General features: G+C 40.5%; 4 protein-coding genes across 6 annotated transcripts; all 4 read left to right on the top strand.

Moving 5' to 3' along the window:
* Positions 1 to 8,904: 8,904 nt before the first annotated feature.
* On the top strand, positions 8,905 to 17,448 carry GTF3C6 (general transcription factor IIIC subunit 6). The gene is made up of 6 exons (XM_032858324.1): positions 8,905 to 8,988; positions 9,284 to 9,364; positions 10,668 to 10,731; positions 10,827 to 10,871; positions 12,399 to 12,512; positions 16,135 to 17,448. Exons 1-6 carry the CDS (start codon positions 8,920 to 8,922, stop codon positions 16,413 to 16,415), a joined length of 654 nt encoding a protein of 217 aa, XP_032714215.1. The 5' UTR covers positions 8,905 to 8,919; the 3' UTR covers positions 16,416 to 17,448.
* A 6,573-nt stretch (positions 17,449 to 24,021) lies between these two features.
* On the top strand, positions 24,022 to 65,426 carry RPF2 (ribosome production factor 2 homolog). Of its 2 annotated transcripts, none has more exons than XM_032858322.1 (10): positions 24,022 to 24,076; positions 26,026 to 26,158; positions 29,247 to 29,284; positions 33,996 to 34,035; positions 38,662 to 38,743; positions 39,798 to 39,874; positions 45,124 to 45,223; positions 52,879 to 52,981; positions 64,201 to 64,345; positions 65,129 to 65,426. In XM_032858322.1, exons 1-10 carry the CDS (start codon positions 24,054 to 24,056, stop codon positions 65,306 to 65,308), a joined length of 921 nt encoding a protein of 306 aa, XP_032714213.1. In that variant the 5' UTR covers positions 24,022 to 24,053; the 3' UTR covers positions 65,309 to 65,426. The 2 variants fall into 2 exon arrangements, with proteins under 2 accessions (XP_032714213.1, XP_032714214.1); XM_032858323.1 differs by lacking the exon at positions 24,022 to 24,076 and adding an exon at positions 25,639 to 25,655.
* Positions 65,427 to 124,566: 59,140 nt separating this feature from the next.
* SLC16A10 (solute carrier family 16 member 10) lies at positions 124,567 to 240,980 on the top strand. Of its 2 annotated transcripts, XM_032858325.1 has the most exons (6): positions 124,567 to 125,030; positions 193,823 to 193,967; positions 196,335 to 196,797; positions 226,581 to 226,724; positions 237,062 to 237,290; positions 239,953 to 240,980. In XM_032858325.1, the coding sequence occupies exons 1-6, from the start codon at positions 124,694 to 124,696 to the stop codon at positions 240,183 to 240,185; spliced, it is 1,551 nt and encodes a 516-aa protein (XP_032714216.1). In that variant the 5' UTR covers positions 124,567 to 124,693; the 3' UTR covers positions 240,186 to 240,980. The 2 variants fall into 2 exon arrangements, with proteins under 2 accessions (XP_032714216.1, XP_032714218.1); XM_032858327.1 differs by lacking the exons at positions 193,823 to 193,967; positions 196,335 to 196,797 and adding an exon at positions 207,893 to 207,924.
* Positions 240,981 to 261,648: 20,668 nt separating this feature from the next.
* Positions 261,649 to 269,264, top strand: MFSD4B (major facilitator superfamily domain containing 4B). Its single transcript, XM_032858357.1, has 5 exons — positions 261,649 to 262,117; positions 262,212 to 262,438; positions 264,717 to 264,885; positions 266,431 to 266,547; positions 267,043 to 269,264. The coding sequence occupies exons 1-5, from the start codon at positions 261,649 to 261,651 to the stop codon at positions 268,257 to 268,259; spliced, it is 2,199 nt and encodes a 732-aa protein (XP_032714248.1). The 3' UTR covers positions 268,260 to 269,264.
* Positions 269,265 to 283,395: the final 14,131 nt, after the last annotated feature.

Here is a 283,395-nt window from a genome sequence, read left to right on the forward strand (position 1 = left end):
ATTCAGGCCCTAGGCTGACTTGTCACTCTTGGCCGCAGCAAGCATGTAGTATTCCCCCGTCCCAGGGTGTCACCATCCCTCCTCTGTCTCTATGACTACCCGCCGACTACCTCATTTATAGTTTCTGCTTACTCATAATTCCAGCTTACTCATATTCTTTCTATAATCGACTTTCAGCTCCTCTCCCCACCATCAACAGACTGATTTTCTCTGTGTATCTCACTTCAAATGCTTACAAGGAAAAAGGAAACGTGACTAGACTCGCTGGGAGCTCAAGTTCAGTGGGCATCACAATCCCCCAGGGACTTGTGAAACCAGCAATCGGTGAGCCTCAGTCCCAGCCTTTCTGATTTAGCAGTCTGGGGTAGGGCCCGAGAATATGCATTGGTAACAGAATCCCCAGTCGGGCTGACTATATGGGTCTGGGGAACCACGGGCCTGGTTAGTCACCCTTTTTTTCTGTTTGGACAGAGCAGCTGGGGCTCTACCTCATGTCACGGACACCAGACACCCTACTTCCAAACTAACTCTCAGGCTCATATATGGAGATTTTTAAAAACTTCCTTCTCATAACTGGCCTTTTCATTTAGACAGTCTCCTGGGTCCTACTGCTTTTTACCTGGAAGGACTCCGAGCCCTTTTCCCTTCCTCTGTCCCTGCCCCCACCCAGGGTCTCATCTCCCAGTACCCAAACAGCTACAGAAAAGCTTTCTGTTCCAAGCCCTCCCACTCTCACATGCCTGATTACCTTCCCCCTGAGAGCCCTCCGGGGCTGTGTCCATTGGCTCCCTTTGCCCATTTCATTAACCTAAACACTGTAACATCTTTAAACTTTGTGTTCTTAAGTCAATGATATTTATTTATTTATTTAGAAAGATTTTAGTTATTTATTTGACACAGAGAGTGAGAGCACAAGCATGGGGAGCAGCAGGCAGAGGGAGAGGAAGAAGCAGGTTCCCGGCTGAGCTGGATGCAGGACTTGATCCCAGGACCCTGAGACATGACCTGAGCCGAAGGAAGGCACACACTTAACTGAGTCACCCAGACACCCTAAGTCAGAAATATTTAAATGCTTGTTTTCCCACGCTGATATTTCATTTCCATCACGACCTCTTGCCCTTTCCCTACACCAGCATTTCTCAGATTTTTCCCAAAAGTGCTGCTAACAGCAGAGAAAATATAAAGGGTGAGGAGGAGGGTATCCCTAGGGACTGTACTCCTTAGAAGTTTTTAAATTTTCCTCTCCCCACTTTGGAGAAAATTCTTGGTAGGCTCCTGTTATCTTTAAAATGTTAGGCAGATTTGGGGACACCTGGGTGGCTCAGTGCATTGGGCATCTGCCTTCCCCTTGGGTCTTGATCCCAGGGTCCTGGAATCAAGCCCCGCATCGGGCTCCCTGCTGGGTGGGAGCCTGCTTCTCTCTCTCCTGCTCCCCCTGCTTGTGTTCCTGCTCTCACTGTCTCTCTGTGTCAAATAAATAAATACAATGTTTAAAAAAAAGAGGCAGATTTTGCAACCTTTTTCATCTATTTTTATTTTATTTTTCCATCTATTTTTATTTTCACATTAAGGGAAATTTTTAGTTATTTGTCAGGGAGCCAAATGGAGGCTTTGGGAACATCGTGGGTTTGTCAAGACCTTCACGGGGGCTACCTGTGTCTTGGTTTGAGGAGGACCCCTGTCTGCCTTCAGTGTGATTCATTTCACCACTGCCTACAGCACACTCCAAGAGTTTCCCGAAGTGCCACACTGCTACTAAATTAAAGTACAAACTGCTTTCTTCTGAATTCAAACCCCTCCAAAAACGATCATTCAAATCTTATTTCTGATACTAAGTTACTTTTTTTGCAAATTGAAATATTTTAGTATGTTCTCAGTATTTCATTAACTCTGGCTATTGGCAAATGACTTACTTCCATAGTCATCTAGAGCAGTGGTTCTCAAAGTGTGTTCCCCAGACCAAAAGAACCAGTGTCATCTGGGAACTTGTTAGAAATGCATATATTCTGTTCTGTCCTACATCAGACTGGCTGAATCAGGAATTCTGGGTGTGGGGCTGGCAATCTGCATTTTAATAAGCCCACCAGGTGATTCTGATGCAGCTGGGGACCACTGGTCTAGCATTTAGTTTTCAGATCTAAAACAGAGTAAAATATAGATTAAAAAAAAAAGAACTTAATGGAATATGAACTATTATTTAATAGTAAATTATTCTTTTTTAAGGTTTTATTTTAATTTAATTTTTTAAGATTTTATTTGTTTATCTGACAGAGAGAGAGATCACAAGTAGGCAGAGAGGCAGGCGGGGGTGGGGGGGTGGGGTGGGGTGGGAAGCAGGCTCCCTGCTGAGCAGAGAGCCTGATGTGGGGCTCAATCCCAGGACCCTGAGACCATGACCAGAGCCGAAGGCAGAGGCTTAACCCACTGAGCCACCCAGGCGCCCCTAAGGTTTTGTATTTAAATAATCCCTATACCCAACACAGGGACTGAATTTACAAGCCCTAGATGGAGAGTGGCATGTTCCACCGACAGAACCGGCCAGGCACCCCTGTTAATTTTTAAGACAAATGTTAATACTAATCCTCTGCTCCCCAGCTCCTCACTCTGCACTAAAGGCTTTTTTTTTTACTAGAATTCCGCTACTAACTATGTTTTTCGTACAGGCTCTTCTCAATTTAGAAAACGTGTTCTAGAGGAAGAGGAACCAATTAAACAATTTTTAATTCATTTGTCTCCTCCTAGTGGCAGACTTTTAAATATTGAGCATGACATCCTATTTGTTTCTTAAAATACATATTTCTGATTTTTTCCCCTAAGATTCCTCTTATTAACTAAACTTAAAATCAATTGGCCTTCTCTATCCAATTCCATAGATTTTTCTCTATTTGCTCTGTGGCTACAGAAAATCATGTAATTTGTCTCCATGGCTCTTTTATTTTATTTTTTCAGTGTTCCAGAATTCATTGTTTATGTATCACACCCAGTACTCTATGCAATATGTGCCCTCCTTAATACCCACACCAGGCACCCCATCCCCCCACCTCCCTCCCTTCCAAAACCCTCAGTTTGTTTCTCGGAGTCCACAGTCTCTCATGGTTTGTCTCCCCCTCCGATTTCCCTCAATTCACTTTTCCTTTCCTTCTCCTAATGTCCTCTATGTTATTCCTTATGCTCTGCAAGTAAGTGAAACCCTATGATAATTGACTTTCTCTGCTCAATTTATTTCACTCAGCATAATCTCCTCCAGTCCCGTCCATGATCATACAAAAGTTGGGTATTCATCCTTTCTGAGGCATAATACTCCATTTTATATATGGACCAAATTGTCTTTATCCATTAGTCTGTTGAAGGGCATCTTGGCTCTTTCCACAGTTTGGCGATTCCTTAAGAAATTAAAAAGAGAGCTACCCTATGACCCTGCAATTGCACTACTGGGTACTTACCCCAAAGATACAGATGTAGTGAAAAGTAGGGCCATCTGTACCCCAGTGTTCGTAGCAACAATGGCCACAATCCATGGCTCTGTTTCTTTTTTGTGTGTGTTTTTTTGTTTTGTTTTGTTTTTTGTTTTTTTTCTTTTCCATGGCTCTTTTTAAACCAACTTGTACATTTTCCCTCATTTTGTTACTTCTTAGCAGTAGAATCTCACTACTTGGAACACTTGGAAATTCACTTTTTTCCTTTATAGGACTGAAGGACACCAGGTCATTATCCTTTTATTCCTCTATCACCCCCTTTCCTGCAATGCCCTAGGAACCAAACAAGATATCAGAGTACTGGGACAGCCACTGCCACCAAATTTTTTTTCAGTTAGCACTTTGAGCCCTTAAGCCCCCCGGGCTGAAACTGACCTAGGGTGTGAACGAATTTTTTTGACTCTTAAAACCAACAAGACAAGGTTTGATTTTTTTCCAAAAGATTTTATTGATAATGGCAGGATAATTTATGGAGATAATAATACCCCACAGAAAGACTGAACCTTTGGGGCGCCTGGGTGGATCAGTCGTCAAGCATCTGCCTTCAGCTCAGGTCAGATCCTGGGGTCCTGAGATGGAGCCCCGCATTGGGCGGGAAGCCTGCTTCTTCCTCTCCCACCCGCCCCCCCCCCCCCCTTTGTTTCCCCTCCCCCCTTTTCCCCCCCTTTCTAAAAAAAAAAAAAAAATCTTAAAAAAAAAAAAAAAAGCTAGACCTTTAAACACTGAGGTTCCCAAACACAGCAGGGATTCCCAATCTCTGGGAAACAGAGTCCCTGCATTTCAAGGATCTGTGTGGCTTCAACCATGGAATTTCAGTAGTAACCAATGTGGGCCGGAGACTGGAAAGTACTCTCCAAATACTATGTAAGATCTGGGAGTGTAAAGGAGAGAAAACGGACAGAAAATTTAATTTTCCTGCCATCCTGTTAAATATTAACAGTTAAATATTTTGAACCTCACTCTTGATAATAATTACCTCTTGAGGCTGTCATAAGGCTTAAAGTGGATTCAGTCAAAACATGCTAATGACCCTCCACCCTCACCAGCCCCTCCCCGCCCCTCCAGTGTGGATCCTTAAGCCATCTTTTTGGATCCAGGGCCACATGATATTTCTGCTATACAGCTGCCATGGTATTTGGCCCTCATCTGACCTTCAAAGATTTTTTTAAATCACCTAAACAATTTCTTTTCCCTGTTCAATTTCAAACTAGCAGCTTCTTTGTTGTTGTTGTTTTTAAAGATTTTATTTATTTATTTGACAGAGATCACAAGTAGGGAGAGAGGCAGGCAGAGAGAGGGGGAAGCGGGCTCCCTGCGGAGCAGAGAGCCTGATGCGGGGCTTGATCCCAAGGACCCTGAGATCATGAACTGAGCCGAAGGCAGAGGCTTAACCCACTGAGCCATCCAGGCGCTCCTGCTGTTTTTTTGAATAACAGCTATATTAGGATATAATAAGCATACCATAAAATGGACTATTTATGGATTTTATTTACTTATTTGTCAGAGAGAGAGAGAGAGCACAAGCAGGCGGAGGCAGAGAGAGAAGCAGGCTCTCCGCTGAGTATAAGGAGCCCAATGTGAGGATGTGGGACTGGATCCCAGGACCCTGGGATCATGACCTGAGCCAAAGGCAGCCGCTTACCCGACTGAGCCACCCAGGTGTCCCTAAAATGGACTATTTTAAAGTATACAACTCAGTGGTTTCTAGTATATTCACAGAGTTGTGCAACCATCACCACTTATTCACAATATTTTCATCACCCCCAAAAGAAACCACACATCCAGTTGCAGTCATTCCCCTCCCCCACCCCAGGCCGTGGCAAACAGTAATCAAAACTTTCTCTCTGGGCGCCTGGGTGGCTCAGTAGGTTGAGCCTCTGCCTTCGGCTCAGGTCATGATCTCAGGGTCCTGGGATCGAGTCCCGCATCGGGCTCTCTGCTCGGCAGGGAGCCTGCTTCCTCCTCTCTCTCTGCCTGCCTCTCTGCCTACTTGTGATCTCTGTCTGTCAAATAAATAAATAAAATCTTTAAAAAAAAAAAACTTTCTCTCTATAGGCTCACTTAACTGGAAATCTCTATAAATGGAATCATTCAATATGTGGCTTTTTGTGTCACCTTCTTGATGTAATGCTTTCAAGTTCAGCCATGTTGTAGCTTGTTTATGTACTTCATTCCTTTTTATTGGCAAATTAGGTTCCATATATAAATACGCCAAATTTGGTTTATTCCTTCTTTTTTTCTGGTTTTTTTTTTTTTTTTTTTTTTAATGCAGTCTCTACACCCAAGATCGGGCCCAAATTCACTACCCCAAGATCAAGAGTTGGATGGGTTATTCTGCCCAATAACTACCTGTTTTCTGTCCAAGATGTTTCAACCTCTAAACTAACTTTCCAAACGCATGAGCTCTAGGCCATGAAGCCGATACTATGTCTCTTTTCCTCCCAAGGGAATGGTTTGTGTGCTATGTTTTAATATTAAAATCACTTTACACATTGTGTATACACCTTTTTGTAAATATATAAAGTATCTCTGAAAGGATATGTAAGAAACTGGTAAAATTTGTTGTCTTTGGGAAGGGGATGTAGGGGGACAGGGAAGGAAAACTTACTTCTTACTCTATCCTTTTTTTTTTTTCCCCTTTTTTAAAAGATTTTATTTATTTATTTGACAGAGATTACAAGTAGACAGAGGGGCAGGCAGAGAGAGAGAAAGGGAAGCAGGCTCCCTGCTGAGCAGAGAGCCCGATGCGGGGCTCCAGAATCCTGGGATCATGACCTGAGCCAAAGGCAGAGGCTTTAACCCACTGAGCCACCCAGGCGCCCCGTTACTCTTATCTTTTTTCACTCTATATCCTTTTGTAAATTGTTCAAAATAAATAAAAATAATAATTACTTCTTAAATAGTAAACAGTAAAAACCTTGAATAGATGTATGAGGCTTGTTTATTAGAAAAGGACTTCTTTTTAAAAAAATTTTTAAAGATTTTATTTATTTATTGGTCAGAGAGAGAGAGAGCGCACAAGGAGGCAGAGAGGCAAGCTCCCTGCTGAGCAAGGAGCCCAGTGTCAGACTCATCCCAGGAGCCTAGGATCGTGACCTTAGGCAAAGGCAGACACTTATTAAACAACTGAAATCTAATTTTACATGTACTAAATCTATTTTACATGTACTGTTCCATTTAATTCTCACGATAACCAACTTGCCCAGGTGTCCCTGAAAGGGACTTCTTAAATTATTACACTGACCATGCAAAACATACATAATTCTTGAGGTGACTGGGTGGCTCAAAGGGTTAAGTGTCTGCCTTGGGCTCAGGTCATGATCTCAGGATTCTGGGATCACACTCTATGCCCTGCGTCAGGCTACCTGCTCAGTGGGGAGTCTGATTCTCCCTCTCCCTCTGCCTGTGCTCTCTCTCTGTTAAATAAATAAATTGAATCACACACATATATTTTCACTCCTCAAGCCTTTATGACTGCTGTTCCCTTAGCTTGGATTGACCTTCTCTTTATCTTCCCTTTTACACCAATAAAATCTGAAAACTTGTGTAATTTTTCAATTTACAGAGCACTTTCAGATACAACATAATCTAATCTTCAAATGCAAAATAAACAGTAAGTATAAATATTTTTATTTTCATTTAATAAATAAGAACATTGAGGCTTAGAAAGTGTAGCAGCTTTTCCCAGATCACAATTACCACATTTCAGAGCTAGAATTCAAATCTATAATTTCTAACAAGTTAAGTGCTTTACCTTTTCTTTTTTTAAGCAATGAAATCCTATTTCTTTAATGGGGCAACTCAGTAAAAATGTACAAAGGTGTTTACTAGAGTGTCGTGTAATTTTTTTAAAAAATATTTTAAGTTATCTCTACACCTAAGGTGGGGCTCCAATTTAAAACCCTGAGAGCAAGAGTTGAATGCTCTACCAACCCAGCCAGCCAGGCCACACAAGTGTTGTGAAATAACATTACACAATAAATACTACGCACTTACTAAAAATTATGATGTAGATCTGTATTTACCATGGAAAACTTGGAAAAACATGCATGATATTGTATACAATGAGAAATGCAACTTAAGAACAGAGGTACAGGGGCGCCTGGGTGGCTCAGTGGGTTAAAGCCTCTGCCTTCAGCTTGGGTCGTGGTCGTGGGGTCCTGGAATCGAGCCCTGCACCGGGCTCTCTGCTCCGCGGAGAGCCTGCTTCTTCCTCTCTCTCTCTGCCTCTCTGCCTACTTGTGATGTCTGTCAAATAACTAACTAAATAAATCAACCTTAAAAAAAAGACCAGAGGTACAAATTTAACACTCAAAGTGTTTACATGTAGTAAGAAGCTGGAAGGATATACGTGAGTGTTTTTTTAAAAGTCAATACTCTAAAATTTTGTGTATTACTAATAGATAAAACACGTTAAATGCTTACTCTGTGCCAAATGCTGGGCTAAATCTATTTTACATGTACTGTTCCATTTAATTCTCACGATAACCAACTTGCCTAAGACCTTGCTGCTAAAAATGCAGCTGAACTGGGCAAGTATCCGACCCAAAAGCTCATGCTCTTTGGAGCCAGCTATTATCATCCTGTCTCAGATACGAAGATCATTTATTTCATAATCAGAGAAACCCGTGAGTTTAAGAAAATTCCTTTCAAAACTCCACTTCCCCAGGACTCTGAATTCCCCTAACGATGTTTGTCTTACAGCACCTGGGGCAATCTCATTAGCATTTAATTTGCTGGGTTCCTCGGGGCGGTCAGGCCTGAAACCCAAACCCAAGCGTTCCCTACGTGTTATACGGAAATGTGCCCCTAACTCGTCTCAAGGAGAACTTGAAATGAGAAGTGCTCACACGATATTAAGAATTTCTTTCTAGGGGCGCCTGGGTGGCTCATTGATTTAAGCCTCTGCCTTCCGCTCAAGTCATGATCTCAGGGGCCTAGGATCCAGCCCCACATGGGGCTCTCTGCTCAGCGAGGTGCCTGCTTCCCCCTCTCTCTCTGCCTGCATCTCTGCCTACTTGTGATCTCTATCAAATAAATAAATAAAAATCTTAAAAAAAAAAATTTTCTTTCTAAGAAATGCTGAGTCGGGCCAAAACCGAGGCCTCTTCATTTCCCTCTCACATGGCTGTCTCCTTGCTTGCACCTTCTTTATCCTCTCTCCCTCCGCAGCCCTCTCCCCCACCCCAGGCCGGTAGCCCGAGAGTGTCCTCGGTCCCAGGCCTGCCCCAGTTAGCCGCCACCGCAGCCGCGCTCCTTCTCTCAAGAAAGGAACAAGAAGGAGGCCTGGAGCGTTCCTCCACGTGAGCACGGGGGCGGCCATCTCGCGTTCTGGCAGGAGCTGTCTGCGGGGCCTGAGCCGCAGCCCGACCTGCCCGTACTCAAGATGGCTTTCGCGGAGGGCGTGGCCAGCGACTCGGAGGTTCCGAAATGGTGAGGGATCATGGCGGCGACCGAGGAGCGGATCCCGGAGGACAGAGGAGAAGAAGAAGAGGAAGAAGAAGAGGAAGCAGTGAGTGGCACGACCGCGGCCTGCGCGGCGGGGGCGGCGTGTGGGGCAGCGAGTCGGGATGCGGCTGGCGGGAGGGAGAGCCCGGGCCTCGGGCCTAGCTGCCAGACGGTAGTGAGAATGGGGAAGTAGAGGACGTTACCTTAGGCAGCATCGCTTGCCTCCTCTCCTTGAAAGCTGGACCTGGTGCTCGCCAAGGTTGGGATCGCTGCAGTGGGGATTTTTGGCTTCGCTTGTTAACTGCCTCTTCCTGCACACTCTGGCGCTAGCACGTTAACGCCTCTTTTTCTTCCACCAGGAGCAGTTGGTTCTGGTGGAGTTGTCGGGCATTATTGATTCAGAGTTTCTATCAAAATGTGAAAATAAATGCAAGATTTTGGTGAGTCTAATAGCATTGGGGGCATTTCCGTAGATTTTCTTACATTTAAACAAGAATGAACAGTGAAACACGTATCCCCAAAGATCTATTCCTCGTGACAAAGCGCTGGATGCTAAGGACAATCAGAGAGAAGCACAGAGGGACTATGGGAGCAAATGGGAGAAAATGCCATAGTCGGCTTGAGTGTCTGAATGTGTGCCTGGGAGAGTTAAAGATTTAGAGGAGTTAGCGTTTTGTTATTAACCAGTATATTTCGAAAAAAATTCACTGTTTTAGATAGTGAGCGGGGAGAGAAAACAATGCAGACAGGCTCTTCCTATATGCATGCAAAGATTAACTAGAGAAGGGAGGCAACCTAAGAAAAGACTTTCAAGACCTCACACTCTGCTGTTGACTTGAGCTGTGGTGTCAAGTTACCATCTGTTTTTATCACTTTACATAAAAATCTTTGAGCTACTGTTGACAAAACTTTTTCTGTTCTTACCTTAACTTGAAGAGGATGTTGATTGAAATACAGCTTGCTGCTTGGCTATGAATGCAGCATCCTTCAGATTGTAAGTGCAGTGATCAGAGCATTTTTAGCTTACCTTGCACTTGCTAGGACAAACTCCAGAGGTTCCCCAGTTTTGGAGATCACTCTCCTTGGTAGCAAGGCTCTTCGTTTTTTGGTTTTAATTGATATGTAATTGGCATAACATTATATTTCAGGTGTACAACATAATGATTTAATTGTTGTATGTACTAGGAAACAGTCATCGCAGTCAGTCTAGCTAATACCCATTTACAATTTTTTTTTTGTAATGAGTATTTTTTTTTTCAATTAAGTAAGCTCTGTGCCCAACATGGGGCTTGAACTCACAACCCCAAGATCAAGAGTTGCACGCTACAGACAGCTCACCAGGCACCGTGTTGTAATAACTTTTAAGATGTTACTCTCTTAGCAACTTTTAAGTGTACACTATGGTATTATTAAGTAGAGTAATGCTGCACATTACATCCCCAGGACTTATTTATTTTATAACTGAAACTTTGTATCTTTTGATTACCTTCACCCATTGCACCCAACCCCTCAAGGATTTTTTTGTTTTTTATAGAGGGAGAGGGAGAAGCAGAAGGAAAGGGGGAGGGAGAATCCTAATCAGACTCTATGCCCAGCATAGAGCTCCAGGTGGGACTGGATCTCATGACCCACCCTGGACCGAAATCAAGAGGGGGATATGCTTAACCCACTGAACCACCCAGGAGCCCCTGCAAGGCTTTTTCTAATGATGATTTTTTTTAATGACCCTGTATTCTGTTGCAGGGAATTGACACTGAGAGGCCCATTCTGCAAGTGGACAGCTATGTCTTTGCTGGAGAGTATGAAGGTAGGAGGCTGTCAAGGATGAAACTCCTTTTTTTATATGCTTTTCAGAGAAAGTTACTCTTATTTCTCAACAAATTGCCTTCAACTTTTCTGCAGACACTCTTGGGACCTGTGTTATATTTGAAGAAAATGTTGAGCAAGGTAAGTGTGTGCATTGCTGACTCAAATCTTTTTACTAGGAAATACTGCGAGCTTACTTTTGTACAGTAAATATTTAAGTTAAACATCTCATGTGCCCATTGTCTAGCTATATGAAATCCTACCATTTTGCCAGGTAGTTAAAATACATTCCAGATTATTTTGAAGCCTTGTGTATACCCCTCTCTAAACATATGCCTTTCCTCTGTCTTGATAATCACTCTTATGAATTTGATGTTTTTCTTTCTTTACCTGATTTTATATTACATAGATATGTATCCACAGACAGTAGTAGCATTTTTTTGTGTATTTTCAACTTGATACAAATTACAGCCTATTATATGTATCATTGTATATATTTTTTCAGGTACAGATAGGTTTTGAGATTTATACAATTGGTATGTATAGTTCTATTTTCCCTGTTGCTAAGTATTCTATCTGTGACCATACCACAGTGTATTCTTCAGTTACGAGATGTGCTGATGGCTTCTATTTTTACCAGTAATTATTAATAACTATGAAAATTTGTTGAATGCCTACTGTATGTCAGGCATTGTTCTAAATGCTACATGTATTAACTCATTTAATCTTCATCACAAGTCTGTGAGGTAGAGACCATGGTTGTCTTCATTTTACATTTGAAGAAACTGAAGCACTGAGAGGTAAATAACATTCCCAAGGTCATATATGAAGTAAGAGACAAAGCCAGGATTTGAACCCAGGGGGTGGGGTTCAGAGCCTGTGATCTGAACTACACTTACTAACTCACTGCAGAAATGCTGCCATGAGTATTTTGTGTCTTGTTGTGCATGGATGCAAAAATGGCCCGAAGATATACACTTAGAAATGGAATTATTTGATTGCTGAGTGTGTGTTAGGTTTAACCATGTGAAGTGACCCATTTGAACTGAATATGGACGGCTTCATGTGGTTCAACCTAATAGGTAGTGCTAGGATCCTTTCTGAAGTGTAGTGTCAGTGACCTATGGCAGCGTGTGGAAGTTTCCAGTGTGCCTCACACCTCCAGCTCAGAGCCTTACCCTCTCTCCTGCCTGCGCCCACGGTTTCCTGTAAAGCTATAACCCCGGGCAGCAGGTTTTCTCTCAGTCTTCTTTCATGATTGAGAACGTCCTCACGCCAGTCTGACTTCAAGTAGTAAATCTGACTTTGATGCTTCATTTTGAGTGGTAGAATCTGAGACTTCATGACCCTGTAAGGCCACATTCCTGGTCCCACTTCCCTGCTTCACGGCTGGAGCCTAGCAGGCTGATAGGTTTAACTTCATGCACAGCTTTGTGTTTTGGTCCTCTGGAGATGTTGTTTTGGGGTCTAGTTTTGCCTTCAGTTGTTAGGTATTTTATCTGTCATTTCTCTTTACTGGGAGCAGGAGGGATGAGTTAAATTTTGAACTTACAACACTATCTCACCAGGAAGTAGTTTAGTCTGACCCTTTAACTGGAATTACTGAGGCTTAACATGATTATTTGGTGTTATCAACAGTAAAATAATTGAGTTCATTTTATGTTCTAGGTGATACAGAAGGCAGTGATAAAACAGTGCTGAAATATAAATGCCATACAATGAAGAAACTCAGCATGACAAGAACTCTTTTGACAGAAAAGAAGGAAGGAGAAGAAAACATAGGTTAGTTCACTTAGTTCTCTGAAAGTAGGTGATTTACTATTGGCTTTGACAATGACACATGGCTGTCAGGACATACCTTGTAGTAACAACTATGTTTTATGGAAATCAGGAATGTTCCCTGAAGAGTACCAGATATACATTTAAAATTCATTTGAACTGTAGGGGCGATTGGGTGGCTCAGTCATTTGAGCTTCTGACTCTTGATCTCAGCTCAGGTCTTAATCTCATGGCTGAGTTTGAGTCCCATGTTGGGCTCTGCTCTGGGCATGGAGCCTACTTTAAAAAAAAAAAAAGATAAAAAAATTCATTTGAACTTTAATGTAGCAAAGGGCACTGGAGACATGGAAGAAATTTCTTATCTCCTTTGCACTGGAAATAATCGTGAGGAGTTTGTCAAGAAACTTGATAGATTTTCAACCCCTAGGGAATTCAGCAGCTACCACTACCACCCCCCCCAACTCCCATGATTAAGAGTTCTTTGTAAGTGGAGATGATAGAATCTGGATTCTCAAGTGAAACCCCAGAGGATCTCCTAGAAACTTGTGGCAGTGTGGCAGCCTTCCCCAGGAAGCTAATAACTGGAAGAGGCTGGCTTTATATGTTAGGGAGGGACTGTAAAACCACAGTTGTTGGACCTGAGTTTCTTTCTTTTTTTTTTTTTTTTTTTTTAAAGATTTTATTTATTTATTTATTTGACAGGCAGAGATCACAAGTAGGCAGAGAGGCAGGCAGAGAGAGAGAGGAGGAAGCAGGCTTCCCGCTGAGCAGAGAGCCGGACATGGGGCTCAATCCCAGGACCCTGGGATCATGACCTGAGCCGAAGGCAGAGGCTTTAACCCACTGAGCCACTGAGGCGCCCTATTTATTCTTTTTCAGAGAAGAAAGTTGTAGAATTTCCTTTTCTGCAGTCTTTAATAATCTAATAGGCCTTTGCGAAGATAATGGTATTTTGTTTAATTACGTAAATTAGTTAGCCAACCAGTCAAGGCTGTATTGGTTATGTATTGCTGCATAGTAAATTACCTCTAAACTTAACGGTTTAAAAACAACAACAACAAAGATATTTTCCACAGTTTCCATGAATGAGGAATTTGGGGATCAGCTTAGCCAGGCAGTTCTGGCTCGATGTCTGTCTTGACGTTGCAGTCAGTACGTTGGCTGGGTTGCAGTGATCTGAAAATCTGAATAGAAGACAGCTCCCTTGCATGGTTTGTGCCAGCTTTTAGCAGGAGGCCTCCATTCCTTGCCTCCCCACAGTACTGTTTGAGGGCCCTTCTGACATGGCAGCTGGCTTCTTCCAGATCAAGTGATCCGGGAGAACAAGGTAGAAACCACAATATGTTTTATGAACCAGCCTTACAAGTCACAGTCTGTCATATCTGCCATGTTCTGTTCATTATGGGAAGCGATGACACAGGGGCAGGAATACCACGGAGGTGAAGACCTTTGGGGACCAACTTGGAGGCTGGTGACCAACCACGGCAATATGCTACAGGCAGAACGAAATAGAAGGAGATGAGGTCCTCACGTTCTGGGAATTCGCCCTCTAAAGTAAATCACATTGAAACACACATATGATTGTGACTCAACACCCATTTCGTTCAATCTAAGTATCTGGAATGTGCCACGTATCATGATAAATATCAGAATAGGCTTGATGGCTTCAAGGTTTTGAACTTGGTGACTAGGGGAATGATGCTATTGCAGGGGAAACCAATGAGAGAATAGTTGAAGCTGACTAGAGAGAAAAGGACTAATCAGCTTTTGATAGAAGGATGTTTTATGTTAGTAACATGAGAAGACATGGCATCAGCTGTAAGGATGTTTCAACAAACTGTCACAGAAGAGTTGGTTTATGGTGGGGAATAGGAGCAGTGGGAAGTGTGAACAGGGTGGCAAAGGTAAGTTGCCGTATCTTAGAGATCTCTAATGGCTTTTTTTTTTTTTTTTAGATTTTATTTATTCATTTGACAGAGAGAGAGATCACAAGTAGACAGAGAGGCAGGCAGAGGTGGGGGAAGCAGGCGCCCTGCTGAGCAGAGAGACTGATGTGGGGCCCGATCCCAGGACCCTGAGATCATGACCCGAGCCGACGGCGGAGGCTTAACCCATTGAGCCACCCAGGCGCCCCTCTAACTGCATTTTGAAGATAACATAAATAGCTCAGGCTTGCTATAGAAATTAACGAGGATCCATTGAAAATATTTGAAGGGTTCATAGGATAAAAGAAAAAAATGACTAGCATTTTTTCTTTTTTTAAGATTTATTTATTTAGAGAGAGTGCACACAGGGGAGGCACAGGGGGGAAGGAAAAGGAGAGGGAGAGAGAATCTTAAGCAGACTCCCCACTGATTATGGAGCCTGATGCAGGGCTCAGTCCCACAGCCCTGAGATTGTACCTGAGCTGAAACCAGTAGTCAGATGCTTAACCAACTGAGCCACCTGGGCACCCCCAAATTACTAGCATTATTGAAACAATACTTGATTATGGCAGTGGGTGGGTTAGGGCTGTGACTGGAAGTATGAAAAGGATAACAATTTTTTTCAAGTTTTTGTTGTTGTTGTTGTTTTGTTTTTTGTTTTGGAGAGGTGTCTTATAGTTGGATGTTCCAACTCAAAATGACATGTCAGTGTTGAGTTGAAAGATGATAGGGTAGCATCATCTATTATGGAAACTGGGGAGAAAATTGTAGGGAAGTGAAAGACTTCTATAAGGCATGAGGTGGCAGTGAGAACTCAAATTATCTCAGTGAGTTAGGAATTGGACTCAGGGAAAGGGTCTTGAATAGTAACTGAAGTTGATTAGTTTTAGTGATTGTGTGTGTGTGTGTGTGTGTGTGTGTGTGGTGTCTCAATTATTTTTAAAAAAATTTTAATTGGAGGAGCACCTGGGTGGTTCAGTCAGTTAAGCGTCTGCCTTCAGCTCAGGTCATCATCTCTGGGTTCTGGGATCAAGCCCCGGGTTGGGCTCCCTGTTCATCGAGGAGTCTGCTTCTCCCTCTCCCTTTGCGCCTCTCCCTGCTTGTGTGCTCTCTCTTGCTCATGCTCTCTCTTTCTAATGAATAAATAAAATCTTTAAAAATTTTTTTAATTGAAATATAGTTTGATACACAATATTAGTTTCACGTGTACAACATAGTGATTTGGTAATTATATACATTACAAAATGCTCACCATGAATGTAGTCACCATATAGCTTCTACAATATTATTGACTCTATTTCACTTACAGTGATTTTGATGTTGCATATAGTACAGGCATTCCAGGGTTTCCATGTAAGATGGAAATAATGTGATTGTTTATCAGTAGTTATGGCACCATGTTCATTGGTTTATGTTGAGGCTTTAGTTTGACATGTATTCAAAGGATGAAATACTAAATTAAAGAGAGGGGTGCCTGGGTGGCTCAGTTGGTTGAGTATCTGACTCTTGATCTCAGTTCGGGTCTTGATCTTAGCATTGTTGAGTTCAAGCCCCATATTGGGCCCAACACTGGGCATGGAGCCTACTTTAAAAAAAAATTAAAAATAAATAAAAATAAAAAAATAAAAAGAAATATATGTAAGTAACTGAAATTCCTTTTACATATTTCTTTCTTGATTTGTCCTCCCATCCCTCACTAGGTGGTGTGGAATGGCTGCAAATCAAGGACAATGAGTTCTCCTATAGACCCAACATGATTTGTAGCTTTCTGCATGAAAATGAAGATGACGACGTAACTCCAGCCTCAGATAAATCTTTGGAGTTGGAAGACCAAGAGATTCCAACGAAAAATAATTCAAACCTGAGTTATGAACAAGAGAAATCACTGAACTTGGAAGTAGAGAATTCTGGTCCTCTAATTGATATCCCTTCTTCTGAGACAGAAGGTTATGTTTTTATGGAAACTCAAGATACTGTCTAGGAAATCACTCCTAGATGAAATGTTTCTCATTATAACTAATAATGAACTTTTTGGAATTTTTATATAAAATAATTGTGTAGCTTTCAGTTCACTCTATTACTGGTTTTGTTGACTATACGTGCATTTCTGATTATAGCACAGTTTCATATACTAGAGTTGTTAAGGACCAGATATGAATTGAATTTTTAAAAATCTGGTATAAATGACTATAGGGACCCTTCTTTAAATTTCTTTAAATTGGAAGTTTTATTAAGGTAAGTATATAAGTTTTTTTTATTGCATCCGTCACAAATTACTACAAATTTAGTGGCTTAAAATGATACAAATGTATTATTATATAGTTTTGTAAATCAGCTATCTGACACGGGCTGGGCTAAAATCAAGATGTTGGCAGGACTTCATTCCTTTCTGAAGGTTGAGGGATAGGGGAGGCTGTTTCCTTGTTCATTTAGTTGTTGGCAGATTTCAACTCTTTGCCATTGATGGATCAGTGTCCCATTTTCTTGCTGTCATCTGAGGGCCATTTCCAGCTTCTAGAGGCTGCCTGCATTCTTTGGCTTAGGGTCCTCTTCTCTTTAAAGCTGGTAAATCTCTTGCTTCTTTTGCTTCATCCTATCTCTGACCCACCTTGCTAATTACCTGACCCAGTATCTGTTCTTTCCCTAATTCTAATCCGAGAATTATTAGTGTGTATTCATATATGTTATCCATAGCATATCCATATATGTGTAAATATGTGGCCGTATGACTAAGTTCTGGCCAGTGATACGGAATTATAAGTGTTGAGTGATGGATGCTTCTGGAAAGTTTCCTTAAACTTTAAGGCATAAAGAGAGATGGGCCAGTTCAACTTCTCTTTTTTTTTCTGCTGGAACAAGGTGGCTAGAGCTTCAGCAGGCTTTTTGGACTGTAAAGAAACTTTGGAAATAGAAGCCATGAGTGGCAGAGCAACAAGATAGAAGTTTGGATCCTGATGTGATGCTGCCCTGGACTGCTAGGAATAAAGATTAATAACTCTTTTCTTTTTTCCCCATGGTGAAATGGCTTCAAGTTTACCTTTGGCATTGTTTCTCTGGAAATCTACTAGACAAGGTAATAATTGAATGTCAACTGTGATGTGAGGCAATGTTGTTTGTGATTAAAAATGACTCTTTATTGGGGTGCCTGGGTGGCTTAGTTGGTTAAGTGTCTGACTCTTGATCTCAGGGTCATGAGTTCAAGACCTGTGTTGGGCTCCACACTGGGCATGGAGCCTGCTTAAAAAAAAAAAAAAAAAAAAGACCCCTTATGGGTAAATTGTGTCTAGACCTGAAAGACTACGACAGCTATAAATGCCCATTGGAAAATACAGACTTTGTTTGTTTGTATTTTTAAGTAGGCTCCGTGCCCATCGTGGGGATTGAACTCATGACCCTGAGATCAGGAGTTGCATGGTCTGCTGACTGAGCCAGCCAGGTGCCCCAAGCACTATGTTTCTTATTACAAAGATTCTTGAAAGCAGCACTCATGGCTGTTTCAAGAGATGTTAGTTCTTGGGAAGCTGAAGTTTCTAAGCCAGCATGGCTTCTGCATGCACCCAAATGATCTTGTCTCCTTACACCTGAGCTGACACTTGGGGGCCAGAGTAGAGCCTCCTGTTGAAACAAGCGTTGTGCTGCTGTGCTGTTTCCTATGAAGTTAAGTGAGTCTGGTGCTGGGTTCATTCCCATAAGGCCTGTTGGGTCCTGTGAGTGTGAATGTCCTTCCAAACCTGTGACGACTTCTATTCGGGCAGAGAAGACACTGCAACTACCTACCTCCAGCCTTTACGTGCGAGAAATAACTTGTCTCTTGTCAGAGTCACTCTGTAATAGCCACACTTAATCGTATTACTACCTTACCCATTTTGAAAAGTAGAGAAAAGTACAAGGAAGTAGAATGCAAGATTCTTGAGATGTGTAATCTTGCTAAAGAAACTGATCTAGACTGATGTAGTGCTAACTTGAAGAGGATAATGAAGTCTTACATTCTGGAGAGAACATAATGTGTTTTAGTTCCTTACCTGTAAGTGAGAATAAATGTTTGGAATTTAGTAAAATAAATCTTATTTTTCAACTATGAAATATTTTGTAAGACCAGAACTTCACAGATGAATTTCTTCACCATTGATCTGCCTTACTGACTTACTAGAATTACTTACAAAGAATCTTGGAACTACAGTCTCCATGTAGCTGTCACAGTACTACTGATACCAAATGCAGTGGTTGGCTTTTGCTTACAAATAACGATATTCTATTTAATAGGATTATATTGCTAAGGTGTGCCGTGGGGAATTATTCCTTAAGGCCATTATGGAAATGTTGGGAAATCCAGGCACTTGTTCATTATGAACTATATAGTTGATCATAACAAATTTATTGACAGATATGGCCAGCTGAGTGAAATTATTGATGATATCATGTGGTTAGCTATTCAGTAGCAGCTGATAATTTTTTAGAATCTGTTTTCATTTCATTCTGTTCCCATACAAACCCACACAAGTTTCCTAATAATATGTCAGGCATGCATAGTATTTTCTTCCAGAAATGTCATTGATTCTCAAAATGGGTATGCTGTCTCTCTTTTATGACTTCCATCATTATATTCTTATGGAATAAGAGAATCCTGGGGTTTTTTGTTGTTGTTGTTTGTTTGTTTTAAGATTTTATTTATTGGGTAGAGAGAGAGGGAGAGAAAAGAGCACAAGCAGAGGGAGTGGCAGGCAGAGGGAGAAGCAGACTCCCCGCTGAGCAGGGAGCCTGATGTGGAACTCATCCCAGGACCCTAGGATCATGACCTGAGCTGAAGGCAGATGCTTAGCTGGTGGAGCCACCCAGGGATCCCAAGAGAATCCTTTTTGTAAAATTATCTAGAAGTACACATTATTGACTCAATACAGAGTGAATATACACCTTTCTTTCTTTTCTTTTTTTTTAAAGATTTATTTATTTATTTATTTGATAGAGATTACAAGTAGGCAGAGAGGCAGGCAGAGAGAGAGGAAGGGAAGCAGGCTCTCTGCTGAGCAGAGAGCCCAATGTGGGGCTCGATCCCAGGACCCTGGGATCATGAACCGAGCCGAAGGCAGAGGCCTTAACCCACTGAGCCACCCAGGTGCCCCGAATATACACCTTTCTTAATGACCACATCTTGTCATTTAAATGATAATTTTAAATTATCATTTTACAAAATGGATTTTTTTTTACAAAATTTTTTTTTTTTTTTAACAAAAATGATTCTGTGGTTTCTAGATACCGCTATGTATATTTTTTCTTTTAAAATTTTCTTTTGGGCACCTGGGTGGCTCAGTTAGTTAAGCCTCTGACTTTGGTTCAGGTCATGATTCCAGGGTCCTGGGATCTATTCCCATGTTGGGCTCCCTGTTGCATGGGGGAGCCTGCTTCTGCCTCTGCCTCTCTCACTTCCTCTCTCCCCTCTCTCACATGAGTAAATGAATAAAATCTTAATTTTTTTTTCTTTTTTGGGGGTGGGACAACTGGTACTTTGTTTTGGGTTTAATGTACCCATATTTGCGTATCATGAATAAGGATGTCAAGATAGCAAAAGTCCTAGTTTTCTCATATCCAACATAAGAGTTCTTTCACTATCATGTTTTTATAAACTCTTATTTTCTATTCATATTCCATGCTCCCATTTGGTGATTGTATTAGTTTGCTATTGCTGCTATAACAAATTACTACACATTTAGTGGCTTAAAACACATTAAATTTATTACCGTTCTAGAAGTCAACTTCTAAGATTAAGTTTTATGGGGTTAAAATCAAGATGTTGATAGGGTTGCATTCCTTGTGGAGACTCCAGGGAAGAATCCATTTTTTTATCTTTTCCAGCTACTAGAATTCCTTGGCTTGAGGCCCCAATGTAACATCTTCAGATTTATCTCTCACCTGCTTCTGTCATCACATCTCTAATTCTTACACTCCTGTGTCCCTCAGGGCATGGGATTCAGCCCCCCACTGGACTCCATGCTTGGCAAGGAGTCTGCTTGTTCCTCTCTTACTGCTCCTCCCCCTATCACACTCTTTGTCTCTCTAAAATAAATAAATAGATAGATAGATAAACAAAATCTTCTAAAAATTTAAAAATATTTTAGAAGCCCACAAAAGACAGAAAAATAATAGAAGACAAGAATACCAATAAAGAGGGCACCTGAGTGGCTCAGTGGGTTAAGCCTCTGCCTTTGGCTTAGGTCATGATCTCAGCCATTTCCACAGCCATTTTGAGCTCTACTAGTCTGAGATTTTCTACATCCAATGAAATATCTCCTGTCTCTGGAGGTGGAATACCCAAGAGAGGAAAGGCACAATATCAAGCGTAAGAAAAACCATCATATCAAAATAGGATTGAAAAAGAAGTACAGAGGGACGCCTGGGTGGCTCAGTTGGTTAAGCATTTGCCTTCGGATCAGGTCATAGTCCCAGGGTCCTGGGGTTGGGCTCCACATCAGGCTCCCTGCTCAGTGAGGAGTCTTGTTCCTCCCTTGGCTCCTTCCCCACGCTTCACTCATTGTTCTCTCTCTCCTCAAATAAAATCTTTTTAAAAAAAATTTTTAAAGGGGTACCTGGGTGGCTCAGTTGGTTAAGTGTCTGCCTTTAGCTCAGGTCATGATCCCAGAGTCCTGGGATCAAGCACTGCATCAGGCTCCTTTCTCAGTGGGGAGTCTGCTTCTCCCCCTGCCCCTCCCCCTACTCATGCTATCTCCCTCTCCCTCTCTCTCAAATAAAATCTTTAAAAAACAATTTTTAAAAACACTGAATATTGATTTTTCTAAATATGTTATAATCGTCAATGCAGTTAGTTGCTACATTAGGAGAAGTTCAATTTTAGTCTTCTAATTAATTACTGAAATTCTATTGAAAAGTTCTTTTTTTTTTAAATTCACTTAGAGGGGTGCCTGGGTGGCTCAGTGGGTTAAGCCTCTGCCTTCAGCTCAGGTCATGATCTCAGGGTCCTGGGATCAAGCCCCACATCGGGTTCTCTGCTCAGCGGGGAGCCTGCTTCCCCACCCCCATCTCTCTGCCTGGCTCTCTGCCTACTTGTGATCTCTGTCTGTCAAATAAATAAATAAAATCTTTATTACAAAATACCAATAAAGAACAGGGGCAACAAATAGAAAACTAATATATATGATAGATAAGAATCCTACTATATCAGCAATAATTTTGAATTGCAGTGCTCTAAATGCACCAACTAGAACAGAGATTATCAGAGTAGATCAAGAGACAAGATCCAACTAGTTATTGTCAACATGAAACCTACACTATATATAAAGACACATAAAGATTAAAAATGATGGAGAACAATATCATTGTAACACTAATCCAAACAAAGTAGGAGTAGCTGTATTAATTCAGACAGAGCCAACTTCAGATCAATGAAAGTTATCAGGGATAAAGAGGGGCATTATGTATTGATAAGGTGGTCAATTCTCCAAGAAGATATAACAATCATTAATGTGTGTGTCTTACAATAAAAGTGTTGAAATACTTGAGGCAAAAACTGATAGAACTTCAAGGAGATATAGATGAGTCCACTAATAGTTGGGGACTTCAGCAACTCTGTCAGAAATGGGCAGATCCAGTAGGCAGAAAATCAACAAGGACATGGTTGAATTCAGCAACTCCATCAGTCAACTGGACATGGGGGATATCTATAGCCTATTTCATACAGCAATAGAATATCCTGGGATCGAGCCCCGAGTCAGGCTCTCTGCTTGACAGGGAGCCTGCTTCCCTTCCTCTCTCTCTCTCTCTCTGCCTGCCTCTCTGCCTACTTGTGATTTCTGTCTGTCAAATAAATAAATAAAATATTTTTTTAAAAAAAAGAACACTATCTAGAAAATGAGAAGACATTCAGTGGGAGAAAATATTTGCAAATTGTATAACAGAAAAAGGTCTCATGTCTAGAATGTGTAAAGAATTTACATATAATCCACAATAAAAAGACAACACAACTTTAAAATTGAGCAAGTAATTTTAATAAACATTTTCCTAATGAAGGTATACATATAAATGGCCAGTGAGCCCATGAAAAGATTTCAACATCGTTTGCCCTCAGGGAAATACAAATGAAAACCACTTCACACCCAGGGATGGCTTAATAAAAAAGGTTGGACAAAATTAAGCAAATTTTGCTAAAGAGTGGAGAAATTAGAACTTGTTGATAGAATAGTGCTGCCCTGGAAAGATGTCCGTGTCCTAAACTTAGGGATCTGTGAATATGTTACCTTACCTGGCCAAAGGGGTTTTGCTCTATGATTAAGTTAAGGATCTTGTAATGGGGGATGATTGTGGATTATCCTGGTGGGCCACCTGTTTTTACAAGGCTCTTATAAGAAGGGTTTAGGAGTATCAGAGTCAGAAATCTGTGACAATGGGAACAGAAGTTCAAGTGATGCCTTTTTAAGATGGAGGAATACCAAGGAATGCAGACAGCTTCTAGAAGTTGGAAAAGGCAAAGAAACAGTTTCTCCCCTGGAGCTTCCAGGGGAATGCAGCCCTACTGACATCTTTTTTTTTTTTTAAGATTTTATTTATTTATTTGATAGACAGAGATTACAAAGTAGTCAGAGAGGCAGGCAGAGAGAGAGGAGGAAGCAGGCTCCCCGCTGAGCAGAGAGCCTGATGCGGGGCTCTATCCCAGGACCCTGGGATCATGACCTGAGCTGAAGGCAGAGGCTTTAACCCACTGAGCCACCCAGGTGCCCCCCTACTGACATCTTTATGTTATTTTACTTCTTTGGAAAACAGAAAAAAACAAAACAAAACACAACTTGTTTTAATTTTCCTTTTAAGAAACTACAACTGTGGAGTCACTCTGCATATAATTGGTAATGTTAAGAATAGGTAGGATTAATAAAAATTTAAAAAAAATGGGTAGGATTCACAAACTAAGAGATTAGAACCTGTAAATTTCTGTTACATAGGTGAAAATAGTATCAGTGAAAAAATTTTTCTTGCCCAATTTAATGCACAATGAACTCTGGTCATTAAAACATGATTATAGTATTCTGATCTAATGTCATTGAGATTCAGTACAGAAAGTTCAGGAAATATAATACATATAGCATTTTAAGTGTTTTACTTTCATGGGTAACTTAAAACAACATAAATTTCCCACGAGGAAGGATTAGTCTCTGTCACTGCTGTATATTTGCAAAACATTTCAACACTACAAACCCTAAAAGTTTCAAATGGGGCACTGGAAATGCTTTACTTTCATGAAAAAAGAATCTGATAGAATCTGTAACTGTAACTATGATCCTTATTCTTCATACAGAAAGCATGCTACTGTGACATTTAGCATTTTGGGAGATTCCCAGAATAACATCCGGTCCCTGAATGTTTTATTCCGGGTATACACACAGCCATGTCCATCAAGCTGGTACAGGCAGTATTACCTAGAGAGTTAACTTCCGGCCAAGAGACAAGGCAAAAATCTGTAACCGAGGCAACGCGGCAATGGCGAGGCGCCGCCAACAGCGCGGTCCCAGGAAGTGGCGTCAAGCGCAAGTTCCGTTTCTGCCTGTCCCAGAGCACTGGCCTATCTCGCGAGACCGGGAGGCACACGTGCGTTCCTCGGGTTCACGTTGCGGTAGCCATGGATGCTTTGGATCGAGTTGTGTAAGTGCGCTGGGTCCTCTCTTTGGGGGACGCTGGAGAGTGGGACTCCTGTAGTGCGGAGGAGTGAAAAAGTCTCCGCTCCGCCTGGTTTCCCCTCGTTCCTCCCACCCTGTAAGTGGGGCCTGCAGTGGGTCAGTGTATCCACTAGCCTGGGTCTCCCTCTGTTGGTGCCGCTCGGCAGGAGACTGAGAGCCCGGAAGTCCACTTGTGGGAGTTGCCAGGTGGTAGCTCGGAGATGTTGGTCCCTTTTAGCTTGGCCAGTTAGAGACGCCCTGGGCTTCTCAAGAAGTGTGAGGGAATGAGCGGTCACCAGCACAAGGCCTCGGAATCTGACAGGTGTAGGTGACAATCCGGGCGCGTTCGCAACGCTTTGTTGACTGGGCCATATAACCCCCCTAAACCTCAGTTTACTTTGTAAAATAGCGTTCGTAATAATCGTACTTTAGAGAGTTGTGAGGATTATCGGCGAGAATGTATGTAAAGCCTTTGCTACAGCATGTAGAAATGTTCTTAGCTTTTTCTTTCTCTTGAGGTGATGTTTTAAATGCGTTCAGAAAATATTTATTGATCTCCTAAATAGTCCTACTGTTATTTCTTGAGATTTGCCTGGGTTAACAGCCAATCAAAATAAAAAGTTCTTCTTTTAGTCATTAATTCAGAGATTTTTGCGCATCTGCTATATACTCCTTCAGGTACGGGAACTGCAAAGATGAATAAGATGATGATCTGATTGGGGAACAAACATAAACGATGTTATTTATATTAGTTGCAGGCTAGTGAGAAGTGACAAACCACATGGAATATAAAGCATAGAGCACTTTTTTTTTTTTAGTATAGACATACTAAATATTTCTTAATTTGATTTAACAAATGTGTACCTTTATCAAATGATGGGAAGCTTTATATTGCTTGACATTTTATCTGGAGGAGAATTTTTAGACTCTGCATGATAAGTTGAGTATGTGTATATTCTATTTTTCTTTTCCTGCCCAAAGTGTCCATAGGACTGAAAAGACGATGGAAGGTCATAGTTACTTAAGAGAGGAGGAATTCTTGCAGTAGATGGCAGAGAACTGTTTGAAAAGCAATATATAGTGGAAGCAGAAGTGAAGCCCTTTTTCTGAACAGAAATGTACAAAAACATTCTACTCCTGCTGTCACATCATAAAATCAGAATAATGAATTTGTTTTCCCTTCATATTTTGCAGAGTTGTTGGTCTAGATGAGTTTTTAACTCTAACTCATTTAGAAGATTGGCCTACTTGTAAGTTGTGTGACCTTGGCCACATTACCTTCCTGGTCTCAAAAATGAAGATAATAATTTTACCGGTGTTTTGGGATTTTGGTAAAGATAAGCCTTAATAAAGTGACTCTGTAAAATTATAAGTCATTATTATCTCCCGTTGGTGGCCATAATATCTGACTTTCTCAGCTGTGATGTTGGAGTGGGATAGGGTATATGTCCTGGTGGGCATTGTGGTCTTAAACCTGGATGAAAGATATGGCAGTTAATAATTATCTGTGTGTAGTAACTGTCCACAGATTGATCACTAGTTGGTGTGTAATTCTTTGTGTTAGGGTAAGCGTACTGTTTGCTTTAGACTGAAGAAAAAATAATGGAATAAAAATAGCAACAATATTCATTGAGTCTTTTTTTTTAAATAAAGATTTAGAAAAAAGCAGTAATAAAAGAATGCTGGGGATATTAAAAAAATGAAAGCCTCTTAAAAAATTAAAAGCTAATAAAATTAATTTACTTTATAGTAATAACTGAATACCTTTTATTATTATCTTCCTAAAAAGTGAGATTTTGGTTAATGGTGGAATCCTAACTGATAAATGTTATGTAATAACTGTTGGTTTTTAAGAATTTGCACGTTTACCAAGTCATGGTTTCATACTATGAGCAAAACTTTTTAAGTTGTTATGAATTTTGATTTTCTGAACAGAAAGCCCAAAACGAAAAGAGCCAAGAGATTCCTTGAGAAGAGAGAACCGAAACTCAGTGAAAATATTAAAAATGCTATGCTGATTAAAGGGGGAAATGCAAATTCCATGGTGACACAAGTACTTAAAGATGTGGTATGTATATGTGTATACCTTTATTTATTTATTTATTTTTTAAAGAATTTTATTTATTTGACAGACAGAGATCACAAGTAGGCAGAGAGGCAGGCAGAGAGAGGAGGAAGCAGGCTCCCCACTGAGCAGAGAACCTGATGCGGGGCTTGATCCCAGGACCCTGGGATTATGACCTGAGCCAAAGGCAGAGGCTTAACCCACTGAGCCACCCAGGTGCCCCTTATTTTTTAACTTTTAAAAAAGATTTTGTTTTTAAGTAATCTTTACACCCACTGTGAAGTTCGAGCTTACAACCCTGAGATCATAAGTTGCATGCTCTACCAACTGAGCCAGCCAGGCATCCCTGCACACTTATTTTTCAAATGGTATTGAAATTATTTTAGGACCTTTTCTGCATGCTTGTTTAGGCTGCTGCAGAAATACATGGATAAGTTTGCCTTGCCTTAAGAACTGCTAGCCTTAGGCTCAGGTTGGAGGTTATTTGCCTTGGCAAGCCACTAACCACTGGTTTTCCTTCAAGCACCTACTGTAGTTCCCTTAGTAAATTTCAGCTGGTTTCAATTACTAGAATTTGGTTTACTTGCATTTAAGGAACATAGCTAGTTTGTAAAGTGAAGTAACTGCATATTACTGTCGATTCCTTCAGCAATACCAAGTACTATGCTAGGTGCTGAGGGTTAATAGTTACATAAGACACATCTATCCCTTCAGGGAGCTTAAAAAGAGAGACAGGCAAGTAAGGCTTTATAGCATTGTGAATTAAGTGCTGTGCTGGAGGCATGGGCAGGGTAGGCTGGGAGGCAGAGCTAATCCCATAAGGGTAGCCATGTACCTGGCTTCCCAGAGGAGACACTTAAACTTCATTTTGAAGGAGGAGTCACAGCAAGTAGGAGGAGAGGAGGGAGAGGAGGAAGTCTTCCAAGGCTGATGACAATACCTGTGCAAAAGGGAATGTGAAGGAGCGTGTTGCATTTGGGGAACTGTAGATAATTGTGGATGGCTAAAGGGGAAATGGGCTCGATGGAGGTAGAAGAACAGACAGAGATCAGATAGTAACATGGAATTTGAGCTTTGTTCAGAAAGCTCTAAGGAACCATCGAAAGATTGGAGGTGACAGACATGATCAGCTCCTTTAATCGGTTTGACCAGAGAAAATTGAGAGCAAATACGGGAAACTAATTCTTCCATTGTCAGGCAGGTAACGAGTATCTGGAGTGTAGTAGTGCTGGTGAAAATGAGAGATGATCAGAGAGACTAGATGTTGGGTGTAGAAGGGTTTGGGCATGGTTTCTGGGTTGGATTCTTGATGAGTGCTAATGCCAATTAGAGAATATACCAGCTGAAGCAGGTTTGGACAGACAGGTGGTGTGTTCAGTTCAGGATCTGTAATATAAGTGTGATGATAAAAGCTTTATGTTTTTTTCTGCCTCTGTAGTCTGATGTTTAGCCCAGTGTGTGGCACATAGTACATGCTCAGTAAATCTTTCATCAGTGAATGAAAGGCATAGTCTATGGAGATACCTACTTGGTGGTTGAAAATTTAGGCCCTAAATATAGCAGATAGTTTCTTTGAGTTAAATCAACTAAGTAATTGAATAGATTTTTAAATTTGACTAAACTCTCTGTGCTTGCTTGTTAAATACAGTAGTTCAGATATCTAAATGTCTAAAAGATGCTCATCTAGGGCGCCTGGGTGGCTCAGTGGGTTAAAGCCTCTGCCTTCGGCTCAGGTCATGATCCCAGGGTCCTGGGATCAAGCCCTGCATCGGACTCTCTGCTCAGCAGGGAGCCTGCTTCTTCCTCTCTCTCTGCCTGCCTCTCTGCCTACTTGTGATTTCTGTCTGTCAAATAAATAAAATCTTAAAAAAAAAAAAACTTCAACAGATGCTCATCCTTTCTGTATCAGTGTCATTGTGTTGGTAGGATCCTGGCCCTGTATTTAAGTAAGCTCTAAGAATAGCACAATATTACAGGTAATTGCGGTAATTTAATATTTATATTGATGATTCCTGAGTTGTCACTGTGGTCATGTGCATTACACCAAGGCAGGGAAACATTTGGTCAAGAATTATTAAAAGTTTTAGTACTGAAGAGGTACCTGGCTGGCTCCTTCGGAAGACATTCATGAGTTTGAGTCCCACTTTGGCTATAGAGATTAATAAAGCAAATAAATAAACTTTAAAAAAGTTTTAGTACTTAAAAAGATAGGTTTTATTGCTTAATTTCCTTTGTTCATCAGCTCTGATTGTTGATGAGTGATCATTTTTCTTTTCATTGTTTTCCTCATTTTCCCCTTCCCCTAATGCAAGGGAAGGCCTTAGATCTTTGTTATTCCTTATGGTAGAGCAGAACTAACCATATAGGGAACAAGTGATTATTAGTGAGTGAGTGGAAAGAACTAAAAAAAAAAATGAAAAGAGGGTTGAATGACAGGAATTTTTTAAAGGGCTGTGTTTAAACTCTCGCCTAGAATTCTGATTGTTATTACGGGCATTCTTTCTCCGTTCTCTTATCTCCAGACAGCATTATTTCAACTCTGTCAGCCTTTTTTTTTTTTTAAAGATTTTATTTACTTATTTGACAGACAGAGATCACAAGTAGGCAGAGAGGCAGGCAGAGAGAGAGAGAAGGGGAAGCAGGCTCCCCGCTGCGCAGAGAGCCGGATGCGGGGCTTGATCCCAGGACCTTGAGATCATGACCCGAGCTGAAGGCAGAGGCTTTAACCCACTGAGCCACCCAGGCGCCCCTCTGTCAGCCTTTTCTGATAGGATTTATTTTTATGTTTTCTTTCTACTCTCAAATAGTTTGGAATCAGTAGACTCTAAAGAAATGAAAGGAATTCTATAAGTTGGATAGATTTTTGAAAGGGCCTAGAAACTTTAGATTAAGAAAGTCCAGTCTTAAGTTAGGTTATTGAACTTAAGTTGCAGGTTTTAATAGGTGATTAAAAGGGAGCCAGGCAGGAGACATCAGAATAGGATTCAGGGACCAGGTAATCTTGTGTAATGACGGATACAATGCAATTTAATTTTTCCATCTGGTTTTCAGAATGTAATTTGTTTTGAAAGCTATAAATTATGTTTTACAGTATGCCCTGAAAAAACCGTATGGCGTTCTGTATAAAAAGTAAGTAATGACTTGTTTTATTTTGACTTACACTGTTCTATTATAAAAGTAGCAAACAATTGCATTATGGGAAATTTAGAAAAGTATTTTGTTTAAAAAACATGATAGTTCCTTACATATATATAGCTATTAGTATTTTTAAAATTTATTTTTTTCCTGTGTGTTTTCGTTTGTATTGAATACTCACATAGTTGTAATTTTAGCATATATGTATTATTTTGAAGTAATTATGGACTTACAGAAGAGTTGCAGAAATTTGTAGATTTTTCATAACCTTCACCCAGTTTCTCTTAATGTTGCATCATACATAACCATAGTATAGTTACCAAAAGTAAGAGATTAACATTGGTACAATAATGTTAACTGGACTGTAGACGTGATTTGGTTGTACCAGTTTTTCCAGTAATATCCTTTTTCTCTTCCAGGATCCTGTATTGCATTTAGTTGTCATGTCTCCGTACTCTCCCATTTGTGACAGTTCCCCAGTCTTTCCTTTTTTGATGACTTTGACACTTTCGATGAGTACTTGTTAATTATTTTGTAAAATGTCCCTCACTTTGGATTTGTTGTCAGTTTCTCATGAGTAGATTGAGACTTACGCATTTTTGGCTGGAATATCACAAAAGTGATGTGCTTTTCTCTATAAATCATACCAGGGAGTACAGGATGTATTAATGCTGGGAGCATTAACCTCAGTTAAAGTGGTGTCTCCTTGGTTTCTCCACTATAAATTTACTGTTTTTCCCTTTGTAATTAATAAATATTTGGAGGAAATACTTTGAGACTCTGCAAAGATTATGCAGATAGTCCTCTTTCTCCTTACACTTTACTTATTCATTTTGGCACCCATCAATGGATTTGTCTACAGAGATGATTACTCTGGTGTTCTTCTGGTGGTTTCTATCTTCCTCATTCCTTCTTCATTTATTAATTGGAATTTTGTGAGGAAAATCTCTCTCTCTTCCTCTGTTGAATTGCTCATTTATGTTAGTGTGGACTTACAGATATTTATTATATTCTTTGGACTTAAAAATCCAATGCTATCATTATTTTGTTGCTCAAATTCTGCCTTTGGCCACTGGGGTCTCTTTCAGGTTGGTACTTGTGCTTTTTCAGCATGTGTTTGAGTACTTCCTTTTTGGCGCCACAGGATGCCTCATGCTCATCTTTTATTTTTCCTTACAACAGCCCTGGAATCAGCCCCTTCTGTATGGAGCCCTGTTTCCATATATTGGAGACATACATTGGATAATTTAGAAACAAAGATCTGGGCACTAAGTATGCTCTGTTGTTATGGGAGTGTCATTGTCTCTAGATCCCTTCAGCAGACAGAGCTTAAAATATGTATTATGCATATTAACCTATGCATGCATGCACATCTAAATTTATATTTATATATTTTAAAGACCCTCAGTTATTATCGATACTAAAAATCAAGCATTCATACTGATACTTCCAGTTCCAGCCCAGTGCCACAGACCTCATTCCAGCCTTTCTTCTTTACTCACTTCCTTACTTGTAACCTTTTTGTTCTGGCCTCAAGAAACCTGGCTTTCATTATTGATAGTATACATATTTATTTAATTGTGTGATTCTAATACATACATAGTTACAGAATTTCTCATCCTATAAGAAACAAATTAACTAGAGTTCAGAATGTGTGTGTAATTTTTCTGTCTTTAGCTTTAGAATATCCAGTTCAAATACTGGTTCCCAATCTAATACAGGTTTGTATTTTTTCTGCCTCTTTAATGTGATTGTTACTCCTTCAAACGACAATTAGGGTCATTTATTACAGTTTGTATTCTGTTTTGGGTTTTTCTCCACATCCTGGTGGTGGTTTTAATTTACGTGTGTAAAATTTACTCTTTCTGGTGTACAGTTTTGTGGGTTTTGAAAAATGCATTGAATTGTGTCTGGCACTACAGTTCGTGATACAGAGATAGTTCCATCATCGTGAACCTTTGTGCAGTGTGCGCTTGTAGTCCACCCCTCCCCTACCCCTTTGACCAATGAACTGCTTTTCATCCTTAAAGTTTTTCCTTTTTCTGAATGTCACATAAATGGAATCATACAACAGGTAGCTCTTGGAGTCTGTTTTCTTTCGTTAGCAAAATACCTAAAAATTTTCTGTGCTGTTGCCATACATTAAATTTTATATCAAGCCTTTCTCATATTATAAATGTTTTTCTTTTTCTTTTTTAATTTTTTTTTTTAATTTTTTAAAAGATTTTATTTATTTATTTGACAGAGAGAGATCACAAGTAGACAGAGAGGCAGGCAGAGAGAGGGAGAGAAGCAGGCTCCCTGCTGAGCAGAGAGCCCGATGTGGGGCTCGATCCCAGGACCCTGGGACCATGACCCGAGCCGAAGGCAGCGGCTTAACCCACTGAGCCACCCAGGCACCCCTATAAACGTTTTTCTATTGATAGGTGATCCTTTAGATATTATTTTCATTGCTAGTATAATGCCTATTAAATGGTTATATTAAAATTTACTTGTAACTTAATTTGGGGGAATTTAGGTTTTCCTTTTTTGCTGTTATAAATAATGCCAAAATGGCCATTTTACACAAATGAATTATCCTTTTGAATTAGTTCTTAAATGAGATTCCTCCCATCAGTAGTGCATATTAATTATATTGCTTTTTGAAAAGATTGTCCTTTTGGCAGAGTGTAATATACAAGTTCCATGGACCATTACCTTCTTTGGTTTATATTTTTAAGAAGTGAAAATCATACTTTGTTTAATTTGAATTTTCTGTGTTTCCAACAGGCCATATTTGCTTATTTGTGAATTACAGTTAGCTATTAACCATAAATGCTGCAATAATTTTTCTTGTTCTGTTTGCCTTGCATCATTAAAAGTAATATTCTTTTTTTTTTTACTGACTATGAAGGTAGTACGTATTTCTCTTAGATAATCAGGATAATGGATAATGGAGTAAATAATCACTATGTACATTCTGACATATTTTTCCCCTGTATGTATATATATATTTTTTGAGTATAGTTGACACACAATGTTACATTAGTTCCAAGTGTAAAACATAGTGATTTGACAAGTCTTTACAGTATGCTTTGCTTACTAGAACTGTAGTTATCTGCTGTCACTATTATGATACTGACTATATTCCTTATACTGTATCTTTTATTCCCATGACTTATTGGTTCCATAATGGGAAGCCTATATCTCCCACTCCCCTTCACCCATTTTCACACACATTTCACATTTTCACATTTATTCTTTTTTTTAAGAATTATTTATTTTAAAAATAAGTGTGTGAAGTGGGGAGGAGCAGAGGGAGAGAGAGAGAATCCTCAGACTCCCCATTGAACATAGAGCGGGAGGTGGGGCTTAATTCCAGGACCCTGAGATCATGATCTGAGCCAAAATCCAGAGTTGGCTGTTAAACCAACAGAGCCACCCAGGAGTCCCTATTTTATTCTTTAAGCAAAATTGAGATCATGTTGTATATAGATTTTGGTTCATAAAAATTAATGAGCTATTTTATAGAAACTTCATTTACATAATTAGAAATCAGAAATTATAAGTGAAAATATAAACACTCTTCCTAGAACAACCCCCTCTCATTAGTTTCTTACATATTTTACCAGAATTTGTTTATGCATATTTAAGCAAAGAAAAATATTTATTTGTATTTCTTTCCCTTTTGCATGAAAGATAGCATGTTTTGGGCGCCTGGGTGGCTAAGTGGGTTAAGCCTCTGCCTTCGGCTCAGGTCATGATCTCAGGGTCCTGGGATTGAGTCCTGTGTCGAGCTCTCTGCTCAGCAGGGACCCTGCTTCCCCCTCTCCCTCTGCCTGCCTCTCTGCCTATTTGTGATCTCTCTCTCTCTGTGTCAAATAAATAAATAAAATCTTAAAAAAAAAAAAAAAGATGGCATGTTTTGCCCACTGCTTCTCCAGCTCTACTACTAATGTTCCTAATCCAGTGCACCATTTTCTTCTTTCCCTTCTGGATTATTGCAATAGCTTCTTACTAACTCTTTAGTTTCGCCATACTATATTACATTCTTACATAGTGCACAGAGCAGTCCTTTAAAAAGAGAATTTGAGTCCAGTGTTACCACTCCTGCCTGAAACTCTTCAGTTCTTCCCATTACTCTGTTAATATCTACATTACTTACCTTGAACAACAAGGCCCTACATAATCTGGGCCATGTCCTTGTCGTTGACCTCATGCCCCACCATTCTCCCTTTGCACACTAAGCTTCAGTGACACTTGCCTTCTTTCCATTTCTTGAATAGTCTAAGCTTGTTTCCATCTCAAGATCTTTGTTTATTCTGTTCCTTCTTCCTTGAATACTCTTAGCCTCAGAATTTTTCAATGACTTATTCATTATCTCAGCTCAAATAGTCATTTTCTACTCTTCATACTAATAGAATACCCTATTTTATTTTCATCACTGCATTTATTATTGAAATTTTTATTTTCCCACTAGAATGTGGGCTCCATGAAAGCAAGGAAAGCAAGGATCTTGATTGTTTTCTAGGATCCTTAGCTCTTACAACAGTGCCTGGCTCATAATAGGCACTAAATATATATTTGAATGAATGACTATCCCTCCAGCTTTATTTTTGATTATCTGAATATTAAGTTATCCTTATTTAATATATTACTTAATTGTTATGGGTGAATTGCTATTAAGATTGTTAAAATTAAGGTCACCTTTTAAAAATATTTTTAGGAAAAACATTACAAGACCATTTGAGGATCAGACATCATTGGTGAGTACAAGAATCTTTTTTTTTCTTTTTAGTTTATTTAGAGAGAGAGCATGCATGCAGGGAGGTGAGGGGCAAAGGGAGAAGGAGAGAGAATCTTAAGCAGACTCCATACAGACTCAGACCCTGAGATCACTATCTCAGCCGAAACTAAGAATCCGTCACTTAACTCATTGTGCCACCCAGGCACCCCAAGAATCTTTCTGATTTAAGAGAATATGTAAATGATTATTCAGACTAATTGTATTCTTTGAGTACTTCTAATCTGTGATGTTTCTGAATTAGAAATCATCCTATATGAGGGAATTTTAATGTGAAGTAGAAGGGAAATAAGACATTTATTTATTATTTTGAAATAAGAACCTTTATATTTTCAAAATATAACTATAGATCTTGTATCTCACTATGACCAATATCATTCACTGCTTGCAAGTATATTGACAGAATTTTTAAAAGCTGAATTATATTTTATGTGCATAATTAATAGATTATCAAGAGGAAGCTTGTTATAAGTCTTTTTATTTATTTATTTTTAAATTTTATTTATTTATTTATTTATTTTTAAAATTTATTTATTTGACAGAGATCAAAACTAGGCAGAGAGGCAGGCGGGGGGGGGCGTAGTAAGCAGGCTCCCCGCTGAGCAGAAAGCCCGATGTAGGGCTCAATCCAAAGACCCTGAGATCATGACCTGAGCTGAAGGCAGAGGCTTTAACCCACTAAGCCACCCAGGCGCCCCTATAAGTCTTCCTTTTTTTTTTTTAAAGATTATTTATTTATTTATTTGACAGACGGAAATCACAAGTAGGCAGAGAGGCAAGTAGAGAGAGAGGAGGAAGCAGTCTCCCCGCTGAGCAGAGAGTCTGATGCGGGGCTCCATCCCAGGACCCTGGGATCATGACCTGAGCCGAAGGCAGAGGCTTTAACCCACTCAGCCACCCAGGTGCCCCCCATAAGTCTTATAAAGCATGTTTGATTTTTAAAAATCCGACTTCTTTGAGTATTTTTAGAACAAGGAATGCTACCTGAATTGTTTCTAACAATTGCCAGTTGCTTTACTAATCAAATCCCTATTTGAGTGTATTGGCAACTAAACTAAATGAAAAAGGCTAGTGAATGAAATCAGAAGATAAAGGATGGTATTTAGTAAATGGAGAATGTTTAATGGACTTTGGGTATGTGATGGTATATATATTTTTTTTTTTCTAAAGAAAATCTTAAGAGAATAAGTGGTTTAAACTAAATCAACTTTAAAAAGGGGCACCTGGTGGCTCAGTTGTTAATCCTCTGCCTTCCGCTCTGGTCATGATCCCAGCATCCTGGAATCAAGTCCTGCATCGGGCTCCCTGCTTGGTGGGAAGCCTGCTTTCCTTCTCCTAGTCCTCCTGCTTGTGTACCCTCTCTCACTGTGTCTCTCTCTGTCAAATAAATAAATAAAATCTTTAATAAATAAATAGAGAAATAAATAGATAAATAAGTTGACTTTAAAAAACTCAGAATGGGGGATGCCTGGCTGGCTCAGTCAGTATAGTATGTGGCTCTTGATCTCTGGGTTTTGAGTTTAAGCACCACCTTGGGTGTAGACCTTATTAAAAAAAAAAAAAAAAGATTAAAAGATACTGAAAAAAAAATTGGAATGGAATTATGTTCTCTTGAGGGGAACACCAGTACTTGTTTTTCCCTTTTAGTTAGTGAATTTATTTTTTAAAGATTTATTTATTTTAGAGTGAAAGAGAACATGCGTGTCTGTGCACATGAGCAGCGGGGAAAGAGCAGAGGGAGAGGGAGAGAATCCTTAAACAGATTCCCCGATAACTGAGCGGTGCCCAACACGGAGCTTGATCCTGGAATCCTGAGATCATGATCTGAGGTGAAATCAAGACCCAGATGCTTAACTCTCTGAGCCACCCAGCTCTCTTATTGAATTAATTAATTAATTAATTATCAAAAAGATTTTATTTTTTTATTTGACAGACAGAGATCACAAGTAGGCAGAGAGGCAGGCAGAGAGATGGGGGGAAAGCAGGCTCTCTGCTGAGCAGAGAGCCCGATGGGGGGCTGGATCCCAGGACCCTGAGATCATGACCTGAGCTGAAGGCAGAGGCTTAACCCACTGAGCCACCCAGGCACCCCTCTCAGTGAATTTAAAATAAAGAACTTTTCAGTAGAATTTCAATAATTAATTAGAAGACTAAAATTGAACTTCTCCTAATGTAGCAACTAACTGCGTTGAAGATTATAACATATTTAGAAAAATCAATATTCAGTGTTTTTAAAAATTGTTTTTTTATTATAATTTTTTTTTGAGATTTCTTCTCTTTTTATTTTTTATTTATTTTTTTAAAGATTTTATTTATTTATTTGACAGAGAGAAAGATCACAAGTAGGAAGAGAGGCAGGTAGAGAGAGAAGGGGAAGCAGGCTCTCTGGAGCCTGATGTGGGGCTCGATCCCAGGACCCTGGGATCATGACCTGAGCCGAAAGCAGAGGCTTAACCCACTGAGCCCCCCAGGCGCCCCTAAAAATTGTTTTTTAAAGATTGTATTTGAGAGAGAGGGAGAGGGAGATAGCATGAGTAGGGGGAGGGGCAGGGGGAGGAGAAGCAGACTCCCCACTGAGCAAGGAGCCTTGATGCAGTGCTTGATCCCAGGACTCTGGGATCATGACCTGAGCTAAAGGCAGACACTTAACCAACTGAGCCACCCAAGTACCCCTTTAAAAATTTTTTTTTTAAAAGATTTTATTTGAGAAGGAGAGAGAGAACAATGAATGAGGTGTGGGGAAGGAGCCAAGGGAGGAACAAGACTCCTCACTGAGCAGGGAGCCTGATGTGGAGCCCAACCCCAGGACCCTGGGAGTATGACCTGATCCGAAGGCAAATGCTTAACCAACTGAGCCACCCAGGTGTCCCTCTGTACTTCTTTTTCAATCCTATTTTGATATGATGGTTTTTCTTACGCTTGATATTGTGCCTTTCCTCTCTTGGGTATTCCACCTCCAGAGACAGGAGATATTTCATTGGATGTAAAAATCTCAGACTAGTAGAGCTCAAAATGGCTGTGGCAACGGTGGCCAAGTTGGAAATGTGGTTGAATTCCTCCTCCTGACTATGTATCCCTCCAGTAGGACGTTTTTTTTTTTTTTTTCCAAGCACATTTCTTATACTATAATTTTGGAACTGTGCATTAGAACAAGAGTTAGCAAATATACCTCCTGTGGGTGAAATCCCTGTTTCTGTGAGACCCATAAACTAAGAATGATTTTTGTATTTTTATTTTTTTTAATTTTAAAATTAAAAAGAAAAAGATTTTACTTATTTATTCCTGAGAGAGAGGCAGAGGCAAATGTGGGACTCGATCCCAGGACCCTGGAATCATGATCTGAGCTGAAGGCAGACGGTTAATCGACTAAGCCACTCCACCCTGATTTTTGTATTTTTAAAGGATTTCTTTTTTTTTTTTTTTTTAAAGGGTTTCTTTATAAAAGGCCTAAAAATACTCTATGGCCTTTTGCAGATAATTTGACTATGCTTGCTTTAGAATTTTAACAAAAGGTAGACTTTTATGTAGAACAACAACAGAGATGAGTACTATATATATGTGAATGGTAGTTTATGGATAGCTTTGGGGTGTTAGTCATAGTAAGAGAATGTAAAAAAAAAAAACATTTTAAGAAAGCATTTTCATTTCTTTGGACACTTAAAAAAAATTTTTTTTTTTTTTAAGTAGGCTTCATGCCCACATTCTGCAGAGCACAGAGTTCAACACAGGGCTTGATCCCACAACCACGATATCATGACCTGAGCTGAAATCAAGAATTGGAGGCCTAGAGGTTCCTGGGTGACTCAGTTGGTTAAGCGGCTGCTGCCTTTGGCTCAGGTCTTGATCTCAGGGTCCTGGGATTGAGTCCGGAGTCGACCTCTGCTCTCAGCAGGGAGTCTGCTTCTCCCTCTCCTTCCCCGCCTGGCCCATACTTGTGCACGTGCTTTCTCTCTCAAATCTTTAAAAAAACAGTTGTGGGCTTAACCAACTGAGCCACCCAGATGGCCCTATTCATATGTATTTTAAATGGATGGTAAGATGTACCATTGATGGTAGCAGTAATGTCTAGTGAATAAAGGCCTTTGTTCAGTAAATGAAATACTCAGTGTGCTGTTCTAAAACTGCATAGCTGAGAATAAATACTCTCATTTTATTTAGTAATCTAAACTTAAGCATGTTTTTAGTCTTTTTTTTTTTTTTTAAAGATTTTCTTTATTTGACAGAGAGACAGCAAGAGAGGGAACACAAGCAGGGGGAGTGGGAGAGTGAGACACAGGCTTCCTGCTGAGCAGGGAGCGGGATGTGGGGCTCGATCCTAGGACCCTGGGACCATGACCTGAGCTGAAGGCAGATGCTTAATGACTGAGCCACCCAGGCAGCCAGCACATTTTAGTCCTGAACTTATTTCTTTTCCTTAGGTACACCCAAATCAGAAAATCGTAGTAAAAAGCTAGAAATAAAGTCCCTTTCTCTCTGCTTATTCCTATCTAGTTCATTAAGTATTCATTACTTTTTTTAAAGTTCAGAGGTACGATTCTTAAAGTGCTTATATTAATGCATTAATTAGAGGTTTTTTTTGGTTTTACAGGAATTCTTTTCAAAGAAGTCAGATTGCTCTTTATTTATGTTTGGCTCCCATAATAAGAAGCGGCCAAATAATCTAGTAATAGGTAAATACCATTTACTTACTTTTTTTCTTTTTTAAGATTTTTATTTATTTATTTGAGTGAGGGAGTGAGCGAGAAGGAGGGAGGGAGAGAGAGAGTGAGAAGGAGGAGGAGCAAAGGGAGGGGCAAAGGGAGAGGGAGAAGCAGACTCCCCACCGAGTGGGGACCCTGATCCTAGGCCTCCAGGATCATGACCTGAGCACAAGGCGGATGCTTAATCATCTGAGCCACCCAGGCGCCCCAGTCATTTACTTTCTAATATTGTTACTTACATTGTCAATTTTGTGACTCAGGTTAATTGATGGTGTTGAGGATTCAGGAGTATCAAGTAAGCTCTAAGCTAGTTTTTAAAAAAATTTTCCTTGTGATTTTGAATAAACCTTTTTATCTACCAGATTGCAGGTAAACAATAGGCATGTAAATATCACTTTACCTAAAGTTGCAGATACTTTCCTAATGTAAAATACAGGTACCTTAAATCAGTGTTAGAGAAGAAAAACACAAAGTAGCATACCTACCATATAAATGAACCCTTCCCTGGTAAGTATTGCACTTGGTCTGGCATGGTCACTGGTGTAGGCAAGTCCTTTTCCTTCTGTGAGCCTTTATTTACTCTTTTTTTTTTTTTTTTAAAGATTTTATTTATTTATTTGACAGACAGAGATTACAAGTAGGCAGAGAAACAGTCAGAGAGAGGAGGAAGCAGGCTCCCTGCTGAGCAGAGAGCCCGATGTGGGGCTCGATCCCAGGACCCTGGGATCATGACCTGAGCCGAAAGCAGAGGCTTTAACCCACTGAGCCACCCAGGCGCCACCGATTTACTCTTATATAAAATAAGGGAGCTTGGCTAAATTTCCAAGATTCTTTCAGGGCCAGGATTGCAACAGTCTGTTCTAGGTGGAGTTGAAAGTTTAAGAAAGAGGGGACATGTTTGGTGGGGTATGAGAGGAAAAAAGAGGCAGAGACTAACACTTTGAACATGCAGATTAAGTGGGTACATGTAAGATGGCTGTTTGGGAAAAATAAATACTTAAAAGAAAATGTATTTTCCTTCTAGGTCGTATGTATGACTATCATGTGCTGGATATGATTGAATTGGGTATCGAGAAATTTGTCTCTCTGAAAGATATTAAGGTAAGATACTAAGCATAAAAATAAAAGGCATTTTGGGGGTGCCTGGGTGGCTCAGTGGGTTAAAGCCTCTGTCTTTGGCTCAGGTCATGATCCCAGAGTCCTGGGTTCGAGCCCCGAATCGGGCTCTCTGCTCAGCAGGGAGCCTACTTCCCTTTCTCTCTCTCTGCCTGCCTCTCTGCCTACTTGTGATCTCTGTCTGTCAAATAAATAAAATCTTCAAAAAAAGAAAAAAAAAAGGTATTTTGTAATATTGCTCTTGGGCAATAGTGACATCTTGTGGTGAAGAGTACTGTTACAGTTTTGTAGTTTAAAGAGAAAGAACTTTATTTTTATCCTGGTGTTTTCTGAGATAAAAGCAAATTTTACTTTACTTTAAAAAGAAGTCGTACCGCATATAACACAAATGTCGATCATCTGGCAGTTAGACTACAGAGCGATTATTAACTCTTGTCTGGGCCCATAGTTTAAATGCTATCCTCTCCCTCTGAATTGTCATAGCACCTATTTTATGGAACCTCAGAAATACCAAGAGTTTGCTTGCTTTCTTTCTTTCTTTTTAAAGATTTTGTTTATTTGAGAGAGAGGGTGAGTGAGAGAGAGCACAAGTGGGGATTGGGGGAGAGGCAGAGGGAGAAGCAGGCTCCCCACTGAGCAAGGAGCCCAATGTGGGGCTTGATCCCAGGACCCTGGGATCATGACCTGATCAGAAGGCAGATTTTTAACTAACTGAGCCACCCAGGCACCTCAGTATCAGAGTTTTCAAAGTGAACCCTGTTCTAAACCTAGGATGCTCTAGGTGACCCTACAGTATTTAGGCTGCTGGCCTCCAAAATGCTGGTTCAGCCCTTCCCTTCAGGACTTTGATCTTTGTGTCTCCTTTGTTTGAATGGGATTCTAAAATAGAAAGGCAAGAAAACTATCCTAATTCAGTTCTTGTGTCCAGATTGGGCTTCTTCTCCTTCAGAATTCTGTTTCTGGCTAATCTGTTCCATCAAATATTCCATCAAATAGTTATTTTATTTAGACTTCATGGCTACCCTATGTAATCCTGAAATTACTTTCTCTGTTGTGTAGAGTTGGAGAGCAGGATCCAGAGGGACTTTATTGGTGATCTGGAGTCATACATATAGTAAATGGTATAATCAAACATTGAAAGAATCATATTGAAGTTTGTAATGGACAGTTACATAATTGTTCTTAGTTTATGGGTCTTTGAGAGTCACCAATGGTATAGTTGAAAGAATTGTAAAATATATGACATGCCTTCCAAGTTTTGTGTGTGTTTGAAAAAGGCTCTTACCAGATCCGGACTAAGCTACAGTAGCTTCCCTTGGTACTGGGTACAAGGTAGAACAGTGGCCCGAGACTGGATTTCGAGGCAGAACATTTGGCTTGCAGGCTTGTGTTGGCCATATAGATGGCTTGTAATGGGACAAGTCTTGACCTTCACTTGCAGTCAAGTATTAAACAGATATGACAATATCGGGGGCACCTGGATGCCTTATTCAGTCAGTGTTTGACTCTTGATTTGTGCTCAGGTCATGATCCGAGGATTGTGAGATCAAGCCTTGTTGGCCTCTGTGCTCAGCAGGGAGTTAGCTTGAGATCCTTTCCCTCTGCCTCTCACCCTGCTCTTACTCTCTCCCTCTCTAAAATACATACATAAATCTTTAAAAAATTAAATAGGTATAACAGTATCAAATGAGGTAATATGTGAAAATGCTAATCAGTGAAGATAGTATTTTGGAAGGTGTTTGGGGAAGTGTATAAACTGTGATGCTTTATTATGGTGGAAGCGATCATTTTATTACAGTTTGTCTTTGCAACGCATGAACCTTTGGAGATGAGCAGCATATCCCCATTTCACCTTCATCACTGCTGCTGCTTGGTCACCTCTTATTGGGTGTGCGCCCTGGCTGATGCGAGCATGCCAACTCCTTCACTCTTTGCATTTTACTTTCTAAGCAAAGAAATTCTTCTGTTACTGTGTAGCTTCTATACCAGACCACAAAATTATTATTGTGAGATCTTTCCTAACAAGAACCATTTAAAAATTAAATACTCAATTTTCACTTATGGAGCATATCCATAACTGTAAAAGTCACTAATTGATGATGATGATCTGCTTACATTGGTAGTTCCTACATAGACTATTTTTTTTAAGTTTTTAAAAAAAATATTTAATTTATTTGAGAGAGAGAACATGAACAGGGGAGGGGGAAGAGGGAGAGGGAGAAGCAGGCTCTCTGCTAATCAGGGAGCTGGATTCAGAGCTCAGTCCCAGGACCCCAGGATTGTAACCTGAGCCGAAGGCAGACACTCATCTGAGGTTGAGCTCCCCCAGGTGCCCACCTCTACAGGGACTATTAGCCAGACCTTCACTTTTACCTCATTATTCCATTATAGCCTTCTATTTTTAGTTTGTTTTGGGATTGCATGTTTTTTATACTTTTCATATTTATTTCCTTTTTATGTCTACCTTTTTATTTTTAAGACCTTTTCAACAGTATTTCTTTTTTTACTTGCCTTATCCTTCCGTTTACTCTCAAGCAACAGGTGATTCGATTCTACCAGGAAATTGAGTGACTGTTCTAGGGCTCTATTTTCTAAGATGTGCCAAACTTCTAGGGATGGTTATTTTACATAGCATAAGCCTTAATGAATGAGATGATAAAATTTAAGGCTAGTTGGTTTTATTTTAGATAGGGTAAGATACATTCCAGGTGCCAGGGGATATTTTATTTGGGAATTTTGTGTGTGATTTATAAAAATTACTTTCCTTTTTTCACTTTGTTTAAAAAAAACAAAACTTAATTCAGGGGCCCCTGACTGGCACAGTAGGTTAAGCGTCCAACCCTTGGTTTCAGTTCAGGTCATGATCTCTGATGGTCATAAGATGGAGCCCCGCATGGGGCTCCGTACTCAGTGAAGAGTTTGCTAAAGCTTTTCCCTCCCTCTGCCCCTCCCTGGGGTCGTGCTCTTCCTCTCTCTCTCTCAAATAAATATGTCTTAAAAAAAGTAATAGTTCAGAAGGTTAGTTCAAGGATGTCACATAATTATGATGTTTTTAGTATAATCATAGTACTTATATAATGTTTTGAATTTTTATGCCTTTCACACTATTCAAATAAAGCTCATGTGTTGTAGTTTCTTCTTGCTCTGGGTTTTCACATTGTGAAAACTATCAGCGACCTAAATGTTAAGTACTGTTTCATATAACTCTGTGAGACAGAGAGAGAGCACAAGCAGGGGCAAGGGGCAGAGGGAGAGGGAGAAGCAGGCTCTTCATGAGCAGGGAGCCCGATGGGGGGGGCTCAGTCCTAGGACCCTTGGATCATGACCCGAATGGAAGGTAGATGCTTAACCAACTGAGCCACCCAGGTGCCCCCTCATTCAGTTACATTTTTATGATGTGTATACTGGGTCATGACTTATCATGATATTTTTTATTACTATGCATTGTGGTCAGGTTGTCCCATCACTTTCTCCTACCTTCTGTATACTTAACCCCATAGACATAGGGGTCAGCACAGACAGAAGGTGGAAGAGTCATTGGGTCTGGTAGGTCTGTTCAGGCCCTCGATCACACAGACAGATCTTAGGCACACCTCCTAAGGATAGACAGTTAAGATTCAGAGTTTGGAAACAGAGTGTCAACAAAAGTGGTCATGGTGAACAGGGAAGCAACAGGTGACCTCTGGTCCTGGGGCAGAGGATGTTTGTTTTCTTGTCTGTTTGTTTGTTTGTTTATTTCTAGATTTGTACAGTTCTTGACTGGAACCAGAGTGGTGGTGCTAGAATAAATGGAAAGCTCAGACTTAACACCTGTTTGCCTTCAGAAATTAATCATTCAGTTAAAGAATTTTTTTAATTAGATTTTTTTCTCCTTTTATTCTGTTTTTTTTTTTTTTTTTAAGATTTTATTTATTTATTTGACAGAGATCACAAACAAGCAGAGAGGCAGGCAGAGAGAGGGGGGAAGCAGGCTCCCTGCTGAGCAGAGAGCCCAATGCAGGGCTCGATCCCAGGACCCTGAGATCATGACCTGAGTGCAAGGCAGAGGCTTAACCCACTGAGCCACCCAGGCGCCCTATTCTAATGGCTTTTAAAGGTTCTTATTATTCATATCATGTTCTTCTTTGTATTAAAAAAAAATCCAAAAGTGGACAAAATACTTCTATAGTAAGAGCTCCAATCATTCTGGTGAGGTTTCCTCATACTTTCTGTAGCTTGTATGAAATTGTTTCTTCCCATTTGTTTAGTTGGTAGTTTAGATTAGTTTTCATTTAAAATACTGCTTATTAAAGTTTTTTAAAATCTACTTGAGAAAGCAAGTGAGAGAGAGAGCACATACACACATGCACCAAGAGGGGGGCAAAAGGAGAGGACCCCAGGACCCTGACTGAAGGCATCACTGAAGAGACTGAGCCGTCCAGGCACCCCTAAAAGTACTGTTTTTTATGTGGTACAGTAGGAGAGGCACAGTGGTAGTAAATAATTCAAAGAAATTGACTTTGTTTAGACTCTGAGATGCTGTCGATTAAAGGGCTATGTATGTTTTGCAGCAATTTTAGCTTTTTAAAAATTCTTTGAATAGAATAATGTTAAAAAGTAGCTTGCATCATTCTTTGACTGCTTATTAATTTGAAAATGTGAGGGAATGAAGCAAAAAACTATAGTTTAAAAGTTGCAACTGTAGTTTTTAGTTTTTAGGTTTTTTGGTAAAGATTTTATTTATTTATTTAACAGAGATCACAAGTAGGCAGAGAGGCAGGCAGAGAGAGAGAGGGAGGGGGAAGCAGGTTTCCTGCTGAGCAGAGAGCCTGATGCAGGGCTCGATCCCAGGACCCTGAGATCATGACCTGAGCCGAAGGCAAAGGCTTAACCCACTGAGCCACCCAGGCGCCCCATAGATTTTTTAAAAAATATATTTTATTTATGCGAAAGACACAGGGATCATGAGCAGGGGGGAGGGGTAGAAGGAGAAGCAGACTCCCCACTGAGCAGGGAGCCTGATGTGGGGCTCCATCCCAGTCCCCTGGGATTGTGACCTGAGTCAAAGGCAGATGCTTAACCGACTGAGCCACCCAGGTACCCCACGTCTTTAGATTTTATCAGTATCAGAGTTTTGGGACAGTCAAAATATGAAAACTAATCAATGTATGTAAGTATTGACTACTGTAAAATCAGCTTATAAACAGTTGAGAATTGATAATTATATCATTATAATTTTTTTTTCCATTTCATAGAATAGTAAATGTCCTGAGGGAACAAAACCCATGTTAATATTTGCTGGTGATGATTTTGATGTAACAGAAGACTACAGAAGGCTAAAAAGTCTTCTTATTGGTAAGCATTTTAATACTTACTATCCTCAGGGTAGCTGAGGTGGGCAATCTAGGACGTCATTGGTGACACTTGGCCACTTCTCTGTAGGTACACAGCTTTTTCTTTTTGATCTTTCTTTTTTCCGTCCTTTTCATTTTTTTATTCCCCACTAGCAGGGGAGAGGTTAAGGATGTTCTATTGCATAAATCATTATAATTTTTTGATGCTATAGTAACTTCCATATCAGCCTATTTATAAAGTATTTTATAAATTATAAAAGGCTTATGCCCATTTCCTGTCATTATGGCATCATTAAATTTAGAAAATTGAAAAGTTTAATTTTCAAGGTGGTTACACCTTGGGGCGCCTGGATGGCTCAGTGGGTTAAGCCTCTGCCTTCGGCTCGGGTCATGATCTCAAGGTCCTGGGATCGAGCCCTGCATCAGGCTCTCTTCTCAGCAGGGAGCCTGCTTCCCCCTCTCTGCCTGCTGCTCTGCCTACTTGTGATCTCTCTCTCTCTCTGTCAAATAAATAAAATCTTAAAAAAAAAAAGTGGTTACACCTCATCCACTTTTTTTTTTTTTTTAAGATTTTATTTATTTATTTATTTGACAGAGAGATCACAAGCAGGCAGAGAGGCAGGCAGAGAGAGAGGAGGAAGCAGGCTCCCCGCTGAGCAGAGAGCCCGATGCGGGGCTCAATCCCAGGACTCTGAGATCATGACCTGAGCTGAAGGCAGCGGCTTAACCCACTGAGCCACCCAGGCGCCCACACCTCATCCACTTTGAACTCAAAAAACTCTATTAATTTTTCTTAGGCTGGTATGCAAGGCTTTTTACACTATAACCCCTTATAATTTGGTTTATTTTGTTTTTTTATCTCTTCCAATTTTCCTCCTTTTTCCATTAAAAAAGTGGTTTATTGAAAATCTATTGTGTACATTCCTATTGTCTTTTCTGATTTCATTCTTATTTACCTAGTTTCTTTCGTTCTTGCAAATTTCAGATCAAGTTTCTTTCTGAGGAAACCTTTAGTGACTTCCCAGCTCCTTTGATCTCATTTTCATTATCATCCTAAAGTGCCACGCATGTACTAGGTACTTCATATGTATTGCTTTATTCTCACGCCCTTGTAAAGTTGTCTTACAGATGACTCATTCTTAGTGAAGTATATTAGTTCCTAATGATTTATGTAATGACTACTTCTTTTTTGTGTGTTCACGAGTTACCTTTTTAAAACTCAGTGTACAGTTATTGTCATTATCTGGGATTGACATTAAATTTACCTATTTTAAATCACTTTCTCTCCCCCCCCTTTTTTTTTAAGATTTTATTTATTTACTTGACAGACAGAGATCATAAGTAGTCAGAGAGGCAGGCAGAGAGAGAGGAAGGGAAGCAGGCCCCCCGCCGAGCAGAGAGCCCGATGTGGGGCTCGATCCCAGGACCCTGGGATCACGACCTGAGCTGAAGGCAGAGGCCCCAACCCACTGAGCCACTCAGGCACCCCTTTCTTTCCTTTTCTGAAAAGCTGGCATTATTGTTCTCTGTAATTTCTTTTTAAAAAATTTTTTAAGATTTTATTTATTAGAGAGAGAGAGCATGAGATGGGGGAGGGTTAGAGGGGGAAGCAGACTCCCCACTGAGTAGGGAGCCAGTGCAGGGCTACATAACCGACTGAGCCACTCAGGTGACCCTTCCTGCACCATTCTTACAAGTTTTGCTTTAGTTTTTTAGTTGCCCTTCTTTTGGATTTTTATATACTTTGCCCTAGATCACTTTTGGAAAGTTGATGGAATATATGTTATAAGTAAATAAATAATAATAATAAACAAGAGATACATATATTTTATATTAAGATATATTTTATTTATAATTATTATATATTAATATTATATAATTATATATAATTATGTTAGGTATAATAATATAAATAATAGTTTATTCAAATCTGAGCCAGTGGAGTGCCTGGGTGGCTCAGTCAGTTAAGCGCCTGACTCTCGGTTTAAGCTCAGGTTATGATCTCAGAGTCTTGGTATTGAGCCCTTTGTTGGGCTCTGTGCTCAGCGGGGAGTCTGCCTGAGGGTTTTGTCTCTCCCTCTGCTCCTCCGACTTGTGTTCTTTCTCTCTCTAAAATAAATAAATCTTAAAAAAACAAAACAAAAATAAATCTGAGCCAACTGAAAAACATTTGTGGGCAGGCACATTGCTTTCATTTTTCCTTGTGATTATTTATGGGCTTATTGTTGGGATTGCAATTTTCAAAACTTTTCATTTCTCTTATTAATAATGGCTATTTTGGGAGTACTTGGCTGGGTTATTTGCAGTAGAGCATCAGACTCTTGATCTCAGGGTCATGAGTTCAAGCCCCATGTTGAATGTAGGAATTACTTTTAAAAAATGACTATTTTTTAGGGGTGCCTGTGTGGCTTAGTCAGTTAAGTGGCTGCCTTCAGCTCTAGTTGTGATCCCGGGGTCCTGGGATCGAGCCCCTGGGATCAAGTCAGGCTTCCTGCTCAGCAGGGAGCCTGCTTCTCCTTCTCCCCCTGCTTGCCTCTCTGCCTACTTGTACTCTCTCTCTGTCAGATAAATAAATAAAATCTTTTTTAAAAATGGCTATTTTTTGAAGAATTAAGTACCGCTGTTACCTGTTCAGTTCTTACTAGATCTCTTGAGTTTAGTGATATTCCATTTTACTGGTGAAATGGAAGTTTAGAGAAGTTAAGAGCTATTAAGTAGGTGAGCCAAAATGAAACCAAAGGCTGAGCTTTTCCGCCTCTGCCATCCATCAGGGCCATGCTAAACAATTGACTTGTTGCAGTCTTTGTTATGGGTTCTTACCTGAATTTTTCATGAATTAAAAAAAAAAAAAAAGAAATTCTGGGGCACTTGGGTGGCTCAGTGGGTTAAGCCTCTGCCTTCGGCTCAGGTCATGATCCCAGAGTCCTGGGATCGAGCCCCACTTCAGGCTCTTTGCTCCGCAGGGAGCCTGCTTCCTCCCCTCTCTCTGCTTCCTTTCTGCCTACTTGTGAGCTTTGTCTGTCAAATAAATAAATAAAATCTTTAAAAATTTCATGAAAGACAATGACTAACATTTTCTTTCTTTCAGTATTACACACCCCAAAATTTCAAGGGTGGTTTTTAGCCAAGATTTCTTGTTCTTGTACTCCATTGGCCCAGGTTTTCTACCTTTTTTTTCGTTCTTCTGTATAATTATTATTCATCAATATATATTTATTAAAACAGAGAAGGCTTTCATTTGGTTTTAAGTTGTTTTTTTTTTAAGTGGTTTTCATAAAAGCTTTATTATTTCATGCTTCCACTAGATGGCAGGAATAACCACATAATGCAGTGGTGAGGGGAAGGGAGTGAAAACCAAAAGGAATCTCAGGAAGAAAGGTGGAGGAATGAAGTGAGATTGTCAGGCCCCAAGGGAAGTTGAGTTTTTAACATAAATATAAAGTAAGACGAGCTGTACACTCCTTGGTGTATGTTTTGTGTTCATATGAAATAAAGTAGAACAGTAGGGAAAGAGAATTTTATCAAGGGCTTGCTTCCTTTTAGGAAGGGTTTTTGTTTTTTTTGTATTTTTATTTTGGTAATTGGCCAGAAAGAAAAGTTAACTTATTAACTTCTGTGTTTTTATGCCAGGTACCCATTTTGTTCATTCTGAATTTTGTTTCTTTTTTGCTTTCTTAAATATGGTGTAGATTTGAGTTATTCTTAGTAGCCTTGCTTTTCTTTATAGAAAATCAGTAAAGATCTATTTTTAGATTTAATGTATCCTAATTTTTATGGTTCCTTTTTTTTTTTTTTTAAAGATTTGAAATATACTTTTTTTTTTTTTTTAGATTTTATTTATTTGTCAGGGACAGAGGGAGAGAGAGCGAGCGAGCACAGGCAGACAGAGAGGCAGGCAGAGGCAGAGGGAGAAGCAGGCTCCCTGCCAAGCAAGGAGCCCGATGTGGGACTTGATCCCAGGACCCTGGGATCATGACCTGAGCCGAAGGCAGCCGCTTAACCAACTGAGCCACCCAGGCGTCCCTTTATGGTTCCTTTTTAATATTACTATTTCTTACATACAAAGATGATAGTAAATCAAGTAATAAGTTAGTTTTATTAAATGTTCCTTTAAAGTCTCTCTTAAAATTTAACTCCTTAAGTGGGTTACTTTTTCTTACTCTTTCTCTTTATCAGCCATCATTTAAATTTTTTTAACCTTTTTCATTTCCTAATTCTTAACTCCTCTTGAAAAATATATAATGATGAAAACAACTGCCATAGTTTAGGTCCGGTAATCTGCAGCCTTACAACGGCAATCATATTAGTTTATTTGGACTGGTATAAAAAATAGCATACACTGGGTGGCTTAAAAACAGAACTTTATTTTCTCCCAGTTATGGTGGCTGAAAGTCCAAGATCAGAATTTCTGATGAGGACTCTTACTGCCTTTTGCCAAGTGCTTACCTGGCTTTTCCTTCATGTCTGTGCGTGGGAGGAAGGGAAGAATGGAGGGTATCAGCTTTGTACAGTCTCTTAAGGACACTATCCTGTGGGACCAGAACCCCAACCTTACAACCTGCCTCATTGAACCTTAATTTCTTCCTTAGAGGCCCAAATACAGCTTCATTAGGGGTTAGGACTTTAACATCTGAATTTGGCAGGGATTGGGGGGTAGAAGGGGAAAACATTCAGTTTATTGTGGTAATAGTACGAGATCAGTTAATTCATTTGTCCAGAGTAAAGAGCTAATAAGTGGTAGAATCAGGATCTGATCTGTTCTCTTAACTCCAGGTCCCCTGATCTTTCCCATCAACACCCTGGTCAGCCTTCTGTGCCCTTTCTCAGTATATTTATTCATGGACATAGCCATGTTTGAGGCCTTATTTTTACTTGGAATTGATCCATTGAATAAAGGTCCAAGCTGAGGCTTTCCTTCTGACCATAACCAATTTAACTTCTACCTCATATACCCCCTTATATTTAACCAGGCTTTTCATCTATATCCTTACTCCTTAATGTCTCTCTCTCTTTTTTTTTTTTTTTTTAAGATTTTATTTATTTATGAGAGAGAGAGAGAGAGCGAGCACAGGCAGACAGAATGGCAGGCAGAGGCAGAGGGAGAAGCAGGCTCCCTGCAGAGCAAGGAGCCCGATGTGGGACTCGATCCCAGGACGCTGGGATCATGACCTGAGCCGAAGGCAGCTGCTTAACCAACTGAGCCACCCAGGCGTCCCCTTAATGTCTCTCTTTATCTCAGCCATCATTCTTGTCCATTTTAGGGTCAGTCTTTTTGGTAGTGTGAGTTTTGACACATTTTAATTCATTGCCCCTTTGATGTTTCAGACTCCTCTTATACCTTCATTGCGCCATTCCTGGTATCAGTTGTTTCTCTAAGGAGCCCTGAACTTTTTTAAATTGAGAAATTATTTTAGAAATTAGAGTCTGGGTGCTAGGAATTGTTTCATGGTTGGCCATTGTTTGTAGGCTTTTTAGTGAACAAAACTTTGAAATTTGTTCGTTCAGATAAAATGTATCCTGAGTTCATACTGAAACTTCTAATTCACATTTAGGGCATTAGGATCTTAACTTCATTGACTTCACATATGAATCTTCTTTCATCCATGACAAACATACGGGTTCTCCATAATCCAAACAATTATGTGTTTATTTTATACTGTACTAACCATACAGTAGTCTCAGAATAAAATACCAGTGTTACTACTGATAATATGAATATTGAGTGCATTGAAAGTTTTGTGGTTTTGTCTATAAAATATACCCTGTTGAGAATATGGTCAGGGGCACCTGGGTGGCTCAGTAGGTTAAACATTTGACTGTTGATTTTGATTTTGACTTGGGTCATGGTCTTGGGGTCATGAACTCAAGCTCTGCATTGAGTATGGAGCCTGCTTTGGATTCTCTCTCTGCCTCCCCTCCCTGCCCCCACTCTCGCTCTTGCTCTCTATCCCTTAAAAAAAGAAAAGAAAAAGAATATGTGGTCAACTCACTCTGTGTATGTGTGTGTGTTTTATGATAGATTTGTTTGTTTATTTATTTATTTATAGACCACAAGCATGGGGCGGGGGAGAGGGAGAGAGGATCTCGAGCAGACTTCACTAGTGTGGAGTCCAGCTTGGGGCTCCCAGGACCCTGAGATCATGACCTGAACAGAAATTAAGAGTCAAATGCTAAACTGACTGAGCCACCTAGGTGCCCCCAAATCACTGTGTTTTGAAGTCACTTAAAATAGTTCTTTTCTGTATGATAATGCTCAGTATACAGGTTCATTTGATTTTTATTTTTAGGGATTACTTTAAATTTTTTTATTTTAAATTATATTTTAAACAATTTTTGAGATATAATTTACTTGTAAGCAAGTCTCCATTTTTTTTTTCAGGGGTTTTTAAAATTTCCTATATTATTTTAAATTAACATATAATATATTGATTGTTTCCGGGGTACAGGTCTGTGGCAAGTCTACATACTTAAAGTTTTTAAAATTTGATGGATTTTGACATATATATACACCTGTGAAAACACCACTGCAGTCAAGTTATAGAACCTATTACACCCAAAAATTAGCCTGTGTCCCTTTGCAGTCTGTCCTATTTCTGTATTTTAAGCAAACATTAGTTTGCTTTCTGTCATTATGGATTATTTGCATTTTGAGGAACTTTAGATAAATCATGCAGTATATGCTTCTTTTGGTTGCGTTAAGATCATCTCCTGTGCCACCAGTGGTATGACTACCACACTATGGGGAAAATAGCCTACTTGTGGATCTCAGTGGTTCTTTTCTGGTGTTAACAATTTATTATCTTTGCTCATATAATTGAGATTTCCGTTAGAATTTCTTTCGTGTTGGCCTCTACGTAAAACAAAGGCTAATTTGATTTAATAGTCAAAGTTTAAACAGCTATTTGGGCTGTGTGTGTGTGTGTTTAAGATTTTATTTATCTGAGAGAATTCAGGGGGAGTAGTAGAGGGAGAAGGACAAACAGACTCCATGTTAGAGTGTGGAGCCCTACGCAGGACTTGATCCCACAACCCTAAGATCATGACCTGAGCTGAAACCAAGGGTCAGAACTTAACCAGCTAAGCCACCCAGGCACTCTTGAACAGCTGTTTTTATAGAAATTTGCCATCTTAAGAAAAAAACAAACAATTTTATGAGAGAGAGAGAAAGTATGTGGGGGCAGGGGCAGAGGGAAAGCGAGAGAGAAAATTTTTTTTTAAGGTTTTGTTTATTCATTTGACAGAGAGCACAAGCAGGGGGGAGCGGCAGGCAGAGGGAGAGGGACAAGCAGACTCCTCGCTGAGCAAGGAGCCTGATGTGGGACTCCATCCCAGGACCTTAGGATCATGACCTGAGCCGAAGGCAAACACTCAACGAACTGAGCCACCCAGGTGTCCCTAGGGTGAGAATTTCAAAACTGAAAAACGACATGGGTCAGTGAACTAAACACAGAAATAAAGTCATGACTTACATGGTAGAGGGGTGGTGTGTCTCTCAGACATTCTCAGGGATTGGTTTTTGTGCCACCCGTTTATCTGTTTAGGTATGTATTCAGTATAGAGCATTTTACAGTCTGGCTTTCTGTAACTGAATTTAAAAGCGTGTTAGTTTTTTTTTGTTTTTTTTTTTTTTTTTAACAACCTTGAATTTGTTTTCAGATTTCTTCAGAGGCCCCACAGTAGCGAATATCCGCCTGGCTGGTTTAGAGTATGTGCTGCACTTCACTGCACTGAACGGGAAGATTTATTTTCGGAGCTATAAGTAAGTACATTTTGTAGGATATTTTTGAATCCAGGGTTAGCATTTTAGTGTGACCTTTGTAGAGCTCAAACTTAGAATTGGTGTTTGGTCAGAAGTTTGTTTGGAGAGTTTGCAAACTCGTAGCGGCATAGCGGGTCTGCGCTGTTCCTCACATCTGTCATTCCCCTGCTCTCTCCTGCCTCTGAACCGCTGCTTTTCCAGGGCCCCAGAGCATCTGATGCGACATTCCTCTGAGCTTAGAACACTAATTCAGTCTTGACCCTACTTTATGCGGTATCTTTTTTTTTTCTTTTCTTTTTTTTAAAGATCTGTTATTTATTTGAGAGAGAGAGTGGGCGTAAGGGGAGCGGAAGGAGAGGAAGTTCCAAGCAGATGCCTCACAGAGCCTGACTCAGGGCTTGATCCCATGAGCCATGAGATCACGACCTGAGCCAAAACCAGGAATTGGACATTTAACTAGCTGAGACATCCAGGTGCCCCCTCCCCTCCCCCCGCTTTTTTTTTAAAGATTTTATTTAGAACAAGCAGGGGAAGTGGCAAGCAGATGGGAAGGGAGAAGCAGGCTCCTGCTGAACAAGGAGCCCCATGCAGGGCTCGATCCCAGGACCCTGGGATCATGACCTGGGCTGAAGGCAATTGCTTAACCCAAGAGCCACTCAGGCACCCCCCGGCTCCTTCTTTATCATGACTGGGTTTAGAACACGAAGACACAAGTCTTAGACCAGCCAAAGCAAATCTCAAAACTCTGAATCTAAAAACTGGAATCTGAAAGGAATGAGAAGATTCAGTGGCTAGATTCATTTTACTCTTTCTCCAGCCTAGACTTTCCAGCTCTATTCTTACCACAGTATAAATGTAAATCCTAACACTGATTTTGTTTTTATTAAAAAGCTTAATGATATGCTGCAATTGTCAAGTCTTTTGGGGTAATCATGAGATATATATATCCGTGTGTGTGTGTGTGTGTGTGTGTGTGTGTACATACATATATATTTTTTATTACATACATTTTTTTTTTTAAGAATTTATTTATTTGACAGAAATTACAGGTAGGCAGAGAGGTAGGCGGGGGGTGGGGTGAAGCAGGTTCCCTGCTGAGCAGAGAGCCTGATGCGGGGCTCGATCCCAGGACCCTGGGATCATGACCTGAGCCGAAGGCAGAGGGTTTAACCCACTGAGCCACCCAGGCGCCCCCACACATTCTTTTTTAAAATAAAGCATTGGCACTGGCTGATCAAGCCCACACTCTCTTGGAGAATGTATTAGTTCCCACAAAGTGCCTCCCTTTGTACATAGGATTGAGACTAATGTCCGTTTTTGAGTTACGGCATGGCAGTGCAGCCTGGAGCCACTGACTGTTCAGTGTTGACAGTGACTTCTTTGTGTTAGCTGTATGTGCAACCATTTGTGGACTTCAGCATTTCATCTACAGTTTTACTTTTTTAAAAATTAATTATTTTTTTAAGGGGTGAGCGAGAGAGAGTGTGTATGTGCCCAGGTGCAGAGCGGGGGAGAGGCAGAGGGAGAGGGAGAGACAGAAAATCTCAAGTAGGCTCCCTGGTTAGCGCAGAGCCCAACATGGGCCCAATCTCACAATTCTGAGATCGTGATCCATGTTGAAATCAAGAGTCAGACGCTTAACCAAGTCACCCAGGTGCCCTTACATTTTTTTTTCAGTGAACTCTACCAACAATGTCTGGCTCAAACCTATAACCCCGAAATCAGGAGTCTCGTGCTCTACCGGCTAAGCCAGCCAGGCCCCTAATTTTGTTCTTTTCTTCACGATGGAACACCTGGTTGACCAGCTTATGTTAATGAATGTCCAAATGAATTTAAATACTCACCTCTTCTCAATAATTCCCATCTTTGCCTCAACTGTATTGAATTAGAGATACTTCGTTCTTTTCACCATGATTGGTATCATCACTTCTGTTTATTTTCCTTTTGTTTAGATAGTAATAATAATAATAATAGACAAAATGCAATAAAATAACCACATGATCGATACTCATTTTTAGTTTTATTTTTATTTTATTTTATTTTTTTAAACAAGAGGGATTTTATAATCATTTCGAACTTGCTGAGATTGAAAGCCTTACGTCTGTTTGAGTTTCCAAACTTAACTTTGGTGCTATGAAGAATATATAAAGTAGATGACTCCAATTTATAGAATTAGAAAGACAAACAATCACTAACATAAAAAAAATATTTTTGAAAACTTACTGTGATCAGCCCACCTGGAGATATAAAGGAGCTAAAAATATAAAGAGTAACATCTTTGAGGATGAGAAATGAATGACAGTAATCTAAACTCTTTCATTGTAAACAGTGTCAAAGAAAGTATTCACTTGTATCAGAACTTGTATTTAGTGAAAAGAAAGATTAATTTGTAAAGAAAGAAATACAGAGAAGATAAAATGGGCAGAAAATTAGCAAATCAGACTTCAGAACATGGATAAATTAAGCAGTGTAATTACACATATCTACCCGTCTACTTACTTTAAGAAGAATTGCTGGAATCACATTAGGTTAGCATAGCATGTCCCACAATGAAAAAAAAAGTGTGAGCTTTTGAGAGCAGAGACCCTAGTGTAAATTTAATCCGAGTTGTTTTATACAGGCCCAGTAATACATGCTAGCTATTGATTTATAATAGAAAATGGACTGTGTGATTGAGAGCAAGCTGCTAGTGGAAAAAAATCATCAAATGTAGATTAGCTTAGTCTGCAGAGGCTGTACTGCTCTTGGGAGAGGAAGGAGGAATTGGTCCGAGGGTTGAGCATCACCTCTGAGCCCAGTAAGCTGGCCCTGGACCGGGCTTGGCTGCATGACTTAGGCAGGTCACTTCTTAGGGCCTCCGTTTTTCCTCTGCAAAAGGTAGTGAGTGATACCATTCATGTGATTCTGTGGTCCCTAAAAGAACAATAGTAATTCCTTTATAAAGGGGAGAAGGGTTGTGGATAGAGGTGGGAAGATGCTGGAGAAGTGTGTCTCACTTAGTGTGGTTCATTAGGCACTCTTGCAAGCTACACTTACGTGTCCTGCCCTCTTCTTTTACTTGGAACCAGCCCTTAAGCAGTTGGTAAAAGGTAATAGTTACCATTGGTGCACATTTGTGAAGTTAATAAGGTTAATCTTAGAAAATGGCTTTGAATTTTTTGGATGATGGAAAGTATAAATATGAAATTATATTAATATGATTTGACCTTTTGGGGGGAATAAATCATTGTTAATGACCTCTTCCCATGTATCGTATAATAATTCCTCATATGTGAGTGACCATTTATATTCCTTGGAGAATTTTATTCACTATAAAGTCAAAGCCATGCATATAAAACAGGAAATTTTTAGTAACTGCCACATTTGCCTTTGCCATGACATTGGTTAGGTTCTATGGGGAGAAATATACAAAACAAGGAAGTATTAGCATACTTAAAAAGCAAACAGCATTGTAGGCAAGGAGTTTAAGTAATGAAAAACAGAACATCAGCAGAAGAGAGGGATATGGAAGGGAGAAAAATAGGGAAATTACAACTTGAACAAGAGTGGTAATGGCAGTCTTCCTCCAGGAATAGGCAAATAATGTTTTATTTTTATTGATTAATTGATTGATTTTATTTATTAGAGCATGCACAAGCAGGAGGAGTGGCAGGCAGAGAGAGAGGGAGAGGCAGGCTCCCCAGCGAGCAGAGGACCCAATGTGGGGCTCGATCTTGGAACCACAGGATCATGACCTGAGCTGAAGGCAGAAGCTTAATGGACTGAGCCACCCGGGCACCCTGCAAATATTGTTTTAAAATATATGGAAATTACCCATCAACATAGCTAATAGCCTGAGCCCATTTGAGAAGGAAAGAGTTGGGATGTCTTTTCATCCCTGCATCCTGAGGTACCATAGAGCCTTGCAGAATTGAATGTCTCTTGATTTAGAGCTTACAGGGAGACAAAACAAAACAAAGCTTGAGGTTAGGATCTGAGATGGAGATTGATAGGCATATGATGTAACAGTTCTGGGTGTAGGCTGGAGACATGATGGCCTGGAAATGAAATGTCTATCTTAAAAAAAAATTGTGGTGTATATGGTGGGATGGGGGTGAAGGAAAGGGTTTTAATCTTCTTTTTATTTATTTATTTATTTATTTATTTTTAAAAGATTTTACTTATTTATTTGATAGAGATCACAAGTAGGCAGAGAAGCAGGCAGGGGACGGGGAAGGGGAAGCAGGCTCCTTGTTGAGCAGAGAGCCTGGTGCGGTGCTGGATTCCAGGACCCTGAGATCATGACCTGAGCTGAAGGAAGAGGCTTAACCAACTGAGCCACCCAGGGGCCCCTTAATTTTGGTGTTTGGTTTTTTTTTTAAATTTTATTTATTTATTTGACAGAGATCACAAGCAGGCAGGGAAGCAGGCTCCCTGTTGAGCAGAGAGCCTGATACGGGGCTCGATCCCAGGACCCTGAGATCATGACCCGAGCTGAAGGCAGAGGCTTTAACCCACTGAGCCACCCAGGCGCCCCTCTAAGTTCTTTATTAATACATTCCCTCTGAGGAAAAGTAAACAGATGGTTTTTTAAAAAAGATTAATAATAATTTTAGATTCTAAACCAGGAAATCAAAGAAAAACTTAAACAATTCATGGAAACCAATGAGAATGAAGACACATTGGTCCCAAAACCTATGGGATACAGCAAATGTGATCCTAAGGGGGAGATAGGTAGCCATCCAAGCCTCATTCAGAAAAATTGAAAAATCCAGAATACACCGTATCTCTTCATACCTTAAAGAACTGGAAAGTCAACAACAAATTAAGCCAACCCCACACACAAGAAGGGAAATAATCAAAATTAGAACAGAGATCAATGAGATCAATACTAGAGATATAGTAGAACGCATCAATGAAATTTGAAGCTGGTTTTTTGAAAGAATCAATAGGATCAATAAACCACTGGCCAAACTAATCCAAAAGAAATGAGAGAGGGCCCAAATTAATCGAATTATGAATGAAAGGGGAGAGATCATGACTAACACCTAGGAAATGGAAACAGTCATCAGAAATTATTATCAACAGTTATTTGCCAATAGGTTAAGCAACCTAGAAGAAATGGATGCATTCCTGGAAACCTATAAACTTCCAACACTGAATCAGGAAGAAATTGACAACCTGAATAGACAATATCTAGTATCGAGATTGAAGCAGTGATCAAAAACTTCCGAAAAAACAGGAGCCCAGGATCTGACGAATTCCCTGGAGAATTCTACCAACATTCAGAGAAGAAATAATACCTATTCTTCTGAAGCTGTTTCAAAAAATAGAAACAGAAGGGAAACTTCCAGACTCTTTCTGTGAAGCCAACATTACCCTGATTCCCAGACCAGGCAAAGACCCCATCCAAAAGGAAGAATTTCAGACCAATATCCTGATGAATATGGATAACAAGATCCTAGCTAATAGGATCCAACAGTACTTTAAAAAGATTATCCACCATGACCAGGTGAGATTTATCCCTGGGTTGCAAGGGTGGTTCAACACTTGCAAATCAATCGATGTGATAGAACAAGTCAATAAGAGAAGAGAGAAGAACCATCTGGTCTTCTCAATTGATGCAGAAAAACCATTGGACAAGTTATAGCATCCGTTCCTGATTAAAACGCTTCAAAGTATAGGGATAGAGGGAACATTCCTCAACTTCATAAAGTCTATGAAAAACCCACAGTGAGTATCATCCTCAATGGGGAAAAGCTGACAGCCTTCCCTTTGAGATCAGAACACGACAAGGATGTCCACTTTCGCCACTGTTGTTCAACATAGTACTGAAAGTCCTAGCAACAGCAGACAACAAAAAGAAATAAAAGATACTCAGGTTGGCAAAGAAGAAGTCAAATTCTCTCTCTTCGAAGATGACATGATACTTTAGATGGAAAACCCAAAAGACTTCACCCCCAAACTACTAGAACTCATACAGCAATTCAGTAATGTGGCAGGATACAAAATCAATGTACAGAAATCCGTTGCTTTCTTATACACTAACAATGAAAATATACGGGAAGTTAGAGAATCGATTCTATCTACTGTAGCACCAAGAACCATAAGATACGTGAGAATAAATCTAACCAAAGAGGTAAAGGATCTGTACCTGAGGAACTACAGAACACTCATGAAAGAAATTGAAGAAGACGCAAAAACATGGAAAAGCATTCCATGCTCGTGGATCGGAAGAATAAACATTGTTAAAATGTCTATACTGCCTAGAGCCATCTATACTTTCAATACCATCCCGATCAAAAATTCCACGGGCATTTTTCAAAGAGCTGGAACGAACAGCCGTAAAATTTGTATGGAACCAGAAGAGACCCCGAATTGCTAAGGAAATGTTGAAAAAGAAAAACAAAACTGAGGGCATCATGTTGCCTGATTTCAAGCTTTACCACAAAGCTGTGATCACTAAGCATGGTACTGGCACAAAAATAGACACATAGACCAGTGGAACAGAGTAGAGAGCCCAGATATGGACCCTCAACTCTATGGTCAAATAATGTTCGACAAAGTGGGAAAAATAACCAGTGGAAAAAAGACAGTCTCTTCAATAAATGGTGCTGGGAAAATTGGGCAGCTATGTATAGAAGAATGAAACTTGACCATTCCCTTACACCATAGCTTACAAAGATAAACTCGAAATGGTTAATAGACCTCAACGTGAGGCAGGAATCTATTAAACTCCTAGAGGAGAACATAGGCAGTAACCTCTTCAACATCGGCCTCAGTAACTTCTTTTAAGACATGTCCCCAAAGGCAAAGGAAACAAAAGCGACAATGAACTTTGGGAACTTGATCAAGATCAAAAGCTTCTGGGGGTGCCTGGGTGGCTCTTTGGGTTGGGCCTCTGCCTTTTGCTCAGGTCATGATCTCAGGGTCCTGGGATCAAGCCCCGCATTGGGCTCTCTGCTCAGCACGGAGCCCGCTTCCCCCTCTCTCTCTGCCTATTTGTGATCTCTCTCTGTGAGTCAAATAAATAAATAAAATCTTTAAAAAAAAAAAAGATTAAAACCTTCTTCACAGCAAAGGAAACAGTCAGCAAAACAAAGAGGCAACCCACAGAATAGAAGATATTCGCAAATGACACTACAGACAAAGGGCTGATATCCAAGATCTATAAGAAACTCCTCAGACTCAATATATACAAGACAGATAATCATGTCAAAAAAATGGGCAGAAGACATGAACATGTATGTCTCCAAAGAAGACATACAAATGGCTAACAGACACATGAAAAATAGCCATCAGGGAGATTCTAATCAAAACCACATTGAGGGGGTGCCTGGGTGGCTCAGAGGGTTGAGCCTCTGCCTTCAGCTCAGGTCATTGTCTCGGGGTCCTGGGATTAAGCCCCGCATGGGGCTCTCTGCTTAGTGGGGACCCTGCTTCCCTCTCTCTCTGCCTGCTTGTGATCTCTCTCTCTGTGTCAAATAAATAAATAAAATCTTTAAAAAAAACACACACATTGAGATACCACCTTACACCAGTTAGAATGAACAAAATTAACAAGGCAGTAAACAACAAGTGTTGGAGAGGATGTGGAGAAAGGGGAACCTTCTTACACTGTTGGTGGAAGTGCAAGTTGGTGCAGCCACTTTGGAAAACTGTGGAGATTCCTTAAGAAATTCAAAATAGAGTTACTCTATGACCCTGCAATTGCAGTACTATTTACCCCAAAGATACAGATGTAGTGAAAAGAAGGGCCATCTGTACCCCAGTGTCCACATAGCAACAATGGCCACAGTTGCCAAACTGGAGAGCCAAGATGCCCTTCAAGAGATGAATGGATAAAGAAGATGTGGTCCATATATACAATGGAATATTACACCTCCACCAGAAAGGTTGAATACCCAACTTTTGTATCAACATGGACGGGACTGGAGGAGATTAGGCTGAGTGAAATAAGCAGAGAAAGTCAATTACCATATGGTTTCACTTACTTGTGGAGCATAAGCAATAACATGGAGGACGTTGGAGAGGAGAAGTGAGTTGGGGGAAATCGGGGAGATGAAGGATGAGAAACTGTGGACCCTGAGAAACAAACTGAGGGGAGGGGAGTGGTGGGATAGGTGAACCTGGTGGTGGGTTTTAAAGAGGGCACGTATTGCATGGAACACTGGGTGTGGTACATAAACAATCTTGGAACACTGAAAAAAATTTACAAAAAAATTCAAGGAAGTTTGGCAAAATTGTAAAAAAAGAAAAACTAAGAATGCTCAAAATGATAATAATTTTAGATTTTAGATTTCACTGTTAAAAGTTTAATAAAGAAAATGAATTACAGGTCTGTCACCAGAAACCATACATAGAAAACTGAAAATTGGAGAAAACTTTCTTCTGTTTCTGTCAATTTGATCTGCCAATAAACCTGCCCAGTGAAGTAATTCAGGCAAGTTCATTTACACAGGGGCACCTGGGTGGCTCATTCAGTTAAGCGTCTGGACTTCAGTTCAGGTCATGATCTCTGAGTCTTGGGACTGAGTCCCATGTTGGGCTACCTGCTCAGTGGGGAGTCTGCTTCTCCCTCTCCCTCTGTCCTGCACCCCCACGCCCCACCCCAGCTTATGCTCTCTCGCTCGCTCTCAGATAAATAAAATCTTTAAAAAAGATCATCTACACAGACAGTATGGCACTGTAACTTAATTCTTTGGTAAATAACAGCATATGTAGATATATGTACTATATATACACACATACATGATATATATATATACAGTTATTTGGAAAAAATCTTAATTATATACTCAAAAAATTACTTTGGTAGGAGGATACTTGCATAGATAAAAAGGTACTTGGGTAATGTGAATCCATTAGGCATGCCATGAGCTGTCTAGATCTACAGCTTTTCCATATAGCTGAAAATAAGCATTTTAAGTGGTAGAAACACTTTTACTTGGCTATTTTTATATGTAGAGTTTCCCTGATTTCTTCAGTAGTCTATTGGACACAAGATGTTAATCAAGATACTCATCTTGTTATGAGTTCAGCTTTATAAATGTCTTTTATTTGGAGGTATTGAATATGTGGATGCAAAAGCAGAAATAAGTGAGTTACAGCAGAGTGAAATGATCACTGCTGCCATATGCCTTCAGTCAGCTTTTAGGGAAGAAACCCTGATATTACCAACTTCATCTTCTATTCCCCTACTGTGGGCCTGAGACTGGTGTACTCTCAACGCTCTTCTGGATCCACTATGAAGAGAGTGGGCTAAGCACCCTTGTTTTGGCTTATTTCCCCTCTGCTTGCTCTCTTCAAGTCCCATACTAATACTCATGTGATCTTTTATTGTTAGTAGATCTTTTTTATTGTTGAACATGTCTGCTTTTTACATATCCTAGGTCGGTGTTTGTTTTGTTTTGTTTTTGCCTTGTTCAGTTTGGTGTAAAGAACTGTGTCTGGTACAGCGTATCTATCATTAAGACTCCCCTTACAGCCACTAGATGCACCTCCCACCGGGAGACCGTCTGCATGTGATGCCCAAAAGGCTGTTAATGAGCTTTTGCACACTCACTTCTGCTTTCTGGAGTTTGTTGTTCTTAGGTATTCCTTATTGTGCTTGTACTCTTATCTTCTGTCTCTTCTCTCATGTCATTTGTTGCCTCTCTCATGTTCTACTTTTGGTGTGAAAAGTTTGATCTTAATTTATTTTATTTTTTTTGAAAAGTTTGATCTTTTATAAACATTGTTATTCATTTAATTCTTTTATTCCATGTAGAGATCTGCCTACTATAACAAATTGAGTTAGCTCAAATAATCTTCAGGTGTTTGAGCTATTCTTGTGGTATCATTCACAAAAAGAATTTGTTAGTCTCCTCTCTTTCTGGCTGTGTTGCTCATCTGTTTCCAGATCCAGAACTATTTTGACATATGGAATCTAGAAGGTTGTGGTTTTGTTATATTAGGGTTTTAAAGTTCATTCCAATCTATAGAGATCAGTATGTGTCTACTATACTCAGAAGTGGATTCTGAATGGGTCTTAGAGAAATAAGAATTTGTTAATCATGTAAATGTAATGTTTCAAGGGCCCAGTTGAAATTGTTTTTATGATTATGTAAATCTATAAATAAGATGAAGAAGTCATATCAAAGGATTCCATTTCTGGGGCACCTGGATGGCTCAACTAAGCATCTGCCTTCGGCTCAGGTCATGATCCCAGGGGCCTGGGATCAAGCCCTGCATTGTCAGGCTCTCTGCTCAGGAAGGACCCTGCTGCCCTGCTCCCCAGCTTGTACTCTTCTCTCTCAAACCTTTTTTTTTTTAATTTTATTTATTTATTCATTCATTCATTCATTCATTCATTCATTCGGTAGAGATCACAAGTAGGCAGAGAGGCAGGCAGAGAGAGAGGGAAGCAGACTCCCTGTTGGGCAGAGGGAATGATGCGGGGCTCAATCCCAGGACCCTGAGATTATGACCTGAGCTGAAGGCAGAGGCTTAACCTACTGAGCCACCCAGGCGCCCCTCTTCTTCTCTCTCAAGTAAATAAAATCTTTAAAAAGGGGGGGGGTTAATTTCTTACAAGAATTGTCTCACTTCCTGTTTCTCAATAATATTGTGTGTTTTTTTTTTGTTTTTGTTTTTAAGATTTTATTTATTTATTTGAGAGAGAGAGTGAGAGCATGAGAGGGGAGAAGGTCAGAGGGAGAAGCAGGCTCTCCGCAGAGCTGGGAGCCGGATATGGGACTCGATCCTGAGACTCCGGGACCATGACCTGAGCCGAAGGCAGTCGCCCAACTGACTGAGCCACCCAGGCGCCCATTTTTTTTAAAGATTTTATTTAGGTGAAAGAGAGAGAGCACGAGTAGGGTTGGGTTAGAAGGGAAGGGAGAAGCAGACTCCTCACTGAGCAGGGTTAGAAGGGAAGGGAGAAGCAGACTCCTCACTGAGCAGGGAGCCAGATGCAGGGCTTGATCCCAGGATCCTGAGATCATGACCTGAGCTGAAGGCAGACACTTAACTGACGGAGCTACCCAGGTGCCCAACAATGTAGTATTCTTTTGTTTTTGATTTTTAAAAAGCAGCAAACCAAAGAATATACTTGGTCTAAACACAGAAAGTATTTAAGAAGCTTAACCTCCTAAAGGCTGTCCTTTTATGAACTGTAATTCTCTTGAACAAAAATATTTGAGGGGATAGGACTTCCATCAAAGTCAAAACAACATTTCTTTTTTTCCTGCTTCTTAAAGGTTGCTGTTGAAGAAATCTGGTTGCAGAACACCAAGGATTGAATTGGAAGAGATGGGACCCTCATTGGATCTGGTTCTGAGGAGGACACATCTGGCATCAGATGATCTTTATAAATTATCTATGAAAATGCCAAAAGCCCTCAAGGTTTGTAACTTGCAGATCGGTACCGTATTTATTTGTATATTCCACTCTTCTTTCCAAAAGGATTTGCAGCATAGGACACTAAAGAACATATGGAAAGAGATCAATAATATAGATAAAATTAGACTCTAAGAACAAAGAAAAGGAGGAAGAAGCAAATAAGGCAACCATAAAGGGTAATAAAAGATTGTAGAAACCATACATCAACTATGGCTAAGAGCTTTCTGATAGCCAAGACTGCTGGTTTTCAGCAAGAAAGAAAATTGGGGTATTGTGGAGATTGGGGATTTAGAGTACAGGATGTGTATGTAACCCATACTTGCATAAAACCTATTTTGATTTTTGAATGGTTTTAAAAAACAAGTAGAAGTGTCATCTCTGGAATGCTAGTAAAGATTAAATGATAGTCACAATACCTTAAGCTAAACACAAGAAATTATCTCAGTGCATGATAATCGTTAGCATAGTCTATAGTGTTGATTTTTGAAGTGTGGTATGACAGTTTACCTGGGAATTGTTAGAAATGCTAAATCTCAGGTCCCACCCAGATGTGTTGAATTATAATATGCATTTTAACAAGATTCCCAAGTGATTTGAATGTACTTAAGTTTGAGAAGAAAGGTCTATAGGGTTATAGATTATATTGAATAGGTGATCACTAATGGAAATTGTTAGTAAAATAGTTAATGTACACTAGATTTTTACCAGTTTATACACTAGATAGCATTATATATATAATGAATATACATAATTATGTGTTTATATATATATATTCTTGTTTCATAGCCAAAGAAGAAGAAAAATGTCTCCCATGATACTTTTGGTACAACTTATGGAAGGATTCATATGCAGAAGCAAGACCTAAGCAAACTACAAACCAGGAAAATGAAGGGGTTGAAGAAGCGACCTGCAGAAAGGATAACAGAAGACCAGGAGAAAAAATCAAAGAGAATTAAAAAAAAATGATGGAACTTAGCCAGTGACTATAATGTTATTGTAGTCTGTTTACTTAAGAGTATTATCAATCATCAGTCATTTGTAAGTTTCTTATAAGATTTTATTAAATGTTTTTATAGTATGGTAATTTACCTAAACTATATATTATATATATTATGAACACTAATCTACTGGTATTAGGTTGAATTAAGCCTCTTTGTTTCTTCATTTTGTTTTGTTTTTAAAGATTTTTTTATTTGACAGAGAGACAGCCAGCCATAGAGGGAACACAAGCAGGGGGAGTGGAAGAGGGAGAAGCAGGCTTCCCACTGAGCAGAGAGGCCAATGCAGGGCTCAATCCCAGGACTCTGGGATCATGACCTGAGCCGAAGGCAGACACTTAACAACTGAGCCCCCCAGGTGCCTCGAAATTAAGCCTCTTTGAGATATATCCTGGTGGGTCATTTTCTCTCTATGTTACGGTATTCCCTCTGCCACAACCTCCACCCCGCAACAAGTCTCATTGAGTTGGTAGGTGAGGAGGGATCTCCAGAACAACCATACTTCTGGGTTAAGCTTTCAGTAAAGGAAGAAAGCCATGGAAAGTAGAAATGGCCCAGAGGAACTGTATACACACTTACTATGAATTACCTGGAAAGTTAACCCCATCTCCCAACACATACCTACAACCTGACTTTTGTTTCTCACTCTTCTGTTACTCTGCCTGAAATTCTTCCAGTTAGAGATTCATTTGAGATTTTTAACTTTGTGTCTTAAAACATTTCTCTTAAGAGCATGTCCACTAATTTTCTACCACCTCCACCTCCCCCAAAAAACACTGATATTCATGGTCATACACTAAAAAACGTGCCTCTGAAGAAGTCCAGCAGAGAAGGTACAGCATACTGTGGAGCAAAACAAATCGGAAACTGGCAGGCTGAGGAGGGCACAAAGAACAGTTTTCACTTTAACCTCATCAGCTCTACCCCTGTGACGCAGCTCTCCGCCAAGAGAAACCTTACAGCCTGCAGTTTCCCCAGGGAGGGGAGGGAGAAGGTGTGAGGGAACACATGGCTCCCCTAGCCCTGCAGGATGCTGTCAGAGAGAACCCTCTTTCTAGTCCCACCCAGAATACTGAGATGTACTGCGCAGCCGGGGAGGGGACTGCACCTGGCCTGACAGCACCCAGGGCTCTCAGAGGGCAGTAAAACCAATGTGGACCGTGGAAACCACAGCATAGCCTCCATTAGGAATCTGCCCATGAGCCACTAGAAGTGGCTTGCCTGCAGACCCCCACAGATGGTCCATGGTGCACACCACTCTCAGTGCCTCACCCATATGTCATCCCACCCCGTGGCCTGCCACCAGCGCACGAGGAGGGCAACACAAGTGAGCTTCTGGGAGTGGCTAGCGGACGTGTGCAGAAAGCAGTCCCATTCTCCCGGACTGGGAGAGATCACACAGATTCAGTCAGCACTGCCCTAGAGAGCAGACAAAAGGGAGATTCAGCACCCAGTGTGGCTTCACAGGATCAAGAGAAGGCCTTAAAGTTTGTATGACACGGTCTTGGAGTAGGAAACAAATACGCCAACCATGGAGACGATTTAAAGCCTGAATGTGTTTGGATCTGAGCTATGCATTCACTGCAGACTCTGGCTAAAGCGCTTTTTTTCTTTCATTGCTTCAATTCTCACCTAAGTATGATGAAGTGTTCAAACCTGCAGGAACTGCATCCTCTCTCTGGCTTCCAACTTGACTTAAGAAGAAATAAACTAATAATTTAGAAGCATGCTTCTTTCTGACTCCATGATCAAGCATGGAGGAAATGGACCAATCAAGAGTTGCCTTCTGCACAGGAGCTGGCAGTATTATGAGGGAGAGAAAGAATCAAGGCCATTGACGCTGTGGGCTATGATACTAACCTACTTTGTTCAGATGGCTTTTTTTTTTTTTTTAAAGATTTTATTTATTTATTTGACAGAGAGAGATCACAAGTAGGCAGAGCAGCAGGCAGAGAGAGGGGAAGGGAAGCAGTCTCCCCAATGAGCAGAGAGCCCGATGCGGGACTCGATCCCAGGACCCTGGGATCATGACCCGAGCCAAAGGCAGGGAGGCTTTAACCCACTGAGCCACCCAGGCACCCCTGTTCAGATGTTTTTAAACTGAATTTAATCCAAAGACTTTCCCAGTAAGAAGAAGCCAGTTAGGGGCGCTTGGGTGGCTCAGTCGGTTAAGTGGCTGCCTTCGGCTCAGGTCATGATCCCAGGATCTCGGGATCGAGCCCCGCATCAGTCTCCCTGCTCAGCGGAGAGCCTGCTTCTACCTCTGCCTCTGCCTGCTGATCTGCTTACTTGTGCTATCTCTCTGTCAAATAAATAAAATCTTAAAAAAGAAAAAGCCAGTTAGCAAATAACTAACAACCATTAACTCCACTAAAAGTAACTACTCTCACCGTGCCAATTGCTGATTCTATCCCTTGTTAGGAAGACTTCAAGAGGCCTCGAAAGGAGCCTACCATTGAGCAGGGGTGGGGGAATGAGGGAATTAAATATTTACTCAATTTGTTTCATTCCATTGATTTTTCTACAACACTAGAGAACTTTTTTAAAAAGAAGGTTGTGGTTAGCAATGTTTAATTCAGTCACGCATGAACAAGGGGCAGGGATGTTGGTAGCACATCATCTCTTCATTAGCCATTAGTCCAAATGCCTTTGTGCAATCTACTAATAATAGTAAAGTGGCTGATACATGCATATAAAAACTTTAACATATATCTCAAAAAGAAAGATTTTCATTATAATGATAACAAAAGATCACAAGTCCAAGAATATATTGAATTATCTTTGAACAGAGTCTTATTAAGAGAGACATATAAACAGAAGGAAGCAGTATGTTCTAAAATAATCAGATATATGCTTTGTGGGTTTTTATTTTTCATAAATCAATTTATAAATTTATAAATCATAAAGCTTAAATGAAAATGAGTAGCAGTAGCAAAAAAAAAAAAGGCTACTACTTGATCATTGACATATTACCTACCATATTATTATCTTTCTTTTTCTTTAAGGTTTTATTTATTTATTTGTCAGAGAGACTAGCACAAGCAGCAGGCGTGGCAGGCAGAAGGAGAAGCAGGCTCACTGCTTAGCAAGGATCCCAGGAGCTTGGGATCATGACCTGAGCTGAAGGCACTTAACCACCTGAGCCACCCAGGTGTCTCCATACCACTGGTTATTTTAAGAGATGCTGCCACTAAGCTCTGTTCCCTCTTCTGTGAGAGAAAAGCAGTTTTGGTAGGGCTAGAGGGAGAGACTGGGTAAGGTTTAGGACAAAATGCACTTAGGGTACTGAGAAGCTCTAGGTAACTAAAGGTCCCATGAGGGCCCTGGGTAGTGTTCATACCAAGTAGGAGTGAGCCAAAGCCAAACAGCTTATTTTGAAATTTTCTTAAAAATGCCTAGGAAAATGGGAAGAAGCTTTCTACTTCCTCCTAGTGATGCATACTTGTTTTCCTTAAATGTCCAAATTTAGGTTCCTGGTAAAGAAGCTCCTTTATACAAGTGCAAACCAACCATGTAGCAAGAACACAAACATATATAAACTATAATTTGTTGTCTGAGGTGGGAATGCTTTTGTTTTTAATTCCATGTCAAGGAGCTCCCTTATGCCTGTGTGTGCATATGTTTACGTGATTTTGCGGACGCTAAGCAAAAGCTAGAGCCTCAATTTATCTTCCATATCTTGCCCTTTCTCTGATAAACCCATTCCTTAGCTTTCCCTCTCCCCATCCCTCTCCAGATGGTTAATATCTCTCATAAAAAGGGAGCTGGTATTATTATTTGGACTTGTTGCTTGTTTGTACATTTACCCAAAGATGACAGAGTTTTAGATCTGAAGCAGGCATTTTACGTCTAGATGCAAAGAAAAGGCTAAAATAATTCATATCCAGCCATCTACAAGTAAATGGACAATAGTTGGGGCGAAGAGGAGCCATGAAAGGTACATCAGAAACATGAATGCAGAGTTCTTACCCAGGGCTTGGTCCTCTACGTTCAGCTAACTCAGCTAACACTTACGGAAATAGTGATTCAGCCATGTAATGGGTCTTACTAGCCACTAACAGAAAGGACCCTGCCATACCTTGACCTCTATTAGGAAGACATCTCCCAGCGATTCAACTGACAGAGATGACCACATTTTTGGTATGCGGGACATTGGGTTAGGGTGTTTGTTTAAAAATTTATTTTTAGGTAATTGCTACACCTAGTGTGGGGCTCAAACTTAATAGCTCTGGGGGTCAAGAGTCACATGCTCTGCTGACTAAGCCAGCCAGGGGCCCCTTGGAGTGTTTTTTTAATCTATCTGTTATCTATCTATCTATGATTTTATTTATTTGAGAGAAAACAAGCAGGGAGAGGATTAGAGGGAGAAGCAGGCTCCCCACTGAGCAGGGACCCTGATGTGGGGCTCCATCACAGGACCCTAGGATCATAACCTGAGCCAAAGGCAGATGCTTAACTGAACCACTCAGGTGCCCCAGGGTGTTTGTTTTAATCAATCGTCTTTGAGATTTGGTAATGTATTCTTTTGTTTCCTCTGTTGATTTTTATCTCAAGGTTATGGGTTGTCTAATAGGTATTTGAATGCATCCTCTTCAGTAAGAGAAGTATTACAAAGTATTATATCTAGTTGGAATTATTATTATTATTTTTAAGAACACTGGAGTTGTTGAGCTATCTGGAAACTTGGATCTACCATTTATATCACCAATTTTGTGGGAAGAGCATTTTAATTTCCACTTGCCCTTGAACTTTAGGAGACAACATACATAATTTGGAGAATGTATATTCATTTCAACAGACGTGGTAAACTACCTTAATTTTTACTTAATGAAGTTTTATTAACCCTGGATTTTGATAGATGAAGAAAACAGGTTTTTTGGTTTTAAATACCAAATTGCTTTTTTTTTCCCCCCGTAGGATGTTAATACTGATACCAAGCTATGTATAATTTAATGAAATTTAGTTCCCTTTTATAACCTAAATGCTGCTATTAGTTTTCTTGGTGTTGAACATAATCCAAAGTAGAGTTGTCATTACTCAAGAGAAGAAGAGGAAAAAAAGAACTTACCCCAAGTCAGTTTTCAGTTATCTGAACATCTAGCTTGTGATCTCTCCTTCCTTTTCTTTATATTTTTAGCCATTTTATATCCCCTCCTTCCCTCAGGTGGGGCCAGGAAAGAAACTGTGCAAAGTAAGTTCAAACCACTGCTAACATTTGACCAACAAGGGAAGACTTGTTTTTTAAAGATTTTTATTCATTTATTTGAGAGAGAGAGAGAGAGTATGAGCAGAGGGGAGAGGGAGAGGGAGAACAAGGCTCCTCACTGAGCAAGGAGTCCTATGTGGGACCTAACTCCAGGATTATAACCTGGGATTATAACCTGAGTTGAAAGCAGATGCTTAACCCACTGAGCCACCCAGGCACTCAGGAAGGCTTGTTTTTTTTAATTGAATTTCAGTTGTTGGTTGCATTGTCATTCATAAAATTAAGAGCCTGCAAATATACAGGGTCTTCATTATGTCCTCAGAGCACTTTTAACAGATCATCAACATGGTCACAATATCTCATAACTGCATTAAAGGTGGGTATATCCTAGCATATATGAAATTGAGTAGAATATTCTTCACATCCATTGAAATAAGCTACTATGAACAAGAAGGTAAAATGAGCTAGCTGGCTTGAGGTTTACGTTAGCTGTGACAAGAAAGTCAACTTACTTTTATTTATTTTTAAAGGTTTTATTTACGTATTGGAGGGAGAGAAAGAAGCAAACTCCCTGCCAAGCAGAGAGCCCATCACCAGGACCCTGGGATCATGACCTGAGCCAAAAGCAGACTGAGTGGCTTAATGGACAGAGCCCTCCAGGAATCCCAGTCAACTTGCTTTTTAATGTATATTGTTTTTCTCTCAAATTGACAACTTGAGTTATTCAAGTTTAAAACAGCAAAGCTATCACTGTGTGTTTCCTGTATCCTCCAGAGTGGCCCATGTTAGGAATTTTAACTGCCTTGGTTAGAATGGAGCCATTTGCACTTTTCCATTTCAAAGCCCTTTGGGGAAAAGTTGCAAAATAAGGGATTAAAAAAGGTAGGCTTTTTTTTTTTTCTTTTAAAGATAACCAACATGCATTTTAAATCTGTTCTTGTTTAAACAACTTTCCCTCCTCCCTCCCCCAACCCGATTCACCCCCACCTGCGCCCTTCACACACAATCTGGGCATCAGAAAATAGGTTCCAAACACAGGGAGAAAGGTCCAACTGCATCTTCCTGCTGAGCAGGCCTGGGGCCAGTATGAAAAAAGGCCGATAATGGGGAAATAGCAAAAATTCCAGAACTTAGCAGTCAGGGCTTTTGCCAAGCAAAGATCAGAGCCCCAGAACTTTACTTTCCTGGATTTGGTTTGATTGTTCAAGCTCAAAACTGGGTTTTTTGAGGGCTTAGCAAGAAGCAGAGTGGCAGAAGTTGGCACTGTGAGGCAAGCCCTTCCACTCAGCGGGAGCCCAGGGCTTCAGAGGACCGCCTCTGGATGCTGGAGCAGGGAAAGGGACTTGGAACAGGAGTTAGGACTGAGAAAAAGTTGCGGCTGTATTCAGGTCTGTCCCTCTCGAAACACTGCAAGTGGGCTCAGTGGTTCCTGGAAGTAAAGTACAAGGTATTTCATTAGTGTGTTTGATAGAGAATTGGAAGATTCCTATTTGCCAATGTGAGAAGCTTATTACCTCAAGCCCTTAGCTAGTTCCCCAGAGTCACCTGACAAAGCAGATGGCAAGGTGACGCAACAGATTAGAGACGTCACTTTAGATGACAACCTGTGACAGCACCTGTGGTTCAGCCTCTCACAGGCAGCTCTGGGGTTTGGGGCTTTTGGGGGGAAGAACATGAGAATTCATTGCTGTCCCCACTAGGCTGCATTTCTTTTCATTTGACTCGTCACTTAAATCTAGCCAGGTCACAAATGGTTTGAGGTTTACTCCCAGCACATTCCTCCGTATAGGGAGACCTTGAGGAAGGATTAGATGAAATCTTGAAAAATCAGAAAACAAAGCCAAAAGAGATGGTTCCTCAGCAAAAGCAGAATTGTGACTGTGGAAAACATGGGAGGGAAGGACAGCAGGCATTGTGCTGTTGGGGGGCAGAGGGAGTTGTGGCGTTAAAAGAAGCTGACACCCTCTGCGGTTGCTGTCTGAGAGCTCAGCTGAGATTTAAAAGGACAAGGATCCCATTAAGGACATCAAAAATCCATGGTCATCCAATGGTTCACCAGAACCATTAGTGGTCTGGTTCTCTAAGAGTAGTGTTAGCGTTGTTAGTTCCCAGCATTTTCCCAGAAATACGGAGGAAACAAACGAGGTTTGGTTTTGTGGTGATAGTAGAATGACAAAGTATGACTTTTTAAAGTGCCCAATAAGGCAGCTGGTATGATAGCAGCTGACAGAATTCTTAGGTTACTTCCATGCTTAGAATATAAGAGAAGTAGAGCCATCATGGTTGAGAAGCAGGGTTCCAGAGAATAATCCTCTTACCGTCAAGGTGGGTGAGATGTGGTATGGGAAGTACCTGGCCAATTGAAATGACCCAGAGTCTCAATCCCAGGCAAGGGCAGAAATAGTTTTAGAAAGCATTTTCATATGTTCATTTTATTTGTTATTGGAAATATCCTGTAAAGATGTATAGTGCAGTTGGCATTACATATAATTTCCAGTTGAGTAAACTGGCCCAGAGAGATTGACTAACTTGTTTGAAGTTACACAGCTGAAAGAAGTAAAGCTGGGGCACCTGGGTGGCTCAGTGGGTTAAAGCCTCTGCCTTCAGCTCAGGTCATGATCTCAGAGTCCTGGGATCGAGCCCCACATCAGGCTCTCTGCTCAGCAGGGAGCCTGCTTCCTCCTCTCTCTCTGCCTGCCTCTCTGCCTACTTGTAATCTCTGTCTGTCAAATAAATAAATAAAATCTTAAAAAAAAAATTAAAAAAAAAAAAAAGAAGTAAAGCTGTCCTAGATGCCCTGTCTTCTCATATCTAGTCTAGTGGATTCTCAACAAGACGTCTAAGACTCTCAAAGTATTCTTGTGAATCAAATGGAGAAATGTGATGTAACTAGAACACTTAGGCTGCTTCCTAGCAATTTGAAGAACGTTGATGAATGATGAATAAATCTGTGGCATCTGCAAAGAAAATCTTTATTGGCAAGCCACAGGGCTCTGTCTTTGGCCTTTGTCTCCTAAGCAATTTTATCTCCCACTTGAGTGAGGACAAAGATGATACACTTATGAAATCTGTGGATGCCATAAAGCAATGAGAACATTAGATGACATAAAAGTAAAGTATCTTGGGATATAAAATATCTTGGTAGGATGAGGGTGGGGAAGGTGGACTGGAGCCAAAAGGAGAGATTTAGTTAGATAAGTGAGAAATTCAGTATTTAGAGGGGGAAATATAAACATAGTTGGGGTAGGGGCTCCTGGTTGGTTCAATAGTAAAGCATGTGACTCTTGGTCTTGGGGTTGTGAGCTCAAGCCCCATTCGGTGGGGTAGAGATTACTTAAACTAACAAACATAGGATAAGGAAGACATGGTTCCACAGTTGGGAAATGACCCAGGGGACAAACCTATTGTTGGTCATCAATGTGAGCAGACTTCCAGAAAGGTCCACAGACATAGAAGTGGTGCTGACAGAACATTCACGTTGATTGAAATAGTATACATGAGATAGACAAGCAAGTCTGAAAATGGCACTGCCTGATGGGAAAATTAGCAACAGTGTAGAGGTAACAGAGACTGGGTGTCTCAAATTTGCCCAAACCACAACTACAGTATTGCTTCCAGTTCTGGACACCACTCTTGGAGGAACCTGAGCTACCTGGAAGGTGTTCAGAAGATGATGATGAGGGTGATGACAATCTTCAAACCTCACCAGGGGTGGAAATAGTTTCCCAGGGGAAGAAAAGCATTCACTGAACAGAACTCATATTTTATCAGCTTAATTGGAACATAATTTATGTATATTAAAGTACATCCATTTAGGAGCACCTGTGTGGTACAGGGGAGTGTCTGTCTGACTTGGTTTTGGCTCAGGTCATAATCTCAGGGTCTTGAGATTGAGCCCCGTGTTGGGCTCCACGCTTGGTGCAGAGTCTGCTTGAGATTTTCTCTCACCTTCTCCCTCTGTTCCTCCCCACTCCCTCTACCCTCATTCCCTCTCTCTCTTTAAAATAAACTAATTAATCTTTTTTCTTTTTCTTAAAGTACCTCCATTTAAAATATGTGGTTTGATGAGTTTTGACATTTGTATATACCCATGCAAGCACTAGCACATTAAAGATGGGAACATTTTCATTACTCCACAAAGGTTCTTCATACTTCTTTGTAGTTCATTATCTCTTTACCCCAGGTCCAGGCAACCACTGATCTCCTTTCTGTCACCACAGGTTAATGAAGATTTTCTGGAATTTTATATAGTAAATAGAATAGAAAAGGACATCTCTTGTGACTGGCTTCTCTAACTCAGCATGAAGATTTTGAGGTTCATACATCTTGCTTATCTATCAAGAGTTCACTGCTGAGTAGTATTCCCTTGTATGGATGTACCATATGTTTTGCTTCTGTTTGTGGACATGTGGGTTGTTTCCAGTTTTTGGCTATTATGAACAAAGCTGTTATGCACATTCATGTTACAAGTTTCTGCAGACAAATGTTTTCATTGCTTTTGGGTAGCTACCAGGAGTGGAATGGCTGCTTATATTGGACATACAGTTCCATTAGGAACTGAACGAATAAGAGAGAGGTTCCCAGATGCCATGGAGCTCATATTCTAGTTAAGGGAAGGAGTCAGTAGAACATGTAAACAGACAGGATAAGTTTAGAAAGTGATTACTGGGGCGCCTGGGTGGCTCAGTGGGTTAAAGCCTCTGCCTTCGGCTCAGGTCGTGATCCCAGGGTCCTGGGATCGAGCCCCACATCGGGCTCTCTGCTTGGCAGGGAGCCTGCTTCCTCCTCTCTCTCTCTGCCTGCTTGTGATCTCCGTCTGTCAAATAAATAAATAAAATCTTAAAAAAAAAAAAGAAAGTGATGACTGGTAAAAGGACAATAAAACAGAGTAGGTGAAGAGTGATTCAGAAGAATCTCTCTTAACTAGAACGGCAAGAAAAGATCTCTCTGCAGAGGTGACACAGGAGTTGAACTGAGTTCTGAATGTTGGGGAGAAAGCAGTGTGAAGATTTGGGGGAGTGCATTCCAGGAACTGGGACCTGCCAGCCCAAAGTCTTTGGGAAATGTAAGATGGATGAATTAAGGGTGTAATAGTTGTCTCCAGATACCTGGCAAATAATCAGGAAGAAAAGAGATTACACTTATTCTCTGAAATGTCAGTCATAAATATAACCAATGAGTGAACGTTAGATGGAAAAAAGTTTTGGTTTTGTCTAACCTTTTAATAGTGGGACATTGAGGGATTGGAAAATGATCAACTTCTAAGTTCTTTTTGGTGGTTGTTGAGGGTTGTTTTTTTTTTTTTTTCTTTTACCTTTCTTTATAAACACATTTCCTACGAATGTGAATAACAACTACGACTAGATGGAACTGAAACCAAACTTGTGACTTTGGTCTCTCAAAGCAAATTATTGAGGAAATACAAATCCAGATTATAAACAAACTGTAGTAATTTGCACTAATTTGTAAGGCAGTTGATTTCTTTTTCCTATTAAGTCTGAGTTTAACAATAGGCACTCAGAAAATATTCAAGTATTCCTTGAAAGGCTGGGGTAGGAAAGATGTGTTCTCTTCCTTCAGTCAAATGACATCTTCTATAGTCAGTGTATACAAAGCGTGAGCACATGTTAAAAATAAACATGAGGGGGATTCTTCAGCACTTACCTGCTTCTGTCCATTTAAAAGTAATGAGAGTGATTTCAAATGATACTCACCAGGGTTTTAACCCAGATAAAACATGCAATTGTACAACTGGAAAATGTGTTAGAGGACTAAGTTATATCATTAATTATAATTATTGTGCAATCTTAAGGACAATAAAGCAACAGAAAGAGGAGGAGGAGGAAAAGGAGGAAGAAGGAGAGAGAGAAGGAGAAGGAATAAACATCGCACCGTCAAGAAGCTGCTGCTTTCATTCTTCCATGATCTCCTTCAGCCCTTGCCTATAAGCTTCTGGAATTGCCAGGTCAGGCATAATTTTCATACTATAAAACTTTGTGGCATTTTAACTCAATAAAGCATATCATTAATTAACAGTTTCTTATGTAAAAGAGTAGTATATGTAGGGTGATTAGCAGAGGAACTTATTGGCAGTTTTCATGCCATGGGAGGGGCACAAAATGGATAGGAGTGACACACAACTCCCCAAGAAGGGGTCCTCAAGCTGTTGTCTGTGGTTGCCTGTCACCTCCAGGGAATGTGGTGTGGGCTACTTTCTAGCCCTTGTCATCCTCAAGGTCCTCAATTTGTGCCAGAAGACGGGTCATTTACTAGGAGCAGAGCATGGCTGTTCTTCATCAAGTTGTCAGGGAATATAATCTTTATTGAGATTTCATCACATTCACCCTTTCAATGTACTCCCCTCAATGGTTTTAGTTCATTCACAGAGTTGTGCAACCATCTATCTAATTCCAGAATGTTTTAATAACCCCAAGAAGATATCCCTTATCCATTAATAAGGGATTTCTTCTTGGGGTAATTAGCAGTCCATTAGCCGTCACTTCTCATTCTTTCCATCTCTGACAATTCTACTCTCTGTATCTATGGATCTGCCTATTCTGGAAATCTCACGTAAGTGGAATGATACAGTACGTGTCTTTTGTGATTGGCCTTTCACTTTGCATAAGGTTCATTTGTGTTATAGCCTGTGTCTGTACTTTCTTCCTTTTTACGGCTGAATACTATTCCATTGTATGGATATACTAGTGAGTGTAATCTTGAACTCACTGTCACTCTGCATTTAGCAACAATAAGGTAGGCCCTTGGAAAATGGGTGAAATACTCAAATATATTTGTGAGGACAACACTGGAATTGTGCTGTAAGGGCAAGCAATGAAATGAAAGCTATCTACTCAGGCTATCAAATATAGTCATAAAATCACACATCTCTAAAAGTGTGATTCACTCAAACTTGCAAAAACAATATAAATTATATATATAAAGTGTATAATTGTTAGTTTTATTTTCCCAGACAAAATTCAAAACCTTTTCCTCCCCACCCCAAATATTATTTACTATGAAATATTTGTTCTTGTTTTAAGTGGATTTCCTTTAATAAAACTTTTATTTCCAATTCTAGTTCTCTCCAATTTCAAGGACCCAAATGCTAACAGTGATTGTTTCTAGGTGGTGAGCTTATGACTGATTTTAATTTCCTCTTTTCACTTGTCGCTGTTTCCCTCAATAGATATGCTTTGTATTTTGTAAATAAGAGGGGGAAGGAAAAAAAAAAATAGTCTGAGAGAAACAACTATGGAAGTTCTTCTGCAAGATGTGCAGTCTGTTTTCCCAGAGTGCATTCTTTGATTAAGCCAGAGGGTGGGTTGCATTTATTTTGGTATCCCAACCTGTGTTAAAGCGTATTCTAAGAATATCCTCATTTAAGTTGTTGCTGCATTTATTGAAGGATATCATTGGGACTGTCATTTACTACGTTTTACAGGATCCTCTTTATAAACATCTGTAGGAGAAACATCTCTCTCTCTCCCTTTTAAAAGATTTTATTTATTTATTTGAGAGAGAGTGATTGAGAGAGAGAGAGAGAGAGAGAGAAAACATGAGTGAGGGGAGGAGCAGAGGGAGAAGACTCCCTCCCTCAGACTTCCTGCTGAGCAGAGAGCCCGAGGTGTGTGGGACTCAATCCTGGGACCCTGGGATCATGATCTGAGCCGAAGGCAGACAGTTAACTGACTGAGCCACCCACTCAGGCATACACCCAGGTATGCCTGTCATTAAGTGTCTTATGGGGGCACCTGGGTGGCTCAGTTTAAGTCTCCAACTCTTGATTTCAGCTCAGGTCATGATCTCAGGCATGTGAGATCGAGGCCCGTGTCAGGCTCCGCGCTCAGTGCAGTCTGCTTGTCCCTCTCGCTCTGCTTCTCTTTGCTCTCTCTCTCTCAAAGAAATAAATCTTTTTAAAAAAGTGTCTCTTATGATTTGCCTCCCCCTCTCTCTTTCTCTCCTTTTTCCCCCTTCCCACATGTCATCTGTTTTGTTCCCCAAACTCCTCATATGAGTGAAATTATATGGTATTTGTCTTTCTCTTACTGGCTTATTTCGCTTAGAATAATACTCTCTAACTCCATCCATATTGTTGCAGATGGTAATATCTCATGTTTATGATGGCTGAGTAATCGCTCAATGCATATATAGGCAGTGGAATATTACATATAGATAATATATATACATATATATGTGTATATATATATGTGTATATATACTACATCTTTATCCATTCATTAGCTGATGGACACTTGGGCTCTTTCCATAGTTTGGTTATTGTTGATAATGCTGCTATAAACATCGGGTGCATGTACCCCCACAAATCTGTATATTTGTCTCCTTTCCATAAATACCTACTAGTGCAATTGCTGGATTACAGGACAATTCTATTTTTTTTTTTAAAGATTTATTTATTTGACAGATCACAAGCAGGCAGAGAGGCAGGCAGAGAGAGAGAGAGAGAGGGAAGCAGGCTCCCTGCTGAGCAGAGAGCCCAATGCGGGGCTGGATCCCAGGACCCTGAGACCATGATCTGAGCTGAAAGCAGAGGCTTTAACCCACTGAGCCACCCAGGCGCCCCGACAATTCTATTTTTAACTTTTTGAGGCACCTACATACTGTTTTCCAGAGTGGCTACACCAGGTTGGATTCCTACCAACAGTGTAAGAGCGTTTCCCTTTCTCTGCATCCTTTCCAACCTCTGCTGTTTCCTGTGTTGTTAATTTTAGCCCTTCTGACAGGTGTGAGGTGGTGTCTCATCACGGTTTTGATTGGTATTTCCCTGATGATGAGTGATGTTGAACATGTTTTCATGTGTTGGCCATCTGGATGTCTTTTGAAAAATGTCTATTCATGTCTTCTGCCCATTTCTTAACTGGATTATTTTTGTGTGTGTGTTGAGTTTGGTAAGTTCTTTATAGATTTTGGATACTAATACTTTATCAGATATGTAGTTTGCAAATATCTTCTCCCATTCCATAGGCTGCTTTTTAGTTTTGTTGACAGTTTCCTTCGCTGTGCAGAAGCTTTTTATCTTGATGAAGACCCAGTAGTTCATTTTTGCTTTTGTTTCCCTGCCTCTGGCGGTATGTCTGGTAAGAAGTTTCTATAGTCGTGATCAAAGAGGTTGCTGCTTCTGTTTTCCTCTAGTATTCTGATGGTTTCTTACCTCAGATTAAGGTCTTTTCAACCATTTTGAATTTATTTTTGTGTCTGGTATAAGAAAGTGGTCCACTTTCATTCTTCTGCATGTTGCTGTCCAGTTTTTCCAACACCATTTGTTGAAAAGGCTGTCTTTGGGCGCCTGGGTGGCTCAGTGGGTTAAGCCTCTGCCTTCGGCTCAGGTCATGATCTCAGGGTCGTGGGATCGAGTCCCGCATCGGGTTCTCTGCTCAGCAGGGAGCCTGCTTCCTCCTCTCTCTCTGCCTGCCTCTCTGCCTACTTGTGATTTCTCTCTCTGTGTGTCTAATAAATAAATAAAATCTTAAAAAAAAAAAGAAAGAAAAGGCTGTCTTTTTTCCAGTGGATTTTTTTTTTAAGATTTTATTTACTTATTTGACACACAGAGAGAAATCACAAGTAGGCAGAGACGCAGGCAGAGAGAGAGAGGCGGAAGCAGGCTCTCTGCTCGATGCGGGACTCTATCCCAGGACCCTGAGATCATGACCTGAGCCGAAGGCAGAGGCTTAACCCACTGAGCCGCCCAGGCACCCAAGTGGATATTTTTTCTTGTTTTGTTGAAGATTAGTTGACCATATAATTGTGGGTTCATTTCTGGGTTTTCTATTCTGTTCCATTGATCTATGTATGTTTTCGTGCTGATATCATACTGTCTTGATGACTACAGCTTTGTAATATAACTTGAATCCAGAATTGTGAAACCTCCAGTTTTGTTTTCCTTTTTCAAGATTGCTTTGGCTATTCTATTTGGGGTCAGCTCACACATTTAAAGTGTATGGCCTTTATAATATTCACAGAGTTGTGCAATTATGACTGCAATCAATTTTATAAAATTTTCATTGTCCCAAAAGAAACCACCTCCCTGGAGCCATCGACCTCCAACTTCTCTCTCCTTTGCCAGTTCTAGACAACTACTAATCACTTTGCTTTCTATCAATTTGCCTAATCTGGGTGTTCCATATAAACAGCGATGCAACACGTGATGTTTGTGACTGCCTCTTTCACTTCGCATAATGTTTCTGAGGTTCATCCACTCTGTACAACATATCTGTCCTTCATTAGTTTTTTTGTCAAATAACATTCGATTGTATGGATTTACCCCATTTTACTTATCTTCATTTGTGGATGAACATTTGGATTGTTTTCACCGTTCAGCTATTGTGAACAATGCGGCTTTGAACATTCATGCACTTGTATTTGTTTGAATACCTGTTTTTAATTCTTTGGGTTCTATACCTAGGAGTGGGACAAATGAATGCTGATCATATGGTTATTTCTGTGTTTAACTTTTTATGACATCTCCAAACTATTTCCACAGCAGCTGTACTATTTTATATTCCCACCAGCAACGTACAAGTGTTCCAATGTCCTACATTTCCACCAACATATGTTATCTTCTGTTTTCTGAAAAGATTTGTTTATTTATTTGAGGGGGGGAGGGGCAGAGAGAGAGGGAGAAAAGCTCAAGTAGACTCCCTGCTGAGCACAGAGCCTGCCATAGGGCTTGATCCCACAACCCCAAGATCATGACCTGAGCTGAAACCAAGAGCCAGATACTGAATGGGCTGAGCCATCCATGTGCCCTCCATTTTTATCATAGCCATCCTAACAGGTATGAAATGCTGCTTCTTTGTGTATTTTTGGGATGCTTTTTATTTCATCTGCCAACAAAAAGGGATACTTCTTTGTCAGTAAATAAGAGGTTGTCATAATGCTGTTTTTAGGCAGATTAGCTTTTCATTGTGATTTTGATTTGCATTTCCCTGATGACCATAACGTTAAGCATCATTTCATACACTTACTGGTATTTGTCTATCTTCCTTGGAGAAATGTCTATTCAGATCCTTTCCTCATTTTTAAATTGGGTCATTTGTCTTTTTTTACTTAGCTATAATGGTTTTTTTTTTTTTTAATATAGTCTAGATACACAAGACCCTTATTAGTTACATGACTTGCAGATATTTTCTTGTATTCTGTGAGTTGTCTTTTAGTTTCTTAATGATGTCCTTTGAAGTACTAAAACTTTAAATTTTGATGAAGTCCAATTTATCAATTTTTTTCTTTTGTTATGTTTGGTGTCATATCTAAGAAACCATCACCTAGGGGTGCCTGGGTGGCTCAGTGGGTTAAAGCTTCTGCCTTCAGGTCATGGTCTCGGGGTCCTGGGATCGAGCCCCACATCCAGCTCTCTGCTCAGCAGGGAGCCTGCTTCCCCTCTGTCTCTGCCTGCTGCTCTACCTACTTGTGATCTCTCTCTCTGTGTCAAATAAATAAATAAAATCTCAAAAAAAAAAAGGAAAAAAGAAACCATCGCCTATTCCAATATCACAAAGACCTACTCCTGTGTTTTCCTTTGAAAACTTTCAGAGTTTTAGCTCTTACTTTCAGGTCTTTGATCCAGTTGAATTAATTTTGTATGGTGTGAGATGGGGAGTCCAAATTCATTCTTTTGCATATGTATATCCAGTGTCCCAGCACCATTTGTTGAAAAGACTATTCCTTTCCAATTGAATGGTCTTTCACCCTAGTAAAAAAATCAATTAGCAGTAAATATGAGGGTTTATTTCTAGTTTCTTGATTCTACTCCATTGACCTATACGTCTTTCCTTATTCCAGTACCACAATGTCATGATTACTATATCTCTGCAATGAATTTTGAAATGAAGAAATGTGAGTCTTCCAACTTTATTCCTTTTCAGGTTTATTTTGGCCATTCTGGGTCTTTTGAATTTCCACATGAATTTTTAGGAAGAGCTTGCCAATTTCTGTAAAGAAGTCAGCTGTGATTTTGACAAGATTGTGTTGAATCTGCAGATCAATTTGAAAATTATTTCCATCTTAACAGTTTTAAGGGTTTTTTTGTTTCTCCAAGGTTTTATTTAAATTTCAGGTAGTTAACATACAGTGTAATATTAGTTATTAGTTTTGGGTGTAGAGTTTAATGATTCAACATTTCCATACAGTACTCAGTGCTCATCACAAGTGCCCTCCTTAATCCCTAGCACCCATTTAACACATCACACCCCCACCCCAACCCCCTATAACTATCAATTTTTTTCTCTGTAGTAGAGTCTGTTTCTTGGTTTTCTTTTCTTTTCCCCCCATATTCATTTGTTTTGTTTCTTAAATTCTGCATACGAGTGGAGTCATATGGTATTTGCCTTTCTCTGACTTATTTCATTTAGTGTAATACTCTCTGGCTCCACCCATGTCCTTGCAAATGGCAAGAGTTCAACAATTTGAAGTTTTTTAATTCATGAACATATGATGTCTTTCCATTTACATAGGTCTTCTTTTTTATTTGATTGATTGATTTTTAAAGATTTTATTTATTTATTTGACAGACAGAGATCACAAGTAGGCAGAGAGGCAGGCAGAGAGAGAGGGGGAAGCAGACTGTCTGCTGAGCAGAGAGCTTGATGCAGGGCTCGATCCCAGGACCCTGAGATCATGACCTGAGCTGAGGGCAGAGGCTTAACCCACTGAACCACCCAGGCACCCCTGATTGATTGATTTTTAAAGATTTTATTTATTTGAGAGAAATTGAGAGAGAGAGAGAGAGAGTGCACATACAAGCAGGGGGAGGAACAGAGGGAGAGGAAGAGGCAGACTCCCCACTGAGTAGGGAGCCTGATGCAGGACTCAGTCCTGGGACTCTGGGATCATGACCTGACCCAAAGGCAGATGGTTAACTGACTGAACCATCCAGGTGCCCCTGGTCTTCTTTTTTTAAAAAGATTTTTTTAATTAATTAATTAATTAATTTGAGAGAGAGAGAGAGAGAAAGAGCGAGAGAGCATGAGCATGAGCAGGGGAGGGGCAGAAGGAGAGGAGAGAGAGACTCTGAAACAGACTCTGAGCTGAGCATGGAGCCCAACATGGGGTTCAGTCCCATGACCCCGAGATCATGACCTGAACCAAAATGAAGAGTCGGACGCTCAACCCACTAAGCTACCAGGTACCTCTATGTAGGTTGTTAATTTCTTTCCAAGATGCTTGTAGTTTTTAATGTACAATCTTGTACTTCTTTTGTTAAGTTTAGTCCTAATTATTTTATTCTTTTGGTGTTATTGTAAGTAGAATTCTTATTTCATTTTTGGTTGCTCATTGTAACTATTGTGTAGAAATACAATTTTATATATATATACATATATATATATTTTTTAAAGGTTTACTTATTTGAGAGAGACAGCATGTGTGCAAGTGGGGCAAGGGGCAGTTGTAGAGGGAGGGCAAAAGAAGCAGACTCCCTGCTGAGTTTGGAGCCCAAGGCAGAGCTCGATCTCATGACCCCAAGATCATGCCCTGAACCAAAATCAAGAGTGACTTAACTAACTGAACTACCTGGTGCCCCACAATTTATATTTATACATTGATCCCGTGTTCTGCAAACTAGCAGAACCTGTTTATTTGTTCTAATAATTTTTTTAGTGGTTTCTTTAGGATTTCTACATGCAAGATCACATCATCAGTTAATAGGGTAGTTTTACTTCTTCTTTTCTAATCTGGATGGATGCCTTCTATTTCTTATTCTTGCCTAATTGCCTTGGTTATAATGCCCTGCACTATGTTGAATAGAAGTGGGGTCTTGTTCCTCATGTTAGGGGAAAAGCACCTAGTCTTTTACATTAAGTATGATGTTAGTGTGGGTTTTTTGTAGATGCCCTCTATCTGGTTGAGTAAAGTCCCTTCTGTTCCTAGTTTGGTGAGTGTTTTTATCATGAATTTTGTCAAATGCTTTTCTGCATCTATTGAGAGGATCCAGTGGGGTCTGACCTTTATTCTATCAGCGGGATGTATTTTGGATGTTTTGTAAGTTAAGCCAATCTTGCATTCATGAGATAAATCCTACTTGGTCAGGCGCCTGGGTGGCTCAGTGGGTTAAAGCCTCTGCCTTTGGCTCAGGTCATGATCCCAGGGTCCTGGGATGGAGCCCCACATCGGGCTCTCTGCTCAGCAGGGAGCCTGCATCTCTCTCTCTGCCTGCCTCTCTGCCTACTTGTGATCTCTGTCTGTCAAATAAATAAATGAAATCTTTAAAAAAAAAATCCTACTTGGTCATTTTGTATAATCCTGCAAGACCAATCTAAGCCTCTAAATTTTTCTTTTCAAAGATCGAATAATTAAAAAGTGAATATTTTCATTATAAACATAGTTATTAATATTACAAGTAAAATTCGGGGGTGACTGGGTGGCTCAGTCATTAAGCATCTGCCTTTGGCTCAGGCCATGATCTCAGAATTCTGGGACCAGGCCCCACACTAGACTCCCTGCTTGGAGGGAAGCCTGCTTCTCCCTCTCCCACTCCCCCTGCCTGTGTTCCCTCTCTCGCTGTGTCTCTCTCTGTCAAATAAATAAATAAAATCTTTAAAAAACATATTACAAGCTAAATTCAGCACAAGGATCCCTAAAATAGTTGGTATCTTTAGATATTAGATCATTCCATTTCCAAAAATATTATTTGTATATAACCTTCCAGGAACACAATGATCCTTTCAGATAGGGCTCACCTATGGTTATAAAATGAGAAAAATGGGAAAGCTAATATTTGGATTTCTTTTAGAGGTAAAACTCTGATCTAATTATTGACAATTAGCCAACTCTGTCCATAATTTATTCATTTAGCAGAAATATGCAAATGTAGTATTTTTGCTTCCCTCAAGCCTGTTCAGAGGAACAGAAACCTTTGGGTTAGAAACTACAAACATCTTTCGAAATAAATTTTATTAGTGGAATTCCAGTGACTTTTATTATATCCTTATTTTGGTTAGTTAGTTCCTCTGCTTTTGCACAAACTTAGATGTTTGGAAACAATATCGCATTGTTCCGACAATCTGGCGGGCATGGAGTTTTCAGACAAGGAGACATTTATGACCAGCTAAGGCAGGAAAATCACTGTTCTGAATCTTGAGGTTTCAAGTTAGATATAGAGACTATAACAGATTCTTTTTACTCCTGGCTCAGTGTTAAAATAAAGACTTGGAGCCGATTCCAATTTGCACTGGTAGTCTTTTGTTGAACAGTTCAACCTTTATGATATGTGAAAGTTGGAATAATCCACTGGCTTCTACAAAACTTTTAAAATAGCTTGGGTTTTGCTTTTTTTTGTTGTTAGATTGTTGCAAAGGAAACACATAAGGGTTTGAATATATTTGGATGTCTTCATTTAAAGAGCTAGGGAGAGTTTAGAGCAGAGTTAGAGGAGGATTTGTTATGGTTCACAAAATTCTGACCAATTTTAAGTCACACAACTACTTCCAAACTTCTATTTCACCAAACTGTTACTAGAATCACTAACAAGCAAACTGGAAGATCAGCTTCACTCTGTGCCAGTGAGGTCAGTAAAAAGCATTAAATGGCTCAAAGGAAGCAGGAGAGTGGGGCCCCTGGGTGGCTCAGTCGGTTAAGCGTTTAAGTGTCTGTCTTCAGTTGAGGTCATGAACCCAGGATCCTGGAATCCAGTCCTGCATTGGAGCTCCTTGCTTGGTGGGGAGTCAGCTTCTCCCTCTGCCTCTCCCGCTTGCTCACGATCTCTCTCTCTCTTTCTCAAATAAATAAATAAAAATCTTAAAAGAAGAAGAAGAAGAAAAAAAGGCAGCAGGAGAGTGTTATCCCCCAAGCCCCAAGGGCATATTTGTGGGTATTGACTGTATCTAACTGCTACTCATCTTCCATTCAGAAAGGCCAGCCTTGCCCTTCCTCTTCTCATTCACACCTAGTTAAAAATAAATGTAACCAACAGGAAATACCAGATAACATACATTTTGTTCACTCTTTCAGAAATTATTCACTGAAGGCATAGGATGTGCCAGACCATAGGACACATCTACGAACCAGATGTGTGCCTGCCCTGATGGAGTTTGAGGTATTTTACTGGAAAAGATAAATGAAAACATGATGACAAATATGCCTATATAAATATTTAATATCAAATAAAATTATTACAAATCATAGTACTCTTTTGTAAGATGCATGAAAGAAATATACCATGGTCTGGGATAGAGAATATCAAGGAACCACCTTCATTGTATGAAGTGGTCAAGGAGGCATCTCTGAGGAAGTGGTATGTTAGCTGAGATCTGTGGGACAAAGAGTTAGTCATTTAAATGAGTTAGTCATTTAAAAAGCAGGGTGTATGAGGCACAAGGGTGGCTCAGTGGGTTAAGCCTCTGCCTTTGGCTCAGGTCATGATCTCAGGGTCCTGGGATCAAGACTCGCATCGGGCTCTCTGCTTAGGCGGGGAGCCTGCTTCCATCTTTCTCTCTGCCTGCCTCTCTGCCTGCTTGTGATCTCTCTCTCTGTCAAATAAATAAATAAATAAATAATCTTAAAAAAAATAATAAACATTGCTTTCTCAAAAAGGTTTAAAAAAACAAAAAAAGCAGTGTGCAGAGCTTAGAGAGAAGGAACAGTGCATGCAAAGGCCCAGAGCCTGGAGTAAGGCTCACCTGTTACAGGAACTAGAGAAGGCCAGCCTGGCTGGAGGGTAGTGAGCAAGAGAGCATGGCATCTAAGATTAGTGGGAAGCCAGATTATGTTCAGCTCTTTTAAGCAACTCTACTGGTTTGCTAGAGCTTGTAGGATACGTGTTTTGTTCCCTATACCACTAAGCAATTAACTCAGTTCTGAACTGTTTACCTGGAGTAAACACCACCAGATCCTACAGGTTCAGGGCTCAGTCCTATAAGACTGCCCAATCCCTTCATCCTCTAGATGCCAACTGCCAAAGTCCAAGTGGTCACCTGTGCTTCTGACCAATGTGACTATAGATCGGAGGTTTGAATGACCCCCTCCTTCGGTTCGATTAATTTAGACTGGCTGGAGTGGCTCATAGAACTTAAAGAAACATTTTACTGACTAGAACACTGGTTGACCAGGAAAGCATTATCACTCAGGAACAGTCAGATGGAAGAGATGTGTAGGGCAAGGTATGGGGGTAGGGCACGGAGAGTGCCTGCTGTCTGGGTGTTCCACTCTTCCCAAATCTCCACACGTTCATCAAACTGGAAGCTCTCTGAACGTGGTCCTTTTGAGGTTTTATGTAGACTTCATTACTTAGGCACGATTGATTGAACCATTGGCTGTTGGCATCATTTTAACTTAATTACTTCTTTAAAGGCCTATCTTCAAATACAGTTACATTCTGAAATACTGGGGTATTAAAATACAAGAAAACAGGCCCCAAATGGAATGCTTGTGCTAAGCCTCACATCACCAAACCAGGTGATTAATTACAATTTCATCTCTCCCAGAAATGGAAATTTAGACCAATCAGGAATTGCCTGATCAGCACTAGTTAGGTGATTTTCTTGATAGGCACCCCCACCCCTATTGCCATCCTCTAAAGGAAAGTAACCTTGTAACAACCAACTGCCTTAATGCCTAGTATAACCTCCTTGTTCCTGCTCCCTTATGGCTATGAAAGTCATTTTGTGCAGCAACTCGGGGTTCTTTTCTATCTTCTAGATTGGATGCTGCCCAATTTGAGTTGATTTTTGCTTATATAAACTCAAAAATTTTAATATGCCTCAGCTTATCTCTTAACAGGGGGTTAGGGCTTCAACATATGAATTTTGGGGAGCACAATTCAGTCCATGACAGCATAACTGTAAGGATTTCAGATTTGCACTTAAGAGCAGTGGAAAACCATTGAAGAGTTTGAGGCAGGGGCTATGCTGAAAGGGATGTAACAGATGGTTCTAGATAATAATTTTTTGCCAACAAAAGTGTTTTTTGCTCAAGGCATGGATGTGTTCAGTCAAAAATGCAAACTGAATGGTTCTCCTGGCATGAGGGGTGAATATGTGACGATGTTACAAATGGCTAGCAGGATAAAGCTGGGGCAGAAGCATATTCCTCTAACTGGGAGACTTCAAGAAAACTAAGAGAAAAAGGCTGTGGCAAGGAGACAGGGGTGGGGACATTTGTGGGCAAGTTTGTCACACTATCCTTGGAGTGGCCCATCTGTGTTTGAAGCATTGGAGCCACCAAAGGCTTGGGAGGTCTGGGGAGGTTTCCTGGAACACGTGTCCTTGCACAAGCTAGTGACCGCGAGACAGAAAACAACCCTATTTCTTGAGCAAAGTTCACTCTTCCTGTCTCATTTTCTCTGTATTTACTGTCTTCATTTATTAACAGGAGACATGCCTGTCTCCTTGGCTTCTGAGTACCCCCACTCTGTGGGTGGGGAATGGAAATCTCAGACTTGGCATTTCTGGCTCACAGGAGCAAGACCTGGCAGGCAGGCTGTTGCTTCCTGTCCCTTTGGCTGAAGGGAGGGTCCAGCTGCTCTTGGGAGAGCCATCATTTGTTGCCTGCTAAGAAATTGCTTTTTCCAATAAAAAGAACAAGGAAGCTTTAATTTGGCAATCTGGAAGAGGCTCCAAGATACACTGATGAGTGAAAAAAGTCAAGTGTAGACAGTGTGTATAATATGCTAGCTAACCTCAGGGGGAGAAGATGGGAGGATATGTATTAGTAAATGCATATTTGCATTTTTGTAGAATACCTCTGGAAGAATACACAGCAGACTAGAGCTGGTCTGTTTGAGAACTGGGTGACTGGGACATAGGCATGGGAGAGACTAATTTTTTATGTATATCCTTTCTGCATTTTTTTTTTCAAACATCAAGGATATATATATATATATTTTTTATAATTTTATTTTTTATAAACATATATATATATATATATATTTTTCCCCCAGGGGTACAGGTCTGTGAATCTCCACGTTTACAAACTTCACAGCACTCACCATAGCACATACCCTACCCAATGTCCATAACCCCCCCCAACCCCCCTCTGCCCAGCAACCCTCAGTTTGTTTTGTGAGATTAAGAGTCACTTATGGTTTGTCTCCCTCCCAATCCCAACTTGTTTCATTTACTCTTCTCCTACCACATTAACCCCCCATGTTGCATCTCCTCTCCCTCATATCAGGGAGATCATATGATAGTTGTCTTTCTCCGATTGACTTATTTCACTAAGCATGATACCCTCTAGTTCCATCCATGTTGTCGCAAATGGCAAGATTTCATTTCTTTTGATGGCTGCATAGTATTCCATTGTATATATATACCACATCTTCTTTATCCATTCGTCTGTTGATGGACATCTAGGTTCTTTCCATAGTTTGGCTATTGTAGACATTGCTGCTATAAACATTCGGGTGCACGTGCCCCTTCGGATCACTACGTTTGTATCTTTAGGGTAAATACCCAGCAGTGCAATTGCTGGGTCATAGGGTAGTTCTATTTTCAACATTTTGAGGAACCTCCATGCTGTTTTCCAGAGTGGTTGCACCAGCTTGCATTCCCACCAACAATGTAGGAGGGTTCCCCTCTCTCCGCATCCTCGCCAGCATCTGTCATTTCCGGACTTGTTAATTTTAGCCATTCTGACTGGTGTGAGGTGGGATCTCATTGTGGTTTTGATTTGTATTTCCCTGATGCCGAGTGATATGGAGCACTTTTTCATGTGTCTGTTGGCCATCTGGATGTCTTCTTTGCAGAAATGTCTGTTCATGTCTTCTGCCCATTTCTTGATGGGATTATTTGTTCTTTGGGTGTTAAGTTTGCTAAGTTCTTTATAGATTCTGGACACTAGCCCTTTATCTGATATGTCGTTTGCAAATATCTTCTCCCATTCTGTCAGTTGTCTTTTGGTTTTGTTAACTGTTTCCTTTGCTGTGCAAAAGCTTTTGATCTTGATAAAATCCCAATAGTTCATTTTTGCCCTTGCTTCCCTTGCCTTTGGCGATGTTCCTAGGAAGATGTTGCTGCGGCTGAGGTCGAAGAGGCTGCTGCCTGTGTTCTCCTCAAGGATGTTGATGGATTCCTTTCTCACATTGAGGTCCTTCATCCATTTTGAGTCTATTTTCGTGTGTGGTGTAAGGAAATGATCCAATTTCATTTTTCTGCATGTGGCTGTCCAATTTTCCCAACACCATTTATTGAAGAGGCTGTCTTTTTTCCATTGGACATTCTTTCCTGCTTTGTCGAAGATTAGTTGACCATAGAGTTGAGGGTCTATTTCTGGGCTCTCTATTCTGTTCCATTGATCTATGTGTCTGTTTTTGTGCCAGTACCATGCTGTCTTGATGATGACAGCTTTGTAATAGAGCTTGAAGTCCGGAATTGTGATGCCACCAACTCTGGCTTTCTTTTTCAATATTCCTTTGGCTATTCGCGGTCTTTTCTGGTTCCATATAAATTTTAGGATTATTTGTTCCATTTCTTTGAAAAAAATGGATGGTACTTTGATAGGAATTGCATTAAATGTGTAGATTGCTTTAGGTAGCATAGACATTTTCACAATATTTATTCTTCCAATCCAGGAGCATGGAACATTTTTCCATTTCTTTGTGTCTTCCTCAATTTCTTTCATGAGTACTTTATAGTTTTCTGTGTATAGATTCTTAGTCTCTTTGGTTAGGTTTATTCCTAGGTATCTTATAGTTTTGGGTGCAATTGTAAATGGGATGGACTCCTTAATTTCTCTTTCTTCTGTCTTATTGTTGGTGTAGAGAAATGCGACTGATTTCTGTGCATTGATTTTATATCCTGACACATTACTGAATTCCTGTACAAGTTCTAGCAGTTTTGGAGTGGAGTCTTTTGGGTTTTCCACATATAGTATCATATCATCTGCGAAGAGTGATAGTTTGACTTCTTCTTTGCCGATTTGGATGCCTTTAATTTCTTTTTGTTGTCTGATTGCTGAGGCTAGGACTTCTAGTACTATGTTGAATAGCAGTGGTGATAATGGACATCCCTGCCGTGTTCCTGACCTTAGCGGAAAAGCTTTCAGTTTTTCTCCATTGAGAATGATATTTGCGATGGGTTTTTCATAGATGGCTTTGATAATATTGAGGTATGTGCCCTCTATCCCTACACTTTGAAGAGTTTTGATCAGGAAGGGATGCTGTACTTTGTCAAATGCTTTTTCAGCATCTATGGAGAGTATCATATGGTTCCTGTTTTTTCTTTTATTAATGTGTTGTATCACATTGATTGATTTGCGGATGTTGAACCAACCTTGCAGCCCTGGAATAAATCCCACTTGGTCGTGGTGAATAATCCTTTTAATGTACTGTTGAATCCTATTGGCTAGTATTTTGGTGAGAATTTTTGCATCTGTGTTCATCAAGGATATTGTTCTGTAGTTCTCTTTTTTGATGGGATCCTTGTCTGGTTTGGGGATCAAGGTGAGGCTGGCCTCATAAAATGAGTTTGGAAGTTTTCCTTCCATTTCTATTTTTTGGAACAGTCTCAGGAGAATAGGAATTAGTTCTTCTTTAAATGTTTGGTAGAATTCCCCCGGGAAGCCGTCTGGCCCTGGGCTTTTGTTTGTTTGGAGATTTTTGATGACTGTTTCAATCTCCTTACTGGTTATGGGTCTGTTCAGGCTTTCTATTTCTTCCAGGTTCAGTTGTGGTAGTTTATATGTCTCTAGGAATGCATCCATTTCTTCCAGATTGTCAAATTTGTTGGCATAGAGTTGCTCATAATATGTTCTTATAATTGTCTGTATTTCTTTGGTGTTAGTTGTGATCTCTCCTCTTTCATTCATGATTTTATTTATTTGGGTCCTTTCTCTTTTCTTTTTGATAAGTCTGGCCAGGGGCTTATCAATCTTATTAATTCTTTCAAAGAACCAGCTCCTAGTTTCGTTGATTTGTTCTATTGTTTTTTTGGTTTCTATTTCATTGATTTCTGCTCTGATCTTTATGATTTCTCTTCTCCTGCTGGGTTTAGGGTTTCTTTCTTGTTCTTTCTCCAGCTCCTTTAGGTGTAGGGTTAGGTTGTGTACCTGAGACCTTTCTTGTTTCTTGAGAAAGGCTTGTACCGCTATATATTTTCCTCTCAGGACTGCCTTTGTTGTGTCCCACAGATTTTGAACTGTTGTATTTTCATTATCATTTGTTTCCATGAATTTTTTCAATTCTTCTTTAATTTCCTGGTTGGCCCATTCATTCTTTAGAAGGATGCTGTTTAGTCGCCATATATTTGGGTTCTTTCCAAATTTCCTCTTGCGATTGAGTTCTAGCTTCAGAGCATTGTGGTCTGAAAATATGCAGGGAATGATCCCAATTTTTTGATAACAGTTAAGACCTGATTTAGAACCAAGGATGTGATCTATTCTGGAGAATGTTCCATGTGCACTAGAGAAGAATGTGTATTCTGTTGCTTTGGGATGAAATGTTCTGAATATATCTGTGATGTCCATCTGGTCCAGTGTGTCATTTAAGGCCTTTATTTCCTTGTTGATCTTTTGCTTGGATGATCTGTCCATTTCAGTGAGGGGAGTGTTAAAGTCCCCTACTATTATTGTATGATTGTCGATGTGTTTCTTTGATTTTGTTATTAATTGGTTTATATAGTTGGCTGCTCCCACGTTAGGGGCATAGATATTTACAATTGTTAGATCTTCTTGTTGGACAGATCCTTTGAGTATGATATAGTGTCCATCTTCATCTCTTATTATAGTCTTTGGTTTAAAATCTAAGTGATCTGATATAAGGATTGCCACTCCTGCTTTCTTCTGATGTCCATTAGCATGGTAAATTCTTTTCCACCCCCTCACTTTAAATCTGAAAGTGTCTTCGGGTTTAAAATGAGTTTCTTGTAGGCAACATATAGATGGGTTTTGTTTTTTTATCCATTCTGATACCCTGTGTCTTTTGATTGGGGCATTTAGCCCATTAACATTCAGGGTAACTATTGAGAGATATGAATTTAGTGCCATTGTATTGCCTGTAAGGTGACTGCTATTGTATATTGTTTCTGTTCCTTTCTGATGTACTACTTTTAGGTTCTCTCTTTGCTTAGAGGACCCCTTTCAATATTTCCTGTAGAGCTGGCTTGGTGTTTGCAAATTCTTTCAGTTTTTGTTTGTCCTGGAAGCTTTTAATCTCTCCTTCTATTTTCAATGATAGCCTAGCTGGATATAGTATTCTTGGCTGCATGTTTTTCTCGTTTAGTACTCTGAATATATCATGCCAGCTCTTTCTGGCCTGCCAGGTCTCTGTGGATAAGTCTGCTGCCAATCTAATATTTTTACCATTGTATGTTACAGACTTCTTCTCCCGGGCTGCTTTCAGGATTTTCTCTTTGTCACTAAGACTTGTAAATTTGACTATTAGGTGACGGGGTGTGGACCTATTCTTATTGATTTTGAGTGGGGTTCTCTGAACCTCCTGGATTTTGATGCTTTTTCCCTTTGCCATATTGGGGAAATTCTCTCCAATAATTCTCTCCAATATACCTTCTGCTCCCCTCTCTCTTTCTTCTTCTTCTGGAATCCCAATTATTCTAATGTTGTTTCGTCTTATGGTGTCACTTATCTCTCGAATTCTGCCCTCGTGGTCCAGTAGTTGTTTGTCCCTCTTTTGTTCAGCTTCCTTATTCTCTGTCATTTGGTCTTCTATATTGCTAATTCTTTCTTCTGCCTCATTTATCCTAGCAGTGAGAGCCTCCATTTTTGATTGCACCTCATTAATAGCTTTTTTTATTTCAACTTGATTAGATTTTAGTTCTTTTATTTCTCCAGTAAGGGCTTTTATATCTCCCGAGAGGGTTTCTCTAATATCTTCCATGCCTTTTTCGAGCCCAGCTAGAACCTTGAGAATCGTCATTCTGAACTCTAAATCTGACATATTACCAATGTCTGTATTGATTAGGTCCTTAGCCTTTGGTACTGCCTCTTGTTCTTTTTTTTGTGGTGAATTTTTCCGCCTTGTCATTTTGTCCAGATAAGAGTATATGGAGGAGTAAGTAAAATACTAAAAGGGTGGCAACAACCCCAGGAAAATATGCTTTAGCCAAATCAGAAGAGATCCCAAATCGTGAGGGGGGGGGGAAGGGGATAAAAAGAGGTTCAGAAAGAAAAAAAAAATAAAATAAAATAAAAAAGAAACAAATAAAAAAAAGAAAACCAATAATGAAAAAAATATAAAAAGGAAAAAATATATATATATTGGATAAACTAGTTAAAAAACGTTAAAAAAGAAAAGGGTAAAAGTTTAAAAATATTTAGCAGAAGAAGAGAAAAAAATTGAAAAAGAAAAAAAAATTAAATTAACTGCAAGGCTAAAGAATCATGGGGAGAAAGCCATGAGTTCCGTGCTTTGCTTTCTCCTTCTCTGGAATTCCGCTGCTCTCCTTGGTATTGAAACCGCACTCCTCGTAAGTGAACTTGGTCCTGGCTGGGTTTCTTGTTGATCTTCTGGGGGAGGGGCCTGTTGTAGTGATTCTCAAGTGTCTTTGCCCCAGGCGGAGTCGCACCGCCCTTACCAGGGGCCGGGCTGAGTAATCCGCTCTGGTTTGCTTTCGGGAGCTTTTGTTCCCGAGCGCTTTCCGTAGAGTCCGGAGGACGGGAAGGAAGATGGCGGCCTCCCAGTCTCCGGCCCGGAGGAGCCGAGAGCTCGGGGTCCCACTCCTCAGTGCGCCCTCAGGGAACAGCGTCCAATTACTCCCGTCTGCCTGGCCTCCGGCCGCGCTCCGAGCTCACCGAGCCTGCGACCGGTTCAAGGTAAGCCCGAGCTGTGAGCTCACTCCTCGGCTCCGTCTCTGTAGCCGGCTTCCCTGTTCTAATACCTGCGAGCTCTGCGACACTCAGACACCCCGATCCTTCTGTGACCCTGCGGGACCTGAGGCCACACTGGCCCCGCGTGGGCTTCACCCCAGTTAAGCCTCTGGAGCGATGTCCCTCAGCGGAACAGACTTTTAAAAGTCCCGATTTTGTGCTCCGTGGCTCCGCCGCTTGCCGGGAGCCGGCCCCTCCCCCCGCGGTCTGTCTTCCCGTCCCTTTGGATTCACTTCTCCGCCAGTCCTACCTTTCAGCAAGTGGTTGATTTTCTGTTTCTAGAATTGCTGTTCTTCTTCTCTTCGATCTCCCGTTGGATTTGTAGGTGTTTGCAATCTTTAGATAAGCTATCTAGCTGATCTCCCGCTACCTGAAGTAGTCTCAGCTGCTACTTCTCCGCCATCTTGACTCCTCCCTCTCTCCTTTCTGCATTTTGAATCTTTTACTACGTACATGTTTTAACCTATTCAAATAAATTATTTCTAATCAAAGCAATCTATGCAGCCTGAAAGTGATAGTTATGAAACATGTAAACATGTATGATAACACATTTAAAGTATCATTTTATTTTATTTTTTTTTAATTTTTTTTTTAAAGATTTTATTTGTTTATTTGACAGACAGAGATCACAAGTAGTCAGAGGCAGGCAGAGAGAGAGAGGAGAAAGCAGGCTCCCTGCTGAGCAGAGAGCCCGATGTGGGGCTCCATCCCAGGACCCTGGGATCATGACCTGAGCCGAAGACAGAGGCTTTAACCCACTGAGCCACCCAGGCGCCCATAAAGTATCATTTTAAATTAACCATTATGGGTACATATAAAACAAACAAAAGTAACAATAAGCAGACTCCCTGTGTATTTAGAAAAAGACTGGAAGGAGATACACCATAAGTTTAATGGGGGTTTCTGAAACTATAGGCATTTGCTCTTTTTTCCATTATTTCCAACTTTTCTTGTATCTTTATTTTATAATGGCAAAAAAATAAACATTATTTATATATATAAATATATATTATATATATTATATTATTTATATATTATTGGTAGGTCTGTACTTATTGACATTTTGTTACTTGTTTTATGGTTATAACTGAGAAAATAAATTGTTTTTCCTTGCAAGGTTGCAGCAACCAAGCTGTCTGAGGGCTGACCTGTCCCATGGTCTTGACTTTCCTCGTGGCGTGAAGGGTTCCACATGGACTAGGAGGAGGCCGAGGTGAGAGGCAGAGGGCAGGGTCAAACAAAGAAAAAGACAGGAAGATTTCAGCTGCCTTCCACCTGAGGGACTCTCTTCACCTTCATCACCTTGACCCAATGTGGGAGAGTCAGGGGCTCCTGGCTCTCTACACACATACTTCTTAAAGCTCTCTCCGTCAACAGTGCTCTCACTCCTAGGATCACTGACTTCTCTAAGTTCTTTGTAGTTCCTAGCTCATACTTTCATACGTAACTCCTATACGGCCTAGCAGTGTCTGCTTTGATTCTCCACCTCTGGGTGGGTCTCCACCTGTAGGTCTGTCCCTGCCTATCCTAAAAATCCTTGCCTCGATGGTCTCCTGTTATCACCTGCCTCCTAGGGCACCTAGTGCATTCAGTGGGTTTGAATTGTTCATGCAGCAACCCCTCTCCCAACAACCCTACTGCCTGCCGTGTACTCTTCTTCTGTTAACAGCACTCTCACCCACCCAGGGGTCTCACGGCCCACCAGCCTTGAAGTCTCCCAGCCTTTTGTCCAAGCCATCATTTTATTTATTTATTTATTTTTAAATAGTTTATTTCTTTATTTGACACACACACACAGATCACAAGTAGGCAGAGAGGCAGGCTGAAAGGAGGAAGCAGGCTCCTCACTGAGCAGAGCCCGATGCAGACCTCGATCCCAGGACCCTGGGATCATGATGCGAGCCGAAGGCAAAGGCTTTAACCCACTGAGCCACCCAGGCGCCCCATCATTTTATTTTTTATTCATTTTTAATTTTTAAGTAGGCTCTATGCCCAACGTTGGGGCTTGAACTCATGAGATGAAGAGTCGTATGTTCTACCAACTGAGCCTTCCAGGCACCCCATCCTATCCATCATTTCAAAATGAAAGTCTCACCAAGCAGCTCTCCTACTTAAATATTCCCAGCAGGGCTCCATCCACATAAAATCCAAATTTCTGGTGTGGTAAAACAGGTTCTTCAGAGTCTGTTCCCAGCTTCCCTCTCTGGCCACGTCCCCTACCACTGCCTAAGTTATCCCAGCCTTCAGCTTCTTAATGTTCCTTAAACAAAATACATTCTCTCCAGCTCTGTACATGCTGTTTCTAATACTTAGTGATCTCCTACTCAACCTCACAGAATTACCTGAATTATCACCTCCTCGCTGAAGCCTTCCCAGCTTCCCCAGGAGGTCGCTGCAATTCCCTTCTCTCTGTGCTTTGTCTAGGCCTTAACACTTAATTCTTGCCACTACCCAAGAAAAAGCATTGTGTAGTATTCTTTTCCATATCCCCCGAGCCTTCCCTGCACAATGCCCAGCACACAGTAGGGGCTCAAAACCTTGAATGGATTAATAATAGGTTTGCATTTTTTCCGTATTGCTGGTATGTTATTCTGGTCCTCACATGTTGTCTAATCACTGCGTGAGACAGAGCTGTGGCCAAGAGAAGCCATTAGGAAAGAAGAGTTTCCCTCACCAGTTTCTCTGGCTTTTCCCCTCAAGCACTTCCCCCTTATCTCTTCATCTGCAGACTGGTCAGTGTGGGTGGTGGTATGCATAATAAAACACCTATGCCTTTGATTTGATTCTGTTCTTAATTTTCATCCTCGTTCAACGCTGTTCTTTGTCAAGTTTTAATAAATAAGTGTGAATGCCCCTTGGCATCAGACAGCAAGTGGAGCAGGAGAACCGTGTTACGGAGGAAAGGGGAGTGTGAAAATTGTACTGCAAGGGAGATGCCTATCAGACTCTTGGAAGAGAGCGGCCCACCCCCACCCTCTGGCTTTGATCTCCAGGGCTCCATTAGAACAAGGTATTAGCTTTAACCAGCTCTTTGTTTCTATGCCAGGAATGTATGCCAAAGGGTCCTACTTAGAAGTAATAAAAAATAACAACAACAAATTGTTGTCAGAGTCAGACACATCACGACCTTATGAGATGGGCCCTTATCTAGCAGAGATAAGAGGCAGCAGCAACTTTGGCTGTGATCTAGAAAGGGGGGAGGAGGTAATCCCTGAGCTCCCCCTGGAGCCACAGCCCCTACGGACCAGAGAAGACCCAGACCCAGGGCTTCTCCAGGACGGCTGCTATCACCATTCCTCCTCAGTGGGAGACCATGGTGTAGGCAGGGTGGGGACTGTGGGGTGGGAGCCACCATCCCAGAAGTGAACAATGCCAGTATACCAAAGGGCACTCCCCATCTCTAATCACTCCCGGGGTCCTCACCTCCCCTGTCCCCACGCCCCCAGCGCACACACTCATGGTCAGAGGCATGTGCTCTTTGAGTCACCTTCTAATTCTTCTTCACTGTCTGTGGCAGGCTCAAGCACCAGGTTGCCATAGTGGTCCACTGTGCCTCTGTGGTCCAATCTAACATACATTCTATACGTATCTCTACGCACATACATGGAGTGGGAGAGAGAAGATGAGAGTAAGATTAATTTCTCTTAACCCAAGATAACCCTTCAGCAGACAAACCACCCCGATGTCCAAAGAACATGTCTTTTCTAGCCCAGCAAAGACCAGCGCTGCTTAAGCTTCCTCTTTCATTCCTAAACATCTGACGATTCATCCCTTCTAACCACCTCCATTTCCTCATTACAAATCCTACTCATCTCTTTGTAGTGTGGCCCCTCCCCCACATCTTTCCTGAGAAGACACCAAGACTCCTCAGTCTTCTCAGACCCTATCCTGTTTCCCTCTGGGAGAGTAGTAGTGCCAGTCACAGAACAAGGAGAGATGAGAGACCAGGGAAGACGGTCTCTCATTTATCGGCTGTGAAACCTTGGCCACCTTTGCCCCTTTTGGGCACATCCTATCATCTAAGGAGTTGCCAAGGTTCCACTGAGTCCAGCTCCTCGGGATCTCTCGAGCCTCCACCAGCCCTCTTCGTCGTCACCGCCCCGATGGAGCACAAAAGTGGGAGCGGCCATGCAGTGATCTGTCAATCCCAGCTTTTAAACCATGACCTTCTTCCTGTCTGCATTAACATAGCACCGAGTTGCTATGACAATTATCACAAGCTGAGCGCCTTGAAACAACAGAAATGTACTGTCTCATAGTTCTGGAGGCTAGAAGTCCAAAATCAAGGTGTTGGCTGAATAGTTTCCTTTTAGAGGCTCTTAAGGAGGATCTGTTCCATGCCCTTCTCCAGCTTCTGGTAGTTGCCACCTTCCTGGGCATTCCTTGGTTTGTAGACGCAACCCTCCAGCGTCCGCTGTTGTCTTCACAGGGCGCTCTCCTCCGTGTGTGTGGAGAGCTCTGTGTCTGTTTTCTCATAAAGACAACAGTCATTGGATTTAGGGCCCACTCTCCTGCAGTATGACTTCATCTTAACCAATTACATCTGCAAAGAGCCTATTTCCAAATATGGTCACGTTCTGCGGCTCCTGCGGACCCTGTTCGTCCCAGTGCACGCTTTTCCCAGCTGTTTCATCTCTCTCCACCCACACTTTCTCTTTGTCCCCCAAGGGACCTCCAGTTTCACGGTCTCCCGACTTCTGTGTCAGTCTTCTGTTGACCTCCGACTTTTCTATGCAGATTTGACCGCACAGTTGACGACCTGAACCTCACCGCCCCTTCTTGCAACTTTCTGTTGCGAGAGTACGCTGTACCCTGCCTCCACGGAGACACACAGGCTTCTCTCATTTGCTGAAGGAAATGGCATCCCATGAGGACTCTGGGGGCAGCCAGGTCTTCCACACCAATCAGCAGTCTTCAGTGATTCTTGCAAAATCTCGCCTCTCTCCCCAAACCCCACCTGACTGACACTTCTTTGGTCTCAGAAATGGACTCCCCACTTCACTGAGAAAATTGAAACACAGAGCCTCAAGGACCTGTACAGCCTGCTCACTCTCTGTTTTACCTACATCTGCAGCGTATCTCACCTCCTCTCTCCATGTTATGCGGTGATCTGGTCCCTCTGCACAGGCCAGTCCAGGCCCTTTACAGCCCCTCTGGGAGCTTGGGCCTTCAGCCGTCCCAGCTCTCTCCCTCAGCCTACACCCCTGCTAAAGTCATGTGGGTCCAAGAACATGCACCCTCCTCTCTCCGATCCTTTTTCTCTCTAGTTAATGCCTTCTCTCTCTCTCTTCTCCGTATACCTCCCCCGACTCCCAGAGTCTCTCTCTCTCATTAGCTAAGCTGCTTGAATAATAGTGTCTGTGGTCTACACACGGCCTCCCTTCCCGTTCCCTCAGATGCCATTTGTTTCATGGAGTATCCCCAGGCCCCTCAGCAGGATGCTGTCACTCCTCCCTCCCTCCCTCCCTCCCTCCTCTAGAACCCAAAGCTCTGTTTGTCCCTGTCCTGTTTGGTGTCATCCTGCCTTCCAGATTCAGAGCAGGGTGAGTGTTCCAGGCGCTGGATCACTCTTTGTAGCACACGTAAAGGCTATGAAGGCAGTTGGTTCTGGGCCACACTGTGTTCCTCGAGGCCCAGTTAAAATGTTCCTTTTCCTCTGTGTGGCTGGAGGACTGGAGTGGGCCTCATGGGCTGAGGGAGACAGAAATGAATCAGAACAAGTAAACACACCCCATTTCCCAGGACGTCCTCCCTGGGGCTGCCGCTGCTGCTGCCTTCCATGGGGTTACTTGGGCAGGGGAAGGGGGCTGAGAAGGCCGCACTCCCGTTAGTGCCAATACTCCGCTTACCTCCCTTCTGACCTGAGGTACATGAGTGCAAGCTGGTACAGGAAGCGTGCATTTCCCTTCATGTGCGGCTTTGTGGGCCCAGTCTTTGCCAGCCCACCTGCAGAGCACAGCAGTGGGACAACCTCTTCTCTCCACATCCAGGTCTCTGCAGTATTCTCCGGGGCCATAGTCCCCACCGATCATTAAACACATACCACACGTGAGGCTCGGAGGTCCATGTCTCATATACCACTTCCTCTAGTCCTCGCAGCAGCCCAGTGAGGTAGGTACTGTTCCCATTTTACAGATGAGACATTAAGACATAAAGAGGGGAAGTAACTTGCCTAGAGTCCTGCCGTGGTTCGTGGCAGAACACTCCCCAAGCCCCTGCCTGGATGAGGCCAGAGCCCACGCTAGTATCAACTACTCCAGCCCGCCTTCTGTTCTCCAAAGGTCAGCCTTGTTCTCAGTTTTCACCTGATCTCACGCCTAATGTTTCGGGCTGCCCTTACAGGGTGTGAGCTGCCTGAAGGACACAATTCTGCCTCTTCCCCTGTGGCTCGCGGATGAGCTCTCTTCCATTATCCACCACAGAAACACATGAGGGGTGTAGGTGGAGGGGAGAGTGATTAAAAGGAGGGCGACAGATCTGAGCTCTTAGGAGATTCTGTCCTACTTAACTAAGGACAGGATTGGGGCTATGTTCTTCCCATTTTCTTATCTCTAGAGCCCATGACTGCGTGCTGAGTGAGGCAAGAAACTTTTACTCTTGATCAAAATCTACAAGCAGATGCATTTGCCTGGTGGTGAAAGGCATGGTGGGTGCCGATCCCCATCTTGACGCTCTCCCGCGGCATTGTTGGAATACCCCGCAATAAGGCACAGCCCAGTGGTGCTCTGGGCTGGCGAAGTCTTTGAAGTCCCTTGTCAGAGACCGGCAGATGGTTTTGACATAGAGCAAGTTTTCATGAAGATTTAATGTGATAATTTGGATAAAACCTGGCTCGATCTACATTAAAAAGGAAGTGTTTAGTAAAGTAACCAAACGTATGGGTGCCTGGGTGGCTCAGTTGGTTAAGCAGCTGCCTTTGGGTCAGGTCATGATCCCGGAGTCCTGGGATTGAGTCCCTCATCGGACTCCCAGCTCCATGGGGAGTCTGCTTCTCCTTCTGACCTTCTCCCTTCTCATGTTCTCCTACTGTCTCTCAAATAAATAAATAAAAGTCTTAAAAAAAAAAAAGGTAACGAAACATAGTGACTTGGCTAATCTTCCAAAATGGTATCCAAATAAATGATGCAAGGGGATAGTGAGTATGTGTGCCACTGGGGCTGGCCATTTTACATTCAGGTTCCTGCCACCTTACAGCTCTCTACTGTACTCAGAATAAAACTCAGCTGCCTCATCTGACCTGAGGCCCTTCTCCATCTGCCTCCATGGTAGATCTCATCTCCTACCCTTTCCATCTCCGGTCGCTGGATGGGGGAGCAGGCCAGAACCTTTTGTCCAAGGAGCTCTGTGTGTGCTTCAGAACTGATCTGAAGTGTCATCTCCTTCCCTGGCACCCAGCAGGGTCCTTGTTTGTCTTTCCCTTTCTTTTTTTTGTTTTTAACACTAAGACTGCTTGACAAATAGAAGCGCAATAAATAGTTGTTGAACATATGTACAAAGGAATTGGACCATTGCCACTTTTCTTGGCTATTTTTTATTTTTGTTTTTATTTATTTTTAAAGTTTCTAGTATAATTAACATACAGTATTATATTAGTTTCAGGTGTACAATATAGTGGTTCAACAATTCTGTATGTTACTCAGTACTCATAATGTTAAGTGTGTGCTTTTGATCTCCTTCATCTATTTTACCCGCTCCCCCAACCCACTTCCCTTCTGGTAACATCAGTTTGTTCTCTATGGTTAAGAATCTTTTTTTTTGGTCTCTTTTTTTCTTTGTTCATTTGTTTTGTTTCTTAAATTCCCATATGAGTAAAATCAGGTATTTGTCTTTGTCTGATTGCTTTATTTCACTTAGCATTATACCCTTTAGATCCATCTATGTTGTTGCAAATCACAAGATTTCATTCTTTTTTATGTCTGAGTAATATGTCTGAGTAATATGGCTGTATACACACACACACACACGCGCGCGCGCACGCACACACACACACACACACACACATCACATTTTCTATACCCATTCATCTATCCATGGACATTTGGGTTGTTTCCATAATTTGTCTATTGTAAATAAATAAAGATACAATAAACATAGGGGTGCATATATCTTTTCAAATTAGTGTTTTTGTATTCTTTGGGTGACCCAACCATCCAAATGATAATAGAGGGGAAGGGTCATGCAAAGCAGAGAGGATGAAGTAAACTAGGGAAGGACCAGGTTCATGAGGCAGTGGAAGGTCCTTCTCTTCTGTCCAGGGAAGGGTGTGGAGGTGGGGCCAACCGCACATCTTGCTGCGCTCAGGTGGAGGCCAAGCTACTGGTTTCATCAATCTGTTCTATTGTTTTTTATTTTTATTTTATTTTTTTAGTTTCTATTTAATTTATTTCTGCTCTAATCTTTATTATTTTCTTCTTTCTGCTGGTTTTGGGTTTTGTTTGTTCTTTTTCTAACTCCTTTAGGCATGAGGTTAGGTTGTTTATTTGAGATTTTTCTTGTTTCTTGAAGTAGGCCTCCATTGTCGTAAGCTTCCCTCTTAGAACTGCTTTGGCTGCATCCCAAAGATTTTAGACCATTGTGTTTTCATTTTCATTTTTCTCCACATAGTTTTTGATTTGCACTTTGATTTCCTGGTTGACCCATCCATTGTTTAGTAGCACATTATTTAACCTCCATATATTTGTGTTCTTTCCAGATTTTTCCTTGTGGTTGATTTCTAGTTTCATAGTGTTGTGGTTGGACAGGAAGGATGCTATGACTTCCATCTTTTTGAATATGTTGAGACTTGTGGCCTAACGTGTGATCTATTCTGGAGAATGTTCCATGTGCACTTGAAGAAAATGTGTATTCTGCTGTTTGAGGATGGAATGTTCTGAATCTATCCGTTAGATCCATCTGGTCCAATGCGTCATTCAAAGTCACTGGTTCCTTGTTGATTTTCTGTTTGGATGATCTGTCCATTGATTTAAGTGGGGTGTTATTGTATTACTATCAGTTACTTCCTTTATGTTTGTTATTAGCTGCTCTATGTGATTAGGTGCTCCCGTGTTGGTTGCATAAATATTTTTAATTATTATATCTTCTTGTTAGGTTGTTCTCTTTATGGCTATAATGGAGTCCTTCTTTGTCTTTTTTTACAGTGTTTGTTTTAGTCTATTTTGTCTGATATAAATATTGTTACCCTGGCTCTCTTTTCACTGCCATTTGCATGATAAATGCTTTTCCATTCCTTCACCTTCAATCTGCATGTTGTCTTTAGGTCTGAACTGAGTATCTCATAGGCAGCATATAGGTGGGTTTTGCTTTTTATCCATTCCATCACCCTATGTCTTTTGATTGGAGTGCTTAGTCCATTTACATTCAAAGCAAATATTGGTAGGTCTGTACTTACTGCCATTTTGTTACTTGTTTTATGGTTATTTTTTATAGCTCTCTGTTACTTTCTTGTTCTTTTTTTCTCACAGTTTGCTGGCTTTCTTTAGTGATATACTTAGATTCTTTTCTCTTTATTTTTTGCATGTCTATTACTGATTTTTGGTTATTACTGGATTTTTTTTTTTTTTGGTTACCATTAGGTTTATGTATATCATCTAATGAATATAACAGTGTATATTAAGTTGATGGTCACTTAAGTTTGAACCCATTCTAAAAGAACTAAATTTTTACTCCTTTCCCCAGCATTTTAGGTATATGGTATTGTTCATCCTGTTAATTTGTGAATCCCTTGACTGATTTTTATAGATACACTTAATTCTACTGCTTTTATAGAGACACTTTAACTGTATAGATACACTTAATTCTACTGCTTTTGTGCTTTCTACTTTTCTTACTCCTGCATATAGTCTTGCAGTAAAAAAAAACCCTTTAACATTTCTTGCAGAGCTTATTTAGTGGTGATGAATTCCTTTAACTTTTGTTTGTTTGGGAAATTTTTTTATCTCTCTTCTATTCTCAGTGATAGCCTTGCTGGATAGAGTATTCTTGGTTGCAAGTTTTTTCTTTCAGCACTTTGAATATCCCATTTCATGCCCTTCTGGCCTGCAAAATTTCCACTGAAAAATCAGTTGATGGCACTATTGGGTTTCCCTTGTATGTAACTATCTTTTTTCTCTTGGTGTTTTAAAAATTCTCCCTATAACTCTCTCTCTCTCTTTTTTTTTCTCCTGCCATTTCAATTACTATGTGTCTTGGTGTAGACCTCCTTGGGTTGATTTTATTGAGGGATCTCTGTGCATCCTGGATCTGGATATTTGTTTTCTTCCCCAGATTCAGGAAGTTTTCAGCTATTATTTCTGCAAATACATTTTTTGCCCCCTTTCCTTCCTTTTCTCTTTCTGAGATCTCTAAAATGTGAATGTTATTACTCTTAATGGTGGTATTGAGCTTTCTTAATCTATTTTCTATTTTTATGTTTTATTATTCCTTTTCCTCTCTCCTGTTCTTGATTACTTTCCATTACTGTATCTTCCAGGTTACTGATCCTTTCTTCTGCTTCCTCTAATCTACTCTTTATTCACGGTAGTGTACTTTAAATTTTAGTTATTAAGTTCTTTATCTCTGATCAATTCTTTTTTATCGTTTTCTATCTCTTTGTTTAGGATCTCGCTGAGGTCCTTCATCCTTTTCTGAAGTCCTGTGAGTACTTTTATGACCATTATTTTAAATTCTCTATCAGGCATATTACTTATCTTCTTTTCATTTAGCTCTCTTTCTGTGATTTTGTCCTGTTCTTTCATTTGAACATTCTTATGTCGCCTCATTTTGTCTAACTCTGTGTCTGTTTTTCTGTGTTAGGAAAGTCAGCTGTGTCTCCTGCTCTCAAAAGTAGTGGCTTTATGAAGAAGAGGTCCTATAGCATCCTGCAGTGCAATGTCCCCTGTTCAACAGAACCCGGTGCTTTAGAGGGGTCTCCTATGTGTGCTGTATGCATCCTACTGTTGTGGCTGAGCTGCATTTGCCTTCAGTCCAGTCATCTGCAATGGCTCTCTTTGCCTTGTGGGCAGGGTTTATTCCTTGTGTTGTTTGTGTGTGTTATCTTCCTCTTTCCCTGGGGCAGGAGTCAGTTTGGGATGATGCCAACCCTTGTTGGGGCATTTGCACACTTCCATGTTTGTGGGGCAACTTTGGATGGATTCCTACCAGGAGTGTGGTGGAGGGGGAAGTCTACAGAGAATGCAGGGGCAGAATGTGCAATATTAGCAACGTTTGCACTGGTCAGCTATGAGAGGAGGCTGGTGCTGAACAGGGCTGGTACTGGGAGAGTGTGGGGGTGGGACACCCTGTTTGCAGAGAGTGTTGGTATTTGTGCTGTGCTGATATACACAGGTGTCCTTGTATCTGAGCTGGGTGTGAGGAGGGAAATGATGTTTGCCAACTCCTTTGTTCTTGGAGAAATCTCCCAAAGATCCCTGCTCCTCTAACACAGGCCCCCAGATTAGCAAACAAATCTCCCTCCCATACACCCCAGGCATCTCTCAAACCGCTGCTTCTGTGCTATATCTCAGAAGAGTTGTTTGTTGTGCGATCTCTTTAAGGGTGGGGATTCAGTTTCCTATTGCCCTCTGATTGTCCCAGAGCCAAGTCTGCTGATTTTTAAATTTCCAAGTGTTAAGCCTCACTGATTGTAAGAACTCACAAAATTAGGTCCCTCTGGTTTTCAGAGCCAAATGTTACAGCAGTTTGCCTTCCCAGTGTGGATCCCCCATGCTGGGGTAGGACCTGCTCCTCTCCCGTCTCTGTGGCCAGTAGGTTCTTCCCTCCTGTGACAGTCCCAAAGGTCCATTTGGCTCCTGACTGTATCTTCACCCTTCTTACCCTTTTCAGTCTGGCCTTCTCTCTCCATTTAGCTGTGAAGAGTGTATTCTGCCAGTCGTTGAGTCATATTATGGGTTATTTACACTGATGTGGATGTTATCCAGGTGTATCCATGGGATGAGGTGAGACTAGGATCCTCCTATTGTGCCATCTTCCCCAGAAGTTGACCATTGCCATGTTAGATGGGAAAGGTGCACCTTGTTTTCTTGGGGTCTTATCTGTCTTCAGGGCTGTTTTCAAGGTGAAACCATGCAAAGTTTTAAAATCTTGGGGTGACCTGGAAGTATGTAAAAAAAAAATAGAAAAAAAAAGACTTTGTTTGTGAGACTAATAGATAATTTCTTGAACTCTTTTAGCAATCCTTAGACAAAATCCACTTCCTGATTCTGTGTGTTGATCTCACCTTGAGCACTAATTGCACATCAGCTTAGCTTGTGGTTTCCATCATTGTTTTCTGGGTTTCTTGACTTGTTACTTTCTGGGTTTCTAAATTTAACAAGGAAAACCTAGTTTCACAACTTTTTACTCCAATTAAAATTATTCTTCAATAGTAGTAAGATAAGGGACAAGAATTTGTATTATAATCCAGTTGCCAAACTTTTTTTTTTCCAAACTCTTTATAAGAGTTGGTCAGTTTTAAAAACAGGTAGACTGACCCATAGTGTCCCCTCACTCAGAGATTGAAAGCTAATGGCAAGGGTCCTGGCCAAAGAACAAAGGTAGGAGTTTTAGGGACTTCTGGGGAACTGAGGTTTGCCCCTGAGCATAATTAAGAAGAGTTGTTCCACAGGAGAGAAAAAAAATGAGTAGGAACCAGAAAGCTTTTCTAAGGGAAAAAAGAGTTAAGGAGAAAAGTGAATGTTTGCCAATCCTATGAAAACCAAAAATGGCATAGACCAGAGATATGAAGTCTTCTCTACTCATTCACCCCTTCATTTTCTCCTGCATTTACTCATCCATTCAATGAATGTTTGGTGCATCGTTCAGACACTAAACTAAGTCCCAGGAGATGAAAGGATGAATGAGTCCCAGTGCTTGACTTCGAATAGGTCACACCATTCACACTACATGACCAAATGATATGGTGTTTGTGACAGTGGCTTGTATATGACACAACACTAAAATGTGTTGTTATCCTATCAATGCTTTATACAGTGACTGGCAAGGAGCAGATGCTCAAAAATGGTTGTTGAGTGAATGAAGAAAGCAGGGGATTGAAACAATAGCTCTGATATGTGAGAACTGGAGATTGTCATGGCTGGAAACTAAAAAGGGGATTGCATGATTCAGAAAAACACCAAACAGGGCTCCTTGATTATTCCAGAGACAGGGAACTCTGTGTTCTGATCCCTCCTCTTCTTATAACTATGTGACCTTGGGTGACTTAATCTTTCTGGGGTTGAGTCAGGGTGTGCAATCAAATATTAGACTACCACTTTTGATGTGCTTTATATGTGAATTGGGCTCCATCCTAAAGTTTGTTAAAGAAAGTAGCTAGAGTTAAAATAATACATTACTGATTCTCAGTTGCAAATCCCTTTAGAACTCATGGAAGAAAACAGATAAAACTGTTGAACAAACATTTCGTTTTCTGTGTAGGAATGTGGTCATCTCAAATGGGAACCACTGGTTAAATTATAACCTTACGCTGGTGCTTACGTTAGCTTCTGTCTTTCACCCGTTGACCTTCAGGAAGCTGCAATGAGGATTTAGTATGTAATTTGGACATTAATTAGCTAGTCAAGTTTTGAGACTTACTAGTTTTGAAAGATTTATAATTGTCCCAAATTAATTCCCTCAATTTTTTATATCATTAAGTGACCATTAGCAGACATAAATATAATAAATAGAAAGTTTTCAAAGGCTGTTTGACCATCAAAGCCCACATCATTCTTAATTTGTGCCAGATTAGGGAAGAACTCCTAGCATGAAATGTGGCCAGAAACCACAGTGCAGAGAAGTTTAACAGTTCTTCAGTTCCAGAATGAGTCAGAGATGAGCCAAAATTTCATCTTACAACCTCATAAATGCTTTATGACTACAATTATTACTGGCAGCTATCAGGTGGAATAGGCATGCACTAACTACAATTGTGGAAATTGAGTACTACTTCTAAGTTTTTCAACAGAGAGATCATTCAGGCAGTATATTTATCATAAGTGGTAAGGGTCTATTTCCCATGAAAACATTTTGATATATTTCATTATATGATAAATAAGTGTTCACTACTGAAAAATGAGAAAATGTGGATAAACAAAACCCTCAAAATCCTATCCTGAAGGGAAAAACACACATATACTTTTAAAAACAAAAGAAAGGAATTATGCTATTTGTAACTGGGAAGATATTCACAACCTAAGATCAGAAGTCTAATTCATATTCCTGTGCTAGAAGAACGAGCACCTGGAAAGGAGTGGAGGTGGAGGCTGACTTTTTTTTTTTTTTAAATATAAATTATAACTACATGGGGGTGCCTGGGTGGCTCAGCTGGTTAGGTATATGACTCTTGATTTTGGCTCAGGTCATGATCTTGGGGTCATGAGACTGAGCCCTATGTTGGCCATGGAGCTTGCTTAAGATTCTCTCTCTCCCTCTGCCCCTCTCCACCTCTTTAAAAAAATTACAAATACAAAGGAAAATGAAAACTTTGGAAAAAAAATACTGACCTTAAGGCACATTTTTAGTATGTTACTTCATATTATATTTGTATGGTGTTATTTGAGGCCAGAGAACTTGAGTTCCTATTTCTTGTGCTTACTCCTCAAAATGTTTTTTGAATTGTTTGCTCAGTGGTAATGTTCAGTGACCCACTAAATCTATTGAGTATAGTGGTCTTTATTATAATCAAGAACCTAGCATGGAAACCCTCCTACCCTCTTGGTGGGAATGCAAGCTGGTGCAGCCACTCTGGAAAACAGTATGGAGGTTCCTCAAAAAGTTGAAAATAGAGCTACCCTATGATCCAGCAATTGCACTACTGGGTATTTACCCTAAAGATATAAATATAGTGATCTGAAGGGGCATGTGCACTCCAATGTTTATAGCAGCAATGTCCACAATAGCCAAACTATGGAAAGAGCCTAGATGTCCATCAACAGATGAATGGATAAAGAAGATTTTATATATATATATATATATATATATATATATATATATGCGCTCAATGGAATATTATGCAGCCATCAAAACCCCCCAAATCTTGCCATTTGCAATGATGTGGATGAAACATGCAAGGTGGAATAAATCAACCAGAGAAAGACAATTATCATATGATCTCACTGATGTGAGGAATTGGAGAAATAAGACAGAGGATCATAGGGGAAGGGAGGGGAAAAATGAAATAAGACTAAACCAGAGAGGGAGACAAACCATAAGAGACTCTTAATCTCATGAAACAAACTGAGGGTTGCTGGAGTGGAGGGAGGTGGGAGGGATGGAGTGACTGGGTGATGGACATTGGGGAGGGTATATGTTATGGTGAATGCTGTGAGTTGTATAAAACTGATAAATCACAGACCTGTACCCCTGAAACAAATAATACATTATATGTTAATTAAAAAATAAAAATTAAATTTAAAAAAAAAAGATCTGAGCTTGCTAGGAATCAACCTGGTATAGTGCTTTGTGGTCCTTGGTGTACTAGTGAATGTTTGCTGAATAAATGAATATTTATGTGTAAATAATGGTTTCAGTCATTTGAGAGGACAAGCCTAGGATGCTAAACTCATATAAAATTCATAGGTCTTATCTTAACAAACCTCAAAGCATTGTTTTATTAAGAGACTTGATCAACTGATTTTAAGCTTTACTACAAAGCTGTGATCACCAAGACGGCATGGTACTGGCACAAAAACAGACACATAGACCAATGGAACAGAGTAGAGAGCCCAGATATAGACTTGTAATTCTATGGTCAAATAATATTTGGCAAAGCAGGAAAAAATATACAGTGGAAAAAAGACAGTCTCTTCAATAAATGGTGCTGGAAAGATTGGAAAGCTGTGTATAGAAGAATGAAACTTGACCATTCTCTTACACCATACACAAAGATAAACTCGCAATGAATAAAAGGCCTCAAGGTGAGGCAGGAATCTATCAAAATCCTAGAGAAGAACATAGGCAGTAACCTTTTTGACATTGGCCACAGTAACTTCTTTCAAGACATGTCTCCAAAGGCAAAGGAAACAAAAGCGACAATGAACTTTTGGGACTTCATCAAGATCAAAATCTTCTGCACAGCAAAGGAAATAGTCAACAAAACAAAGAGGTAATCCATGGAATGGGAGAAGATATTTGCAAATGGAACTACAGAAAAAGGGCTGATATCCAAGATCTATAAAGAAGAACTCAAACTCAACACAAAACAGATAACCATGTCCAAAAATGGGCAGAAGACGTGAACAGACACTTCCTCAAAGAAGACACACAAATGGCTAACAGACACATGAAAAAATATTCATCATCATTAGCCATCAGGGAGATTCCAATCAAAACCACATTGAGATACCACCTTACATGAGTTAGAATGGCCAAAATTAACAAGACAGTAAACAAGTGTTGGAGAGGTTGTGGAGAACGGGGAACCCTCTTACACTGTTGGTGGGAATACAAGTCGGTGCAGCAACTTTGGAAAACAGTGTGGAGGTTTCTTAAGAAATTCAAAATAGAGCTACCCTATGACCGTGCAATTGTACTACTGGGCACCCCAAAGATACAGATGTAGTGAAAAGAAGGGCCATCTGTACCCCAATGTCCACAGAGCAGCAATGTCCACAATAGCCAAACTATGGAAAGAGCCAAGATGCCCTTCAACAGATGAATGGATAAAGAAGATGTGGTCCATATATACAAGGGAGTATTATACCTCCATCAGAAAGGATGAATACCCAATTTTTGTATCAACCTGGACGGGACTGGAGGAGATTATGCTGAGTGAAATAAGTCAAGCCGAGAGAGAGTCAAGTATCATATGGTTTCACTTACTCTTGGAGCATAAGGAATAACATGGAGGGAATCAGGAGAAAGAAAGGGAAAGTGAATTGGGGGGAATTGGAGGGGGAGACGAAGCATGAGAGACTGTGGACTCTGAGAAACAAACAGGGTTTTGGAAGGGAGGGGGGTGGGAGGATGGCTGAGCCTGATGGTATTAAGGAGGGCACATATTGCATGGAGCACTGGGTATGGTGTATAAACAATAAATCTTGGAACACTGAAAAAAGATGAAATACAATTAAGATGTTTAAAAAAAAGACTTTATTTTTAAGTAATCTCTACACCCAATGTAGAGCTTGAGTTCACAACTCTGAGATTAAGAGTCTCATGCTCCATCAACTAGCCTGCCACTACCCCTAATGTGGGCATTCTTATATAGCATTGGTGGGAGTGTAAATTGGTGAAGTTGCTTTAGAAATTTAGCAGTGTCACAGACTTGTACCCCTGGGGCAGAAAATACATTATATGTTAATAAAAATGATTAATTAAAAAAATTCACCTTACTTAGATTTCTGGCCCTATAGATATGTGCCTGTGGGTGATGTGTATCATGTCTTGCCATAGGATTTAATGATCATTACAATGACTCACATTACTGAGCATTTATTTTGTGTCATTTACTCTGCTGAGACATTTATGTTCATTTCCCCCATTTAATCCTATTAAAAAATAAACTGAGTGAAAATAAATATCACTCAGTATTTAAAATAATTTAGCAATGTATTAAGAGCCTTAAAGTAGTCATATGCTTTTGCCAGTAATCCCACATCTAGAACTTTATCCTAAAAAATTTTCAGAGATGCAGACAAAAATTTGTGTGTAAGGATGTTTACTGGAGTATTATTTATAATAGTGAAAACCTGAAATAACTAAAATGTGCAGTAATAGATATGATTAAATAAATTATAGTCCATCCCTATAGAACACTTTATAGCCACCAAACATCATATTTTTGAAGAATATTTTTTAAAGTTTTGTTTATTTACTTTAGAGAGAGTTTGAGTGAACACGAGCAAGAGAGGGAGAGAGAATCTCAAGTAGAATCCATGCTAAGCATGGAGCCCGATGTGGGGCTTGATCCCACAACCCTGAGATTACATCCTGAGCTGAAGCCAAGAGTCAGTCACTCAACTAACTGGGCCACCCAGGTGACCCAAAGAATATTTAATAATATGGGAAATTATTTGTGATATGAGGGTTAAGTGAAGAAAATGCAGGATATAAAATTGTGCTTTATGATGTATATTAGTTTACTAGGATTTCCATAACAAAATATTGCAATCTGGGGTGGCCAAAAACCACAAAATTTTCTTACAGGTCTGGAAGCTAGAAGTCAAGATCAAGGTGTAAGCAGGCTTGGTTTCTTTTGAGGCCATTCTCTTTGGCTGTCAAATGATTCCCTTCTCTTCTGTCTTCACATTGACCTTTTGCTGGTGTCTCTCATTGTATGTCCTAATCTCTTCTTAGAAAAACACCAGTTAGGGATGACTGGGTATCCCAGTCGGTTAAGCCTCTCTGACACTTGGTTTCTGTTCAGGTCAAGATCTCAGGGTAGTGAGATTGAGCCCCACATTGGGCTCAGCACTCTGTTTGTAGTCTGCTTGGGCTTGTCTCTCTCCCTCTTCCTCTGCCCCTCCCATTCGTATTCTCTTCTCTCTCTCTCTAAAATAAACAAATAAATCTTAAAAAAAAAAAAAAAAAGAGGGGGACCTGGTTGGTTTAGTTGGTTAAGTGTCTGCCTTTGGCTCAGGTCATGGTCTCCATGTTCTGGGATCAAGTTCTATATTGGGTTCCCTGCTCAGGGGGGAGTCTTTCTCTCTCTCTCTCTCTCTGCCCCTCCTGTGTTTACCCCCACTCATGCTCTCTCTCTCCCTCCAATAAATAAATAAATAAATAAAATCTTAAAAAAAGAAGTTTACCTATTAAAAAAAGAAAGAAAGAAAAATGCCAGTTAGGTTGTATTAGGGTCTGCTCTAATTACCTCATTCTAACTTAATTTCCTTTTTATAGATCCTATCTCCAAATAGTCATGTTTGAAGGTACTGGGGATTAGAGCTCCAACATATGAATTTTGAGGGGCACAATTTAGTCCACAATGCTGTAATTCTGATTTATTGAAAAAAAAATGCAGAGGGAAAAAAAGACTAGAAGGACATAGAGTGGACCTCTGGCTTTGTGAGCAATGCTGAAAATTTTTAATATATGATAATTAGTAAATAGCTTTGCTGACACACAAATCTGAGTCACATGTAGTAAGAGCCCCTGTTTAGTAAGTGACTCTAGCTCCCCACTGGGCATCATCAACTCATCAGGCTTCTTTATGTTTCACTCATCATCTTGGATGTAGCAATTTTCATTAAGGGTCAAAAGAGTCACTTAAATTTTTTTGGTTATGCTAAACCTATATTTTATAGAGGAAATATTCTAAAAGGAATTTATAGAACTGACAGAATCTCCTATAAGTACATAAATTATTAAAAAATTAAGGGTTAAGAGAGGTTATTTGAGTGGTACAATAATAAATTGTCTTAATTTCATTGTTTTTTTTATGGTGTTTGCTATAATGAGCATGTATTACTTTTATAATTAGGAAACAAACTCATGTTGTTAAAAAAATGTTGAAAAATTTCTACCCCAAAGTGTGGGATGAGATTTGATATCCTCAATTTCATGCTTTGTGATTATTTAAAAGAAATTAAAAAAAAATTCTCTTCAATTTGGTTCAACAAATATTTGTTGTGTACCTATGTTGTGTTTGGTGCTGCAGATGAAAGCTTCATGAGCTGATTTGACCTGTCTGAAAATTCTTACTCTAGTGAAGGAGATGGGAAATCACTGAATCGATAAAGGCTTCCCAGAGGTGACTTCTATTTTAGAGTTGAACCTTGAATGTCAAGTAAAATCTCACCATTCAGAAACGGGGAAAGGAAATAATTTCAAAAGCAGGGTCTGCAGGATGTCAGGCATAGAGGGGTTTATACCCATTTTTTAAACAAGGAGCTGGTTTTAAGCCTGGAGAATAGAGTTGAGGCAGAGATAGTCTAGAGGAAGAATTGGTAGAGGCAGAGATTTTGGCAGCAAGACATTTTGGTGGTCCATGTGAAATGATAAGAAATCATTAGGGAGCAGAGGGGGCCAGTCAGAAGACCTTCCGGAGCTGGAATTGGCAGGATTGTATTTGGGAGAACTAGGTGTAGGGGAGGGAGATTTCTTCTTCTACCCTTCAAGTTCCTCCAGCTGGAGTAAGAATTCAATTTACATGAAAGAGATTAACAGGAGAAAGAAAGCTGTTTTATAATGTGTACCTGGAGGCCGAATAATGAAATTGAAACCCAAAGAAATGACCAAGCCAGGCAGTTTTTACACATTTTAGACAAAGAGAGAATACATTTCTGAGGAATTTATAGGCTAAGGAAAACACATGTTTGGGATTTTTAATTAGAAAGGAATTCTAAGTGGAATTTGGGCTAAGGTAGTGGATTAGTAGAAAGTAACAAGGTTTTCTTTTATGGCTTCTCAACTTTAACGTCCCTATCTCTGGTAATAAGGATTTTTAAAAATATTTATTTATTTATTTTACTTCTTAGTATAGGGAGGATACTTTTCATATGGGAGATTTATTTCCTACTTTCAGGAAGACAGAGGGGGGTCTGAGTGTGCTTGTACCACTGTTTCCTAAGTAGCCTCAATTCAAAATAATCAATATGCCCTGGGGGTACATGTGGGAGCAACCTGCCCTAGACCCCTATCTAGGGTAGAGGTATATAAAGGAGAAGCCCTAGTTTATTAGCCTAGATTTGGGAGGATTAGGGGCATTCTAGGAGAGGAGGAGATTGAGGGGATTTTTTTTTAAATAATTTTTTTAAATTTATTTTCAGCACAACAGTATTCTTTGTTTTTGTACCACACCCAGTACTCCATGCAATCCATGCCCTCTCTAATACTGACCACCTGGTTCCCCCAACCTCCCACCCCCCACCTCTTCAAACCCTTCAGATTGTTTTTCAGAGTCCATAGTATCTCATTGTTCACCTCCCCTTCCAATTTCCCCCAACTCCCTTCTCCTAACTCCCCATGTCCTCCATGCTCCACAAATGTTATGCTCCACAAATAAGTGAAACCATATGATAATTGACTCTCTCTGCTTGATTTATTTCACTCAGCATTATCTCTTCCGGTCCCGTCCATGTTGCTACAAAAGTTGGGTATTCATCCTTTCTGATGGAGGCATAATACTCCGTAGTGTACATGAACCACATGTTCCTTATCCATTCGTCCGTTGAAGGGCATCTTGGTTCTTTCCGCAGTTTGGCAACTGTGGCCATTGCTGCTATAAACATTGGGGTACAGATGGCCCTTCTTTTCACTACATCACTACTATTTTTAATTTCTTGAGGAATCTCCACACTGGTCTTCAAAGAGGCTGCACCAACTTACATTCCCACCAACAGTGTAAGAGGGTTCCCCTTTCTCCACATCCCCTCCAAAACATATTGTTTCCTGTCTTGCTAATTTTGGCCATTCTAACCGGTGTAAGGTGATATCTCAATGTGGTTTTAATTTGAATCTCCCTGATGGCTAGTGATGATGAACATTTTTTCATGTGTCTGATAGCCATTTGTATGTCTACATTGGAGAAGTGTCTGTTCATATCTTCTGCCCATTTTTGATATGATTATCTGTTTTGTGTGTGTTGAGTTTGAGGAGTTCCTTATAGATCCTGGATATCAATCTTTTGTCTGTACTGTCATTTGCAAATATCTTCTCCCATTCTGTGGGTTGCCTCTTTGTTTTCTTGACAATTGAGGGGATTTTTAAAAGAGGTGAGGAAGTGGAGGTCAGAGAGTTAATTCAGTGTCATTTATAAAGTGCAGTTTTAAGCATTAAAACCCTCATTTATCATTTGTATAAGTCAATGTTGAAGTATCTCTGTGCATGCATTTTTAATCAAAGCATTCACAAAAAGATTTCTAGATCACATATCTGTGTATATGTATTTAGATTTGATTTTATTGTAGCATTTCCCAACTTCCTACCAAAGATTCCCAACATCCTACCAAATAATCACCATAATAGTACTATTCCTATCTTATGATTTGAGCAATAGAGACACATGATTATGTGTTAGAATTTGTCCATAGTTACTAAGGCAATCCAAAGCTACTGTTGGCCACTAGATTTAGAACAGTAATTAAAATAGTAATTAAAATGGCATCAAAGTAGGTATTATGTGCCGGATTATATAGAACATAACTGGAAATCCATGACCACATAATTTAGTACTTTCGTATTTAGTTTATTAAATTCTACTAGATATTTCAGGAGCATTTATGTTGAACCATACTAGATAGAGAATATTTCTTGGAGAGTGGAAAGTGTTAACATTTAGCTAAAAAAAATGAGACCCTCCTAAATAGGAAAGAATGACATTTCTGGCTAGAGTGAGGAGTCAAGTAAGGATATTTTATTTTTAAAATTTTTTAAATTTTTTAATTAACATATAATGTATTATTAGCCCCAGGGGTACAAGTCTGTGAATCGCCAGGTTTATACTTCACAGCACTCACCATAGCACATACCTTCCCCAATGTCCATAACCCAGCCACCCTCTCCCTACCCCTTTCCCCCCAGCAACCCTTTGTGAGGTTAAGAGTCTCTTATGGCTTGTCTCCCTCCTATCCCATCTTGTTTCATTTATTCCTTTAAGTAAGGATATTTTAATAAATAGTTTATAAATAATAAGCTTAATATAAACTACAGATGAAAAGACCTAACTGTGAAGTTACTGCTGCCATTTAGAGTTAAAGAACAATTATACTGTTTTGTATTTTATAAATTCTTTTACCTCATGATCACAAAATGTTTAATAAATAGGAACTCATTAAGGCATACCATTATTAGGAGGTAGTTATACATAAATAGTTCCATATTTTCAGATGGAGAAGGTGAAACAAGAGGTCAATCCAATAATACGATGTGAGTTGGTGGCAGGTGTAGACATAGAAATAGAATGTAGTTTCTCTTCACTGGCAAGTCTTTGCTTCATTGGCTTGGCTCCCTGTTCATCAGGGAATCTGCTTCTCCCTCTGTGCCCCCTCACCCTCTGCCCATGCTCTCTTTCTCAAATAAATAAATAAAATCTTTTAAAAAATTAGAAGTAAACACTTTCTTGTAAAAAACATTCAGACAGGAAAATCTGATTCAAGTTTCCCCCTTTGATTTAGAAAAACAAAATGCCAAACATAAACTTGCCAGATTTAATAATAAGATTTTAACCCAGAATCTAATTGGGGGCCCAGAATATCTTTTTAAAGAGCATAGAAACCTAAAATAACTTTTGATTTTTAATGCTTAAGGCACTTTATTATTATTATTTTTAATTATTTAATTATTTTTATTTTTAAAAAGATTTTTATTTATTTATTTGACAGAGATCACAAGTAGGCAGAGAGGCAGGCAGAGTGGGAGGAAGGGAGGCAGGCACCCCGCTGAGCAGTGAGCCCGATGCGGGGCTCGATCCCAGGATGCTGGGATCATGACCTGAGCTGAAGGCAGAGGCTTTAACACACTGAGTTACCCAGGCACCCCAGCACTTTATTATTTTTAAAATGTTTTGTTTGATTATTTCATTTCACATCATGAGATCTTCTTTTCTTTCACCAGCTTAGAAATTTGAGAAAGGCAAAACAGTGGAGATGAAGGCAAAGCCGATCTGTGGCTTAACTATACTGGAAATTCTGTTTTTATTGGTAATCTTCAGTATATGCCCTTCACTCAGACCATAGTCTAGAAGAATAATTTGTCTTTGTGTAAATGAGCTAATAGTTCCAAGCAGATCAAGTTACTAATGAGAGAGAGATTTTGTATTAATTTTTTAAATTCAAGTATAATTGATATATAATATCCTACTGGTTTCAGGTGTGCATTGTATTGATTGAATATTACTATGCATTATGAATGACCTCTACCATATGTCTTGTTACCATCTGTCACCATACAGTTATTATAATATTATTACCTATGCTGTGCATTACATCCCCATGGTTATATTATAACTGGAAGTTTGCACCTCTTAATGCCCCCTATACCTATATCACCCATTCTCCAACTCCTAACTTGTGCCCCACTCTGCAGTTAATAGTATGTTTCTCCTATCTATGAGTCTGTTTCTGTTTTGTTTGTTATTTTTTATTTAGGTTCCACATAAATTAAAATAATAGAATTATATTCTTTGTCTCTGTGACTTATTTCACTTGGCATAATACCCTCTAGGTCCATCTATGTTGCAAATGGTAAGATTCATTCTTTTCCATGGCTGAGTAATATTCTATGACATGTATGTATCCATTCATCTACTGATGGACACTTAGGTTGCTTCCATATCTTTTTTAAAATTTATTTATTTATATATATTTTTAAAAGATTTTATTTATTTGTCAGAGAGAGAGAGAGCTAGAGGGAGAGAGACAGAGCACAAGCAGGGAGAGCAGCAGGCAGAGGAAGAAGCAGGGAGTCCAATGTGGGACTTGATCCCAGGGCTCTGGGATCATGACTTGAGCCACCCAGCCATCCCTAGGTTGCTTCCATATCTTGACTATTGTAAATAATGTGCATTACATAGGGATGCATATATATCTCTTTGAATGTTTTTGTTTTCTTTGGATAAATACTTAGAAGTGAATTGCTAGATTGCATGATAGTTCTATTTAAAAAAAAATTTTTTTTGAGAAGCTTCCATACTGTTTTCCAGAGTGGCTGCACCAATTTATGTTCCCACCAATAGTGCACAAGGGTTCCCTTTTCTCCACATCCTTGCCAACATCTGTTATTTCTTATGTTGATGATTTTAGCAATTTTGACAGGTGTGAGATAATAACTCATTGTGGTTTTGATTTGCATTTCCTTGATTAGTGATGTTGACCATGTTTCATTGTCTGTCGACCATCTGTATATCTTCATTGGAAAATGTATATTCAAGTCCTTTGCCCATTTTTATTTTTATTTTTATTTTTTTTAAGATTTTATTCATTTATTTGACAGAGAGAGATCACAAGCAGGCAGAGGCAGGCAGAGAGAGAGGAGGAAGCAGGCTCCCTGATGAGCAGAGAGCCCGATGCGGAGCTCCATCCCAGGACCCTGGGAACATGACCTGAGCCGAAGGCAGAGGCTTAACCCACTGAGCCACACAGATGCTCCCCTTTGCCCACTTTTAAATTGTTTTTTTTTTTTTTTAATTTTTAAAAAGATTTTATTTATTTATTTGACAGAGGCACAGAGAGGGAAAAAACATAAGCAGGGGGAGTGGGAGAGGGAGAAGCAGGCCTCCCTCTCAGGGAGCCCAGTGTGGGGCTTGGTCCCAGGACCCTGGGATCATGACCTGAGCCAAAGGCAGACACTTAACAACTGAGCCTTTTAAAAAAATTTTAATGTGTATGAATTCTTTATATAGTTTGGATATTAACCCCTTAGTGGATGTATGATTTGCAAATATCTTGTTCCACTCAGCAGGGTGCCTTTCATTTTGTTGATGGTTTATTTTGGTGTGCAAAGGTTTTCAGTTCAATGTGATTTTATTTGTTTATTTTAGCTTTTGTTGCCTTGCCTGAGGAGACTGGTAAAAAAATATATATTGTTAAAACTAATGTCAAAGAATTTACTGCCTATGTTTTCTTCTAGGAGTTTTATGATTTCAGGTGTTATATTTGAATCTTAAATCTATTTAAACTTATTTTTGTTTGTGGTATAAGATAGTGGTCCAGTTTTATTCTTTCGTATGTAGCTGTTCGGTTTTCCCAACACCATTTATTGAAAAGATTGTCTTTCCCCTCTTGTATATTCTTACCTCCTTTGTCATAGATTAGTTGACCCTATGTGCATGAGTTTATTTCTGGGATTTCTATTCTATTCTATTGATCTATGTGCTTGTTTTTGTGCCAGTATCCCACTATTTTGATTACTATAGCTTTATAGTATTGTTTGAAATTAGGGAGATTTGTGCTTCTTTTTTCAAGATTGCTTGGTCTATTCAGGATCTTTTGTGGCACCATACAAATTTTAGGATTATTTGTTCTAGTTCTATGAAAAATGTCATTGGTATTTTGATGGGAGATTGCATTGAATCTGTAGTTTGCTTTTGGTAGTATTGTTATGTTAACAATATTACTTCTTCCCTTCCATGAACATGGAATATCTTTCCATTTATTTGTGTTGTAGAACTTATATTGGATTTTGTAAATGATGCCTTTTGTGAGTGGGGGAAAGTGTAATTGGTGGAAAATAAATTTCTCTTTTAAGGAATAAGTAACATAATAGTTGAGGACAAGGATGTCTATGCTCCCAAATTTCAATGTTTTTATATTTTAATTTCCTGACCTGATATATTTGTGATTAAATAAAAGTTATATTTATAAATATAAATATGTAAACATCCATTTAAATTGATTCCAATAAAGTGTTGGTATTGAGAAGTCACTAGAAGGAGTCATTGATGTCATCAATAGTAATAATAATGATAGTAACTACTAACATTTCATAAGAGTTTGCTGTGTGCCAGGCACTGTCTAAGTGGCTTGTTGGCATTAACTTTTAATCCTTTAAGTCTTAGTTATTCCTAAATCAATCCCTGTGAAAAATGTCAAACTTTAATCTGAAAATAAAGCATACCCTGTAAGGCTTAGAAATAATGTTATATAGACTATATATATAAAACAATCATATATAAAGTGAAACTTAAAAATAAACTGTATTGGGATGCCTAGGTGGCTCAGTTGGTTAAGGGTTCAGGTTGTCATCCCAGGGTCCTGGGATAGAGTCTGGCATCAGGCTTCTTGCTCAGCTGGGAGTCTGCTTCTCCCTCTGCCTTTCTCTCTCTCTCTATTTCCCTCCCCTTCTCTCTAACAAATAAATAAAATCTTTAAAAAAATAAACTGTATCATGTTTAAAAATTGTTATGTACATGTATACATATTTTTACAAGAATGGGATCATGATACATAAACTTAAAAAATAAACTATAGGGGTTCCTGGCTGATTCAGTTGGTAGAGCATGTGACTCTTGATCTCAGGCTTGTAAATTCAATCCCCATGTTGAGCCTAGAGCTTACTTAAAAAATAATTAAAGAGCAAATTTTATTTTTAGAACAGTTTTAGATTTATAGAAAAATTGCAAAGATAATAGAGTTCCCCTACCTCTTTACCCAGTTTCTCCTATTATTAACATCTTAATTTGTATTCTGCATTTGTTACAGTTAAAGAGCCAATATTAATAATTTATTTTATTTTATTCAAATTTCCATATTTTTTACCTAATGTCCTTTTTCTGTTCCAGGATCATGTCTAGGATGCCACATTTCATTTAGTCCTCTTGGATCTTTAGCTCCTCTTGGATCTGACAGTTTCTCAGACTTCCCTTATTTTTGATGACCTTAACAGTGTTAAGAAGTACTGGTCTGGTATTTTGTAGAATGTTCCTCAATTGGGACTTGTCTCATTTTTAAAAAAGGATTTTATTTATTTATTTGAGAGAGAGAGTGAGTGTGAGCATGAGCAGGAATAGGGGCAGAAGGAGAGGGAGAAGCAGACTCCTCGCTGAGAAGGGAGCTTGACATGGGGCTCTATCCCAGGACTCTGGGATGAGCTGAAGTCAGACTCTTAACCAACTGAGCCACCCAGGTCCCCCTAATTTTTTTTAAGAGAGAGAGAGGAAGAGAGAGAGCGCTCTCGTGCCTGAAGGAGCAGGGGAAGGGGCAGGGAGAGAATCTTAAGCAGGTTCCAAGCCCAGCACAGAGCCTGATCAGGCACTCAATCTCACAATCCTGAGATCACGATCTGAGCTGACATCAAGAGTTTGAGGCTTAATCAGCTGAGCCACCCAAGGGCCCTTGTCTAATTTTTTTTAACGATTAGACTGGGATTATGGGTTTTGAGAGGGAAGGCTTAATATACTTAATCATTTATTTTTAACAGTATTGACTCATGGATATTTATTTTATAATATGTGTTATAATCCATACCCTTTTTTATGATGTGCTTTCTTTGCTAAATAAAAAAGTGGATAACTTTCAAAGTCAACAGAGGTAAACAACACAACTTCTAGAGATCGTGTAGTAGGCATTTAATCAACCAGCCACTGACGCGTATCTTCGCTTCCACTTTTTCCTTATTTAACAATGCTGGTTTAACATCCTTGTGCATTCATTTTTGTGCACTCCTATGACTAATCTTTTCCTAACTCCATCCCCAAGACACATTGTATTTGAGCTATGACCCCTGTTCTTCAAGCACACCCTGCTTTCCACAGCTTAGGCAATTTTCTCTACCTAGAATGCTCTTCCCCTATCTTTGCCCACTCAAGTTCCCTGTTTGATTCTGGGCTCAGCTCCATGGCGACTTGCTGTAGAAGCTCTTCTGCTGTATTTTGAAGAGAATTTTATGGTTTCATCTCACTTCTCTTTGTTGTATATGTATTATAACACCATCCGAGCCTCCTATTCTATCCCAGGATTTCCTATTATTTTATTAACAGGTAGAGGAAGAAATACCATCAATCACACTTATACTCCACCGTAGTACAAAACAACTAGTCTATTTTGACTTTGAAGTGGAGAATCTGAGTAGGTGAGAAATTTAGAAGTGTGCTCAATATTGCACGGCTATTTTTCCTTTCTTTCACATACATTGCTGCTGGATGCTTCAGGGAGACAGAAGAGTTGAATATACGTGCTCATTTTTGTTTAAAGTGAAAACAACTGTGCTGCAGTTTAAAAGTAATGTTTTCCAGCTGTCTGTCAAAAATGTTATCTGCATCTAACAAAATGGACATCTTTAATGTGCCGGTATTTATAGGAAATTGTGTATGAAAGCAGGAGAAATGAAATAATTCAGTAAGTCCTCTTCTGACTGGTGGCATTACGTAGCTTATGTATTATAATTAGTAAGAAGAGGTGCATGCCAAAAAGCAAAACAAAAACAAAACAAAGACGCAATGTTAGTTTGGTTGTGAAGCTGTCAGTGAGCTAAGGCTAAAGAAGCTCCCGTGCTGCTGTGTGATGACACACCCAGCCTGTACCTAGGAGGAGTCGGGCCCCTTCCGTTAATACTTTGCGGCGAGGTAACCTACACATCTGTGACCCCCCACGGGGTAGGAGGAGGCCTTGCCGCAGGCGCGCGCGCAGAGACGGCCACCCGCGGGCACCTGGGTCTTGGCTCCTCCGGGCGGCTGGGCCCCGCCTCCGCTCTCCTGAAGCCCAATCATCTGGAGAATCCGGGGCACGTCCCGCTCCGGCCACGCCCCCAGCCGGCGGGGCGGGGGGCGTCTTTAAGAGCCCGCTGGCGGGCCGCGGTCGCAGTGGGGGGTGCGGGGCTGTGGACAAGAGGCCCGAGTCCTGAGGCTGTGAAGTGCTCGCTCTCCTCCGCCTTCCTCCTCGCGGCAGCCTCCGCGCCCTGCGCCGCGGGGTTCCACCGCCCTCGCCTCGGCCTCACCAGCCCGCCGGCTCGGCGCTCGGCAGCTCCTCCGCGAGCCCGCCGGCAACTCGCACCCCTCTCGCGCTCCCCTGGCGCCCGAGGGGGCCGCCTGGGGCCATGGTGCCCTTCCCCGAGGAGCCCGCTGTCGCGCGGGGGACGAGCGAGGCGCAGCCGCCGGGCCCTGCGCCCACCGTGGGGGTCGCTCCGCTGCCCGGCCCGGGACCCTCGGACGGCCCCGAGGCGTCGGTGGAGAAGGTGGAGGTAGAGCTGAGCGGGCCCGCGGGCGCTGAGCCCCCGCAGCCTCCCGAGGGTGGCTGGGGCTGGCTGGTGATGCTTGCCGCCATGTGGTGCAATGGGTCGGTGTTCGGCATCCAGAACGCCTGCGGGGTGCTCTTCGTGGCCATGCTGAAGACCTTCGGGTCCAAGGACGATGACAAGATGGTCTTCAAGACAGGTGAGGCGCGGAGCCCGCCGCGCCACCCGGGAGTGGGGGGAGAGCGGGCACGGGGCCCCAGAGCGCACCCCGCGAGTGGAGTGTGTGTCGGCGCCCGCGTGTGCGCCTGGGTGGGTGCCTGTGTGCGCGAGGGTGTGAGAGGTGGGTCTGTCCCGCTGCGAACGCAGCCTGCCGCTCCGGGGGCCCCGGGGTGCCTGGCTTTGTATTGAATCCAGATGTGGGGACGGTGTGTTTGGAAACAAGTCGCAGAACTTACTTGCCCAGATCTAAGAGTAGGGTTTAAGCGTCTTCGGTATACTTCCCTCTTAATTTTTGAAAACAAACAGCCTTTCAAACCCAGCAACATCTCACTGAGATTTTTACGGTCAAGATCTTATGTGGCCAAGACCGTTGGGTTTTCGTTCATCTGCCTCCAGGGCTGTCAAGAGGTGTGTTGTGTGTGTGTGTGTGTGTGGTGAGGGAGGCAGGGTTGGCGGGATTAAAGAGATTTATTCCAAGGTCACGGTGAGTTCCGAAGGGAGCCCTGGAAGAGTCACGGTTTCATGTTGGTTTTTTTTTTGGGGGGGGTGGGTGGTGCACTGTGTGCTAAATATAGAAAGCATAGGGGCAGCCAGATCAGGGACTGGGAGGAGGAAGGTGAGGGGTTGCCCTTTCCTGTTATGCTCTTTGTCGTATTTAACCATATATGAGACTGGATGAAAAAGCGCAGACTCAACATTTTTTCCCCTCCAGAGCGTTATTATGTGATCTCTTGACTGATAGGCAAAAAACAAGTCCAAGTGCCTTTGTATGAACTCTTCTACATACGTTATTTTATGGTAACTTGCGATGCAGGTGTTACCAACCCTATTTAGGTGAGCAAACTGAAGGTAGGGAAAAATAGTGTCTTGGTGAATAGCAGAATGGGGATAGAACACACATCTTATGACTTAAAGGGCTAAGTGATTTCCATTACTAAATAAGGCTCCTCCCTGCCATTGGGGAAACTTTATATGATTGATAGTCTTTTTTTTTTTTTTAACCTTAATATTCTGTTTTTACAGTGAATATTCCTTAGGTCTTTAGTGTACATGCAGGGAACATGCAAGACTGTTATAACAAATTCTAAGGCAGAGGTAATGTTAGGAGTTTTAAAACCTTATATAAATAGTGTTACTTGTATCATTCTGCAGCTTGCTTTTCTTCTACTCTGCATTGTTTGCAGTTTATCCACAGAACACCTCAATTGGGGTGATAGCTTAAATTCTTACGTTTTAACTCAAGGTTTTCCATTGTATGAATGTATATTATACTTTTACTAATGCATTCTCTCTTTAATAACCATTTAGATTACTTCCTGACTTAATAGCTGCAATGAATATACTTGTACATTGTCTCTTTGCATATGTGATAATATACCATATTTAACCCAGAATTTCTTTTCCTTAAATAGCTCTTAAACTACTGTGTTACACAGGTCACAGTGTTAGAAATGTAATGTCCTGTATTTATTTATTTTTAATGGAAGGCAGGTGTGATAAAGTTTAGCAGAATTGATATGCATATGCAGCACTGAGCAAAAATAATTTTTTTATATGAGCATTGGTCATCTGATAAGGAAAAGCTCAAGGAGGCAGAATTGATACTCAACATTTTAAAACTGGTTTCTTCAGCATTTAGCATATTCTTGCCTGGGTTTGCAGATTTTTAATGCAGTTGAAACAACAAGACAACAGTCTTTTGTTTACCAGTGTTCTTGCAAACTCAGGTGAGTAGTTCATTTGCTATCTGTGGGTTTTTTCTCGTATCTTCATTTTATGAGAGTGACTGTGTGAGTGAGTGAGCAACTGCTGGGGAAAGACGGTAGTTTTGCCGGGGATCTGAGTTTTAACAGGGTTGAAGCCTCTACCTACTTTTCACAACCCCAGAGTTCCTGCTGGCGACAGTATCCCAGTACTGGCCAGGTGAGGGTGAGGGAGGGGACAGGAACCTGTTCTCTTGAATTTTTGGAATTCCACTTTGTCATGTTTGTGTATGTGTGGGTGTATATTGTATAGTAACACAGGTAAGCCAGTTAAATACTGAAGATCTTTGTGTTTATCTGCACGACTGTGGTGTATGGCTGTGCCCTTGCACAAAGGTGCCCACCCAGAGCACAGTCCTATGGTGACTGGGAATCAGCCTGTGCTCTGGGTGCCCGCCGGTGTACTTGTCATGGTTCTGTATAACACAGAAGCTAGATTGAACAGTGACTTTTACTTGGATGCTATGCTATACAGAGCTGACAATTGAAAAATTTTAAGGTCTAAGGAAGAAAAAAGATTTAACCTCATCTGTAGAAAAAAAAATGATAACATGATTTTCTTTAAGCCGGTTAATACTGAGACCTGTCCCCCCATCCCCAGCACACACACGTGTTTCATAAAGTCCATCCTTCACAGCAGACACTGAAGTGTTTGAGAAAACCTGAAGTCTGCCTGTTCAGGCTTTTTCATTTTGATATTCCGATGCTGAGTCATCCGTGATTAAACATATGCAGGCTTCAAGTACAGTGCCCAAAATATCTGAATTGTTTGAGGCTTTTATTTTTCAAAAAGTTTTGGTCCATTATCTGTTACCTTATTCACTATTGGTAATCCCAGCATTAGCGACCACTTAATTTTGTTTTCCTGTTTTCATCGGCTTCTTCCTGGTGATGAGCCCAAGGATGCATAGGAAAGTAGTGGTGGAAAGTGAATCTAGGTTTCTAAATGATGGCTCACTCTTCTTGAGAACTAACTATGTGCCAGGCCCAGTGCAAAGCACCTCCAGGCATTCCTATTTAAACTTTACTGCAACTCCATGATACAGGGTTAATTTAATATCTTTGCATATGTGGAAACTCCGGCTTACAGAGTAAGCAGTGGAGCCAGGATTCGACCTCGGGTTTATCTGACTCCAGAAACTGGGTTTTTAATGTTTGATCCTTTGCACTGGCATGATAACATTCTGTTAATCCAGCTTTGTTTATTTTGTTGATTTAATTCAAGCATTAGGAATTGAGTACCATACCAGGAATTCTAGGGTTAGAAAAGAAAAGAAGTCTGAAAGACAAGGGTCCCTGTTTCTTGGTCTTCCTTTGCTGTCAATAAAGTATTGCCAATTGTTAATGTCTCATTGAAATAGGTTTTTGTAGAGGGAGTTCCAGTGAGAAACAAGATAATTTCAAATGGCATTCAGCAGAAGTATGGGGTTTCTTTTGAAGAACCACATTCCTTTAGACTGATCCATGGTAGGATGTTTCCAGACAGAACTGGAAAGGAGACTTTCTCAGGCTTACTTCTTTCAGGGCTATCTTTTTTAGTTTGAGAGAGTGCGCAAGAGAGAGCTCACAGGGGGAGAGGGAGAAGTGGACTCCCCACTGAGTGGAGAACCTGATGCAGGGCTCCATCCCAGCGTGCCGGAATGGTGACCTCTGTGAAGGCCGAGGCTTAACTGACTGAGCCACCCAGGCGGCCCTCTTCAGGGCTATCTTAACTCTTCCAATGCAACTGATGATCTACCCAAAACTTCTCAGGAAAGTCCCTGAAGAAATTCATTCACACTAAGATATAGGTTAATTTATGCACCTTCATGTTACTCCTTATTCATTCTACAAAAGTTTACCAAGTTTCTGACACTCTCTGTGGTGGGCACTGGAGATGGTAACTGAGAGAAACAAGGTCAGCAGTTCCCAAGGATTTTTTTGATCTTCTGTGGGATACAAATGAGTAGACAGAATATTTCCCTGAGGCCTTTGCAATTTAGCAGGACTAAATCTCATTTTAAAAAGCTGAAATTCTAAGGAAATTCCTGTGAACGGTGGGGGCTGGGAAGGCATTTGATGTTTGATAGCCTCTTTCTCTATGGTAATAAATCTTACTTCGTGAATTTAGGACTCTGGAAAAGGGAAGCAAGCTGAGCTACAAGTTAGGCAGGAGAATGAGTGAAAAATGTTGAGTGCCTCACAGCCCCACTATGTTATCCTCGCTGCCAGAGACGGGATGCTCAGAACTGTGCCTCACAGTTCCTCTGCATCAGAGGGTGTAGACAGAACTGGAGCTGTCTCTTTTCAGTTAATCTTTTACCTGTTCACATGTGTACAGGTAAATCAGATGCTTCTTTAACCGGAGTGGTATTTTCCCTTAGAAATCACAAGTGTGCTGGATATTGGAAAGCACATACTTAGTTCCTTCATTGAACTGATAAAGAATTAAGAGTTCTTTTATCTTCAGATACAGCGCTGTGGACGCTCTGGGATCTTATTAGGGTATTAATCTAGTTTACTTATCTGCTTTCTTCCTGGAGAAAGAAATAGTTTAATGGTATATTCACTTTTAAAATATGTTTATTTAAAACAAGTATGTTTTCAGAATCAGTGTTTAGGGTAGTTAATGATATCCTTTTGAAGATACTATGTCTTTGTGGTCCAGAGGCTTGGTCAAGTAGACTCTTGCTTCTTTCAGTAATTTCCAAATTGTGTTCTTTAATAGCCTTTCTTTAAAGTGGAGATCTGTGGTTAAAGACGTTTGGGAAATACTGCATGTTATCCTCCCTTCTTGGGTATTTAAAGTACAAATCAAGGTATTAAAATTCGGTAGTTTTAAAGAAAAGCAGATTATCAAAACAGTCCCCAAAGGGAGGCTCTCTGGCTACGATCTTTAATGCTACTCTGCCCTCCCATATGGCGGTGGATTGCTCTTCAGAGAGTTACAATCACGATGTAAGATTTTCAGTAACATTTAGGGAGCAGTGCATCTTGTAACATCTCTCAATATAGTCCTACTGGCACCTTTGAAACTTCAAGTCAGTTCGTGCTCTTGAAGGTTTTAAAAAAAAAAAAAAAGTTTTCACATTTACAGTTATGCTGATATTTACATGCTATAGTTTTTTGCTACACCTAAACTTATAGGAGGTTGATTATAGTTCAGAACCGAACTGCTCGGTCTGGCCTTTGTGCTAAGGGTCCCTTTATGTGGGGAGAGGGGGGTGGGTGGAGAGCCGCCTGGATAACTAATTATTTCTATATCCTAGGATGGTTTTTAGTCATGGTGTTTTGTTGAGCTGGTTATGGTGAATGAATGATCTGGTTCATGGTCTAATACATCTTTGACTCTAAGAAAATGTCTGTTATTTGCACTGGAAGAGGCTGAAAAACCAGGATAACTCACTTATGGCTGTTGTGCTTGAATCTCCTCCGTTCTTTTCCATCTTAAAACATCCAGTCTTATATTCCATGTAAATTCGCCTAGACTGCCTGTTACAGTAGGGTCATTAGATCACAAAAGTGGTTTCAGGATTTTGGAATAAATAAAGAAATGAGTATGGTGTGAGCATTTTGTACTTCATTTCCAGAATGTTTCTGAATTCAGAGCAAGATGGAACAGTGTGAGTAGGATATAATGAATTTTAATCAAATGCAATAATGAGTATTCCTCTGGTTTATCATGGAACTTTTATCAATAAAATTAACTTGCTCAAAGAACAAAATCAGTCAAAAATAAAAGCATACCAGAACTACTTCAGGAGGGGTTTTGAGGTATCTTTTAGGATAAATTGTACTCTGAACTCCTGTTGTGATTTGTTGTTTCTTTTTGTACGGGTTCTTGTCGAATCCATATTGCAGTTCCTTGAGGCTTCATCCTAGGCCAAGTACTTGGCTTCACTTTTCTTACCTTTCTTGGGTGTCCCACACACCCCATTTTTCCAGCCACTCTGCTGGGCTTGTTATTTCCAAATTTCTTCTGTGTTCATGACCCATGTTTATTGGATCTGGACAGTTCCATTTGGATACACAGGTATCTCATAATCAAAATGAATAAAAATAAAAATAGCATTTTTTAGCCAACCCACACAATCCTCTTCTGCCACCAAAAACAGTAGCCACTTGCAAATAAACCTGTCCTTTCTTCTGAATTCTCTCAGTGTGTGACACCTCTGGTTGAATTCATCTTAATTTATTTCTCCCTTTTCCTAATTTTGTTAAATTAGACAAAGTCCTTTTTACATTTATCTCCTTAATGCCTCATAAATCAATCCCCTTTCTTTCCTTTAGTGCTGTCTTAATTCATGCCTTCATTAATGCCTCAATTATTGTCATAATGCTTTAACTGATCTCCCTGTTCTCAGTTATACACTTGAGTGATTTCTCTAAAACATAGGATTATATCCTGTTTAGAGGGAGCAGTGATACTCATTACTGTATACACTAGAGGCCTTCAAGTTCTGGTCCTTTCCTGACCCATTAGCATTGCCTCTCACCTCTGTATCTTGTTCTTTGTGCTCTGGCCAAGCCGAAAGCCTTGTACTTTTCAGAACTTACCCCGCTATCTCTTGCCTCTCACCTTTAGTGTGCCACTCCTCTCTTCAGTGTGGTTGTTAATCCTTGGTAAGAGTCTGATGAAATTGTTGGCCATTTTAGTCTTTTTCTCACAGCCATGGGACAAAGCAGTGATTTTATACAACTGTTGTTACATTTTTGATGCACTTGGAACATTGGGGGGGTGGCACGAATTCAAATGAGTTACGAGTTATGATTAAAGTGGAAGACAGAGGGGTGCCTGGCTGGCTCAGTCAGTCAGAGGGGTGCCTGGCTGGCTCATCAAGCATGTGACTCTTGATCTCTGGTGGTGAGGTTGATCCCCATGTTGGAGTTAGAGATTACTTAAACAAAACAAAGCAAAAATACCCCCCCCAAAACAAGAAACAAAAACAAACTTGAAAGTGGAAGACAGAGAACCTAATTGCAACCTATTCTAATTTACCATTCTGTGAATGGCATTTTTTTTTTAAGATTTATTTATTTATTTATTTGACAGAGACAGAGGGAGAGGGAACACAGCAGGGGGAGTGGGAGAGAGAGAAGCAGGCTTCCTGCAAATCAGGGAGGCAGATGTGGGTCTGGATCCTAGGACTGTGGGATCATGACCTGAGCCTAAGGCAGATGGTTAACGACTGAGCCACCCAGGTGCCCCTCTGAATGGCATTTTAAAGGTAATTTATATTTAAATGATAATTTGCATAGTCCTTTATCATAAATAGCTTTCATATGCATTCATACATATTCATACATTGTTTTTTAGAGTAGTCTTGTAGTGTGCTGTTACCTCCATTTATAGATAACAAAGTTAGAACTTGTACAGTTTAGGGTTGTGGCACATAATATCACTCTATACATCTATTATGTTGAATTTAAGAGCGTCTTTTCAGCTGGGTAAAAATTTGTACTTGTGTTAAAGTTGTCCTGAACTGTAGAACCCTGCCTTTTTTTTCTTCTCCCTTGAAACTATTTTCTGCATATTAACCTAAATATTCTCTAGAACCTTAATAATATCTTTTACCCAAGTTACTAGAAATCCTGGGAAGTTGCTTTTGGAATAGAATTCTATTTAGAGTTATTACAGTCCAATTAGCAATCTGATCTCATATTCATATTAAACAAACAAACCTTAACAAAAACAAACTCCCAAACACTCCTTGAGCAGTTGGCTCACCACAGCTCTGAGCACCAGCCTAGCGTGGTGCCACTCACGAACCGTGGTGTTTTTCTTGGCCGTGATTCCGAATGAGCAATTCCAGCACTCCTGAGGAGCTGTGCAAACCCACCACAAAAGAGGCAGCCCCTCTGAGCCTGGAGTGATGGAGGGAAGCAGTGCTTTCACACGTACATGTACCAAATGTGTGTGAGCATACTTTTCTTTGCTAAGGTATCTTCAGTAACAGCAGAAATAACTCCCCACCTCGCATATAGGACCTAGTGCTAAAGGAGCAGAGGAAATGACATGCCTTATTTCCAAGTTGAAGTCTTTTTTTTCATTTTTCTTTTTAGTTATGGGGATACATGTGAAGTAATACACATGGACCAAAGCTGGGTTTCTGCTTAAATTAAGTCTGGAGAGGTGTATGGGTCTGAGAAGGCAGCATAGTTTCCCTCCACTGGGAGGAGCATCTCAGAAGTTCCAGAGAGGTCATTTAGTTTTTTGTTTTTTGTTTTTTTAAGATTTTATTTATGTATTTGACAGACAGAGTTCACAAGTAGGCAGAGAGGCAGGCAGAGAGAGAGGGGGAAGCAGGCTCCCTGCTGAACAGAGAGCCCAACGAAGGGCTCGATCCCAGGACCCTGGGATCATGACCTGAGCTGAAGGCAGATGCCCAACTGACTGAGCCACCCAGGTGCTCCAAGGCACATTTAGTTTAAAAAAGCATAGTCAAGATTCTAATTTTGTATTTAAAAAACAAAATAATCCTGATTATTTTCATTATGCAACTAAAAGGAAAGTGGCAAAATCTTGGCTGGTGGATAAATACAGAAACATACCTTTATCTTCTGAATATTAGGGTTCTCACTTGAAGGGTTAGGTACCCTTGGAGGTGTGCATTAAAGTTTTCAAGGATTATGAGACCTCTGTGTTTATCAAGAGGGAACAAAGTTGATCAGAAATGCTGCTCTCCCATAGGAAGGAGAATCACTGACTAGAGCTTATGCATCGGTCTGTTGTTCAGTTATTACTTTTTTTTTTTTTTTGCTAAAGACTAAATTGCATCAACGGTGTTCTGTATGCATTCAGAGAGTCAAAATTTATTCTTGTGACCGACTTAGACTGAATCCAAAACCAATTCTGAGCTATGCTTTATAAAAGCAGAAAACCACTACTCATTTAAATGGAGATATTTCTTGACTCTTCTGAGTAGATTGGTTTTAATGCCGAAGTCTGGTGACTTTTTAATAGTAAAAATCTTTTCATCTTGGTTAATTATCCTTTTTATTAGTTTTGACTTCATGTTCCAGTTTTCAAATGACAGCATCTCAAAGGATACACATTTGTCAATAGTTGTCTAAACAATGACATTCCACAAAGTTAATTGATGTTTTAGTGCAAATGGGGGCAGAACGTTGCCATTGTTCTATACTAATGTAACACTCAAATTCTGGCAGCAATACCCCCAACACCATAGTTACCCTGAGTGCCATGTTTTTAGATTGCTTACTTTCTGTTGGTTTATCTGTGGCTTCTAAGTTTTCCATGTTGAACGGGTGTTACTTTTATAATAAAAAAATTAATTTTAAAAATAATTCATGGTTAGCATTAGAAATATTAACTTTCATGACTATAATAGTAAACTTGCCCTAAGAATAAGTTGTTTTGGAGGAATAAATGATAGATGTATGGAGTTTTAGCTGTGCGTGTTAGATTTTTGTCTCTTTCTACTCAGAACAATGTTAATTATGGAATAGGTTGCAAATGGAAAGCCAAGGAATACCAAACTAACTCTTTTACTTTAAATTTATAACAGATACTTACACAGAAATGTTCTTGCATATGTATAGATGTCATTAGTACAGATCCACAGTCTCTTATCTGACACTCTTGGGGCCATATATCTTTGGGGTTCAGTTTTTTTGGACTTTAAAAAAGTAAACTGTTACATATATCTCAATTTTTTAACACTGTACAGGGGAATCTGAGGCGGCACCCTGTAATCAAATACATTGATATTTCTGCAGCAAAATCTATGGGTATTCAGAGCAAGTGGACAAATAAAGACCATAAATAGTCTCATGTCAGTTCAGATTATATTTTGCTTCCAAGTGAGTGTTGATACTATCTTACAAAAAACTTTTGTTTTCCGTTTCTCAGTGAACATTCTTAAGGTACATTTTTCTACAGCACATAGTATACCTACTGCAGGTTTTCAGTAAGTGTGGCCTTCTGCCATACTGCTCTATCCTAGATTACTAACCAGGCCTCCTTTGCTGGATGTTTGAATTGCAGGCAGTGTTATGCAATATAAGTATCCTATCTGTATATATCTTTGAACAAAGAAATTGTTTTTTTTCTCCCTTGGATTGCTTCCTTGGGGTACATGTCCAAAAGTGAGATTACTGGTTCAAAGGGTATGAACAATTTTATAACACTTGTTACACATTGCCAGGTTGTTCTTTAGAAAACTTAAAGCAGTTTACTGTGCGCCAGCAATATGTTGGCTTCCTGAACACCCTAACAATGTTAAGTTTTATTTTTGTTAATATTTGCTAATTTGATAAGTGTCAATGCTATTTTTAAAAAATTAACTTTAAATTATATTTTGTCGCTTTTAGGGCTATGTGTTTTCCCAGGTTTTGAGCCCTTTAAAAGCAGCAAAATGACCTGAGTGGCCTGACAATTGCATCTGGAAATACAAGAGGACACACCAGTGAATATGTTAGAGTAAATTTGTTACCACAAGTGGGAATACCAGGAAGGCCTGAGAGTTTACTTGTTTTTAGATTCTCACCTGCCACACCTAGCAGGTGGGGCACACCCTTGTTCCCATTCCTCTGCTCTTAGCACAGGTGTTGATCAAGGCCTTCTTTTGGGGTTAAAAGTGGGAATGGAAATGAACCATCTGGAGACTCAGCTAGAAGGACTTCCTGACTCTTCAGGGTGACTCCTCATCCTTCAGAGGATCAAGTCTGCAAGAGCAGCCCTGTTTCATTCTGTGTGCTGTCGTCGTCGTCCTCTTCCTCCTCCAGACCAGCCAGTTCAGTTGAAAATAGCTTTAATTAATTAATTTGGGTGTACATGTACTTAAGAATGTTTTCCTTTTATTTATTTTAAAAAATTTTCATTTAATAAATTTTCATTTATTGGGCACAAACTATGTAGTAGGGTCGTGCAGGAAATGAATAAATTTGATGTATTCCATACACATGAGAGATTATGAGAGGAGGCAAAAACGTAAATAACTCTAAAGCAATATGCTATACATGTTAAATGCAGTATGAGTAAAATAGAGGATTTTAGAGGAAGGCAAAATGACTCCTGAGCTGATCAGGCAAGGTTGCATGGAGATAGAGCTTTTGAGTTTGGCTTTAAAGTATCCGTAGACTCGATTTCAGATTTCTCAGGAAGAGGTATTTCAGGTAGAATATGAGGCCCAGGCAAGGGCTAGGAAGGCAGCCTACTAATGGATGTTTTACTGTGCTTTATTCTATATTGTAACTTGTTTTATCTACCCAATAATTATGTGATAAAACTGCTATAATGATTGTCATGTTTTAGATAGGCAGCTAAGGCTAGTGAGCAGTGGGGGCTGGGTTTGTATCAGGACCCACTGGACTCTTTATGCCTGAGTACACACTGGACTTATTAAGTGAATGCAAGGGGTTTGGTTTGCCTATAGCCAGGATATGTGTGTAAGGAAAGTCACAGAAGGGAAGGCTGGAAAGGAATGGTGGAGCTAGGGAATGGAAGGTTTGTATGGTGAGTTAAGAAGTTTGGATGTGGGGCGCCTGGGTGGCTCAGTGGGTTAAAGCCTCTGCCTTCAGCTCAGGTCATGATCCCAGGGTCCTGGGATCGAGCCCCACGTCGGGCTCTCTGCTCAGCGGGGAGCCTGCTTCCCTTCCTCTCTCTGCCTGCCTCTCTGCCTACCTGTGATCTGTCTGTCAAATAAATAAATAAAATCTAAAAAAAAAAAAAAGTTTGGATGTGATTTAATAGAGAGGCAATGGGGAGATGTTGAAGGGGTCTGAAGTAGTGCCTTAAAAAGATATGACTGGGTTGCAGAGGGAAAGAAAGGGTGAGCTCCAATTATAAAGTTGTTGGGTGAGGTTTGAGGCACAGTAGTTGAAATGGGAAAGAAGGGACAGATGTGAAACACTTTAAAGGACTGCCTGAGGAAATTTTAGTAAATGTAGGGTGTGGACAGTGACGTGGAAGCAGAGATGATGCCTGCATCTCGAATCTGCATTTAAGACTTTTTGAACTGGGAGCCCTACATTTTCATTCCATTTTCAGGCCATGATCCCAGGGTCCTGGATTCGAGTCCTGTATCGGGCTCCCGGCTGGGCAGGGAGCCTGCTTTTCCCTCTACCTGCTTCTCCCATTGCCTGTACTCTTTCTCTGTCTCTCTGTCTCTCTGACAAATAAATAAATTCTTTTAAAAAAAATAAAAAAAAAAGAACAAAACTTCATTGCTTTGAAAATTCTAGCATTTAGAGTTCTCTTATTCAGATCTGCAACTTCCCAAAGGTCAGAATTGTATTTTCAAGATGCTGTAGACCAAGAGACTATGAGAATAGCTTAGAATAGTTCTAATCAATTTATGTATTTCAAATTTAAGTATAAAGTATTGACAGTGGTGGAAAACCCGTTCAACAGGCAGATGTTATCTTGTAGATCTGTCTTCACAGCTACTGAGTCAGCTACTTCATTTACAATTCATGATGAAAACAGCTCTTTTCAACATAGGCTTGCTTTTTAAAAAATTGTCTAGGGAAACTAGGAAACTAGTATAAATGAATTTAAGTTCTCTGACTAGGTTAGTAGGGTCGAATATTGCACAGTTTGTTAAGAAACAGGACGGACTCTTGCAATTCTGTCACACTAGACATCTGAGGTTTGGCACGGGGAGGAGGAGGTGTCCTCCTGTGCTCGCTGGCCAGGAATGGAGTTGGGCCTCATTCGGGTAATAACTGGCCGTCCAGCTACACCCAGGTATATTTTGCCTTCATCTTGTGTCACATAGCACAGCAGCAAGACTCCAGCAAGATAATAGAAGGTCAGCGTACTTTCGGATGCGTCCAGTGCCGCCGATAGGTCAAACAGTATTGTCATTGAGCATCTGGCACGGAGCCCACACGTGGGCGTGTGTGTTGACTCACGTGCTCTGCTGTAATCTCTCAGAACTCGGGTCCTGAATTGCTCTCTTGTGATTCAAGCCCAGCTGAAGGTGTTGGAAGTGCAGTGACCCTGGTGGAAGAACCTGTAAGCACAGGGGGCGGATGAAAGGGAACGGATAGTTGTGTAAGAAGAGGCTATCTGCCTTTTTGGGTAAGACACTCTTACCTTTCCAGTAACTTCTGTTTTTAATGTCATTTGGCTTCATTTACAAGGTCTGTATTAAAGCGCATGTCTGCGTGGAAGCAGTCTTGTGACCGTGCTTGTCTCCTGTTGTGCTCCCGGGGATGAACTGAAATACGGCTTTGCTGACAAGTACATTTGGTATCTAGTGGTTATGCAGAGGGGAGGAAAAGGGAAGTCCGGCGAAAGCACTTTTCCCCCACAGTTTGATAAACAGAAGCCATGTAGTCTTGTAAATCCCATGGCAACACACCAGGCAGAAAAAAGACTTGCTAATAGCAAAGGTCAGGATTCACAAAAGAGCAATGTAGGTTTTTGGTATTGACTTCAAAACACAGTTTTCTGTAACTTCGCGTTCATTTGTTACATGTATGCGGTTATAGTTTTGTATATATGGTAGTTGCTTTTTGTAACTTTGACCAGGAAATAGATGAGTCACCTAAATCAAAAGGCAGACCATTATTCTTTTGGGAAAAAAAATGTAGTAAAAGTAATGCTTGATCCAATTAATCAGTCTTCTTCCTCTAATTCATCATGATAACTTCAGGTGTCTGGTGGCAACTGAGAATGGGTTATGGAAAAATGTCAAGCCATTGTAATCCCCATTATTTATGGTCACTTAAGAGGATAAATTAATCATTGGTCACTAATCTTTGGATAATTACTCTATTTAGTTGGAAATATCCTTAATTTTTTGGAAAGCAAGTCAGTGAGTTAGTAGAACTGTCAAAATTGATCAGCTTTTTAAAGCCTAATAATAAGTGAATGGAAGCTAGTTGCCTGCAACCCTTTCTCTCCTGCACTGTAGAATGATCATTCTAAAACTCTGGACAGTGAAAATGGAACAACAGGAAAATATATTAATATACTACCTTATGGTTTCGGGTGGGCATTCAGAGCCTGTTAGTTGAGGATTAACATAGTTGCCATAACAGGTAAAGTCTTGTGACCTGTGTATTTGGTTTTCGTTATTAGAATTAGGTAAGTTAATTACATTATAACATTGGCTTGGATATAGGTTGTTAGGAAGTGAGTCTTTTAGGGACAGCAATTCCGTTTACTTGTGCATTGAATAAATATTTTGAAGGAGTCAGCTTGTTTAAGTATTGTATTAGATGTTAGGGATGGGGATGGGAATAAAAAAAGCTATACATTTCAGTCCCAAAGGAATAAAAAAAAAGGGAGGAGGAAGTCTTAGCCTTCTGTTTTTAGCATGGGTACAGTGCCTCAAATGCAGACTGGTATTCACTTTCTGGAGTTTGAGGTCATCATTCTTGAGGTTCCCAAAGAATCTTTAAGAGTAAGTGAGGTTGTTATGCAGATGGAATCAGCCATATTACTTATTTATCACAATCAAAATAATGCCATTTTGATGATAAAATTCACCTGCATTTGTTACAAATTGTTGTTTTTATAAGGTTTCTGGAAACAAAACAGAATTTTGTTAAGTGTTGTTTCCAGTCACTAGAGAAGGATTTGTGTCATTAATGAGAAACCTAAGACTATATGTGGGACTGACTGACTAGAACCAAAATATAAGTTAGGACTTTAGAAAACAATTGCAGGTTTAGAAATCTTAACTAGGACACATTTTAGAAGGCTCATTTAAAAAAAAAAAAAAAAGATTTATTTATTTTAGAGAGTGTGAGAGCATGGGAAAGGGGCAAAGAGAGAGAGAGAAAATCTCAAGCAGACTCTTCGGTGAGCACAGAACCCAAAGTGGGGCTCAGTCTCACGACCCTGAGATCATTACCTGAACCAAAATCAAGAGTCAGATGCTTAACCTACTGAGCCACACAGGTGCCCTGGCTCAGTTAATTTTTAAAATCCAACTTTATTGAGGGATAATTTAATATAAAATTTAGCAATCTTTAAGAAAGATTTTATTTATTTATTTGACAGAGAGACACAGCGAGAGAGGGAACACAAGCAGGGGGAGGGACAAAGGGAGAAGCAGACTCCCCGCTGAGCAGAGAGCCCAATGTGGGGCTGAATTCCAGGACTGGGATCATGACCTGAGGTGAAGGCAGACTGTTAATGACTGAGCCCTAAATTCAGCAATTTTAAGGCTAGAATTTGATGAGTTCTGACAAATGCATACAGTCATGAACCACCATCACAATCACGATCAAGCCTATCCCTCACCCCCAAGATGTTCTCTTGTGTCTCTTTCCAGTCAGTCTTCTCTTTTACCCTGGCCCCTGGCCACTGCTGATGGTGCTTTCTGTCACTATGGTGTTGCCTGCACTAAAATTTTGTATAAACAAACTCCTACAGTATTGTTTCTTTGTCTCTAGTGCTCACTCAGCGTGATGGTTTTGAAGATTCACCCGTGTTGTTGCATATATTAGTAGTTCATTTCTTTTTATTGCTGTGTAGTATTCCTTTGTATGCCTATACTACAATTTTTTATCCATTCACATCTTTTTAAAAAAGATTTTATTTATTTATTTGGGTGGGAGGGAGGGAGAGAGAGAGAGAGCAAGCACAAGCAGGGGGAGCAGCAGGCAGAGGGAGAAGCAGGCTCTCTGCTGAGCAGGGAATGGGATGCAGACTCAATCTCAGGACCCTGAGATCATGACCCAAGTGTAAGGCAGATACTTAAATGACTGAGCCACCCAGGTGTCCCTCCACTCACATCTCGATGGATATTTGGGTTGTTTCTAGTTTTTGCCTGTTATGAATAGTGCTGTTTTGAATATTTATGTGTAGTTACCTATGTTTTCATGTCTCCTGTGCACCTTATTTTTTTTAAGATTTTTTTTTTTTTAATTTATTTGACGGACAGATCACAAGTAGGCAGAGAGGCAGGCAGAGAGAGACAGGAGGAGGAGGCAGACTCCCTGCTGAGCAGGGATTCCCAGGACACTGAGATCATGACCTGAGCCGAAGGCAGAGGCTTTAACCACTGAGCCACCCAGGTGCCCCTGTGCACCTTATTTTAATTTAAAACTTGTTCTGTATACTTATCTGTACTTTTAAATTTCACAAGAGGATGATATTTATTTTATTATTTTAATTAAAAGAAATTGTGATTGAAGGAGGAGGTGAAACAGTGAGTGGAGGACTCTGGAAAGACTAATTTTTCACTTGGGTAATTGGGTGAATGGTGGTATTCCCAATCAAGAGAGTCAAATATGGCTGAAATTTACTTTCTTTTTTTTTTTTTTAAAGATTTATTTATTTTTTAGAGAGCGAGTAAGTGATTGTGAGTGGGTGTGCCAGAGCAGGGGAAGAGCAGAGGGAGAGAGAGAAGCAGACTCCCTGCTGAGCGTGCCCAACCAGGACTCCATCCCAGACCCTGAGATCATAACCTGAGCCAAAATCAGGAGTTGGATGCTTAACTGACTGAGCCACCAAAGCACCCCTGAAATTTCCTATTTTTGAGAAAGACTGAAGAGGGCCTATTGAAATGAGTCTTGGGAAATCACTGATGACTTGGCATGGGTGGAGGTGAATGGAGCTTGATTAGTTTGTGGAGCAGTGAATGGGGAGTAGAGAAGGGGGTGCGGGGTAAGAAGTGATAAGAGGAGAAATAGGGTGGTAGCTAGAGGAGGATTAGTTAGCATCAGGGGAGGTTAATAATTAACTTTACAAAGGATGGGAGTAGCTTGAGAAGAGGGATCCCGCAGAGAGGGAGATGAAGTTAACGAGGGCTAATGAGTAGAAGAAGGGTCCTGAGCAAGTCAGTTAAGGAATCCAAGCATTGATGGTGGTGGTGGTTGGGGGTTTGGCAGGGGTGCCACCGATTCAGGGCCTGGAGAGAAGACAGTAAAAACAGGAGCAGATGGAGGTAGGATTGCTGAGGATCAGGAAGCTGAGGGGGTATTTGTTTTCTCTGGGAAGTTATTTGTTAAGTGTCACCTGTTGCGGTAGAGGAGCAGATCTGAAGAGAGTGGCAGAGGTTTGGGAGCTGAGTAGTGAGAAGAAAAAGGAATGATAACAGCTCTGAGAACTCAGCCAAGATTGGAAAAAGTGAATTTGTGGTGAAGCTGGTTTCTGAGATTGTGGCTTTTTTTCCACCCCACCCCACCCCCAACCCCGACTGGCTCTGCAGCCTGATAAGTGCCCAGGGAAGGTGAACTGAACAATTGATACAAAGTCAGAGAAGGATCAAAGCAAAGTAATTTTACATTTTTTGTTCTGTTTTCAGCTCTATGCTGTGTGGCTCCCTCTTCTCTTTACCTTTTATACGCCTCATGTTTTTGGTGAAGTTGACTAAACATTTAACAACCAAATATAGTTTTTTAAATTGTGATAAAATTTATGTAACATAAAATTTATCATTTTATCCACTATTAAGGGTACACAACATAGTGAATATACTTAATGCAACTCAACTGTACACATCACTGTGTTACAATTTTAATTTGAGGCATGGCTTTGTAATTTCTTTTCCTCCCTTTCTATTACTCCTGATCTGTGAATTCAACATAGTCCTTTAATGGAGACAGCATTTGTATTTTTGAGATTGAGATATTCATAATAATAGGAACTGAGGTTAACTTTGGCAGGTGCTGTGCAAAGCCCAAATTGTGGCATTAGCTTTCTCGATATTTCATTGTAATTACTTGTTAATGTCCATCTTCCTTACTAGGCTTGTGAGGTCCGTGGAGGGCAGAGGCTGTCTGTCTGTGTCTTATTTACAGTTACATCTGTACTGCCTGGCTTAGTGCTTGGCACATAGTACGCATTCAGTGGAGTTTTTGAGAACATGAAAGTCCTTCACCGAAAGAATTTATTTCAGTTTAGTAAATTCTTTCTGAATGCTTCCTATAAAGTAGGCAAAACTTGTATTCACACTTTAATACAGATTATAGGGCATGCCACATTCCAATGTCTAGTTCATTAGTAGAAATCAAAAAGGGTTTATATTTGCAATTTCACCTTGGAAGGTATTAGAGAAGCTTGTGCATTAAACAAATGGTTGTACAGAATTGGCAGCAATAATCCCAAAGCTTGAAGGCTGTAGGTTAATTAGGATAACTTGACAGAAAGTGAGTTAATCAAATTTGAGAGTTGAAAGAATGTTCCAATAATTTATGTTCACACACACTTCAGATATATCAGCAGGTAACAGGAACTTTAGTTGCAGAATAGTCCAAAACAGTGGAATGCCAGTGGATTTTACGGCTTGTGGTAAGGTTTTGGAGAAAGAAAACCTATAAAATTGTTTGGGGCTGTTTGGTACTAGTACCCTGTATGAAATAAAAAACACTAGAGTTTAAAATATTGTCTTCATTAAAGATAATGTATAGCTAATGTATTAAGAAACTAAGAATTATATTTTTATAGTTTCATTTATTAATGGATTCAGTAATACTTTTTATTTAAGAAATATGCACAAATATATGAGGATTTCTCTGTTAACTGGTATTAGATAAAAATCATTATTTCCACCAACTGGCTTATGTTTAAATGGATATAAAGGGGAAAAATACACACATAAGAATTAATTAGCAATATGATAACATATTTATAAGAATAATCACAATATGTCCTCTGATTCTGAAAGGTAAGGACTCTGTGTTTGTGTGTAGAAAAGCCCACTGAGGTCCTTTAAAAAAAAAAAAAAAATCTGCCTCCAGTAAGGTATTTTGGATCCTATAGAAGGAATAAAGAAAAGCTAGTGGAGCTCTAGTTCTATTATTTTCTTACCCTTTTTTCACTCTCAATAAGCTGAAACTAGAGTTTGGTTTTAGGAACAGTAATGGAAATTTTCTTATGTACCATCAGCAAAATCTAATCCTAAGTGATTACTAAGGCTTTTCAGTGTGTGCGTGTTTGTGTGTGTGTGTGCATGCGTGGGTAGGAAGCAGACAGACCGACAAAAGACACAGGTCTTTGGAATGGGCTTCTCCACTTAAGTAATAGAGCAGGCAGTGGGGGGAGAGGCGGTTTGAGGGGAGGGACAGGGAGGAGCAGAATCCCAGGAAAGGAAGCCTCAGGCTGCAGACTTGGTTGTGTTAGTGCTGCTCTGTTTCTTCCTCACTGAGGCCTGCTCGGTCCCCATACTGGTGTTCTGCCCGCTTTGTGTGGGGGAGAGAGGAGCCGGCTGTGTGAGGGTGGGATCTGGGGGTCTTAGTGCCTGCGAGGCGGACAGGAGCAGGTTGCATCTCCAGCTGGGCTCTGGGGCAACAGTAGCACAAACATCTCGGGAAGACATTCTCCTGTCATCATTTTTATTCCTGAGTCATCATGTTTACTTACTCAGATGTCTGGGGTTGCCAGTTACTCAGAAATCAAGCAAGCAACTTCTTCTGTTGATCTTCTTTCTTTCCTTCTTTTCTTACTTCTGTCTTGTTTGTTACTCCTTTCCTTTATGTTACTCAAGCAGGCGCATTTAAACACAGAGGTTACCATTTCCACCAGCACGCATTTCCTCCTTACCTCGTTGACTTCTAATCCTGCGGTGTGTGATGGTGAATTAAGACATTTAAAGATGTTGCATTCATGTAATAACATTGGTGAATCTCAAGAATATAGTACTGAGTGAAAATATGAAGTTGTAGAATGGTTAATATGATATCATCTACATTTCATTTAAAAACATGTAAAACTACTTCATTTCGTAGAATCTAAAACACTATCGATGCTGAGATGCACCACTATTTTAATACACTGAATTTATTGATTGTAAGATACATCCTAATTTTATAGATATTTTAATATGAGAAAATGCATCTTAGAATTGAAGAAATAAGGTAGGTAGATTCATTTTATTTTTTAAAGATTTTATTTATTTGACAGAGATCAGGAAAGAGCACAAGCAGGGGGAAGAGTGGAGGGAGAGGGAGAGGTAGACTTCCTGCTGAGCAGGGAGCCCAATGCAGGGCTCAACCCCAGGACCATGGGATCATGATCTGAGCTGAAGGCAGATAGATACTTAACTATCTGAGACACCCAGGTGCCAAGGAGATATATTTTATTAAAATGGACTTATATAATAAAAATATAAAAACGTGATAGAGGAGCACCTAGGTGGCTCAGCCGGTTAAGTGTCTACTTTAGGCTCAGGTCAGGATCCTGGGGTCCTGGAGTCGAGCCCCACATCAGGCTCTTTACTGAGCGGGGGAGCCTGTTTCTCCCTCTCCTTCTTCCCCCCCTTCTTGCTCTCTCTCACTCTCAAATAAGTGAATAAAATCTTAAACAAAACCCATGCATAGAAATGATATATAGCCAATTCAGGATGTAGTTTATGAAGGGAAGGATGTAGAGGAGGGCTACAAGGGACTTGAACCCTATAAATTATTTTCTAAAATCTAAAGCAAATATTGCAAGAAACTAAGATTAGACAAAGCTGGTTGGTGAATTCCTATACTTTTCTGTATGCTGTGTTTCATAATGAAAATTATATATTTAAAAACTACGTAAAAAGCAAGTTGCAAAAGTCTTTATATAGTAGATCCTATTTTATCTTCTAGCAGTATTTGATTTTGTGTTCTTTCAGGCTTTTTCCTGTGTCTGTCATACCATCACAGGTTTTGTTGTTGCTGCTGCTGTTATGGGAAGGCTGGGGCATATTACATTTCCATTTTTCTGTATGAATTAAGAAACCTACTATGTGTTGTTTTAGTAATGATAAAAAAGGCAAAGTTTTTAATGCTAAAGATGTCACAGAATGAATAGGATTGGCTGGCGTTATTTCTTGGTGTTAAGAAAATATTTCCATTTTTTGTTTCTTTGAAGCCGTTTTTCAGGTTGCTCCCTTACTTTTTCTTTCTTAGTCATAAGATGTCTAGAGAGGTCAAGTCTTGAGAATATAAATTGTACAAATTGAACAAAAGTAAGTATGTCAAGAGGGCTGGCTGGCTCAGCTGGTGGAGCATAAGCACTTGGTCTGGGAAGTTGTGAGTTCCAGCCCCATGTTGGGTATAGACCTTACTTAAAAAAAAATACTATCATGCCTAGAAATCTGATAGACTTTTAAAATAGGGTCATGAAGCTCATGAACTCCTTTTATCCTTTTACTGAAACCTAAAAAGTGTTTCAGTTTTGCCCTGTTACTACCAGATGAAAGGACTGCAGTAGGATGTTTGCTTGTTATGTCCCAAGCAGTGAGGAATCTAGGGGGTGAAAGGGATAATGTTTGATCACATTCTCTTTAAGGGTCCTTAGCCTTCTACATCCATTAAAAAGGAATATTTTTCATATCCTGTAATATTAGTATCACACTTAGGTATTTAATAGTCTTTATTGTTTGATTAAAATAAAATTTGGCAAGATCTGAAAAAAAAAAAAAAAAGGTGCCAAATATAGTCATACCATTTGACCTGAAATCTCATTCCCTAGGGTCTGGCCTAATGACTCATGAGAAAGAAAAAGCTCTATGCATAAAGAGCTCCATTATACTATTACTGTAAAAAAGTAAACCTTCAGAGTCCATTTGAATGTTCCTAAACCCAGAAATGGCTTGATAAATGATGACAGTCTGTTTTGTGGACTATATATATTACAACTATAAATGATAATGATTGCTATATAGCAACATAGGAAATGTTTGGTGAAACGAGCAGATATACCGTGCTATGACTCTAGAAATGTACAAGAACATGAACAAAGATGAAGAGAATATGGAAAATCAAAAACAAAAAAATAGTTGTATTAAAATGGCAGAATTTTGAGTGGATTTCGCCCCTCACCATTTGTTTAAAAAAAAAAAAACTACTTATTTTTGAGAGGGAGCCAGATCCTTTAAAGAAAAATTTGAATTTCTCTTTAAGAAAATGGCAGATGGTAGGTTGGAGGATACTAGAAAACTAAAAGTCGTGGCCCTTTTGAAGATAAAACTAAAACATTTTAAACCGAGTTTGCGTTTGCACTGCACATATTGATTATTTAATTTTGTCTTTTCAAAGTAAGTTGGCGTAGTGCAATTGTGTGGAAATCAGAATAATCAAGAGGATTGGTAAAAAGAAGTGGGAGGATCAAAGCCAATGTGACTAGCTTATTCTTTTGGACTACCAAATAAACCAAATTTTTGGACTGTCTGCTTTAGTCAATATTTGGTTATTTGCTTTGAAGCTATTTGTTTGCAATAATGCCATTAACATCCTCATGAGAGCTGCAGTCTGACGCTGAGAAGGTAGAATCTTAACTAATTTTATCATTTATATAGAAACTGAACCTTTTGAATGACAACCATTTCTTTTCTCTGTACGTCTTGTTTTTGATTTTTACATAACCATGGACTTCTAGTGACCAAAAAGTCCCATAATTAACTCGCAGTTAAATCATCTTGCCATCATAGGTAGACTGGGCCTGTGATGACTGAAGAGAGGACAGAAGAGACTAATAGACTAAAAAAGTTTTAGACCTTCAGGGCCTTGCTAACCAGTTAATCCAGCTTCTTTGTTTTATAGGTAAATAAGTAAGTACCAGCGAGGCAGCGATGAACCTATGTCTTAGGATTTCAAATCTAATGCCCTTTCTCTTGTACTGCAAGGAGAAGAGAAGGCAAAGGGAGAGCAGAGCCCAATTATTGACATTTTAGAGGCTACTTTTTCCGAAAGGACAGAACTATGGACTTGATGTTGTTATTGTCTTAAGATATAGTTTTTACAAAAACTAGCACCGCAAAACAAAAATAGGTAAAATACATGAACAGACAGTTCACCAAAGAAATATAATAAACAAACAAAAAACCAAACAACCAAACAAACAAAAAGAAATATAATAAACATGAAAAAATATGCAACGTAATTGGATATAAGTAACAAATGTACATTGTTACCTCAAGGTAAAAAATTTACTTACAAACTTCGTTAAGACTATTGGCTTTAAAGGGCTTTTTGTTGGCAATCTAATTTTAGGAAATGTAATTATAATGGAAAAAACTGCAGTGCAAATGGTGAAAGATGAAGACAACCTGGTCAATAAATTTCATGAAAGCTATGGTAGCTTTAAACCTGTTTTTACTCATTCATTTGATCCTATCTGGCATCCGTAGATGAATGACTGCAGGTGGTGTTTACAGACAGCGCTCCACTGGGAAGGAAGCTGTGAAAGGCTCAAAGCAGTTGAGACTAAGTATTGGCACCTAATTTTCTTTTCCTTCTGTGCCCTGTGCAAAAAGAGAAGCTGGTTCAGATCTGACCAAAGGAATGCCCTCATCCCCATTCAGAAGATTACTGCAGGGTCCCAGGACGAGAAGGCCAGGGAAAGAGAATCATCAAAATAGGAAAGGGGCCAAAGAAGTATAGTTATTGGAGAGTGCCCTGCTGACGACAGGGTTTGCACTGTGCTGTAACTCTGTAACAGAGGTTATGGTTATGGTTCTGTGAAGCCAGGTAAGGGGACTGAGTGGCTTATCTGTCCTTGGTAACCATGTGCCACATCTCTGAACAGACTTTATCATCTGGCCTAAACCAGTCCAGGAGTTCTGATAATAGCTCCCCTCAAATCCCATTTGGAAGTAAGCAGAGTAAAAGTAATAAATGTTCAGTGTTGTTTTTTAACTAAATTCTGTATTTTAGAGGTGGGCCCGATCAGACCATACAGAAATGCCTTGTTCTTTTTCATCTTCTGTAGCAACAGTGGGCAAATGGTCTTTGTAAAGGGCCACAGGGTAAATATTTTAGTGTAGGCCAAATGATCTCTTTCACAACTCCTCAGCTGTGCTGTTGTAGCTGAACAGCAGCCATATACAACGTGTAAATGAATACGTGAGACTGTGTTTCAATAAAACTTTATTAGACACTGACATTGAATTTTACATAATAATTTGTTGCATGTTCTTCTTTTGATTTTTTTTTTTCCCCTCCTGCCCTTTGACTATGCAAAAACCATTTTTAGCTTTAGGGCTGTGTAAAAACACCCAGCAGGCCAGATTTGATCTGTAGGCAATGGTTTGTTTATTGCTGCTCTATAGCAGCACTGCTAATAGAAATCTAATTTGAGTGGAAATAAAACAAGCCATTTATGTAAATCAAGATCTTCTAGTAGCCACATTTTAAAGAGTAGACACACAGGTAAAATTAATACTATATTTTAATATATCTCAATGCTATTTCAATATGTAATCAATGTAAAAAATTACTAGTGAGATATTCTATGTTCTTTTTTTTTCATATGAAATCTTTGAAATTCTTTGTTTTACTATATGTGCTGCCGAAGCGAGCATTCTTTGTGTTTTACATTTATAGTACATTCCAATTTGAATGCTTGATAATGATCTTGTATTTAGATTCCTTAAAATGTTCAGTTGGGAAAAATGGATTCACATACATAATTTGTTCCAAGCGGCTTAAAAATTTTCTGGGAACTGAATTGAATATTAGGTTTAAGTGCTCAGTATCTACTTCTATAGTGAAGCTCTGCAATGTTCCAGTGTATGGATGTCCCATAATTAACTGGTTCCTATTGATGGACCATAAATGGTTTCCAGTCTTTTGCTTTTACAATGTTATAATGAATATTTTTTTGTACACACAAATTATTATTATTATTATTATTTTTAAGATTTTATTTATTTATTTGACAGAGATCACAAGTAGGCAGAGAGGCAGGCAGAGAGAGAGAGGGGAAAGCAGGCTTTTCGCTGAGCAGAGAGCCCGATGCAGGGCTCGATCCCAGGACCCTGGGATCATAACCTGAGCTGAAGGCAGAGGCTTTAACCCACTGAGCCACCCAGGCACCCTGTAGATACATTCTTAAAGTGAAAGTTCTGGGTCAAAGTATATATACATTTTTTTTTTTCACTTTTTTTTTTTTTTTAAGATTTTATTCGTTTATTTGTCAGAGAGAGAGAGAGAGAGAGAGTACAAACGGAGGGAGCAGCAGGCAGAAGGAGAAGCAGGCTCCCTGCCGAGCGGGGAGCCCCAGGTGGGACTCCATCCCCTGGGATCATGATCTGAGCCAAAGGCAGACACTTAGCCGCCTGAGCCACCCAGGCATCCCTACATTTTTTCACTTTTAAAAACTTTTTTTTTTTTATTCTAATTGCTGAAATTATTTAATAACATTTGGCATTGGTTGGGGAGAAAAAGCAGACATTCTCATATCTCAAGCCTTTTGGAGAGCACTTTGTAACTGTGTATCAAAAGTCTTAACAATAGACATATTCACTTAACCCCAAATAGAGCTTCTAGCTATTTATTATAAAGGGGCTTAGAGCCTCTGTTTACACATTAACCTTATGCAAAGTACATTCTTTTTTTTTTTTCTATAATTTTATTTTTTATAAACATATATATATTTTCCCCCCCAGGGGTACAGGTCTGTGAATCTCCACGTTTACACACTTCACAGCACTCACCATATCACATACCCTACCCAATGTCCATAACACCCCCCCCACCCCCCCTCCGCCCAGCAACCCTCAGTTTGTTTTGTGAGATTAAGAGTCACTTATGGTTTGTCTCCCTCCCAATCCCAACTTGTTTCATTTACTCTTCTCCTACCACATTAACCCCCCATGTTGCATCTCCTCTCCCTCATATCAGGGAGATCATATGATAGTTGTCTTTCTCCGATTGACTTATTTCGCTAAGCATGATACCCTCTAGTTCCATCCACGTTGTCGCAAATGGCAAGATTTCATTTCTTTTGATGGCTGCATAGTATTCCATTGTATATATATACCACATCTTCTTTATCCATTCGTCTGTTGATGGACATCTAGGTTCTTTCCATAGTTTGGCTATTGTAGACATTGCTGCTATAAACATTCGGGTGCACGTGCCCCTTCAGATCACTATGTTTGTATCTTTAGGGTAAATACCCAGCAGTGCAATTGCTGGGTCATAGGGTAGTTCTATTTTCAACATTTTGAGGAACCTCCATGCTGTTTTCCAGAGTGGTTGCACCAGCTTGCATTCCCACCAACAGTGTAGGAGGGTTCCCCTTTCTCCGCATCCTCGCCAGCATCTGTCATTTCCGGACTTGTTAATTTTAGCCATTCTGACTGGTGTGAGGTGGGATCTCATTGTGGTTTTGATTTGTATTTCCCTGATGCCGAGTGATATGGAGCACTTTTTCATGTGTCTGTTGGCCATCTGGATGTCTTCTTTGCAGAAATGTCTGTTCATGTCTTCTGCCCATTTCTTGATGGGATTATTTGTTCTTTGGGTGTTGAGTTTGCTAAGTTCTTTATAGATTTTGGACACTAGCCCTTTATCTGATACGTCGTTTGCAAATATCTTCTCCCATTCTGTCAGTTGTCTTTTGGTTTTGTTAACTGTTTCCTTTGCTGTGCAAAAGCTTTTGATCTTGGTAAAATCCCAATAGTTCATTTTTGCCCTTGCTTCCCTTGCCTTTGGCGATGTTCCTAGGAAGATGTTGCTGCGGCTGAGGTCAAAGAGGTTGCTGCCTGTGTTCTCCTCAAGGATTTTGATGGATTCCTTTCTCACACTGAGGTCTTTCATCCATTTTGAGTCTATTTTTGTGTGTGGTGTAAGGAAATGGTCCAGTTTCATGCTTCTGCACATGGCTGTCCAATTTTCCCAACACCATATTTTGAAGAGACTGTCTAAATTCTATTGCGCATTCTCTCCTGCTTTGTCGAAGATTAGCTGATCACAGAGTTTAAGGTCCATTTCTGGGCTCTCTTTTCTGTTCCACTGATCTATGTATCTGTTTTCATGCCAGTACCATACTGTCTTGATGATTACAGCTTTGTAATAGAGATTTAAGTCCAGAATTGTGACACCACCAGCTTTGCTTTTCTTTTTCAACATTCTTCTGGCTATTTGGGGTCTTTTCCTGGTTACACACAAATTTTAGGATTATTTGCTCCATTCTGTGAAAAAAGATGGTTTTTTCATAGGGATTGCATTAAATATGTAGATTGCTCTAGGTAGCATAGACAATTTCACAATATTTTTCTTCTAATCCATGAGCATGGAACATTTTCCATTTCTTTGTGTTTTCCTCAATTTATTTCATGAGTATTCTATAGTTTTCTGAGTACAGATTCTTTGCCTCTTTGGTTAGATTTATTCCTAGGTATCATATGGTTTTGGGTGCAATTGTAAATGGGCTTTCTTCTGTCCTTTTGTTGCTGTACAGAAATGCAACTGATTTCTGTGCATGGATTTTACATCCTGCCACTTTACTGAATTCCTGTATGAGTTCTAGAAGTTTTGGGGTGAAGTCTTTTGGGTTTTCCACAGAAAGTATCATATCATCTGCAAAGAGTGAGAATTTGACAACTTCTTTGCTGAGTCAGATGCCTTTTCTTTTTGTTGACTGATCGCTGAAGCTAGGATTTCTAGTACTATGTTGAACAGCAGTGGTGATAGTGGCCATCCCTGCCATGTTCCTGACCTTAGGGGAAAAGCTCTCAGTTTTCCCCCACTGAAAATGATATTCGCTGTGGAGTTTTCATAGATGGTTTTGATGATATTGAGGTATGTACCTTCTATCCCTACACTGTGAAGAGTTTTGATCAAGAAAGGATGTTGTATTTTGTCAAATGCTTTTTCTGCATCTATTGAGAGTATCATATGGTTCTTGTTCTTTATTTCTTTTAAAGATTGATTGATTGATTGATTGATTTGACAGAGAGAGAAGTCACAAGTAGGAAGTGAGGCAAACAGAGGGGGAAGGGAAATCAGGCTCCCTGCTGAGCAGAGCCCAATGCAGGGCTCAATCCCAGGACCCTGAGATCATGACCTGAGCTGAAGGCAGCCTCTTAATGACTAAGCCACCCAGGTGCCCCTGAAAGCTTTTTATTTGGCAATAAGATTGTGAGAATAAAGATAGTATAAAAATACCTGTAAACCCTTTATCACTTCCTAACATTTTTATTTCATTTGCATTACCATTTGTGCATACTTGTACACTCTTTCTGGTGTGTGTGTGTGTGTACATATATACATGACATATATGTGAGAAAAAAAATTTTTCCCAAACCATTTAAGTTGGAAAAAAAAAATAAGTCGCATGTATTATGGCCTTTTCCTTCTAAATGCTTAAGTATATACTTCCTCAAAATAGTCTCTTATATAACTAAAATAAGTCATCAACTTCGGTAGATTGAGCATGGCTACAGTACACTTTTTTAATATATATAATCCATATTCCAGTTTTGTCGTTTGACCCAATAATACCGTTTGGTCTATCTTCCTTCCTTCCTTCCTTCCTTTCTTTCTATTTCTTTTTAAGATTTTTATTTACTTATTTGAGAGAGACAAAGAGAGAATGACCGGTGGGGAGGGGCAGAGGTTGTGGGGAGAGAGAGAGAGAGAGAGAGAGAGAGAGGCAGACTCTTTGCTGAGCAGGAAGCCCAATGCAGGTTTTCGATCCCAGGACCTGAGCTGAAGGCAGATGCTTAACAGGCTGAGCCACTCAGGTGCCCCTGCCCTACACTTCTGATTTTAATAAAGATTACGATATTACCTCTATATTACCACTTTATGTTCCTGAAAGTAGTACTTGAGAATGCAGTGTGCCCTCGACTTCAACGCAATTATGTTCACAGTTTTTGGCACTCTGTTAGGGAAAGAATGGTATTTCATTATACCTTGCATTTCTCTTATTATGGTTGAGGATTTTCTCTTGTTTGTAAAGTTTCACTCATTTGTATTTCCTTTTAGTGAACTGTTATATCCTTTATTTTTCTACTGGGATGTTAGTTTTCTTTTATAGATTAGCAGGAATTCCTAATTTATTGAGAATCTCAGCCATTTGTCAGCGGTATGAGTTGCAAATACTTTTGCCAGTTTGTCGTTTGTTTTTTGTTTTTGTTTATGGCATTTGTTGTTGCTGTTTGTTTCTATTTGGGGCATTTTGAAAGCATGATGCACTGGGGGGATGAAACTGTGAGTATTTTGTACTTAGAGTTCAAAATCAAATCCACAAGTGTGCTTAGGATATCAGTAGAGCAGTAAGAAGGGAAAAGGCAGGCTTTCACCTCTCAGTATAAAGGGTGAGTAAACCAAATAAATTGGGACATACTGATTTTGGACTTAAAAAACTATTACTACCTCATGGTTCCATGGCCGTTCACTCTGGCTCTCAAAAAAACACAAGAAACAAACAAAAAAAACCCCACACAAAAACCAGTTATGAATGTATTTAATGTTGTTTGGAACTTGATCATATCCAGGCCTTACCTAGGACTTGGGATTTTGGAAACTAAATAACATTGCATAGGAGACCTATGACCTTGCTGGTTTGGAGACTATGTTACTGGCAGGATTTCTGGTCTTTACTTTTATCATTTTGGATGTTTCTTTCAAATATTTTATGTATCCAAACACATAATTTTTATGATAAAGGAATTTTTAAAAGCCAGTTAGGGGCAGTTTTTATTTATTTACTTATTTTTCAGGACTTTATTTATTTATTTAAGAGAGAGAGCATAAGCATGAGTGGGGGGCAGGGAGGGGCAGAAGGAGATGCAGACTCCCCACTGAGCAGGGGGCCCAATGTGGGCTCGACCCCAGGATCCTGGGATCATGACATGAGTAGAAGGCAAATGTTTAACTGACTGAGCCACCTAGGTGCCCTAGGTGCAGTTTTTAAATATGAAGTTGGTTTAAACCATTAAGTAGTATTAATGGGGATAACCATCATAGATACTAATTTAAAATATTTAGAAATATGAAAAACTTGCTCATAACTGTAATGCCTGCATCTATTTCTAAAAAAGCTAATTTTCACATGTCTTCCTGTTAAAGAATCACATTGGTATTCAGACAAACATGCTGACATTGTTCTTCCAACATCCCTAGTTTGGGTCATGAAGAATTTTTTCCATTTCTTCTTTCTCTGTGTGTAATACTTTTTTCAAATTCTTAAATAAATAATCAAGACATTTTCCTCTGGGTCTTCTTATAAGTCATAGATATATGTCCTGTGTGAAAAGGGCTCATCAGTAGTGTTTAAAAATAAACATAAGCACCCAAAAATGGGTGGTGGAAGAGAGGTGGAAGTTGACTAATGTCAGTTTTCCTACATGTCACTGTTTTAGAGATTTAACTTGGTTTATGAATTAGTATAGAACCTGATAACTCTGGCAGCCTTTGCTGTTTCAAAATGTTCTTGTATAGTTTCTACACAATATAAATTTCACACCTTAAATGGAAGTAAAGTAAAATGTCATTTGGAATCTGTTATTGTGTGCCTATCTCTAGTCTAGAATTATTAAAAAGAAAAAGCAGACATGATGATTTTAGATTTGTATCTTATATTAGATTTATCAGACATAAAAATAACCTTTCAAATTGCTATAAACCTTTCTTTCTTTTTTTCTTTTGATTTTATTTATTTGTCAGAGAGAGAGAGAGGCAGATGCAGACAGAGGGAGATGCAGGCTCCCTCCTCAGCAGGGAGCCTGATGCGGGACTCGATCCCAGAACTCGGGGATCATGACTTGAGCCAAAGGCAGCTGCTTAACTGACTAAGTCACCCAGGCATCCTGCTATAAACCTTTTTCTTTTTCTTTTCTTTTTTTTTTTTTTTTAGAAAGGTTAACTGTTTCTTTAGTTATCTTGTTGTGAACTGGTAATTAGTTTCCCGACTGGCACCTACCCATGGACCACTCACTTTAAGCATGGTTTCAGTGATTTTTTAACTTATGCTGGGCACCAACAGGTAGTAGAGATTATTTGACAGCCTTGTGACAAAGAAGATGAACATCATGTTATAGTGCTGATTTTTAGTACTTGAAAGAGATTAGGGTTGTCTCAGTCACTGCAGAGTAGTTAATAATGTGTTTTGTTTGTTTGTTTGTTTTAAGAATTGGCAGTATCTTACGGTGTCAGGGTTATTTTTACTCTCTAGAACTTTGGTGTAAACTGAGGTACTCTGAAATAAAGCTTACTTTATGGGGAATACTTTTTAAAATGTGTGTGGATATGAGGCAAGTAGGAATTATTTCCCTAATGAAAAAATATAGTGTTTTGTCAAATATTTCTGTTCATCTGTTTCTTTACTCATACATTCAAAATGTATTTGGAATGTTTATTACCAAGTGTTTTTGGAATATACAATAAATATAACCTTCAGTTTAAAAATTTTTAAACATTTTAAAATTTTAATATATTTTATTTAATCCAATGTATTTAAAATATTTCAACCTTAATTTAAAAAATTGAGATTTTTTTTTTGTACTAAGTCTTTTAAATCCAGTGCATATTTTACACTTAGACTCAATTCTGACTAGCCACTTTTCAAGTGCTCAATTATCACATGTGGCTAGTAGCTACTATACTGGACCATGTAACTCTAAAATTCCACTTCCATGAGTGTACCTCGCAATTCTCCATTAAACAGGTAAGGCCCATCAGACAGAGGTGTTACTATATATTTATTTCAAGCCTCTGTATTCCCAATCAAGATCCTGAGAACAATTTTGAAGAAGAAAAGGCTTAGGAGGTTTTAGCCAGAGTGAGCGCTCCCTTTAAATGCCAGACCTAGACAATTAACCCTAAGTTGATCCCAAACTTGCTTTTAACAAGCACAGACCCACAGTGCCTCACAGTCAGACACGTACAATACAACGGGCTTCTTAAAACTCCAGGTTAAATGAGCCAAGATTCACAATGACATGTAAAATATAGCACACATGCTTCCCGCCTGGTATTGGAGGATTAGAGGTAGCATGGCTACCCCATCGGCCTAGATTAGCTTAGTTCTTTGGCCACCAGCATTATCAAGATTTTGTTGTGTTTGAAAGAACATGGTTTTTAGAAAAATTCTGTGTTACTCTATTTCCATTTAAAGCATAATTTCAAGAAGCTTTGTAGAAAGCTACAGATTAACCTCCTTCACCTTTGATTTTCATGTTACAGTAGAGAACACGGCAAGTCCAGCGTCCTGGGTATACAGCCCATGTAGTCATGCAGGACTCCATGCTCGGAAGGATCCTGTGATTGGTTTAATGCTTTGCAATCAGCATCTTGAAGTTCTTCATTTTATGTTTGATCTTGTTTTTTAAATGAAGTATGATGGGACGACGGAGCCTGTGCTGGAGGCCTTCGCTCATTTACAGTTCTGCCTTTCTACCTCCCTTGGCCCTGTTCTGCTTCCCCTTCCTAGCCACTGCCCCCGTCTGCTGCCACCCTTCACATGGAGTGGTAACCGGGTCATATTAGGGAGGAGGAGGCCCATGTTCTGCTTTTGCTCTCTAGCTTCTGCTGGGGCCTGGGCCCAGGCTTAGGGAGGGCTGGAGTCAGGGGCCCACATCTCGTAGTGTTGAGGGGAGTGGGGAGTGCCAACTCTGCCCCAGGCTAGCAGCACAGTGGCACATTTGGTGGGCTGGTCCCTAGCTTACCCTCAGTCTAGGTATCTATATCCAGGTGTGGAGGTTTAAAAACCTGTGGGCAACCCTTGCCATGGATTCTGGTGGCTTGTCCATGGGCAGGGGAAATACCTGCTTTATTTGCCCTCAGTCTGGTAGGTGGTCTGAAGGGAAAACCCAGTAGCCATCAGGCCTAAGCATATACCTCAGCCCCCCTCCCCAGGCTCTTAAAGGCCTGAACTTTTCCCTTGAGTATTTTTGTGTCCAAAGGAGTGCTCCATTGGGTCGGCTAAATGCCTGGGCACCCTCTCCTATTCCAACCTTTTTTTTTTTTTTTTTAAGATTTTATTTATTATTTGGCAGACAGAGATCACAAGTAGGCAGAGAGGCAGGCAGAGAGAGAGGAAGGGAAGCAGGCTCGCTTCCGAGCAGAGAGCCTGATGCGGGACTCGATCCCAGGGACCTGGGATCATGACCTGAACTGAAGGGAGAGGCTTTAACCCACTGAGCCACCCAGGTGCCCTCCTTCCAACCTTCTTGAGTCTAGCTTCAATTTGTCTCTTCTGGCTGGCTTGAGGTACCCTCTGGGAGCAAGCTATGAACTGTAAATTATGTAATTTCAGTGATTCTGCACGAGTTTAATGCTCTTATATTTGCATTTAAGAGTAGCATTGCATAGCATAATGATAATGGCAAAATCCATGCTAATAATCACACATTTTAATTTTTCTTTTCTGTGATTGTACAGTGTCAGTGGCCTCTCTTAATATGTTTCAGATAGAAAGATAAGCTCTCTTCAAGTTGGGTCATACAAACATACATGAAATCTGATGTGTGATAAACTGGACCTGTGAGGCTTTTTGGTCAGAAGAGTAATCTCACTCAGCTTATTATATTTTTACTATATACAGTATATTCTGACAGAACACATCTTTATTAAGCATGTGGTTTTTATGTGACCATGCAATGCCAGGAATGATCTCTGCTCCGAACTGAGTTTCTTTCCTGTCCCTATGCTTGTCCGCTTCCTAATCTCCGACTTCAGGAGCCCATGGGTTTTTTGACTATGGCTTGCCCTTTATTTTTGCCTGTGAGTCCCCTGGCCTTGAAGACATGGCCCTTCATTCATTCATTCCTCTCACTGACAGCATCCTGTGTCTTGCTCTTGTATGTCCTGAACTTGGACCTGACTCTGTCCTTGGGCTTTAGTCTAGTGTGCTTCTCATCATACCCTAGAAACGCAGCTTGGCTCCATAGACAAGGAGATGCTTTGGGATTTTAAAGATGAAACCCAATAGGCTGTCAGAAGGCTTTCAGTTCTGGCAGGACTGGGTCACTGAATTTCAAGGCAAGAGAAACGTTAATGCTTGGACCGTGCACCATCGAGAACTCCTTCCTCCACAGTGGGCTGGCTGGGGCAGAACTCTTGCCTTTTATCTCACTGTGCTCTTTGAAGTGTCCAGGGCATGACTAAGATCCTTTAAGTGCAGGTTTTCCATGCAGATCTAACACCTGGTTTAGGTAAGGACTCTCGTTACCCAGTTTTTATCAAGTTCTTATCATACTCTGCACAACTCCTGCTTCCTGCTTCCCCAGAGAAAACTGGTGGGTTCTCTTTCAGGCTGTTGTACATGGCTGGAGGCCACCCTCAGTTGCCGGCTGTCACCCATCTCCTGGGAGAAGGGTGGTGAGTGTAATCACTAGATGTTGCTGCTGGTATTTTATTTACCCCCAGCTCGTCATTACTGATTTGGAAAGTAAACATTGCCTCACCTGTTCATGGCATAATATTTTTATACTTGCTTTTCACTCACATGTTGCTATTAACTTTCCTTCTGAGAAGATCAACATGGTCTTGGAGCCTGGTGTGATCAGGATCTTATTACTCCCCATGTATGTTTTTGTCATCAGGTGCTTCTTTGGACTCTAGCCCATACCTTCCACTTGTCACCATCCTGTCAGGCTCTCTGCCTGGTTCCTAGTAACGTTGCTTTTGGAATTTTATTTCTTCATCCTACCTACTTTTACCTTCCCTGTCAAATATAATTTTGTCACGAGCAAGTGGGCCTGACGAGTCTGGTGTAAGGGCCACAGCCCACCATGTTTTGATGCTTGCAAGGAAGTCTTCAGATTACTACAGGTAAAAGAATCCTTTCCCTTTGCTTACCGGATCAATTATTTATTTACTTGTGTAATTCATGTGCATGCTCAGGGATGTGTTAGTGGAGCTCTAAGACTGTGGCTCCCTCTGGAGAAGGATCTGTGTCTGATACTAGCCTCCTTCCTCAGGGTCTAATGTAGTGACTGAAATCAGGGAGACCTGCTGGCTGAGGTGCACTGCTCCTTCAGTTATTTAATTCACACTTTGAGCCCGGATCCAGGAGGTAATCTTTGTCTGATTCTGCTGTTTTCCAATAGACTAATAACCAGTAAAAGTTCCTGAATATTCTAGTGTAGGTCTAAGGGGCAAATAGTAGTCTGAATTGGAGCCCCTCATCAGAGAGAGTTTTCCAAGGGTGCTGGATTTGAGTCTTTGTCCTCGTTCTGTGGAGGAGTCACTGCTGTGACTCTCAGCTTGGGGGGTGTTTTCTCACCTAAAAACCTTCCTGAAAGAGGCACTGGTAGTTGTCAGTACAAGAGCAATAGAGTTAGCATTATGTTACCATTAGGGAGACATTGGCTGAAATCCCACCCTCTTCTCCTTTTCCCCTTTCAGCCTCCAAGAAGGCCCAGAGTTGGGGTCAGGACTGGAAAAGAAAAAGCAGGAAAGTAGGACAGTCAGAGGTGGGCAAGGGCCGTGGGCTCCAGTCCTCTACTCCAGGGCATGTTGAGAGGCTGCATGAAGAGCAAACCAAGCCCTCTGAGATCTGAAGAGAAAATTGCCCTAAATCCAAGATAATTTCATTTTAAGACCTAAGATGGAGTTCTTGATTTTAAGTGGGCTTTTTAGTTGTCAATGGTAAGTAAACCTTGAGTGACGGGATTGGCCATAGAAATACAAAGGCCCCTATGCTTTCAACTCTTCTTCAGTTAGGGCCTTTTATCTCTTTGTTCTGAACCTAATTATTTGGGTTGGTTGATGGCTGAGAAATGGACTTGTGTACTTCTAGTTCGAAAAAAATTAATTTTTAATTTCCCCCCAACAGAGTGCTTTTCTTTCACTGAATTCCTAAAATTTTATTCTGGCTTAGGTTATTGAGTAGGAATGAGAGAGTATAGCAATTTTTAGTGTGATCTTTAATATGATGTAAAAATCTCTGAAAACTTGAAGTAGAAAATGTCCTTTATAGACTTTCTATAGGAAAAATAAATGTTTAGAAACTCTGCTTATCAAGAGTTTGTTTTTCCTACCTCTGCAATTTTATCCATTAATGACTATCAGAGTTCAAGTTCAGTTCATTGCACAGTATTTGGAAATTTTCCTCACTGTTAATTAAGGAGACTTTGAATCATGAGTACTGATGGCTAAGTGGCACATTCATTAAGGATAGTCATACTTTAGCTTTAGTACATGTTATACTGGGAAGAGGAAATAAAGTTAGAAAAATATTTTATTAAAGTACCTTAAATTTTATTAATAAAACTAATTTTAACCCTGAGTTTCATTTTTGTTTCTAAATTCCTCAACTAGACCTAAATGGGTCATGAAATCTGCAGACTTATTTTAGTTCAAAGATCTTTTTGCTTCTATAACCACACTAAAAATCACATCAGCATTAAAAGCAGTTTTATTAAATTATAGATAAGTTTTAGATCATCTCCAGGGCTAACGGGAGTAGTTTGAGGTGAATCTTTGTAGAAATGGTAGTACGCTTTGATAAATATGTATGGGTAAGGAGTGGTTATCACTTACCTCCCATGAAATTTCTGGAAAAGAGGGGTACATTTACAATAAGATGTTATGATTAAGACTTATTGAAAAACCTGGGGCACCTGTGTGCCTCAGTTGTTAGGTGTCTGCCTTTGGCTCAGGTCATGATCCCAGGGTCCTGAGATTAAGTCCTGCATTGGGCTCCTCACTCAGCAGGAAGCCTGATTTTCCCTCTCCCATTTCCCCTACTTGTGTTCCCTCTCTTGCTGTGTCTCTGTCAAATAAATAAAAATAAAATCTTTAAAAATACATATATTGACTTATTGAAAAAGCTGTCTGACTTGATGAGTTCTCCAAAAACTACTCTCTCCATGTCTCATCAAACTGTTGTTGAAATCTCTTTGCTTCTGTTCAGTTTTTCCAGGCAGTCTGAATAATGAAGTGTAATTTCTTGGGTATTTCTGTGGTTAAATAAGTATTTCCTACATCTCTCTCTATTCTGAATATCAGTAAAACATTACATGTATACTGTATATTTGCTGTTAGAATTGCAGTCAGTTGCTCTATAACAAATGTAAAATCTGTTTACACTTTCTGATGTGTTTTTCCATAAATAACACCCCTAATCCTAACTTTACCAACATGTAGGATGGTGGTATTATTATTCTCCTCACTGTATAGGTGAGGAAACTGAGGCTCAGATTGACTAGATCAAACAGGAGTTACCTGAAAACTAGATCTTTGGACTCCAAACACGTGTTCCTTCTGCTACTCCATGCTGAATACTGTTGTATACTGATTTACATTATGAATTCTTAGTGAAGACAGTCACGGCAATTAGTAACTTGAATCAATAGCGGCTTTGTTTCAGACACAGGCATATTTTATGGTAGCTGTTCATATGTATGTGATATTTGTCATAAATGTCAGAATCAATAGTGACTTATTTTTTATTATTTATTTATTTAAAATTTTTATTTATTTTTAGAGACTGTGCATGGGGGTGGGGAGGGGCAGAGGAAGAGGGAAAGAGAGAATCTCAAGCAGACTCCCCATTGAGCGCAGAGCCCATTGTAGGGCTTGACCTCACAACTCTAAGATCGTGACCTGAGCCGAAATAAAGAGTTGGATGCTCAACTGACTGAGCCACCCAGGCACCCCAGTGGTGCCTTATTTTTGGATTTATAGTTGAGAATACTTACTATTTTAGTGGGAATTATGTTGAAGTCCTAGAGTAAGAGATGTTAAGATTTTGAAGACCATTCAAATCCATGTTCCAAATTGGGTGTTATCTCACTTTTGTTTCATTTTTTTCATGTGATGCATGAGGAGCCTATGTGCTGGTGTTTGCTTATAAAGATAAGGCTGACTTCACCAAGAGTATTTTCTTAGTGTTTATATATCTTCTTTTTGGTGTGAATATTTTGGTTAGCCTCTTCCCATGCTTCTCATATTTGTGTAGTTGCAGCTGAGGGATCGGTGGACGTAGCATGCACTGACTTACACTGAAATATATCTAGAGTGTCAGATTTACGCTAGTACTACCAGCTGTGCCAGAGATGAAGTGTGAGATTAAAGAATTTTATTGCTTATTATTATTTTTTTTTACCTAGGTAGATTCATGTTAGGCCGTCTGTGACTATTTTAGGATACTGTACTACATTGCATAGTTCTTCATACTTTTTAATCTGTTTTTTAGTTTTATTTTAATTTTTATTTATTTATTTATTTTTAAAAGATTTTTTAAATTTATTTATTCGACAGACAGAGATCACAAGCAGTCAGAGAGGCAGGCAGAGAGAGAGAGGGAGAAGCAGGCTCCCTGCCGAGCAGAGAGCCTGATGCAGTGCTCGATTTCAGGACCCTGGGATCATGACCCGAGCCGAATGCAGAGGCCCCAACCCACTGAGCCACCCAGGCGCCCCTAATCTGTTTTTTAATATTTACTCCTCACAATAAACCTGTTAAGCCAAGTGAGATGACATGGTTATTATCATACTACAAATGAAGAAATATGACTTAAAGTATAGCACCATGGTTAAGAATATAAGCTTTTGTATTTTTATATATTCTTTTATGAATGAGACTGGAACTGTGGCCTTGCCAATACTACCGGAGTGACTTCATAACAAGTTACTCTTTCTAAGCCTTGGTATTCCAATCTGTAAAATGGGGTATCTTGTAAGCTTGCTGGAGAGCTTAAATAAGAATAATGGGTAGACACTGTTCAGAATCAATAAATATGAGGCAGCATTATTATCTTCAGAGGTTATTATTCATTTATTTAACTCAACAAAAATTGAGAGCCCCTTTCATGTGCCAGTCACTGGGCTAGGCATCAGGTACTTGGTGGTGAACTAGACACATATGGTCCTTACTCTAATAGAATTTAGTGGTAGAAATTTAGTGGTAGAAATGGCAAATGAGTCAATAAGAATTTCATGGAGTGACAAGAACTTTGAGGAAGGTAAAATGGGACAATGCTTAAAAGGGGCATTCTTTGTTGGGAAATCCTGTTGGAGAAAGTAGCATTTGGTCTGAGACCCAAGTGGCCATAGCCATGTGTAGATCCGGGAAAACAGCTTTCCAGGAAGAGGAAGACAAATGCAAAGGCTGTGGGGCAGGCTGAGGGTGGCATAGGACAGAAAGACGCCGTCCAGTGTGGAGAGGTAGAGGGCTGGGTTGTGTAGGGTTTGTGAGCCAGGGACCAGAGCTTGGGTTTCTTGTAAGTGTTGAGTTTTTGAGCAGGGGAGGGGTATGTTCAGTTTTGGGCAAGCATTAGGGAGGTGTTATGAAAGAATGGAATAGATGAAACCTTTCGTCTCCCTGTAGTTTAGAGTCTTCTGTGTCTGAAAATTAGCACATAGCACATCACAGAGAGCACGGCACCGCTCCTACTGGCGCACTCCTAATCTGATAATGGATATTATTTATCATGTATTCTCACAGCAGGCATCTCTCAAGTGACATCATGGTTTTTATCAATGAAGCTGCTTCTCTACTAGTCTGAAGGGCATTGAGGGTGGAGACAGTTTGGGGGGAGGTGGTAGAAAGGCTATTTCTGAGCACTGGCTCTGAAACCGAGATTAGGAGGCAGGGGAGTGAAGCATAAAGCAAGACCCTGTTGTGCATGGAGAAGAGGGATGCTTTTTCATCTGTGGCTCGTTGAGGGGGCATGGGTAAGTGCGCTGGCTGGGCCATGTGTCTCCCAGGCTCTGTGAGAAGCCAGGCAGTGCAGCCCAGATGCTGGCGCCTTGGTTCTGTAGCCCGAGACTGTTGGCAGTTTTCCCATCTCCTTTGAGGCCAAAAGGGGCAGCGACGATACTCGTGTGTTTTCTTCTTAGGACAAGGTTCTCGTCCCTTGGGAGTTTATTTCTTTGAATCATTCCATCAGCTTAGCCACGATAATTGATCAGTTAACATAATCATATGTAATTATTATGGTGGCTAACATTTATTGAGTACTTACTAAGAGTTAGTTACAAGCTCTTTTACCTACGTTATTCTATTACTCCTTAAACCCTCTGAGGTAGGTGCTGCTAAACTTGCATTTTTACTGATGAGGAAAATGAGGCACAGAGAGGTTAAGTAATCTATGTGTGGTCCCAGAGCAGGTCACAGAAGCTCAGGGCTCAAAGCTGTGCTTAATTTTAGAGTAGACATGATATTCTCAATTTCTTCATCACTCTTTTACATATTTAAGCTATTTACTGATTATTTAGTGGTCTGATAAGAGGGGGTGACCCTCTTCTACTGGAGAATGTAGCTTACTTGATGAAAATGATACCAGTTGGTTTTAAGAAATATGGAAGTTAATTTCATAGCACTATAATGTAAACCTTTCTATTTTGAAGAATTTCACCTGCATACCATATGAAGTGACATGCTTTTAGAAAAGCTATCTTTTTTTTAAAAGCTCTTATTTGTTTATTTGACAGAGAGAGAGATCACAAGTAGGCAGAGGCAGGCAGAGAGAGAGAGAGGGAAGCAGGCTCTGTGGGGCTTGATCCCAGGACCCCGAGATCATGACCCAGACCGAAGGCAGACACTTAACCATCTGAGCCACCCAGATACCCCTAGGAAGGCTATTTATTAAGAAATTAATACCTCTTTTTCTTCAGAAGAGGATGTGTTGTCCCTTATAGAATGGGGCTTGCCAGTGACAGATTGTGATTATTATCTCTTCAGTAGTTTTTTTCTTTTTGAAAGAGAGAGAGAGAGAGCAAGAGTGCATGCTTGAGCGGGCAGGGAGGGGCATCGAAGGGGCAGAGGGAGAGAATCTCCATGCTGGACGTGGAGCCTGCTGTGGGCTTGATGTCACAACCCTGAGATTACGACCTGAACCAGAATCAAGAGTTGGATGCTGAGCTGACTGAGCCACCCAGGTGCCCCATGTTTAGTGGTTTTTAACTGCACAGATAATATAATAAAAAAATTATAAATCAAGAAAAATCTTAACCTCAACAAATAAACTGTTTTTAACTTTTCATGTGTCCTTCCAGTTCTTGTTTATATATAATTTGTACATAGTTGTACAGTATTAATTTTTCACTTAATGTTATATTATAATGGGTTTTTAAGTTAGGCAGTCTCTCTAGTAAAGATAAGAAGACTGGAATATGAAAGGGTGTAAGGCGTTCATAATCAGTTGGGGACAGTGCCCACCAAGCAGCCACGTCAGGTTTGGAGCTGGCCTCGTAAGGAGCAGCTGTGTGTTTGGACCTTGGAAAGTCTTCATCTTTCCATCCAGTCTGTCAGCCTTCCAAGAAAGCCAGGGGAGAAATGGAAAAATACAGTGATTTGGAGCCCATGTGAAACTAACAAGCTGGTTGAGTTCAGTGTTGGGAAAGAGGAAAAACAGTCCCTACCTGATACGCACGTACTTTAGATGACGGCAAAACTTTAGTGGCTAGGGACTGCATTATAGTTTGTCGAAAACACCAGTATTTTGCTCTTTTCAGTGGCTTTAATAGTTACTTATTGGTTACAAACCTAAGTTTTATCAGAGTGGAACCACAGAGTACTTAACAACTATTATTGTAGTGATAAAGCTGGTATTTGTACTTAAGTTCAGTTTAATTCACAGTGGTTTTTAACTTGCAAATCTGTGTAACTGTAGACGAACCACATGCCACATGTATTCAGAGACCCCCATGGTCCAACTCTAAACAAAAAGGGTGGAATCCCATATTCACAATCTTTACTGATAGCCCCGCTATCTGAACTGGCCTTTTTCTCTTTGCTCCTGGATGTGACAAGAGGTAACTTGAGTGAAAGGCAATGGGACAAAGTAGAAATCCTGTTAAACCTGTTTGGAGAAGCCTGAGACAGTTCGTAGAGATACTTGTTTACTCTTTTCTCCTTTATAAAATAAGGAAAAGTCATTATTATTCATTATTCATTATTATAATTGATAATATTATCAAATTCATTATTATTATAATTTTTTGGCTCTTGCACATTTGATTTGATCTGATTGAAGTTCTCTTACATAGCATATCTCGGAGATTTCCAAAATGAGAATTCCAAAGTCGGGTTTTAAAGATTTTTTTTTAAGATTATTTATTTATTTATTTGAGAGAGAGAGAGAGAGAGAGCGAGAGATCACAAGTAGGGAGAGAGGCAGGCAGAGAGAGGGGGAAGCGGGCTCCCTGCTCAGCAGAGAGCCCAATGTGGGGCTCGATCCCAGCACCCTGGGATCATGACCTGAGCTGAACACAGAGGCTTCACCCACTGAGCCACCCAGGCGCCCCCCAAAGTCGGGTTTTATTGTTAAGTTCAGGGCATTACAATTTAACGATGGCTGTAGTTGAGTTATGAACTGGGATATTTCATTATACGGCACATCATTTTATCCCAATGTATGGTTTACTTTGAAACATTTCTTTGTGTATTCTCTAAGATGTCCCCCACCCCGCCACTTTTGTCATAACACAAATTTGAGGCCAGTGTCGGCCCTGAGTGTGTATATAGGTCAGGGGGAGTGCGTTCTAGATGAAATGCCACTGCAGTGGAGTTTGCACAGCTTGATTTCCGGGGCAGCCAGTCTTCCTGTTACATTCACATGAAGTCTTTCTTCTCTACTACGGAAACTTATTCATGTGACAGCCTTCAGTGAACCTGTTCACTGGCATATGGCCGTTTCCTTTGTGTTTACTTTTAAACAGTGACTAGAAAAAATCATCTTTTCACGAGCTGTTCTTTCTTTGGAGGCTGTTTTTGGAGGCTCTAGTTGAATGACTGCTGTTGTACTGTCCGCACCAGACATCCTGCTGTGTGCGGTGGAGAGGCCGTGTGGCTTGGTAGACACTACATCAGCCCTCGGGCAGGCTGCAGCCTCACCGGGCACAAGGGCCACTCACGCTTTGCTGCCACTGTTTGTCTGGTAGCTCTGCTTCTGCACACACTCCCTGCTCGCCTCCCTGGGCCCCAGACTTGGTTCCACTTAGCCATCGTCCATCCTCGCACCTGCCCACCTCGGCTCTGACGGGATCCATGATGATAGTAAAAGACCTTTTCCCTGCAAGAGTCACCTGTTTTTTAACAGGGAGCGATGTGTAGCAGTTAAGAGCACGATTCAAACTCTCTGTGTCTGAATCCTGGCTGGGTTCCTTACCAGCTGTGCAATCTCAAGTAACTTACTTGACCTCCATGGGCCTTGGCTTCCTTAGGTGGAAAGGGTGTGCTTATGATACCCTCCTCACAGGACTGTAAAGAGGATTAAATGAGTTAATATTTATGAAACACTTAAGACTGTGTCTAGCATACGGTGAACATTATATAAACATAAAGCAAAATACTTTCTCCCTATTTATAAAAGAAATACGCTAACATAGAAAACTTGGAGAATTTTATATTCCTTAGTAAGACTTAGAATGGATAAATAAATGGGGTAGTCAGGGTGGCAGAAGTGTACTGCAGGCAGGGAGGTGTGGGGTGACAAGGAGCTGAGACAGAATCTGGTCTTTGAACTCCTAGACTGGTTGTCTTATTCATCATGAAGATTTGCTTATTTCTCAATTTCTAGATGTTTCTTCCACCTTTGATAAATTAATAAATTTGATGTGTTTGACAAATATATCTTAAGCGAGCTGGCCTTGAGCTAGTGCCTTACTAACTAGCTCTGTGGCCTTTTGGAGAGTTACTTAATCTTTGCAAGCCTCAGTTTTCCTGCCAGTGAAATGGAGTCAGTACTCCCTGTCTGGCAAAGTTGCTGCGAGGATTAAATAACATATGTATGGACAGCCCTTGGCCCTACGCCTGGCCTACTGGAGTGTTATTTGGATGTTCCTTCCTCTTGATTCTTTCCCAGTTCTTTTAACCATATTGGAAGTAATGTATCTAGAAGGTCCTTAGTTGCCTGAGGGAGTGAGGATCCTGGAGAGGTGTATGGCTTGACTCACATCCTCCAAAAGCTGAATTCACATAGGAACAAAGTGAGCAAAATGACTCCACTTCACCCATATTTTATACCAAGTTAGTCAGATTTACACTGTCCACCAGATTCACACATACTGTGACCTTCTGCGATGCTGTTTCCTTTTCCTTTTCTTCTTTCTTTCACTGTGAAATATAACCTATAAGTAGAATGGTGTAAACAGCCCTATAAAAGATAATTATGAGCACCTCATGAAGAAACAGAACATTGCCAACCCAGAAGTACAAATGGAGTCCTACAAACTTCATGTCTAAAAACTGTTAAAATATTCTCTGTTCCTTGAAAAATAAAGCTTCCTAGTAACAGGATTAGGAAATATGTGAACTTACGGTTTTAACTGAATGTTAACAAAATATCAACGATGACTGAATTCAGTTATTATTTCATCTATCATTGTATTCTTTTGATTGACTTGTGATGTTTGGTTGAGTAATAAAATTTACTAAGTAGAATATATTCACAAATTAATTCTATAAAATTATTTGCCTTGGGGCGCCTGAGTGGCTCAGTCATTAAGCGTCTGCCTTCAGCTCAGGTCATGATCCAAAGGGTCCTGGGATCAAGCCCCACATCAGACTCCCTGCTCAGTGGGAAGCCTGCTTCTCCCTCTCCCACTCCCCCTGCTTGTGTTCCCTCTCTTACTGTCTCTATCTCTGTCAAATAAATAAATAAAATCTTGAAAAAAAATTATTTGCCTTTATTTTAACAAAAAAGAACGCTACTATAATCAAGACATTTTGGTATATTAGTAACAAGATGTAGTCACAATAATAATTTAAGGATTAAAAAATAAGGTAATTGTATTTGAACCATGATATTTGATACTTTGCAACAAAGATGCAAATTAAATATAAAAGTAAGAAACAAAATACATATTGTGTGATTCCATTTATGGAAAAATCTAGAAAATGCGAACTAATCTATAATGACAGAAAATGAATCAGCAGTTGTTTGGGAAGGGGCAGGAGTGAGGAATTGTAATGGGGTATGAGGAAATTTTTAGAGGAATAGAAATATTCATGATCTTGATTGTAACAATGGTGTTTACACCTGCCAAAGCTTCTCATTGAGCCCTTTATATGCAGTTTATTACATAACAAGTGGTCAGTGAAACTATAAAAAATTATTTTTTCCTAAATATGAAAAATTAAGATTAAAAAAGCAAGCCAAAAAAAAAAAAGGCAAGCCAAGATAGAATAAAACTAAAGATATTGGAAGAACTGGATAGCCACATGAGGAAGAATGAAGTTGGATCCTTATGTCACATTATATACAAAACTTAATACAAATGGATCAAAGGGGCACCTGGGTGGTTCAATCAGTTGAGCATCTGCCTTCAGCTCAGATCATGATCCCGTGGACCTGGGATCAAGTCGTGCATCGGGCTGCCTACTAAGTGGGGCATCCGCTTCTCCCTCTGCCCCTCCCACTTGTTCTGTTTCTCTCAAAAATAAATCAATAAGATCTATAAAAAATGGATCAAACTCCTAAATATAAGAGCTAAAATTGTAAAACTCTGAAAAAAGCATAGGCATCTATCTTCATGACCTCAAATTAGGCAGTGATTTCTTAGATATGACATCTGAAGCACAAGCAACAGAAGAAAAAATGGAATTTTTCATCAAAATTTAAAAACTTCTTTTTCAAAGGACACTATCAAGAGGGTGAAAAGAAAACCCACAGAATGGGAGGAAATGTTTTGTAAATCATATATCTTAAAGGACTAGTGTCCAGAATATATAAAGAACTCTTATACCTCAACAGTAAAAAGACGAGGAATCAATTTAAAAATGGGCAATGGATGTGAATGGGGATTTCTCCAAAAAGATCTAAAGATGGCCAATGATACGAAAAGATGCTCAACATCACCAGTCATTAGGGACATACAAATAGAAATCAGAATGAAGTACTATTTCATTCTTACTAGGCTAACTATAATAAAAAAATGAATAATAACAAATGTTGGAAAAGTTGTGGAAAAATTAGAGCCTTCATACATCACTGGTGAGAATTTAAAATGAGGTAGCCACTTTGGAAAACAGTCTGCCAGTTCTTCTCTAAGTTACTATATGACACAGCAGTTTCTACCCAGGAGAATTGAAAAGCTATGTGAATGGAGAACTTTGTGTACAAACATTCAGCATAGCTTTTATTCATAATAATCAAAAAGTAGAAAGAACCCAAATGTCCACCAACAAATGAATGGATGAACCAAATATGGTATATCCATAAATAGAGTATTACTTAGCCACAAAAAGGAACAAAGTACTCATACCTGTTATGAGGATGAACTTTGAAAATCTACTAAATGAAAGAAGCTGGACACAAAATGGAAACACATTTTGTACTTCCATTTATATAAAATGTCCAGAATAGGTAGTTTAAGTAGATAGGAGCTGGGTGGAGGGGGGAATAGGAGTAACTACTAATGGGTACAGAGTTCCTTTTTAGGGTGAAGAGAATGTTCTATAATTAGATAATGATGATTGCACAACTTTGTGAATTTACTAAACACCACTGACTTGTATATTTTAAAATGTCAAATTGTATGGTATGTGAATTAGATCTCATTAAAATAGCTACATGAGAAAAATCAAAGGGCAAAATACAGAAAATATTTGAATTTTAATTTTAAATACAAAGTATTTATAGCTGAGTTTGATTTTTTAAAAAAGATTTTTTTTTTTAAAGATTTTATTTATTTATTTGACAGAGATCACAAGTAGGCAGAGAGGCAGGCAGAGGGAGATGGGGAAGCAGGCTCCCTGCTGAGCAGAGAGCCTGATGCGGGGCTCGATCCCAGGCTTCCCTTAAAAAAGATTTTATGTGACAAGTGGGAGGGGCACAGGGAGAGGCAGAGGGTCAAGCCGAATCCCCGGTGAGTTGGGAGCTCAATACGGGGCCCAATTCCAGGACCCTGTGATCATGACCTGTGCCGAAGTCAGATGCTTAACTGACTGAGCTACCCAGGTGCCCCTGAATTTGATGTACTTTTGAAATTTAATAAGTCTTATTAAATAGTTTTGTAAAATCAAAATTATTCTAAACATTTAGAGTCTATTCCCAATATAAACAATCAGTGTCATGTTTCACTTGTTTTAGGTCCAATAACATATGTATGTATTTAAGAGCAATATGAAGTGTTTAATGCTGCAAAATGTTTTTCTCCATGTGTAATGGCTTTGAATTTCATGCTAATTAGCGAGTACCACCAGAACCATGAATTGGAATAGGAAGAAAAGCAAGAAAATGAATACCTAGCTCTAGTTGGAACTGAAACTTCATTGTGCAAGATTCATCGCAATCATGTTCTCTTAGAAGAAGGATTTTATAAGTCAATTTTTTTTCTTACCTAAGTGCTTTGCAGTGGCACAGCTAAAACTTGATGGTATTTAGATGAGAGCCTCTTTTGTTTTGCGGACATAGGAAACAGATATGGAGATGTGCTTCTCTGAGGCCTGAACAAGAGCACATGGTCAGAGTTAGAAGTCTCCCTGTGTCAGTACTGAGTGTCCCTGTGTTCTTTAATGAGATTTGTATGAGCATGTGCATCTGTGATCTGCAGAGGTCTAGGCAGGGGTCCCTCTTGTGGGGCTCTAATGGACTGCTTCTGATCATATCCTACCCTTCTTTAGGTCTTACTTGATCATTAGTCCACCTTTTCACTCTTTTACTTTCAGTAGATGTTTATTATTTAAATTTGATTTTAAGATTAAGCAGAATGGCAGGGATAGTTTGACTTGGCTAAGACCAGTCTTTCCTCTTAAGCTATGGAAAGATCAGAACTTCTAAACACAGTAGAACAGAGCAAAGGATGAGTAGTCTTTGTATCCTTTTAAGTATTTTTTTTTCTCTTAAGTATTTTTAAGTATTTTATCCTTTTAAGTATTTAATTTTCTCATCACCGATTCTACTTGTCTTTATAAAATTTTTCATATAAAAGATGATCTGGGTCCTTCTAGGACAAACAGAAACTAAAAGAATTTGCCGTTATCAAATGAGCCCTACAAGAAATATTGAAAGGGGTCCTCTAAGCAAAGAGAGAGCCCAAAAGTAACATAGACCAGAAAGGAACAGAGAAAATATACAGTAACAGTCACGTTACAGGCAATACAATGGCACTAAATTCATATCTTTCAGTAGTTACCCTGAACGTAAATGGGCTAAATGCCCCAATCAAAAGACACAAGGTATCAGATTGGTTAAAAAAAAACAAGACCCATTGATATGCTGTCTACAATAAACTCATTTTAGACCCCAAGACACCTCCAGATTTAAAGTGAGAGGGTGGAAAACCACTTACCATACTAATGGACATCAAAAGAAAGCTGGAGTGGCAATCCTTATATCATATAAATTATATTTTTAAGCCAAAGACTATAATAAGAGATGAGGAAGGACACTATATCATACTCAAAAGGTCTGTCCAAAAAGAAGATCTAACAATTTTAAATACCTATGCCCTTAACATGGGAGAAGCCAATTATATAAACCAGTTAATAATAAAATCAAAGAAACACATCAACAATAATAAAATAATAGGAGGGGACTTTAACACCCCTCTCACTGAAATGGACAGATCATCTAAGCAAAAGACCAACAAGGAAATAAGGGCTCTAAATGACACACTGGACCAGCTGGATATTACAGATATATTCAGAGCATTCCATCCCAAAGCAGCAGAATACACATTCTTCTCTAGTGCACATGGAACATTCTCCAGAATAGATCATGTCCTGGGTCACAAATCAGGTCTCAACCAGTCCCAAAAGACTGGGATCATTCCGTCCATGTTTTTGGACCACAGTGTTGTGAAACTTGAACTTAATCACAAAAGAAAAGTTGGAAAGAACTCAAATACACGGAGGCTAAGGAACATCCTACTAAAGAATAAATGGGTTAACCAGGAAATTAAAGGAGAAATAAAAAAAATTCTTGGAAACAAATGAAAATGAAAACAGAACTGTTCAAAATCATTGGGATGCAGCAAAGGTGGTCCTAAGAGGAAAGTATATAGCAGAAGAAGCCTTTATCAAGAAACAAGAAAGGTCTCAAGGATACAACCTAACCTTACATCTAAAGGAGCTAGAGAAAGAACAGCAGATAAAACCTGAACCCAGCAGGAGAAGAGAAATAATAAAGATCAGAGCAGAAATCAATGAAATAGAAATCAAAAGAACAATAGAACAGATAAATGAAACTAGGAGCTGGTTCTTGGAAAGAATTAATAAGATTGATAAACCCCTGGCTAGACTTATCAAAAAGAAAAGAGCAAGGACCCAAATAAATAAAATCATGAATGAAAGAGGAGAGATCACAGCCAACATCAAAGAAATAAAAACAAAGTAACATATTATGAACAACTATATGCCAACAAATTAGGCAATCTGGAAGAAATAGATGCATTCCTAGTTACATATAAACTACCAAAACTGAACCAGGAAGAAATAGAAAACCTGAACAGACCCATAACCAGCAAGGAAATTGAAGCAGTAATCAAAAATCTGCCAGCAAACAAGAGCCCAGGGCCAACTAGCTTACCAGGGGAATTCTACCAAACACTTAAGGAAGAATTAATATCTATTCTGAAACTGTTCCAAAAAATAAAAATGGAAGGAGAATTTCCAACCTCATTTTATGAGGCTAGCAGTACCTTGATCCCAAAACCAGACAAAGACCCCATCAAAAAGAAGTAGTACAGACCAGTATCCCTGATGAGCATGGATGCAAAAATTCTCACCAAAATACTAGTGAATAGGATTTGACAGTACATTAAAAGGATCATTCACCATGACCAAGTAGGATTTATTCCTGGACTGCAAGGTTGGTTCAACATCCGCAAATCAATCAATGTGATACACTACATTAATAAAAGAAAGAGCGGCTCCTGGGTGGCTCAGTGGGTTAAACCTCAGCCTTCGGCTCAGGTCATGATCTCAGGGTCCTGGGATTGAGCCCTGCATTGGGCTCTGCTCAGCAGGGAGCCTGATTTCCCTTCCCCCTCTGTTTGCCTCACTTCCTACTTGTGACTTCTCTCTCTGTCAAATCAATCAATCAATCAATCAATCTTTAAAAGAAATAAAGAACAAGAACCATATGATACTCTCAATAGATGCAGAAAAAGCATTTGACAAAATACAACATCCTTTCTTGATCAAAACTCTTCACAGTGTAGGGATAGAAGGTACATACCTCAATATCATCAAAACCATCTATGAAAACTCCACAGCGAATATCATTTTCAGTGGGGGAAAACTGAGAGCTTTTCCCCTAAGGTCAGGAACATGGCAGGGATGGCCACTATCACCACTGCTGTTCAACATAGTACTAGAAATCCTAGCTTCAGCGATCAGTCAACAAAAAGAAAAGGCATCTGACTCAGCAAAGAAGTTGTCAAATTCTCACTCTTTGCAGATGATATGATACTTTCTGTGGAAAACCCAAAAGACTTCACCCCAAAACTTCTAGAACTCATACAGGAATTCAGTAAAGTGGCAGGATGTAAAATCCATGCACAGAAATCAGTTGCATTTCTGTACAGCAACAAAAGGACAGAAGAAAGCCCATTTACAATTGCACCCAAAACCATATGATACCTAGGAATAAATCTAACCAAAGAGGCAAAGAATCTGTACTCAGAAAACTATAGAATACTCATGAAATAAATTGAGGAAAACACAAAGAAATGGAAAATGTTCCATGCTCATGGATTAGAAGAAAAATATTGTGAAATTGTCTATGCTACCTAGAGCAATCTACATATTTAATGCAATCCCTATGAAAAAACCATCTTTTTTCACAGAATGGAGCAAATAATCCTAAAATTTGTGTGTAACCAGGAAAAGACCCCAAATAGCCAGAAGAATGTTGAAAAAGAAAAGCAAAGCTGGTGGTGTCACAATTCTGGACTTAAATCTCTATTACAAAGCTGTAATCATCAAGACAGTATGGTACTGGCATGAAAACAGATACATAGATCAGTGGAACAGAAAAGAGAGCCCAGAAATGGACCTTAAACTCTGTGATCAGCTAATCTTCGACAAAGCAGGAGAGAATGCGCAATAGAATTTAGACAGTCTCTTCAAAATACGGTGTTGGGAAAATTGGACAGCCATGTGCAGAAGCATGAAACTGGACCATTTCCTTACACCACACACAAAAATAGACTCAAAATGGATGAAAGACCTCAGTGTGAGACAGGAATCCTTCAAAATCCCTGAGGAGAACATAGGCAGCAACCTCTTTGACCTCAGATGCAGCAACTTCTTCCTAGACACATTGCCAAAGGCAAGGGACGCAAGGGCAAAAATGAACTATTGGGACTTTATCAAGATAAAAATCTTTCCCCAGCAAAGGAAACAGTCAACAAAACCAAAAGACAACTGAAGAATAGGAGAAGATCTTTGCAAATGACTTATCAGATAAAAGACTAGTACTGAAAATCTATAAAGAACTATCAAACTCAATACCCAAAGAACAAATAATCCAATCAAGAAATGGACAGAAGAGGGGCACCTGGGTGGCTCAGTGGGTGAAAGCCTCTGCCTTTGGCTCAGGTCACGATCCCAGGGTCCTGAGATCTAGCCCTGCATTGGACTCTCTGCTCAGCGGGACACTTGCTTCCCTTCCTCTCTCTCTCTGCCTGCCTCTCTGCCTACTTGTGATCTCTGTCTGTCAAATAAATAAATAAATAAAAATCTTTTAAAAAAATGGACAGAAGACTGAACAGACATTTCTGCAAAGAAGGCATCCAAATGGACAACAGACACATGAAATCATTCAGCATCAGGGAAGTACAAACCAAAACCACAGTGAGATACCACCTCACACCAGTCAGAATGGCTAAAATTAACAAGTCAGGAAATGACAGATGTTGGTGAGGATGCAGAGAAAGGGGAACCGTCCTACACTGTTGGTGGGAATGCAAGCTGGTGCGGCCACTCTGGAAAACAGTATGGTGGTTCCTCAACAAGTTGAAAATAGAGTTACCTTACGACCCGGCAATTGCACTACTGGGTATTTACCCTGAAGATACAAATGTAGTGATCTGAAGGGGCATGTGCACCCCAATATTTATAGCATCAATGTCCACAATAGCCAAACTGTGGAAAGAGCCTAGATGTCCAATGACAGATGAATGCATAAAGAAGGCACTCATGCGCACACACACACACACACAGGAATATTATGCAGCCATCAAAAACAGAAATCTTGCCTTTTGCAATGACTGACATTGATGGAACTAGAGGGCATTATGCTAAGCGAAATAATTCAATCAGAGGAAGACAATTATCATATGATCTCACTGATACGTGGAATTTGCGAAACAAGGCAGAGGATCATAGAGGAAGAGAGGAAAAAAAGAAACAAGAGGAAACCAGAGAAGGAGACAAACCATAAGAGACTCTTAATCTCAGGAAACAAACTGAGGGGAGAGGGGTGGGAGGGAGGGGGTGGCTGGGTGATGGCCACTAGGGAGGGTGTGTGCCATGGTGAGTGCTGTGAATTGTGTAAGACTGATGAATCACAGACCTGTACCCCTGAAACAAATAATACATTATATGTTAATTAAAAAAATGAAAAATAAAAATAAAAAATGATCTAGGTCCTAACTCCAGTGAGGGAGGAATGTGGGTGAGAGCCCTGGCTTGCAACCTAGCCATATATGCAGTTTGTGGTTTATCTTGGCAGTTTAACTTCTCTCATAATTTCCTGCCATTCAGTAGTAAATAACACCCTGGCAGGATTACCTGTGGCTAGGAATGTTCTTATCAGAGCATCTTTGTTTGGTTGGTACTTAGGGCAGGGCAAGGAGGCATTTGATTCATCAAGACAGAAATCCATCTGTTAGGTACAAACTTGTGTAGGCTGATGCTTTCTTAGAATATCAAGACTTATTTGTACCTGATAGTTTTAGGAGGAGGTCCTTTGTGTTTCTCCAAAAGGTTGGCTGTAGCCCTTTAAAAAAACTGGATTCTTGTTGGATAGTGTGTAGTGGCTAAGAACATGGCCTCCAGACTGTCTGGGTTTTCTTCCTCCACTCTGTATCTTGCCTTGGGCAATTGTTTAACCATTCTTCGCCTCAGTTTCCCCCTTTATATAAGCATAGTAAGTCAGTCAGGGTTGTTGTAAGGATTAAATGAGTTCTGCATATAAAGCAGGTTCCTGGCACACAGTAAACATTAATAAATGTTATTTTAGCACAGAACTCTATAGGAAATGTATACAAAGTTCTGGGCTACCAAAGAGGTGATGGTTTGAGATTAACTGGAAATTTTACCTTAGAGTTTATCCTAGACCTATCTAAATTACTTGTACTCAGGTAAACCCCTTTGAAAGGAGTAAACAGGTCGTCTTCCCGTTTGAAGGGAATGGGGATATTGTAGCTGTTTAGAATGACCTTTGTTACTCAGTTCTGTGTGGTCTAATATTCCTTTTTACCTTTTAAAACAACACGTTGCGGCGCCTGGGTGGCTCAGTGGGTTAAAGCCTCTGCCTTTGGCTCAGGTCATGATCCCAGGGTCTTGGGGTCGAGCTTCACGTCGGGCTCTCTGCTCAGCGGGGAGCCTGCTTCCCCCCCACCCCCGCCCCGCCTGCCTCTCTGCCTGCTTGTGATCTCTATCTGTCAAATAAATAAATTAAAAAAAATAAAACAACACATGTTGCTTAATACTATTAAGTATTAAGTAGCAAGATAAAGCTTTATAATTTCAAATTCTCCCAGTTCTCACAAGGGACTTTTTTGAAATAATTGTCTTCCTCTACTTGCGCTGGCCTGATGTTTATCTTCCTTTGCAGAACGGACACTATTCCTAGTCAGGACTGTTCTCTGGTTTGCTTTATGGCAATGACTTTAACCTTCCATTTCCCCTTCACATTGCATATATTCTTCTTGTTAAAGGAAGGATAGTTGTCTTTATGTTTTCCAGGGTTAGATGTTCTGGCAAGTGAGTAACTGGAGTAGGTTTTTAGCTCCAATGAAACCAGTTTCCAAACATAAGGCTATTTATTTTTAATTCAATTTAATTTATTTATTTCAGAGAGAACACGAGCAGGGGAACAGAGGGAGAGGCAGAGGGAGAAGTAGGCTCCCCACTGAGCAGGGAGCCCAATGCGGGTGTGGGCGGAACAAGGGAATCATGATAATGAGCCAAAGGCAGACCCTTAACTGACTGAGCAGCCAAGGCGCCCGCTAGCACAAGACTGTTTCTTGTTACCCCTTCAGCTGCCCATCAGGACAGCTGTGTGTGTGTGTGTGTGTGTGTGTGTGTGTGTGTGTGTGTGTGTGTGTGTGTTTTAAGATTTTATTTAATTTGAGAGAGAGAGAGAATGAGAGAGAGAGAGAGACACGAGAAGGGGGAGGGTCAAAGGGAGAAGCAGATTCTCCACTGAGCAGGGAGCCCAACGTGGGACTTGATCCCGGGACTCCAAGATCATGACCTGAGCCGAAGGCAGTCACTTAGCCAACTGAGCCACCCAGGTGTCCCAGGACAGCTGTGTTTTGACTGGGCTTACGGAATCTACCCTTTTCTTTGATATCTAACCCACAGATTTCATCCCTTCCTAGGAATTTGGATCAGAGTTGTCAAATCTTGAGCCAGGCCCTATCACCGTTGTGACCCTCCCATTCCCAGTGGTATCTTCTCAGTTTAGGATGTCTGCTGGGTAGTTTAAGTTATTCTGTCATAATAGGGTCATACGATTTTAAAAAGCAATCTGGATAGGTACCCTGATTAATTCTAACAGACTTTGGTATCAATTTTCTTAAATATAGTTATGGTTATTAGTTATATATGTAGAGAGTGTAAGACTTCTGTAAAATCCTGATAAAAAGTAGCATTGCCCTAACCCACTCCCCCTCACCCTGGTTACTGTTTTCCAAAGGCACTGCTTTCAACTTGCTTAACAGTTTCTTGTGGTTAAAAAAAAAAATTCTATAGAATATGGCTGTATTTTGACTTTTCAAACTTATCTGCAGACTTCCTTCTATGGAGGATGAAGATACGATTCATACTACTGTTTTTCTCATCCTCTTAATATTACAATTTGTGGTTAGATTATTTCAAAGTCAATATAGCCTAGTGGTTAAGAGTGAGGGCTTTCGGCTCAAGTTCCAGCCTGACCTCCCACTAGATTTGTGTGATTTTTAGCAGGTTTTTAAATCTCCATATCTCCATGTTCTCAGGAGTAACCTACCTCATGGGATTGCTGTGGCTATTAAATGACTGACTATATGTGAAACATGTAGAGTGTCCGGCACATGGTGAGTTTTAAGTAAATTCCAGCTGTCATCGTCATCAATATCATTATGATCTCTGGCCGCCTGATACCTCCCTCTGCATTTAAAGGACAGGGCTGGTGTGGCAGTTCCAGGTGGGCTGTAAATCTCTCCTGCAGGCTTTGCTTTGTAAGCTTATATCATGGATGATCAGAAAATTTGGACCTCTTGAGGACAGGCCACTACTAAGCATTGAGGCTCAGAAGGGGCTGAGTGGGCATCGTCAGTTCCTCCCACCAAAGGCATCTTCCCCAGGAGTAGTTGCTGAGGGGGAGGAGACAGGCCTTGTCTCTGCTGGGAAGTCCCTGAACGGAAACAAAAGGCTAGGGAGCCGGGAAAGTTCCTTGTGGCAAGTCTCCACTGGTGCATTATTAGGACAGATGTTTTGTCCTGTGGGTGCATATTTGTGATCTCTGCAACAGAAGTGCTTACTCACTGTGTTGCTTTTTAAAACTGGTAACATGTAGGTATGCTCCCAGGAAAATACATAAATATGTTAAATTTTTTTGTTTTGTTTTACCAATCCCATCCATCAGGTGACCTCTAGTATTATCCAAAACCAACAGCACTAGGTAGTGGTTGAGGTAGTCTGAGGCTTATTTGTACCTTCCCTAACAATAATTTGTTTAAAATACAGATATTGACGGGGCGCCTGGGTGGCTCAGTGGTTTAAAGCCTCTGCCTTCGGCTCAGGTCATGATCCCAGGGTTCTGGGATCCAGCCCCGCATCGGACTCTCTGCTCCGCGGGGAGCCTGCTTCCTCCTCTCTCTCTGCCTCTCTGCCTACTTGTGATCTCTGTCGGACAATTAAGTAAATAAAATCTTTTTTTTTTTTTTTTAAGATTTTATTTATTTGTCAGAGAGAGAGGGAGAGAGAGCGAGCACAGGCAGACAGAATGGCAGGCAGAGGCAGAGGGAGAAGCAGGCTCCCCGCCGAGCAAGGAGCCCGATGCGGGACTCGATCCCAGGACGCCGGGATCATGACCTGAGCCGAAGGCAGCTGCTCAACCAACTGAGCCACCCAGGCGTCCCAAGTAAATAAAATCTTAAAAAACAAAAACAAAATACAGAGATTGAGAAGGTGCCCCAGGTATGGAAACTTTTGAAAGGGAATTTAGTATGAAGCAACTATTGCTTTAATATTAAGAAATAATTCCAGTTATTCCTGAGGAACAGTTTTGGAAGAAGAAACGTGCCTTACATTCCGGCATATTGAGAAGTTGCTGGCATTTTCAAATAAACTCATCTTTCCTTTTCCCTACACTTTCCAAAACCATTCATTTTCCTTATTCTTAGACTCTGCCTCTGCCTCCTCTTCACTTTGTCGCCTCGCCAGATCTCTTAAGAGTCAACCTTATTGCTATTCCCTTTTATTTATTTATTTATTTTATAACCAATCAAGCTAAGTTCTGTTGATTCCACCACCCACATCCAATCTGTCCCTTTGCATCCCCTGCTGCTTCTGAGTTCAGACCACTGTCGTTTGCCACTTGTAGCAGCCTGCAGCTGCCTCCCTCCCACTCTCCCCCTGAAGAGCCCACTCTCTGAACTGTTCGCAGAGTGGAGTTTCTAGAATACCATTTGATCTTGTAATTCCCAGCTTAACACTTGTTAATGATGACTCCTTAACATGTAGTTATGAACTCTGTATTTCTTAGAACAACAGACACACCTGTACCATGATTCTGGCTGTACCTTTTGACAACCGCAATATCATATCTATTAATATAGATATTAATTTTGTACATGCCGTTCCCTCCACATAGAATGTTTCTGCCTCTTTTCCCCAGTCCTTGCCTGATGAAGGCCTGTTTGTTCATCCTTTAAGATGGTTTGGGTGTTACCCTGAAGAAAGAGTATCTGACAGCTCTTTCCCACCTGGGGTGGGTGCCCCTTCTAAGTGGTGCCAATATATGGTTCATACCTTGGTCAGTTACCACGCTGTATACTGCTCTGTCCTTGTCTGTCTGTCTCTCTTGATTATGAGCTTCTTGAGATTAGGAACTTGAGATCCCCAGTGCCCAGAAGAGTCTGTGACTCAATACGTATTTATTGCACGAATAAAGCTGTATAACCTCTTTTCATTCTTATTTGTCCATTTAATTTCCTGGACTCCATGTGTAAAACACTATATATATTTTTCTTCATTAAATTTGATTTTGTTGCTTTCATTCCTCTCTTTTTTTTTTCTTTTAAAGATTTACTTATTTATTTATTTGACAGAGAAAGAGATCACAAGCAGGCAGAGAGACAGGCAGAGAGAGAGAGAGGAGGAAGCAGGCTCCCTGCCAAGCAGAGAGCCCGATGTGGGACTTGATCCCAGGACCCTGAGATCATGACCTGCGCCGAAGGCAGAGGCCCAACCCACTGAGCCACCTAGGCACCCACTTTCAGTCTTCTCTTGATACTGATTTCAAGTGTTGATTTTGCCAGCCAGATACCAGCCATTCTCCCTAGCTTTTTGTCCCCCAGTGGAAGGGCAGCTCCTTGAGGGCAGGCGTTTTGGCGTTTGTATTGGTTTCATTCACTGCTCCATCTGCTCAGCACCTAAAACAGCAACAGTATATGCTCTATAGGCCCTTGATAAATATTGAATGAATGAATGTGTCACATACAAATCTGATTGATGGAACTTAGGTTTCCTTTCATGTCTTACCTTAATTATGCTCTTTTCAACATTTTATTAGAGATAACTTTAAAAAAATTTTAAGTTACATAGGACTTAGTTCTGTGAATCTTACAGGAGAATAGGTTATACTGAGAAATTCAAGACATCTTAATGAATCAGAACTATTTCATTGTGCGAGAAGCAAGGAAATATAGAAATTGTTGATGCTATGCTGTAAGTAGTTTTAGCTGTACATGAAGGAACTGTCTTCTGGCTTTTCAGAGGTCATGCTGCCGCAGTAAGGGAGGTACATCTTACGATGGACAAAGGCGGTAGATGCAGCCTTCTTTGAGAAAGGCAGAGTGATCTAACGTTATATATCCAGAAGTAACTTCCTTCTCAAGGATTGAATGTCTCTATTCACTCATTTGATACCCTTTTGATTACCTACTATAATAATATGGAGAATGGAAGGGGGAAAGCATATGTAATGTATGGTGGTGGTGTTTAAGAAATTGAAACTTGGAGGGGTGGCTGGGTGGCTCAGTGGGTTAAGCCTCTGCCTTCGGCTTGGGTCATGATCTCAGGGTCCTGGGATTGAGCTCTGCATCAGGTTCTCTACTCGATGGGGAGCCTGCTTCCCCTCCTCTCTGCCTGCTTTTCTGCCTACTTGTGTTCTCTCTCTCTGTCAAATAGATAAATAAAAAAATCTTAAAAAAAAGAAATTGAGACTTGGTGAGACAAAATTGTGTGTGTGTGTAAAGTCAACGCACAGGGTAAAGAACCCTGGGTCGGAGGCAGTGAGTGGCCCCAACTGTAAGTGCTGCAGAAACAAAGGAGAGAGAGAACACTGAAGTTGGATAAGATTGGTTCTAACATGTTCTTCCACATAAGCATTTTTATGGATCCTTATTATCCTGTTGAAGGGTTACTAACTTGTTCTCTTGCTTTAAAATGTTCCCTAGCTTAGGTGCACAGACGAGAGCTTATAAAGGCAGTATTGTCATTTACAAGAGGTGAAGGAATGGATAAAGCAGAGCTTTAGACCGGTCAGTTTGGGGTGTAAATCTAGAGGCTTCCACTTAAATAGCTGAGTACCCTTAGCCAGATCACTTAATCCCTGAACTTTGACCATTTAAGACACGGTAATACAGGGATATTGTCTATATTCTGGGGTTCCTTCTAAGATTGAATCAAGTTGTGTATATAAAGTGCCCCACATTTTGTCTGCCACATGGTAGGTACTCACTAAATGTTAGTTTTCCTTACTCCCTACGAAGACAAGATGCTTGTCCTGAGTATATTTTGTGTTCCTACTAATGGTTACTAGGTATGATTTTAATTCTTAGTGTAACCACTACCTATATAGTTCTTGTGGTCAAAAAAAAGAGATAAAAGTTCACCATGGTGGTGAAGAGATACACAGAAATGGGTGTAGAGAAAACAGATATTTGATGGGGATCTAATTAGAAAAGTACTTTTCTTGATGGCCTAGAATTTAAAATTATGCCATTAGTAGCCTATAAGAAAATGATGTTCGGGGAAAGAATGGTTGTTTATTTTTATTTATTTATTTATTTTTTGTATTTTGGAGAATATTTTTCAATATCTTCTATAAGAATGTAGTAAAAAAAATTTCCTCTTAACCAAGTTGCTCACCGTAGGCCATTAATCCTGTCACTATGGCCAGGTTTAAACAACTATAGCAATAATAGGATTATGTGTGTATTAATTTATGCTACCTCATTCCCCAAAGGATTTGAGGTGGTTTTCAGAAGCATGGAACACTACACAAATAAAATGGTAAGATAGGAATAGAAAATAAGAAATCAGGAACATTGAAAATACATGGTGGGTGGTTAAGACTGGGGAAAAATAGTACCCAATTAATACGTAAACCATTATAGGGAGTGCTTTCAGTCCTCTTAACAATGGCCAATGCCTGCTTCTAGACCTGAACTCCAGAAAGCAGGCCCAACTTAGCCCATCCCTTTTTGCAGGTAGTCTGTGGCCCATGACTAGGTCTTTTTTGTATCATTTATTTATATATATATAATATATTATATGCATAATATATTAGTATATATATTAAGTGATATATATACTGTTTACATCATTACTTTATGTTTGGAACAGAGGATGATGCCTAGAACTGTGAATTCACTGTGCCATCTTGATTGAGGTCTGGATTTTGTCTTAATTTAGCTAGATTGTGAGCTTCTCCAGGAAGGGATAACTTTTTAGCAACTTCAAACATGATGCCTGGCTGTGGGTGCATGGTGGGTGTTTTTTAATGAAGGACTCTTGGGCATGTCTTCCTTATTTAAAATTTTTTTTTAAAGATTTTATTTATTTGAGAGAGAGAGCATGAGAACACATAGCAGGAGGAACGGCAGAGGGAGAGGAAAAGCAGGGAGCCTGAAAAGGGGCTCAGTCCCAGGACCCTGGGATCATGACCTGAGCCAAAAGCAGACGCTTTAACCGACTGAGCCACTCAGGCACCATGAGTGTGTCATATTAGTGTTTCCAACTTGGATATTTAGTTTGAATCCCACCATAGTTATATAACCTTGGTAAGTTGCCTAGGATCCCTAATCTCACATCCCGCCTCCCCCACCATTTTAAAATGAAGGTAATACCTCACAGGATTGCCTGAGGAGTGAATGACAATTCTGTGCATGTACTTTCCGTGGATTAGGAGACATTCCAGGAATGTTCTCTTTTCCATCTGTCTCAACCCCACCCTCACTGGTGATTAACACTTTTCCTGGCATTTGTTGTTGGATATAGTGTTCTATAAGTATCAGGTTAAAATGGTTTATAGTGTCCTCAGACTTTTATATTTTAGTGATTTTTTTGGTCGTCTTATTTCTGCTACTGAGACAGATGTGCTAAATATACAGCTGTGATTGTGGGTTTGTCTAGTTCTGTTGGTTTTATGTGTTTGTTTTTTATGACATCTGTTTTTTGCTGTTGTTGAAATCTTCCATATAGGTTCACTTCTTAATCAGCATTATGGAGGTATAGTGGGTATGTAATAAACTGCATATTTAAAGTATATAATTGGATGAGTTTTGTCATATGTATATACCAGTGAAACCATTACCACAGTCAAGCTAATGAACATAACCATCACCCTCAAAGGTTTTTTTGTGCCCCTTGGTAATCCCTCTTCTAGCTCTTCCATCCTCCAGGTAAACACTGATGTGCTTCCTGTCACTAGAGAGTAATTCGTATTTTTTGGAATTCTGTATAAATGGAATCATACTTTATGTCCTTTTTCAATCTTTTTTCATTGAATGTGATTATTTTGGTATTCGTCATGTATTTATCAGGAATTCTCTCCTTTTTATGTTGCTGGGTTGTATTCCATTATATGAATGCACCTTATAGTAGCTTATTTCTTAACACTTAGATTCTTTCTAGTTTTTGACTATTAGAAATCAGCTATAAATGTCTGTATGCAAGTTTTTGTATACTTGTTTTTCTTAGGTAAATACCTAGGAGTGGAATGGCTGGGTCATATGGTAGGGGTAGTTTAACTTAAAAAAAAAAAAATTCCTAAACTGATTTCCAAAGTGATTGAGCAATTTTATATTCCTAGTAGGAGTGTGTGATGGTTTCAGTTGCTCTATGTCCTCCGCAGCACTTGTATGATTAGTTCTTTTCATTTTTGTCATTCTGATCCCCTTGATTATAGCCAAAAGGCCAAGAAGTGATCATTTTAGCCATTCTAATAGATGTGTGTGGTTTTTTCATTGTTTTTTATTTTTTTTTATTTTTTTTAAAAGATTTTATTTATTTATTCAACAGACAGAGATCACAAATAGGCAGAGATGCAGGCAGAGAGAGAGAGAGAGGAGGAAGCAGGCTCTCTGCTAAGCAGAGAGCCGGATATGGGGCCCGATCCCAGGACTCTGGGATCATGACCTGAGCCAAAGGCAGAGGCTTTAAACCACTGAGCCACCCAGGCGCCCCCTCATTGTTTTTTAAATTTACATTTCCCTTATGGCTAATGATGTTGAATGTCTTTTCATATGCATATTTTCCATTTACATATCTTTTTTGTCAAATGATTTTTCAGATCTTTTACCAATTTTTTAGTTGGGTTGCATGCTTTTTATTGAGTTTTAAGAATTCTTTATATAATCTAGATATTAAGTTCTTTTTTAGATATATAATTTGCAGATCTTTCTGCCCAGTTTGTGGGTTGTCTTTTCATCCTCTTAACAATGTCTTTCCATATCAGATAAAGGACTAGTATCCAAAAATCTACAAAGAACTTATCAAACTCAACACCCAAAGAACAAATAATCCAATCAGGAAATGGGCAGAAGACATGAACAAACACATGAAAAAATGTTCAACATCACCCAGCATCAGGGAAACACAAATCAAAACAATGAGATACCACCTCACACCAGTCAGAATGGCTAAAACTGACAAGTCAGGAAATGACAGATGTAAGGATGCAGAGAAAGGGGACCCTCTTACACTGTTGGTGGGAATGCAAGTTGGTGCAGCCACTCTGGAAAACAGGATAGAGGTTCCTCAAAAGTTTGAAGATAGAGCTACCCTATAACCCAGAAATTGCACTACGGGGTATTTATCCCAAAGATACAAATGTAGTGATCTGAAGGGATGTGCACCCCATGTTTATAGCAGCAATGTCCACAATAGCCAAACTATGGAAAGAGTCCAGAAGTCCATTGACAAATGAATGGATAAAGAAGATGTATGTATGTATGTATATGTGTATGTGTATGTATGTGTATGTGTGTATATGCTATTCAGTCATCAAATGCTACTCAGTCATCAAAAAAAAAAAGAAAAAAGAAAAAAAATTTTGCCATTTGCAACGATGTGGATAGAACTAGAGGGTGTTATGCTAAGTGAAATAAGTCCATTAAAGAAAGACAACTATTATATGATCTCATATGTGGAATTTAAGAAACAAGGCAGAGGATCATAGGGGAAGAGAGGAAAAAATAAAACAAGATGAAATCAAAGAGGGAGACAAACCATAAGAGACTCTTGAGCATAGGAAACAGAGGATTGCTGGAGGGGAGAGGGCTTGGGGAGAGGGGTAACTGGGTGATGGGACATTAAGGAGGGAATGTAATATAATGAGCACTGGATATTATATAAGACTGATGAGCTACTGACCTCTGCGTCTGAAACCAATAATAAATGGTAATTGAATTCAAATAAATAAAATTTTTAAAAAGTATCTTTTGGGGCACCTGGGTGGCTCAGTGGGTTAAACCTCTGCCTTCAGCTCAGGTCATGATCTAAGGGTCCTGGGATCAAGCTCCGCATTGGGCTCTCTGCTTGGCAGGGAGCCTGCTTCTCCCTACCCCTCTGCCTGCCTCTCTGCCTACTTGTGATCTTTCTCTCTGTCAAATAAATAAATAAAATCTTTTTTTTTAAAAGTGTCTTTCAAAGAGAAGTTCTTAGTTTTGATGACATTTACTTTATGGATTGTTTTTAATATTGTATTTAGGAAATCTTTGCCTAACCCAAGACCACAAAGATTTCCTCCAGTGTTTTCTTCTAGAAGTTTCATAGTTTTCAGCTTCACATTTAAGTTTTATCTATTTTGAGATAATTTTTAAATATGGTGTAAAGGAGGGATCAAATTTTATTGCTTTCTGTATTACTGAAGCTCTATTATTGAGTGTATATAAGTTTATCATTGTTATATCTTCCTGATGCATTGACATTTTTATCATTATAAAATATCCCTCTTTGTTTCTAGTAATACTTCTTTTCTTAGTCTGTTTTGTCTAAAATGAGTAGAGCCACTCCAGCCTTTTTAGGGTTATTTACATGGGGTAATTTTTCCCCATCTTTTTATTTTCAATTGACTTGGGTATTTGTATTTAAAAGCATCTCTTTATTTTATTTTATTTTATTTTGTTTAGATTTTTATTTATTTATTTGACAGAGAGAGCACAAGCAGAGGGAGCAGCAGGAAGAGGGAGAGGGAGAAGCAGGCTCCCCACTGAGCAGGGAGCCTGATGTGGGTCTTCCCAGGACTCTGGGATCATGACCTGAGCTGAAGGCAGCTGCTTTAACTGATTGAGCCACTCAGGCGTCTCTAAAAGCATCTCTTTAAACAGGATATAATTGGTTCTTGTTTTCTAAAATCTAGTCAGATCATCTTTGCCATTTGGTTAGAGTCTTTTGTCTACCTCTATTTAATGTAATTACTGATATGGCAGTATACAGGTCTGGCATTTTGCTATTTGTTTTCTCTTTGTCTCATCTGTTTTTTGTTCTTCTGTTCCTTCTCTTCTGCCTTCCTTTGCATTAATCAAACAATTTTAGTAATCTATTTTAATTTTTCTGTTGGCTGTTTAGCTATATATCTTTGCATTATTTTTTTAATGCTTTCTCTGGGGATTATAATATGCATCTTTAAGCTACCCAAATGCATCTTAAGTTAATACAGAATTGCTTCAGATAGAATATAGGAAACTTTCAATAGTATATAATATTTATTTCCATTTTTAGTGCTGTTGTTATCACATACTATCTCTATATACAGTGTTATAACTTGCTTTAAACAGTCCCATAAGTTTTTGTAAAGAAATTATGCAGAAAAAGCATGTGTATGTGTATTTCAGTCCTTCCTTTGTACCCAGGTTGCCAGCTGGTATCATTTCCCTTCATCCTGAAACACTTCCTTTAATATTTCTTGTAGGGGAAATCTCCTAGTGACAAATTCTTTGTTTTTATTACCTAAAAATGTTCTTATTTTGTTTTCTTTTCTTTTCTTTTTTTTTTTTTTTTTTTTTTTTTTTTTTTTTTTTTTTTTTTTTTTTGGTTTTCATTTTTTGAAGGATAGTTTAGCTGGATATAGAATCCATGGTTGATAGTTTTTTGTCTTTCAGCACACTGAATATGACAGTTCCAATGTCTTTTGTCCTCCGTTATTTCTCATGAGTCACCAACGGATAATGGTATCATTGTTTTCCTTGGATATAATAGGCCATTTTTTTCTTTTGTTGCTTTCAAAATTTTGTCTTTATCTTTGGCATTGTGAAGTTTCTGATGTGCCTAGGAGTGATTTGCTTAAGGAGGTTCTTTGAGTGTCTTAGATCTGTAAGTTGATGTTTTTCACAAAATCTGTGATTTTTGTGGGTTCATTATTTCTTCATATATGTTTTTGAGCAGACTCCTCCCTGAGCACAGAGTACAACACAGGGCTTAGTCTTACAACCCTGAGATCATGACCCGAGCCAAAATCAAGAGTTGGAAGCTTAACTGATTGAGCCACCTAAGTGTCCCAAAAGCAAAAAACTTAAAAACCACTCCTCATTGGAAATATAACTACCAAATAAATTTAAGGTGGCAATGAAATGGTCAAGTACAGTCTACTCATTCTTGAATTTTTATGTGGCTTCCAGACAGCTCTATGCCCCAAGAGTCATTGGGACTTTGTTAAATAATATTTTATATTTTAATCTCAGTTTTGTTTAGTATTGTTGCATTTTATTTGAAGCTATTAGACCAATGTTGAAATATTACAGAACAAAGATATCTTTTTTCTTTTTTTTAAAGATTTTATTTATTTATTTGACAGAGAGAGATCACAAGTAGGCAGAGAGGCAGGGAGAGAGAGAGGGGGGAAGCAGGCTCCCTGCTGAGCAGAGAGCCTGATGTGGGGCCCGATCCCAGAACCCCGGGATCACAACCTGAGCCAAAGGCAGAGGCATTAACCCACTGAGCCACTGAGGCGCCCCCCGAACAAAGATATCTTGAAAGAGGCCAAGATCAAGTGGAAATGTGGGTTGGGGCTACTGAAAAAGGGCAAAAGAGTATCAACCTTAAACTAGCCATAGTAGTTCTTCCCTTTGAGTATTTTTGATTGTAAACACTTTGCCCTTGCAGTCATTTATACCTGCATAATTATAACACCTTTATTTTACTTAATATGCAGGAAGGCCTTCTTTTTTTATTTTTTTTTAAGATTATTTTTTATTTATTTATTTGATAGACAGAGACCACAAGTAGGCAGAGAAGCAGAGAGGCAGAGAGAGAGGGGGAAGCAGGCTTCCCGCTGAGCAGAGAGCCCCATGTGGACCTTGATCCCGGGACCCTGAGACCATGACCTGAGCCAAAGGCAGAGGCTTAACCCACTGAGCCACCCAGGTGCCCCTTCTTTTTTATTTTTTAAAGATTTTGTTTATTTACTTGAGAGAGCGAGAGCACGAGAGGGGGGAGGGGCAGAGGGAGAGGACACAGAGCTCAGTATCAGGACCCTGAGATCATAACCTGAGCTGAAGACAGACGCTTAACTGACTGAGCCAGCCAGGTGCCCATACAGGAAAATCTTCTTATATATTAAACCTAACACTTCCTTTGAGTGATGTGCATTCTCCTTTGGCCATATACCGAGAGCTGGGATTGATTCTCGGTATGGAGTAGGAAATAAAGGATCTGAATGGGAAAATTGGAAAGCTTCCTGGTATTTTTGAAAAAGATTTCTCATCATGGCCTTTCTTGGATATCTCTCTCTATAATATCACACACACATATATACAAACACATTCTAAAGACTTTATTATACATTTTTGACGTCTGTATCTCTTAAGGCATTTATCACATTCTATGTGGTATTCTTTTTGTTTGTTTGTTTTGTTTTTTTTAAGATTTTATTTATTTATTTGACAGAGAGATCACAAGTAGGCAGAGAGGCAGGCAGAGAGAGGAAGGAAAGCAGGCTCCCTGCTGAGCAGAGAGCCCGATGTGGGGCTTGATCCCAGGACCCTGAGATCATGACCTGAGCTGAAGGCAGAGGTTTTAACCCACTGAGCCACCCAGGCGCCCCTCTATGTGGTGTTCTGATTGGACTTCTGTTTGCATATATGTTACTAGACTGAAAATTATTGAAAGGTAGAGAAATCTCTTAGTTGTTTTTGTATTCTCAACAGCCTAGGATAGTGCCTTGAAGGTAGTAGGCACTTTTAATAGGAAGGGAGAGAATGTTGTATTCTATAATTTAAATAGCACCTCTTCCATTGAAAAAGATTTGTTTTCTCAACAATAATAGGAAACCTTGTGCAGGTATTTGGTTGAATTCCATCGAGGGACTGGGCTAGTTTGCATTATTTATTTATTTATTTTTATGTTATGTTATGTTTTGTTATGTTAGTCACCATACAGTACTTCATTAGTTTTTGATGTAGTGTTCCGTGATTTATTGTTTGCATATTTTTAAAAAAATTTGTTTATTTGACAGGGAGAGATCACAAGTAGGCAGAGAGGCAGGCAGAGAGAAAGGGGGAAGCAGGCTCCCTGTTGAGCAGAGACCCCGATGCAGGGACCCTGAGATCATGACCTGAGCCGAAGGCAGAGGCTTAACTCACTGAGCCACCCAGGTGCCCCTGCACATTTTTTAAATAAAAATTTTACCATGCTCAGGACAGTGACTATGGACTTCAGTTTCTCAGTTGTTAAATGAACTTAATAAGAGGACCTACCTACAATGTTTTGGGGATTAAATGAGATCATCTCTGAGTATGCAAATATATTACCTCAAAATTTTATTGAGTTTTTATTAATAATAATCACAGACTTGGCAGGGGTGAAAGGTGATAGTAGTCTTTCATATTTATAATGTGTATCATAACCATAAGACCTTGCATTCTCTGGGTTGTCATGTTAAAACGTTATAAAAGCTAGAAGTTTTATAAGTTAACAATGGCAAGTAATTATTCATTCAGGAATTAGTTTCTTCTTGAATTTGATCAGAAGATGGACCTAACCTAATCTGTTGCTGATTATTATCATAACAGAATGTGCTGTTGGGATTTTAGCCAAGACACTAAAGTACAATAGAGTGAAATTCAAAAGTGACCTATTTCAAGAACAAGTTAGAGGCTCTAAAAGCCGTAAGAAGTACACTTACAGGTCAAGCAAGAACATTTTGTGAATATTCTTTCAGAAAATTACGCTGTGGCTTCTTCTTAGCATATGGGAGAAGTAGGGGTGCATGCTTTCTCACTTGGTATCAAGTGAGGGGAACTTGAAAGGGACCATTTAGAGATTTGAAGAGTTCTCTTCAGTGAGGGGATGCAGAGGACTGGGGTCTGAATCCCCTGAGAAATCCAAGGAGAAAACTAAAACTGGGTAACTGCTTCCGTAGGCAAAGCTGTCCAAGAGGTGTGTGTGTTGGAGTTTGTCTACACTCCCACATTTGTCAGGGCAAAGCAACATGAATGTTTCCTGTACATCAGAGGCAGGCCTCATGGAAGAGAGGGGCAGTCTGGAGCTGTTTTGATTCCTGCCCAGGTACACTGCCTATAAAGACAATGAAGCTCCAATAGTTGGTCTTTTAAGTGACAGCAAGAAAGCCAGGAGGAAAATGAATTATCCTTGTCAGTGGAGCTACAGCCAGAAGGTCTCTGAGGTGAGACTCTGGAGAACCCACAAAAGTACATCTGAGAAAAAAGAGTCAGCTTCAAACGTGATCAGACAGGTCTTCGGGCAGGACCACTTACAATGGAATCTGCCTTCCTTGTCCCAGCTTCTCTCTTTCCCATACCTACTTAAGAGAGTATGGCAGCTAGGGAAGGGGAGAAGAGGTCAGGAAAAGAGACAAAGCTGGGGTTGGGGAAAAAAAGTAGGTGTTAGACCCTCTTTGAGGATCAGCAGACAGACTCAGGGGGAGTGAATTGCCTAAGGATATATTGTAGTTATACGGTCAAGGGATTTGGACCTAATCTGTTTGTTGTTTAGCCACATTTGCTTAGGTTCCATTCATTTTTTCATACTTTTTAAGAAGAATTTATAAACTTAATATCTTAGATCACTCATTTCTTTGGCAGAAAGTTGCCCTAATTTGTATTCAGTATTAATTTCTCTCTCTCTCTCTCTCTTTTTTTTGGTTCCCTTTTGTTTTAGTTTTTACAGAGTCAGGACAGGAAATTATGACTTCTGATTCTTAAGTTTGTGTGTGTGTGTGTGTGTGTGTGTGTGTGTGATGATAACATACTTTCAGAAAAAAAGGAAAAAAGAATGTATGTGTGGTTTCATAAATAAAGTGACACCCAGAAACTATTATCCAGGTCAACAAATAGATGTATTTCTTGATGTATGTATGTCTTGATTCTCTTAGCACAAGAACTAAGCCCAGACTCTAGTAGGCAGATGTTCAGTTCTTAACTACTGAGTCCCAATGATTATAATTCTGTTTCTTCTCCCTAAGCGTTAGCCACTATCCTTACTTCCAGTGGTCACCATTTCTTCAGTTTGACCACATAGGCATGCATTCCTAAATATATCTCATTTAAAAAAAAAAGTAGAAGTTGCTTAAAACCGTAGATAACAGGTTAGATATTAATAGTGTTTGCGTCCTAGAAGAATGATTTGGTTAAGAAAACAAACTTTTCAAGAATTCAATTAAACACAAATATTGGCTGTGCTAGTTATAATTAGTACTGGCAAGTCCTTTGAGCTGTGATTCAGATTTGCTTCTGATTTATTCCAACTCCCTCCCATTCCAAATTCCAAAAAGTAATACCTTTTTTGCACTGATATTGTTCTAAATATGCATTATATCCTATGGGATAAGTACCAATGCCATTTGCCATATCATAATGTCCCTTTTGTCCCTCTTTTTCAGCATGGGTAAGTTCTCTGTCCATGGGGATGATTTTCTTTTGCTGCCCAATAGCCAGTGTCTTCACAGACATGTTTGGTTGTCGGAAGACAGCTGTTGTGGGTGCCGCTGTTGGATTCATTGGACTCATGTCCAGTTCTTTTGTAAGGTAAGGACTTGGCTCTTCATGCTGCTTTTCTTTTCTTTTTTTTTTTTTAATATTTTATTTATTTATTTGACAGAGATCACAAATAGGCAGAGAGGCAGGCAGAGAGAGAGGAGGAAGCAGACTCCCCACAGAGCAGGGAGCCCAATGCGGGGCTCGATCCCAGGACCCTGGGATCATGACCTGAGCTGAAGGCAGAGGCTTTAACCCACTGAGCCACCCAGGTGTCCTTCATGCTGCTTTTCAAGAGCTGTTAGTTACCACAGAGTTGTTCCTTCAGAAACTTTGCTGTTTACGAGGAAAAAATCCTCCTTTTCATTGCATAAGCTTTAAGCGGTATGACTTAAACAGTGTTATCCGGAGTAGCAAGTCAGAGCTTCATAATTTGAAAGCTTTTGCTTGCAGCACTCTCATATTTTTCATTCAATTGTGTTTTTAATCTACTGATCAGAAGCTACGAAGCTTTCAGAGGAGCAAGGGGAGATGTGATATAAATTCCAGGGGTCGAGCCCACTTTCCTGTAGTTCAGGTTCTGCCTTCTTAGGAAAGCCTTCTCTAGCAGCTCTAGGTCACATCTATTTCCTGCTCGGAATCCTTTTTACACACACAATTGTTACTGACTTACACTGCACTTCAGTTGTCAGACTTCAACAGCTGGAACGAGCTGTTACTGAGGTGAAAATTTAGAAGTGAGAGAGACTCAGGATCAGTGAAAATGCCATCGTTTATGCTGATGTGCTGTACTCTGTGGGGGAGATACGAAGCTAGTATCGCCCAGCATTTAGTATTTAAAATAGTGTGCAAGAAAGTGTTTCCGATTTATATCCATGGCTCTCTAGGTTTCCACCTGACAGCTTTACAGTATTGTGGAATAATTGTTCGGATATAGATGTTCGTGATGATACTGTTGTCAGTACTATTTTTAGTATATGTTTTGAAAAAGGCAGAGAAAAGTATAATCTAGGTTTTTCCCTTAAAATTGTTAAATAAAAATAAGTTAGCCTTTAAGAAATAAGCAGCAGTTATCTGGAAAACTGTGCTATGTGGAAAAACTGAGGAAGAATGAATGAAGTATTATTTATATTTTGTTCTATGTTATTATTTGTTTCACTAAGCAGATTATAAGCAGGGCATTTGCACATTTACAATTTTTTTTTTTTACCAAGTAACTGGAACATATGGTTGCTAAATAATGTTATGGAATAGAGTGCAGATTCAGGAAAGGGTGATCAGAGCGAGGTAAAATTAATTTGGGAAAGCTCAGGGGTGACTCTTGGGCCTCTTTTGGAGATTGTGCTAGCTGTGGGTGACTAGAGGGGGAAGGGCATTCTGGAGAGAGGATTGCCAACATGCCTTGATTTTATCAGATTCTAGCGTTCCTTATGATTACCTTAGCATATTGCTAGACTAGTATTATTGTTCAAAATTTAATTATTAACCAACTTTATCTGTGTTGGTTTCTAATAAATAATTTGCCTTTACTACTGATATACAGCTTTTTGAATAGACTTTTCAAAAGAAAAAACTTAGTTTTCTTTTATTTCTTACTTTAATTTTTTGCAAAAAATGTAATAATACAATCCTTTACATTCATAAGAGATGTTTAATTAACTTATTTTTGGTTAAAGTATAAAATTCATAATCCTTTATTATTCTTTTGAAGTCTTTATGCCCTTAAAACTTATAAGGTGGGATCACTAATAACACACTTCACTTAGTCTTTCTGCAATCAGAATATAATTTCTTGTTATCTTGCACAACACTGAGAACAGTGCAGTACAGGGCGAAGGTTGGTCTACAGCCCTTAGGCCAACAAAAATGAGGTACAACTGCTTCTCTGTGCAAATGTTTCTGACCTAACTTTGGGGAGAAAATGTCCAATGCAGCTTTTCCTTTGAATAGATTGCTTAGTAAGTGCCTGGGAAATCTCAATAAAATAATGAATTTCCATTGTAAAATGATAACTGGTCAAAACTTTTTTTGAGATGAGGTTTTTTGCTAGTTAGTGTCAGTGTTACTGAAGCCCTTCCTGGCCCTGTCCTTCCTGAGTTGTGGAGAGCACAGCAGTTCTTACCGAGTGCTGCGTGGTCACCTGAAATCCATGGAAAGAGGAAGAGGAACAAAATCACAGATGGCCTTCCTGGTCATTTGTTCATATACTTGAGGCATTTTATTATCCATTCAGGGTGAATTAAAATATTTTCGCTGTCCTATTCTTGATGTATTAAGCTTTTCACCTCTTTTTTGGTAAGTCTTTATTTGTAGAAAATATTTTGATGAACTAAAACCCCCTTTCCTATGAGGTTTTGTTCTGCCAAGCCCTCAAAACGAATAATGAAAGCACTCTTCCTCTTTTTCATCTTTACACAGCTCCATCGAGCCTCTGTACCTTACCTATGGAGTCATATTTGCCTGTGGCTGCTCCTTTGCCTACCAGCCCTCCTTGGTCATTTTGGGACACTATTTCAAGAAGCGCCTCGGCCTGGTGAACGGCATCGTCACCGCTGGGAGCAGCATCTTCACAATTTTGCTGCCTTTGCTCTTAAGGCTTCTGACTGACAGCGTGGGCCTCTTCTACACACTGAGGGTCCTCTGCATCTTCATGTTTGTCCTCTTTCTGGCTAGCTTTACTTACCGACCTCTTGTTCCAAATGCCAAAGATAAAGAGAGTGGAACCAAAGGAGGCAACAGATTCTCCCTCTTTTCCAGGAGGAAGTTTAGTCCTCCAAAAAAAATTTTCAATTTTGCCATCTTCAAGGTGACAGCTTATGCAGTTTGGGCAGCTGGAATACCACTTGCACTTTTTGGATACTTTGTGCCTTATGTTCACTTGGTGAGTATGCTTCTTTGGCTTTGCTGGTAATGGATATCGTGATTTCATACTGGAAAAGTTCTTAGAAGAGCAAGAGAGATCACATTGAACTTGGCCTTAAACATTATCCTGGCTGTAATTCAGCGACTCTTGAAATTCAGGGTCCCTTAAGACAAGGTCAACACACCTGTCAGATCATTAGATAGAAGGTACGCTTCCTGGTGTGCTTTGGTGTTTTAAAAATTGCCAAACCTAAATGAACAGAAACAACTTTAAAAAATTTAAAAAAAAAAAAACGAGGAAGGCTTAAATACTAGAACAAATGTCGTCGATACAGAAACTTAATAGGTCACATTTTCTTTAAGTAGCTTGTAAATCATAATCAGGGACAAAGATGGTGCAATGATTTTGCCAACATCAGTAAATTATTTTTTGATAAAAAGGTACAGAAATTAGGTAAATTGTAAAAGCCAATGGGCTTGACACAAAGAAGCATTACATCTACTTGTAGGATACTTCTGGGAGAATGGGAGTTCTTTTCAGAGGATTATCGAAGTGAGAGAATTGTTAGCAAATTCCAAATGTGGGGAGAACAAGATTTCACAGGAAATTAAGAATTCAAGGGCTCAAACAATTTATATTGTTTACGTCTATCTCAGAGGCAAATTTAAGCCTCTTTATACTGATACAAGAATTAGCAGTATCTGAAGTATTTGCCCCCGGCAAAATTTGCTCAAAGTGCTTATTATGTTTCTTCCTTTTTTTCTTACTGTTGTGGCTAAAAATGTATTTACAGTTCTATTTTTGGACATTCATGCAATTTTTCTTTAAAGTTTTGGTGGAAGTTGGTAACAGCTCAGGGAATTCTGGGCTCAAGGAGTCTGCTAGTAAACTATGTCATCAACTCTTGGTGGGTTCCTATGCTGAATTCAGAAAGGAATTAAGTCAAGGAAACAGGAAGAGAAATGGTAAATAGTCCTGGATCTAAGAATAATTTTGATTTCTCAATTCCTCTTATTCTCATTTTGCCACAAGTGTTGAAGAAGCCACTGGGATGACCAAAGGGAGGCAGGGAGAAGGACTAATTTTTAGTCCTCTGAGTCACTTGGCATTTTGCAGAGACTGAGGTACTAGGTAAAATGACCTGGTATGCAACCCCTGTCACATATGCAGTATGTGACTACATCTTGACCTACTAGTCCATTTTCGCACTTTTAGGAAGGCTTATCTAAACCATCTGAAGCTATTTTTTGTTAGAATATAGATCCATTGTGGAAGAGTTTCCTTTATCAACTATCTTTTCTGTAGCTTCTATGGTTAAAACATTTGTTGTGTCCTCAAAATGAGAAGACTTTTTAAAAAAATTCTTCTTTGGTACTACAAAGTGAGCATATGCAGAGAACTCAATATCTCAGTTTTGTTACTACCAGACATTTACCTAAGGACAAGTGGTAGGTGACAGTGTAGTCATTTCTGGTAACATATTTATAATCTGTAAAATAATTTCACATACATTATTTTATCTGACCTTCACAAAAAACCTGTGAAGTGGGCAAACTAAACAGTATTAGCTCACATTGTGCAGGCTGGAAAACAGATGAATCATTAGCAAAGATGTTAAGTGACTTCCCGTTCCCATTCAGAGATGTTAAATGAAATGAGTATGCCTAAGGAAATTTAATAAATATGTTCTTGGTTGTTGTCTTAAAGTAAAGTAAAGTAAATCAGATTTCGTAATGACGGATGATTAGTTTGTCATCAGGAGGCTGTAAATCAGATAGTACACAGAACAATAAGGTCTCTGTTAACTCTGATAAAGCCAGGTCTTTTTTCTGCTTTCCCTCCTTCTAGGCATGTTTTCTTACAAATGTGTTGCTCTTTTTCACTTGTGATTTTCTCTTTGTCAAACTGGTATAGCACCAAAAGCCATATCAGAGAGGAAACAGCAGACAGTTAAATGCCATGTGGGCTGTTTTAATCTTGTGTTTGATGGGTGCACGGAGTTTGTCACTGTGCTGTAAATTAAGGTTTGGATTGCGGATATCTAGTTAATCCAGGGTTCATGGATCCAGGCTTCCCCTTAGAGGAGGAAAAGGAGTCTCCCGTCATCTTTCCAAACACAAGTAGATGACGTTCAATTCGTATTAAACCCTTTATTGGGTGTTGAAGGGAATACACATGGGAGGTATAAGAAACTGTCAAAGGAGCATGAAATCTAGTACATGTTACAATAAAAGCTGTTATAGCTGGTAATTTTTACATATGTTATCTTATTTAATCTTCACAACATTGAAGTACTTAAAACATCTTCATTTCACTGATGAAAAGACTGAAGAACTGAAAGATTTAAAAACTTGCCCAGAGTCACAGAAATAGTGATTGGTAATTATTGATGTGGCACTTTTATTCCAGAAGCAGTGTTGTATCTTGGGTAAAGGTAAGGGCTCTGCAGTAAGACAGATCTGGGTTTTGTTCCTGACTATTTGCATGATCTTGAATAACATCTGTGAGAATCAGTTTCTTCATCTATAAAATAGGGATAAACCCAATTTTGTAGCATTGGTGTAAGGATTAGAGAAAATGTATGTAAAGCACTATCCAGTTCTGTTATAAAAATGAGAGTTAAAGACCATGTGATTGCCAATTGAGTGGTTTTTAAGTGAGCGCTATAAAAGATTCAAAGGAAAAAGATGATATCCATTTGGAAAAATGGTTAGTAAAAGCTTCACAGGATTGGAGTTGGGCCTTGAGCACGATATTTGGTGTTAAATTCAGATTCTTACTTAATCAACTAGGGAGCTAGTTTATCTAGGTCTTTGAAGATTCAGAAGTACAGTGAAATGATTAAGTAAAAAATTCTAAGATTTTGACCTGTTAGACTATACATGATGATTTGAGAGAGAATATGTGTGCTTTGTGTCAGTCTTGCTCTTAAAGCCCGGTTGGAGGTCTTATATTTTCCTAGTTGACTTTTTTTTTTAAAAGATTTTATTTATTTGTCAGAGAGAGAGAAAGAGAGAGAGCACAGGCAGGCAGAGTGGCAGGCAGAGGCAGAGGGAGAAGCAGTCTCCCCGCCGAGCAAGGAGCCCGATGTGGGACTCGATCCCAGGACGCTGGGATCATGACCTGAGCCGAAGGCAGTCGCTTAACCAACTGAGCCACCCAGGCGTCCCCTTAGTTGACTTTTTAAAGATGAAGTATCATGTTGCTTCCTGAAAGCTGTCAAATGATCTCTCTTTTAGGCCTGCCCATTTCTTAATCTCCATTGCGAGGGTACAAATCTTATAGATGAGTTTAGGTGAGGCTTAACTTTCTAAATAAACATTGTTAGTGGCAACTGCTTCAGTTTTTATTATTTGCCCCTTTTGGCTGAGAGTTGTTTTGCTTTGTTTCTGGGCTATATATTTATGGCTTCTCCTTATCCCATTTTTCTTCATTTGTTCTTAGAAGCATAACGCTCTTTCATTTTTCCTCCTCCCTCTCCATCACCCCCTAGTGTCTTTGCTGGTTCCTTTTTCACCCTGGCCCTTAATATCAGTGTGTCCTAGGGCTTCTCCCTAGTCTTTGTATCTACTCATCCCACGCAGTGGTTTCATCCAGTCTCCTGAGTTCAGACATTGTATATATGCCAGTGACTCTGAATTTGTACTTCTCACCCAGACCTCTTTCCTAAATTCTCTACCAGACTTTTAGAACCACCTCTACCAGACTTTTAGAACCACCTTAATATCTCTACTTGCATGACTGCTAGGTGTTTCAGATTTAACATGTCCAACCCTGAAGTCTTACCCCTTCACAAGCCTGCTCTGCCCCCAGCCGTGTCTATCTCAGGAGATGGCAGTGTCATCCTTCTTAGTGATCAGGCCCAGAACCTTGGTGTCACCTTGGCTCTTCTTTTTTCATGCCACACTCCTGATTCAGTCTGGAAATTCTGGTGGTTCTCCTTTCAAAATATATTCAGGATCCACCCTTCTTTCATCATTCTCAGTACTGCCCCATAGACCAGGCCACCATCATCCCTTGCCCAGATCCCTGAATTTACACATGTAGCTGGTCTCCCTGCTAACGTCCCTGCTCACTGCAGTTCTCTACACAGAGGCCACCCGTGTTCTTTCAACACATAAGTCACTCCGCTCAAAATCCTTCGTTGGCTCTCCATTTCTCTGAGAGTAAAAACTCTGGTTTGTAAGGTACTCCATCATTTGGCCCCTCTTCCCTGTCTGACCTCATCTTCTGTCTTTGCCTCCCTTGCTCACTCTGCTCCTGACACACTGCCCTGTTTGCTAGTCTTTTTTTTTTTTTTTTAAAGATTTTACTTTTAAGTAGTCTCTAAACCCAGTGTGGGCCTTGAACCCCACAACCCTATGATCAAGAGTTGCGTGCTCTTTTGACTAAGCCAGCCGGGCACCCTGTTACTCACCTTTTAATGACGCATACCTTGACCACTGGGTTAAAACTCCCTTCTTTCTTCTCCCCGCCACAGCATTCCCAAACCCCCACACTGCTTTTTCTTTTCTTTTTCCATAGCACCTAATACCTTATAACATAGTACATAATTTATTTTTTATGATTATTATTTGCTATCTGTATATATATCTCTGCTAGGATATAGCCTTGTTGGCTAAGGATCTTTTTGTTTTGTTCAGTGAGAGATCCCAAACACCTAGCACAATGCCTAGTGCACAGTGCGCCCTCAAGTATTTGTTCAATGACTGTATTATGGGTAAGTCTAAAACAACTCTATTAAGCAATTTCATTTTCTCACCATTTCAGTCTTTAAAATTCTCTCTTTGATGCCATAATGATTTTTTACATTTTATATGTCTCTCACATAGGACCTGATGGTTTTCGTAGTCATTAAACAGTGAATAACTCAAACTCGGCAAACCTCAGAATAATTAACACTAATGCCATCTGTTAATGGAGTAAAGAACTGATATGTTTTGCTTTGACCCACACCTTTATATGCATATGTTGAAATTGTCACTTGATAGAAGTAGAAGAAATTTCTCTCTGTCACTATTGTAAGTGTATGAAAGGAGGAAATAGGAACGCTTGGTGGCCATCCCCGTTAATTAGCAGAGCTATATAGTTGGTGTCTGCCCTACTGTGTAGCAACTGAAAATCTCAAAGAGCCTTGGGTGGAGTGTGTTAGAGTAGGGTGGGATTCAGGAACCATACCCTGAACAAAAGTCTGGTTTGGTAGGCACAGGGGTACCTCAGATGACAATGATAATGTAACTTTTATCAGTGACATGCAGTGCTCCATCCTCAATACAAGAGTGGGTATATAGTTTTAATTACTTTCCCATTTCTCCATCACTACTCACTTTGAAAAGCAGCTATTGAGTACCTTTGTTCTTTGACTCCAGAACATATGGTAGTTGGGTTGAATTTTAGTTTTTAAGCTTTAGACCCATGTAGTTCTCTAGCAAAGAGAAGATAACTGACTTGTGTTGTAATCTGCAATGTATGTTTATTAGCCTGTTTTCAGAAACTCCACGATAAGACAGGAATGTGTCATTTTTGTGTCAGGAAGTGATTGTTCTTAAAAGAAACTTTGATCTGGTAGAAAGACCCATTTATCTGATGCTGTGATTAAAGACCCAGTCATTTGCCCGCTGACATGGCAATTAAGTGGACACCGAGTCCAGTTGTAACTGGGAATGAACAAGTTATATTTTAAAACTAGAAATGAAATTTTGAGACAAACATGCCAATAAATGAGGCATGTGGTACCTCATGAGACCTTTTATGGCTTTGATTAATGCCACATGCTCTCATGGGTCAGTACAGAGATGTCCCTGTTTGACCTCGCTGGTCAGGGCCTTCTTGTTCATATTGTGAAACCAGGAATCTACTCCGAGCCAGAGTTCAGGGCTTTGAGCCAGGCAAATGGGAAAAGTGTACACATTTTCATCAATCTGTGGCTTCCTCAGAGGGAGAGTCAGGTAACATTTGTTAAAAATCTATAATATGTCAAAAAATGTATAATATGTCAAGCATTTTCACAAAGTCTCATGTAACCATCACAAGAATGAGTGTATCAAGTATAATAAGTAACTACAAACGTAAGGCTAAGGAAATGACTCTGCTAAGTTAAGCCTGTTCAAGGTCACTCACTGAGTTATGCTCAGAGCTGGGATTTGAACACAGGACTTAGACTCTGAGTCTCATGTGCTTTTTTTTTTTTTTAAAGACTTTATTTATTTATTTGACAGAGATCACAAGTAGACAGAGAGGCAGGCAGAGAGAGAGAGAGAGAGAAGCAGGCTCCCTGCCGAGCAGAGAGCCCGATGCGGGACTCGATCCCAGGACCCTGAGATCATGACCTGAGCCGAAGGCAGCGGCTTAACCCACTGAGCCACCCAGGTGCCCTCTCATGTGCTTTTTATGAAAGAGTCTGCTGTGCCTTCATCAAGTCACCTCACAGATGGAGTGCTGCCTGTTTCCCTTCCATTCTCAGAACTAGGGAAAGAGACAGTGCTGGACCCTCCCAGCCCTCAGAGCCTGCTGCACAGCCATGGTGGGGGGAGAGGGGGACTGGGGAAGAGATGGGCTTCTGTTCTAATGTAATGCAAGTGAGAAGATGTCATGTAACCATATTTCCAGCCTCTTCATCTCCTCTTCTGATTTCTAGCACATTGTGAATGTGAGAAAACTGAATCACTTTTCACAATCTGTGACAAGCAGAACATGGCATATACATAGTCTTAGGTTAGGTTTTGATTTCCATGCTAAACATAAAGCATGGCAGAAGAAAAAAATGGACAAATGTAAAAATTTATAGCAAGATCTGTCATATATTTGGTTAACATAAGAAATTATAGGAAAAACGGGAAAAAATAAATTGCTTATATTTTAGAGTTACATATAAACTGAGGCCACTGATAGGTCATTAGTGTCCTGAGAAGGCCCTAAAGAGTCCTTGTGTTGGAAAGCTGTTCCTTCTCTCTTGTCAATGCGTAAATTTCACCAGGTTTCTGTTTTGTTTTGTTTTTGTTTGTTAAAATATACTTTTGAATAACTTCAAAATTTAACTGTTATATGGATACTTGCTTATCCCTCAACTGCTTGGCTTAGTATCAAATTAAAGTTTGTTGAGGTTTGAGGAACCTAAATCAGCTGGTAAGTGTCCCATTGTGATTTTTATATCATTAAAAAGTAGGTTACTATGATAGAAGACGAAAGGAATAGAAATCTGAATTTGAAGAATCTTCCCTTAGGCTATACTTGGACATTGGCCTTCCGCCATATTTATCAGGTGGTTGTGACAGCTGGAGAGTGTTGTCTGATCCACTGCGAGTAACTTGTCTGCTGGTTTAACCTTATCTCCATGTTCTGGAGCGTCTTTTTGGAGAAGGCTTTGCAGACACTAGCTCCACAGATTATAGAGCATAAGAGGAAACAGGCCCGAGTTACATAATTGCACTGCAGGGCAGAGTCTCTAGCACCCAAAGAACATTTGAGGGCTGCACATCTCTTACGTATTAGCGCCCAGACTGCCCGTGCCACTGTCTGTTTTTCCTTGTGCTTTTCCTGCTTTCTGTTCCCATTACTTGTATCTAGCTTTCTACCTTCCTCTACCCATTGACAGCTCACCTGTAATCAGGACGTTTATATTTCCTTGTAACAAGTTGGAGAAAAGCTCATTTAATGGTAGGTGATGCCTACCATTTGGAGGCAGAATTGCAAACATGGACAGCTGCTGTGAGGTTATGCCATCTGGCTGTGTCTGCATCCGTGTCAAATGGAACGGATTCACTCCTGGAGTAGAGGGCGAGAGCAAGTGCAGCCTCCCGAGCTCCGAGCAGAGTTTCCGATTCTGCCCGGACGGTCCTCACACCCACACAAGGGTTTATTTTAAACTACCAATTGCTTTTAAACAGATGTAACATTTATTGACTTCCCATATTTTTATTAGCGCTCAGTTTACAAGAAGCTCCCACAAACGTTATCCTTCACTGGCGTCTCAGGGCCACGCTGTGAGATCTGTGTGATGCGAGGCTCCTACCTGGGGTCGTCGGGGCTTGAGCCTGGCTACTCTTAAGAGTGTGGCTTTTAAATAAAATATTTACATACCTGCAAAGATATAGCAGTAATTTAGGAGTCGAAAGGGATTATATGGGTGATTTAACTGCACTTCTTAAAATTAGACTAGTAAAGGAAGCAAGGAATGGAAGGGGTAAGTTGCTTGCCAGACATCACATAGTTAAAAAAGCAGCAGAACGAGCATAACATCTGCGAAGATCCATGGAAGATAAATGGAAGCTTATCGTAGCCTAAAATGTCAACATGTACATAGTAGAAACAGAATTTTTAGAGGAACGAAATAGTTTTCTCAGGTAATGTAACCCTAGTCAACTTCTAGGACTCCTTTCCCAGTCAGGGGTTGTGCCATTCTGACACATTCCAGTTCTTCAGACATGCCAATAGCAGTTATACTGGCTTTGTCCTCTTTCTTTTGTGAACCTGTTTAGAGCTCAGGGTCAAGGTTGTTGTGTCCCTGAGAATGCACGCCTCCTAGTAGGATCCTTGTAAGCCAAAGGTTGTTGTGTGTTGGGCCAGAACTGGGTTGCTGGGCTGATCTCTCCTGCTGCATTTATCACGGATCACGGTAAGGTTCTGACAGGGGAAAAGGGGTTGAGGTCCATTAAATATCCCCAGCCTTGGGCAGGATGGTTGCCGTGCTTTGGAAATATTTTACAATTGACTTATGATAGAATTGTATAGCCTGAAGAATTTCCCTATCAGTCTTACTTGCTCTATAATCAGAATAAACCCAAGATGGAGTTAACATTAAAATTTTTTTTTTAGTCTAGAGGCTAAACACTGGAGACTAAATACTAGGGGCTAACGGTTTCATTTTCTCCCTTCTTTTTCTTCTTGGTTTTGGTTTATTATCCTAGTTACATTGATTGTTACTTTGACATTTATTAGCTAATGCAGAATGTTATGGTACTTTGCAGAATAAAGCATAATCACATTGTTTTTTCACCAAATTTTCTATCTTAAGTACAGTTGACCCTTGAAAATGCGGGGGTTGGGGCACTGGACCTCCATGCAGTCAGAAGTCTGCAGATAACTTTTGACTTCTTCAAACTTAAATACTAATAGCCTACTGTTGACAGGAAGCCTTGCTGATAATAAATAGTTGGTTAAGACATATTTTGTATAATATATATATATATATATATATATATATATATATATATATATAAAATATACTGTATTCTTACAGTAAAGTTAGCTAGAGAAAATAAAATGTTAAGTTTAAAAGAGAGGGGCAGGGCACCCGGCTGGCTTAGTTGGTAGAGCATGTGACTTTTGATCTTGGGATTCTGAGTTCAAGCTGGGTATAGAGATTGTTGACGATAGAGATTGCTTAATAAATGGCAGTTTAAAAAACAGTATAAGAAAATACATTTACAGTACTCTACTGTATTCATTGAAAAAAAGTCTATTTATAAGTAGACCCACACAGTTCAAACCCATGTTGTTCAAGGGTCAAGTGTAATTTTTATTTTATTTTTTCTATTTTTCATATAAAAATAGACTTATAAATTCCTTTGACATGAGGATATTTCTTTGTATAGTGGATTAATTTAAATATCAGGATTCATCCATTGAGATTCACTGTGTTGCTTATATACACATGTATAACACCTACATACATGGCTTGGAGGTTTTTTTTGTTGTTATGTGGTCTGGAATTGTTTCATCCATTTATTTGTTCATTTCATTTCATTCATTTTTCTTTCCCAGCAAACTTCCAAAAAGGATATGAAAGTATTTATTTCACACAGACATCTTTTTAAATCTCTACACCCAATGTGGGGCTTGAACTCACAACCAGAAGATCGAGAGTCATATATTTTACCAACTGAGCCAGTCCAGGCACCCCACACACATAAACATTTATTATTATTATTATTATTAATTTAGGGTCAAGGTTATAATTTAGTGATTCATCAGTTCATATAGCACCTAGTACTCAATATATCTCCTTAATGCCCATCCCCCTACCCAACTCCCCTCCAGCAACCCTTAGTTGGTTTCATACATTTTTTAAAAGATTTTATTTTGAGAGAATGAGTGAGCATAGAGAGCATGAGTGGGGGTGGAGGGGCAGAGGAAGAAGGAGAAGCAGGCTGATATGAGGCTTAATGTGGGGACCCTGGGATCATGACCAGCTGAAGGCAGATGCTTAACCAACTGAGCCAACCGGGAGCCCCTGTTTCATACATTTTTTATTCAATTCTCCCAGCAACCTTCTATGAGGAAAGCAGCACTAATACTGAATAGATTAAGAACATTGAGGATTGGAGAGGTCTTATTTTGCTTGAGTGGTAGGGCTGTCACTAGAATTAGAATGGGTTATTCCCATTATTCTGATGGGTTTTTTTGTTGCATGTGTGTGTCTTCCTCTAATGATAACTCACTTGAACAGATTCGAGCATTCTTTCACTTGACAAATATTCACTGAGCACCTGCTGGGTGCCATTAGCATTGTAGGTGTAGGGATGCAGTGGTGAGAACAGATAACATCTTTGCTCTCACAGAGCCTGATAAACAAGTAAACCAGGTAGTTTTCAAACAGTGATACTTTCTTTGAAGAAAATAAAACGCAGTGGAAGGTGATGGTGGGAGGTCACTTCAGTTTGGGAAGTCAGGGACAACCTCTTTGAGGAGATGACAGTAAGTGTGCGGCCCTATTGGTGGAGGGCAGAATTAGAAATGTGGAAAATACTAAAAATAAGACTGCTTCCTATTGCCCTCGAGAGGCCTATGACAGAGAATCTCTCTCGTTTCTATCTATAAGACCAGCCAACAGTTGATGAATTTTTTTATCCAACTTATTTTTATCTGGTGTATTGGAATCTGCATGTTGAAAATTTAAAAATTCTTGGATCGAGCCCAAACATTGCCTTTTTTTTTTTCCAGATACTTTACTTACTAGTTACAGTTTCTAAAAATACACTGCTCTTCCTCCGTTCTCATGTGGTTATTACGTTAATGATTAGACCTCTCCTCTCCTTCACTTTACCCACTTTTTTCAGATTTTTTCCAGTAGTGCTTTTCTTGCTTTTCTAACCTTGCATTTATTTTCCTGCAGATCTCAACATCTGCTGCAATTTGACTACTCAGGTTAGTGAAAATTTGCCCATTTTGTGAGTTTTGTGCCACAGGCAGTAGTCACCAGTATTCTCCTACTTCAGATGAATAAGGATCCTTACTTCTGGCCACTTACAATTCAAAACGGTGGACGTTAAATAGCTACGGAACACTCATCAGAACAAGCTAGTTGGGGTTTTTTTGTTTTGTGAGGGTTTTTTTTTCCCTCTTTCAAAGTGTAATATACTGACGTAGAAACTTGATAGGATAGGACAGAATATATAAGAAGCCTAGAAAACTGATCATTTGCAGATAAGTAAGCTAAAACAGAGCTGCTGCTTTTAGTAAGGCAGTAAGTTGTCATGCATTCCAAATTGTATTTAGTTAGACAAAAATAAGTATTTGTAGAATTCAGCAGTAGCTTTCAGAAGTGATACATGGTTTATGCAGTCATGAAAATTATCCCCAGAATATAGGCTCCAAACTCCTAAGAGATTTTGAATTTATGGGAGAGAAAGAAATTGACAGACATCTTTTTAACTTCAATTGGAAACCAGCAATAGCATCTTTTTGTCAGGCTCTTAAACTCTATAATGAATTCAATGTAAGTATGGGAAAGGCTGGTGAAAACTGTGGCTTTTTCTACAAAATATATTGGGGGGTTTTGTGTGGGAATTGCCTTTACACCTCAGGAAATGGCAAAGAATAAAGGGGTAAAGTAGACTGGATGTATCAAAGGGCAGGGGCAGAGCCGCCTTTCCTTTGCTCCATCTCTAGCACCTGACCTGTGTGTGGCGCTCAAAATATTTTGGGGCCAGTTCACCCTGGGTTTGTGGATTGGCTGAATTGCTGAGATATGTGTTCTACTAATTTCTCTACTTGTGACTACTTCTCATTCTAATAGCACTTTATGTTCTTTAAGTTCTTTTTTCTTTTGATCTTCAGTGTAATAGACCTTGAAGGTGTAACAGTTTTCTCTCACTCTTACAGGGAAAGACATTAGTTGGTTTGGAGACTTTCTCTGGTCACACACACACACACAGTGTAAGGGTATGGTTAAATAATAGAAATAAAATACCTTGTCTAGTTTCAGTGTGGAGCAATTTAAAGATAGGGAAATCCAGTGGTAAGAGGTACATAGTGTTGAGCTGAGATGTACCTCCTATGCCTTGTCCCTTCTCCTAGCTGCTTGCAGAAGATTCAGATGACTGAGGATGACCACAGCCCAGCAACAGCTGGCCATGCCTCTCTTGACCCTTGCACCCATCTGTGGAGCTTAAAATATCACCATATATTGATGATTGAATTTATGAAACATTTTAATAGCCTCAACGTAAGTCAAGTGTGCCTGTGCTTACTTAATTGTGTCTCTATGTACATGAACACATGGTTTTCTTTTCTGTGTTTCTTACTCTTCAGGAGCCGCCTCAGGGACTTTCCACAGTTCGTTGCCAGGTGTTGCTTTGTTCCTGCGTTTCAGCTTGCAGGACACTGTATCCTGGGGTCAGGATTATTGATCCTAGTGTCCCTGTCCTCCCTCTTCCTTGTGAGGTGCTTTCTGAGCTCTGCAGCACGTTTACCTTCATAGCAACCCTGTCACGTATCTAGAGCAGTGTGTCAGGCCCAGGACCTCCTTTTCTCTCCTGAAATAAAATACCTGGGTCATGAAAGCTAACTGTATACATAATTTAATGAAAATAATGCCTTTATAGAAGGAGAAGAAATAAAATAAGTAATTTTTCATTAAATCACATGTATTTTAAAAGTTGATGTGGGGTGTTCCAGTCGGATGGGGGGCCACCAAATGTGGGGCATCCCAGTTGGGTGGGGGCTGGTGGCACAGGTGTGAAAGAATTCACCCAAAGCAGAACAAAGGAAATAGAAGGTTCCTGAATACACTGCAAGGGAGCAGCGGGCAGGACAGCAAAGGAGGGACTGTCTGTGATGAGGCAGTGGTGAGGAGCCAGAGTTATAAGGCAGAGTGAGGGAATATGGGAACATATGGAATTTTCCCTTTTTTGGTAATCTTAGGACTGTGCCTGGTTGTAATGGTCAGTGAGGGCCTATGGCTAGTTCAAAGTGGGTCACTTAATGAGCCTGTTTGAGTCAGCTCGGTGGTTGGTGGTCAGTGTGGGCCCTTTTGCCTTGCTTAGGTTTCTATTGCTCAACCCTGTCGCTTAAAAGTGGCCTCTGTATCCCCCTGCTGACAGAGCAACAATGACAGATCTTTGGCTTTTGGCAGGGAGTTCTCATCTTCAGGAGCTTCTCACTGCTGAATGAGGGGCATAGAGATGTCCTTAGCTATGGGTCAGTATTGGTCAGTTGGGAATTTATATGTAGGAATTATAAAAGACAGAGGCAGCCAAATCCAAGCTGAACAGCATGTATGAATGTCCCTGAGCAGAAAAGATCATCTGTCAGCTCAAAGTCATGACACTAAAGGAATCTTAACACTGGGTGGAGAGACATCAGAAAAGACATCAAAGTAATAGTAGTAGTAGTAGTAGTAGTAGTGATATTGTTATTATGGGAGAGAGAAGCCCAAATAAAAGACCTCTGATAGTTGATGAAAATCTTCCTCTAGTCCAGGAGTTTAACCTATTAAAGGAGAGAGGATCATTTAAAGCACCAATCTGAATATTCATGCCTTCTGGTAACCCTGTCGCATTTTCATGGTAATCTGGAGAATATACATAACATTTTGTTTTAATAGAGCATAGGTTTCTCCTTGAGCTGCAGCAGGATATCAAGGGCCATTTGGTTTCAGAGGGCCACGTTTCGAATTTGTGAGTTACTGCATGTTGGGCGTAGTTAAAGGTGGCCGTTCTATGCTTGGCTAAAGCCCTACTTGGAATTTTACATCAATAGAGGTGGCTCCTCGGACAAATACGGCTATAGGATAAAACCATCAAGAAGCTTTCTTTGAGGTCTAGGCTTAACAAATAGCCAAATATGAAGAATCACTGGCAAGTGGGAGCAGACTTGTCTGGGGATGTGGGCATCCCCATGGATATCATCCAATATAAGTGGATATATAAGGAAATATATAAGGAAAGTGGGGCCACTCATTATCTCCACAAGTCCCTAGTTAACTGCATGGAGTGGGATATACTTCAGCTTTTAAGGAGTGATTTTGTCCTCCCAGCCACACAGGATTGGTCAAAGTGATAGTTGAGTTATACAGTTGTTGGGGAATCCATCCCATTTTTCAGCTGTTCAAATAATCATATGCCCACTGGGTCCTTTATTATCCCCACCCACAGAATAACAAGCATGAAGATTGTCTGTCCATGAGCTGTTGTGGCAATTTCTCTGAAGTTTACCTCAGGTTGTCTAGACTAGGCAAACAACAAACATTTAAAGACAGTTAATTGGGGGTGCCTGGGTGGCTCAGTTGGTTAGGCAACTGATACTTGATTTCAGCTCAAGTCATGATCTCCGGGTTGTGAGACCAAGGCCCACATCGGACTCCATGCTGGGCATGGAGCCTGCTTTAGATTCTCTTTCTCCTTCCCTCTGCTCCCCCAATAAAAAAATAAAGACAGTTAATCGAAGCTAGAATCTAATCCATAAGGATGCATTACTGAAACATAATTTTTCTCTCTGAATTCACCCTTATTTCCAGATAGCTAAATCAAGACTAATTCATTTATTTGTTTGAAGTTTTATTTAAGTAATCTCTACACCCAGCATGGGGCTTGAACTTAAGACCACAAGATCGCATGCTCCAATAACTGAGCCAGCCAGACACCCTAAGACTAATTTGTTTGTAAAACAAGTCCAGTTTTAACTCACTTGGCCTAACTGGAAATATAAATCAAAACCACAATGAAATGCCACCTCACACTAGTCAGAATGGCTAAAATTAAGTCAGGAAGTAACAGATATTGGCAAGGATATAGAGAAAAGGGAACCCTCTTACACTGTTGTTGGGAATGCAAGCTGGTGCAGCCACTCTGGAATACAGTGTGGAGGTTCCTCAAAAAGTTGTAAGTAGAGCTGTCCTATGACACAGCAATTGTACTACTGGGTATTTACCCTAAAGATACAAATGTAGTGACCCAAAGGGGCACCTGCACCCCAATGTTTATAGCAGCAATGTCCACAAGAGCCAAATATAGAAAGAGTCCAAAAGTCCATCAACAAATGAATGGATAAAGAAGATGTGGTATATATATATTGGAATATTAGCCATGAAAAAATGAAATCTTGACATTTGCAACAACGTGTATAGAGCAGGAGGGTATTATGCTAAGCGAGATAAGTCCATCAGAGAGAGACAATTATATGATCTCACTGATATGTGGAACTTAAGAAACAAAACAGGATCATAAGGGAAGAGAGGAAAAAAATAAGATAAAATCAGAAAGGGAGACAAACCATAAGAGACTCTTAATCATAGGAAACAAACTGAGGGTTGCTGGAGAGGAGGTGGGGGCATGGGGTAACTGGGTGCTGGACATTAAGGAGGGCAGTGATGTAATGAGCACTGGGTATTATATAAGACTGATGAATCACTGACCTCTACCTCTGAAACTATTAATACATTATATGTTAATTCAATTTAAATTTAAAAAATTAGATACATACATACAAAAAACCCCCCAAACAAACATGGCCTAATTATTTATATAAACTCAGTAAGAATAGTGATTGATCAAATAGATCCTTTAAATCCAGTTTTGCTGGAACTTTTTATAAGGAATCTCTAGATTGAACTTATAATAGAATTTCTAGGCCAGAAGCCAAGCCAAATACGTGCTATTAGACATATGTGCCTGCAGTACCTGTAGATTTGGACAAATTCCTCTTCTTGAGGTTCCCAAAATATCCTGAGGTTCTTGCATCTGCCAGGAAGTGACATTCTTAACTCACCTGGTAAAGTTGCTGGGAACTCTGTAAGCAAGGTATCCAGCCAACATTTCCAATGGGCTTTATGGCTCCGTGGTGTCAGCCTTATTCCTTAAAGCTGTTTGGTCATATTGGAGGCTGTGCATGTCTCTCAAATGTGACATTCTAGTCAAAGCCTTGGTAAAATAACCAATGTTTCCAATGGTGTCCTGTTACAAGGAGAACAGATTCTTACCGATCTTATGCAAATAACTATAATTGCCATGAGAGGAAGAATACTGAGTGAGAATTTTGGAATTTCAGAAAGTTCAGGTGGGGAGAAAAAAGGTTTCCATTTGTTCACAAGGGGATGCTTTATCAAACCTCTGTAAGTCATATATATTTTAAGAGAAAATTTCCTTAATCTGGAAGAGCAAACATTAGAGAATCAGCAATGTTTTAAACAAGAGTCACTAAAACTATAATCATCTTCCTGAATTCACTTAGTCCCATGTGACTAATTCTTCTTCAGTTGGAATGCAGCTTTTTTTGGCTGGTTCTGGAAATTCTTACCCATTTTAATTTTATGATTTTAAAGACCTCAAAAACCTCTATTTGTCAAAAGTCTTTTTTATGAATCTCCTTGAAGACAAAACTCATTTTGCAAGAGCAACAGAACAACTATAAATTACCAAAAAAAAAAAAAAAACAAAAAAAAAACCACCCAAAAACCCACAAAACCCTCAGAAATGGACATGGTTGAAGATCTGATATGAGAGTTCATTATAATGCGGCAGACCAGGAAATCCAGTTATTTCTGTGACACCAGCATTTTAATAATTAGAATGTCAAGTGATGACCCTATACTAAAACATTTTGAAACTTCAGGGATTTCATATAATTTCTAAAATCTGGATTAAGTTAACATACTGAATAAACAAGCTCAGTCAAAAAGATTTCATTTAGAATTTGAATCTTGGGAATTTTGCCTAAAAAGAAACCTCAGTTATAAAGTACCTGCCTAAATAGCATTATTACAACACTTAAAACTTATTTACCCAAGGTGGCAATGAGAGATTCCAAAGGCAAAAAGAGGGTTACACAGTTGTTAGCCAAACTTAGCTCCTTTAATATTGAGAAGTTTTAGTTCTCTTAAGTAACCAAAGACCCAACAAAGACAAAACAGAAACTTTGGTTTTCTGGGCAGATACAGAGAAAACAAAAACAACCTCTTCCATTTTCTTTTTAAGAGCAGACTTAATCCAAGAAAACTGTCTTTTTAATTTTTTTAAAGATATTATATTTTTGATAGCACAAGTAGGGGGAGTGGGAGCAGAGAAGGAGAAGCAGACTCCCCACTGAGCAGGGATCCCAACGTGGGGCTCGATGCCAGGAGCCTGGGATCACAACCTGAGCTGAAGGCAAATGCTTAACCAACTGAGCCACCCAGGCGGCCCCAAAATTCTTTTAAAAAAATTGTTTTAGAGTTTGCACATGCATGTCGGGGCAGGGGTTGAGTAGAAGGGGTAGAGGGAGGGAGAGAGAGAAAAGCAGACTCCCCACTGAGTGAGGAGCATGACGTGGGGCTCCATCTCACAACCCTGAGACCATGACCTAGTCAAAATCAAGAGTTGAATGCTTAACCAACTCAGCCCCCCAGGTGTCCCAAAATTCTTTACTAAAGCTTTCCCTTCATAGGACATTCTTCCAATAAGGCACAAAGCATGTTTTCCTGCAGACCCAGGTATCTTTAGTTTCTCTGCAATGAGAAGCCAAAAGCATAAACCTGTATTTAGTAATCAATACTTTAATATTTTATTTTATTTGGAAATGACGTCACTGTCCAATGATTTCATTTCAAGCAAAACTTGAAAGTTTCAGGTTACCACAGACTTTGAAAGCTATACACAGGGTCAGATGGGCCATGAAACTGAGCAAGATAAATTCTACAGTTTTTGTGGAGGTCAGGATTTTGGGGACAATGCCGTGAAGCCTTGTGCCTACGAGACCTCCGACCATTTGGAAGTGTTCCAGCAAAAGAGGCCAAGTTAGAAAATAGTATTATAAGAAAGGGTTCTGTGGAGGAGCCATACCTCTTGATCTTGATCTGTACTGAGGCCAGGAAATGTTATGTAAAAAGACGAAATGTTTTTCCTCAGGCTTTGGGGGTCAAATTTGTAATTTGTTCCAGTATTTTTTTTTCCTCCCAGAAGTATGCTTTCTTTTTCTTTATGTTTAATTTTTAATTTTTTAAATTAACATAAAGTGTATTATTTGTTTCAGGGGTATAGGTCTGTAGATTTGTTCCAGTGTTAAAGAATACAGCCCAAGAATGAGTCCAAAGGAATAGGGGAGGCTTGTCCCAGAGTGGGAAAGACTGCCGCCAATTTCCAAAGAGCTGTCCCACCAAAAGGAATGAAACTGACTTCTTTCTTTTTTTTTTTTTTTAAAGATTTTATTTATTTATTTGACACAAAGAGAAAGATCACAAGTAGGTGGAGAGAGGGGGAAGCAGGCTCCCTCCTGGGGCTCGATCCCAGGACCCTGACCATGACCTGAGCTGAAGGCAGAGGTTTAACCCTCTGAGCCACTCAGGTGCCCCAAAACTCTGACTTCTGGTCGCAGTTTCAGTCAGGGCTTCCCACTGACCTGAAAAATATGGGACCTTATGCAGGGCAACTGACCCTTCTGGGGCAACCCACCAAGGAGAGGGTCACGGGCGAATGGCAATTGCAATCCTTGCCGGGGTGTCCCCTGCAACAGGGAAAGCCGGACACATGGTTGGCAGGGTTGGAAAAAGAAGGGAGAGAACTCACCCCTCAGATGTGTGGAAATGTGTTTTCCTATAGGTCAAGACGGCAGCTGGATCTGCCAGAACAAAGGGAAAAAGGGAAGCAAGGTAGCTGAGAGTCAACCAGTCTCAAGAAAGGGTCCCAATGGAGTCTCTAAGGTGTGCCCCTTCACCCTAGATGAGCTGTAGATGGAGTGGGAGGGGAGCAGGAAGGGGACCTTCACCCGCACAGGCATGGGCAGTCCAACCTGTTTGCCCTCAGACCTTCAGACTGCAACAGGGAGCCATTTTGGTCAGAGACATTCAGTTGTCTGGGGAGTACTAGGGTTGGTTGCCAAAGGGCTGAAAAGAAAAAGGAGAGGGAGGGGAGGATCCCTCACCCTTTCAGGCAAGGATGGTCTGGCATGTTCCCCATGGGGCTTCAGATCCTCACCAAAGAGTAAGTTTGGTCAGAGGTTACGAGAGTCAGGTCCATTGAGGGAAAGTCCTAAAAAGTTCCTGGAGAATCTGGAGAGAGTCCAGAGCTGACAGAGGGTCTCCATACTGGCCACCAAATGTGGGGCATTCCAGCTGGGTGGGGGCTGGTGGCACTGGTGTGAGAGAATTCACCCAAGACAGAACAAAGGGGATAGAAATTTGTTGAATACAGTGCAAGGGAGGAGTGGGCAGGACAGCAAAGGAGGGACTGTCTTCCGACAAGGTGGTGGTGGTGCACCAGTTATAGGGTAGAGTGAAGGATTGTGGGAACTTAGTTTCCTTTCTTTGGTAATCTTGCTTGTGCTTGGTTGTAATGGTCAGTTAGGGCCTAATGGCTGTTTCAAGGTGGTTCACTTAATGAGCTTGTTTGGGTCAGCTCGGTGGTCGGTGGTCACTGTGAACCCTTTTGCCTTGCTCAGGTTTCCATTGCTCAAGCCTGTTGCCTAAAAGCAGCCTCTAGCGTTAATGCTTGGGCTACATGCTACAACATGGAAGAAACTTGAAGACATTATGCTGAGTGAAATAAGCCATAGAAGGTCAAATACCGAGGTACCCAGAGTAGTCACATTCATAGAAACAAGGTAGAATGGTGGTTGCCAGGGATTTGGGGAAATTTCATGGAAACAGTGTTTCAGTCTGGGAAAATGAGAATGTTCTGGGGATGGATGGTGGTGATGGCGGCACAGGGTAAGTGTATTTAATGCCACAGCAACTATACACTTAAAAAAATGGTTAAATATAAAACCACTTTGGAAGACAACTGGATATTTTCCTAAAAAGTTAAATTTACAGATAAAATATGACCCAGCCATTCAACCCCTAAGTGTTTACCCAAAAGAAATGAAAGTGTTGGTCCAGACAAAGACTTACACATGTATGTTCATAGCAACTTTATGTGTAGTAGCCAAAACCTGGAAACAACCCAAATATCCACTACTAGGTGAATAGATAAACAAACTGTGGCTTCTTTGCTTGATGGAATACTACTCAGCAATGAAATGAACCACTGATAAATGCAAATACATGGGTGAATCTTGAAATAATTATATTGAATTAAAGATGTTAAAAAAAGGTTAAAATGGTAAATACTAGGTGATATAAGTTTTATTTTAAAAATTTTAAAAAGGTAATACTTGGGCACAATCTTATTAGGAAGATTAAAATGCCTTCCACAAATTTCCAAAACACCCCTGAGGGGATGTTACTGGCCAAATTGTGAATGCACAATTTGTGCAGTATTGGTTTCAGATCAGGAAACTGATGTCCAAGATCTGAAAATCAGTAAGGGATAGAGCTTATAATTCAGCTCCAAAGATTTTTTCCGCCCTGCTATGCCTGGGCCTTCCAACTCTCAATCACAAAAGTTTTCTCTCTGCTGTGCTGGCATCCTTAATCTAGACCACTCAGGCTTTCCATTTTCTTATCTGTCCTCTTCTAGCAGTGTGGTCTTTTTCTTCCTGAAACTTTAAAACCACAAAGCAGAACTGCACATAGTTAAAATAATTTCTTAGGAAAGGGTAATAAAGAAAAGAAAAGAAAAAGCTGGGGGTAGGCAATCTCAGAAATATATGGAAATGACATTAGTGGAAGGAAAAGTGATCTAGGCCCAATTCTAACCATTTTTCACCATCATTCAGATAAAAAAAAATTTTTTTTAACTTGATGTGATACTAGGGAGTTGGTTAGCAATTAGATAATTCTTAGAATTGATAGAGAAGACTCATCACTGTATGCCTTTACAAAGCCGGGAGGAGTGGGGCACCTCCCCTTTTCTAAACACTCGCAAACATGGAAACCCATGATATCTCAGAAGAGCTTTCATCACAGACAGGAACCCACGCCTGCAGGGCTGCTGTGGCTGGGTTGTATTTTCAGAGTGCTCTTTGAAGTATTAGTCACGCAGGCGGGTTTTGGACTGGGGCTGAGCCCTCTGCAGCCATGTAACCAGAGGGCAGATGGTCTAACTCCTTCACAGGCAGACACTCTTGTTTTTGTTTTTGTTTTTAACAAGAGGGATGGGCAGAGGCAGAGGGAGAGAATCCCAAGTAGGCTCCACACCTAGTATGGAGGGCTTGAGCTTGACCCCGAGATCATGACCTGAACTGAAATCAAGAATCAGGCCTGACCCCCAGACAGACACTGTCGTAATTCTCAGTGCACTGTGTTCATCCAAATTAGCAGGGAACCAAGGGTCTGAGAGAGCACAGAGTCTGTGCCAGGAATGAGATGCCAAGGAGACTGTTTTGAATCAAATTTAGGTTTAGGTGGAATTAATAAATGTAAATAAACTCAACAGATTAAATATCTTTCATTGCTCAGGAAGGACCAGAACAGTTTTTGATAATTTGTGAGATATCTGGCATAGAAATTGTCAGGGTCACTAAACTTCAAGTTACTCCAAAACCCTAGCGATTTATTTTCTCTTTGAAGTTGAAGTCCATCTCCTAAAATTCAGGATTATTTGAACTGGCATCAAAATCCAAAACTGGATTTGGCTGATCATTCCTTAGAACATTTTGCCAAATCTAGAGCCGATCTAATGAATGCTGTGTCAAGGATGGACTATTTATGTTTTTTGTTTTTGCATTTTTTTTTTTTAATCTCAGGGAAATTTTTTTTTTTAAAGGCAAAATAAGTGCTTTGAAGAAATTTTAGAATGAGAAGATGTTTTTAAAATCAGATCGGGGTGGGGGGCGCCTGGGTGGCTCAGTGGGTTAAAGCCTCTGCCTTTGGCTCAGGTCATGATCCCAGGATCCTGGGATCGAGCCCCGCATCGGGCTCTCTGCTCAGCAGGGAGCCTGCTTCCTTCTCTCTCTCTCTCTGCCTGCCTCTCTGCCTACTTGTGATCTCTGTCTGTCAGATAAAATAAATAAAATCTTTAAAAAAAAAATCAGATCAGGGTTTTTTGAGCCATCAGCCATTTTTCTTCCTTCTGAACTCTTCTGTGTCTTGGTGCTTCTTTTGCTCCTTGGTGGCTGTTAAGTAACCGTCACTCAGAAACTCTTCCTCTATTTTCTCAGTCCTGACCTTTACGTATCTTAGCAGTGCCACCTGTGATTACTGACACCACAGAAGCCCATTGTGATGAAATGGAAAGACGGGCTGTTTAAGAAAACCAACGGAGCCCACTCCCTGTGCCTCCGGAAATCCTGTCAGGCCAAAGGTCTGCTCCTGACCTTGACAGCTGCTGAGGAGGCAGTTGGTACCTGCTCCGCAGGTGTGGTGCTGACAGAAACATCTTGGTAGGAAGAGACACTGGGATGCCTGAAGATGGCAGTTCGTAAAAATGTTGGTAGGCAAAGAATTGTGTGTTTGTGTGAATCGTACTTCAAGCAGATCTTAGCGCTGTTTTATTCTCAAAGCACAGTTGATCAAATTTAACAAGCTAAAACAACATTTGAGGCTGATCTAATCAAGGAATATCTTTTAATAACCATCAGTTGTATTTCAATATTATCTTGAGATAAAGGACTTAATTTTATGTTTCCGAGTCTGTGAGTTTAGTTTTTTTCCACCTTTGATCACGTCAGTGGGCTTGCTGGTGCACAGTGCACATGTAAAAAAAAAACTTTCTAAGCGAATGCCCCACTTGTTTTAATTTACTTCCTTTTCTTAGCAGAAACAGAGTTAGAGAAAACACAGTTGCTTAAAAAAGACAGGGGGAAAAAAAAACAGACCAAACCCTATTTCCTATTCAGATTTCTATTCATCTTACTGTGAAGTCAAAGGGTAGTGTAAAGTTTTGATTTGCAACAAATTCTAAGATTATCCATTAACTCCTCTAGCAGGCTTTCTGCTCCCTTTCTAATTTTTAAAGGGGACAGGCTCTTTTCTTTGAGTTTGTCTTTAAAGAAGTATATTTTCAGCAGACCGGTCTCTTAGAGGGATGGAATAGCTTTTCAGAGGTGTCAGAAACTAAATTGCATGCAAGTGACAGGCACCAGGCAGAAGCTGCTCGTCTCTGGGGAGAAGAGCAAGTGGCTAGAAGCACTTTGAACTCCGAATCCTTGTTGGAAAGTAGGGAGCTGCAGAAATCGTTGTTATAAAACCCCTGAAAATATTGTGTAGCGTTAATGCCCCATTTTTGGGTGTAGCACGTACCATAAGAGAGGCAGGTTTCTTCTAGGGACAGAATGAGTGCCTGTTGTCCAGTTTGCTGTTGTGGATGTGAAGAAGAAGGGCAGAAGTTCAGGGAGTCCGAATCCTCCCAGGCAAGGACAGATAAGGCTGTGTTACCAGAATCTGCTTGTCTCTCAAAGGCCACAGTAACTGCAACAACCTCGGGTGACAAATACTGTTGCTTTTTCCTGGTGAGTTCTGCAGAGGCAGCCGAAGCTCTGGTAGCACCCGAGCCGGCCGTGCTCTGTTGGGGCGGTTTCTGTCTTGCTTTCCCGGCCTCCCGACATTACTGCCTTTGGGTTTTTTTTTTTAGCACTCTGAACTTGACTCAGCAGCTGTTACCGCACGTCCAGCATCAGAAATAGTTATCTTGAAGTGTCCCCTAGTTCCTCTTCTTTAACTGTTCCCCAAAGATACACAGTCCAACCTCTATGTACAAAAGTTTGATCATCTTCTTTATGTAATAAGTTACATAATGTTAAATAGAAGACATTAAGCAAAGGTCACCCATCCCCTTAAAAAGTTGGAGACAAGGACAGTTGAGGCTAAAGACCATTATGGTATTGGCCAAGTCACACACTTCCAGAAAACAGCAGTAGGTTATTATCAGACCTTTTTTTTTTTTTTTTAGATTTTATTTATTTATTTGACAGACAGAGATCACAGGTAGGCAGAGAGGCAGGCAGAGAGAGGAAGAAGCAGGCTCCCCGCTGAGCAGAGAGCCCGATGCGGGACTCGATACCAGGACCCTGGGATTATGACCTGAGTTGAAGGCAGAGACTTTAACCCACTGAGCCACCCAGGTGCCTCTAATTATCAGACCTTTTTGATCAATGACTTCCTTGCTTTGCTGGTATGTACCACCACTGGGTTTTGAGGGTTTCTGCAAATAAGGTGCTGTAGGGTTCCCTCCTATTGGGTATTCTGTTGTGCAACTATTTGTCCAGGAGAGGCTTGAGTTTCTACCGCACTTAACGTCAGCTTTATTGGAGCTGGTTTTATACTATGGCCACCCATTTAGTTTCCTTCATGGTTGACTAAAAGCCAGAGGACTCAGCCTGGATTCTTCCTGGAAGAACACTAGGTCTGATGTCTCCCTGTTTCTGGCGCCATGGCTCCTCCGCAGGAGGGGAGAGAAGCCAACCCAGCAAGATGACTTTCTTGGGCTCCTTCCCCAGCCTCTCAAAAAGGAATCTGCCTCTGGGCTCCAGTGAGGGGAGAAGGACCCATCCCTTCAGCTGGCTGGTCAGAAACATGTCATCTGCAGATATAGGTTGAATCACCATTTACTTGAAGTAGGAATGGTTGGGAGGAAGGGAAAACTGTGAACTACTTTGTCATTTTTTTCTTTCTTTCACCCATGGGGTAGAATGAGCAGATATTTAGGGATATGAGTTCTTGGTTACTTTGGGTAACAAAACAGTAAATAGGGTTTCACACAATCCAAAAATAGCTTTTATGGTTAACAAAAGTTCTTGCTCAAATGATGAAAAATGTTTCAGGAGTGGAGAGCATTCAAAGTGTCAGCGAGGTTTTGGTCATCTGTGAGAGGAGTAAACACGTGTTTGGGGACAGAAATAAAAGACTGACTCCTGCGTGGAGGGCACGCACACATTCAGATAAAGTCTGCTTGAAACAGCTGCGCTACAGAATGGTGGTCTTCCTTTTGCACTAGTGGATCTGTTTTAAGCTCTGTATTTAGATTAGGGGTGTCTGGGTGGCTCAGTCAGTTGACTGGTCCTGTTCATGATCTCATGGTCCCGCGATCAAGCCCTGCCTTGGGCTCTGCACTCAGTGGGGATTCTGCTTGAGTGTCTCTCTCTCTCCCTCTCTTTCTCTCTCTCTAAAATAAATCTTTAAGAAAATGCTTGTTAAAAAAAAGTGAGATTTAAGGGGCACCTGGTGGCTCAGTCAGTTGAGCCTCTGACTCTTGATTTGGGTTTAGGTCAAGATCTCAGAGTCGTGGGATCGAACTCCATGCTGTGCTCTACGTGGAACCTGCTTAGGATTTTCTCTCTCTCTCTCTCCCTCTCTCTCTCTTGCTCTTGCTCTCTACCTCTTCCCCTCGCCCTGCTCACCCCCTCCCTCAACAAAAAAAAGGTTAAAATAAGTTAGATCAAATATGGAAACATCTGTCCAATATTTTCATGTTCTTATCCATGTAACTCGTTATTAGACATATCAGTTTTGCCCAGTATTCATGCTTTCTGCTACAGTGCATGCCCTTCTCCAGAGGTTGAGACGTAGGCAGAGACTCATAAAATAGTCTGCGGCAATCATGGGAAGCCCAGGCTGTAAGGAGAAAACACCAGATCTTCTGGGTACTGGTACCTCAGTGAGGAAGGATCTCTCGGACCCAGAGATCCAGCATCCCTAGATTCCGTTCTCCAGGCCCTCAAATTCCCTCACTTACTGACCACAGAAACTTTTTTAGCTTGCAGATTTTGGCTGCTGGTGAGGAGGAGGTATTAGAAGCTGAAGTTCTTGTTTTATTTTAACAGCAACAATAGCAATAAATTTCAATGAAATAACAATGAAATAATAATTCAATGAAATAAGTTTCCACTTAAACGTAGTTTGAATTTACCAAACTTACCGACTTTCAAAAGGCCCCAGATATTTCACCTTAGTATTCCATTTAGGATTATAAAGTAGGGCCAGGGGAGAAACAAAGCACTAATAAAAGATGATAGCACTTTGGCAGGCAGGTGTTCTTAGTTTTATCAAAAGAATGGCTAGTGAATTTAGTTTTCTTGAATACTGAAGAATGTCTTTTAAAAAGTTATAATAGATCCTTTGGGTACTTACTGAAGTAGATTAATACATTAAGTCTGGATTCTAATTCCAAAATAATGCTGGTGAATACACATAATTATATCCCACCTGCCTTAAGTCAGGGTATTTATTTTCTTCAGAATGAGCTGGAATCCATCTTTCCACTTTGTCTAACTAATTTCACTTCATGGGGGGTGATAAGGGCCCAGAGAAATAAGCCAGTTAGAGGTTACCTTTATCAACAGCTCTCTCCTCTGTGCAGCCACAAGTGGATTTCTTAGACCAGCACCATTCAATAGAAATGCAATGCAAGCTGCGTATGTAATTTATAATTTTCTAGTTTCCAAATCTTAAAAAATTATATGAAGGTAGTAACTAAGACAGGCAAAATATTTCAGCTTGGAGTCAGTTTTTAAATTATTGAGGTATTTTACATGCTTTCTTTTCAGTAAGTCTTCCAAATTGGTCGTGTGTTTTGTACTTACTAGCTCCATTTTCGGGGCTCAGTAGTCCCCACATGGCTAGCAGCTACCATATCGGGCAGCACAGTGTTAGCGCGCCGGGTACAGGGAGGCAGCTGGAGAGGAGGCTGTGGCAGCAAAGCAGGAAGGCTTTCATCTATCCAACCAGGAGTCGGAGCTTTACCCTGAAGACTGTGGGAGCCAGCAAAGGATCTTAGGCCGAGAAGTGTTTTAATCTTGAACTTAATCTGGTGGTCTTAGAGCAGAGAGATTCAGGAGTGGGTCCTCAAGCCAGAAGCATGCTCGAAGGCTGTTGTTTGTCTAAGTGAGGAGTGATAGGAACCTAAACTGTGGCACCCCTCTCTCGGGTCCCCTCCCTCTCAGGAGCTTTGTACTATCACTTTACCATTCCTCAATTTAAAAAAATAAATAAAAAATAACAAAAAGGAACCTAAACTAAAGTGTGTCTGAGAAGGGTAGGAGGCAAAATCGTCAGAATTTAGGGGTGACTCCTGGATCTTAGGGGATGGAGAGGGAGTAATCTAGGATGGTCATTCAGTTTCTCCCTGTGGTTATTGGGACAACAGTACTAGTGTTGCCAGAAACGGAGGGAGGCCAGGTTGGGAGGGGGAGAGGAGTTCAGAATGGGGCTTGCTGACTTTGTGGTGTCTTTGGAACAGGCAGGTGGATAAGGTCTAGTTTGACATGTAAGAGTTTACACAAGAGAATATGTAGCTTTAGAAGCTAGAAAGGCTGGGTAGGAACATTCAGTACTTAAGGTGCCAATGAAAACATTAGGCAGTAACAAGAAGTGGATGTCAGAGGTGATCGAGGACAGCTTTATAGAAAAGGTGGGATTTGAGCAGAGTCTTAAAGAATGGGTGGGATTCAGAAAGTCAGATGACATAAGAGGTAGCAGAAATATAGAGAGGTAAGGAAAGTACGAGACGTGTTTAAGCGACGCTGAATAAACCTGTCCTGCTGGGCACATGGGATTCGGGCTAAGATCAAAGCCAGCCTAATGCAGTTTGCAGACATGTTCTGTTTGGCTTGGGGTTGGATCCTGACGGATTCTAAATTTAAGGTAGGTGCCAACATTTCAACAAAAAATTTCTGACTTTCTTTTAAAATAAAAGGGGGCTGGGAGATAGACTTGGCAACGTGGTGGTCCTGTATAGAAATAATCAACTCCCTCTCTCTGACAAGCCTGTTTCACTCCTTAATGCTACTTGCCTGAGACCTGTAGACATTTGCATTTTCTGCTTTTCAGTGGAGGGTCAGTAGGTAATAAGGGCACAAAGATAGACTGGTGAGAGGTTATGAAGGGCTTTTAATACCAAAGTAAAGAATACAAACATAGGCAGTGGGCAACTGATGTATGAGGGATTGGTGAGATTATTCTGGACCAATGTGAAAATGCAAAAGTTGGGGACGGGAGTTACCAGTTTTGAAAAGGAAAAGGCAGGTGCACTGGTGTTGGCCTCTCCAAGTGGGCATAAAAATACAAAATGGAAGTCTCTTAAGGGGATGGCATTCATTCATCCCTGAAGGCTACTGGGACCACCTGGAAACACTGGGCCGTTGAACTTGCTGGGGTAATTTGCTTTGCAGGCTTCTGGAATTCAGGCCAAAGTTTGGTGTAGGGAACAGTAAGTCTGATTGTTTCAAACAATTGTTTGGATTTGTGAAAACATCTCTGTGGTTTCAGAGAAAGCAGTAGGAGGACAGACATGCTTTTTCTCCTGTGAGCACAGATGCTCATTGAGAGAATGGAAGTGCTAAGAGAGGGTGACACTTTGGGGCTGTGGAGCAGAGCTTATGCTGGTTGGTGCTGAGTTGCGTGTTTTGTCACCCAAGACAGCACGTGCCTGGTCACACTGCCTTTTAAAACATGGTCAGGGCGTCTGGGTGGCTCTGCTTTGCTCCCTCTCTGTCAAACAAATAAATAAATCTTAAAAAAAAAAAAAAAACACATTGTCAAGTGGCCATTTCATAGTCACTGTTCTAGGCACACTGTCAATTAAGGGAAAGGGTCCTTTTAAAAAACCCTAAAATTAATATCTTTTTTTTTTTTAAAGAATTTATTTGAGAGAGAGAGACAGAGATAGCAAGAGAGGGTACAAGCTAGAAGGAGGGGGAAAGCAGGCTCCTACTGAGCAGAGAGCCCGATGTGGGGCTCGATCCCAGGACCCTGGGATCATGACCTGAGCCGAAGGCAGACGCTTGACCCACTGAGCCACCCAGGTGCCCCCTAAAATTAATATCTTATCATTATTAACTGTGTCAGGCACTATTCTAAGTTCTTTACATAGATACTTTATTTTAATCCTCAAAACCACCCTCCTGAGGTTTGTTGCTATCTCCATATTATAGACAAGGTAATTGAGGACCTGGAGGTTAAGAACTTATTCAGAGTCACTAGGCTGATAAGGCATGGACCCTAGACTTGAACCCAAACAGTCTTTCTAAGAGGGTTTTCTCCTAACCGCTGTGTTCAACTGCTTCTGTGTCTCTGTTCTGATGCTGCACGGACAGGCAGATTGTCAGCCAGGGACCCTTAACGCTTTTATCCTGGAAGCTCCAGGACAGCTTATTTCAGGGGTGGCCATTTGGTTCAGGTTCTCCGAGAAGATGTGAAACTGCCTTAAACTGCCTTTAAGGAGAGCAGATGATGGCGTCCTTAGGTGACCCTGACAGAGCAAGGATGTCCAGCATGTTCAAAGTCTGTTCTCTTCCGTGAGCTAATGGCTCAGTGTTAACTTAGAAGATGCGTATTGGGGGGGCGCCCGGGTGGCTCAGTGGGTTAAAGCCTCTGCCTTCGGCTCAGGTCATGATCCCGGGGTCCTGGGATCGAGCCCTGCATCGGGCTCTCTGCTAGGCAGGGAGCCTGCTCCCCCCCTCTCTCTGCCTGCCTCTCTGCCTACTTGTGATCTCTGTCAAATAAATAAATAAAATCTCTAAAAAAAAAAAAAGAAAGAAAACAATGCATGTTGGTAACCCATTTTTGAATAAAGCCCTCTCGTGAGGTTTCTTGTTTCTTTTATGCAAGCTAAATCACATTAGCCTTGTCTTCCTATGTTCTGATGAAAAATTAGCACAGAAGAAATTTTATGAATATTTGGATTTGGAAGGGGGTGAGAGTCTGTAACATTGTGGAGACACAAAGGCATTTTGTGTCAAAACTTGCCAATTTTTCCTACCATATTTAGTGTCGCTTTTTTCTCTTTGGCCCACAGATGAAATATGTGAATGAGAGATTTCAAGATGGAAAAAACAAAGAGGTGGTTCTCATGTGCATCGGCATCACCTCAGGAGTCGGACGGCTGCTCTTCGGCCGGATTGCAGATTATGTGCCCGGTGTGAAGAAGGTGTATCTTCAGGTACTTTCTTAAGCCGCTTTGCCCCCAGCAAAATTATCTTTATCCCCTCATGTCTCGTTATACATATTTATTTACTTAAATTCTTCTGTAAAAATGACAGCTTTTTTCTGGAACCTAACTTCTTTTTTTTTTTTTTTAAGATTTTATTTATTTATTTGAAAGAGATCACAAGTAGGCAAGAGAGGCAGGCAGAGACGGGGTGGGGAGGTGGGAGGCGGGCTCCCTGCTGAGCCAAGAGCCTGATGTGGGGCTCGATCCCAGGACCCTGAGATCATGACCTGAGGTGAAGGCAGAGGCTTGAACCCATGAGCCACCCAGGCGCCCTCTGGAACCTAACTTCTACCAGCAGTTTTTCAGAGGGCAAAATCGCTAATGAGTTTTGGGTTTTCAACATGGGACACTGACGATCAAACAACAATCTTATTTGTTTTGTCACAGAACTCTACCAAATCCAAGTGGTTTTTGCCCATTACTTTTTCTAAGAAGAATGTTTTATTTTTGGCACAGTTCTCATAGTCATGTGCCGTTTGCAATATTTTGTGAAATTCAGGGGTGTGTATTTCTTTTGAACTTCTTTATTGCACGTTGCCTCCTGGGCGTCGAAGGGTGTGCACAAAACTAATGCTAATTCCAAGATCATACTGACACTCATTTGACAAGTGCTTAAATGACTCCTCCACTCTGGACACTGTGCTAAATGCTGCAGAAGAAGCATGAAACAGGACCTGGGCCCTCAGTTAGTAGCTAATGGTCTCGTGGGGAGACAGATAAAACAGTGTTAAGGCGCAGTAGAATAGTGACTATTCCAGAAGGTGCTGTGGAAACATGGGCACGGGACATCTGAGTTGCTAGCGAGGGTTCCTGGCTGGTGGGGTGTTCCGACGTGAGTGGCAGTCAGATAGATAAGGCAGAGAAGTGCGTTCTAAGCAGACAAAATCCCGTGGGCAGACAGGTGGAGGTGTGACACGGTATATTATGTCTGGGAAGCTGAGTGAAAGGGGAGATAAAGGGGATAAAGGGAGCATGTAGACGGGCTAAAGGGAGACGCAGGAGGCAGGTGAGGAAGAGGATGACCACTGTCCAGACATCTCCCAGGAGCCATGAGAGGGTTTTAACCAAGGAAGCGACATGGCATGAGTTGTAGTTTATTAAGCTTAATCCAGTGAAGAGTGGAATGAAGTGGAGGTGGGTCAGGAGTTCTGACAGCCCCGGAAGGCTGTCGGTCATATAGCTGCCTTTCTGTGACGTGGCCCGAAAAGGCAGGCCACAGAGATAGAAAGCGGATTCGTGGTTGCTGGGGCTGGGGTAGGAGGCACTGGGGAGTAAGTGCTACAGGGTATGGGGACGCTTTCTGGAGTGATAGAAATATTCTAAAATTAGGCAGTGGTGATGGTGGTACAACTTTGTTAACTAAAACCCACACAGTATTGACTTTAAAGGGGCGAATTTTATGGTAGGTGAATTTATTATCTCAATAAGGCTGTTTAAAAAAAGTGGAGGCAGAGGGACTGGCTGGAGACTATTGAAGTCGTCAAGGCAGGAGGAGCCAAGGCAGAAGCATTGCAATAAAGCGTTGTGAAACCGGGACCCTGGGGGTGATGGAGCCCCCTCCGTGGGGTCTGAGGTTTGTGGTTCTAGTCACAGACTGGATGGTTGTGCTGCTTCATTAAGATCAATGATTCAGTAACAGAGTAAGATGCTGAGTTCATTTTTGCCATTTTAAATTTGTGCTGTTTGTGGGAAGGCTGGGTTTGGAGCTCCTGAGAGAGTCAAGAGACCTGTGGGACTTCGGCATTTGCGGGCTATATGCGGGAGTGGTGGCCGGGGTGTGCAGCCGGGAGTGAAAGGAGTGGCCAGATTGGTGGGAAAGAAGCAGGGCTCAGAGTGTTTTCAAGACAGGAGTGTTCAGCAGTGTCAGCAGCTAGTGAGAGCTAAAAACCTAGAAGGTTTTTGGCACCTTGGGTGGCTCAGTTGGTTAGGCAACTGCCTTCAGCTCAGGTCATGGTCCCAGAGTCCTGGAATCGAGTCCTGCCTCGGACTCCCAGCTCCATGGGGAGTCTGCTTCTCCCTCTGACTTTCCCCCTCTCATGCTCTCTCTCTCAAATAAATAAATAAAATCTTAAAAAAAAAAAAGACTAAAAGTTTTCATTGGATTTAGCAACGCAGTGGCAGGTGCTAAAGAATGATCAGAATCACTGAATAAATGTGAATAAATGGCCATGTAGACTACTTTGCCTAGAAGCTTGGCTGTGAAGGGAAGGTGAAGTCTGGGGTGGGGGGCAGTTTGGGAGTAGGGAGTAGTGAGCGTGTCTCCTCATCGTATAGATGGGAGGCAGTATTTGAACCGGGCCTTAAGTGGGATTTGGATGTAGGAAAATGATTGGAAAAAGCATTTATTACAGATAAAATAACTTTCATTAAGTGATTTGAAATAACAGCAGCTGCCATTTATTATTTCCATGTGGCAGACGATGAGCTCAGTGCCCCACGTGCAGTCTCTGGTACTCCTAACCCCAACCCTTTGAGGACGGTATTGGAGGTGTGAACCCTGAGGAGCAGGGAGGCGGCCTCACTGTGGGTGGCTGTGTGTGGCTCCCTTCTGCTGTCTGCAGAAAGGAGTCTGGTCACGTGGTGGAAGGAAGCGTCCATAGCTGGTAGAGTGCTCCTTTTGAAAGCATTTACTGTATTATGATCAGTCTACTTTCATTAGGACCTTTTATGTGGACATGCTTGTAGAACAGTTGGTCTTGTTCTCGAGGGTCAAGGGAACCCTCTAATGGACACTTGCTACATTACGGACTCTCCACTTCTTTCATTCTGTCCAACGATTGTGTCTACTGTGCTCCAGCCTAGACCCGGGTGGGGTGATACACACAAGACATGCATGGCCCCTGAGTTCCTGGAGCAATACTGGCGGCAGGAAAAAGGAAGAGCTCAAGAATATAGGGAGTGACATGGCAAGAGTTTGGGAAACTAGGAAGGGCCACATTATATAGGACCTTAAAAGCCAAACGAAGAGATTTTACTTGAAGTGTAGTGAGTCTTTGCTGGAGAATGACATGGTTTGATTTCACATTTTTAAAAAAGATGTATTTATTTGAGGGGGGAAGAAGGAGAGGGGAAGAATCTCAAGCAGACACCCCACTGAGCATGGAGCCCGACACAGGGCTCGATCTCACGACCCTGAGATCATGACCTGAGCTGAAATCAAGAGTCAGGTGCCCCTGATTTCACACTTTATTTTTTATTTTATTTTTTTAAAGATTTTCTTTCTGTATTTGAGAGAGAGAGCATGAGCCAGGAAAGGGACAGAGGGAGAAGCAGGCTCCCGGCTAAGCAGGGAGCCCGACATAGGACTTGATCCCAGGACCCTAGGATCATGATCTGAGCTGAAGGCAGACGCTCAACTAACTGAGCCACCCAGGCACCCCCTAATTTCACATTTTAAAGTCACTGTGGTCGTATGTGGAGGAGAGATTCCTGAGATGGAAGCAGTAATCCATTCTCCACAGTAGTGTCTGCTGAGTCACAGGTGAGCGGAATGCATTTCGGAGAGGCCTGTGAAGGAGAAGGAAGGCCTTCAGTGTGTGCGGTGGCTCCTGGCCTCGCTCCCCTCCTCTGTCTCTCCTTTTCCTTGGCCTCCCTGCCCAACTCCCAACCGTTGAGTTTGGTTTTTGATTCTCGGCTGTTCTTTGCCACAACCAACTCCAGCTCTGCCTGGTTGCTTTTTGCCCTTTCTTTCCCTCGCTGGCTGGCGACCTCTTGGCCTGACCTGTGAGATCTGGAAGGCTCCCACTGCTCACCTTCCTTACCTTCTCGTCATGGGTGGGGCAGACATACCCGCTCCCTGCTTTTGTCCGTTACAGCCCAGCCTTACCCGGCTGTGACAGATCTCCCCCCTCCCAATCTCCTAGCAGCTGGGCACAGAACACACTTCATAACCTCCCACATGGTCTAATTTCTGGTCACGATCATCTTGGGTCTGGGAGGCTGCAGAGCTGAAAAGCACAGGCTCTGGAGTGAGACCTGAGTTTACCCCAGTTCTTGTCACCAGCTATCTCCAGAAGCGGCCAAGGGCTGCGGTAAGGAGTCACGGTGACAGCCATGTAAAGCATCTCCCCAGAGTGGATGATTAATAAACCCTTCCTTTGATTATGTTTTAATATTCTATCAAATACTGAAGCAGATCCTGATTTGGAACAGGTCTCAAGAAAGGAAACCTTGGTTATCCTGAACTAGAGATCTTTGCTTATAATTTTTTTGAAGTTATCTGTACACCCAACGTGGGGCTCGAACCCACAACCCTGAGTCGCACACGCCACCAAGTGAGCCGGCCCGGCACCCCGGAGACCTCTGCTTATAGACAGACTCCTCACCTCCTGGTTCGGCAGTCTCACACCTCCGCTTCAGAGTTCTGAATGTAAACTCCCATCAGGGTCCTGGTTTCGTGTTTCCAGCTTAACCACTTTAAATGCCGAGCAAAGAGATGACTGAACTGCGTCATACGGAATAATAACGGTTAAAGGCTTTCTGCTCGGGGCTCCTAGCTGGAAACGTCTGGAAACTTTATAGTGAATAAATTCGTAGGAGCAACAGTTGACTCTAACTGGGGCCAGTTGTGTGTCTGCTTCTGAAAATGCCTACTGCTTATCAGATGCAGCTCATTTTTCTTCTGGAACTATACTTAGATTCTTGAGCAAAACTTAAACTGACATTTCTCCAAGAATGTTCTTTTAGTGAAAGAAATAGGGAAAGATAATAGGGGAAAAAAAAGGGAAAGAAAGACCCATCCCAATTTTTTTGTTAAGTATGTAAACAAACTCAAGCAAGGTGTTCTGTAATAGAACCTATAATACTGTGACAGAAGATATTTCCTTGGGTGATTTTAAGAAAACAAAAGCAAGAAAGACATCTCAGCCGTCAATGCCTTATTAAATGTCAGTGCCAGAGGCTAGCAGAGAATTAGGGACCTCTGAATACTTCATTTAGGGGCGCTTGGGAGACTCAGTTAAGCCATCTGCCTTAGGCTCAGGTCATCATCATACCAGGAGTCCTGGAATTAAGCCCCGCACCTGGCTCCCTGCTCCTCGGAAAGCCTGCTTCTCCCTCTCCCGCTCCCCCTGCTTGTGTTCCCTCTCTCTCTGTCTCTCTGTCAAATAAATGAAATCTTAAAAAAAAACAAAACCTCATTTAAATCTAACCAGAGCTGCTGTGCTGGAGGAGGGGAAAGAAGTTTGTAGTAATATTAAATTTATTTATCTTTCAAACCGTAGCCCGGTATTTACAAATCAATATTTGATGTATGGATCAGTATTTATTTGGGGAAATGATGAAGTACAGAAACTCCCCTATGAACAGTTCTCTAGCTATTTTCTGAGAGATGGTAAAGGATAAATGTGTAAATGCCAATGAACTCAATTCTTAACAAAAAACCAAGAAACTTTACTTTTAAATAACAATTTCTATTTATTAAAACTTAACAATTTTGAGTAACAATAGTTATTGTCAAGTAATTGAAAAAGGGAGAATATAGTTAATATAGTTTGAACTGAGAACTTGTAGTCAGGTAAAGTATTAAGAAACTGTTAAGTTCAAATATATAGTAATATATACATAAATTTGAAACTTTTTTTTTTTTTTAAGAGAGGTGGGGAGGGGCAGAGGGAGAGGGGAAAAAGAGAACCTTAAGCGGACTTTAAGCCCAGTGCAGAGCCCAACACAGGGCTGGATCTCATGACCCTGAGATCATAACTTGAACCAAAATCAAGAGTCAGATGCTTAACTGACTGAGCCGCCTAGACACTCCTACTAAATTTGAAACCTTTTTTTTTTTTTTTTAGATTTTATTTATTTATTTGACAGAGAAAGATCACAAGTAGGCAGAGAGGCAGGCAGAGAGAGAGAGAAGCAGGCTCCCCGCTGAGCAAAAAGCCCAATACGGGGCTCGATCCCCGGATCCTGAGGTCATGACCTGAGCGGAAGGTCAGTGGCTTAACCCACTGAGCCACCCAGGCACCCCTAAACTTGAAACTCTTAAGTGAATTATTTTTTACAAAACTAACCAAAGAACAAAAATTAGAAGGGGCCAAAAATGTATAGAAAAATCAGTATAACCACCAGAAGTAAAGGGTCTTAAATTTGAGAAAAACATTCATATATTGAGCTCAATTGATTTGGTGTGCTTAGACTTTCAATAATTTACTCTGGTTCTCTTATCTTGGGAGAGATTTTTACTGAACAAAATAGAAAAGAACAGGAAGTTACTCAAAGAAAAAAATATTCTTGAAAGCAAACCTGGGGATGCCTGGGTGGCTCAGTTGATTAAGTGCCTGCTTTTGGCTCGGGTCATGGTCCCAGGGTCCTGGGATCCAGTCCCGCATCGGGCTTAGTGGGGAGTCTGCTTCTCTCTCTGCCTGCTCTGCCTGGGGCTCCCCCTGCTTGTGCTCTTTCTCTGAAAAATGAATAAATAAAATCTTTATTAAAAAAAAAAAAGAAGAAGAAAGCAAACCTCATATAGTTACAGTGGCATGGTTGGGAACGTTTAGTCGGTGGCTTGACCAGTTAAATTCATTGAATGTGGCCCCATAGTGTCCAGAAATTTTATTCTAGATTCTCTGGAGTTTGTGATAAGTTATGACTTTCCATGTTTATCTCCTTTTATGTTTGTAGGCAGAGTTAAAAAAATATATATAATTAAGACTATTAAAGTGTGGTTAGGTTATCAATGATAATACTCCTAAAATCTTTATGTACTTGTGAATTTCAAACTGAAAGGTCCCCCAATAATGGGTCCGTGATTAAAGGAGCGAGACTGATACAAAGTGAAGGTCAAGCAAAGCTTTATTTCACACTAAGCATCAAGAATCAACCTGAACGTTCGGGGCTGCGCCTCTTACAGAGAGGGCGACCCCCCCCCCCTTACCTACTAACTTTTAAAGGGCAAGGGCCAAGTGGTTGGGCCTGGCCACACACAGGCGGCCAATGAGATTGTAACACACAGAGAAAGCTGCACAGCCATGCTAGGTCACACACAATTCAATTGTAACTGAATTACAATTTACCCTAGTAGATATCTGAGTTAGCCTACCACCTTGGTCAGAATTGGTGCCCAAAAGGTGGGGCCCATACTCCTTGGTAGCTAAGGGGACAGTATATGCCCCCACTGATTGGATGTCTCCACCCGGCCTGACCCATCCTTGTATTTGGGCTTTGTTACCTGGGACTGGTTTCCTGGGCTTGCTTTTAAGTAAGTTCCGGGGGAGGGGGGGAGGGGGGCAGGGTCAGTTTTAAGTTTTACCGAATAAACAACAAAATCACTGTTTAACCCAAGATGGAATCCCTCTGGCTAAATAGGCCCTTACAAAACTAGTTTCTACATTTTATTTTTAGATCTTTTTCTGTAGATGGGAAATATTGGGAAGCCTTTTTTTTTTTTTTTTTTACTTGTTCAGGGTCACAGAGAGCTGGAATGGAACCTTGTCTTGTTCCTCTGAACCTTAGTTCTTTCCAACCTACCAGGCTGCAAGCCCACTAATTACCCATGCAGAGAAATTATGCATGTGTTTTCATTGAATTGGGTTGGAGGAAGTGTTCAAGTAGAAAATAAAAAGGAACACCTGGGTGGCTCCTCCGGTTAAGTTTCTGCTTTCTGCTCCTGTCATGAGCACCAGGCAGGCTCCCTGCTCAGCGGGGGAGCCTGCTTCTCCCTTTTCTTCTCCTTCTGCCCCTCCCCCGCTCTTGCTTGCTCTCTCTCACAAATGAGTAAATAAAATCTTTAACAAAGAAGGAGGAAAAAAAAAAAACAAACAAACAGGAGAATGGGAGATGGTGTTCTTTAGAAAAAGTGAATGCCAGACTTAATTTTCAAATAACTAACTCAGAGTCTTAAACTATTATACCATAAAGTCCTGTTTTAATAGTGAAGAAGAAAAATGCATCAGCTGTATGGTATGATGGTACCAAAAAGAGACCTAACCTGGAGTCTGCCACTTGTTTCAAGAGCATGTTTCTTCCCGCGCGGTCCGCGGACCACTTGCGTTACGATCCGCTGGAGAACTTGGTGCAACTGCGGCGCCTCCTCCTGAGTCCGTCCACACGCTGGGCCCTGCGTGCGGCCCAGCAGGCAATCGGCCGCGGAGGAGCTTGTGCGCGGCTGCCCTGAGCTGAGTGACTGAGCTTGGTGGGCCGGAGGTGGGAAAAGCAGGATAGAAGATGGAACCCAGATGGCTGCTTTATACGGTCGCTCCCTTCCTCCCAGCCCCCTCGTCGTGGGAGGTACCCCCCGGAAGAGTTCTGCCTGCTCGCTGCTCCCGTCTGCGCAGACCAGGGGTTCCCGGGTGGGCATATGTAGACACGTTACTAAAAGTCTCCCAGCATCACTCTGCATCTGTAAAATGGGCATCACATTAGTACCCACTTCATGAAGTTGTTAGGAGATCACTAGCTAACATGCTTGGAATGATGCCTGACATTTATTTATTTATTTATTTATTTTAAAAGATTTTATTTATTTGACAGAGGCAGGCAGAGAGAGAAGAGGAAGCAGGCTCCCACTGAGCAGGAAGCCTGATTTGGGGCTCAGTCCCAGGACCCTGGGATCATGACCCGAGCCGAAGGCAGAGGCTTTAACCCACTGAGCCACCCAGGCGCCCCAACAGTGCCTGGCATTTAATAAACACTAAGTAAATGATCCTGCTATCCTGTGCATATTTCTAAGAAGGCTGATGCTTTTTGAAACATTTCTTCTGCTGACTGGTGAACTGTCCAGTTTCATTTAGTTCTTTGTCTAAAAAAGTTACTGAATTGCCTGCTCCCTTTTGTGTATCCACCGTCCTTGGAATATGCAACTATGGAATATCTAGAACACTCGATGTACAGTCGTTTTCCATGTTCATCCCCCCACAACCCAAGGGTAAGGAACCAGGGTTTATTCACGTGGCACCGTATACAGCACAGAGCACAGAAGCTACCCAATGGCAGGCGACATCAAGTGTTTGGTTCTGTTAACTACTCTACCATTAAATGAAAGTGTTCCATGGCTCAGAGTATTTCTCAGCCTTAAGTCTGTGCTTAAATAGGGTATATCTGTGCTGTATCACCAGAAGACAGTGTTTGAAAATATCATTAAATAATCACATTGATTTACATTATCAAATAAAATTAGATTACATAATTTAGCTCTTAGGATGTTCTAGTAGAATATGTTTATATTTTCATTTGCATATTATACATATTTCCTATGATAGTCAAAACTTAATTGGAATTTGAATAATCGAAATTCAGTACATATTTATGTAATACATAGCAAATCATAGATACTTATTTTAATCTCACTTGGTCTGAATATTTGGAATATGTCTGGAATATTGGCAGGCAACGTATTCTAAATTATTTAAATGTCTAAACCTTACGTCATTCTAGTCCCCAAGCTGGAAGCTGTGTGATGTGAAGTACTAAAGCTTGCTGGCATATTTTCCTTTTGTAGAGGACTAACGCTAATAGGGTATATATAACTTCAAAATCAGATGTTTGATGAATGAATTTGAGCTGATTCTCGAAGAACAAATATTTATTGAGTATCAACCAGGTGTAAGATTCTTTTTTTTTTTAAGATTTATTTATTTATTTATTTATTTGACAGATCACAAGTAGGCAGAGAGGCAGGCAGAAAGGGGGAAGCAGGCTCCCTGCTGAGCAGAGCACCCGATACGGGGCTCGATCCCAGGACCACCGGGCTCATGACTTGAGCTGAAAGCAGAGACTTTAACCCACTGAGTCACCCAGTTGCCCCATCAACCGGGTGTAAGATTCTTTTTTTTTTTTTTTAAGATTTTATTTATTTATTTGACAGATAGAGATCACAAGTAGGCAGAGAGGCAGGCAGAGAGAGAGAGGAGGAAGCAGGCACCCCGATGAGCAGAGAGCCCGATGCGGGGCTCAATCCCAGGACCCTGGGATTATGACCTGAGCTGAAGGCAGAGGCTTAACCCACTGAGCCACTCAGGCACCCCCGGGTGTAAGATTCTTAAACCTTAGATTATCTACTCCAAATATGACTTTTGTACAGATTCAGACTTCAAAGAACTTACAGGCTGAAGGGGAAAGTAAGTAATAAAAATACTTATTTTACTCTTGTTCCTTTATGGAAATTTTGAGAAAGTGCTAGGGGAACTTAGGGGAGATGATTATGGGAGTTGATTATATATATAAAATCAAGGTGAATTGGGCCAGGGAAGCAACTAACCAATAGTTGGGCAAAAGTCCTAAGCATGTTGCTTGGTGATTGTAACATTTACTTTTCCTGAGAGTGGAGTTGACATTGTGCTGTCTTGTCCTAGGTAATCTCCTTTCTCTTCATTGGTCTGATGTCCATGATGATTCCCCTATGTAGGGTCTTTGGGGCCCTAATTGCTGTCTGTCTTATCTTGGGTCTCTTCGATGGATGCTTCATTTCCATTATGGCCCCCATTGCCTTTGAGTTAGTTGGTGCCCAGGATGTTTCTCAAGCAATTGGATTTCTACTTGGATTCATGTCTCTACCCATGACTGTGGGCCCACCTATTGCAGGTAAATATGATGATTCTTCAGTAATTTACTATATGGAAAATATGATTTTTAGGTTGCCGGTCTTTTGCTTTTGTGTGTGCCTTACTGATAACAAATTTTTAATAAGACCAGCCTTGGATGACGTGTTGAAAAAGTTTGCTGAGGAGTCCCTCTTATCCTTATTGATACAAAACACACTCTATAAAATGTCCAATTGTAAGCTTCTGGGCTTTAAGCTTTCACAATGCCTATATTTCATTTAGTATGTTTTGGGGAAATGGAAACACAGTTGCTTTTTAAAAAGAGATGAAGATTCTAAAAGATTTCTAAATATGTACACTTTGTGTAAGAGATCATATCCCCCCCCCCAGAAATAATTAATGGAAAACAGCATTTAGTGGAAACAACTGAAGTGTCCATCAGTAGATGGATAAACAGAATGTGTGTAGCTATATAATGGGATAGCATTCAGCCATAAAAAGCAAGTATTGTACCAATCAATACATGCCACCAGGGGGACGAACCTTGTGACCATTATGCGAAGTGAAAGAAGCCAAATACAAAAGGTCACACACTGTCAGATTTTATTTACATGAAATATGCAGAAGAGGTAACTCCATAGAGGCAGAGAGCAAATTGGTGGTTTCCAGGGGCGGGAAGGAAGGGGAATTAGGGAATAACTAACTGCTTAATGGGTATGGCATTTCCTTCTGGTGTGATAAAAATATTTTGGGACTAGATAGAGGTGGTGGTTTTACAACATTGTGAATGTGGTAAATGCCACAGAAATGGTTAATTTTATGTTCTATGAATTTTACCATTAGAAATCTTCTGAACAGTATAAAGGTGCCTTGTGTTCAATATAACTTGGGTGCCCATGTGAATTATTAGGTTATGATTCGATAAAACTAGGATAAGGTTGAATTGTATGTATTGTCATCTGTGTCTGGCCTATGAGGGGCCCAGCGAAAGCTCACGCTCCTATCCAGAACCACTCATATCTAGCAACTTTGCCAACTGGGAACGTAGTCATGAATAAGCAAACAATCACTAAAGGTCTCAGTTTCCCCGCAGGAGGACCCTCCAGCCCTTCCCCTGTCCCCCAGATAATACACGACTTCCACTATTTTTACACCTCACAAGCTTGGATTTTTAGGGTTTCCAAGTCTACAGCAGATTATAAGCAGCACTTTGGTAGGAATGCTGTTTGCAACTAGAAATAACTGAGAACAGACCAGTAACGGGAGATAACCGGAAACTTCCAAAGTAGGCCGAATAGGTGGCCGCTGGCAACCGAAAGCTCTTGGCTCACCAGGAGGTTCTGAGGGGTCACAGTATGACAGTCAGACATGATAATTAGTGCTCAGAAGGAGGAAAGGTATAGTTACATTCAGAATATTCTGATTCAGAAGATAGGAAAATTGTATCTGCATATTGTTGTATCTGTTGTATCTGTATATTGTTGTACAATATACATTTCTAATTTCTAATACAATATCTAATGTTGTATCTGTATATTTTAGGTTTCCGTCTAGCATAAATGTACATTTTTTTAATGTGTCAGTACTTAATGGACAAATTCTCGGCAGTTTATTTCAAAAAGTCAGATACTCAATTCATTGTGTTCCCTGGACATTTCGGATAACTGATGTTTTATTTTAAAAGCGACAAAAGTTTAAAAACACTAAGATAACTCTTAAAATCTGGGTTTTGTGGGGCACATGGCTGGCTCAGTTGGTAGAGCCTGTGACTCTTGATCTCAGGGTAGGGAGTTTGAGCCCCATGTTGGGTATAGAGATTACTTAAGAAATAAAATCTTTAAAAAAAAATCCGGATTTTGTTAGAGAAATTAGAAATAAGGAGTATTCTGCAGTCAAATGCTCTACCACTGAGCTATACCCCCAGAAATAAGGAGTATTCTGAATGAGAGTTTTCAGAAGCAGGGCCCAAGGAGCTATCAGACTGCCAAACGTTTTACTCCCACGTGCTGAAATATATTTAACAATCTAACTTTTTCATCTTAACTCTCAGATCTATAATTTTTCATGATTTTGAATTCTAAGTTTATTTATCTTTTTAAAGATTTTATTTATTTGAGGGAGGGAGAGAGAGAGAGAGCATAGGCGGGGGAGCGGGGAGGAGCAGAGGCTGAGGGAGAAGCAGGTTCCCCGCTGAGCCAGGATCCTGACCTGGGGCTTGATCTTGGGACCATAGGATCATGACCTGAGCCAAAGGCAGATGCTTAACTGCCAGAGCCACCGAGGCACCCCTTGAATCCTAATTTTAAATACCTTTATGTTATTTCATAAGCAAGTAGGCCCAAGAAAGTTTGCAATACAGACATTGTGGGATATGTGCGTATGAGAGAAGTTTCAGGCTGGTGGTTTATCCACCTTCCCCTGAAATAAGGACCGTTATACCCTGGGTCACAGTACCCCAAAGGCCTCGGAACGGTTTTGAAAAAGCCAAAGCTTGGTTACAAATATTTTTTTCCATGTAATATCTTGGTACACAAACCCAAAGACCTGTAGTCTGTGGCAAGATTAAAGATCTAAGATCTTTTCCTTTCTCGTATCAGAAAAGGTTTATACTTCAGACCCATTTCCTAAGAAATGTGTGACTGATCTGAGACCCCTAGGAGCCACCCTTGTTCTCTCTCAGTGACAGTTTTTTCCCTTCCCAGGGTTACTTCGTGACAAGCTGGGCTCCTATGATGTGGCATTCTACCTCTCTGGAATCCCTCCCCTTATTGGAGGTGCTGTCCTTTGTTTTATCCCCTGGATCCATAGTAAGAAGCAAAGAGAGATTGATAAAACCACTGCAGGAGAAAAGATGGAGAAAATGTTGGAGAATCAGAACTCTCTGCTGTCAAGCTCATCCGGAATCTTTAAGAAAGAATCTGACTCTGTTATTTAATGTCTTACATACCTCTACCAGACTGAACTTGCTTTCAGAAGTTTAAGCAAGTTTTCCTTTTATATAAATTGCAAATTTCTTATTTTTTTAATTACATACTAGGAATAGCACAATAATGAGGAACTAGAACCCTTATTACTACAAGAACCATTTTCTGCCACTGAATAGCTAGCTGTCTGGCATTTCCATGAGTGTGCGGGCAGAGACTCTGGTATATGAAAACTTACGTCGGAAAGTCAAATATTGTGAGCATTGATGCTATTTCAGTAAAAAGCAACTCTGGAAACTGTGAATGCTAATACGCTTGTACAAATATTTAAAAATACCTCAAGCTATAATGAAAGGGTTGCAATTTGGTTAGGACTGGAAATATTGTCTGTTGTCTCACGTGATGTTTTTAATTCCGGTATCTCTGTTTTAATTTCTTCTGCTACTGGGAAACTTTTTACAAGACTGAAACCTGGATTCTAGGTAATCTTAGATCTACCTAAACCTCAAGTCTGTGTTAAAGCTGCTTGCCTGCTGTTAAATAAGATCTGAAATTAAGTTATTTCGCCTTGCTCTGGTGTCCAGGGAGCTTCCAGGAGCAGATGGTAGCACCGTGTTCAGATTCGTGCACGACACAGAAGGGATCCTGGTCATAAGGGCAGAGCAATTCGGGAGGCAGGCATTTCTTCCTCCTCCATTTGTTCCCTTTCGGTTTGCAGTGTGTTTTACTTAAGTAGCCAGAAACCCCCAAATTTCTGAACTTGTTTAAAGTGTAACAATAAAGTGAAATAGAATGAATGAAAGAGATTCTGACCATTTCACGTAGAATTTTTCTGACTTCGGGATTTGTTAGCACTAGGACGTGACATTTCCACAGAGTCTTACTGAGCATGTTATCAAGTTGGCAGTTTCAGGTACAAATGGGGAAAAAAAATCTTTGTATTCATGCAGAAAATACTTCTGATAGAAACAGTTGCTCAAATTCATTTATAAAATTAATAGGTCTTGAAAGATTAAAAGCACTTATAAAGAGAACTTCTGTATTTCCAAAACCTTCTGGCAAAATTTGCACTCGTTGGTATTTATCCCAGCACACTCCCCATTAACATTCTCAGATTTTTCTATTTATGCAAAGACACTTGCATAAATGTATTTTTTTAATATTTAATTTTAATTTTTAAGATTTTTTTAAATTTAAAATTAAAATTTAATTTTTAATTTTAATATTTAAAAGTATTAATGTTTTAAAGACCTAAAATTAAAACCAAAGTCATGCCATGACCTATACTCATCTACAAAAATAAAACTCATCTACAAAAAATAGGAATACTTTCCTCATCCTGAATGTTTCTTATTTATGTCTTTGAAAGTTAATATGCAAAGTATATTTAAGTCCTAAGTATAAATGTGTATTAGAGCTTCCTCAAATGTAGCTTGTTTACTGGGGAAGAATGCTGTCTTTTCTAAAGCACCTCCAGGATCCATCTGTTTTGAACTTCTCTGTAAGGACAGAAACTTAATCTCTTATCTCCCTACTTTTTCTTCCAGCATCTAATCTTTCTTTGTCTTTAGCTGAAACCTGAAGAACATATGGATTTGTAGTTGTGGATTGGGGGGGCAGGCCACATAGGGGGCTAGAGGGAAGTGAGGTGGTTAATAAAACAGCTAGAAAACCCAGAAGTTCAAAGTAGGAATGCTAAATGTGCAATTTATTTTTAATAGGATTTTAAATGATTTTTGATTGTGAAGACATTCAGCAGTTTACTATGACATACACATGGTTGTAACTTTTACTACTTCTGTATTTCATATTTAGGAAACTTGGGTAATTTGTCTTTTTGGAAGGTTATGCTGCTTAAAAAACAACTATATTTTGACCGTTCTGCCCTTTCATATTCTTATTTTAAGTTTTTAGAAAATGACTCAGGGGGCACCTGGGTTGCTCAGTCAGTTAAGTGACAAACTCTTGATTTCATCTCAGGGTCATGAATTCAAGCCCCGCATCAGGCTCCGTGCTGGGCGTGGAGTCTGCTTGAGATTTTCTCTCTCCCTCTGCCCCTTGCCACCCAAGCACCCGTGCTCTAAAAAAAAAAAAAAAAAAAAAAAAAAAAGCTTAGAAATGATAATATATTATTGGGTTCTTTATTTATTCATGCCTAGTTATATAAAAATGTGCTTCCTCATTATTATCAGTGCTTTTGAGATCAGAAAAATATACAACTAAGACCAATCATCAAACCTGCCATTATAGAAATATTTTTTTAATAGTTTTAGCATAGACTCCTAAGACTTGTCCCTACCCCTGCCAATTTTACAGAAAGAATTCTTAAAGAGAAAATTAACTCGGTAGAGACCTCCAAAATGTTTCCCCTTTCAAAATTTGACTGATTTTAAAAAGGAAAAAAAAAAAAGTAATAATCTGAAACTCAAAGGTTAGTTTCCATAACAAAAGAGCAAAGTGGGGCGCCTGGATGGCTGGGTTGGTTAAGCCTTGGACTCTTGATCTCAGCTCAGGTAGTGATCTCTCAGGGTTGTGAGTAGTAAAGTGGAGCCTACTTAAAAAAAAAAAAAAGGCGAAGTAGCTGAAGTATTTATAGTAAAACCTAGATCTCAGAATATTGTGTTCATGTATAAAATTACACATATGCAGTTTTCAGTCAGATGGAATGAATTAAACAGTCCTATGACACTGAAAAATCTCTCCTATAATAGACTGTTATGGAGAGTTCTTTGCTGTAATAACATAAAGTTAAAAAGTACAAAAGATGCTAAATTCTATAAAATTATATTTCATAACATGTTTGGTACAAAAAGCTCTAGAAGTCTGAAGTTCTGGAAGTTCTGCAAACTTAGAAATGAAAAATACTAATATTCATAAGGATTTATGTTTTAGAACAAGAAACGTTACCCTAATCTTTCCAGGTAAATCCTTTCTAATTTCTGAACAGTGTTAACTTTATTGCAAGAGAGTGACCTGGTGGGCCTAAATGTTTTTGTTCAATCCATGCAATTGAGAGGAAAACAGCAGAGTCAGAACTCTGCTTTCTATCTCATCATCCTAATTCTCAGAGAGAATCAGCAAATTCTCACATTCAGAAGGTTCTAGCATTTGAGGCCAACAATATAAGGGGAATAATTATTCCTCCTTAAAGAGACTCTGAATCAGATACTATTGTAACGGACACCCATGGATCTTCCAGAAACATTTCAGTTAAAGCAGTAGATACTCTTGGTATCCATCCATTTCAGTAATAACAAACCACCTAGATTGATACTTTACTCAAAATTTATAAATTTCTTTGATCACAGTTGCAATCCTTTTTCTGCAGTCCTACTAAGAGACTTGTAATATCCACTCGAGGTTGCACAGGCTTGCATTAGGCTTCAAATTCTAGTCAGAAACAGAAGCAGGACTTCATTTGTACTTCCAGATCCACAGTACTTTTTTCTATGTGTTTGCAGAAGATCCCGTGGGCTCTGCCCAAGTATGAAGCAAACCGTAACTCTGTTAGCTTCAACTTTCTACACTTTTTAAAAAAATTTATTAACATATAATGTATTGCTTGCTTCAGGGGTACAGGTCTGTGAATCATCAGTCTTACACAATTCACAGCACTCACCATAGCCCATACCCTCCCCAACATCCACCACCTGGTCACTCCATCCCTTCCCTCCCCTCCAGCAACCCTAGTTTGTTTCCTGAAATTAAGAGTCTCATGGTTTGTCTCCCTCCCCGGTCCCATCTTGTTTGATTTTTTTCCCTCCCTTCCCCCTACGACCCCCGTCCTGCCTCTCAAATTCCTATCAGAGAGATCTTATGATAATTGTCTTTCTCTGACTTATTTCACTCAGCATAATACCCTCTAGTTCCATCCACATCATTGCAAATGGCAAGATTTTTGTGGGTTTTGACGGCTACATAGTATTCCTTAAGGTAAATGTACAATTAGTTGTAAAGTAAACACAGGTTTGTTTTTACTTCTGGTAATTCTAATCCTTTTAACTGCACTGAAGAATATTTTAATTTTTACCTTTGTTATTTATAAACCACTTTATGTCCGGATGACTGTTGCTGTTAAATCAAGAGAAAACCGAATAGAAAATGCAGTGAACAGGGGCAGGCCACGTCCAGCGTGGGTGGCACCGACGGGGGTTCCTGGTAGTGCACTTTTCCGTTCTTTCTTACACTCTGCTTGCTTTTCCTGTTCTCTTTCTCCTTATCATTCTTTTTCTCTTTACTTCCCTCGTCCTTCAAAAACCTGCTGAGGAGTTCATTAACCTCCTTGCTTAGTTCTACTGGCTGCTTAGCAGCCCTACTTACTGGTACCTATGGCTTCGGAGAATGGAAGCCCACGCCACGTCATGTAACCTGGTGAATGGCTTGCTCTCAGCCTTGAACTAAAGAATTCTATTGGTCTACATTGAAAACATTAATTATGTGATTAAAATCTGGGAAGGAAGTTCATATGACTAGCATCTTTTGTGCTAATATCTAGAACTTAAATGTTTAATGCTTTCAGAGAAAAGACTGTCAAATTCTTAACATGAGAATTTTCAGAGGGCATACTTTTTTACTTTGATTTTCATATTCTATTAAAGTTTTGCTAGATCTTAGCCTGAGAGCACGTTGTGGAGGATGCTTTGGAACGTAGCGTGCCCCTCACATGTGGTTCTTAATGAATCTGTGTTAGACTTTATGGTGAATGGTGTTAGAGTAAACTCCCAGAGTCTAGAGACACAAGTGGAAAGGAGAAGTTAATTAGCTCCAATTAAAAAATATGTTAACAATTTAAGTTTTAAACTCCTTAGGAAATTTCGAACACCGAAATCTTCATTGTTGCTGGCATAAACGTTAAGGAGCAATTTTTGTGTTAGGCTGCAAATTGTTGCTTTTGCCAAAGTGTGAAAAGGAGAAGGAAGTGAAGTGTTCTTATTTTACATTTATATTCTTTAATTTGAAAGGCAAGTAGTATCTTAGCTAAGAGAAAAGAATCATCGTAGTTTAACTCTTAAAAACAAAATTCTTACCTTGTTACTAAAAGAGAACAAGTGTGCCATTTGTAATGGTGATGTGGAGTAATGTGGAGTAAAAACAGCAGAGAAGGCAGCCTTGCCACTCTACTTGACTGACAATCATTAATTCTGCTCGGGTTACACTCACTGATTTTTGTTGATACTTAGGGGTAATCTGGAGCTGAGTTTGAGCATAGTTCCTGGGACAAAGATTAACAAGGTGGAGAGCAACAACAGACAGCTCGTGGGCTCACTGTAATTTTATAATCACAGCCCTTTTTAGCAGTTTATTTATTGGCAGACACTAATGCTTTGTTTTATAAATACGCTATAGAGTGATAAGTTACAATCTCAGAAATAAAGGGCCAAATGCCCACAGCAAATGTGAAACCTGAAGACAACAATCACAATTCCTAACCTTACATAAATGTGGACTTAACCAGATGACTTTAGATGACTCCTCTCGAGACAATAAAGATCCATGAAACAATTCATTGCCACATCTTTGAGTCACTCAAAGAAACCCTGAAACTTGGGATCTAGTTTACTTAGCTTGCCCTTTTAAAAATTACCAATTTTTCAATAATAAACATTAATCATCTTGATCTCTGTACCTTCAAGGAACTCTCCCACGGTACTATTTTCATGACATACAATATAGGAGGCTACCTCATTTACAAAACAGAAGATTTCAATTTTTTGTTAGTGTGTTAGACATTGGGAATGAAATAAAACCTAAGTACTTGATCATGACAGGCCACCTACCTCAGCTTTCAGTGTCCAACTAAAAGCCCAGCTTAATCGAGTCGTGCTTAATCAGAAAGGAGCTAGTAGTGACTCTGAGATTAAAAGGCAAGGGAGTGCAAGGAATACCGGGGCCAAACTATCAGCAAAACTTCTTAAGTACTTTGTTCTGAGAAGTGGATATAAGAGGAACAAAAAAGGAGTATTAAACTAATGTGGCCTGTGGATAATGGGAAACAGGAAAACTGAAGAAATTTATGACCTACATATAAAAATGAACACTTACTGAAATGTTTCACCAGTGGCTTTTCAAACTACAGTAGCAGCTTAACAAAGTCTTTTTCATTTGTGTTTTCTTTGGCATAGAAATGGGTACTCGCTGACAACAGATTACATGCTTGTGCCTTAACCATATAACTTACATCTTACATTCCTGCAGGAGGCACCCCTTTCCTAGTGGAACAGGGACCGTGGCAATGAACTTTTGTCTCACTGGAGTTTTAAAAAAATGCTGTCGTTGAGTGTGGCAGTAGTGTAGGAGCTAACCCACAAGTTCCCAGTCTAATCGAAGATGTTTCTGGCCTTTCAGTATGAGTGCTGTAAGAAGAGTATTTTGGAGCTGAATGTCACTAACCATGTGTGTGGTAGGAACTATCAGTATAAAATAACTTTCGGAAATCTAATGAAATCTGTGACACAATTTTGGAGCCTCTGGTACGTGACTTTTATTCTTTACTAAATAATACTTTTTAGTATCTGTCCATTTTTAGAAGAGTGCATTTGTTAAATATGTTAAGTGTGGGTAAGCACACAAAGCCTTTTCTGTGAGGATCTTCCCTAAATGTAGTCTCCTATAGTATAATATACTAGAAGGTTAATGGGTCACAGTATCTTTCATAATTCAGTCTATATTGGAGGAGTACTTCAGGGACTGAGGGCTTCATGAGTGCTATTTTTGAACCGCACACAATGAGCAGACTATATATTTGGTGCCTTTCTTCCTACCAAAGAAAAATTAGGTTAAAATTGGTGCTAAAGGTCATGTTCGTTTCAAAATTATTTTTTCTTTAAAAAAAAAATATATATATGTGTATATATATATATAATCTCACAACAGGAAATGTGTAGGTCCAGCAGTATTATGCATGTTATATTCTGTATATACAGCTAAAGGAAAAAAACCTCACCTAAAAAGCAATTGAGTTCTGATATCTACTTAGAGGTATACAGTTTTCATTAACATGTAAGGCTTTAAAGTACAAAACTGAAAAGAAAATGATCACCAAATGAAAACTTAGTAATGAATATAACCTGAAGGTAATAACTTGGAGGAAAAAGTCCCATACAATGTTATATGTCCGTTATATCTCCATTAAAACATAAAAATAAAATAGTTGAAATAACATAAAACTTAAAAACTCCCTTGTCAATGTTTCTAGCACAAAGTTAGCTACTCAAAGTAGTCTTTAACTCTGAGGGTGTATAGAAAAAAGTTTTATATATATTTTATTGTATATATATATTTACATGTTACAAAATACCTTTCTAATGAGCTTGTTAAAGTGGATACTTTAAGCTATTTTTCAGGCTAAAATTAGAGTTAGGGGAGTCATCAGTCTTAAAACCTGGATAATGAGTTATATAAGTTCTCACCAAAAAGTATCATTGTTCATCTTTCAGATTTAACATAAAGACTTAAATTAGTAAAGAATACATCTGGGTCAGTGTGAGCAAATCTCAGACCTATGATTTATTCCACGTTCTTAGTATCATGGTTGTAGCCGACAAGATGATACCCACCTAAAATGCCACATGGGTCTCTGAGTCTTAAGGTCTTGTGAGTGGGATTCTGATGAAGTGAGTATAACAGGTTTTTATTTAACCCTGCTTTTATAGACTGCCTTAACTCTAGGAGGATTTTATAAATATAAATTGGAAAATGATACACTCTAGGAAATTAGGAAAATCATACATTTAGAATCTACCAGAATATACGGGATTCTCTGTGAACTAATGATAACTCCTAACTAACTACTGTTAACCTGGGTTATGTGTAGAAGGGAGAATGGGGGCCTGCTCATGAGGAGTCACTGTACAGTGAGATGAAATATCCCTTTACTAACTTCTGGATTGACTTAATTTATGTGGTTTGAGAACTGTAAGATTCCAAAGGCACTGTGCTGTAATGCTTGATAAATTTGCGTTTTGTCAGTTTGTTCTCCTACCAGTTTCTTTTAGCCTGAAAATGGTAGCTACAACAAACAGAACCCTACAGTATTAAGAGAGAGCATGGATATTTTAAGTATCTCTTCATATAATATGACATTTTTCATGTCAACTTATTTTAATGTTTATCTGAAAGGCAATTTCAAATTATGTGCATATTTTCAAAGTTAGAAAAACATGCTATATCTTAGACATCAAAACCAAACTATGCCAAGTGCACGCTGTACACCGCAGTGAGGCTCTGCTTCCCCGCCTACACAGGATGCCATTTTTGGTACAACAGTTGCTTAAATAGAGATCACGATGTGAAATAATTATGCTGGGTTTGATCAGTATGCAGCGTTTTAGTACTTGCCTTTAAAAAATGTTTTTTTTCTTTTCAAAGAGTGTAATTTATAATTGGTTTTTTATAATGTGCAATTTCATATAGATAACCAAAACCTTTTTAATGGAAAGAGCTTTGTAATCATTTGGAGAATAAAATCATTTTACTGTGGAACAATGTGGTATTCTCAGTAAATACAATTAAAAAATGTTAGCAAATTTCTGTAAGGCTTTGTGATTACATTTATGGAATTCCCTGGGGAGATGAGGGAAGGAAAAATGACTGAAGTGAAAGAAACTGCCTGTGTTGAATGAAAGAAAAATCAGCTATGTGCCTTTTAAGCTGCACACATGTATTATTCCAAATGTGCTTGGGTATCGTTACCTCTGCTGGGCGGGTGACGGGGAGAGAAATGATCCCAAAGCACGGGAGAGTCCAAAAACGATTTCTATCTGAACCTCTTTTTTTACAGATTGATTTACATTACTGTTTTGCTTATACTGATTAAATTTATTGCATCCTGCTGCTACTTGGGACCTCTTGACTCCCTGACATTTCAGGGGATGATCCAGAAGCGGGCTGGCATTTGGGTGGATGCCCACTGCGAGAAAAACGGACTCCGCAGTCAGAGGATGTTTATTACTGGATGTGCCCAGACCACAGAGCAAATCATCATTTTCACTGAATGTTGCTGAAGAGATCTTATACATCAAACTCAAGAATATGGAATTGTGCTATATCGTTTATCCCAATAATTATTCATTTATTTTTAAAAAGATTTTATTTATTTGAGAGAGAGGATGAGTGGAGGTGGGAGGGGCAGTGCAGAGGCAGAGCGAGAAGCAGGCTCCTGGCCAAACAGAGAACCCCATATGGGGTTCGATCCCAGGACTCTGGGATCATAGCCCGAGCTGAAGGCAGATGCTTAACCGGCTGAGCCACCCAGGTGCCCCAACTCCAATAATTATTTACATGCCTGGGCATAGGTGCAAAAATATAGGGGCCCCTGGAGGGCTTCTGAGAAAACCAGGAGAGAATGGATATGAGAAATTGTTACTGATCCTAAGCAGGATAAAATTCACTCTCCCGGGAAAATAATTTTTATAGGAAAAAAAAGGAATTCTAATGTATACAGGAAGCCTAATTTTTCTAGAGACATAGCTCAAATAATTACAGTATCAGACTTAACATAGAAAGTTCTCAAATCTCCAACTAACAAATCTAAATGAGTTCTTTTTTTAAATTCTTGAGTTGCAAGTCGTTTTGAACTCTTTCAGGCACAGGAAGCTCACTAACCCTACCCCAAATAGTGGTTTCCTCCATAGCTGGGCCCTTCGCTTCCCACAGTCACACCATTCAGCTTAACCACCCATCCTTGTCTCCGGCATCTCTGAGCCTCCCTGGTCACTCTTGAACTTTTGACAGTTACTCCAGCAAACGGCTTTTGGTCCAATGTTCAATGTTCATGGGGAGCAACTTTATTTCCACTCACACTCAACAGCAACACCTGGGACCTTGTCATCTCTGCAAATGGTTCCATCTTTGAAATCTTTAATATCATCCCTCTCTTACCTTGACTTACGATCACTTTATTCCCTCTTTCTCACTTCCACTTGGCCTGCCCTTCAACTCTGAGCTCTTCTTCCCGTTGGCTCCATCCCTCACAATCCGCACTCGCTCTCAGCATACCAGATCTGTTCTCTCTTAACTCTGTTCCCTCCCCTTACTCCTGGGATCAAAAAAAAATCCAAATAGCTCTCGGAATATTTAGCTCACTAGTTTCCCCTACATCTCCCACCCTGCAAATTAAACACTTCCAGCTTCCTCAAGCGGATCGTTTCCATCAGCATAAATACACGCTATTATTTCTCCCATCGTGGCGGGGTAAAGACCTCTTTTAAACCCATGTGCCCCCTGCAGCTACTGTCTCGTTTCTTTCCATCCATTTAGAAGAGGCCAAAAGGAAAAAGAAGACTTTGAAAAAATGTCTACTCACTCTTCAATTTTATCTCCTATTCTCTTTGAGCGTCTCTCTGAGGATTTTGCCCCTACCACTCTGCTGAAACTGCCCTTCTCAAGGTTACCACTGACCACCATGTCGCTAAATCAAGCCGTCATTTTTCAGTCCTCATTTTATTTGAATGATCAGGAGTGACACAACGGGCATCAATTTCTGATCCCTGAATCAGGCTTCCCGTGCAACACACCTACCTGGTTTTCCCCCTTCCTTGCTAGCCGCTCCATTTCAGGCTCCCAGCTCTAAACACGGAGAGTGCATCCCAGCTTCTCTAATCTACCTCCACGCTCCCCCACGCAGTGGCCGCCCCAGCTCCTGAATGGACTTGCTACCTACATCAGCCGTGGAGCACATGTCTCCCCCTTTGACTCCAGACCCTTAGATCCAGCTGCCAACCCAGCACCTCTAAACTGAATGACCGAAGAATCTCCCAATTTAACATATCCCAAACCAAGTTCCCAAGATTCCCCCCCCAAATTTGCTTCTTTTGCAGCTCTCCTCGTTCCAGTGAATGGCAACTTTATTTTTCTGGTTGTGTGGACCAAACACCTTTGAGTTATCCTCACCCCCTCTCTCCTGCTCTCGCACCCACTGCTGGCCTGCCAGCAAGTCCCACGGGCTCTACCTCTGAAATATGTCCAGAGCTGGCACGTCTCACTACTGCCACCTGCTACCACGCTGACCCGCGCCATCAGGGTCTCTTTTGTCCTTTGTTCCCTTCCCTTGTTTCCCCCTCTGTCTGTTCTCTACAGAACAGCCAGCATGACCCAGTCACAACGTGGCAGGCAAAGCCAGTCCTCTGCTCAGAACCTTCCCGAGGCTACCTACCTCAGAGAAAGCCGAGAAGCCAATGCTACACTAAGCATTAACTAACTCGAATTAAAAAAAAAAAAAAAATTAAGTTAAAAATAAATAAAAATAGAAACAATGACTTGGAAGGAAGGAAGGAACAAAGAGAAAGAAGAAAAAGAAAAAGCTGAAGTCGTGCCGTGATCGGCAAAGCTCCCTGCGTTCTGGCACCTGTCATATCTCTGTATGTGTCCTGCTCTCTCCTCCTGAGCCACCTGCCTCCTTGCACCGCACCCTCGCCCTGCAGCCCCTTGCCCCCGCTGCTCGGCCCCCAGCTATCCACCTGGATTGCTCCGTCATGTCCCTTAGGGCTTTGCTGAAAAGTCTTCTCAGTGAGGCCTCCCCTGCCCTTTAAAATTGAATCTTCCCTCCCTGATCCTTCGCTATCCTGCTCCCAAGGTAACTTTTTTTCTCTTTAGCTGGTGGTGGGGGGTAGGGTGGCCTGGGGGTATGTGAAGTCCGGGACAGGTGAGCAGCGGAAGCCACCCTCTGCGGAGCAAGTGAGCTGAGGCTGGGTGTGTGTGGGGGAGTAGATGTGCAAATCGAGTTAGGGGGCTATTGCCGGCCCGAGGCCTGGAGTCCGCTTCTGGGAGGACCAAGTGAAGGCGGTTCCTGGGCCCAGGCAAGGTCTGTGACATTGCGATAGACAAGGGACTAGGCACAGCTCTGGCAGAGCACCCCTAGAGGGGACAACTCCTCTCCCCTTACCCTCATGACCCGCGCCATCAGGGTCTCTGCAACGAGGGCAAGAGAGAGCAAAATGCAGCCCTGGGCAACCAGACGCCCCCTTCCTCTGACCATGTCCCTCCTGCGCCCCCTACTGAGAGGTTTAACCGTGTGCTCTTCTGAACCTCTTCACCTACGGGAGAATTTAATTCCTTTTATGATTAAATATTGAGAAGCTCAGATGTCCAGTACATGCCAGTATAGTACTGGATCTAACAGCCACAAACGTAACGCATTCTAAGAGAATCTGTGGACAAAGTCAGAAAATCTCACCCCTAAAATGGAAGGGGGACATTAGCGTTTTGAAACTGGTAAGAATGGAGCCGATACGGATAGGAGTAGCTATCTGTGCAAATCGTCTGTGGAAGTAACGTGCTACAGTAACGATTTATAAAGATACTGCTGATAAGACTAGGGCACAATCCAGATCTCAGACAGATCTAGGTTATCTCCCTGAAAGGAAAGATAGAAACTTTAAATCCTTACAATCAGGGCTAAACTGACAGAAGACTTGGAATGCAGAAGTCAAGTGTATTTTTAAAAAGAGCATCAGAGGACAAGAATTTGTTACTATATTCCCAACACTTCTAGGATTCTGAGTTTGCTACTACAGCCAAAAAATAAGCCTGATCATGGAAAATGGCAATTTATCTGTTTCTAAAGTTCTAAGGATATATATAAATTCCTTCTCCTCAATGTTCTGCTATAAAAGAGAAATTTGAAATATAGTGGTCAACAAACTTTTTCTGTAAAGGGCCAGATGGTAAATATTTTAGACTTTTCTGGTCATGAAGTCTCTGTCACAGCTACTCAATTCGGTCACTGTAGTGCAAAACCAGACCATAGATAATATGCAGATAAATATGTGTGGCTGTGTTCCAATAAACCTTTATTTACAAAAACAGGTTGTGGCCGGATATGGCCTGTGGGCTTTAGTTTTCTGACCACTAACTAACCTATCATTTGATGTCTAGATTGGCCCAACTAACCAACTCACTGGGAAGGGGTGCCCTGGGAACACTAGACACAAGTTCACAGATCCATGTCTTTGGGTCTGGTCATATCAGTTAGTTTTCTAGAAGCTGATCAGCTCTGGATGAACTAACAGTTGAGTTCATAACCTTGGAAAGTTGATCTCTGAAAGACTGGACCTTGGGGTCTAGTGTGAATAGCTCATCTGTCTCATTCATTATTCTCTCTCTCTCTCAAACTCTCTTTCTCTTTTCACCATCTCTAAATGATAGCACCCATATACTGATTTTTATCTTTATTATTAATAGGATTTAATATATTCTGCTAGCCAAATAGGCTTTTATTTTAGGTTTAATAGTTGGTCTATATTTAAAACAGTTGAGTACAAAAGAAAATCTTCAGTTATAACAATCCAGCTGTTACCATGAAGAGTTGTTACCTGCACTAAAACCACAAAACATTATGAAAGATTTTATTTTTTGCCAGCTCAGGCTGCCATAACTAAATACCACAGACTGGGTGTCTAAAAAGACAGGAATTTATTTTTCACAGGTCTAAGATCAAGGTACTGACTAATTCAGTTCCTTGGGAAGGTGGTGTTCTGGCTTTCAGAGAGTTGCCTTTTCTGTGTCCTCACAAGAGAGCTCACTGGCTCTGGTCTCTCTTCCTCTTCTTCTTCTTCTTCTTTTTTTTTTTTTAAGATTTTATTTATTTATTTGACAGACAGAGATCACAAGTAGGCAGAGGAGCAGGCAGAGAGAGGAGGAAGCAGGCTCCCTGCTGAGAAGAGAGTCTGATGTGGGGCTCGATCCCAGGACCCTGGGATCATGACCTGAACCGAAGGCAGAGGCTTAACCCACTGAGCCACCCAGGCGCCCCTCTCTTTCTCTTCTTATAAGGACACTAATCCCTTCCATGGGGCCCTACCCTCACGACCTCATCTAAACCTAATTACCTCCCAAACAGCCTCCCTCCAAACACCAGCACATGAGGGGTCCGGGCAACAATATAACTTTGCAGGGCGGGGATAACTGTCTAGAGCTGATTATTTGTTTCCTTCTGAAATCATCTTCAAAGAAGCCAGGCAAGAGTTGAAAACCTAACCAGGGGTTCCAATAAACTGTTACTGAGTAATGCTTTCGAGTCTACAACTAATGTTCCCTAATTGTCCAGGAACATAGTCGTAAGATAAGCTACTCATGGTAACTGGCATTATATAAACCAGGTAGAGGCTGGGCGTCAGGAAGATGCTATTTTGGCAGGCGAGGCCCGTGGCCGGGCCTTACCTCCTCATTCTTGTGGCCTCCCAAGCCCTGTGCTTTGACTTCTCAGCTCAGCTCCGGTTCTTCACTGGGCTCTTTTGCTGAATGACTCAGTTTGACTCATTCTCATGGATTTTGACTATCTCAGCTCCCTTCGCTGGGCTCTCAACAAGTCCATCCACTGAAATAATAGATAAGAAGCATTTCCGTGTCAAGCTGGTGGGCAATTGAGCTGACCCTGGCCACCCCCACCCCCCAAGAGCTGGGTGAGGTGGGCATTTTCCACTGAACAGGATTTCTCTCTCAGAAGAAACCTCAAAGTTAGATTTCAGTTCTTAGGGCCATATTTTTTGCATCATTTGGGCCTTCCCTGTATCAAGATTAGAACCAATGGGTGGTGTGGGGTGAGACAGGGAGCAGTTTAGCCCACTTAAAATCTCCTTTAGTTGCTTACCCTTGGCCACTCTAAATAAAACTACAATTGAAGTAAAAATAGTTTATCTTGAATACGAGTCCCCTAACTCTCCCACCTTCTGACCAGATTGTCATCTTATACCTTCATCTATAGAAATTCTGAAGCTACCGTCCAGCACGCATGCACAGAAGAAAACACACACTCACACACACACACACACACACACACACGATCATGGGAATTGTTGCCTCCATACCTACCCTTCTATTCCGACCAAGCCACTCTAGTGCAAATGCAGTGATCACTTCACTAATCTGTGGAATAAAACCACCGAAGTTATTTCTGTTTCTCTAGATTCTTCTACTCCAGTTCAACCGGCCAGTTCTGTCTGCTGATGTTCTTAGTCCTCTGCTTTCATGATACTGTTACTACTCACAAACCCGTCATAGCTTCCTAAAGTCAAAAGACTATGTCTTCAGTTTGGTTTTCAAAGTTCTTCACAGACGCTCCCTGGTGGTCTAGTGGTTAGGATTCAGCGCTCTCAAAGTTCTTCACAAATGCCCTTCCAGACTTACTTTTTACCACTTAGTAAAAGTGGGCAACTCATTATTTTTAACTCCACATTGGAGTTAAAACTCCAAAGCAAATTTTCTTTCTGCCCTTCAGCTACTCCATCCACTTTGATTTCTTGGTGTAAATTCCCAAGCTTTTTCTGCCTTAATATTTCAATTTGACATATTTTGAATAATTTGTTTACCTCCGACTTTATTAAATTCCTTCTTCACCTAGGGTTCACTCTCAATTCTTCCTTGATGTCTACAATGGAACTTTTCAATGACTCTTTAAGATCCTAGTTTTGGTTACAAGAATTTTGTTAAAGAATTATTAAAACACAGCTCTCTCCCTGCTCTTTCCTGCTCCTCTCTAGTGAATTCTTCCAACACAATCGGAAATCCTTAACCTAAGGCCCACATAACCAGAAACCCTGCTTGCTCTCTCATTTTCTACCAACCTTCCCTTCACCCATGCTGCTCCAGCCATGCCTGCCTTTTTATTTCTAGAACACACCGAGCTCACTCCGGCTACTGGATCCTTGTAGATCTGTTCTTCCTGGCATGCTCTTCCTGCCTGGCTGGTTCCCTCACTTCAGTTAGGGCTCGGTTCAAATGTCACTCACAGACGCCTTCCCCAACACTATTTTAATTTCCCTCACTTGCTGCCCCCTTTGTTCTGCTTTATTTTTCTCTATGGTACTGATCACTATAGACACATTACAAATGCATTTGTTCATTTTCTACCTTGTCCATGAGGGCAAGAACTTTTGTCTGCTTTTTTCACTGTTAGATCTCTGCCTGGCACAGACTGGGTATTTAATAATTATTTAATGAGTAAATCGATGAACGGGTGGGCTTTTATATAGTTTGCATAGAAATTAAAAAAAAAAAAAAAAAAACAACCAACCTGCTACTGGTGTTTGTTCCTAGTTTAGCAACATCCCAGTCCCTGTCATTGTGGGGATTTCTGCAGAGGTGTTGGTCTTCTCCCAAGCAGAGGGTGGCAAGTGTAGTATTAGATGGCAGGGATTAACCCAGAACAGCTTGGCTCCTGAGCAGAGCAGAGTGGCATCCAGCCCTGGGTCGGTGGCTGCCTCCAGCGGAGGAAGGATGTATCTCTTACAGAACACTTAAAGGCCTTAAAAGTAGTTTCTTTTTTTTTTTTTTTTTTAATATGGACGACTCCAATTGCTCCCACAGCACTTAGTACTTTAAGAAATGTTAGTCTATTTCTTTTTTTTTTTTTTAAAGATTTTATTTATTTATTTGTCATAGAGAGAGAAGCGAGAGCGAGCACAGGCAGACAGAGTAGAGTGGCAGGAAGTGGCAGAGGGAGAAGCAGGCTCCCTGCCAAGCAAGGAGCCCGATGTGGGACTCGATCCCAGGATGCTGGGATCATGATCTGAGCCGAAGGCAGCTGCTTAACCAACTGAGCCACCCAGGCGTCCCTGTTAGTCTATTTCTATTTGAGTCTACAGTGGCCCATCTCTCACTCTGGGTTGCTTTATTTTTATTCTCTTGATAAGTCGATTTTGGCTTCTAACAGTACAGTAAGCCAAAGATCTTATCTTATCAAAACAGCATTGGAGGCCTTATGATGGCAGATCAAAGGGTCCTATAGTCTTGAATGTTACCATGAATCCAGTTAAAGGAAATTCTAAGTTTCTATTTTTTCTTAAAAAGGAAATTTGGGGCACCTGGGTGGCTCAGTGGGTTAAGCCTCTGCCTTCTGCTCAGGTCATGATCTCAGGGTCCTGGGATCGAGCCCCGTATCGGGCTCTCTGCTTGGCAGGGAGCCTGCTCCCCACCCCCCCGCTTGCCTGTCTGCCTGCTTGTGATCTCTCTCTGTCAAATAAATAAATAAAATCTCAAAAAAAAGCATTCATTCAACCTTTAAAAATAAGCAAAAAAAGGAAATTTAAAAATCAGTAAGTTTTAATTTTATTTTTCAAAAAAAGATTTTATTTATTTGAGAGAGTGGGGAGTGGCAGCAGAGGGAGAAGCAGACTCCCCACTGAGCAAGGAGCCTGATGCAGGACTCGATCCCAGGACCCCAAAATCATCACCCAAGTGAAGGCAGATACTTATCCACATGAGCCACCTAGGTGTCCCTAAGTTTTAATTTTTAATGAGATAAAAAATTTCCACCAGACGCCCATGTCAGATACTTTCAGTACTACTTTGAACTTTTCAAAGCACATAGTGCAAACAAAAGTTATCTTACTGAGGGGGCGCCTGGGTGGCTCAGTGGTTGAGCTGAGACTCTTGGTTTCTGTTCAGGTTGTGATGTCTGGGCTGTGAAATCGAGCCCCTGTGTCCCTGAGTCAGGCTCCAAGCTCAACGGGGAGTCGGCTCGAGATTCTCTCCCTCTTCCTCGGTTCCTCCCCTGCTCACACACTCGCAAATAAATTCTTAAAAAAAAAAAAAAAAAGCTCTATTTATTTTCAACTGAAAGAAAATGGCACCTCGACATTTTATTTCTCCTGAATTGTCTCACACAAAAAATTTATCCTCACTATTAGCCTAAAGAGAAACCTGAACAAAACAGTACTCTATTTTCATCACACCTTTTTTCTTAAAAGGTGGTGAGTGACCTCTGGAGGCAATTGGACAAAATATCCTGCTGCTTTCAGGAGTGAAGTGGGGAGAATTAGAAAGTAGATCCTTCCATTTAGAGGTTTTTTTGTTTTGAGTTTTTTTTTTTTTTTGCAAGTTTAATCAGGATGAATTAAAGCCTTTAACTAAAATTAGTTAACTGCATTGAACCTCAATTCAGTTTAATAATATTTATTAAGTATGTAATACAATGCTACAAGGGAGATAGAGACATAAAACTTTGGGGTTACAATCCACCAGGAAACAAAAGATAAGTGCTAAAATATTTATAATACAAGCTAGAATGTGTAAGAAAATTGAGCCGTGGCACAACTACACATGAATTCAGATTTTTGGTAAGGGTGGCCAGAGAAAGTCTACTACATTCAATAAACATCTCCTGAAGACCCACTTTGCGCCAGGCACTATGCTAAAGGATAAACAAGACATGGTGCCTTCCCTTCAATACTCTGAGTATGGTAGGGAAGATGACACATAAACAGGAACATTCTGGATGAAACAGTAGGTGGACTATTAGTATTACGGAGAGGAGGGTCAGGAAAGGCTGGCTAAAGGAGGTAACAGCTAAGTGGATTCTTTTCTTTCTTTTTTCTTTTTTAAAGATTTTATTTATTTATTTATTTCAAGAGAGAGCATGAGCTGGGGGAAGGGCGAAGGGGAGGGCAAGGGGGAGAATCTCCAGTGACTCCATGCTGAGCGGCCTTGGGTCTCCCCACGGGGGCTCCCTCCCATGATCCTGAGATCATGACCTGAGCCAAAACCAAGAGTCGGACCCTCAACTGACAGCCATCCAGGCGCACCACACCTAAGCAGATTCTTTTTTTTTTAAAATAATATTTCTATTTTTTATAAACATATAATGTATTATTAGCCCCAGGGGTACAGGTCTGTATGTACACATACCCTCCCCAATGTCCATACCTAAGCGGATTCTTAAAGGTGGGAATAGTTCTGGTATAGCTTTGGCATCATAAGGCTACTCCTGTCCATCTCTCCCGCTAATCACAACTAAAAACTCTTGACAAAATACAGACAACGACTGCCCGAGGACTCTGAAAAAGTACAAGACTGTGAAGGGGAGGCACAACTTGGAAAAGGAACCCGTCAGGGGATGGGTTTCCTGGCCTTTTCCCCTCTTGTTGTTTCTGTCCTAAGGAGAGGCCCCATGTGGGAACTGTTTGGCTGCATGAGTAGCTAACTCTGTGACAGAAATTCTGTCTCTCCATCCAGGGATACCGAGGGCAGGTCCAGCGAACTGAGAAGAGGGGCCTCTGTGAGTTGGTAAGTGAGCAGGGAGGAAGGAGAGGACAGGGTCACCGAAGGGGTTTCCTAATTTTGTGTAGGAACCACTGTCAGTCTTAGGGTCACTGCTGACTTGCACTTGTCTGCAGGAGGCCCAAAGCAGCACAGCACAGCAAAGCCTTTGACAACCAGCAGTTAATCATGGGCCAACTCTCAGACCAACCCCTAAGTGGTACATGCTCAGGGCAGACCCAGAGCAACAGAGCAGAGGCTTTGAAAACTGAACTGAGATTGAAACCAACTACAGAAGGCGATGCAAAACCTGTAATGTGAACCCCATCCGGGCGCTTGCCTGCTTAAACAAACATACGTTCTCCAGAGGAGGATTTTCACCAGATCCCGGGCAGCACCACGTTAACTGTCACTATGTTCAAGAGGGGAGAGGAAATGGCCTGTGTAAAAATAGGAGGAAACTTTGCTTAAAATGACGGCAGGAGGCCAGCAGGGGGAGCTCTCGTGCTCTTGCTGCTCGTGGTCACCTGCAGCTCTCACAGCAGGAGACATTCGTTGCTCTGCAGCAGGTTGGGTACTGCTTCTAAGTACTACCTTACTCTCCTAGCCGGAAGAGAGGCTTTCTTCCTCCTCTGGCAGCAGCCCAGTCAGTGAGAGACTGTCACAACTCAGCCATGAAAAACCACTATACTTTGAATTCCCACTTCACTCCAATGGACTTTTGTTTGTAGCCGTTCTCCCAAAGTTCCCCCTTTCTTCCATAAAAGAGTCATCCTTCCCTTTGTTCTCTAGACTTCTGATGCTTTTGCCATAGCTTGCGGTCCTGGACTGCAGTTTTCTGTTCTTCCCAAATAAATCCATTTTTGCTGTTAAAATAACTGGCTGTTTTATTTTTAAGGTTAACACCTGTCAGACAAAGAACCAAGAAACTGTGGCCAAATCCTGAGGGAAGAGACAATCAACAAAACAACTCTGAGATAACACAGGTGTTGGAATATTCAGACGAAGACTCTAAATCAGCTTCTACGTGTTGCAGGAGGTAAAGATAAACACAGGTGAGATAAATGTAAAGAAAGACATTTTCAGCAGAGAAACAAAGCATGAAAGAAACCCCCAAGTAGAAATTTTGAACTGACCAGTATCTGAAAGAAACAAGTTCACTGGATAGGTGTAATAGCACAATGGAGATGATGAAAGAAAGCGGCCCTGAACTTGAAGATAGATAAGTTAACAGAAATTACCTACAGAGCAGAATGGGATAAAATGCTGGAAAAAAGAAAACAGGAGCATCAGGGACCTGTGCAACAGCATCAGAAGGTCTAACATACAAGTCATTAGAGTCCCAGAAAGACAGGTGAAAGAGGTTGAGAAAAATTATGCGAAAAAGTAATGGCTAGAAACTTCCCAAATTTGGTTAAAGTCCCAGAAGACTAGAGCAGAGAAAACCAATAAGGAACTTAGAGGAATAGTTTTGGTGAGAAGTTATAAAGTTCTAAAAGTAGGCTGTGATAATAGCATAGAGAGCTGGTTCCAGAAATATCTACGGAGGTAAAGCTGGCACGACGTGGTGAGGAGAAAGAAGCACAAAGACAGGATCTCACGGTCCTTACAAAGATAGCCGGGTGGGTGGTGATATCCGCATGGAGTATCACAGAAGAGGGGCAAATTTATTTAGGAAAAAAAAAGGAGCTTGGTTTTAGGCAATAAAGATGAAATACAGTGAAGCTTGACTTCCTACAGAGTATTTTTGCTTATATTAAATCTCAGTGAGCAAGTCGGAGGTGTGTCGCTGGACAACTCCTCCATGGAGGACGCTACAAAATCCTTTGCAACCTGCCTCTCGTACAACCTTCTCTTCTCTTCAATACATTATGCCTTTCGTTTCAGCCACATCAGACTTTTCTCAAAGAGGCCTTCCCTGATCCTGAAATCGAAAACAGGTTCTCTTAAATCACCGCGCCTGTGCTTTCAGAGGTAAACTGGGAAAGGCTCCAGGACCAAATGGATGGGGCTGGAGAGATGGGCTGGAAAGGAAACGATGAGGAGCTTTTAGGTTTGTAGTGAGGGTAAAAGTCATCGGGCGCAACAGCACATTTCCGAAAGACGGTAAAAAATATTCACACGTCTTGAGGCCGTGATCTGGTCAAAGAGCAAAAGGGAACAAAAAGCTGGAACTGGGTAAAGACGACGAGGCTTCCTTCTCCACCCGCACACCTTTACTCGGAGATCCCGGAAACCCGCGTCCTGCTCCAGTTTCTGACAACGGTATCACTCGCCGGGACTGGAGCCAGAGTGTGCTTGAAACCTCAGCTGTGGGTCCGGACTCTGAGTTACTGTTACACTATGTACAGCCCCCGATTCGCTGACTGACCCTGGGCACCTTGCTACTTATTCTCTCTGACTTAATCCTGCGATCTGTTAAAACGACGATAACCCGGACTTTGGAGTGTCGTTCGGAGGATTCATGAACACCCATGAACGCTCACATAGGAAGTTCAACAAATGCGGCCGAGTGACAGATGGACACAGCTCAAAGGAGAGAGGGCAGCAATTCTAGAAAGCTGCACAGGGGACAGACCACTGGGCTCCCTTTGCCCTGCGAGGAGACCCGGGGAGCGGGTGCAAAGCCAGACCCTGCCGGTCCTGGCCCGCTTTTTCGCCCGCAACCGCGTGGCCTCGTCTTACCTCACGCCCCCGCGGGGCTCAGGCTGCAGCTTCAGCTCACTCCGCCACGCGGCGCCCGCTCGCTGGGCTTCTGTGGGCTCAGCCGTGTGTGATGCGACGGCCCGGGCGCCACGTCCGGTCTCCCAGGCAACCACAGAAACTTCCGGTTTGCGAGCGGCCGCGGTTGGCGAGAGGCCACATTTCCGCCACGTGACCTCCTCCGGCACCTCGCGGGCTGAAGGGCTGGCGTCACCGGCCTGCAACACTCGGCGTGTCCCGAAGTTCGACTTCCCCGCCCCGACGGGGGGCAGGTCCTGGGGAAGTGGCTGCCGAGGGGACGGCCGGGCGTGGAGGGGCGGGGCCGGGGCTTGGCTCCCGGTTCCCGAGGCTCCGCTGAGAAGCCGGGCGGCAGCAAGAGCGCTTCTCCTCAGCCGCCGAACTGGAGTTGGAGGTGGAACTCCGTGGGGCCGGGGCCCCGGCTGCCGGGCAGCGGCTCCTCGGGGCCCAGGCCGCGGCGGAGGATGAGGCGGAGGCGGTGGCGGTGGCGGGTTCCAGGCGGGGCCGCCAGGCTGGAAGCATCCTGCGCTGGTTCATCACCGTGATCCTGTGTGCTGCCTTCCTGGGGCTGGTGAGAGCCGGGGCTGGAATCCTCTCAGGCCGGGGCCTGAGGAGGCGTCCTGCAGAGAACGCCGGCTTCTGAGTTCGAGTCTCACCTCGGCCACTTGCAAACTGCGTGACCTTGGGCGCGTTCATCTGTCCCCAACCTTAGTTTCCTAATCTGAAAAATGGGCACACTGCTAATGTTCTAATGTTGGAGGGTTATTGTCAAGTGCGAAATTGATTTTCCTAGTATATTTGTCAGCTCCAGCAAACCTTCCTACTTCTGCGTGGGGTGGGGAGTAGATGCAAGGGGGTATTGCCAGGTCTATAGGCCCTGCCCCCATGAGTCCGCGCAGACCCCAGATTATTACACAAAGCTGCTTTTCTGGTATTTCCTCTTCCTTGCCTGACAAGTTCAACCAACCCCTTATCTTTGCAGAAGGGGGAAATAGACCCAGAGAGGGAAAATGACTAACGGACCACACAGCTGGTTTTTCTTTTCTTTTTTTTTAAGATTTTATTTATTCATTTGACAGAGATCACAAGTAGGCAGAGAGGCAGGAAGACAGGAAGGGAAGCAGGCTCCCTGCTGAGCAGAGAGCCCAGATGCGGGGCTCCATCCTGGGACCCTGAGATCATGATCCCAGCCGAAGGCAGAGGCTTTAACCCACTGAGCCACCCAGGTGCCCCCACACAGCTGGTTTTAAGTGGTGGAGGCAGGAATAATGTGTTTCTTATTCTGCCCACAATCCTATGTAAAACAAACCTTTACATCTTTCAGTGTTAGATTCGAGCAAACTACAAGACTAGAAGAGCCTTTTGACAAATCCCTTGGCTGTCCCACGAGTCCCTAATTTCTGGAGATCCTCTCACCACTGTAGAGACTTGCGATCTTGGGGGTTTGGTAGGGTGAGTCAGTCCCTCTGAGGAGAGTCACTTCTCAGTCCTCTGAGAAAGTCACTTAGCGTCTTTCGCTTGAGTGAATGGATTCCTAGAGTATTTTGATTTAAAAAAAAGAAAAATCATTGCAGATGCTTCTTGAACCCTCACCTGTGCCAGGTCCTATTTTAATTTGCAATCAGCAAGGAATTGGATTGGAGATGGAGCTCAGCCTTCCCTCCATGTACCAGTGCTCGCTCTGCCCTTAGTCTGGGACTGGTCTGGCTTGAGCAGGATGCAAACCTGTATTTTGAGCAGAGCAGCCCAATTAGAATGAATTATTCTTGAAGCATTAGAAATGCTTGAAGACCCATTAGAAATATCCAATAAATATTTTTAAGTGTCCAACAAGTATTCTCTGATGGCTTGGGGTTTTCTTTGAAGAGAAATACAGATTTAGAAATATTTGAATTGTCTATTTCCTGTGTACTTTGGTGTGTCAGAAGAAGGATACCATGTGCATCCAGAAATATTGCTGTTTTGACAGCATCAGAAAACAGGAATGCTGTTTTGATAATTTAAATTTTTATGCTGGTTTGATAATTTAAATTTTTAACATCCAAATTCCTGTGTTATTTGTGCATATAGTATATTTCAAACTGCACAAAACTATTTCAAAAATGATTTTAATGTTACATTTCACTGTTAATACAAGAGTCTTTTGTGGTATTGTTCAATAAAGAAACAAAATTTCAGCAGAGCACCAAAAAAAATTAAAAAAATTTTTTAACTTGAGAGTCGTAAAACTAGAAAACCAGTAGGATTTGACACACCAAATACAGTATCCTATAGTTCTAGGAGTCCTAGTACTGTCATCCTGAATTTTTCCTGACTGTGAGATTTAAAGTGATTCCCTATATTTCACTGAAATCCCTTCCTCCCTTTTCATTTTTTAATTGAATTTAATTTTTTAGATGTGGGGGAGGGGCAGAGAGGGGCAGAGAGAGAGAAAGGGACAGAAAGAATCTCAAGCAGGCTCCAAGCCCAGTGTGGAGCTCGATCTCAACCCTGAGGTCACGACGGAGCTGAAATCAAAGAGTTGGCTTCTCAACCGACAGCCACCCAGGCGCCCCTCCTCCTCCCTTTTTAAAAGTGAAAAAAGCTACCGCACAGATAAACACTTTTTTTTTTTTTTTAAGATTTTTTATTTATTTGTTTGACAGAGATCACAAGTAGGCAGAGAGGCAGGCAGAGAGAGAGAAAGGGAAGCAGGCTTCCCTCTGAGCAGAGAGCCCGATGCGGGGCTCGATCCCAGGTCATGACCTGAGCCGAAGGTAGAGGCTTTAACCCACTGAGCCACCCAGGCGCCCTAGATAAACACTATCTTAATGATTATAAATAAAAGACTTTGTTTTTCTAAATTTCAGGGAATGAGTGTTGCAATACTGGGACCTACATTTCAAGATTTGGCAACAAACGTGAACCGCAATATAAGCAGTCTTTCTCTGATTTTCGTGGGCCGTGCCTTTGGATTTTTGAGTGGCTCAGTGATTGGCGGAGTTCTTCTTGACATTTTGAATCATTTTCTACTTTTGGGTAAGTAAAGACCAATTTTAGCTTTTTATGGCTACTTTCAAGGAATTTACAGTTTTTTTTTGTTTGTTTGTTTTTAAAGATTTTATTTATTTATTTGACAGACAGAGATCACAAGTAGGCAGAGAGGCAGACAGAGAGAGAGGAGGAAGCAGGCTCCCCGCCGAGCAGAGAGCCCGATGTGGGGCTCGATCCCAGGACCCTGGGATCATGACCTGAGCCGAAGGCAGCGGCTTAACCCACTGAGCCACCCAGGCGCCCCTACAGTTTGTTTTTAAATGTGAAACATACTATGGTTGACAACTCAAATGGGTAGTGTTCTGGTGTCCTCAGTGGAAATCGGGTTTCCTTGGTGCCTGTTTTCAACTCAGCAGTTACCGGGAGTCTGTGTGGGGCTGCTCTGGAAATTTAGATTAGCCCTAGAATGTGTTACTATCTTTAGCCTTCCTGACCATCACTGTAATTTAGGCACCCCCCCCCCAACCCGGATCACGTACTAGTTGTCCAAAGAACTCTGCTTGTCAGGGTTTAGGGCACATCTTCTGGGGCCAATGAACGTAGGCTAGAATGGATTTCTTGAACCTGCCCATTCTAGGCCCTGAACTGAGGGGAAGTACTGGGGGCCAAATGACGTAGGCTAGATTTTTGTAGCTGCCCCATGTTCATGATTCCTCCAGACTTCTCTACCTTGCTCTTCAAATAGATGGCAAAGCTTTTAACTTCCTCTTTTTTGAAGAGATAGGCACGTTTAAAGAAAATCTGGATTAAAGTGATAAAACTGCTTTGGAAGTAAGAAGAATTAATATATTGTTGTTGATGAATAAATGAATAATTGCTCAGATTTCCAAAGTGGGTTGAGAACATATCACTCTCTTGTATTTCCCTCCCTATTCCCAAGCTAAATTACTTAATACATTTCTACTACAAACTATCATAGCTGCATTTTATTTTTTTCCTCTTTAATTTTTTACCTCATACCTAAAAGTCTCCTTTTATTTATTTATTTTTTGATGTATTTATTTTGATTAAAATTCTTTTTTTTTTTTTAAAGATTTTATTTATTTGACAGACAGATCACAAGTAAGCAGAGAGGCAGGCAGAGAGAGAGGGAGGCAGGCTCCCTGCTGAGCAGAGAGCCCTATGTGGGGCTCGATCCCAGAACCCCGCGATCATGACCTGAGCTGAAGGCAGAGGCTTTAACCCACTGAGCCACCAAGGTGCCCCAGAAGTCTCTTTTTAAAATAGGAAATATCTAAATATATTTGAGTTGTCAGTTTTGCTGTAAAACTTTGCCCTGTAGTATGTGGTTTGATTATCAGCAGTGCTAGAAATGTACTTGTGTTAGATTAGCTTATATTTTATAGTCCGTAAAGATTATGAAAGCTTGTAAAGGAAATAACCGTTTATAGACGCTGAACCTCTCATCTACTTACTATTACCCAATTGTAATTTGACCTACCTTGCATTTATGGGAGTTTTTATGATGTCGACTTGATTCATGACTCTTTGAATATTGTTTCTTAGAGCTGACTTTACCTTTCTTCTTAGGGGTGTCAATGTTGACTACCACAGTTGGTCTTTATCTTGTTCCGTTTTGTAAGACAGCAGTATTACTGATTGTCATGATGTCCGTCTTTGGTGTCTCAGCTGGCATTCTGGATACAGGTCAGTGAGCCCTGCAGGGTCATCTCTGGGAGTAGGACTTCCTACTGGAAAAAGTAGAGCAGATGACTCTACAGGTTATGATTCTTCCTCAACAGGTTATTTGGTAATTTGGCCATTATCTGATTATAACATATGTATTTAAAATGTTTATAAATAAATAAATATCCATCTCTTTCCCACCCTCCCTACCCCCTGCCAGCCTCGTGTGAGAACGGTCTTGCAACACCTTGGGCCAATGTGCCTGGCTCTAGGAAGTAGTGGTTTACTAGCTTGTAGAATCACATTTGTATGTGATTTTTTTCCCAAAGCTCAGAGTTCTCCCGTGGTGGTAGGTTAGAGTCCTTTAATCCTAGAATCGGCCGAGTTGCCACATTGGATAACTGAGAATACCTTAATCCTTGTGCTATGTAAAACAGACCCCTCTTCCTTAGAGTAATGAACTATTTTTTGCTAAGTTACTATGATTAAATAATTTTCCTCATCTTTCATTGGTAGGTGGTAACGTCCTAATCTTGGCTATTTGGGGGGACAGAGGAGCCCCCCATATGCAGGCCTTACACTTCAGTTTTGCCTTGGGTGCCTTTTTGGCTCCCTTGCTGGCTAAGTTGGCACTGGGCACGACGGTGTCTGCTGAGAACCGCACAGAGGCTGACTCTAGCCATTCTGCCCTCAACCAGTCATCTGAAGCTGACTCAGAATCTGTCCTCGGAGTACCCGACAATATGAATCTGCTGTGGGCATATGCTCTTATCGGTACTTACGTCTTTGTAGTTGCTATCTTTTTTTTGGCTCTGTTTTTAAAGAAAAGCTCAAGGCAGGAAAAAGCAAAAGCATCTGCTCAGAGGTCTCGAAGAGCTAAATACCACAATGCCCTTCTCTGTCTCCTTTTCCTGTTCTTCTTTTTTTATGTCGGAGCTGAGGTCACATACGGCTCTTACATTTTCTCATTTGCGACCACCCACGCTGGCATGAAAGAAAGTGAAGCGGCTGGGTTGAACTCCATCTTCTGGGGGACCTTTGCAGCCTGCAGGGGCCTCGCAATCTTTTTTGCTACGTGTTTGCAACCCGGAACCATGATTGTGTTAAGCAACATCGGCAGCCTGGCATCGTCCTTACTGCTGGTGCTTTTCGACAAGAGCCCGGTTTGCCTCTGGATAGCGACTTCAGTGTATGGGGCCTCCATGGCAACCACATTTCCCAGTGGCGTTTCTTGGATTGAGCAGTACACCACCATCCACGGGAAATCTGCAGCGTTTTTTGTCGTCGGTGCCGCCCTGGGAGAAATGGCTATTCCTGCAATAATTGGAATTCTTCAAGGACAGTACCCTGATTTGCCCGTGGTTTTGTACACCTGTTTGGGGGCATCGATAGCCACCACTGTTTTATTTCCTGTGCTCTATAAATTAGCCACCTCACCTCTCCATCCGCAGCGAAAAGGGCACAGAAAAAGCGAGGACCAGAAAGCTTTGCTGTCTAGTTCTGAGCTAAATGACTACGAGGATGACAATGAAGAAGAGGAGGCAGAAAAATGGAATGAAATGGATTTTGAAGTGATTGAAATGAATGATACAATGAGGAATTCTGTAATAGAGACATCTAGAAGTATTTTGACGGAGCCCTTAGCTGAAGTCTCCAGTCAGTCCCACCCCAGCGCAGTGGTGTTGCAGTCCCCTGTGAATCACCTTGCAAGAAACCAGGCAAAAAGGGACTAACACCTGGAGAAGATGGATTATTCTGACCTCCTTGAATAATCTCCAGTTCTCATGAAGCCAGGCAGAGCAGAGCATTAACAGATTATCAGCATGCTTTGGGGAATCAAAATTTCTAGGTCAGAGTATAGCAAATGCTACAAAGTTTCGAAAGGTTCTGTAATTCCAGAATTTTCCATAAAGAACAAATGGTCTCGTATGGCAGGATCTTCTTGTGAGGCTAGTGTTTGGCATGTGCCTGATTAGGTAATGTTCTACGGTCTCTACCCCTCAGAGCACACAAAGAAGGTGTTTGTAGTTGAGAAGTTGGGTGCTGTTCTAATAGAACGAAACCATCTAGTAGTTGAATCGATTAGCAGAGCAAGTGGTCAGTCATCAGTATTCTACCAGGGAAGTAGAGGATTGTCGTTTCATAAAAGAGCAACTTTGAAAACGGACGGACATTTTTTATTAATTGCTTTGCCCTCCCTGTAGTGTTGCATGGGAGAATGCTGATGCTTCATTTGATTTCTGGTTTCTATGAGGAGAACACAGAACCTTAGAGACCTCGCTTCATGACTGCTGCTTATAGTTTTCTGGCTCTATGCTCAGTCCCTTCACTTAAGTAGGCCTGGTTTATCTGTCTCCTGATACATAATTCTATTAGTGACAATGAGATGATTTTCAAACCAGGAATCCATCAGTTTCAAAGTTTGTACAAGAAAAAAAAAAGTAAAAAAAAAAAATTCGTGCAAGGTGTCTGTTAGAAATTAACATAAGTGCCATCCACTCTTCATTTCAAATGAGAAGTGAAACAAAGTGATAGTTTTGAGAATACTACTGGTTATGAATACATGTCAATTTAAGAGACTCTGTTTAATAATTACCCGCGAAACACATTTTTCAGTACTGTGTTCCATCAGTTCTGAGATGCACCTTTTTTTCACATTTGTAACAGCTCTGAAATCAGAATAGGTCTTAAAGCCCGTGGTCACTTAACATCTTGTGACAAAATTTAATTGACAGTTATCCACACACACTTACAAAATAATGTTGCATGTTACAGTCGGCATCTTACAGTACTTCATTCAATTATGGAGATTTTACTATTTTTACAGATATTTTTAAAAAGTTATTTTTATATGCTGATTTTTTTGATGTTCAGGTGGGATTTGGAGATGGAATGTTCCGACTTTAAAAGCTATTTGAGAGTTACTGTGTTAGTAGTGGGGTCTACCTTAGTAACAAAGTCTGGGTTTGGGCCTTGCTCTTACAGAATTTGCTCCTCATTGAGTCTGGCTGGTAATCACACCGTAGGCACTGTCAACCAGGCTGCTAGTGTCATTTACAAAGAGATGTATTTGGAATATTTCTATCACACCCCCCCCCCAACCCCTCACACAGGGTTCTTCCTTTCTGAGTTTGAAGGACCTGGGAAATGAAAATAATGATTAGAAAGGGGCTTGGTGGCATAGGATTCTGGTATCACAAAGGGTACTTCATATGAATGTGGCAAAGCTGGTGCCAGCTCTTCTTTCATAAATGACTAGCACTGATGACAGCTTGTGTTTACTTGTCTTTACCATGTTTTATGGTGAATAATGTTTCATTTCTACCTGCTTGCAGTATGTTTACTTTCTCTTGTTTATCTGATTTCTGAGAATTTGCCTTTGTTTTTTTCTTTTGTGAAATACCATATTGTTTTCGACCACTGCCCATTCACCTTCAATACCTTCCACAGTGTGGGTTTGTATATAACCTAACAATTTTGGAGAGGGCTGGTGGAGAAATTAACAGGAAAAAGCGTATTCTTCTTGCGCTTTTTTGTATTGTACTTTTGTATTGTACGCCTTGGAGACCACCTGTATTCCATTTACTGCTTTTTCTCAGGTTGTTGGAATTTAGGCAGTGGATGCTCTTTGGCAGCTGGGAAGCTTGCTAGAACAGGGATTCTCTCTGCGGCGTCTGCATTTAAGGGTTAGAAGATGCAGCTCAGGGAGAGAAGGATGGTAAGAAGAACATGGCAGAATATTTGGAAATCCACACTGGAAAATCCACTAGCGTTCCACAAACCAAAATGTGAATGGCCAATATGAGATTGTAGGTGTTGTTGAAGTTTGACGTATTTCCATATTGGAAGGATAAGACTTTGTACAATTCCAAGAATTAGCATTCATTCTAATAATCAGTCCTTAGATAAGTGTCTGCTGATATACAAGAACCAATACTGAAGTTTTCTATTGCTGAATAACAGATTTAGCAGTTTACAACATTATTTTTGTTTATTAGGCTCCATGCCCAGTGTGGAGCCGAACGTGGGGCTTAGAACCGTGAGATTGAGACCTGAGCTGAGATGAAGAGTTGGTTGTCTAACCGAACAACAGAGACTTTTTTGTCTCACAGTTTCTTGAGTCAGAAATTTGGGTACGATTTCACTGGGTCCTCTGCTCAGGGTCTTGTGGGGCTGCAGTCAAGCTTGCTTCTTTTTGGAGCTTAGGGTTCCCTTCTAGGGCCATGTATGTGGTTGACAGTATTCATGCTGTGATAGGCTCAGGTCTCCGTTTTTTTACTGGCTGTGAGCTGCCTCGAGTCCCAATTCCTAGAACCTCCAATAGTTCTTTGCCAGGCAGCCCTCTGGTAGATCTCTCACAACATGGCAGCCCATTTCCTCAAAGCCAGCAGGAGAATCTCTCACCCGAGTCGGCTAAGCTGAAGTCTTCTTTAACATGATGTAATCACAGGAGTGGCATCCCATCACCTTTGCCATATGCTCTTGGCTAGCAGCAAGTCATGGGTTCTACCCAAACTCAAGGGAAGAGACTAGTACAGAGATGTAATTTACTGGGGGGTCACCTTAGAGTATGTTTGCTACACTCTGACACTCGCAAAACCAAGGTTCAAGAGAACTAAAAAGTTTGGGCTGGGGACAAGAAGCCCTTAGCAGTCATCGAAAGTGATTATAGGTACCAAACTGAGTGAGCTAGTGTGGGTGTGGAAGGCTCCCCAAAGGCCAGGCCAGTGGATCTGATGGAGGAGTTTCTTTCTGTGGTGGGGCAGTGGATGGGCTAACTCGGAATTAAGCCTTTTTTCCCTCTTGACATTTTATGTTCTTTTCCATTGTGCTTTTAACTTGCTTAAATGCAGCTCCCTATGAGAGAAATAAGTAAATTTCAGTTTAGTTATATTTTCATAGTAAAGTCCAAGAACACTTGGAGAGCATCTTTCATTTACTCTTATGTTTCATAGAAAAATCCTTTTAAAAAATCTGTTTTTGTCATAAAAGTAATGAAGGTATAAAAACAGCTGGAAGATTAGGCAAGTATATAAAAATATAAGGGACAAGTATAAGTAATTTATGCAAAGTTTTTATTTATCTATTTTTTGAAGTAAGCTCTGTACCCAATGTGGGGCTCAAACTCCTGACCCTTAAGATCAAGAATAGTATGCTCCATCAGCTGAGCCAGCCAGGCGCCCCTGGATAGGTATTTTATAATTCTAAACACCTAGAAAAGTTCTTAATATTTCTCATCAACATAATTTCCTGGGTAAAGGAGTAAAAAAAAAATTCCCTCCTATCGGATAAAGTTGCGGAAACAGCTTGAATTTTGTGTCCAGAGTGCACCGCCACTGCAGCTGGTGGACTGGTTATTAGTTTGAAGAACTATAACTTATTAAAAAAAAAAAAAAAGCAGGGGGCGCCTGGGTGGCTTAGTGGGTTAAGCCTCTGCCTTCGGCTCAGGTCATGATCCCAGAGTCTAGGGATCGATCCCAGCATCAGGCTCCCTGCTCAGTGGGGAGTCTGCTACTTCCTCTTCCACTACCCCTGCTTGTGTTCCCTCTCTCGCTGTCTCTCTTTGTGTCAAATAAATAAAATCTTAAAAAAAAAAAAAAAAAAAGAAAACTAATTGATCAGTGGAGTAACCCTCCTGAAAACTGTGAGAGCCCTGGGTTACATGTGAAATGATTTCATTTCAGGTAGAATCATTGAATAATCAGGATAGCTTTCTCATAACCATAACTTTTGGTTTACCATAGCACTGTATCACTCCTGCCACTTTAAAATTATTACTAAAATAGAGCTTAAAGTTTTTAATGGAAGTAGATAACATTCTTCTGGCATACCTTGTATCAGTGTCTCTGAAGTGCCACTTGTTTTCTTCATAGTGCTGTGAATGTGTGTGTTTGGATACGTGAACTCACGGATATTATGTGTATTTCATATTTTCCTATACTGTGGGGGTACAGTGGGGGTAGAGGTGGTAGAGAAGGGATACAAAAAAGCTTAAGGTATGGTTCCAAGCTTGTTAGAAATGGTCCTTTTTTTAGTTGAAATTTTTATCACAACTATTATAGATTTACATGCAGTTGTACATAGTGTTTTTGTTTTTTCTAAATCTCTGAGCGAGAGCTACTTGCTCAAACTGGAGGGTAGAGAACTAGGCCAGTGCTTCTCATACATTAATGTGTGTTTGAATTCTTGTTAAAATATCGATTCTAATTCTGTAGTGCCTGGTATAGGGGCTGGGAGTCTACATTTCTAATAAGCTCTTACCTGATGGGGAGCTATTGGCCCATGGACTAGGCACATTTTGGGTAGCAAGATTCACTTTTTGAGAGGGTCAAATTCTTTGCTACTTTTGGGAATTCAGTTTGTTTTGTTTTAGCTCTTCTGAATCTGATCCTAAATCTGTAAGAGTCTGTGGTTTCCCCGTGCCCCCTCCTCTCTCTTACACCCAAACCCTAGGACACTATTCAGAGTTTTCTTCAGTCCTTTCCATTTACCGCATTGGCTCTTGAATATTTATTTATTATGTCTGTTGAATGTCTCCTACTTGGCAGTCTCTGTGAGAGGTGTTATGTCACACTGGTGAAAAGATCAGAAGTTTCCTACCTCCGTGGAACCTACCCTCTAAAGCAGGACTGTCCAATAGAATTTCCCACAATGATGGGAACATTTTATACCTGCACTGCCCGGTAGCCACTGGTCACATGTGGTGTTCTGAGCCCTTGAAATATGGCTAATACACAGAAAATGGACTTTTTTTTAAAAAAGATTTTATTTATTTATTTGACAGAGATCACAAGTAGGCAGAGAGGCAGGCAGAGAGTGAGAGGGAAGTAGGCTCCCTGCTGAGCAGAGAGCCCGATGCGGGACTCGATCACAGGACCCTGAGATCATGACCTGAGCCGAAGGCAGCGGCTTAACCCACTGAGCCACCCGGGTGCCCTGAAAATTAACTTTTAATTTAAATATCTACACTAGCTGGTGACTGCCATATTGGATAGCACAGGTCTACCGGAAGAAACCAGGAATCAAACAAATAATCACCCAGCATGTCTCCAGGAAGGCTCTATTTTCTGTTAGACTAGAAATTTTCAAGTATCTGGGGTCAGAAAGGTTGGGCCAGCTTCTCAAATGTTATGATATAAATTATCATGGCACTCAAGGAAAGGGCTGGTTTTACTTGGTCTTGATGGTAGAAAGTTGTGCTTAGTCATCTGGAAGAGAAGGTTTGTCTTTCCTAGTGTGTCAAGGAAGCAAACCAAGGCTGGTTACATTGTTTATCAGGAGGATTTAAGCTCTGCCTTTATGCACTTTGGCCGATTGGCACCGAGCAATGTTGCACTTGGATTTTTATTTAGCTATAAATAGTTTCATATTTAATGAGTTAAAATCTTATAACATTACATTTTTGCAAAGAGAATTTTCCTATATTTTCCAGTATTATTTGGTGGTTGTCTTAATTATGTGTTCTCGTGGCCTGTACTTATGCCTTGTTCATTTCTTTCAATCCTTGCAGGAAAGATCCCCTAGGTTCTTGCACTATGGCTGTTAATTCTTATGTATTATCTACCTTTTGGCTTATATTTTTAATTGTAGAAACCTTTTGTGTCTGGTCTCTGGCTTTATGGCAACTTGCTTTTGATGTGTTTGGTTATGTCAGTTAATGGATGGCCTGGACAAGTGTTAAAGTTGTTTAATGACATGAGTGACTTAAGGCTATGGGCTTATTTATTTATTTACTTATTTGACAGAGCGAGAGAGCACAAGCAGGGGGTACAGTGGGGAAAGAGAAGGAGAAGCAGACTCCTTGCTGGGCAGGGAGCCCAACGCGGGGCTTGATCCCAGGACCCTGGGATCATGACCTGAGCCGAAGGCAGAGGCCTATCCATCTGAGCCACCCAAGCGCCCCAGGCTTTTTAGCTACTGAACAGCTTGTGAGGTTACAAGGTACTTTTAAAAGTTATTTTTAGGGATTCCCCGGGTGGCTCAGTCCGTTAAGCATCTGCCTTCCGCTCAGGTCGTGATCTTGGGATCCTGAGATTTTCTGCATCCGGCTCCTTGCTCAGCAGGGAGCCTGCTTCTTCCTCTGCCTCTGTCCCTGCTGGTGTACTCCCACCCTCCCTCCCTCTCTCTCTCTGACAAATAAATAAAATCTTAAAAAACAAAACAATTATTTTTAATTGTGATAAAATAGCCATAACATGAAATTTACCATCTCAACTATTTTTAAGTGTATAAATTCAGCAGCATTGAACACATTCCCATTTTGTGCAACCATCACAGCCATCATCAACAAAACTAAAACTGTCACCCATTAAATACTGCGACTTCCCATTCCACCCTCCTACCAGCCCTGACAATGATCAGCCTCCTGTCTCTACAAATTGCACTACTCTAAGTACTTCATATAAATGGTATTACACAGTGTTTGTCCTATACCTGGCTTATTTCACTTCCCATGTTGTAGCGTGTGTCACAGTTTCCTTTGTAGGGCTGAGTAATAGTCTTTGGAACGCCTGCTTTTTTTTATCCATTTACCTGCTATGGATACTTGGGTGGCTTCCACCTTTTGGCAATTGTGACTAATGCTGCCATGAAAATTGATGTCCACGTATCTGTTTGCATTTCGGCTTTCATTGGTTTTGGGTATCCCCCACAAGAGTGATTGCTGGATCATATGTTCTGTTTTTAATTTTTTGGGGTGCTTTCATTATTGGACTTAGATAATATTAATCAGTTTTCCCAAAAGAAACCAGGTATAGGAAGAGGCCAGAGGAGCCCATGCTTTTGTTAGTATTGGTTCAAACCCTAGGCAGATTTTTTTTAGCCCATTTTAATTGACTTAGTATCATCCATATACTGAGTAGATGAAAGGTTTATCAGACATCTACCTCAAAGTTTGCTTACAGTTTTTATTCATCATTGAGCAAGTGTCGGAGAATTTACTTTGTTTGAAATCCTACTTGAAATGAAACCAAACCTGCGCCAGTTGGAGGTTGCCCTTCTAGACAGGTTTTCAATCAGTTTTGATCTGGAGGGGCTTAACAAGGTGGGGATGGCCTTGGAGATTGATTACATCTGTGCTTAAGACCACTCATATCTTACATGGCTTTGTACAATGTAAAAGCTTGTTTGAATAAAATATTGATATAAATAAATATTGATGTTGGTTTAAGATCAAATTGGTGTTTCATTTCATGGGTGCTAAAAATGGATCTGGCATCTCTCCAGAAATTAGTCAAGAATATTCCTAGATTTTAGATTGTGGGTGTTCTAATGTGTATGTGGTAGTTGTATTGGGTTCCTAAAGTGTGAATAATGTATTATTTTCGTTGCACGTGGGTATTTTAGAAATGACATCTAACATCTTTGATAGATGTCTAACATTTGTGCCCCTTTGGTTTCTCTTATGTTTATGATCCAATTTCTAAATTTACGAGTCCGCTGAAGAAGCTTTTGCTAGCTGGATATTTTAGTATTTTACTTGAATAATAATTCCCTAAGTAAGATGATTACAGTTATGTCTTTGTTTCAGAATGGAAAAGAAGTTTTCAAAATTGCATGTTAAGGAGAAACTGGGGTGTTTCTCCTTGCTTCCCTTCTATACAGAAGCTGCAGCTGAAGACCTGCTGTTAGTGACCACAGCCCTTTTTGTCTTGTTTGAAACAATTGTCTGGAGAATCTGGTTAAAATGCTTCTAGCTCGGAGCATGGCCCACGTGTGCAGCACCCTCTCCACCCCCTTCGCACTTTATTGGAGTCTCAGGGAAAGATATATTTAAAGTGGGAGGAAACTAAATGGCACCCTATCTCCTGTCTTATCTGAGCAGTTAGTAATGACACCATAGGTGTCCTTATTTGACTGCTGCCATCTCTGCTTTCAGTGATCTAAGTTTATAGCCGTGCACCTTGCCCTGGGCAGGGATCTTCTTATACCTTCGCATCATGCCAGGGACTCATGCTTGGCTTTTTCTAGCTCCTACTAAACACAGAACCCTAGACGCATTGGCACTGAGCCAGATGTGATGGGATTTCAAGTATTGCTGACTAATATCCAGGGGTCCCCCCATGCTTTCCCTGAGGAAGCAGGGGCTGGGTGTCTGGTTACACTCCTGCTTCAACTTCCTTGGATTTGGCTGGGCCTGAGAGCAGGCTGAAGGACGTCTGCTCCTCAGTGTTCCCTGGGCAGGAAGGCTGAGGGGAAGGCCCTCTGGTTTACGAGGACACAGACACGAGCATTGGCTGGGGCTCCTGCTACCACCCACTGGAAAAGAGAATGGTTTCGGGAACGGAATTTTTCTTTTTGCTCACTCTAGCAACCGTTGCATTCTCTCTTTTGGCAAACTTGAATGGACCCTATAGAACCCATGATAAACCTCATGTGTGGTGTGACGGGTAAGTGTGGGACGCGGAGTCTTATCAGCCCGAATTGGAGTTTTGACTCTGGCGCCTATTACCTTGGTCACACTCCTTAATCTCTTGGCCTCTATTTTCTTTCATGGGATAGGCAGTGAGACTTCAATGAAATAATGTTTGTAAAGCACCTAGCATATTTCATCATACATCATACATACATTTACAGGCTGAATCGTGTTGCTCCCCCTTCCCCCATCCCTATGTTGAAGTCCTAGCCTCTAGTAGCCCAGCCTGAATATTTGGAGAGCGGGTCTTTAAAGAGGCAGTTAAGCTAAAATGAGGTCATTAAGGTGGGTCCTAATCCAACCCGACTGGTATCCTTATAAGAGGAGGAAATTTGGACACAGACCTGCACAGAGGGAAGATCAAGTGAAGACACAGGGAGAAGATGGCCATCTACAACCCAAGGGGAGAGGCCACAGAGGAAACCAGCCCTCCAATGCCTTGCCCTCAGACTTTTAGCTTCTAGAATCCTGGGGAAGATTTCTGTTGTTTAAGCCACCCAGTCTGTGGTACTTCGTTTTGGCAGCCCTAGCAAAGGACAAAATAAAGTGGCCACACATGGGAAACTTTAATCATGAAGTACTATTTACTAACTTAGTAAAAGAGACCATTAACAAAAGGGAAATAATAAGAGTTTTTAATAACTGTGGTTGGGAAGGCCAGGAGGGACACCCTGACTAAGCTAATAAGGTTATGGGTCACAAGAACATTTAGTTGTCCCGACACATCAGTAAGAAGACCTGCGGCTGAGGGGCGCCTGGCTGGCTCCGTTGGTTAAGTGGCCAACTCTTTGTTGTTGTTTTTTTAATTAATATATAATATATTGTTTCAGGGGGTACAGGTCTGTGATTCATCAGTCTTAGACAATTCACAACACTCCCTATAGCACATCCTCTCCCCAATGTCCATCACCCCACCACCCCACTCCCTACCCCCCTCCACTCCAGCAACCCTCAGTTTGTTTCCTGGGATTAAGAGTCTCTTATGGTTTGTCTCCCTCCCAGTCCCATCTTGTTTCATTTTTCCCTCCCTTCCCCCCAAGACCCTCCACCCTGCCTCTCAAATTCATCATATCAGAGAGATCATATAATTGTCTTTCTCTGATTGACTTATTTAAGCATCCAGTTCTTGATTTGGGCTTTGTTCTTGATCTCAGGATCCCGGGATCTCAGCCCTGCATCAGGCTTCTTGCCCTGAAGGGCTTCTCGAGATCTCTCCCTCTGTCTTTGTCCTTTCCCCCACTTGCGCGCGTGTGTGCGCGCGCACACACACACACACTCTCTCTCTCTCTCTCTCTCTCTCGCTCTCTCTGTCTCTCTTATAAATAAATCTTAAAACAAAACAAAACAAAAAAAACAACAACCCAGGAAGAAGAAGAAAATGAGTGGCTGGGAGTTCTCATAGCTCGCCTGGGGAGCTCTCTGCTTGGGTACGTGCAGAGGACAGACTTCTTGGACCCAACCAAATAGCTAAGATAAATGGAGCACACTAGCAACAGAAGAGTGAGAAACAGCAAGAGCACATAATTGTTTTTAATGGATATTATATGTGTGCAGTAATACAATCAGATCATACAAAGGTAAATTAAAAAGTAGATCTCTTTCTCCCTTAACTCCAACCCCCATTAAAGCAACCATTCTTATTGTCATTTCTGTGCATCTTCTAGAAATGTCTGCGGATCTACAAAGAAGGGTTTATATGTTTATGTACATATATAAAATAAATATAAATTAATATATTCTTTATTTTTATTGAGAAATAATTGATATGTAATATTGTATTAGTATTAGGTATACACCATAATGATTTGGTATATGTATGCATTGTAAAATGATCACCGCTAAAGGTTTAGGTAACATCCATCACCACATAGTTAGAAAATTTTTTCATGTAGTGAGAACTTTTAAGATTTATGTTTTTTTTTAAGATTTACTGTCTTAGCAACTTTCAAATATACAATACAGTATAGTCAACAATACTATACATCCCCATGACATTCTAACTAGACGTGTGTACATTTTAATACCCCTTCACTCATTTTGCACACCCCCTACCCATCACCTCTGATAACCATCAATCTGTTGTCTGTATCTATGAGTTCAGGTTTGTTTCTTCAACATTTTTAATTAAAAAAAATTTTTGGATTCCACATATAAGCAATTTATCATACAGTATAGGCCTTTTCCTGTCTGACTTATTTCACTTACCATAATTCCTCAAGTTCCAATGATGTATCCTATGGCAGGATTTACTTATTTTTATGGCTAATATTCCTGTGTGTATGTATGTGTGTATCACATTTTCTTTATCCATTTATTGTCAGTGGACATTTTCCATGTCTTGACTGTTGTACATTTTCTAGTTCCTTGAGTTATAAATTTAGGTTGGTAGAGATCTTTGTTGTTTTTTTAATGTAGTTATTTATTGCTATGAACTTCCCTATTAAAACAACTTTGGTTCCATCATTAGTTTTGGTATATTGTATTTCCATTTTCATTTGTCTCAAGGTATTTTAAAATTTCTTTTTTGATTTCTTCTCTGACTCATTGTTTGTTCAGTAGCATGTTGTATAATCTCAACATATTTGCGAATTTTCTATTTCCTTCCTGTAATCAATTTCTAGTTTTATTACCATTGTTGTCAGAATAGACACTTGACAAGAAGTCAGTCTTTTAAAACTTATGAAGACTTGTTGTGGCCTAATATCTATGCTGGGGAATGTTCCGTGTGCATTTAAGAAGAATGTGTATTCTGCTGATTTTGGGTGGAATATTCTATAAATGTTGTATGTTTGGTCTCACGAGTCATTAAAGGCCAGTGTTTCCTTATGGATTTTCTCTGCATGATATAACCATTGATGGAAGTGGGTAATGAAGTCCCCTACTATTTTTTTATTGCTCTCCATTTCTCATGTTAGGTCTTTTAATATTTGCTTTATATATTTAAGCGCATGTATGTTGGGTACATAATATTTACAAACGTTACATCCTTGATTTGACCCCTTTATCATTATATAGCGGTCTTTGTTTTTTATTAGACATTGTCTTAAAGCCTATATTGTCTGATGCAAGTATAGCTATCCTAGCTTTATTTTGGTTTCCATTTGCATGGAATATCTCTTTCAGCCATTTCACTTTCAATTTGTGTGTGTCCTTAAAGTTGAGGGAGTCTCTTGTAGGCAGCATATCATTGGGTCTGATTTTTTAATCCATTCATCCACTTTGTGTGTGTGTGTGTGTGTGTGTGTGTGTGTATTTAAGTATTCTCCATGCCCAGTGTGGGGCTTAAATTCACAACCCTGAGATCAAGACTTGATGCCGTAGTGACCAAGCCAGCCAGGTGCTGTCCCCCTGCCCCGATTTTGTGTATTTTGATTGGATATTTTAGTTCATTTACATTTAAAGTAGTTATTGGGGGGCGCCTGGGTGGCTCAGTGGGTTAAGGCCTCTGCCTTCGGCCCAGGTCATGATCCCAGGGTCCTGGGATCGAGCCCTGCGTCGGGCTCTCTGCTCAGCAGGGAGCCTGCTTCCCCCACTCTCTCTCTGCCTGCCTCCTCCCTACTTGTGATCTCTGTCAAATAAGTAAATAAAATCTTTAAAAAAAATAAAGTAGTTATTGGTAGGTATGTATTTATTACAGTTTTGTTAATTGTTCTCTATTTTATAATTCCTCTGTTTCTTTCCTTGCTTTGTGATTTGATGATTTTCTGTAGTGGTAGCTTTAGATTCCTTTCTTTTTAAAAATTTTTATTTTTTTTAATTGTGTTAAATTAGCCAAGATCATTAGTTTTTGATGTAGTGTTCAACGATTCATCAGTTCAGGATAACATCCCTATTAAAGTGCCCATCACCACACTCCTTTCTTTTTTTAAACGATTTTATTTATTTGAGAGAGAGGAGGGGGAGGAGCAGAGGAAGAGGGAGAGGCAGAGAATCTCAGCAGACTCTACGCTGTGTGGAGAACCCTACATGGGGCTCAAGATCATGAGCTGAGCCAAAACCAAGAGTCATAAGCCTAACTGATGGAACCACCAGGCACCCCAGATTCCTTTATCTTTTGCATATCTAAAATATGTATTGGCTTGTGATTACCATGAAGCTTACATAAAACACCTTATATTTGTAACAGCCTATTTAAAATCGATAACTTAAGTTTGCATATTATTTTATTTTTTGACATTTTTATTTTAATTACCTAGTGCTCATCACAAGCGCACTCCTTAATCCCCATCACCTTTTTTACCCATCCTCCCCCTCCACCTCCCCTCTGGTAATGAACACTTTGTTCTCTATAGTGAAGAGTCTGTTTCTGGTTTGTCTTTCTCTCTTTCTCACTCTTTTTCCTTCCTTTTGCTCATTTATTTAAGTTCCACCTATGAGTGAAATCATATGGTATTTGTCTTTCTCTGACTGACTGATTTCATTTAGCAGTATACTATAGCTCCATCCACGTTGTTGCAAATGGCAAGATTTCATTCTTTTTTGATGACTGAGTAATATTCCATTGTGTATATATACCACTTCTTTATCCATTCATCAGTTGATGGGCACTTGAGTTGCTTCGATATCTTGGCTATTATAAATAATGCCGCTATAAACATAGAAGTGCATGTATCCCTTTGAATTAGTGTTTTTATATTCTTTGGGTACATATCCACTTGTGGGCCTGATGGGTCATGGGTAGTTCTATTTTTAACTTTTTGAGGAACCTCCATGTGGTGGTGAAGCCACAGTGGCTGCGGAAAACAGTGGCTGCACCAGTTTGCATTCCAACCAGCAGTGTGGGAGGGTTCCTTTATCTCCATATGCTCTCCAGTAACTGTTGTTTCTTGTGTTGTTGATTTTAGCCATTCTGACAGCTATGAGGTGATATCTCATTATATATATATATATATATTTTAAAGATTTTATTTATTTTATTATTTTATTTATTTATTTGACAGAGAGAGAGATTACAAGTAGGCAGAGAGGCAGAGCAGAGAGAGAGGGGAAGCAGGCTCCCTGATGAGCAGAGAGCCCAATGCGGGGCTTGATCCCAGGACTCTGAGATCATGACCTGAGCTGAAGGCAGAGGCTTTAACCCACTGAGCCACCCAGGTGCCCCCTCTCATTGTATATATATTTAAGGTGGGCAGCAAAGCAAAGTTTTTTGAGCGATAGTAAAGTTTATTGAGTGATGGTACAAAGCTCCCAAAGAGGGAGGGAATCTGAGATGGTTGCCCCTTATTGTCATTTTGATTTGTATTTCCCTGCTGATAAATGATGTTGAGCATCTTTTCATGTGTCTGTTGGCCATCAGGATGTCTTCTTTGGAGAAATGCCTGTTCATGTGTTCTGTGCTTTTTTTAATTGCTTTGTTTGGTTTTTGGTTGTTGAGTTGTATAAGTTCTTTATAAACTTGGATACTAACCCTTGATGGGATATGTCATTTACAAATATCTTCTTCCATTGTGTAGGTTACCTCTTAGTTTTGTTGATTGTTTCCTTTGCTGTGCAGAAGGTTTTTCTTTTGATGTAGTTCAGGTAGTTTATTTTTGCTTTTGTTCCTTTTGCCTCAGAGGATCAATCTAGAATAAAATTGCTATTGCTGATGTCAGAAAAAATACTGCCTGTGCTCTCTTTTAGGAATTTTATGGTTTCAGGTTTTACAATTAGGCCTTTAATGTATATGGTGTAAAAAAGTGGTCCAGTTTCATTCTTTTGCATGTTGCTGTCCAGTTTCTCCATTGTTGAGGATACTGTCTTTTTTCCATTGGATCTTCTTTCCTGCTTTGTCAAAAATTGACCATATAGTTGTGGGTTTATTTCTGAGCTTTCTATTCTTGTTCTTTTTCCTTTTCTTTTTTTAAAGATTTTATTTTATTTGAGAGAGAGAGACAGACCATAAGCAGGGGGAGGAGCAGAGGGAGAAGGAGGCAGAAGCTTAACCAACTGAGCCACCTAGGCACCCTGGGTTTTCTCTTCTGTTCCATTAATCTTTGTGTCTGTTTTTGTGCCAGTACCATACTGTTTTGATTACTACAGCTTTGTAATATAACTTGAAGTCTGGGATTGTAATACCTCCAGCTTTGCTTTGCATTATCTTTCTTTTTTTTCTTTTAAGGTTTCAAGTTTTTATTTAAACTCTAGTTAGTTAACATAATATTCAGTGTAATATTCAGTTCAGGAGTAGAATTTAGTGATTCATCACTTACATATAACACCCACTGATCATTGCAATAAGTACCCTCCTTAACACCCAGTCCCCTGAATTTCTTTTTCAAGATAGCTTTGGTTATTCAGGGTCTTTTGTGGTTCCATAGGATTATTTCTTCTAGTTCTATGAAAAGTGTTGTTGGTATTTTGATAGGGATTTTATTAATTGCATTAATCTATAGTGTAGATTGCTCTGGGTAGTATAGACCTTTTAACAGTATTCTTCCAATCCATGATCATGGACTGTCTTTCTATATCTTTAT

This window comes from Lontra canadensis, unplaced genomic scaffold, assembly GCF_010015895.1.
Source record: "Lontra canadensis isolate GAN:19392208 unplaced genomic scaffold, GSC_riverotter_1.0 scaffold14, whole genome shotgun sequence".
Lineage (NCBI taxonomy): Eukaryota > Metazoa > Chordata > Mammalia > Carnivora > Mustelidae > Lontra > Lontra canadensis.

Coding starts and splice junctions, on each gene's coding strand:
- GTF3C6 (XM_032858324.1), top strand. CDS start 8,920: ATGGCGGCGACCGAGGAGCGGATCCCGGAGGACAGAGGAGAAGAAGAA. Junction 10,732..10,826: donor CTTTGCTGGAGAGTATGAAG/GTAGGAGGCTGT, acceptor ACTTTTCTGCAG/ACACTCTTGGGACCTGTGTT. Junction 10,872..12,398: donor TGAAGAAAATGTTGAGCAAG/GTAAGTGTGTGC, acceptor TTTATGTTCTAG/GTGATACAGAAGGCAGTGAT.
- RPF2 (XM_032858322.1), top strand. CDS start 24,054: ATGGATGCTTTGGATCGAGTTGT. Junction 34,036..38,661: donor TTGAGGATCAGACATCATTG/GTGAGTACAAGA, acceptor TTGGTTTTACAG/GAATTCTTTTCAAAGAAGTC. Junction 45,224..52,878: donor GCTAAAAAGTCTTCTTATTG/GTAAGCATTTTA, acceptor ATTTGTTTTCAG/ATTTCTTCAGAGGCCCCACA.
- SLC16A10 (XM_032858325.1), top strand. CDS start 124,694: ATGGTGCCCTTCCCCGAGGAGCCCGCTGTCGCGCGGGGGACGAGCGAG. Junction 125,031..193,822: donor CAAGATGGTCTTCAAGACAG/GTGAGGCGCGGA, acceptor CCTCTTTTTCAG/CATGGGTAAGTTCTCTGTCC. Junction 237,291..239,952: donor TGTGGGCCCACCTATTGCAG/GTAAATATGATG, acceptor TTCCCTTCCCAG/GGTTACTTCGTGACAAGCTG.
- MFSD4B (XM_032858357.1), top strand. CDS start 261,649: ATGCGGCCGAGTGACAGATGGACACAGCTCAAAGGAGAGAGGGCAGCA. Junction 262,118..262,211: donor CTTCCCCGCCCCGACGGGGG/GCAGGTCCTGGG, acceptor TCCGCTGAGAAG/CCGGGCGGCAGCAAGAGCGC. Junction 264,886..266,430: donor GAATCATTTTCTACTTTTGG/GTAAGTAAAGAC, acceptor CTTTCTTCTTAG/GGGTGTCAATGTTGACTACC.